The sequence below is a fragment of the Apus apus genome, chromosome 2 (assembly GCF_020740795.1).
Source record: "Apus apus isolate bApuApu2 chromosome 2, bApuApu2.pri.cur, whole genome shotgun sequence".
Taxonomy (NCBI): Eukaryota; Metazoa; Chordata; class Aves; order Apodiformes; family Apodidae; genus Apus; species Apus apus.
In genome coordinates, this window is record NC_067283.1 from 119,148,387 (window position 1) to 119,433,108 (window position 284,722).

At 38.9% G+C, this 284,722-nt stretch overlaps 2 protein-coding genes across 17 annotated transcripts; one reads left to right on the plus strand and one right to left on the minus strand.

Moving 5' to 3' along the window:
• The first annotated feature begins 22,121 nt into the window (after positions 1-22,121).
• On the plus strand, positions 22,122-126,795 carry CLVS1 (clavesin 1). The gene is made up of 6 exons (XM_051609768.1): positions 22,122-22,162; positions 33,469-34,093; positions 61,429-61,603; positions 108,856-108,966; positions 110,052-110,287; positions 125,726-126,795. The coding sequence occupies exons 2-6, from the start codon at positions 33,705-33,707 to the stop codon at positions 125,811-125,813; spliced, it is 999 nt and encodes a 332-aa protein (XP_051465728.1). The 5' UTR covers positions 22,122-22,162; positions 33,469-33,704; the 3' UTR covers positions 125,814-126,795.
• A 2,533-nt stretch (positions 126,796-129,328) lies between these two features.
• ASPH (aspartate beta-hydroxylase) lies at positions 129,329-236,313 on the minus strand. 16 transcript variants are annotated; one of them, XM_051609761.1, is made up of 30 exons: positions 236,101-236,313; positions 230,392-230,456; positions 220,056-220,205; positions 219,263-219,307; positions 217,983-218,051; positions 204,201-204,245; positions 197,422-197,511; positions 195,809-195,883; positions 195,197-195,358; positions 193,962-194,021; positions 193,040-193,096; positions 192,518-192,562; positions 191,723-191,758; positions 187,633-187,677; positions 186,253-186,297; positions 186,096-186,137; positions 184,622-184,672; positions 183,624-183,668; positions 171,430-171,471; positions 160,390-160,478; positions 158,092-158,178; positions 154,991-155,141; positions 153,809-153,945; positions 147,990-148,088; positions 147,253-147,342; positions 143,646-143,783; positions 140,994-141,129; positions 140,056-140,147; positions 134,859-134,992; positions 129,329-131,315 (listed from the first exon to the last, which is right to left on the minus strand). In XM_051609761.1, exons 3-30 carry the CDS (start codon positions 220,132-220,134, stop codon positions 131,165-131,167), a joined length of 2,337 nt encoding a protein of 778 aa, XP_051465721.1. In that variant the 5' UTR covers positions 220,135-220,205; positions 230,392-230,456; positions 236,101-236,313; the 3' UTR covers positions 129,329-131,164. The 16 variants fall into 16 exon arrangements, with proteins under 16 accessions (XP_051465721.1, XP_051465709.1, XP_051465714.1 ...); XM_051609749.1 differs by lacking the exon at positions 230,392-230,456; XM_051609754.1 differs by lacking the exons at positions 230,392-230,456; positions 236,101-236,313 and adding an exon at positions 222,989-223,252.
• Positions 236,314-284,722: the final 48,409 nt, after the last annotated feature.

Below are 284,722 nucleotides of genomic sequence, written 5' to 3' on the forward strand. Positions count from 1 at the left end.
CATTAAGTATGCTAAGCTGTATGTGGGATACCAGGTGACAACTCTCAGAGAATTTCACTCAGACAAATGTCCCTAGCTATGATGTCACTATATAATTACATTTATTTGATGTGGAGTGACAGCTAGAGAAATCTGACTCATTTGTAAGAGCTTCAGAGCAAAGCTCAGTAATAACACCTTGCATTTAAATAATATTTTTTTGTGTCTGGAACACAGAATGCTCTTAATTTTTCAGCATCTTCATTAGGCAGATATATTATGCAGATGAGGGGAAGTTTATATACATAAAGTTAAATAACTTGTCTGAATTCACACAGGAGTTCTGACTCAGAGCTGTTAACATAATTTAGAATAACCAAAGTCTCATCTTCTTTTTAACCAGTAGCCTACAATCTGTTTTAAAGCACTTTTTGCTTTTGCATTAAAAGGTACAAACTCAATTTAACTTATGATACATAGCTAACTTGATTTCAAAGCAACATCCTTAGCGCTGTTCAGTTGTTCAGCTGCCTGAGATAAATAAAAAGCTACAAATATTCCTATCTTTTTAGTGATTTATAGGAATATGAATCACAAGCACTAAGAAGCACTAAGAAGGCGTGACATCGACGCTGACATTTTAATGCAACATTTCCCAGTAAATACCAAATCCTGTCCTTAGATTTGAAAAACTGGAGACAACAGACACAGTGCCACCACAAGGCATTAGTTCTAATTGTCTTGAGCAACCTGATCTAGTGGAAGGTGTCTCTGCCCATGCAGGGGGGGTTGCAACTAGATGATCTTTAAACCCAAACCATTCTGTGGTTCTGTAATTCTGTTGTAACATCTGCTCTTCAACCATCGCTTTTCTGCTCCCTCTTCTATTGGTCCACAGAAGAAGGGCTTTTCCCCCAGACCCATCTGGCCCTGGATTGATACCTCAGAGTTGGAGGATTCATAGTTCTTATCATCTTCTCATCTCAGGCTGAACTGCAGATGCTGCTCTTTTCTAGAATTTACCAGGCTATTTCCTTCAGTAGTATCCTGTGGCAATGAACCACACTGGTTATGTTTACATGATAGAATATGGAGTACTTGTACTGTTTTATGTCTGTTGCTTTTCAGTATGGATATTTCTTGTCTTTGTGACCATCTAAAGGACAAATCAGGACCAAGCATCTGTTTTTCATAATGGCTTTGGTTATTTTATTTACTCAGTACATTGCCTCTTTTAGTTGTAGCTTTTCCTTTGAAAATGTGCTTAGTTCTCCTCATAACTTTAACCTTTGCATTATCCCCATAAACCTTTTTCAGCATTTGCTAGATCCTTTCTTAGACAAAGTGATCAACAGGGATTATGATATTAACCATAAAGCTCTATTCATGCAATACTATTCTAAAAACTACCAGTGACTTCAACAGACCTTTGACACAGGTAACCATGTATTCAATACAGCTGAATTTCTCTGCTTTCATCTTATCATTTTCCAGGGATTGCATAATCCTCTGTAACTGTCTTTGCTAATTTAAATAATGACTGATGTTTGTTAAATTTATCTTTCTGCATTTATTGATCCCTATTCTCCAAGTGTTCAGCAATGAACTGACTGATCTACACAGCATCACAAATGATCTCTGGATCAAATTCAGTTATTGATTCTTACTGAAATGCTTTGCACCTTTGAGCAAACATATATTTTGCCTTTCCAAAATGGTGGAAATCTTTGAACTTAACATGTAGGCGCTTTAAATGTGAGCTAGTATTCAGCCAGCTCAGTATATATATGTAAAACCAAGAAAAAGCACCAAAAAAAAAAAAAAGACAGCAAAAATCTATACTTCAATATATTAGACATACAAGATTCACTTACCCCAAAGTGAAAACCATTCTCACATCTTTTAAATTATGATAATTACATTAACAGTCTTGGCACAGGGTACTTCCTGAGGCTTAGTGGCTGACTGGGATAAGTGGCCTTTGCCTCAAGTATCAACTCTTCCCACTTCTCCATCAATTCACTGAACCTGTCCAGCACCTCCTCTTTTATTACTAAGTAGTAATGATTCTTTTGAATGTTAATATATATAACTACTCATTTACAATGGCATGAAGCATGCTGCAATTACTGTTTCTAATAACCTCACCATAAACCTCAGCTTCCATAATAATTAATGACTGAATAATTTCTGTAATGAGAGACAAATGTCAGTGTGATAACATAAAGTAATATGCCTCCTTTTCTCTTCTAACATATAGACTCTGCAAGTCACTGCAAGTCACTGGTATGAGAAAACAAAACAGACCTCCTCATCTTTGGGTTACAGTTCACTGCAGATTTTAGATTAAATAAATCAATCACAAGTGTAAAATTGGAACAATGCAGAAAGAGGTTAGCCTCTTTCTCAAATTATACGTTATATTCATCATTATACATCACATACATTATCTCAAATATCTTGTGTAATGAAATCAAATTCTTGGAAGAAATCAAGATCTAGTAAGCAGTCTTTTCATAGCTAAGAAGAAAATTGCTCTCTCTCGATATAGTCAGATAAATGAATGCAAAGAAAAGGTGTCTGTTAAATGTCACTTTTAAATCCCGTTCTTCTTGGATCTTTGGTACAAGATCCTGTGAACTAATGCTTTGTGCCCTGTCCTGCGAAACTCAATGTTCACAGCAGCCACTCTGAAACCTGGGGAGCAGGGGGTGTTCACTGTTGTGACAAGCAACTGGGCCATTCCCTGGAGCAGCCTGTGATAAGTAATTTCTTTTCCCACCTGTCCCTGGCAATGAGGCCATCAGTAATAACACACTATGTCAAAAACAATCCAACACAATGATATTTTAGCACAATGATATTTTAGTACAACATATCAGAACCTCTCTTACCGTAGCAGTTGAAAGAATGATAGTACCATGGCTTTGGTTATCACTCACTGTGACTGAGGACCAATAAGCAGCGTTAAGAGGATTGTAAGTTACCTCAACTAAAATGTGTATGTAGTTTTCAGTGTCTCAGCTGATGGATGGCTTCTCATGCACTGCCATTCACATCCTTGCTCAGTGCTCTTCTGGGGGTTGTGCATGTGTGCACCATAAAGAACAAGCAGCACCTCTGTATACTACATGCCAGACTGGGCTATTATGAAATGGTTATAACTATGTAGCTGTATATTTGTGACTATTTCTTATAGTAAATTGGGTGTTAACACAAAGTGGCAGTAAGCTGCTCATTCTGGAATTTCCTGATGACGTTTAACATGGAAGAAAGCTGAGATAAATTGGCCTGGAGCAGTTAGTAAGGTGCTACCATGCTTATATATTTAATATAAGGTAGAAATTTCTGATCCGTTCCTGTCAGACTTAACTTGTGAAAGGTGTCAGAACACATTAAGTTTGATTTTCCTGTATTTAAGACAGAGGTAGAGGGATTCAGAATTTTATAAATGTTTCATCTGACCATTCAAAGCTGTTTATTTCTATAGCTAGCGTGCAAGTCTGACTTTCATGGCTTCTGCTAACATTTATACGCTTGAATATTCTGAATTGCACATCAGTTATTACCCATTGCTGACAGCTAGGTTTGGTAGACCCAGTATTTGCCAACACAGTAATCTGAAATCCTTTTAACAAAGATGCACTGAAGATACAGGCAGACACAGCTGCTCTTTAGCTGCTGTGAATAAGGATGCTGGACAGGCATCAAGTGGGGAACAGCACGTTAATGTGCAGCTTTTGCTGTCTTTCACAAAGGAAAGCCTTTTGTAGCAGACAGGAAGGGAACAAAGTATCTCTTCTTTGTCCAATCCATTTATGGATTGTGCCATGACAACATCAGAAAATGTGGGATGAAGTGCATATTTTTGTAACAGAGGGGAGCAGTCCTGAGCAGCCTGGTTATCTGATCCAGTTATTTGCTATGTTCATGTCCTACTGTTCATTTGGGCAGATGACACTGCACTACCTGGTGCTGCAGCAGTTTTTAATGGTACCTCAGAGGTGATTTTTCATTTTCTGAGCTGAAAGCTTTTCACCTAGGTTAATTTCAGAACCTGCTGTTCCCTTGTGAATACATTGTCAGATTCTCCTCCCATGTTTTTTCATGTTCTTAAGAGAAAAGTCTGTGGCATTATGTTCTTCCAGGAATAGATCTAGAGGTCATGTCAGCCCATCCTCACTTGTGCCTCTCTACACTGAATCTTAAGAGGCCTTAAAGGGTATGTCCTAACCAAATTATTCCCCAGACATTTGAAAAATGCAGGATTTGGCCACTGTTTTTAAAGCAAGTTGTGGTTTTGAATGTGCATTGCTGAGCAGCCCCCATCTGCAGTCTTATGCTGCTTCTGCTCCAACTTCCATAAAAAGGCAGTGCCTCCAGAGTGACCACCCACCTTTCAAAAACATCACCAGCTCTTACAGGCCTGTAAAATCTATAGGTGATTTCTGGTCTCCACTTTGGAAATATTTTTCCTAAATAAGCCATATTGTTTATATTAATTTGTGATTTATAAGCATCTTGCACATCTGCCATTTCTAAGTAAGTTGTCAACCTGCCTGCCATGCATCTGGTTTGAAGATTTCTCAGTTCTACAAAAAATTGTCCTGGAGTTCAGCAGTCAGGCTGGTAAAAAAAATTCCAAGACCAGCAGAATCAGACCTAATTATAGGCTGTGTTTAGCTGCTGTGCCAGCTACTACAGCAATAAAGTAAAATAACCCTGAAGCAAGATTCCAGCTCTATTAATGCATAAACAAAAGGTTTGTTTGATAAACACAGGTAGGAGATTCAAATACACATAAATGCAAGCAGAGTGTTATCACTGCAAAGAGATGCTGCTGAGCTGAGTAGCAACTGCTGTGATAACCTGCATAGCTCTTCCTTAATTTTTTATCTCCTTTTATGTGTATAATAGAAAGGCAGATGTTATTGTTAAAGGTCTTTTTACTCTTTGCTCTGCTTTCCTCAAGGCCAGACAGAAAGTACAAATCCATTCAAAGGGTTGTCTCCTAGAGACATGGACAGGTAGCAAAGCATCACATCCTAAGAGGAAGCCTTGTTCTCCAGGCATAAGGTTTTAGTAAAGATGTAGCATGGCATTAAATCAGTGCCCAGAGATGCTCAACACAGGGCCCTTATCAACCAATAAACCAGAAAGGTTTTGGTGTTTTTGGTTTGTTTTTATTCTTCTTAGGGCTTTTGACTGCGGTGTTTTAAAAGCCATAGGTTTGTTATTTTTCCAAAAGTTTTTGTTAAATATTGGTGTGCATCGCTTCTAATGAATTCTATTGTTTTGCACAGTGGTAATGTTAAGATAAGTAGATTATAGATGCTGCAGTCTTTAAACCTCTTGTAAATAAATATGAGGATTTGACTAATAAGCCTTACAAATTCTGTAGTGCTACATTCTTCGAGTTGTTTAACCATTACCCTTCTCAGGAAGATCTTTGCCCCATTCCTCTTTAAATTACATTATCTGGGCTTCTTTAGGCAATTTCTCATCCTTCTTTGTCATAGACATGCCATTTATCTGGCATATAATGTGGGATGGAAGCATGCTCCTGTTTATTCCAAACAGAGAAGGGAAAAAACTATCAAGCATTTCGCACCTCTCTGAATCAGTATTTGTGACTCAAAGAGAAATAAGGTAGAAGCTGAATGTACTTGCCTAAAAGGAACACTGCCCACATTTGGGAAATCCAGTTACAATAATAGTTGTAAATATCTATTATATAAGTTTTTAGTAGTTTCTGGCTCCTAGCAACAGTCTGACTGTCATAGTCTGAAGTGCCCAGTATGACACTATGTTTATGCAGTAGCAGTTTTTCTCTCCCCCTTCCACAGCTGCATCACTTGCTGTTTGGTATTCAGTGTTGTTTTGGTATTCAGTATTGTTTTGGTACTCAGTGCTGCCAGAATCCTTTTTGAAGGATTTCCATTAACCCCTTGGAGCAGTTTGCATAGGTGTTCTCCAAAGCAATGCTGTCACTCTCTGTAGGAGCTTGATTAATCTTGATTACTGACTTGAGAGTCCTCAAAAGGTTCTTCAGCTATGTTGATGAGGTCCTACAGCTTCAGCAAAAGCCGTCTCTGCATTATTCAAATCTGTTACAAAGTTTTCAGAAATGGAGTTTCATGAGGGGATCTATGCCAAGTTTTTATATGAGAGACATGCTATGGAAACACTTCCACTTTTTTCGTATGTTTTTCCCGTGCTTCCCATATCAGGCTGCAGTGAGCCCTAATCACAAGTAAACTCTGCAGTTCTCTGGCTCCCTAAAAAATAAGCAGCATTTTGCTATTTCTCTTACTTAGCACTTAATGAAGCATTTGAGCAAAATACAGCAACAACAAATTGGTAAGGTATGCTTTAAGTGTCCTATAACAGAAATACATGTGACACTTGACCAGTGCAGTCTTTTCACTCACCAAGAGATGTCAATCAAGATGTCTTGCTCCTTGACAGACCTTCTATCTACTGGAAATACTTAAGAAGATTTGGATCACTTTTTTCCCAGTGTTAACAGCATCAACAATGAGCTCTTTATCTAAGGGTCAGCAGGTCACTAACCCGTCAGCTTGGATTACTCATTGTTTCACTCCAGGGTCCCGCTTCCCTGACCAGGGGCACAGCATGCAGCTAGATTTGTGCTGGGTTCTGTACTGGAGGGGAACAACTGGGTATCTCTCAGAAAAAACCCATGATTGCTTTGACAGACCTGTTGAAGCAAGACCAGAGAAGGACCACGAAGATGATCAAAGGCTGGAGCACCTCTCCTGTGAAGACAGGCTGAGAGAGCTGGCGTTGTTCAGCCTGGAGTAGAGAAAGCTCCAGGGAGATCTTATAGCGGCCTTCCAGTATCTGAAGGGGCTACAGGAAAGCTGGGGAGGGACTTTTGACAAGGGCACGTAGTGACAGAAAAAGGGGTAATGGTTTTAAACCGGAAAAGGGTAGATTTAGGTTAGATATTAGGAAGACATTCTTTAGTGTGAGGGTGGTGAGACACTGGAACAGGTTGCCCCATCCCTGGACATGTTGAAGGCCAGGTTGGATGGGGCTTTGAGCAAGCTGGACTGGGGGGGTGTCCCTGCCCATGGCAGAGGGGTTGGAACATGATGATCTTCAAGGTCCCTTTGAACCCAAACCATTCTATGATTCTATGATCAGTCAAAGGCAGTTCCATTAGGTGTTGGCCAGGGTTATGTGTGTCTCCCTACCCAACTCAGGCCTCCAGCAGGTATCAAGTATATTGGACCTTTTAATTTATTGTAATATCATGGCCTGCTACATGTGACCCACACTCTCATCAGTCTGATGAAAGGTATAAATGTATTACAGGTGTCTCATTTTCCAATAATGTTTTTTTTTTAAAAAAAGTATTTTTTAAAGTTTTCTTAAAAAAGCACACAAACCAAGAGTGAGGTGTCTAGGGCAAAAGAGAGGCTTGATATGGACTGAAGGAGAACTCAAGACTTTTGTAGCAGAAGGACCTAAACAATCCCAGACATAAGGGACTAGAAGAATTTCCCTGTTGACCAAAGGAGAGAAGCAGTGTGGCTTCATGGTAAGAGGTTTGAGGCTCAAACCAGGCTGTGTAGCTCAAAGTTAGAAAGACTGAAAATGACTCAATGTGAACACCAGCTCAAAGCAGACAAGTAGTGTCTGTGTGTTAAAGAGACTGTGGGTGACTAGACATAGATCTGTGGGGACATATGCCTATGGGACATTAATCCAGGCAGAACACTGTGGAGAAGGAAGTAACTATATTTTGCTGTGTAAGTGAGCAACTGTAGGGCAGTTCATCAGGAGAATAAAATCACTCCCTGTAGCTCATCACTTGGCATCCTCTTGCTAGGTAGATAAGTGGAGAACAATTTGTTAAGACTTTTGACACCATTTCCCACAGCATATTTCTTTGGAACATGAAGCAGTATGGGCTGGAAGGAAGGGATTTTTGGATGGACAGTGTGCTGCTGAAACAGGTTGTATTTTCAGTCTTGGAAGCTTTAAAAACTGAGATAGACCAAGCCACAGATAACAACCCGATCTTAGCAATGATGCCATTTTGAACAGGAGATTGGACTAGACATTTCCAGAAGTCCCTCCCAAGCAACGCTTTTGTGAGTCTACGATACTCTGCTGCATTGCTGTTCTCATGTTCTCATTAGCCACAGAGCTTTGGATAGTGACATCTGAGGTGCTCTGGGATTAAGTAGCCATCTCTTCCCTCTAAAAAGGAATGTGGGTTTATGCTTTCCAGATGTCAGGGAACAGCAAGGGCAAGCAGCTCTGGAAGGGAAGGGGAATGAGGACCAGAGGGTGATAGCAAGACAGGCAGGGTCTGTGACCTCTCCAACAAGAAGTCAGGAAGTTTAAGTAGTCAGGGTCAGGATCAGGTCCAGGGACAGTGATAAGGGTCAGCTTTAGTCCAGTGGCAGCCCTGTAAATCCATCATGATCAGGCTGGTCCAGGGTCAAGCCAGCAAGTAAGTCAGTCAGTCAGGATCAGGGTCAGGACTGAGAAGATATCTGGGTTGGACACAGCTCCCAAATAATGGTTTGGAGGGCAGAACATGGCTTCTGTCTTTCTTCACAATAGGTTTTTTTGGAAGGGAGCTGACTTTGGACTCAGTAAATTAGACTCCTTAAATTAGACTCCTTAACTCAGTCAAATAGTATCTTAAAAGTGTGGAACAGTGTGCTCAGGACCCTAACCCCAGGGGATTTCTACCCAGAGATCAGTAGCCCAAAGCCTAGAGTTGGAAAGGAGAGCTTCTCTGACCCATAGGTCTGTAACCACATCTTGGTTACAAGTCAAACACTGATTAAATTTAAAAGGTGTATGCCTTTCCAGCAGATGCTTTAGCAGATTTAATATCTAAACTCCCTTACACATATCCCACACTAGAAAAGTGCCAGATCCACTCCACCCAGCCAGACTCTGTTATCTGTAGCTGTTTCATCTTTCTGACAGATCAGTTGGCTTAACTACCTCCTCTTTTCACAATAAATGTAGCAGTAGTCAAGGCTTATCTAAAGGGTAGTTATCTCTGATATTGAAAGTGTTTCCTGAACATAAGCTTTCTTTTTTACTTCTCACCTTTGCAGGAAGCAGTTTTTTGGTGTTGTGCCTAGCTGAATTATTTTTGCACAGATGGGAAGCCTTTCTTCTGATTTTCAATGCATCATACATTTTTATTTAAAACATATATTATTATTTAATGCATAGTTGACTTTCTATATATGCCTAGCATAAATAACGAAGAATTGGGTAGCAGGCTGCTTTAAAGAAACAGTCTCCTCCTTCATTTTTAATGTGTTTTTTTTAGGATGTTGTCTCTTGGGAGTGTCACAGTATCCAGTGACTGGCATTCATGGGGTGCAATCCTGCTGGTCTCCAAGCAGAGTGGGTAAAGACAAGAGGGAGCTGAAGCACAGTGACACACGGCCATTGCACTGCCCTTTGCTGAAAAAGTCTGTTGAGACCTAGAGGAAAGTCTGTGTCTTGTAGCACATGGAATATGAGCAGTGCCTCAAAGCTGGAAGTAGAGAATAAAACCCTGCATCCTAGTTGCATCCACAACAAAAACAAGAAGACAATCCAAAAGCAGTGATTAGCTAAGGAAGTGCTGCCGTTTGTTGTTTTAGAGCAGTCAGACTTCCAGTTGACAAGTGTTCAGTTGGCCAGTGATTGCTGTCTTTGTGCACTTGTGGTCATGGATAATTACACCATGTGATGAACTAAAATTTTCCCACAGAGTACAACTGCATTGATCCACAACCTACTTCTAGACATCATGAAAACATCTTTCAAAGGGCATCAATGAGCAGCCTTGCTCTGGAGGAAATTGAGTTTGATTTGGCAGCATTAAAAGTGTTTAAATACCACTCACTGAGCAATTTCAGTGTCAGCTGTGCTGATCTTGTTGAGGTTGAAATTTGTTCACCTAAGGAATGATACACTGAGCCTGCATGCATAGGTGGAGATTAGGCAGTGGGACATAGGGGTATGGAAGTCAAAGCATGACTGTTTCATGCAGACTTATTATTATATTTTCAAGACCATACTCCTACTACTAGAGGTATGGTACTGTCTGCCAGGGACTGTAATTCAAGGAAACAAACTTCTTATGGATATATGGGCTTGGGGGGAAAAGCTGATTTAGGAAAGATCACTGTTTTGTCAAGAAAAAATCTGATCTTGACTATGTAAAGAACTCAACTATATGCAATGGAGACTTTCATTTCAGTTTGTACTTCCTGCTGTTTTGTGTATCTGGCTATTCTCCATTTCCCATCCAACATGGTATCTATAGACTTAAAATAGCATCATTGTCCTCTCAGCAGAGCTTTATTTTGACAGCATTAGCATGAGACACCTTTTCTGTGCTGCCAGGTGAGCAGGGATGATGTAAGGCAGCAGAAACTTGTCAGATCCTATAGCTAAGTACAACTCAGATTTCAAAGCCATAAAAATAAACTCCTGAATGGCTGTCATGCTTCAAGGCTGAGAAATTCTCATTCCAGTTAAGAGCATTCAAAAAGATCTTGGTTCTGTCTCAAACTCTTGTTTTATGGTGTCGCTTCTGACTATTATAAAACACAACAGTATTTGCTTTAGAAAAAATGTTATTGAATGCACAAAATACTTGTTTAAAAAAAGTTATATATAATTGAGTCCTCAAAAACGGTAGCCTATTTTCCATAATATTATTCTGGTCTTCTTTTACATCTTCTTTTCATGATTCAGAAATCACATTACCCGTAAAAGAATTAGGACCTACAACATCTCTAAGTTCTAGGTTGGTATTGCTATCCTCGGTCTATAGAGCAGGAAATTTAGGGCAATCAGAGTAATGATTTTTTCACTGCCATTTAGCAGGTATATGAGATAAATGGAAATAAGATATAGGATTCCTCATTCCCAGGACTGGGGTATCAGAATTGCAGGATTCTCCCTTTACTCTTAGAAGTAGTAACAACAAGCACGGAATTAATAGAAACTACACTGAGGACTCAAGCACTTCATCAGGCTATGGCAAGGCAGCAGGGTATTTGAATAACCAGTCACTAGTGCTTTCTCAGAGTCTTGCTCATCCATTGAGCTTTAAAGTCAGAGGAAACAAGCTAAATTAGTAATGAGTATATTCGTATCCCCTGCTTTAGGGTTTCTCTGCTGAGAGGTGTCAACTTTATATGTTCATGACATATGTCCGGCCATCCCTCTGAACCTTGAATATAAACCAGGGATTTAATTCTGTTGCTTTCAATGTGTCACACCAATGGATCCCCCTAACAGTTTCCAAATGCATATGTAGTAGTTGTACATTACATGTTCTCATGCCATGTGGTGATACACTCAGGCTAAGTATCTTAGTTCCAAGAACAGTAGATAGAAAACATTGATTTGGAGATAAACCTCAGGCACACCAGTGCACGTTTGAAAAGGTTTTGGCCGATTTTAATGAGACCACACTTCGTGTCATCCCATCCTTATGCAGAAATGCTTGCTTGCTCTGCCCCCCTCTGGAAACCACACGGTGACACAAGAAGAGAGAAACCTGCAGTTTCCTGCTCTCTGCTGTGCCAGGGCAGCTCCAACTCTTTCTGAGCAGAGGCAGATTTTCACATGCCTTCCTAGTCCTAGTTGCATGAAGCAGGCACTGCAGACCTCACTGTCCATTATTTTTAAAAGTGATAGACAAAGTGCACTTGATGTAGCAGTGAAGGGAAGCACTGTCCATCGTTTGGAGCTGAGAGTGGACTGTAATCCATGTTTGTTGTAAAAAATAAAGCACAGGGCATATGAATGGACAAAAACCTAAGGTTTGACTTTGCGAATAAAATTCAAACAAATAGGGAAAATCTCTTTTAATACAAATAAATAAGGAGATTAATCCACTGTGTAGTTAGGATGGGCTAAATACGAAATGTATTAATGATACGGCTGCAGATCCAAACTAATAATTTGCCCCATTTTTAACTAAGAAAGATTTCTGGTGATGAGATGGAAGCAAAGGCTGAATGGTTAATGGAAGTGAAAGCAGAGACCTAAATGACCACATCTGGGGTGCAAGAATACTCAATATGTTCTTTTGAGAAACAAGGTAATTTACACACTGCAATCTGAAAAACACTCTGAATTTTTAATGAAGCACAGAGGAGTACCATCTGACCAAAAAACAGCAAGCACGCTACCCATATGTATGAAAGGGGGAGGAAAATAATTCAGAATCGATAATTTAATCTGACCTGGATGTGAGATTAACACGCATTTTGGAGTGGTGAATATTTAAAAGCAGGAAATTAAATAGAAAGCAGGATAAAAAATAATATGCATTTAGCAATGTTAGATTGGTCAGATGATGATTGTACTCTTTGATATCAAAGTCCAAAAACTAATCCAAAACTAATTCTCTCTTATCTGTATTGTAGCTAACTACTGCTAATTGTAACAGGAGATTATTATTTACAGAGGTTAGATGATGAAAGTACCTAGAAATATGAGTTCAGAATCAGCAAAAAAGAGAAAAAATAATTGTTCTAGCAAGAACTGCCATTAACGGAAATCCTGAAACATTTGGGATCGATTTTTTAACATCTTCATTGATGACTCTGGGATAAGAAGTGAGAGTTTACTAATGAAGTTTGGTGATGGTAAAAAGCTCAACAGAGAGGCAGACTGTAATATTGTACAAGAAAAAAATAAATGACCTTGAGAGTAGAGTATTAGAAATGGGAGGAAATTTAATTGCATAATGTGCAAAGTCATGCACTTAACAAGCTTAGAACATGAACTTCTGCAAATTGGGAGTTTCAGATGAAAATGACAGAGAAGGAGGGAGACCCTGGGGCACTTGCTGATTACAGGAGGACTGTGAGCCACTGGGATAGTGTGGTCATGAAAAAAGCAAGTACCACAACTTGAAAATACTTTTCCTGATATAGCCAGTAAAGCCAGGGATGTGCTTTTATCATTGTGTGAGACACTAATCAGAAATAATGAGAAATATTTCCTCTTTCATTTGAAAAGGACAGTTTCAGATAGGAATATATGTCACACCAGCTACCGGGATTTCCATATAGCTGGAGACAGGAATTTTCTTCTGTGTGAATGCAAAGGCAATACAGCCACACAGACATCCTTATCCTGCCTATGGGCCTGGACTAGCTCCTTGCACAGTGCTGAGCCCTGCCTGGTGGGTTCATCAGCCTCAGACTGTGCAAGCCCATTGTGCAGCAGAGACAAGTCCTCCCAGGATTAGTTTTCTTGGCCTAAAAAAGGTAAAAATGGTTAGAAACTTGATCACTCCATATAAATAAACACTGGGTTTTGTAGTTGTTCTGACCTCCAGAAGACCAATGTTAAGGAAAAAAAAAAATAAACGGGGAGAAAAATAAAATAAACTTCACCTGAAAAATAAAGAGAGCTTTGTAATCAACAGAAAAGAGACACTAAGCTGTGAAATTGTGGAGGAAAATAGACTTACTTTAAGATGGGACTCACATTCTTTAGTATCCTCTATTCACATCCTTTCCCAAAACAGACCCAGGAAAAGCCCTCTCTCTGATTTGTTCTATAACAGCAAAGCAATAACTTCTTCATTTAAATGTACTACTTGTTAGGGAATGTGCTAACTTTTAGCAAGTTATCTCATCAGTTCTTTATGGAAAAAATGCATATTCAATTCAAGTTTTCGGTGTTCATGATTTTTTTAAAGAAAATTTGGCACAGAACTTTAATTGTAGGGGAAAAAAAATAATTAATGGAGTTTTTTTGTGTAGTTTCTGTATCCTTTACTATGATCTGCCTTTGTATTTGGTGAACATTGGTCTGCAGGAATAAAATTCAGCAAACTGAACTGGACATTCAGAAATGTGGTGTTTTAATTTCTGGTGTGCAGACATCTTTTCTCCCAAAACAGTCTTTTCAAAGTTAAGATGATGCAAAAGAGGCAAAATAATTTTTCCACTAACTACTGTCTATTATTGATGCTTTCATCACCAAGACAACAGTTGTACTGACAAATGCTCTTCATGAGGTCTCTTTTGGGCACATATCTTTCACCAGTAGTCTCCTTTTCTGTGGCTTAGAGTGGAGTAATTTCTTTGGAGATCTAAAGTACTTGTCCTCCTTGTGATCCTGCATAAGACAAGCTGCTGGCTGACAATTTATAACTCTTTGATAGTGAAGTCAGTCTCTCTCAAGTCTTTGAGCACTTCTTGAAGACGTAGAATTTATTTTCATTTTTTAATGTTTTCCAGCTTTCACAGTCATATGTGATTATGGAGATCAGTTTGGAATTCAAGGAGGGATTTAAAAAAATATATATATTTTTAGTCTTATATTCCCTGTTGTGTTTCCACAGGTTTTACATTTGTCTATAGCTGTTCAGAGATGCTGAGAAGCATGTGGTTTTCAGCAATGTCTGGGACCAGACATTGGACTTGCCATCTCTTCACTTTATGCTGAAATTCCATAGGAAAAAAAATACAGGACAAAGGAGAGAGACTGCCAGTCTGTTGTGCACAAGTGCTCATGTTGAGCCACCCCATCATCTAGTTATTCCCCCAGGCAGGGTAGCTGACCTGACCTGAAGAGTGCTGCAGGTCTGTGGTACTTGATGGCCAACAGCAGGACTCAACCAGCCTCTGTTCTGCAGCAAGATACCCAACGTATATAGAGAGAAAATTTAGTTTGATGACAGTTTCTAAACTTTTGTCCAGTGTAGACATTAGGTGCAGCACATCATAGGAAGAGTGACAGGCCAATAATCTAACCTTAGCATTAGTGTGGAGCAAACTGCTGCACACATTCATGGTATCGATAGTAAGTCCTGTGTGGGGAAGGGCCACACACAGTCCTCTCTAGGAAATCGCAGCCCAAGGTTAAATCATTATCTGAGGGGGAAGCAAGGCTAATTGTACCTAGCTAGTTAAGCAATAACTGAGCTTCAACACCTCTTCAAATTGTTTCTGGGACTTTGTGCCTCTCCCGACATGATCTGGCAGCCATTATAGACCCCAACAACACCTGACAGAGAGAGCTTGCTGCCAGAACCAGGTGTTTTCTCTAGCGTTTTTGCAGTTACTGGAGCATCTTTTCATGTGTACACATAGGAGAAAGTAGGTATTTGCAGTAGTATATGTGAGACATGGAAGACTGACAAGGGAATACATTTTCTCTCTCTCGTATATGCACACACGCAGACACAGACAAAGAGAGATGTCCCAGAGCCATTAAAATCCCAGCCGAAGGGGGGTGAAATTTCTCAAGATGTGTGAAGTGGCAGTCCTTGGCACTTCTCCAGCCAGCCTTCCTGCAGGTCTCTGCTGCATGAGAACAAGCTGATTAACAGTTTTCCATACCCTGAAGCTAGGAGCACTTAAGGGAAGGGGTTGCTCCTTTTATCCTCCAGCAACAGAGAGGGTATCAGTGCAGGCAAGGTAATGAGAATTTTCCAGTAGTCTCACCTTTCCCTTCCCAACAGTTTTCTCACTTTCCCTCTGCCCCTCCTCCCCTCATCTTCAACACACTTGCTCATTAGTGATTACAAAAAAAAATAGCTGGTACACACAGAAGTGCAAAGCTGCTGTTGAACAGACTCGGTTTGCCTTGGGATCGGTCGCTGCATCTGTTTGCGAGGCTGCCAGTCAGGACTGCAAATGATTTAAGAGACTTTCTTATTGGCAATTTAGTTAAACCTGCTGTGCACAGCTAGGTCTTGGGAGAAGAAAGATGAATGCACATTTTAATGACTGAATCAGCATAGATTGGGAATCAGGATGGCAGCAGCCTCACTTCCCTAGGGGCTCACTGGCTATGACAAGCGAAAACCCTACCGCCTGTTAAAAAGTACATGATTGCTCTATACCCCTCTGCTTGATATATATTCCAGATGGATTGTGCCTGAGCTCCCCAATGACATTAAAGCATGCCCAGTATTTGCAAGATTATGTTGATGCTGTTTAGACTCTGACTCCAATGCTGCATCCCAGGAGGGATAGAGCCAAATTGGCAGAGTAGCTTCAGCAGATTGTTGCATCCTTTAAGTTCCTGTGTGAAGTGGTAATGTGAAACGTCAGACTGCTCACAGGTGTAATAGTTGTTTTGTATACACACACTTACCCCCGTGCTGGCTAGTGTAAATTAACACACAGCCAGTGGAGTTGTGTGGATTTCTATCTGCTGAGCATTGCAGCCACAATGCTTACCCCTCTTTCTGAGTATGTACTCATATAGATTCTTATCCTTCGGTTTCCAGCAGATCGACATCAGCTATCCAGAATAAGATTGCATATCCTCCATCTGTTTTTATTTCCAACAAAAGCTCTACAGTCATTCAGTCACAAATGTGAAATTATTCTGTATCTCCAGTGACATTGAGATAATTGAATTTATATTGCACATATGCTTGTTTACACATGCAAGAGCTCTCTGTCATTATTACTGTTGCTGATTTATTTATTCCCATCCAAAGCTGCATGTGTATATGTACATCATACATTTAAAAATATTTCAGAAATAAATAATCACATAGCAAACTAAGCAAGCAGATGAGCATCTTATTATTCTTCTCATCTCTAACTATCTCAGTCAAACTACCTACCTTCAAATCCTTTTTTTTATCACTTCAGAAGTCATGTTGTTGCACTTTGAGCTCAAGAATTAGAACTATTTTTGACAAATGCATAGGATCAAGTTGCATTTGAGGAAAAAATATACAACAGACCTTGTGAAGTTCAGCAACCCCAGTTATAACACGTTGGACAACTACCATACATATTTCCAGCTTTTAACAATTGTATCTGAGATCAGTATTTTAAAATTCAGACTGAAATGTTTCTTATGTGCAAACTGATCGTAATATAGTAAGGCACCAGAAAGCAGCTAGGTTTTTCCCAAGTGGATTTTTCTGAATTGATTCTGTAACAGCCATCTAAATCTTCTTGTTGGTCTCATCTACTTTCTGGACCACTTGCCTCCCTGTGAGCATTTTTTTGTCATGCCTGCCTACTTCAGGTTGTCTTTCTCCTGGATCAGGAGAACAGTAGCTCTGATCTTCAATTCCTTAGGCAATTTTGGCTAAGCTTTGCTATGCTGCTCTTGAAAGGTTATATCATTGAGGTAGTAGCCATGCAAAACGTGACAACTCATAATTTATTTCCCTCTGCAAAAGGACATTTAATGGTTTAGAAAGGCAGTGCCATTATTGTTTAGACAGCGTGGCACTGACTTGGCGAGTAATTGAACTCAAATAGGAGCAAGTCCCCAGGTGATTTAAGTCACAGGCATCTCACTAAGTCAGTGCTGCCAAGTTAAACCAGCTAAAGATGAGGCCAAATCTGCACCTGACTTGCACAGAACATGTGGGCCTAAAATCAATGTTTTTGACACCCACATGATGAGGCCACTGGAGAGACACATTTAGCTTTTTCAGTGCTGATTCATCTTTTGTACCAAGCTGCTCAGTCTGGATCTACACCAGGGACCTCACAGTCCCAAAATGAGCCAGCTATGGGATTTACACCATTTCAGAGTTAGGCAAGATCTGAGGGGGGAAATTCTGGATCACAGTTCTAAGAGCTCAACTTTACATGACTTCTGCTGCTGGTCTCCAGCTCTGTGCTGGACCTCCCTGCTGTCTCTTGAACTTCCCATGAAGTCAGGAGTGTTTCAGCCTCACCTGTCTGGGTGCCTGTGTCCCAGCTATACACTGTTCTGAGAGTGGCAGAAGTGGCAATTGCAAGTAAGCTCAGCAACAGAGTGAATTTTCTCCATCAAGACTAAAAATGGCCAAAATCGGACCCTTCTCATTAAATAAATCATATGAACAACCATTTGCATATGTTCTGCATTCTTGGGTATAAATTTTTAAATATTTTAAAGGTTCAGGAAACCTGGGAGGATTTATGACATGAATCCTTCTGAACTGTGATCTAAGAGTTATTTCTCCCTTAAGAATAATGATTTATTGGATCTAAGCAGTTTTAGCATTATTATTTTTTAATCTACTGGGACTTTCTATGCAGTCACTTTCAAAGGAAATAAAACCAGATGGTAATGGTAGATTCAGGAAGAAGAATGAGCTCCCAGTTAATTATTAAAATTGACTGTTAAATTTTGAAACTTTAAGCAAATTGTTCGTAAAAGAGCATCTAAAGATACAGGGACATCCTATACTTTATTATATTATTTCTCAAATTCCCTATTCATGAGGTGTAAAGAACATTTTAAATATTGGAGAAATCATATTGAAAAAGTAAATGACACTAGATATAAACAGAATTAAATCAAATATATGTTTTCCTCCTTATATATACACACCATTCACAAGCACTGAGCCTATAAGATGCTGAACATAAATATGTTTTTGCATAATGCAGATCCATATCTGCATTTCACTGTGAAAGCAGTGTAAGAGTAGTTTTCCAGTTCTTTGCAATTTTTGAAGCTGATAAAAAAGTCAGTTTCTTACTGTAACAAATGAAAATATATCAGTGGTTTGGGGCCTTGCATTGATGAGAATGTAATATCAGAGCTGCAAAAATGTGCAGACTAGCTCCTAGCTTCATGACACTTCTTGGGAGTCAAAAATGCAGCAAGAGGCTGTGTCATTTGAGTGAAAACAAAACATTTTGCTGCAAAGAGAGTAGATCCAGCAGAAACTATTTATCACACCTAGACCATGGAGCAACCAGCCACTCTCCCCCTATGTGGCTTCCTTTTTAGTTCAGTTTAGTGCTGAAAATATGCATTCTCTTTCCAAGATTGTTATTTCACTGCTCTCCATTAAGAGAATCAGTATGTGTGATAATACATATTAGAATAAATTAAATATCAACGTTTTGTTTTGCTCTCAGAAAAGGCTGCATAAAACGTCCTCCCCCTTCCATACTGATCTGTTGCCTCCACATTTTCAGTCAGTTCTAATGCCTTTAGTGACACACTGTGATTACTGCCGCATTTTTCTCCCCTTAGCTCTGCATATTCAATAATGCAAATAAGAAAACGATACAGCTCCAGCCTGTGCACATCAATAAGGGAGCTTCTTTGAGAGTGACAGAGCCCTGGAACAGGCTGCCCAGAGAGGCTGTGGAGTCTCCTTTGCTGGAGACATTTAAAACCCGCCTGGAGAAGTTCCTGTGTGATGTGCTCTAGGAGACCCTGCTCTGGCAGGGGGGTTGGACTAGATGATCTTTCGAGGTCCCTTCCAACCCCTAGGATTCTGTGATTCTGTGATTCTGTGATTCTTATGTCCCAGGAATACCATTATGAAACTGAAGTTCTTATGCCTTCAACACTGCTATTTCTGAGGTCATAATTTCAGTTAAGTGTAATGACTGGGACAAGGCAAAGAATAAACCTTGAAATATGCTCTCAAAGTTCAGAGTAGACTTTGCAGAAATAAAGTGATGAGGAAGAGATGAAGTGGTGATGAGAAAGAAACTTTAGAATATTTGCAATGGGATCAAAATAAGACTCTGTTGAAATATATTTAGATACTTGCTTCTACCATAATATTGTGCTGTGCCAGTCAACCAGTGGATCAGTAGGCACTGGTCACTTAATAGCAACATTGAGGGGAAAAAAATCCAACATCAATCAACAAAGCAAATAAAAATATGAAGTCCTTAAATATTAAATATATATCAAATTTGTCAACTCATTTGACTGCCTTAGGCAGTTGGTTTATAGAGTTATGTTCACTTCACTTAATATTATTAACAATTCCCAAGGAACTACTGCATACTTACAGTACATTAATTTTTATCATATGTGGAAGAGTGGAACCTTGTAACTGGATTACAAAAACAGAGTGCTTAGGGTTTTATTTCTAAACTGATCTCTATGTAGAAAATACCGATCTAATGAGACTACTTACCAACTGACAGCTCACTTCCCTGGAGGCTAGAAATGCTCTCCCATCAAGTGCTGGGACCTCTTGTGAGGGTTTTAAGCTCTCTACCTTTGAGCTGTTGCTTCATCTCTTCCCGTCAATGTGATTGGGTCACAGGATGCAAAGACCTCGTCCTCCAGTATTAAACATGCTGTTAAATTAATGGTAGTGCACACAAAATTTCTAAAAGCACAAGGCATCTTCCCCACAGATTCCTTTTGCCTTTGCTCATGCATATTGTCAGGTATCCTCTAAGAAGGAAGTTACTCTGGATGCACTCTCTTTCAAACAAAAAAACACTGGCTCTCTCCTTTTCAAGGGAAACCAAAGCTGAAAGTGCTCCTGCTCTGTTCAGATTCTCAAGGCCTACTTTGTATATAAGAGCTGCCAGTGCCTGGTCAGATTAAAGGTCCATCTAGCTCAGTGCCTGTCTCCAGTAGTGATCAGCAGTGGATGGCTAAGGCAAAGATTAAGAGCAGGACAAGAATACAGTAATTCTTTACCAAATATTACTCCAGCCTTTAGCAATTTGTGGAAGAGGAACTTCCTGAGCCAGGGGTCATGACCTTATGTTTAACAGCCCTTAATGGGTTTTTCTTCCACAGATATGTCCAACAATCTTCTGAAACCTGAATTCCTGTGGAAATGAGTTCTACAGCTTCACAAAATATTTTGTTAAAAGCATGACCTAGCCCCTAGTGGGCTTCATTTCTCCTGCTCCTTGAACTGGAAATGATTTTGAGATATTGTTCAAGTTTATCTTTCTCATGCTGCTCATTGTTATTATTTAAAGATGAAAAAACCACGTAACTGTTATATCTACACTTACTAATTTTTATTTTCTTTTCCATGCTGAAGAATCCTACTCTGTTTAGCCATTTCTTCCATAGAAGTTGTTTCATATCTTTATAGTTTGTCTCCCAGTTTTTTGATTCACAAGATCCTTCAGTAGCTGACACAGGTGAAATGTCCAAAACACAGGAACCAAGACAGCTGACTTTAATCGACCACTTCCCAGAAACTATACTCCACAATGTACAGGTGTAGCAGAAGAAATACACTTGGCTGGTACATTTGGTTGGTCTTACTATGTTGGTAAGAGCAGCTGAGCATGAATTTGGCTGCCACGGCCTTTGGGTAACTCAAAGTGGGTAAGTCTTTGTGCAACCTGTTCTAGCGTGAGGTGTCCCTGCTCATAGCAGGGAGGTTGGAACCTGATGATCTTTAAGGTCCCTTGCGACCTTAACCATTCTATGATTCTATGATTCTGAAGTCTTTCAAGTACAGCTTAGCACAGGTAATATGAGGCTCATACAGAAAGTGATTTTCAGAACTTAATTTAATCAGAGAAGTTCCCCTTTCCTGTACTTTCTGTGATGGTAGCTTAAGCTTACAGATCCCTATAATGAACGAGAGGTGATAGTATATGAAGTAGGCAGATGGTCTGTGAGCTCTTTGTCAAAGGACATTACAGAATGATGCTTCAGAAATGTATAGGTGTTCTAGGAGACACTAAGAAAGTTCAAGGAGGACAAATTAATCCTAAAAACGCAGGCATCACGTTGCTGGGGAAATCCCTGAACTTACAATGCTTGGGAGAGCGCAGGGGTGAAGCATGTCCTGGTTTTGTATTTTCACTAGACGTTTGCTGGTGCGGACAGCACCCTGAGCAAGAAGTATATGTAGTATGACCCAGCCGAACTTCTCGTATAAACCCGGGCTGCCACGTTCATTAAGGCAACCCATCTATAATACACCGCCCATGAAGACGATCCTTTCTGTGGCTGCTGCAAATGCCCCAGGAGGTTGTGCTCTCCCCGAGTTTCCCTGGAAAAAAAACAGGGGCGATGCGAGAAACCGAGGGGGTGAGGACCACGCCAGCAGATGCAAGCCCGCACTGCTGAGCTGGCAGCGACCGGCTGTGCCGCCGCCTGCCCGCCCGCAGCTCCTTTGTCACCGCTCCTCGGTGCCGAGCCCGCAGAGCCGGCAGCTCGGGAGAGCCGGGAGGCGGCGGGAGGGCTTAGGAGCCGGAGGGAAGGCAGCTGCCGAGTGGAAGGACCCAGGCTTTGGTGCACACGCCTCCTACCAAAAAAAAAAAAAAAAAAAAAAAAAAAGCCCGGTGGAGCTGGCGCTCGCTCGCTCAGTTTTCTAGAGAGATCTGAGCCGGAACCTGGGAGCCGGGAGATCTTTCTCACCCAGCCAGCTCAACAGCAAGGACACCTACGGGGGGGGAAGCCCCCACCCCACGCAGCCCCCGCCGCCCCCCGGCAGGCTCTGCAGGTATTTGGGTTCCTCTTCTCTCCCTTTGCAGCAGCGCGGCTCGCGCGCTCCGGCCCCCCCGCCTCGCTGGGCCCGGGCTGCGGCGTTTCAGCACCGCGGGGCGGACAGCTCCTGCCGCGCGGGCATGGGCGGCTCCTGCCTGCTGTCCTGCCTGTCCTGCTGTCCTGCTGTCCTGCTGTCCTGCTGTCCTGCTGTCCTGCCTGTCCTCCTGTCCTGCTGTCCTGCTGTCCTGCCTGTCCTGCTGTCCTGCTGTCCTGCTGTCCTGCTGTCCTGCCTGTCCTGCTGTCCTGCTGTCCTGCTGTCCTGCTGTCCTGCTGTCCTGCCTGTCCTCCTGTCCTGCTGTCCTGCCTGTCCTCCTGTCCTGCTGTCCTGCCTGTCCTGCCTGTCCTCCTGTCCTGCTGTCCTGCCTGTCCTGCTGTCCTGCTGTCCTGCTGTCCTGCTGTCCTGCCTGTCCTGCTGTCCTGCTGTCCTCCTGTCCTGCTTGTCCTGCCTGTCCTCCTGTCCTCCTGTCCTGCTGTCCTGCCTGTCCTGCTGTCCTGCTGTCCTGCCTGTCCTGCCTGTCCTGCCTGTCCAGTTGTCCTGCTGTCCTGCTGTCCTGCTGTCCTGCTGTCCTGCCTGTCCTCCTGTCCTGCTGTCCTGCTGTCCTGCCTGTCCTGCTGCCCTGCCTGTCCTGCTGTCCTGCCTGTCCTGCTGTCCTGCCTGCCCTGCCTGTCCTGCTGTCCTGCTGTCCTGCCTGTTCTGCCTGCCCTGCTGTCCTGCCTGTCCAGTTGTCCTGCTGTCCTGCCTGCCCTGCTGTCCTGCTTGTCCTGCCTGACCTGCTGTCTTGCCTGTCCTCCTGTCCTGCCTGTCCAGTTGTCCTGCTGTCCTGCCCATCCTGCCTGTCCTGCTGTCCTGCCTGCCCTGCCTGTCCTGCTGTCCTGCTTGTCCTGCCTGTCCAGTTGTCCTGCTGTCCTGCCTGTCCTGCTGTCCTGCCTGTCATGCTGTCCTCCTGTCCTGCCTGACCTGCTGTCCTGCTGTCCTGCTTGTCCTGCCTGTCCAGTTGTCCTGCTGTCCTGCCTGTCCTGTTGTCCTGCCTGTCCTGCTGCCCTGCTGTCCTGCCTGTCCAGTTGTCCTGTTGTCCTGCCCGTCCTGCCTGTCCTGCTGTCCTGCCTGCCCTGCCTGCCCTGCCTGTCCTGCTGTCCTGCCTGCCCTGCTGTCCTGCCTGTCCTGACTGTCCTGCTGTCCTGCCTGCCCTGCATGCCCTGACCATCCTGCTGTCCTGCTGTCCTGCCCATCCTGATTGTCCTGCTGTCCTGCCTGTTGCCTGCCCTGCTGCCTCCTGTGAGCCAAGCTCCCTGCCTGCCCTTCCTCCTACTTGCCCTACATCCTGCCTGCCCTGCCTCCTGATCCCTGCCTCTCCTGCCTTTCCTGCCTGTTTCCCTGCCTGTTCTGCTTGCCTTGCCAGCCTTCTTCCCCTGCACACTGCCTCTGATATCCCCATGTTCCCTATCTTTCCACTGTTTTCTTGCCTCCCCTACTCGTCCTGCTCCAGGCCTTTCTGCTGCTCACTGGCCTGCTTCCTCCCTGCCTCCTTGTCCTGCTCCCTCCCTCCCTTGGCTGCTTTGCTTGCCTGTCCTACCTCACTGCTTTCTGCCTCCTTCTCCTGCTTCCTGTCTGCCCTTTCTCAGTTCTTTGCCATCCCTGCCTTCCCTGCCTGCCCTACTTCCTCTGCCTGCCCTGCTTTTCCTCATTGTCCTCCCTGCCCTACTTTCCTTACCTGCCCTTCCTCTTCTGCTTCCCCTGCTTCTTCTCTCTGTCCTGCTTCCTGCTTCCTGCCTCCTATCTACCCTGCCTTTTCTGCCTCTAGTCCTTCTTGCCCTACTTCTCTGCTTGCTGCCATCCTATTTCATGCCTTCCTTGTCTATTCTCCTCCTTGTCCTGTTTCCTTTCCTCCTTTCCTTCCTTCTCCTGCTTCTCCCTGTTCCTCACTTTCCTGCCTCTTCTTACCCTCCCATGTTCCTTCTTCATAACAAGCCTCAGTCCTTCCTGTAAGAGGGCATGGGGGATGGAAAAATCAGCTCAGCAGCCCAGGAGCTGGGCAAGCAGGAGAAAGAGCATAAGTTGGAAGCAAAAGTCCAGATACAATCTGAGAGCAGGGGAGAGAGGAGAAGGGTGGAGGGGAAAGGTTAAACCTGGGAATTAGGGGACCAAGTAAGGACTTCAGCCAAGTATCTGACAAATAGGAGCTTGCCAAACAGCAGCAGATACCTATTTGCTCCCAAGCAAATTGTTGCCTGTTTTTGACCTGGTATATCCAACACAAAGGGGGGTGAAGAATTCAAGGAAGGAGGGAATGTGCCTGGTCAGTCAAATATTCTGCTTTCTCAATGGCAAATAGTGATGAATAATGGGTGCAGGGAAGAAGTGCAGTGAATCACACCTACCTTGGGAATCCTTTGCTGTAGGAAGTCAAGAATTAAGTTGTGGTCTCTGCAAACAATGAGGGTGTTCAGAGAGGGCTTCATACAGAAAATAAACATGAGGCAAATAGCAGCTGGAGAAACCCCATGCATGCTATTGGCCTGCCTTTAATTGTATTTGCAATGGTTTAATCCTGGGAGGGTGGGGAAGGTCAAAAGAGAAAGAGAGCTTTCCCTTTTCAAAATGCTGATTCCTCAATCTAAACAAGCTCCCAGAGTAATGAAGTTAAGGAGCAGATGGCTACTTGTTGTCCATTACTAAATGGTGACTGGATCATATTTGGAAGGAAAAATTAAATTACAGGAAGACTTCTTTCACGTGCTTTCTGAGTAATCAGATGGTAACATAGATTTTCTCCAGTACTAAAAATGAATGCAATGCCAACATCCAAATGACATATTATGTAACAGTATAATACCACGCACTGCATAGCAAAGGTAAGGGTTCACTTTTTCATAAAATAATGTCAGATAACTTTACAGAGCTTTCCCTGGTTTGCAGTTTGTATCCCAGATTGAAGTTTATAGGGGCAGCTTGTGTTGTCAGTATGATCAGTTCTGATATGTACCTGTTATGGAATGTTGCCAATTATTTTAAGAATTCTGTTGACTCCTCCAGTTCTGAAAAATGAATATGTTCTAAAACTTAGGTTCTTGTAAGGCACATGCAAAACAATTAAAGATATTACAACCTTTTCCAAAAACCTTCCTACTTTGTTATTTCATAATTTATAACTTAGAACCTCATACAGAGACCAGATACTCTTATACTGAGTAGCACTGAGTGCTGCTGAGTCGTAGTGTAAGCAGTGTAATTGAGTTCAGCAGTGGAGGGACTGCAGAATCCACTCCGTAGCACTGGGTCATAATTTTTTTAACTCTGTGTGCTCTGAACACAGAGGTTGTTTCATTGAAACATGTAATGGCAACCTCCTCTTCTTCCAAAAGAGGACTATACCAGTTAAATTACAAATGAGCAGCCTCATGAAAGGGTGGAGAATGTTTCCTTCAAACTTAGACTGTAAACTAATGCATTTGTTAATGTAAGCAGCTACTGAAGCAAGTGTGCCATTGTTTGACAGGCAAGTTTTATTTTCCCTCAGAGCCCGTTGCTCTGGTGTCTGGTACATACACAAACAAGATGTGACAATCAGGTCCTACTGGTAAACAAAAAATATAAAAAGAAGCAACATCAGTTTTATATGAAGTGGGAAGTTAAGTGAGCAAAAGTTCATACAGTTTTTGGTGGATGAGCTATAAGCCCTTTCCCTCTTGATAATAACTTTGTGCTGAAGATTTAATTTTGAGAATATCCAGACAGTTTTGGCTTTTTGGGTTTGTTTTGTTTTTTTCTTCATAGGATTTATAGAAATAAACTCCTTAATTTCAATGTGTTCCTCCACTGAGAAAACAAACCCCAAAGGTAATATTGAATTATAATGAAAACAATTTCTACAATTTAAGGCAAATTGTACTACGCATAAATCTTTGTGCTTGTGCTCAGACTTCAATAGGAATGAGAGAATGCCTGTCCTGCATGCCCTGCCTGCCCTGCCTGCTGCTTGCCCTACCTGTCCTGTCTGCCCTGCCTGTCTTCCTGCCTGCCTGTTCTTACTTCCCTCCTCCCCTCTTGCCTCCCTTGCATCCTTTTTTCCTTCCTCTTTACCCCTGACTTTCTCTCCTTCTCTTCCTCCCCCCACTGCCACACCACAAGATGACAGATGCCTTCCTCTTGCACAGTGTATAAAGGAGAACTAAATCAGCCACCAATAAGGAATGATACATCACCATTGAATCTCAGATATTTTGAAGGAGCTTCATTTTTTGAAATGTGGAGCAAAAGAAGTGTACAATTAGATGTAGGTAACTCAATAGAGATGTAAATAACTCAAAAATATGTTTTGTTTCTTCTTCTGCATATGATGTAACACAATTCTTCTGCATATGATGTTTCATCTTCTGCAGATGATGTAACACAACTTCTACAATGCATTTAGGAGTTTTCATACACCCGTATTATGATCCTGTGCAATCAAGTTTCTACAAATAGCTTAATTATCAGGATTAGGGCTCCAAATTAATGTTTTGCATACTGGTGATAATTTCTGCCACAAGAAGTTTCTATATTGTCAGAGAAAGTGACCTCTGTCCCATAGTGGCCGGAAGTTTTTTCCATGGAGATGCTTGGAGTAGTTCATGACTGACGTGGAAGCCCCTCATAGCCTGATGCTTCTTTGAGACAGGTCAGGCCTCATGTGCCCATAGGAATTTACTACATGTCTGTGGCTGGTCAATACTTGAAACTTTTAAACGATGATTTGGAAAAAAATGGAAGCAATATTGTTAAGTTCACAGGTGCTTCATTTAACTTTATCTACAAGTTGTTTAAGTTCCCCTCCTTGGCATGTGATCCTATTCCTTAGTATTCAGGTAGGGCATAAATTTTGCATATTTCAGGTCAAACACTAATGAAGCTATTTTTTTATTTTGCATCTGTTAGACAGAAAATCTTGTCAGTCTCTCCCCATGCCCATCAGCTCGTAACAACAGCAGGACAACTGCAGGTCAGCGTTGCAGACATGCCTGCCCTACATACTGTGCAGAGAGCTGCAAAGATCAGTCAAGTTGCTGCAGTGTTTTGTGCTGTGCCACAGCTAAATTACCACTGCTGGACAGTTAGATGTGGCCCGAGGACAACCTGTAACTGACTCAAACTAACAAGAAGATTGTCATACGAGGGAGTAGGAATGTATGATGTATTGTTTTCACTGAATTGAAGGAAATATTAGTTTTTGTACCTGAGTGAGGAGATAGTATCCTGTGAAAGCATGAAAAAGCATAAAATTTCCCACATAGTTCTTACAGTCATAAATGTTCTCTATTCTCATATTGAACAACAATTCCCTAGTGGAGGTCTATGGGAGCACCAGGAATTGAAGGAGAAAATCTTGCAATATTTAGCTCATTTAGGTTCACTAGGAGAATCTAGTCCCTTAGGGAAAGGCTACAGGGAAGCAGGAGATGTTCATAATAGTCAGCACTGGTGAGGCTGCTTCTGGAGTGCTGAGCCCAGCTGTGGGCTCCTCAGTGCAAGAGAGACATGAACATACTGGAAAAAGTCCAATGAAGGACCACAAGGGTGATGAAAGGACTGGAGCATCTCTCTTCTGTGAGGAAAGACTAAGAAAGGCTGTTCAGCCTTTAGAAGAGCAGGCTCAGAGGGATCAATGTATATAAATCCCTGAAGGGAGGGTGCAAAGAGGACAGAGCCAGAATCTTAGTGGTGCCCAGTGCCAGAACCAGAGGCAATGGACACACACTGAAACACAGGGAAGATCCCTCTGAACATCAAGAAACACTTTTTTACTGTGAAAGCACAGGTTGCCCAGAGTTATGGAGTCTCCATCCTGGGAGTTATGCAAAAGATGTCTGGACATAGTCCTGGTTAACTGGCTCTAGGATGACCTCCAAAATTCCTTTCCAATCTCAACTACTCTGTAATTCTGTGTTATTCTGAGCTGTAGTCAGGCTATTAGACTTGAGATGTGAGATAGAGCTGTTGGGATCCCCAAAGTTGGGGTTGCTCTTAACAAAACCAGAAAGAAATTGTTCACTTTGGGGATCCTGATTGTGCCATTGAAGCACAGAGGGATTACACTGGGGACACTGCCAATATTGTAATCTACTCTCCGTTTCCTTGTGTGTGAGCAACATGGCTTCATATTTTTCTCATGATGCAGAGAATTATGCATAGGGGAGAAAGATAGTCCAGATGTTAAAGTGTAAGCCTGCAACTCAGGAGACATGTGGTCTGTTCCCAGCTTTTTGAAATATGTCCTCTGTGACCTCAGGCAAATCACTCAGGGCTGTACTTCTCACCACCATGGAGGATGCTAGGATCCAGCAGCCAAGGGCAAGAGGGTCAGTTTTTCTCATCTCTTCCCTGAAATTAATTCATGGATCTGGGCTACATCTACCTTTCTCTGCCTGAGTACTCCATTTCCAATGTAGGTTCCTGCTAAGGTACCACAAGGCCACAAAATGCCATAGGACCCATTCCGTACAGCTATGGATTCATCCTTTCCTGTCTTTTTTTGAGCAACCTTGATAAGCAGAACAGGCCCAAGATGTTTTCCACAGCTAACATCAAAATATTTTTTAAAAAGAAATGTAATGAGATGACACCCACACTCTGAGATGAAATCCTTCTGGATTACCATTTTCCCTTCCTCTCTGCCTACTCCCTTCTTTTCTGGCATGATTTTAGAAGCTAATGTCTGTATGAATGCTAGGAGTTAGAAATTATATAATGAGACAAATTATAATGGTGATGTTAATACCAGGTGAGGACCAAACCCCGGTGCTTTCCCTGTTTGAAAGCTGTGGTAATGAAATTTCATATAGTATGTAACTTCTAACCAAATGGAAAACACCCAGAAGACAGGCAACTAAAACCTTTCTGCAAATGAAGTGGATGGGGAAGGGCCAAATGGACATGGGGACAGTGCTTCAAGAGGCAAATGGTATGGCAGGGACAGCAAAGTGGGCAGGAACAAAATGATCCAGTCAAGCACCATCATCACTGAGAGCATGTTTTGGCCAGTTTTCCAGGAGATATAGAGCAAATAGGCATTGGGTGCTGATCCAGAAGCTGTCATTGGAGAGAGAGCAGTAAAGCATATTAAGAACATCAGAAGAAAAATGTTGTGTACACTTCCTTAAGATACTGTTTTATTTTTAGTTATTTATTAAATATTACTATAAATTTTATTATTAAATAAATCTTATTTTGAGAACCAGGCAAAGATATAAGCTGATTGTCTCAAGATGGTATCCCATTTCCATTATTTACTCATCTTAAAATCTCTCTCTGTCCCTTGTCATTCTCTTGTTGGGAATGAAAATGAACAAGCTGAAATGGTATGTGACACCACAATTTTAGTGGGAATTTCCCATTTTCTTCTGTATAAATACGCTGTGTTTCAAACCTCTGTTAATTATTTTTCCTTGTTTAAAGCTGGGGCTAGTTCTCTTGAAGGGGTGATTTATTGTAAGTGGCTGTGAAAAGACATTAGGAGATCAAATAGTCCTTTGGGAACAAAGATCCACAACACAGAAAAGCAGCTGTTGAGACTGTAACAATGAGTCTAGCGTGCCAACATGTAGCAACAATACTCAAGATAGGGAAAAAAAAGGCCAGCAACTTCATTTGGAAAAAAACAAACAAGCCCCAAACCAGAACAAAGTTGTAAATATCTGGAAAATGGGCAGATGCATCAGAGCTGCACACACCAAAAGAGAAGGAGAAAGTGCCATGCGTGGGAGGGGGTGGAAATAGAGAAGGTACTTTTGTTGTACCTTTGGGAAGCGGAATAAATCGGTACCATTTGAGAAAGTACGATGAAAATTAAACTGGGTAGCTATGGAGCATTGAATTTATTGTCAAGGTAAGCAGTGGGAGAACCAAATCATCTGCAGGTATAAATCAGATATCTCAAAGTCAATGGTGCTAGAGTGGATTGCTAACCCCATGATTTGTGTTATGATCCAGATAGCAGCAACATTTTTCATACATATTTTTGGGTTATTTTGCACTATATAACTTTACGCCAATAAAGTATTTCAGTGCAAAGTCTGTTCTGGCTGATAACCAGGATAATCTATAGAGGCTCTCTTGTAAGCTGTAACCTATGGCTATGGCTCTGCTCACTATGAGAAAGCTCTTAAATGTTGGGGTTTTTTTAATATGTTTTTTGTTATACTGATTATTTGTAAGTTGCTTTTTGGCAACAGCGTCTGACAGGAGAGGACTGTATCTCTCTCACTTTGGGATCATCCTGGGCATAAAGGGTGTTAAACCATTTAAACAGGATAAAAGCAATAGGAAACTTTAGTGATAGTAAGTAGCATAATTTTCAGCACTAAATACTTGGGAATCTCATGAGAAAATCTGAAGGGCCAGACTTTCTCTCCTGGGTGTAGCCCCATTTTCTTCTGGAGTTTTCTGCAGTCGACCGGTAATAAATTTGCCTTATTTCCAAGGAAGCATCTTGGTGGAGATGGGAGTCAGAAAAAGAGTAGAGGAAGGCACAGTACTACTCCCATAAACTCTCAGAAAATGGATTAATCTAGTGGGGTCACAGTTAACTGCCACAAGCCCTTGGACTGGTTAGAATAGGTAAAGAGGAGGGCCACAAAAAATATCAGAAAGATGAAACACCTCTCCTGTGAGGACAGGTTGAAACACTTGGGATTGTTCAGCCTAGAGAAGAGAAGGCTCCAGAGAGACTCTATTGCAGCCTTTTGTTACTTCAAGGGGCTTTATAAGAAAGATGGAGAGAGACTTTTTACTAGGGTCTGTAGAGACAGGACAAGGGCTAATAGTTTTAAACCGAAAGATGATAGATTTAGTTAGGATAGAAAGAAGAAATACTTTACTGTTCGGGCAGTGAAACGTTGGAATGGGTCGTCCAGAGAAGCTGGGGCTGCCCCATCCCTGGAAGTGCTCAAGGCCAGGTTGAAAGGGACTTTGTGCAACCAGATCCAGTAAAAGATGTCCTGACTCATGGCAGGGCAGTTGAACTAGATGATCTTTAAAGGTCCTTTCTAACCCAAACCACTCTGTGATTCTGATTCTGTAATTCTGTCACACAAGCTTCGAAGGTGTTTGAATCCATACTGAGCCCTGAACCAGAGATGATCTAGACCTCAGATAAACTGTCTGCTTCCATCTCTCTGCTGACTACCCTTGAGCACAACCAGCTTCTCTAGGGTATGATTTGCTGTTAAAACCAGGGAAAGAACCAATCCTTGCACTACACTCCCCCAGTGGCAGTGTCACACTTAAGTTCACAGAGCTCCCCTGACTAGCTCATGGAGGCAATTGTAACTAAAAACATGATTTATGCCAGAAAATGCTAATGCCACCGTTAATTTGAGATCTTAAGCACAAAATATTGGCCTGATTTTCCCATGATCGACAGCAATTTTACATCAGTGCAATTCAGCTGATATTATTGGAGTTACCATAATTTGATCTAATAAAGGTGAGAGGAAAGCAATTTTATGTTTTAAGTAAATTTATGTTTGAAATCCACCTTTAATTCAACTCTAATGTCTTTAAGAATTGAATAACCTGCACCTAATGATAACCCCCCTCAAAAGTTTAGGGCCTGTTTATCTGGAGTCATTTGCGCTCTGTAGTGACTTGTCTAAGGCAGCCAAACTTCTTCCCTCCAGGCTCTGCCTTTTCCCAAGTTTTCCCAGGCTGATGAACCACTGGTTAGCCACCCCACAGGTAGCTCTTCCTAACTCCAACTCCACAGTGAATACAGAAAGAGACTGCTTAACAAACTCTCATCACCCACAGACAAGTCTAACACACACTGCTGTTGAATTAATCACGTATCTCCCACCACAAATGTCATTTGAGCAACTATGCAGAAACTGTTTGTATTTCTCTATCTAAATTTAGGGATCTCATCCCGGGGCCGCAGCTGTGGCATCTAAAATGTAGATTTTTTTATCAGTGACAAGCAAGCTCACAAACCAGGGGACTCGAGCGTCCCTTGTGCTGATTGACTTCCAGGTCCTGCAATGTAACTTCGAGCAGCCCCCAATGAAAAAGTGCCCTGGCTGCTGCTGCCCCTTTGTTTGAGATGAGAATGTTGAACCCAGGGGAGCAGCTGAGCGAAATGGTTGTTTTGCTATAAATAATGTATAGCTTTCCAAACAGCTTTCTTCAAATACAATTAAGTACATCTTCTACTGAGGGATTTCCTTTTAATTTTTAAACATTGTTTTTCTTTTTTTTCAGAAATTAGAAAGGGGGGGAGATCAGTTAAGCTGCGGGGTTTTTTGTTTTCTTGTCTGTTTTTGTGACGACTGAAAAACTGGATGGATTTTGATCTTTCTTTACACATATTTCACACTGGAATAGACCTTGATCTTATTTCACACAAGTGTAACTACACAGACTTTGATGACAGCCTCTTGCTCATTATGTCACTGAAATGTAAGAGATTCACTGTACCGTTTTGCTCATACATAACAGCTTAACCATCTTATCTTTTAACATTTCTAAAAAACTTCTAGGTAAGGTACAAGAATGAAAATGAAATTCAGAAGTAGGTATTCAGGAAAGCTACAAGACACTGAAAAAAAAGAATTTGAAATAACATACATCTCTTTTCAGCTAAAAAAGCAATCCTGTCGGATTAGACTCTTCAAACACTTTATTCATGGGAAAATTCCCATGAAAATGTATTAAGTCTCCATGGGAAATATTTTCAGGAGGTTTTACCAAGTAGAAAATACCCCTGATATTGGTGGAGTTTTGGGGGTTTTTAATGAGTTTTACAATCAGCTCAGGAGCTACTTCAAGGAAAGCTACAAGTTGATAGTACGCATGGTAAAACCAAATCGAACACTTGTTATGCTTATTGTAGTAAGTGTAAGTTCCCATTCTTTGGAAGACGAACTGTAGCTCCTGAAAGGGGTGGCAAAAAAAGGATTAATTGTGGCTGTTGTTATCCTGGGTTTGAGGTTATGGGATACCGGACACACCTTACTTCTACAGGACAACTTTGCCAGGTGTATTCTAATAGTAAGTTGATACAGCTTAGTATTAATCAGCAATTAATCAGATTGCCTTTCTGAATATATATATATATATTCAAGATGCAACTGACTGCCTTATCTTAAATACACCCATTCTGAAATTATTATATCCTCCTACATATGAAGCACACAGAACAAATTTATTACTATATAAAGTTCAGAAATGCATTTGTATAAGCTATATATACTTATTTAATCCTTCTTTTATATGTTTGCTTTTTCTTTTAGTAAGTGGTGGAATAAACAGCATTTGCCTTTGGATGGATTATACTACATGTGAACTGCCTGTTACTCTTTCTGCAAGAATCAGAAAAACCCTTCACTTTCATTTGTTAAATATCAGCTTGACAGCAAAAACATTCTGAATGGCCCCTGCTCACAGCAGACCAACAATTTAATGGGATCAGCACTTCTCCTACTGAAACGTTTGAAGTTAAAGATTTGGAAAAGAGGTTTTTGCAGAGATGACCCATTTACAAGCTGGACTTAGTCCAGAGACTATAGAGAAAGCCCGCCTGGAACTGAATGAAAACCCAGACATTTTGCATCAGGATATCCAGCAAGTCAGGGACATGATCATCACGAGGCCTGACATTGGGTTTTTACGTACAGATGATGCCTTCATCTTGAGATTTCTCCGAGCCAGAAAGTTTCACCAAATGGAGGCCTTCAGACTGCTGGCTCAGTACTTCCAATATCGCCAGTTAAATCTGGATATGTTCAAGAACTTCAAGGCTGATGATCCAGGAATCAAACGGGCTCTCACAGATGGGTTCCCAGGAGTACTGGAAAATCGCGACCACTGTGGCAGGAAGATTCTTCTGCTTTTTGCAGCCAACTGGGATCAGAGTAGGTAAATGTAGATAGTGTCCTTATCTTTTTACATATATCACACTCAACTTGGAATGGAATATTTATGACCATATTTGAAGCAGCAAGGCCATTTTCAGTAAAATATTTTGTGTGAGTCCATCTCACTAAAGCTTTCATCTAATCTGATCACCTCGTGTTCTCAGACAGAACACCATTGAGAGATAAAGCTGTATCAGTGGGTCAAATATATAGCTCATGGTTTTTTCCATAAATACTCCCAAGTTTTAGCCAAATACTGTCTGTTTTCTATAAAAATGCTGATGCCTATTATATAATTGCTTCAGTAATACCATAAACTAGCCAAGCATGTTGACAGAAAGTAACTGTCTCAAAACATATGGGGGTAATCTTAGTTCTTCTGGTGCAGCAGGAACTGACCACATTTACTCTGTCTCCAGACTTCTTAACATATTTTTTGTTTGATTGTTTTAACCGTTTCAGGAGTTAGAGCCTGTGTTAGGAGATTTCCACAAACTGCATTGTAATTTCTACCCACTCTGGTTGTATGCTTGTTAGTCTGATAAATGGGAGAGTTATGTAAAGCATATTTTCTGTTCAGGCCATGAACAAAGATACCTCCTAGCCATTATTATAAGATGATGCCTTTAAACATTAATGTGCTTAGTCAGGTTCACTACCTGTTGGAAGTGATAGAGAGAAAAGGGGCTATTCCAGTAGTATCTCATACATATCGTCCCCTTCATGACAAGTTGTTCCATTCAGTTTTCCCTGCCTCCACAGTGAGATGGATAAATATAATCAGCTGCAGGTTTGCCGTATGTTCTGCTGATTTTTAATAAAAATCCGACCAAAGAACACAATTCAGATTCAGATTTTGAGTATCGCAAATTCTGATGAGTTCCAAGTAGGATTTTGTCTTGGCACAGTCTAAATTTGTCCATGAAAATGTCTCAGCCTTAGGAATCAATAGATTGGAGCTTTGAATTAATATTATAGAAATTATTAGAGAACAATACACATATGCCTGCAATTTTTCATGTTGGCTGTTTTCTGGGAAAACCTTTCATCTCCATGTGAAAACAGAATTCAGAAGTGTTTCTAAGTTTCACTTACATCTGAAAAATTTATGTACAGAAAAAGTTACAGAACTTTGTATAAACATAAATATTTGGTGAAATCCAGGACTGAAGCCAGTGATAAAGGTGCTATTGACTACAAAGTGGGCAGCAGTTTACCTCCTGTCTTTCTGAACTGTGAGCTTGGCTTTTCTTCCAGCCGTAAAACTCTTGCTTTAGCCATTGCTCTGGAAAGAAAGATGGATGAACACGTATCTTGAATGAATAGAACGTATCAGCTTTAGAGGACAGAAGCCCTGTGGCTCTGCTGGTTGCATTAAGGGATTTAGGTATTATATAAATCCAGCTTTGGGTTTCTGATCCCTCAACAAAATGAATCTTGCAATTAGCCCTGTACATCAAGTCGTGCTCTTGAAAAACTGCAAGTACTGCTGTCTAAGGCTTCTGCCCTGAAATTTTGACAGAACTTTGATCCCTGTCAGATTTTGGCTCAAATTTTCTGCAAGCCCCTTAATATGCGTTCATGTATATGTGCGTGTGTCCATGTGTGCCAAAACCAGTGAACCTCCATACAAGATCCCTTGTTTCTGAAAATGTAATTTTAACCTTCAAATAAGAAAGGCTGAGGCAAATAGGGTAGGATATACTTTCCTAAGGCTTCTCAGTGAGATTAAGTATCTCATGCAAATTTTACCTTCATCCACTGAAGCTCAGCTCCTCTATGGATGCAAATGACGAGTAATTTCTTTGAGTTTTTGTAGCACTGTAAGTGCTACAAGGATTTGGGACAGGATTTGGGGTATAAGTAAACAGAGGGTTATCTCCTCATTTTTTTCTGTCTAAAGGCATCAACAAGAGAAAAAGCTGTTAAGGAAGTGGAAATTATGACTATAATGTCCTATTAAGCAGCAGGGAAGCAGGTTAATAACCGGGAGTATATACTGACACATTTCACAAAAAAACTTAAACAAACAGGCATTATATATACCTTACTTACATGTAGGTTGGGCAACCTTTCTATAGATGTGTCTTCAGTGATGACAAGATGTTTACATGCTTACATTTCAGCTGAATGCTGATGCAATCAATTCATATGGTGCTGTGATGCTGACATGCAAGAGTAAGAGCTCAGCTTTCAGTTTACCCTTCCTAACTTTAATCTAATTTGCAGCTGGCTCTGTCTTCTGTCTCTTTATGATAAATCATAATCTATAAGGGATGATTTGTATATGAATAATAACTTAAAAAGGAACATTTAAAATCAGTATAGCTATATAAACTGATTTTCAGTACAGACATTCTTACCTTCTGTGCTCCCGGCAGTATGATGGCTGTAGGGGTCACATATCCAGGAGGCAGAAGCAGCCTCAAAACTTTGTAGTTATATATATTTATTTTTAAAAGGAAATAAAATTATTTGTGTAATATGATTAATCGGACAAATCAGATCCAAGATGTTTTTAAGTGATTCCCTGTATCAAGAATAAAACTTCTATGTGAGCTTTTAGAGACCTTTGGAATTTCAGCTTCAGTAATGTAATTGATAAATCTAACATTTCTAGAAAACTAGGTTTTAAATTCCAGTCTCAGTGCTTTCAGCTTCAGCTTCCAGCTGCCAAATTGTGTTAGTTTAAAAGGACTACAAAAATATGACAGCTTTCCATGTTTGCACTTTTTTGTCCTGACCATGTCATCTTTTGATCTACTTTTGAATTCACTGAGGACGTGGCTCTGCAGTTACCGTCAGGCAACAAGAAGATGATGCATTAGCAGTGGTTCTTCTGCTCCCTTTTAACCATGGTGAAGGTAAAACAGCAAACCCCCTTTTCCTTAAGGACAAAAAAAACATGTGTTGTCCACAAGGTAAAGAAGACATTTGTGGGCAGCCAGCACAGCAAGGATAAAGTTCTGCAAAATACTGAACTAGCTTAATGTCTTGCAGTATATTTCTGCTGCCAAAGCTTAAATAGATTGAACTTCTTTACTCTCAGAATTGAGGGTTGCTATTGCTCTTCATCACTCTTTTCTGTACCTTTCCTATCACTTTAGTGTTGTTGCTAATGGGCAGGTGAAGGAATGGAATACAAATTTTCACTGATAAACTGTCATGTGGTAACACCATCTCACAATCTTCTGTTTAGTATTATTTCCCTACTTTTAGAAGTCATTGTTTTCTTAGCTACTCTATCACATTTTGAGCTCATGTTCATCTCAAATATGCTTCAAAATGACTGCTTCCTAAAATACAAACACTGCTGGTAAATGTGTCATATATTCTCACCCATCATGTGGGCACAGTCTACCATGTGATTCATGCTGTTCTGCAGAGCTAAACCTGTTCTCTTCATCAATTGTCATTGCACAGGTTTTATGACATCTGCAAAGTTCACTGGGAATAATTTTATTTTTGCTTTCACCTTGGTGAAAAAGATAAGGATTATTGTTTTGACCAAAACGTCCTTGATGTCTAGGAAAAAAACACAAGGAATGATAATTCTTATCTCCAAGTCACTAGCTGAGTTCTGTCATGGTGCCAGGTTTTCATTCATTTACCATGTGCAGCATTGGTCTAATTCTGCTCTGGTTTTAGACAGGTTTCTTAAAAATTATGTCATCACTTTCTCTCTAGGTCCTGCATAGTATGTTTTGGATCTGTTAGTTAATGTTGGTCACATATGGTACAGAACAGAAAACTTCAGAAGTATTGAATATGTGAAAGTAAGTAGGATAGAAAAAAAAAAAAAAAAGAGGTCAGATTAGAAAGAGGGGGGAAAACCTTGAACTATATTGCTGTACACTAGACAATCTATGCAGGAAGGGCCATTGTTCACAGAGCTCAGTCCCCAGAGGTGCAGAATAATGCAACTACAAGGTGTGAGCTCACTCAAAACCCACAATGGCTTCATGGATGCCACTCATTATAGAGCACCTTATTTTTAAATGGAAATTGTGGAGTAACCAGGAAAGGTACGGATGCCGAGCTGATCTTGTCAGGAACTTTTTTGATGAAATAACTTGCATCATAAAAAAATCCCGATTTATAAAACAAATATTTCAGCACATACTAATGAACCATTTTTATGAGACCTGAACCAGATTTCACATAAATAAAAATGGCCCATGTGATGAATTACAAATAATCTTTCTTATACTTTCTCATGTTGCCAGTCTCACCAAATCTAAGCCCTCACTCTTCCGATGCACCTTTAGTGAAACTGAAGCATTTAAAGCAGTCAGATGGGAGTGCCTTCTCTGCTGTTGGATTGAGGAACGTTTTCAGTAACAACCACAGCTGTTCCTATGTCTGCCACTGCCTTCTAATATATCCTGCTTGTACACCTGGGAGATGGGGCATTTGGGTGAACAAGCAATTCAGCATAAGTTGTTCATTAATCTTCCAAGTAAAGATATTTCCTTCAAGGTTGTTCAGCCAGAGTAGAATTTATATCTGTGTAGAAAGCCAGCAACAGGGCTGCCTCAAATCACAACCCACAGCCTGCATGATTATTCTCTGCAAATATAATCTTGGGGTAGGGAGACAGAAGGTTGCCCATTGTCTTTTGCAGCAAAATAGTAATTAATTTCTGTCATCATTTTTGGACTGTTGTGTCTTGTAAGCTGTCATATAGCTTCAAAAATTCTGCAAGTCAGCTGGAAAAAAACCCTGCTAATTTGTTTACAACATGCATTCTCAAGTCAACTGTTAATTATAAATTCTTTTTTATTGACAAGGAATCTCAAATGCCAGATACTTACCATTCTGTAGGGAAGTGTATTCAGACAGGCTAAAGGGCAAAGAAATACTCTGACATAATGGTAAATCAACAGTTATAAATATTTTAAAGAATCACAATAGAAAAAATTATGCCCTTGCTGAGAATGCTCATAGTGGTGTAATTACAAGGTTGTTATCATCAGCAGATCCTGTTGGTATAAATGAATATGTCTCAAATGCTGATTATTCCAATATATTTTAAAGATAATCTCAGATGCTTAATAGAATATGAAGGAATAAACATCTGTTGAAACCTTTTTATAGCTACAGGCAAACTGTGGCAATAACTCAGCCTCAGAGCTGTTTATTATGAGAGAATATAGCTGAAATACTGCCAGCCCTACCACCAGAATTTTTACACAGCAAGTCTTTGTGTTTGGTAAGGAGATAGTGCTTCTGTTTTGAAAGATGTTTACACTAATGCAGATTGAGGTTGTGGTTCAAGGATTGCATTGACCAATAAATAGCCTGGAAGCATACTGTATTAAAAATAATTCCTATTAAGTTATTTCATTACTGAGCTAGTCTGAAATGGTAGAAGAATTCAGGTTAGCAAAGGAAGGAAGTGTAGCATAAGCAGAATACTCATTTGAGGGAGTAACAGATGTGCAAGTTAGATGTTGGACAAAGAAGACTAAAAAGAGCTCTGTCATGAAATGTTTTAATTTACTTGGAGGCAGCAACTTAATTCAGTTAGTACCATTTGTTATGGAAGCTGAGTTTGGGAAGGCTGTTGTAATCCATACAAATGACAGAAGGAAGACATACACAAATGGCAGTCCTGGATAGGGCTGAGAAGGGAATAAAAGAAGAGAGGGAAAATGTCTGAAAAAGAGAAAGAAAAACAACAGCTGGGAAAGTTATGAAGCATATGTTGAAGAAGAAGGCAAGCCTGACTGAAAGGGGAAAAAAAGTAATAATCAATGGAGGGAGGGTAAAGTAATCAAGCACATATTGAGAGGGAAGAGAAGGTGAGTGGATGGTGCTGGGCTGAGGGCTGACAGAAGAGCTGAGGACAGAGTCAGTGGGAGAGATGGAGAATTGCTGGAGCTGGCCTGCAGGGCAACTAAGAAAAGTGAAGAGCAAACTAGAAAGTGGCTCTGTGCCACATCCTTCCTGTGGAGAAAACAAATCCAATCCCCAAGCTTTATAAACCAGAGAGAAGGACAGTGGATTAAGAAAAATACATGAACACAAACAAACATGCAACAAACACACACAGCTGCCTACACGTGTGCACACAGATATCCCCTTTCCCTCCCAGACTGTCTCAAAAGACCCAGATTTTGTGTGAGGGTACATGTCTGGGTGGCAGAAAAGAGAAACTGCAAAAGAAATTTGTCACAGAGCTATATGAAGAGAATATCACAAAGCCAAATAATATAACATCCCACTTGGTGCTTTGTCCTTTTGACCCTTGGGAGCAGCTGGTAACCATGAATGAATGCTCTCATAAATAGGAGTTTCTTGAGGTGAGACTTCATAGGAAGAGATGAGGATATTTTTTTTGCCAGAGCTTTTCCTTAATATTTTTTTTCTAAATATGATATCTGATATTCTGGTAAGTTGCTAACTTACCAAACTAATTAAAAGGAGCTAAGGCAAATTCATGCACTGCAGCCTGAACAGACTGCAAAGTGTCAGGGGAGGAAAATAATTTTAATTGTCAGCCTACCTATTTAATAGGCTGGATGCAGAAGTGTCATAACAGAGTGATGATATTGAGCTGGAATCCTTAAATACCTTTGAAATTCTATATTTCTAATAATTTCTTGATATATTAGGCCATGGTTTGTTTTAGGCTCTTTCCATTGAACTCTAAGTCTCTCTATCAATTTAATTTTACATAAAAACAGCCGCTCTTTTCACCATACCCTGGTAGGTGCTGAGCATCCTACACTCCCAGCACCTTGAAAACAGCATGAGGAATGCTTGGGAACTGCTGCCGTTAGCAGGCTGGGTGATCCCAAAGGGGTTACAGTGGATAGCATGAATTGGGTCAAGGTGTGCATGGTGTGGAGGGTGCTGAATTCCATGAAATGGCTGAACAGCGTGGTGAAGTAAATTCTACCCTGCCACCACCATGGTCACCCTGCTTCAGGGTACTTCTCTGACTAGGCGAGGCTGGAGGATGAGGGAGACAACTGCTCCTGTGGTTGCACTGATGGGAGTCCCCCAGTGATGGTTGTATCTCTGGGACAGTCTTGACATCATGAGGAAGGTAGTGGTGGAAGCAACCATTTGCCAAAGGCACCTAAAAATTTAACAGACCAGACAAAGGTAGAAGCCAGGGGAAAGGGTGGAGGTTTAAAGCCATTCTAATAGACCAGCCCAAAAATAGAGTTGTTGAAACCCTTCCATAGAGTGTATTTCACCTCTTTTGACATGGGTAAGCCAATAAAATAGGTGGAGTATCATAATCAATATGCCATGACTGAAGACTTGTTTCCTAAAGAGAATAAAATTGAATCACTCCTTGAGAAAGAGGAATTTTTTGTCTTAAATTCTGATTGTGCTCTCACAGTTTTTACTTTTAATAAGTGCAGCAACCACAGGGTCAGTAAAAACAACAATTTCTTGCTCCCAGACCATTATTATCTCAGCTCTAGAGACTTCCTGGAGGGCTGATTTGTAGCAGGAGACAGAAAGCAAAGCCAGACTGTTAGCCTCCTGCTGGAACTATTTCCTATGGAACTGCCTGTTTTCTTCTCATGCTAAACAAGCTTACATCAGTAAAGAAAATTCATTAAGATAAAGGTAATATGCAAATATATTTATTGGTTCTTTTTCTTTATAGAATGATGGTGTCACTTTTCCATGTTTCCATTGCAGACACAATGGATGGCACGTGTCTGTGCACACATTAACATGTGGTGCCAGTCATCTTTCATATATGCAGTAAAAATCATAGTACCAAGTAATGTTATGAGGCTCTATGATCAATAACAACCTATTTGAAAAATATGTATGTATTATTTATATAATATTCCCTAATTTCTGTCCCTTTAGAGGACAGAAATTCCCTTTGTTAAGGACCTGCTGCTGGCCATTGTCACAACAAGGACTTGGAGCTAGAGGAACTTTTGGTCTGATCCAGTAGAACCACTCTCACATGTGCTCTCACATACCTTACAAGACATGTGGCTCATGGTCTGAATTAACAAAGCAGGAAGTTCTAGACATTTTAAAAATTTTTTAGACTTTCCTCATTGAGTTAGATTTCCAAGCCAACTTCATGCCTTCCTTGTTTTTTCCTATAAATAGTCCCATGCTTCCTTCTACAAAGCCATTATTTCAGCTTCTCTGGTTTTTCATGTCAGAATTCCATAGATTCAGACAAGAATGAAGTAAGAAAGGTGAGAAAAGTGGTAAAACAAGCACAAGGCCACTGTTACCGTAATTAGGAAAATGCAGTCCACTTGCCAGTGCTAAACCTTTCACTCTTTCCTTCCTTCTGGCTTCTTTTCAAGCAAATCCAAGATATGCCAGTCATGTGTATTAAAAATGCACAGATCAACCTACAGAATGGACATGGTGCCTGTACTCTTTTGGAGTGCTAGGGTATGTGTTAGCACACAGAATTTCTTTTGTAGAGGTATTTCTGGCCAGAAAAAATCCACACCAGAATGCAAAAACCTTATCTAAGGCATCTCCATCCTCTCCTGTTATCTTGGACCTGTGATCCTCTAAGCTGTTCCCACTTTAGAGAGGTTTCTGAATAAGAACGCATTGCCTTGTTTTCTCAGGGATAATCCTACCCATCTGTTGTGTAAGTACAAAATGAGAAATGTGATTTAAATCAAAAGAGACTGTTGAGAAATTCCGCTTCCAAATGCACTGCAATATTAATTTGAAAACTGAGATTAAAAACTAGGAGGTATAAACTCTGACCTAGGGAGAGACGGTAAGAAAGCTTTCCATTTCTTAGGTTCTCATTTATATGTAAGCCATTTCTAGCTGGCTACTGCAATTTAAATTCAGTTTCACTATAATAAAGCCTTCAATTCTGTTTGAATAAAAGAGCTTTGAAAGTCTGGAGAAAATGCATATTTGTGTATGTTGTAGCTGCCAATGAATACCTTTTCTTTTTTTCAGCATCTTATTATTCTCTGCTAAAATATACACACACTTGCTTTCTTTCAGAGAACATTATATATGATTAATTTAAAAGTAATTCAGGATCATTTGGGGGTTTACTTCAAGAAGAGATATAACTGATGTAGACCCCATGTTAAAAGCCAAGGAGCCTTGTGAGACACCAGACATATCTACCATTACTGGTCTTGTCCTGGCTGACACTTTTGGCTCTACTGGGATTTTCTCACCTCTTGGCTTGTTAAATAAGGTATTCAGGTTTAATTAATGGAGAAAATACTGATTGGGCACAAAATGATTCATGGGTCAATGATGGACAACAAATGGAATGATACAGTAAGGTGATACCACTGAGGAAGCAGTGTCTCTGAGCTTCATTGCAGGAATGCTGTCTGCATGACACCAGCAGTTATTCACCTTTATTCACCTCTACTGACCTGTAACCTTAGCAACAACATGAGAGGCAAATCTGAGCTAAGCCTAGAAAAAAGAATAGTACAATGAGAAGTCTGAAAAATATAACTATGTAATAAAAGTTGAGCACAAGAAGAGGTGGCCAGAATTATAGAATCACAGAATCACAGAATATGTTGAGTGGGAAGGTACTCATCAGGATCACCTACTCCAACTCCTGTGCCTGTGCAGGGCACCCCAAGAATCACACCATGTGCTTGAGAGCGTCATCCAAATGCTTCTTGACCTCAGGCAGGCTGGGTTCTGTGACCACTTCCCTGGAGAGCTTGTTCCAGTGCTTGACCACTCTGGGTGAAAAACCTTTTCCTGATATCAAACTTAAACCTCCCCTGATTCAGCTTCCTGCCATTTCCCCAAGTGCTGCCTTGGTCACAGGAGTGAAGAGATCAGTACCTGCCCCATCTCTTCCCCTCATGAGGAAGCCATTGACTGCAGTGAGGTCCTCTTCTCCAAGCTGAATAATCCAAGTGACCTCAGCCGCTCCTCATAAGTCATCCCTTCCAGATCCTTCACCATTCTCGTGACTCTCCTTTGGGCACTCTCCAATAGCTTAATGTCCTTTTTATATTGTGGTGCCCAAAACTGCACACAGTACTCAAGGTGAGGCTGCACCAATGCAAAGGAGAGCAGGACAATCAACTCCCTCGACTGGCTGGCAACACTGTGCTTGACGCACCCCAGGACACGGGTGGCCCTCCTGGCTGCCAGGGCACACTGTTGCCTCATACTCAATTTGCCATCCACCAGGACACCCAAGTCCCGCTCCACCACACTGCTCTCCAGCCACACGTTCTCCAGCCTGTGCTTACTACCAGGGTTGCCCCATCCCAGGTGCAGAATCCAGCACTTGCTCTTCATAATCTTTCTACATATAAAAGTTTATCTTTATAAAAAATGACAGTGAAAAGTTACCCGTTTCCTTGGGGACGGGAAGCAGATTGAGTAATCTTAAACAAAATTAGATTTCTGAAAATGAGAAAATATTTTGGAATTATTAAGCTGGTTCAGGACCTTAACAGGCAAAAGAGGCATTCTGTGGACTACTCACCACTGGATTTTTTTTACTGAAGAATTCAGAGAGAAACTAGGAGTATTTATGATGATGCATTGCAGGAGATGTATGAGATGCTGTCAGATCACTTTCCACTCCTTATTTATAGGATTAATTTAGGTGTGTCAAAAGCTTCTGAAGAGGATAAACTCAGAAGGTGCTTTAAGCTATCTTGCAATTTAAGAAAATAAGCATAAACTCCTACTTGACCAACTTAATTTCCTTTTATGACAAGGTCACCCATCCAGTTGAGCAAGGCAAGCCAGTAGATGTGGGGTTTTTTAGATTTAACATAGCTTTTGGTATTGTCTCTCACAGTAACCTTCTAGATAAAATCTCCAGCATGCAGCTAGACAAGTGCATACTACGTTGGGTGAGCAATTGGTTGATGGGTTGGGCTCAAAGGGTTATAGCAAATGGGGTTACATCAGGCTGGAAGCCAGTCACCAGCGGGACTTGCCAGAGCTCAATTTTAGGGCCAGTGCTCTTCAATGTTTTTATAAATTTTCTGGATGCAGGAATCAAATGTACATTAAGTAAGCTTGATGAGGATACTAAACTGTGAGGAGCTGTGGACTCCCTTGAAGGCAGAGAGAGCTTACAGGGAGATCTGAATAGACTAGAGAGCTGGGCAATCACCATCTGTATGGAATTTAACAGGAGCAAGTGCTGGATTCTCCATCTGGGACAGAGTAATCCTGGTCATGTGTACAAATTGGGGGACAAGAGGCTGGAGAGCAGCCTTGCAGGTTTGCGTTGATGGCAAGTTGAATATGAGTCAACAGTGTGCCTTGGCAGCCAAAAGGGCCAACAGTATCCTGGAGTGTATCAAGCACAAGCATAGTTGGCTGGTCAAGTGAGGTGTCCCACTCTACACTGTATTGGTGTGGCCTCCCCTTGAGTACTGTGTGCAGTTTTGAGTCCCTTGATACAAGAAGAACACGAATTTATTAGAGTGTGCCCAGGGCAGGGTAACCAAGAAGGTGGAAGGTCTCAAGGACAAGATGAGAAGTGGCTGAGATCACTTGATCTATTCAGCTTGGAGAAGAGAAGGCCAAGGGGGGAACCTCATTGCAGTCTATCACTTCTTCAAGGAGGGCAGTGGAGAGGGAGGTGCTGATCTCCTCTCTGGTGGCCGGTGGTAGGACATGAGGAAAAGGAATGAAGCTGTGTAAGGGTAAGTTCAGGTTGGGCATCAGAAAAACATTGCTGACCTTGCTAATCAGCAGCCACACCCGTACATAGAAGAAAATCTAATTAGTGTAAAGCCAGCTTCATCATAACTCTGCAATACACTATGGTGTTGTTCTGGCACAGCTGAGTGTCCAGTCTCCAGGACATTAAACATTGTTCTTCAATATTATTGGACCTGACAAGCCAGAAATACCGGCTGTCTTAGAGTGGGTTTGAACTTTAAGGAATTTAGTGTTGTCTCATTCAGCTGCACTAGAGACAGAGAAAGATAGTGAGTAGCAAAGGTTATATTATCATATAATGCAGAGAGGTAACCTACAGGCAATTGTCAAATGTAATAAAATGCAAGCAGTTACATCCATAGCCTTTAAACACAGTTGCATAAAACTCTTGCCCAGTCAATCCAGACCATGGCTGTTGAGCTGAGTGACTGCTTATCACATGAGGTACCTAAAAGGACATTGCATTAAGACTGGTTAATTTGTGCTCATCTACAGCCAAACCAGTTTTACACGTGAATTTGTTTGTTCTTTGCTATCAGCCCTAACCCGGGTCCTAGCACACTAGGATGAAAAAATAAAACAAGGCCTAATCCTAACCCTAGAAAGTTTGTAGTCTAAATGGACAACAAAAAAGAAGCCTTGACTATGTTCCCTAAATGCAGAAGAGTTGTCAGGGGGTAGGGAGGCTCTTGGCAGGGTCCAGATATTTTGCAGCTGGCTGCATCCCAGGGAAGGAGTGCACCCCACACATGATGGAGGGGCTCACAGGGATTGAACACAGTCAGACAGTAAATCAGTGACCCAGGGAAGAAATAACTCAATGTTTCCTACTTGTCACACCACTATCTTGAGGATAAGGTCTTCTTTCATCCTACTTCCTAGAAAAAGGAAAAGGAAACCTGGAATGTTCCCCACCCTGAGCCACAGACAGACTTCAGTGTTGCTCCAGCTGTTACACCATGATGGACAGGAAAAACCCTTTTGTATGCTTTTTTGTCCCCTGAAGAATCTGTACATCTCCCAAGTGTGTGGTGGAAAATAAACCTCTCGGCTGCCAACTAGGCCTGGCCTAGGTTATGACTCACTATAAATGTCTATAAATGCATCTTCAATGAAAAAAAATGTACCCAGAGAAATTATAATTGCTACTACACTAATTGTATATTGAGAAAACAACCACTTGCCAGGCTGGTGGTGCCAAGCAAATGAGGGCGGCACGCAAGTGAGGGGCAAGACCTGTTTCTGCATGTGGTGAATTGCTCTGGTGTGAGAATGGCAGAATAACAGAAAGGAAAGTGAAGGGAAAAAATGGAAATAGTTATGCTGAAAGAAGTGCCCAGCATCAGGAAGCAGGTGAGATTTGTAGCTCAGCATCTCAGCTAGCTGGATCCTCTGGGGAGAGGCTCTGGCTGGAACTGGCAGTAGAGCACAGGGGTGAAGTGCTGCATTCAGGCAGAGAGGTGGAAAGTGTTCATCAATGTCCTGTTCATACAAGGTCTTCCAGTGCTGTACTATGTCATGTAGTTTCCTATTTCTGGAATGAAAAATGGGTTAATTCATGCCTTCAGTCATGTTGTGGGGCCCTTAATGAAACTAGTGCAGATGACTAGGTGAGAATAGGTGAACTAAAAGTCTGTTTTCCAACTTTCATGAAACTGAGTTAGCAGAGTGCATGGCTGAAGTCTTATCTAATTCTTTCAGAAGCTTACACATTAAAGGATTCATCCATTTCCAAATACCAAGAAGATAAAGAACAGTTCAGGTTTTTTTAAATAGTGTATGATTCCGTAATGCATATACTGAAATGTGTGTGAGCAACCCCAACAAACTCAGCTATGGAGACAAAATCCAGCAATGAGACTATTAATGTACTTTAAATTAGGTATTTTCTTAAGTTCCTTATTGCTTAATGTTCTTTTTTGTGTAGAAATTAAACCAGCACATTTACATGACAGTTAAGCATGGTTGATTAATGCTAAAATTGCAAAATATTAACCAAAGCTAAGTCAACTGAATGCAATAGAATGGAGTGGTGAAGAGTTCTGCCAGATCAGGAAAAAACACAGAGCCTATAGTCAATCTGGTTTCTATGTTTTTGTGGAGTGAAACTAACTGCAGCATATTGAGATTCATTGCGCAAAGACTTGATCACTTGTAGTTTTACTCCGATATTGTCATAAGGCCTTTTTAGTAACATTTTTGTGAAATCAAAGCTTTGGCTGGAATAAAGAGAAGTATGTACTATAGTCGCTTTTAAGCAAATGAAATCTGCTGTTGAAGCAAATGTGTCATAAGACACTTCTTAGATCTATAGGAATGGACTCTCCATACATTATTTTCCCATTTCAAAACACTCCAAACTGTGAGACAGTAACAGAGAAAAAATGACATCCAATGTAGTATCAACAAACCTAGCAATCTTAACAAGCCATTCCAAGATACCAAATTGTATCTTTTATATATTAAATTTTCCAAAGACCATCATCTCTTCCCTGTTACTGTGCAAATGCCTTCAATGCTGTCTCCTGAAAAGTGAGCTTTAACACATTTAAAAAATACTTGAAGGGGCATCTATTCCAATAAACCATAATGCATTCATTATTACACCCAATCCTTTGCTTAACATCAAAGCAATTAGATTTCAGGGAAAATTAATTATGACTTTCTGTTTTTATAAAGTTTGGGGTTATTTTTTATGCAAAGGAGTAGATGAAAAAAGCAGGTTTTTCTTTCTTACCTCTAACACAGAAGTTTTCCCTCTGGCATTTTTCTCAAGGCCACATAACTAGACTTGCTGTGGCAATGTCTGCTGATCATTTTTTTATCTCTTGTGCTTAACAGATCAGGATCTCCCTGTTGCCTGTATCTTCATTGAAATGGTCACTATTGCTTGTGTTTTGAGTAAAGATCCTGGTTCTTCCAGTTGACCGGTTCCAGAGTTGCCTCCTACAAATACCACCAGAATGTCATTGTGCATTGAGTTCAAAAGCAGAAAAATTTTGACTGTTTATTATTTTCTGTACTTAATTGTTACATACGTTTCTCCATAAGGAATTATTTATAACTGAATGAGCAGTGTAGATTAGTGACTTCAATTAACCACATTTATTCAGCAATTCTCTGTATTGACTATGTGAGAATTCTTATTAGAGATGTGGAAAATATCCCACATTAATTGTATTAGCAACACAATAAAAAGCAATACAAACAGAAATAGAAGAGTATAAAACATTACATCATCAACGTACAGTTTCCAGTTGTTTAGGAAAGCTAAAATGCAGCCCTTCCCTCCAGAAACAGTAAACCCTGAAAGACTGGTTGCCAGAAGGCACACTCTATTGTACAGAGGTTAAAGTGATTTAAAGGAGGTTGCTAATAACTTGTACAATAATTAATGACATTTTTCTTTCAGAATTCCTAACATTTCAATTCACATGAAATTCTGTTTTCAGCTCAATTGAATTGTCATAATTGATAAACTACTTAAATTGTTTTTTGCTGGTAATTCCTGAGAAAAATTTATATTCTGCCAAAACAGTAACATAACCTTACTATTTTAAGGCAAAGACCACACTGCACCTGTTACCTGTACCCTATTAGGAACTGCCAGGTACCAGCAATTCATAGTGGCTTTAGGGGAACAGCAGATAGCAGGCTGGGATTCCTTTCATAATTAGCGTATATTTAATAGAAGGCTCCACAACCCTGTTTCTGTCTTCTTTGGAATCTCAGCCTAAACAGCTACTGGACATCACTGCTGAAAATATGTAACAAGAAGATCTATCCCTTCCTAATACCAGGAAAGAGCCTTCATGCTGATAGATCATGCAATTAGGCAGAGTTTATTGCAGACATGTAGGGTTTCAGATCCTGATAATCAAACACAAGTAAAGCATTGATTAAATGCTTCAGGTAGTTTGTATGTCCTTTCTTTTTTTTTTTTGTTTGTTTCTTTTTTTTTTTCTTTTTTAAATAGAAATGTTACATACCAAGCCACTGCATTCACAGAAAATTAAGTATTCAAAAATTAAGAAGAACTGGTCTTAGAGTTTTAAAATGTGTTTATTTTTCCCTTTGTGATTATGGTATATTAAATCATGCTTAAAATTTTATTATAACTTATTTTATCCACTGATCTTGCACAGGGGGCATTTTGAGAACTGTAACACTGGCTGTCTCTAATTTTCAATTTGCAACCTGCATTTTAATAGTTTTGCTTTATAATTACTTCATCTGTTTTGAGAAAACCAGTCTAAACAGTGTTGTATTTCTAAATGAGCTTGGCCAGTCCCATTAATTTGTTTGGGTTGATGATTTGGAAAAATTTCCTCTTGGCTTATGTATTGCAGGGAGTCCTGCTAGGCTCTCCTCTTTTCCCTTTGTCTTGCAGTCCTCTCAGAAAAACATTTTGCAACTTCAAGGCAAAATAAGAACCTACACACAAACAACAAATCCCAAAATGAACACTAAAAAAACAAGACCCCTCCCAAGGACTGTTTAGTCAAAGAAGCCTCATGTATCCCAGAAAAGTTTGCTTGCTCACTTGCAAAGCACCAGGTGGTTGTCTCTGGATCTGAACAGTTTTTGTTCCTTTTACCCTCCTTCTTCTGAGTAAGTGGTAGTAAAATCCACAGAACAGTACTTTATCTTCCTTTTGGCTGATGTCTTCCGCTCCTTTGCTTTCATCCATACAAAAATACACTTAGAAAAAGGCTAGAATTGTTGCACAGTATAGAACTGGTTATACTTAATTTCTGTATTCAGCAATTCCCCTTCAAAAGGAGCAATCACCTCAATCCCTGTAGTAATTTCAGAAGCATTATCATTCATACTGCCTATGAAAATAAATTAAACACGAGCTCCCAGGGTTTCTCCTTCAGCTAGATACGATTCAGACTGATGGTGTCTTCCATAACTGTTGTTTTCTACTAGTTGCTTATAAAGTTCACTTGTTTATCAGTCTTTTGTTCACTGACACATTGGGGAGTCATGTATCAGTGGAATCCAGCTCTCCCAAAGCAACATCTATCAGCTGTTTTCCTCATAGGATATCCAATATCCAACAAAGTTTGAGACAAACCTGGAAAATATGGGTAAGAAGACATATCTTTTTCTAATCCTACTGGTAACATTTGACCAGACTCCTCCTTGTCAGTTGAATTGCATCATGTTTTTTTCTCATTAGTATCCTGCAAAGTCTGGAGTCTTCTACAGATACCTCTTATTTACACCTTCAGTGGATTTCTGGGAAAAAAAAATCTGTCCTCTCAGAGGGAATGGGTTTTGCTATTAATTCCTTCACTTTCTTCAGCGCTGTTGCTTGAAATATGATGCACGCAAAAGTGGCTAGGGTGAAAACTGCTCATTTTTCTTGAGCTTCACAACGCTGCGTATCCTTTTCAGAGTAACTGTGCAAAAGCAGCGTAGTTGTGGCTGGCAGCATCATGATCCCATACACTTTTAACAGTCTTCTCTATTTTATAAATCTACCGAGTTACGTTTCTTTCTGGTCCTCCTCCCCTGCTTGGTTGAATCATTAAAACATATTTTCTTCATAATTTTTTCTGAAGAGATCCACAGTTAATTTTTAATAGACTGCTGTCTTATGAATCTTTATAGCATCTGAGTTCCTCAATGATAATTTCTACACCAATAATATCAACTTCCTCCATCTTGTCAGCTATATCAAAGTTGCCCATCATTCCATTAGGAAACCTTTTTGATTCATAATACTTGACAGATCTTTTCATTTGATACAAGAAATTATTAAAATATTTTCATGTCTGGCTTTTATTGGTCCTGAAGGGCTCCAACTAAAATAATTTCTAGCACTTTTTATGATTGACAACATTTTTCCGTATCTTTTTTGTGCCTTCAACTTTCACTGCCCAGATTTAAATACAGGCATAAGCTTAGGTATATGCTTATTTCCCTGATTTAATAACCATTTCAAGTGTTTACTTGCATTTTTATTTTTTGTCGCTTCTTCTTCTTGTGTCTTGATAACCTCTTACCCAATACCTCTGAAGGGATTCAGCTTTGATGATTTTCTTTTGGTGATGACATCCCACATGGTTTCATCAGTCTGTTCTTGCTGTTTTAGCAAAACCCTGATATGCACAACACCAGATCACTGAGCTTCTCCAAGCTTTTTAATAACATAATAATTTTTATATCATCCTCTATGTTATGATAGTGAAATTTTTACTGGAGAGGGGTTGTAAATCTAGAGACTGTGATGTTTCTGATTGCTTTCTTTCCAGATTATGTCTTTGTCAAATATACCTTCCATAATTCCATATACAAGAAAAAGGGACCTTTCAGAATAATATTTTTGAAAGTATGGGCTGCTTTCACAGGCAAGTTTTGACTCTCATGTATTGAGCACACCAAGTGTACACTGTCTGTGGCTCTAAGAATCTGAAATTCTGATGGACTAGATTTCTCCCCTGACTTTAAATCTTCATTGAGATTTCGGACTAGGTACTAGAAGGTAGTAGTTACTAAGTAACTTTTGAGTTCATTGTCAGCTTACCATTACCAGATGAAAATTTATTACTGTAATTTCAAGCACATAGAAGGAGCCTGCTTCTTAGCCAAACAGTTAAACTTTCTAACAGAGATAGAGAAAAGTGAGTTTCTGAATTAACTTCCAGGCATTCTGCTACATTTTTCAAAGCCTTCTAGATTGATGAGTGCTATGTGAGTATCCAGGTGCTGTTTGCTTATCTACAAGTGACAATATAACTTTTGTAGTTCTGAACTCAGCACTCTCAGAATATATGCACTAGTGAGCTGGTATTTGATTTTAACTTTACCTTTTATTCTGGTCATCATTGAGGTCTGCTGTAAGAACTACTGGTTGCAACCAAAGGGACAATTAGGTCATTGTGTTAGAATTGTTTAAGGTAAAATATGTAAATATACAATTTAGTTAGCTAATAAAAAATCCTACTGTGAAGTTTGCATTAGTCCTTCGAGAAAAGTTAATAAATATGGAGGTGAGTTCTTGCCTTGCACATAAAACTGGCCCTTGTACTTCAGGAAAAGATTAGGATATTTTAAGTGGCAAAATAGTTATTGTAAAGCAGTAATATTCTTCTGGCAGACATAAGTGAGGTAAGTGGTGATATGAAAAAAAGTAAAAGGAAAGTTGTGTAGGTTAGTGAAGACTAGAAAAAATATGGAAAATTCCAGAACAGCCTAGAAAAGAAATTATGCAAATAAGTCTAAGTGTAGTGCAAGAATTTGTTGGATTTTAATATGTGGCCACATCTTGTATGCAGATCCTTTATCCCTCTTAACTTTATTCAGTTTTTTCTGGGTTTCCAACTACTTTTAACCTTTTAAGAAAAGCGTCAGGTCATTATGGACAGCACAATTAAGAAGTCTACTTACTGCGCAGCACTGGTCAAAAAAGTTAATTAGATGTTAGGCTGCATTAAGAATGAAATGGAGAATAAATAGGAAATGATAGCATATTATTTTATATATGCTGATATTCTAAACTCACCTCAAATACCGAATTTGCTTTACATTGCATTTACTTAAAAAAAGGGGATGTAAAAACTGTAACTGTCAAAAAAAAAAAAAGGACTTAATTAGTATTATGAACAAGTGACGTAACTGCATCAGCCTGTTTCAGTGGAAAGATGTGTTGAAGGTGCAGTGGAGATATAGCTAGAAGAGGTAGAGTGGAATCACACAGAGAAAGCACGATAGCAGGGAGATTGAATTGGTGGTGTTATTTGTATCTTCCTCTAATAACAGAACAAAGGAGCTGTATAATTGCTTTCTGTGATTAAATAGTAGCTTCATAATGTTTGAAAGAAATCCTTTCCCTTTCTGTAATGAAAAATTTACTTGTGGAACTCAATGGTGCAAGAAATTGAGCAAAATAGCTTAGTATGATGCAAGGATGGATTGCAGTGCCAAAAGGGAATAAGAACAGGCTATGCAATCACACGGAATAAAATAAAACAACAGAGATCATCAATCCTAATGCTTCCAACCATAAGGCACTGATGTACCAGCATTCATTTTGTTCATTATTACTACATCTGTGCTTTGAGGCAGCAGTATCACACCACTGGTAAGATCATGATAGGAGATTAAAAACTGCCCCTTAAACAGTATCCTGAGTTGTGACCTTCAGTCTGTTCCCACATGTCATCTCTTAAATTTCTGACAGTAGAGACCACTCATCTGAAATCACCATGGACTCCCTCTCTCTGCTCATGCTGGACTGTACTCTTTGTCCATCTTCCCCATGCTCCTCCCAGAGGACACTGCATTTGGGACTATCCAGGCAAAGTACTGCAGTGATTCTGTAGTATTGATTTACTGAATGCATTTAGGGTTGTAGCATAGGACTTACATTAATTTTCACAGTAATATAGCACACTACCTGTGATTGTCACTTATTTCTTTGCAACAGAGAGATTTGCAGTATGCCATCATGACGTCGCTCTGGATACTAAAAAGGCAAGAAAATCAACAGTTTGTAGCTCAGAAATACTTTCTCCTGAAGGAATAAAACAAATTCACAGCAAGAGGAAAGGTCATAGAATAATTTAGGTTGGAAGAGAGCTTTAAAATCATCAAGTCCAATCGTAAAAATACCATTGTCCAGTCCACCACTAAACCATGTCCCTAAGCACCCCATCTGCATGTCTTTTAAATACCTTCAGGGATGGTGACTGGACCACTTCCCTGGATAGCCTGTTCCAATGCCTGACCGTACTTTCAGTGAAGAAATTTTTCCTAATACCCAATCTAAACCTCCCCTGGGACAATTTGAGGCCATTTCCTCCTGTTCTATCACTTGTTGTTTTTGGAGAAGAGACCAACACCCACCTTGCATCTGCTAGCCACACTAATTCTGTTACAAGTCAGGATGCCATTGGCCTTCTTGGCCACCTGGCTCATGTTCAGCTGGCTGTTGACAAACATCCCCAAGTCATTTTCTTCTAAGCAGCTTTCCAGCCACTCTGCTCCAAGCCTCCAGCATTGCATGAGGTTGTTGTGACCCAAATGCAGGACCTGGCACTTGGCCTTGTTGCACCTCATACTGTTGGCCTTGGGCCATTGATCCAGCCTGTCTAGGTCCCTCTACAGAACCTTTCTGCCCCCAAGGAGATCAGCGCTTCTGCCCAACTTGGTGTCACCTGCAAACTTACTGAGGGTGCAGTCACATTGCACCTGAGATTCAATTCTAGACTGTCATTTCAGCAGCAGTCTGCAAAGTAGATCAGCATACTGCTCCTGAGAGGCCTCACCCTGTATGGTGCTGAGTGCTCTGCCCACTCAAGATTGAGCTTGGGAGCCCAGCCAAGCCATTAGCCGGGGGCTGGGCTGCCCTCCTGCACCCAGGTGGACTCCTTACAAGCAGTCACCAAGCTTGTGCTGTGATAGGTTGCAGTCAGTTGCCTGCTCCATTTGGGATCAACTATCTGGAGGCCTCAGGGAGGGATTTTTTGACCTCTCAGGACTATAACAATTTTATGTTTTATCTTGAAGTGATTCCCTGCTAGACAGTGTAACCTGTCCCTGGGCTGAGGCAAAAGAAAGAGCAGATATCACATCCCCATTCCCCTTCGTAGGCTCTTCTGGAAGCTGGTCCTACCAGGGGTTGAAAGAACCTCACCACCTCCACTCTCCCTCCCCAAGCACAAGGACTCCAAAGATCCCAATTTTGCAGCCAAATTGCACATAAGAAAGGGTCCTTGCACAGTGACAATAACATCAGGGACAAAACATTCATTCGGTGCCCACAGTATGAATGAGTGTATGTAGGAGGAGATTCGTAATGCTGACTTGAATGTGGAGTGAGTAATTCAGTGGCTATTGGTTGCTATGGAGTTCAGCTGAAGTGGAAAGTGATGACAAAAAAAAAAAAAAACATAGTATAGAAGAACCTCCAGCAGAAACATAACATGGAGAATATGTTTATACCTTTAAGAAGACATTTAGAGGCATTTTTTGCATTATAAAAGAATAAGCCACTGTGGTTTGTTTCTGCAGGCTGCTACATTTCCCCTTCCCGTTCCCCCTGGCAACAGCAGAAGCTTCCAGCTCACTCCAACAGGAATTCAAAGCCAGCCAGGTATCTGTGGGTCACTGGCCTCCATTCAGTTATAAGTTCAGCAGTGGATTTCTAATATTGTCAAATACAGATCAGGTGTCAGCTTAGCCTATTCTTTGTATCCAGTGCACTGTTAGACTAATCATTTCCCAAGGAAAAAAATCAGTACACTTCTCTATCCACTCTGTTCTCCTGAATGTAAGGTTACTTGGGAATTTTAAACTCACACAGATGCTGTGGGGAAAAACTTGCTGTCTTTTCATCACAAAACAGGAGAGATGCCTGTCTGAAGCTGACGTACTGGAACAACCAAAGATAGCTGCACTGGAAGTGACAGAAGAATAATTTGGAGCTGTGACATTAACTTAAGGCAACCTGTGTTTTACTCAGTAGGAGTTTCATCTGCATTTATTTTTACTCTACAGAAATACACAAAACTCTGTAACTTCACTTTGGCATGACAAGGAAGGGGCTAGGACCCTACAAAATAAGAAAAAAAAATCTCATATTGTTGTGCAAGAATTTATGCAGTTTATATATTGATGAATTATTCATATTTTTGCAGCTAACACATTTAAATAGCTTTGAATTGTTCTATGAAGAATGTTACCTGTGTGGCTGGTCAAAACATTTGTTGTGAACATTTGCTGTGAATGCAACCCATTTTCTCTGTGAATCGCAGACAAGCCTTGCTAATTTCTGTGCACATATGCACTTTTCAGACCTAAAACAAATGAGACAAACAAGCCCTTTTCAGTGCTCCAGTCAGCTGTGAGTTCCTCTGATTGTTCATATTCTTTGGTGCAGGATTAGCCAAGTGAGTCACCATGTTTATTCATGATTATTCCTTATGCAGTATTTCTTTCTGGATATTCTTCAGCCAAGGGCAACCCAGCTTTGTGAAGGGTTCACATGAGGGGCCTTCATACAATGTGAAGCTCAGGTCATGCAGTGGTTGGGCTGACTGCCATTTCAAGGACTCATGATCATAAGTTTGAGTCAAGACATGAATCCTCAAGGGCTTTATGTCAGTAATTTCCAGTGCTTTTTTTCAGCAGAGTTAAGCTTTAAAACTCTAAAATACATATATGCATTAAAAAGAGTCAGAAGTTTCCTAAGTACACATTACCTGAAGTTGGGGATTTCTCATCAGTACTTCATGAGCAGAAAGGAGAAATCAATCTGCTGGAATAAATTACTTCATATGATTTATGATCAGCAGTTCAGAACCTAGTGCTGACTGGGTTTCAAGGGCTTTTCCATGAACAGCATACCTTGGATATATTTGGGAGCAATCCAAAATGCTCCTTCCTGGATTCTCCCTCCCCCACCAGCATTGATCTGCTGTATTGTTCATGTCTCCCTTTCTAAGCCTTTCCTTACAACTTCTTCAGCTTTGATTAGCTCAAATAATTTGGGACAAACTGAGTATGGTTTTCTGGTCTTCCTTTTTTCTACTTCCTCTTCTGAGCATTACTCCTAGTGGGAATCCTCCATGCAGGGCAGTGCCATCTCTCCCTCCACTGGAAGCTAAGCATGCATTTCTGATCTCCATTGGTGATTTACTACGTGGAGAAGGAACAAAGCAAGATGTAATCTCTTACCTGATTTATATCTATGCCAAGTTTGCAGCTTGCTAAATGTTATTCGGCTTTGGCTGTAGCTTTTCCTGAAGTGTACTCTAACATCTCAGGTTTTCACACAGACTCAAGGAGACCAGTTTTACATTGCTTAGTCTTTTCTTAGCTTATGTTGAATATGACAGTGTAGCTTCACTTCTTTGTTATGGTTAAAAGGTGATAAATTAATTTATTTGGTATCCCAAGACATTTTAACAAGTAAAGAAACCCCTTATATCTGCATTTGCATTTAAGTAGGCCAACATTTCAATATTACAGGAGAGAAACTCTTACCACAAACTAGGTGGATAACTTAGGCATGTTAAGCTAAGTTATCCGCAACTGCCAAGATAACAACACTGGTCCAAACTTTATTAACTTGATGTCTTGTGGGACAGTCAGGATTTTTAGTGACTATTTTTGTTTACTACCAGACAATGACTTCAGCTGCCAGTATTTCTGTATGATCATTCTTTTAGCCATCTGAATAACCCCATTAATTTCAGCAGCATGCCTAAAAGAGACCCTGTGCTGAACTATTCAGAGAGGATAATGTCAAAAGCCTTTACTGGTGCTATCATCTCCAAAATGCATCACTTTATTGTGGAGTGTCTTTTGACTTTATTTTCCAACAGTCCCTCAACTTTATTATCCATGTATCTCTTCTAACATGCAAATAGATAATTTAATTTCCCTGCAATGTCTTTATCCCCTTTAATTGTTCCCATTGCACCCTGGTACTCCACTGAGCCTTTTGGTTCTCTCACAGCCTGCTTACACCTCTTATAATTAAGTAATGTCTTATTTATTTACATGTTATGCCTTTGGCTACTCTCCCCACCAAATCCCTCAGCTAAACAATCTTAATTTTTGTTTTACATTATTGTTCCTTAACACTAGCTTCTGTTGGGCTAACTTCCCATTTTCCAAAGCATATTTGAAGAGACTTTTTTGTGGTACCTTTCCATTCAGCTGAGGCAGATAGACCCTCTCCCCTCCTTCCTCCTTTTTGTCTTTCTGGGGCTTGTGCAAATCTTTTGTAAGTCATTAGTGGCTCACTTCAGTAGGCTCCACGCTGAATCCTCACAGCACCTTACACATTTCCTTTTGTGTAATAGTAATTTATTTCCTTTTTTGGTGTGTGTGAAATGGGTAAACTGATGGGGGAGGGGGCTGTAGGAGGGAAGGGAACATTAAGCAAAGGAACAAAAGAAATGGACTCATAGAAAGTGGTCCTTTGTTCATGCACAGAAAATTATTTGGATGCAAATCAGTCACACTGCTGAATGATTTGTCTCCAAGCATCAAGATTAGGGAGCAGAGGACTCCAGCCTCAAGTGGCACTCTGTCTGATTTCTATCCAGGCTCGGCATTCAAAAACAACCAAACAGCCCACCTGGAGGACTTGTGCTCTGCTTTCATGTCCCCTTGTACTCATCTGAAAAAGGTCTTTGTGTTCACTTTGAGTTATTTCCTACATCATGTCTTAAAACTGCAAATACATAGAAGGGGAGAGGGATTTGGGCAGGGGACAGCCAGATTTGTTACACACCAAGAAAAAACTGAGTGACATATCTTCCAGGCAAATAATTTCTACTGCAAGTACAGGAAAGTACAGGTGAGTAATTGCTTGATAACCTGGTAATTTATGTAGACATCCAAAAAAAGATTGGAATTCCTGAGCATAGAGTCTGACAGGAAGATTTTGCACTCAGTCAAATGAAATATTTCATAGGTATTTAGAGTTTAAGTGGATTACAGAACATGCCTTGTATGCACCACTTCCATACAGCCTTACTGAAATCATTACACAGTCTTTCAAATCATCAGAGGTAGCAGGATCATGAATATGGGTTTGAATGTTCTATTAAGACCCACCCCCTTGCCCCCCCCCAAAAAAAAAAGTCTTCCCACAGATGAATGATGAAACATTTTCTTATCACCGTGTGGCCCTGTTCTCATACTTCCAGTAATAACAAGTATTTTGTTCATTTTATATTTTGCAAGTGTGGGTTAAATTGAGCTCAGAATTAGCCCATCTTCCTCAAAGTAGCCAGAAAACCCATTCATGAATGCTGTGTTGATGCCAACAAGTGAGTGGAGAAGGCTGGCATGTGTGTGAGGACATTTTTGGAGCCATCACACACCTCTGGAGCCTTCCACAGGGCAGTTTTGTGGAAGGCTTGCCCACCTGGATAGGGATGCTGGGATAGAGTAGTGTAGGATATATTAAGTAGATATAGTCTAGGGGCACAATTGCATTTTCATCACTCCAAGTCTAGTGATTTCATGCTGCTGTTTAAAAGTCATCACCTATATCACAAATTTTTTTAAACAAATTTAGACTAAAAATAAGTGTCAGTTGCCAAACCAGTCAGCATGCTTTCCCTTTGTGTTGCTAAGGAATGTACTCCTTCAGCTTGTCTGTTTAGCACAGCACGATTTGGAAAGGTCAAGGCTGTCCTGTTGCTGCAAATGAGGGAGGGGTGGACTGGCACCCAGCAGCAACAAAGTTGAATAACTTTAAGCTCTACATACTGCAAGTTGCCTCAGCAATTATACTTCAGAGAAGCTTCTAACTCAGGCAGAGAGACACAGTTAAGAAACTTTTTCAAGGACCACATCTTTAGAGAAGGAATGTACATTTCCACTTGAAACCTGCTAAGAATAAGAAAACACTTCACCATTTACTTCTAAAAGAAATTTATAATGTGTTGCTGCTGTTCAGGTGTAGAGGTCTTAACAGCAGAGAAGTTTGTTTTGACTGCATGTAGTTGGTGTTTTTTTTTTCTCAGGCAGAGTTTGAAATAACACACTTGTAGGCTTTGATGAGTTGTTTTAAGTTAAATAGAACAGCAGAAGAGGATTAAATTAAAATCTCTGTGGGAGAACATGGTGGGAGCCTTCCCTATAATAGACGTCAGGCCCCATCTAAATTCGAGAATTATGCAGAGGTAGGAAAGACCGTAATAGCAGTATGTTACAATTCCAGTTTACAGAAGGTTTAGCTTGCTTTCTGAAGATTTCCTTACTTGTTGCTCTCTAAAATAATCTTATTGTTTGCAAGTAATCTTAACAGGAAGGATGGATGGTGAGAGGGCCTCATTCAGCTTTCTCAGGTGTAAATATGGAATAAGTCATCAAAGTGTCCAATGCGCTTTTGAAAAATGCATGAGATCAAAGTAGAGAGTGGCCCAGGCTTCCCACTTCAGACTTTGCCATTAAAGAAAACATTTCAATATTTTCTTCTCTGTCACTTGTTATCTTCTTCAGGGCCTCCAAGGTTTCTAATTATTCTCCCAGAGCTGAGGGAAGCCTTGCAGTCAGCCTACAGGTAGCTGCTAATTAGTAAAGAGTTCCCATTTTGAGTGCATGCAGCTATTTTCCATGTTGTCTTTGATTTGAAGCAATAAGGCAACAGTCAAACTTTACTGTGCAAAGCCTTGGATCATTCCCTCCACTCAAGCAGGAAGCCAGGGAGCCTAGTTGTAACCATACCATTGATATTAATACTGTACTTATTTATTTCCTTTTCTGGTTTTCCTCTTTATAATAGAAAGAAAGTAGAGGGGGAGGGGAACAAACAACCAAACAAAAAAAAATGGTAAAGTGTATCCAAAGGAGCAGGGATTTAAGCTGATAGCCTGATTGCATTTCATTTCACCACAGAGAAATATTTTCCCAAAGTAGCTTAGCTAAAGTCTATTGTAAGGAAGGCCAGAAGAATGAAAAAGATTTAATTCAGGGTTTATTTTATCCACCAGTGAGCAGGACTTATCATATCAAGTAGAGGACTGTGAATTTTGGAGCAGGAGCGCTTTAGTGACACCTCTGAAACAACTCTCTTTTCAGAAGAATTCTACAAGAACAAATCCCCATCTGCTCATGCCCCATCCACAGCAAAGCTGACTATCTTGAGGTTTGAAGATAACTGCAGGCCCTGATTTTTTCATTTATTTTTTTCTTTTTCTGCCTTGGCTTTAGGAACTCCTTCATAGATATCCTTCGGGCTATTCTACTGTCATTGGAAGTGCTCATTGAAGACCAGGAGCTTCAGATAAATGGCTTCATTCTAATTATAGATTGGAGCAACTTCTCCTTCAAGCAAGCCTCCAAGCTTACACCATCTATCCTCAAATTGGCTATTGAAGGGTTACAGGTAGGTGAAGGGTAATATGTACCTGTGACTTTCATTGCTGTAGCTGGTGATTTTTGCCTTATCAGGTATGGGGAGTGAAGGATGGTGGGAGAAAATAATCAAGAATCCTTTAATGTCCCATCCCTTTGCAGCATAGATTGATTTTCAAACATTTAATTTTTACTGTGTTTTACTTTTATTTCAGCCGTAAATCAGTGTAACCGATGTGTGTGTTACTGTAGCATTAAGGACAGTTAGAGATTTGAGGTTTAATCCATCTGAGAGTTCAGAGGGATTACAATCCAGCAACATCTGCCTTCTAAAGTGTTCAGTCCACATGCAGGCACATCTGTATGCAGAGGGAGGGTGGCAGGAGAAGAGAGCAGCTCCCTCGGCAGATGGAAATGTGCTGTGGTGCTCACAAGGATGCATTTGAATTGGAGGGAAATGAGGAAGAGGGAAGACAGGCTTCCTGTAATGCCCTCATTCTGACTGCTTTAATTTGTCACACAGGATCCTGTTACATTATGGTTCAGGCTGTTCACGGTCTGTGCATCCACTTGGTGCTTTCAAATAAATAGGAGAAAGCTGAAATCATGTGGTGTTACAGGGTTAGGTGGAGAGTGAGGAGAAGGCAGCTGGGGCCTAATAAGGCAGCCTGAGGATGAGGATAAGCTCTGGTGCTCAGAAGGGACTTGAGACTCTAGCCCTTTCCACTAGAGTCTGAGCCTATCTATGTTGTTAGACCTAGGTTGGATTTTTAGGTTTGAAGTAGTTTGACACAACCTTATTCATTGTGGGTATTTGATAGATTCCAAGTACTATTTAGGATGGAAGAACCTTTGGAGATCACCCTGTCCAAACTCCTGCTCAAAGCAGGGCTGATTTTAATCTTAGGCGAAGTTGCTTAAGAACCACACATTTCATGTAGCTTCTTATCTGAAAACAGATTTTGTAGGTCATTGTTTTTCCAATTTCTTCTTAAGTACTTTTCTGGTATCTTGCAGTCATAAATACCTCCAGAATATTCTTCCCTGTTGTGTTTGTATTTTAACTTTAACTTACATATTAGAAAGGACAATTTGTTCAACATTTTTTTTTACTAAAACATTGTCCACAATTACAACACGATTACATCTACTTTATGTTGTTATTCAAATATGAGGTAGAAAAATCTGTGAGCAGTTTTAAGCCTGTGTTTCCTTTTTGTGGGGAATTTTAATCTCTTCTTACAAATTAGAAACTCTAGCTGCGTAATTAGTCCCTATGACAATACGTTATCTTCTCCCGCTACTGCTATCACTTCATCTGCCTTCCTTCACAGAATAACATTTTGTGGTTAAAAAAATAAAATCCTCAAGCTAGAAGGAAGGAGAAAGCCAAGTGACACTGATAATGAAATCAAATTCCCGGGAGGTGTCCTTGTACCTGTACAAATTTTGCACTTCTGCTGCTCCAGTAAGAGGCCAGTCCAGGCTTCATCCCATGTGATTTCTGGCCACAGCATTCCCAGGTTGTCTACCCATTGTGTGGAATGAGGGGGACACGTTCACCTTATGGCAGCTCCAGCTTTGAGCAGTGGAAAAGAAAGTTAATCCTTTCAAAGCCAGTTTCCCCTACTCTGCCTGTTCACAGACTCTTCTTCAGCATCCCCATTACCTGGAGGCAACCTTCAGTTTACTTGGAGTTGTTGACAACAATGATTCTGGAAGTACCAAAGCCTGGAAGTACCAAAACTAGTCTTATGTTGGTGCCATTAGCTCGTGCTGGGCAATTTAAGAAGGCTGCCTTTCCTCTTGGTGGGTGGGCATTTCGTTTCTCATTTAGATTTACATTACTGTTGTCTCCTCCATGATTATGTCCAAATTGGGATAAGGTGTTCTAGACTTTTCTAACCACTGGCAGGCTTGATGAGTTGTAGGAGTTGTGAATGCTTCACTCCAACTTAACAGGTATAGAAGCAAGTCATTCATGCTTACAAAGCATATATTTAGCAAGCAATGTAGGTGGGAGTTCTTTAGGAGTGGCTTTTTTTTTTTTTTCTAGCTCTAACAGTTGCTGTGGAAGCACCTTTGTTAAGACTTCGTTCCATTATTATTTTAAAAAGAACTGCTGCTCTCCTAATGTAAAATTTCTGTAACATAATTGAAATGCAGGTAAGACCTACATACAGAAGAAGAAGATTCAATATATGAGCTGTGCATTGTGCAAGGAGGTCACTGAAAGTGAAAAGGTCAGGTTCTGTTCTCATGAGGTGATGACGTCTGAAAAAGACTGAGACTGGTTTAGCTCCTTGTTGTTTGTCACAGCTAAGGTGCTGGGCATGTTCAGATCCTCAGAGAGGCAGAGTACATGGCTGTCCCAGTCCTCTAACAAGAGGTTTTGGGTGATACTAGGTCTTGTCTAAGTCTAATGAACTGAATGGAAGAAAAAATATTTCTCTTTTACAGTTTTTGGTGGGATCAAACCCATATGTTCATACATTGATATCTGAACTGTCTCTACTAGTAGTTTTAATGCCACAGTTGAACCGTTTTTCTATAGCTTTGCTATCTCAGACCATCTATTTCTGAAACATAGAGCTCCAAAAATAAATAGTGGTGCATTTAATTATTTAAATTTATGCATTTTCCTTTCAAATTACTTTCAGGCAATTCATAAATGGGCAGTTCATTTTTTGCATTTGTATTCAGTTAATTATTTTCCTCATAGTGTTGCTGCAGTGTGTTATCACTAAGAGAAGAGAACAAATATTACACAGGTGCATATGTTAATTCGTTCTGTATTGCAAGACCAGCACTGGCCAAATCAGATAGACTTGGCTACAGAGATTACTATGTTGCTATTATAGAAGATGCTCAGTCCCAAATACTGTACAGTGTGTAAATGCTCAAGGAGATGAAGTATGAGTTACATCACCAAATGGCCGAAAGTACATTTTGCTCAGTACTACACTGTTCTGTTTGGTTTTCTGCGTATATTGCATCACACAAGATAGTTCATTATAACTCTACAGGGCATCTACTCTGTTTCTCAGTTATGGTATTTAATGACTTAAAAGTAGCCTGATGTCTGCACTTTAAACAACAGTTGTTCAGATGCTAAACAAGTATTTGTATGGTATGACAATTCTCGTTATGCCACAGCAGTGCAGGGACAAATGTGTTCTTAGTGCCTAAACCATCCCTGATTAATGAACTCTGCTCTTCTATCACAAGGCAATTGCTACTATATGCTTTGACCTCATGTGGTGCTCCTTCTTACACCTTACTGATCTTTTGTGTTTTAACACATTGAAGAGAAGATTGTCATGTGGATGGAAAAGTGTGGAAAGAGATGTACATAAAACCAATCTATTTTGCCAACAACTTGATGGGTTTTGAGTTCTGATCTTTACTGGTTTAATGTAAACTATTTTTCCCCTTCACATTATATTCCTCCCTTTTCTCTTTGTCTGTGAAGTTATACTTCTTTGTGTGTCATGCTGATCCTATAATTATCCTGTGATGGTAGGCAGAATTGATTGTGGCTTAAGTTTACCAGAGACAGATATTTTTGCATTTTGTGCAACAGTTTAGAAGCATCAGAGAAACCTATGTTGCAATCACAAAGCAGATAAAGGAAGTAAACTGTGGTCACTAAAATCCTTCTTAGTATGCAGTATGTTTGCTACTGACCAGTGCATCTGAAGACCTCTAACAAACATGGGGATTACAGCTGAATCAGAGAATTATAGAATGGCTAAGGTTGGAAGAGACCTTAAAGATCATCAGGTTCCAACCTCCCCTCCAGTGAAGGCCAGACTTCTTTCTTGTTTTTCTGTTTTGTTTTGTTGTGGTTTTTTTGTTTGTTTGTTTGTTGTTGGGTTTTTTTTGATGGTGGTTGGGTTTTGCTCTGATAGGATTGAGTAAAAAGAAAAAAAAAAATCCAGACAGGATTGCCAATGAGTCTAGAGCAGCACAATTTGCTTCTGCCTTATCCAAGTCCAGAGCTATGTACTGCAGTTTGTGTACATCCATTCTTGTATCCATATAGAAATTCCCCCAGCTAGTCTTCTGAGCTTAAATGCAGCAATTTCTCCAACAGCATCTAAATATATTCTAAAACTTTCAGACCAGCACAAGGTCTGATCTCACCTGCCATTGCTTTGGTGAAAACAAAGCCAGAAGGCAACTGCCCACCAAGACCCAGCTGAGTGGATTATGGCACAAATCAGAAAGTTGGATTCAAAACTGACCTGAAGATCGGTTCTGCACTTCAGAATAACTAGTACTGCCTTACATAAAGCTTAACGTGCCCCAAAGCTGTCTCAAGGTACTGAAACAAGTTGGATGTATGATAATATAAAAGAATCATAGAAGGGTTTTGGTTTATGTCCTGACCATATTCTTTTTCCTCTGATAATTCTGCAACATGCAATTGCACACACATGAGGGGACCTTAAAAAAAAGCCCTTTATGTCTACTTTGTAATGATGGATCACTGCAGGAGTGATCTTTAGGGTTCAACAGGGCTTTGATTTTAACTTTCACAATTGTTGCAGCAATTAGCAGTAACAACGGGGAACAACCAAGATCAACAAACAGGGATTTGGTCCCAGATTTTCTTTGATAATAGCCTAACAGAAGTTATGACCAGCAATGTCCCTTAGGAGATCCATTAAAGTTATTTTATTTTTTTTAAGTTATCTTCAGTTAATCACCATCCAGTGAAAACTGGAAACTGGTATTTCTGGGAGGAGAGGTAAATAAAAGGAAATCAATGATGTTTAATTTAACACTTTAATCAGATACTGGCACTGATAAAATCCCTCTGAAAAAAAACAAACAAACTTTCAAATAATAGAAACTTGTACAGGCTTCTCTTCGAAAATTATTTAAGGTACATATTTTCTAGAATATCTCCAATGCTGAGATCAAGTCAGATGATCAAGCTAAAAGGTTTGTTTGGACATTGTTGGAGATAATCCCACTTCAAAATCTAGAATGAGATACCAGATTGGTAAAACTCAGTCTGCTTAGAATTATATGAAGCCTTTTGATCTTTAACATGAGCAATGGATTTAAATGAGGTTTTTTGGGGTTTTTTTTTGAGATTCCCTCCTACTGTAATTATGTGGGATTGAGAAACTTAATGTCAGTTAAATTATAGCAGCAGATTACTTGTCTCTTGACACTATTTTAGCAATAAAATATTTTTCATGTTGCAATTCAGAAGGAAGAGCTAAAATACAAAATGTGCTCAAAATTCAGACTACAGTGTAGAGCTTGAAGGAAAAAAGTGTCGTTCAACATCATGACAAATGTGTGGTTTTTTGTTTGTTTGTTTGTTTCTTAGTGAAATCTTAGTGAAAAATATGAACTTGCAGAGCTGATGAAACCTTTTCAGTGAAAAAACATTTTTTTTCTGGAATGATGCCATATTTTATGAATAGAAGTATGATGATGAAATACATTTCCAAAACTCTCAGAAAAAAATCTGGAAATAAATTGCATCCAAAATTTTCACCTGGAAAATCAAAATACTTAGTATTCCATTTCATTATGAGTGGTATGAAGCACTTGATTTCTTAATTGTTATAATTTCTTGCGTATCAAAGTTGAAATCAAGCTGAGATAATGGAACAGTAGTTCAGATCAGCATGACCTGGGTTAATGGGTACAATCAAATCCTTGTTATGGTCAAACAGTTGGGGATCTGAACAGAACCCAGGCAGTCCTCTGGCATCTGAAGACTTTGCCAAACCTTCTGCCCTACAATCTTTGTCTTTTCTTCACCAGCCTGGACCCTGGAGCATAAAACTGACTCCTCTCTTTGCTTAAACACATTTATACTCTGAAGGCCAAGGCAGATATGTTCTCTTTGACTTAGTACTTCCAGTTGAACTCTTTATGAGTCATGTGAAGGACACAGGCTACAAGATGCCTAACATAGTAAGAGCAAGATATGACTAGTCTTTCCATAGCATTTCTGAATATAACACCACTGTTACTTGAAAATTTAAAGTGAGTGGGAACGCACATAATAACAAACTGAGGGACACTCTAAAAAGACTTATTCTAGCCCTAGCTCAGCCTTTCTGTAGAAATCTGCAGTGTAGGAAGAAGTCTGTCTATGCTAGAAATATCCTATGATGCTGTTATGTCTCATCAGGTATTTATAACAGGTCGTATTAACAGAAAGACAGAGATCTCCCTGTCATTGCCTGCTGAAGGCAGAACAGACAAGTCCTCAGTAATAGAAGCTAGGCAAGTAAAACCATGTAGTCACACATGTAATCCCACCTTGCACAAGGACGAGTAAAAAAAAAACTTAACATCTAGTGTAGAAAGTCCCTCAACATAGGCTCTAAATCTGTTTATTTCTGGGAGACTAAATGCAGAATTCAGTCACTCATTTGATTGTTCAGCTGCTCCTCAGTCTTTCGACTTGAAAATCTGAAAGACAAAAACCAGCAGACTGCTGAGGGCACTTGCTGGGATAGTATAACTGGCTGGGGCTCTGTGTCTACCAGCAGAGTAATGCTGATTTATGGAGGCTGAGAATCGGTCCCTCTTGCCCTTCACCTGTTAGAAAGAAACCTGCTTGAAGGCAGACCTTTTTTTTATTATATTTTTTTATATCCAGAATTTAAAAACTTGTAAAAAAATTATTTTTTATTTTGTGCAAAACCTTTTTCATTATCTTTCCCAGGATGGAGGTACTGAAGAAAAGAGATAGTTCTGGGCAGAACCCTTGAGGATGGGTGTTTCCTTAGTAGCAGCCTACCAGGATAGGCAATTTTCCCAGACTATAAAAGCAGGATATTCCTGCATCATAATCATAATTTGTTGATATGTCCAAAAGCCACACTGTTGCTTCCCAAACTAGAATCCTACTGATAACTTTAGAAGACCTCCTAAACACAGAAGCACAGAATCACCAAGGCTGGAAAAGACCTTTAAGATCATCAAGTCCAGCCTATGACCTAACACCACCACATCAGCTAGACCATAGCACAAAATGCCACATCCAGCCTTTCCTTGAACACATCCAGGGACGGTGCCTCTACCACTTCCCTGGGAAGTCCATTCCAATGTCTCATCACCCTCTCCATGAAGAAGTACTTCCTAATATCCGACCTAAACCTCCCCTGGAGTAGCTTGAGGCCATGCCCTCTTGTATTGTTGCTAGTTGGCTGGAAAATGAGCCCAGCCCCCATCTGACTACAGCCTCCCTTCAGATAGCTGAAGAGAGTGTTAAGGTCACCCCTGAGTCTCTTCTTCTCCAGGCTAAACAACCCCAGTTCCCTCAGCCTATCCCTATAAGACTTTCCCTCTAGTCCCTTCACCAGCCTTGTTGCTCTCCTCTGGATCTGCTCCAGCACCTCAATATCCTTCTTGAAGTGAGGGGCTCAGAACTGTACACAGTACTCAAAGTGAGGCCTCACCAGTGCTGTGTACAGCAGGAGATAATAACTCAAGCCTGTGTTCACAGAGGTAAGGTTAGCCATAAAAACACGGTTACCTACAGAGGAGGACAAATCTGGTCTGTGAAGAAAACAGAGTACTCCTCCCAGTAAGAATTATTGAACTCTTTCTGAAAAGATGTACTGACATTCAGCATCTGAAAGACAGCAACAGATCAGAATGCTATGATTCAATGGGCTGTCCCAAACATCTGTAGGAAAACAACTTTCTTTATTGCAAGTCCATTATTTGTATTAAATGTGAGTTTGCACATTTACACAGACACTCGGATGAAACTGTTTCCAATATATGCACCTAAAAAGCACACATTTTTTTTCCATTAAATGCTGTCCCAAAAGTTTAAAAAACTGTTCTCTAATTATTTTTTTCCTCTATATTAGAATGTGCTTCATGTTAGAGACCTTTGCTGAAATGCTTGAACTGCTAGTCACTGCTAGTTACTTGAACTGCTAGTCACTGCTAGCGATGAGCACTCAGTATCCATCAAAAGAAGGTCTATTTGAATCATTCCAGAAATGCTCATGCTATCTGTCTCCAACAGCTGTTGTGATATGTAGAGTGAGTACTCTCTGAGCTGTCAGTGAGGGTGCCTTTGAAATTTTAGGAGATGAGAAAAAAGATTGACTCATTATATATAAAATAAAGGTAGATAAACAGACTCCGCTCTCTGCAAGAGGAAGCCTATGCTCATTGTGTGCCAATCACCTCTAGGGATTTGACTGGAACAAGGAAAAAGAAAAGCATAGTAGGCTGTAGATTCACATTTGTCTCTTGAAAACTGGAATTAACTGCTTAGCAGAATTGATCAGCCCAGCCATGTTTGCCAGTTGGAGGCTTTGGGATTTTTGGCTGTAAGTAAAGGATAAGCCACAATGTGGACAGCCCCAGAGGCTGGATACGCTAAGTGGAAACTCTTTTATTAATGCCAGTTATTACATTTTAGTAAAGGTCTCATTAAATTGCTGATAAGAATTAGACAGGAAGCAAGTACTCTTTCAGCCCTGGCAAGGAAATGGAAAAGTTTACTGCAACAAGTCTGTTTAGAATAGAAAGCAGCTGTTTCTTTCTGGTAGCTGGTTAAAAGGCAGATAGAGCTAACACCAGCCATGCTCAAACCTTCCCACCAACATATGCATAAGTAGCTCATGTGGTATCTTGAATCTTTTCTTCTCTCCTAAAATGTGAACGTGGCCAAATATACTTGCATTAAGGCGCATCATCTCTGTCCTCAGTAATTTCATAGAGTTTCAGGAGTGATGCATGTGTAATAACTGTTTAACTTCCTTTACAATCCCAAAAGCCTGTTATTTTTCAGCATGGAAACTGAGTGAAACCTTCTTGAAGAGAGTGTAAACTTCAGATAACTTCTTGCTATGAGAAATAATAAAGCTATTATGCAAAAATATAGAAGAGATTGTATATATAAGACTAGACCAGAAAGATACTGGAGTAGTGACATTTCAGTAAGAGCTACGTGCCAACAGAGGTGCAAAGGGTATTGTTTTGTTTGAGATGAGAAGTGGCAATGGAGGCACATGTGGGCAGGGAGATGCAGAAAGGCAGAGCAAGAGGAGGCGTAACAATATGTCTGTACACTGTGATACATGGTATGGATTATCTCCGGAGCACAGGTAGATAAGGACACTGCTGTTTCTAGGCAACAATCCCTGCTGGAGCCTCACTAACAATGACAGTGTTGAAATCCATGTCCCCTGGGAAAACAGCTATGGCAGCATAAGATCAGTTGTCCCCTTACACCTCCGTCTGACAGTCCCTTTTTAGCACATGCCTCCAATGATGTGCTGCATCAGTGGAACTGGACAAGGGTCCCTGACTGATGCGTGTTAGAGCCAGCAGCTTCACTCATGGATGAAGGAGAGGGCTCTCACCAGGACTTTATGTTCCCACTATCCATTCCACTGCTCCAGGCAAGGTAATAATTTTTGGTGCAGGCTTTTTATAAAGAGCTGCAGACAGAAACATTTTAATATTCTGCAGGAAGGCAATGATTTTGAGAAAATTTGCCTGCTTGCTGTGTGACTCCTATGATGTGTAGAAAACCAGGACTTTTCTATCACATATAAGGATTCCTTTTAAAGCCTCCTATCTTATCTTCTCTAAACTTGTAAATTCCCCAATGCCTTGTGTGGTCATACATACTTGTATATTCAATATGTGAATGGTGAATATGGTGAATATGGTCAGAAAGGACTACAGAGTTTTCTGTCAGTTTGAGGTGAAGTCCCAACTGACAAGAATGAGACTTCTGCAACTGCCTTGATGGAGGCTGTAATTCCACCCCTATTATACCATGACAGGAAGTGATTTTCCACTTCATAAGAATTTTCCAGGCTTGCAGAAAATGTCCCTGAATATCAGAGCTATTTTTTGTCTAGTGATCTTGAAGCACTCTGTTTTGTTCTCAAATGTTTTTAAGCCTCTTCTTTACTGTGTAGAGCTTAACACTTGAAGCAAGTGCTCCAGAGTAGCAGGAGGTCCTTGATGCAAAAATGTCAACTTGAAACATTGCAAACATCATAATCTTCCAATGAAAGATAAAATATTGAGTGAAAAATTCATCCTACTTCCTTCTGCCTGTCTCTCTACCCTTTGTCCCCTTCTAAGCTTCAATTTCAACACATGGGCATTTTCTGGGTGTGAAAAAAAACACACCACATTTCACTGGAAATTCCTCCACAGCTGTACTGCCCTGTAATCCAAACCTTCCTACGATTCTTTTAGGATTGCTTTGCATCCCTCTGTGGTAGACACGTCAGACCATTTGTGCATTCTGCATTTCACTCTGAGCACACTTCCACGGTTTCAAACAGTTTGCATTAGAATCAGTTTAAAACATGGCCAAAGTGTAATAAAAAATATTTTCATTTCAGAGTAAGCTTTCTGATCAACTCCAAACTACGTGCAATGAAAATGCAGCTAAGAAAAAGCATAGCTAACACAATTACAATTAAAATATTATTCAAATAGTAAATACATTTAGAATTTCATAAAATTGTTAGTTTTTCAGAAAATGGCAGAAGCATGTATATGTGATTAGCAGAATACTTAATCATTGTTTAAGAATTATGAAGGAGAACAGCAGAACTTTTAATAAACTGAAAATAGAATTGAAGCTTGCTTAAGCAGATAGGGTAATATAAATGTTATACTTCTATTTTACAAGAAAATTTAGAAGGAATGACTAGAAGTGGCCTCAGTAGCACGAGTACCAAATGCAGCTGATGTCTCAAGGTCTAAATGTCTAAAATCCTCCTGGTGTCCTAGTAACAGCATAAAATTTAAAGGAGCAATGTAAGGAATTAAATACTTAGACAATTTATTTTTAAAATGTGTTTATCATTTAAATCTGGTTCTCATAGTTGCAGAATCCCTACTGAGCCCTCGTGTAAATACCACATAAATAATTTAGAAAGCATCCCAGTAAGGGAGGTCTAGTAAGACATTTAAAGAGCTGTGAGCTTATGATGTACAAGAGGCTGAGAGAACAGAGTGTGTCCATCCTAGAAAACAGAAGGCTGAAGGGATCTGGAAGAGATGATTTCTGGTGGGTTTGTGGGAATGGTCATACAAATTGACATCTGCAGTAGCTGCAAAGTGATCTACTCTAATTTCCATGTGACTTGTCATGAAGAGTCCCACTGGCAATTTGGCTTCAGTAACAAATACATTGAACCTGTATTTAAAAGTTCTCAGGAAACATCATCTTCTCATTATAGCACAGAGAGCATTAACCTCCTTGTGGTGGTCCTTTCCTTTATGTTATCATGTATCAAACATATTGCAAAGTGTGAGGAAAGCTGCAAGAGGAGAGACTTAAAGAGATAAGGGTTCCTGAACCTGTACTGTAACTGAAATTAATGAATTAGTACAGATAAAGCTTCTGAGTGAATTAATGCAAGTGGGCTTTATGATAACATTGGAGACAGTATCTACTACTCACTTGCTCTGAATAAAAAGTTAAACATTTTACTAAGCAAAAAAATTAACTGTCCGTATTTTCCAATAAATCCTAAATTTTTATTTTTTTTTTTTCCAAAAAATGCACTCAAAACCAACGAGGCAAATCTCAGTTTCCATTGCTGGCCACTTTGTTTAAGATGAGTCAATGATTACTGTAGCATAGAGACTGTCTGTAGTCATTTGGTATCGTGTGCAGAAAAGCCACTTGGACAACCAGAGGGATGAAGGGCTAAAGAAACGGAAAACAGCCAAGCAGCAGTCCCGGGCAGACACTTCAAGAGAGTCTCTGCAATTAAGTTTTTCTATGAAAAGTCAACATTTTCAGGAAGAAGCCCATGGCTTTTCACACAGAAATAAACAAATAATTTGGCTGGAAGAGCTGCCTCTTCTTGAAACTGAGGGAAATTCTGTTTCTCTGCAGCATTGTAGCTTAACCTTATAGTGTAACACCTCACACATTCCCACCCAGGCCCTGCCATGGGTAAGGGGGTTCTAAGGATCTTCTGGTTATCTAATAACAATTTTTGTTCATAGCAGAACTACTGCAAGTACTAGTTCAAATCACCTGTAAATTATCTGGCTTTTTCCTATTCCTGCCTTCCTGCTCTTTCTCTACCTTTGTTATTGCTTTCTCCTCTAAATATTGAAAGATAAAGCTGTGGGGTAAGCCAGGTGTGCAAGGTGTGCATTTTGTGGGGCTGAGCCCACAGGTCTAACAGGGCTAGGTATTCAAACACACCAATTAACTACTCAAGAAATTTTCCCCCTCCAATTTGTTATACATGCCTGAGTGAATGTTAATGGGGTCATGTAGCTCTTTGAACTACTGCTGACAGAACAATAAAGAATTCCTGTGGTTTTCAAAAAACAGCACAGTATAATTTTGCTTGCTTTGCAAGGGCATTTCTTAATGATATCATTATACCCTCTAAACTCCTAGTCCATTCTCTAACTCACAACACTTCAAATGACAAGTTACCTTCTCTTCTCCCTGAGAGAATTGAATCTCAATTATAATTTATAATGTGTTACTTACTCAGTGAATATTCTTTTCCTGTGCCTCTGAGAGGTGCCAGCTATGGTATTTTAATGAAGCACCCCTGTTTTATAACCTCAACTAAAACTGGAACAACAGCATTTAAAAAGCTAGACCTCTTATCCAGTTTGCTAAGTAAAGAAAATAAATTCCATTTGAACTGTCTTAAAAGACAAAACCTTTTTTTCTACGTTCTGGAGATAAGTTATGCCTGAACAGTATTGCCTGAGAATGTATAAATAACCTTAGTAGCAAATTCCTGACTTTTGTGATAAACCCATTTAAATGTTTGAAGTATTTGACTGCTAAGGCCATTTTGAGGTTGTTTATTTTGCAAAGATATTCTAGGCAAATTAGTTCAGAAATGTTTGTTAAACTAACAAACATAAATGAATATTGCTATTAACTTGAGTAAATTTACATGGTAACTAAGGATCGCCCAATTTTGTGTGTGTAGTGAAAAAAAAAGAAAAAGCAACCCTTTGTAGTAGTGTGTTTCCTTCCTTTGAAGCCAATTCAGAAAGTGCATCTATCAAATTCCAGGTTTAAGACAAAATAAAAAAAAAAATCAATAAATTATCTTGGATGTTTTATAGGAGATTTTGCAAATTAGCTCTTTGATGATTTTTTTTTAAGATTGAAAATTTTACATAGTACAAATTCCATAAGAATACCAGAACATTATTTTCAGAAATTTGCTTTTAACAGTGCTTTGGTGGGCATGCACAGTGTTGAAAAGAAATCACTTAAGTATACTTCTATGTAGCTAGTTTTCAGGCTGCAGTTTTCCTTCAGCAGCAGTGTCTCAGGTGCTGGGTCTCCTCAAATCACCCTGGACAAGTATGTCAGCAGCACTGCTAACACAATTGTGTTAACCACAGGCAAAAATCGATGTCTCCCTTGTTTTGTTTTATTGGGAGATTGTGTCCAAGCCCAGAGAGCAACTTCATGGCTCTAGAGGAACACTGGGCTCATACTTTGCCACTGTCACTAGTGACACCTATTACTAGTCACTCTCCAAGTTTAGAACAAATGAAAGGAGGCAGCTCTCCCTGCAGTAGACCTGCAAGTCCTTGTCTTGAAGGATATGTGGACGCTACCTGACATCAAGAGACACTGGACAGGTTAATGCCAGAGAAATCCAGCAAGGGTGACCAAGAAGACAGGAATCATGTCTAACTCTAAAAGCTGAGAATAACTGAGAGTGCTGGGTGAAGACGCACTTGCCTGCTCCTCCTCTTCCCTCAGCAGCTGTGTAGGGAGGGCAGTGTCACAGTTTTAGCCAATAACCAGTGACAGATACTCTCTGTTAGTTCCCCACTACCCACCCAGGGGAAGATAAAAAGGGGAATAAAGAAGAGAGACTTTAATGTGGTAAAAAACAAACAAACTAACAACAAAACTAGGATAGGTTTAATGAAGTAGTAATAATGATGGCAAATTACAAATATATATACAAATATGGAGCAACACACCTCTGTTAGTAATTACTTCCCATCCAGAAAAGTCCCACACTGGACTCAACAGTAGATGGGGGTGCCCTAGTCCAGCATCCCAGTGACAACCCATGACAGCTTTGGAGCAGCTAAGCCAGTCCTACTTGGGAAGCCAGGAGAAGGCAACAAGTCTCAATGGATGACGTTCTTCTCCAGCAAGAAAACAAGAGCAGGAGAAGCAGAGCAAGATATGACAAGCAGCACACCAGCCACACAGGCCTGGTGAGGGCTCTCCAAGGAGCCATTTTGTACTGAGCCCCATGGCCAGGAGCCATGTGCTTGGTCCATGTGGGTCACCAGACCCAGCTGCTCCCCTCGCTGTCACTGACACAGCCTGGCAGCACCTGGGGGGTCCCAAGTTGTCTCAGGTCAGTATGGCTATAGGAAATTTTTATCTTGGTCCTTTCAAACCAGGGCAGGCAGCTGCTCTAGAGAGGGGATACGGGGCCAGATGAGTCTCTTCTGCTCCAGAAGCAGCAAAATTTGCATCTGTCCTCGGGGATTCCTTCAAGCACTGCCCAAACATGGTAGCAGTTATAAAACATTTCTTTCCAAGAGTCCAAAGACACCAAACAGAAGTGCTCCTAAATCTCCCCCTGAGTTGCAACCAATGTGAGGACAGTGGACTGTGGTGGTGGCTCAGAGGCAGCTTTTGGCACTGCAGGACTCAGCTCTCCTCTTGGTGCAAATCAGTGGCACCAGGATGTGCATTAGTGGTTTATATTGAAATACATAAAAACAGATTAGCATTGACCCTTATGAGTACTGATCAAGCTCATCACAAAGAAACTACAGTTTGCTCAGTCAGTCACTCAGTGATGTTACTGGCAAGGCAATGAATATCCTTTTCCTTCAAACACCAGTTTATTTCAAATTTCTAGCACCAGGGAGAGGTTTGAAAATACAATCTTCTAGGTTTCCTAAGTAAGTAAAGATCTGATTCTGTTCAATATGCTTAAGTGAGCACAGAAGCAACCACCATCTCTCTCTGATCTCCTCCAAAAGAGGGAAAAAACCCAGAATAAAATAAAAACGTCTGAGCCAATACTGTGTAAACTAACAGGAAATAATTTGCTATATACTGCCCACCACCTCTGAGCTACATTTCATTTTGCAACAGATCTGTAAGTGGAGGAATCAGTAATTATTTCCATTTCTTTTCTGCTTCAGTGATATGTAAAGCTGCAGTTTTGATATGGCTTGCCAAATGCCTCTGTTGATTTGCATAAAGGTTCACAGGAGGCAGAAATATTTGCCTGAAGGATAAAAATAAACATATTCAAACAAACAAAATGATAGTAAAACTGTAGTAAATTCTGAAATTTAGTGAAAAGCTGATTGTATTTCTCCCTGTACTTATCTAAGCATGACCACAGCAGAGCCTGGTGGATCAAGAGCAAGGAGCTCCTACTCCTTAGCAGCACTGTTGCCATCCTGGTGGCCTGTTTTGCAGAGGACAGCTCAAAGGTCTGGTGGGCAGCTGGTCCAACTGAGGTGGACGGGGGGCAGGAGCTGCTGAGCAGAAGGTCTCTTTCCTCTCACAGTGCTGGCGTGAGCGTTGCTGATGGGAAGAGAAGGGAGGGAGGAAACACAGAACCTTTTTCTGCACCCTCTCAATCAAAGCCCCCCTGACCCTGTCCTGGGGCCAGATGAAGTGATGACCATGATAATGAGATGAAAGCTGGACTGTGACACTATTAGGCCAGAGTCCCACAGAGTGCCCAAAGCACAGAAAGAACAAAATATGTCTGAATTCCCCAACTGTGCTCTGGCAGAAAACCACAGTCTTTCCCAGTGCTTTTCAGCTTCTTTGCAGGAGTTCTGCACAAACCACAGGACTCAAAAGGGAGAGAGTTTCATCCAAAACCCTGCTGATGCCGCTGCGCTCCACCTGGCTCTCTTTGAGAAGCTCATAGGAACCTCACAGCAGGTTCTCTCCTCCAAGTAGGCAAGACACTATCAGAAAGGGCAGCTCCATAGTGCTGTTCTAGCCTCCCTCTGAAAATAAGCAAAAAACCCACACTCCTCTTCTATCTCTTTTGTGTCATGATTATTTTTTTTTTCAAATACAGTTGTAAGCACAAGGAGAAAATTTAAGACTCTTCCTTTGTATCTGTAGTCTATATTTTGAACCTCTGAAGTGCATTCAGTTAATGTCTTCAAGATTTTTTCTGCTGCCATGAAGGGTAGAAACATTTTCTTTCCACTTTGATGAAAGCCAAACTTTATTCAATATCACAGGAATAGTAGCTCAGGTTTTAAGGGAATCATTGAAAACTCACAAGATTGATTGCAAGTGCTGCTTCTGTGTCTCCACAGAGTGGGAGCTTTGCATATGTCCCCACTTCCTTGCCAGGGACCTGGCTGCTGCTGCTGCTGGCCTTACAGAAGGATGCTGTGGATGCATCCTTGCATCCATTGCAATGGATGTTGCTGTGATGGCAATGGGACAGAGGAGGAGAGATGGATGGAGAGGTACAACCTCTCTCAGCCAAACAACACAGAACATTTGTAGCACTAAGCAAGGTTTCGTGAGCAGCTCCAACACTTCCCTCCTCAACAAAGTCACATCTAAGTGCTTCCCATGGAAATGCTCTTTATTTGCAGCTAAAATGTTTCATTACTGAAGACCACCGCCCTCCTCCTTTAGATGCAGTCAAAATAATTATTTTTGCTGTACGAAATGTACAGAGACCTTCCTTGCTTACTTTTGCACAGTGGCAACATGGGGTCTTTCGTGGCTCAGACTGAAGGGTTAGTATTCAGTAAATTATATTCTCCCTCTTTGAATAAGAGTAACAAGGCTTACCTTGAAGATGGAGTGCTATGCTGCCATTTCTCTCCACTAGCACTGTAGAATCAAGTGATTCCAGAATCACTAGCACTGCAGAATTCCAGTGATAATAGAGAGCCCTTACTCTAGCTGTTGAAAGATGTGTGCTGTCAACCACTACAGGATCTTATCTAGAAGTCCAGCAGATCCTCCACCATCTGAGATGTGCTGGTGAATGTTTGAAGGGTTTCTCAAAGATGTGTGCTGTCCCTAGCTGCATTTACTGGGCAGTTTCCAACTATCAGCTGGGGAAACTTCAGTGGCACTTGCTAAACAACATTCTAGATCAAAACCCACCTTGCTTCATTCTGCCCTTTAAAGCTCTGCATGACTGAAAAACAAGGACTTCTGCTTGTCCAGTTCCACCCTATAGCTTTTCAGACTCTTAATGTATTTTACTGCTGTAAGATCCTTCTATCCAGGTTTTTGTTCATCTTTTTTAACACTGGCAGCAGCGTGAGGCTCAGAGACAAGTTACCATGTACAGTTTGTGGGGAAACACACATATTCCTGTACTGGAACAAGGAATTTTTGAATAGGAAAATGTCTAAATGAGGCACCTAACAGAATTTTGTTGTCCTTGTGCCTCCTTACCCAGCTATTTTATCATAAAAAAACGGACTGATAAAGAGTATTGATCCATGGCTGTATCTTCCCAATATCTTGTAGGAATTAGTGCACCGTAAGTGGAGGAGAATGAAGTGTCTTTTTTGAAGGTGAAAACAGGGCTAATAAAGTGATTAATGAAATAACCCCCTGCATTTTGATTGCAATGAGAGAAATCTCAATGGGAAAAAAAAATGCCTTAGTGCAAATGAAGCAAGCAACACTCCACCCTCCTCTGAGAAAGGAAGAACTGATAAACACCATAGGAATAACACTCCAGGTGTGAGTGGAAAGGAAAAAAAAATGTTCGCATTTTGTGGAAAGCATCAGTATTTCATCAGGGTTTGGTAGTGGGGTTTTTTTGTACTCTGCCTTGTTTTCAAACTATGATGATTTTAAAGACTCCTGCAAAACAAGAGCCATTTTTGCTGACACAGTAGTCTGTCAGCAGGCAGCTGGGCTTCAGGGCACTCACTTGAATGGTACTACAATTATTTACAAAGAAGATAAAGTAACCTCTAATTCTTTGGATTGTAGCCCCCCATTTCACCTCCCCCGCCTTCCTTTCAAATACAGGGCTAAAGAAAGGGAGGTAAAGGTAGAAAGACTCTCTTTGGGGTTAATCTCTTAACCAAACTCTATAAAAAGGGAGATTCCAGTTCTAATTGCAGAGGAAAAATAAGGAAATGAAGGGGCTAAATACATCTGTTTTTCCTAAAACAGATTTTTTTTTTTTTTTGGTGCATTCTTTTAAAGTACATTTCTGGAAACTCAGTCTGTATCTAAGTTTTAGAAATTAAAGAGAGGCAGGAGCTGGGTCTTTCCTCTGGGGGGGAGCAGTGAGGGAGAAGGTGCTGTGGTGGGGGAAGGTGGGCTCATCCAGCCATGGCAGGTCATTGCAGTGGGTGCCAATGTTGGCAGATGGCTCAAGCAAAGCTGACAAATCTGGAGATGTAGAGCTGAGCAGCCGTGTTTGCCAGGAGGTCAGAGTTTGGGGTTCCTGACCAGAGAGCAGCAAGGTGTAACAGTGGAGAGCCTGGGGTGAAAGTTCAGGGAAGCTGGAGATTTTGGGCAGAGATTTGGAGTCTAGGGGTGCTCTGGAGGTCTTGCTGGGGAAAAAGAGGGGTGGGTAATCTGGTATGCACTGTGAAGTATTGGGAAGCTCTAGTCTGAGATGGATATGTGGAATGAGAAATAACCATTAATGGGATTTTTAGAGTGGTAAGAGCTATGGGCTAGGGTGCAGTTGAAGAAAGGACAAGGAGTCTCCAAGACTGTTAGACCAAAAAGGATGGAGAAAGCTTGAGAGCTTGTGTGGGGATAGCTACGGAGCATCACTCCGGCATTCTTGTGGTGATCCTGGTTTGGAATTGAAAGCACACACAGATGTCTACTGTACCACTCTATACCCTTCATCAAAGGATCCTGCCTTTTTCCATACCACTAGGGAGGGCCACCAGGTCCTGTCAGGCAGCCTACAAGAAGGCTGTAACTACAATTAATCATTTAGTCAGCTTTAATAATTCATAATGCTACATAAATCCTATATCTATACCTCATTGACAGGCCTACATATGAAAAATAGCATTTTTAAAAACAGAAGAGGTTAACCTGCCTTTTTCATTCTTTCTATTAACATTTGAAGCCAAAAGGATCTTATCACTACAACCAAAGGAAAACAGCAACGATATTTTAAGCAAGTAGTATCTGTATGAAAATTCAAGTCTTCTCACTCCCCAGAGCTTGTTCTGGTCAGAGAGCTTAGCACAGCCTAGCCTTGGTCACTCGTGGGAGTGTCTTTCTAAGACCAAAAGCTTACCAGACTGTATTATTACTGAATCACCATTTTTTATGGCAGTTTTTGCGAAGACATACATGAGAGTTCTTTTTAAAAAAATGTCAAGGCTTTGATTTTGAGTTAGCTAATTGGAGTTGAAAGCAGCGTCAGCTCCAGAGCAAGTTCCGAGGATAACTGTGCTAGTGCCTCTCTGCTGCAGGACTCTGCTCCCTGCCAGCCAGCCTTTCACAGTTAAAAAGATCACAACATTGTAAGCCACTTAACACAATGTAGATACTAAAGAACTGATACTTCTTTGTATTTTCCCTTTTGCTTACTGGGATTGAAAGGATTCGTTCTTTGAAATCTCAAACGCCACAATGATTGGCTATACATGCTTCTCTATTCATAAATCCATTTTCTTCACCTCCCGGTTTGGAGAATTCTCCAGGTGGTGTTAACAACTTAAAACTTTAAGCTGACATATGTTTATTGCAGCTACAGCTATAAAAAGTAGAAGGGATATACTGGTTCATAGTTTAATCGATACTCCTAGCTCTTTATCTATCTTTAGGTCTTATAAATTGAATTGTCAATACAATTTGCAGGTGCATTTCTTAAAGTTCATTGGAAGACTTGAAGCCATGAGTGGGAGTTTAATCCAGACCTTAATAATATTCCTTGTGTTACAAGTACTGTATTTATTTTGCTCCTCATCTCTGCCAACACGAACCTTTGAAGATCCTCTCCCTCCTTCCCTTCCTGCCAGCAGTATTCACTGCAGGGGTCTTTCACAAAGCTAGAAAATGACTTTTCAACTTGCACACATACTCAGACTGCAGAAAAGATGGTCACCTCATTGTGAAGTTTTTGACATGCCTTACAAGAGTTTTCGCCTTGTGGATTCATAGCGTGAGGGGCAAAAATCAAGATCCCTTTGCAGTCATGGTCCTGCTGCAGGAACCCTGCACTGCAAATCCAGTATTACTCTCCCATGCATTTCTAAACCTCCCCACATGACTCATGAAATAACACTATAGCAGTAGCTACCTTCTTGTCAGCAGTAATTGACATACAAACACTAGTCTGTTTAGATATATTTATAAATATAGGCATGTATACTTACATATGCATATATGTAAGGTGATGGTGGCTCAATGGAGGCCTCTTCCAGTATTGAGGTCCTGCTGCAGCTCCAGTGAACTCTTCACAGACCTCTGCGTTATTGGGACTGCTGCGTGACTGCCAGGAGGAGTGGGTCAGCCCCCTCAGTTCATGCTCACCAAGAACTGAAGGCCCTGTGGGGCCTTCTATTGTTTGGAAATGGCACATCCTCACAAACACACTGATCCATTTTTTTGGTAGTAATTTTTGCAGAGATTTTATGGGGAAAACTTGCACAATGATAACTTCCCTCTGTGGGCAGGGTTTTCCTCTTGACCCTGTGGAGCTTCTGTTTGTCATCAACCATATAAGGGTTTTTTTTTCTCAGCTGAATAAGGTTCTAATTTGGGACTGTTTGTATGTATGTATGTATGTATGTATGTTTTGCTTAGTAGAGGTCTTACTTTAATAAGAAGTACAGTGGGAATTTTACAATAAAGTTTACAAGAAACTTATCCAAACCTGTCTCTTGTACCTACTCAGCATAGCTACCATTATTTTCATTGAATCACAGCTTTACGATTTTACATTTACTGAAACTATGAATAATATGCACCCAACTCTCTTCAGGCCATTTCTCACCTATTTTCATTTCAAAAGTTACATATACTTCATAGCACTTGATATTTTAAGCAGTCCTTTCTTCCTTCTTTGAATATAGATAAGATGCCCTATAGGGATTGAGGTAAGATACTTTAATTCATGAGCTATATTTTGCACTAGATGTAGAAATATGAAACAGAAGCTTTCTCATACTTAGTTCAGAATATTAAGGACATTTTCTCTTGGGCCATTTTCTTTTCCATCCACTAGCTTCAAGATTTTATAACCATTTGAATTTTGCCAACAGCAAGATCTGACAAATAAATGTACCACTTGCATGAATTCCCACAACTGACAACAAGAGCAAATCTTTTGCTGACTTCAGGACCAAGAATCTCAGCCTAGTGAGTCGTTTTGAACTGTTTGCACTTCTCTGAGTTTGTAATCACAGGGGACTGGACACAAAAGTGGAAATGCAGAAGTAGCTACCATGTTTTTGAACTGCAAATACTTGTTCATATAATTCCACTGGTTAATGCATTTAATTTAATACAGGAAAGGGGAGTTTTTTGCATCATGGAAGTTCACTGTGTTCAGGCATTTTTCTTCTCTTGGCCAATACCTGTCTTTCTTTTTAGCTGTGGATGACTGTTGCTTGCAAATTTACAAATACTTCTGAAAAAATATTATCACAATTTTATCTGCATTCACAGCTACACAAAAAGGTGCAGAAAAACTTCCCAAACAAAAGCAATTCCATAATCAAACTTTGTAATTAATTAAGAATTTGTAGCTCTAATTAAAGAAGTGCCCTTACTGCTGCAATGATGTGTTGTTTCTCACTTCCTTATCTATTGATGTCTTGTCAGGGCAGGGTAGAACAGGAAGGGTGGAGAATTGCAGGAGAGACTGAAGTGCAGAGGGACTTGTATGGCTGTAAACAGTTGTTTCAGATGTCATGGGATTTTTCCCTTTTCCCGTTGCATCATCCTATGGTAACATGTACCTGTGTGAATTTATGGGATTGGGCCAGTGTCTTATTGGAGGGTTGTCTTCCGGGGAAGGTAGATAGTTTGTTGCTTATATTCAACAACACCAATTTTTGAGAGTGTTCCGACCTAGGACAGGGTATGAAGTCCAAGGAAGATTGGCAGCATGTTTCTGGGAGCAGAGGTGCTATCAGTTCTGAGATGGACAGCAGAAGGACCCCCTCAGGGAAGGGTCTAAGGGACTTCTTGAGAGACACCTGTCATATTCATTGCCTCTCTGAGCAACACAGCAGCCATTTCTCCCCTTTGCCAATGCACTTGGTGGAATATCTTCCTCCTCAGAGATCTGAAGGACATGATTAAAAAATGTAACTCCTGAGAACACAGATGTTCTGCTTTCAGCATCGCATCACTGGTATTTCTACCAAATGCTCTGTCATTTCCTGGGCAGATCTCGAGAGGACCAAGTTCTGCTCATATAGCCAAGTTTGTGTTCAGTGCTCCTCTTCTGTTGGACAAAATCCCTCATTTTTGCCTGAGGCTCATTAACCTGGGTTAATAAACTCTCATTATCCAAGGTTTCCTCAATTGACTGCTGAATTTCAATACACAGCTACATTAGAGTGAGAGGTTTAACATCATGTAATTAAAATCCTCATTATTCTAGCATGAAGGTGACTGAACTGACACAGAGCAAACCATGCCTACTATTTCAGAAAATAATGATGCAGAGTGAAAGCACTCAGCACTTCTCTCATCCAGAGGTCTTCCCATGCTTGTGCTGGACACAGCTAAAAGAACTTCAGGTGCTGAGATGGACAAACAAGTAATTTAAAATCGAAGAGTAAGACAGAGGAGGTACATCTCACATATACTGCAAGGAGCCTATCTATACTGCAAGAGAAGGGACTGAAGATGTATAAAATAATCAGCTTGAGAACTAGTAAGGCTCTAAATAGGAAGGAAGTAATAAATCTTCAGATGTGCACATCCACACTGCATCAAATGGACTTACAAGTTTAGGTCATGTATGGTCAAGGGATGCACTCCATGATGAGGTTTAAGCATGACTTCAATACCCCTCGACTTGATGACTTATTTCCTTCCCTTTTAAAATATTATTTTTCTAAATATCAAGTATATGATTCTGTTGTGGAGCACATGTCATCCTTTTCCTAGTGAAGTTTGAGGAAAAAATTCTTTGTTGAGCTGTGAGAATGCTGAGTTATAAAATATGCATTGTCATATACTTCACTTAACTAGTAGGTCTTTTAGGTTTTTCTTCGGATTTATAGATCTTTGTGTCTTAAGTAAAGTACAGACTGGAAAATTATTATGAATGTATTAAGTCTCCCAGGCAAAATAGTTTTGAAAGCAAAAAAAAAAACCATGACAATAAGGAAAATGAAGATGTTTAGGTACGTGTTCATTATACTGGAAATTGAACTCAACAGGGGATGGCACAATTTTCAAGTGATAATAACCAGATCAATTAATTTGAAGTCTTATGATAAAGTTGTTACAAAAGCAAAGTTTATCCCGTGTCTGCACACATCTGTGCAGGTGATTCTGGTATCAACAGAGAATGATGGATTCTTAAGAGTACGTTTGCATTCATATCGAGTCATCAAAGTTATTTGCCAATGGGATTATGAGATTGTTAAAGTCAAGTCAACCAAGAAACTGTAAAATAACCATTTAGAAAGTTGGAGCAATTCAAGAATGTCAGTTCGTTTCATAGTTTGTCCCGGTAAGACAGAAAAGATTTGCTGCTTCTACTCAAAGGACTACTACATATTAAACCAAAAGTGGGACCATCCAAACTGGAGCAGGTCCAACCTCAGAACAATCGATGCTATAGCCCCCTCAGAGAAAGGAGGGGAAAAGAGATTAAAATCTTATATATTCTTCTCTTGCATCCTAATTCCGTGGGTCATGATTTCTGCCTCTATCCCTGTGGGACTCAATCCCTGTCATGTGAGCAAAATGAAGATACCTTTATTACATTTCTGAATGAGAAGTGTATGAGATGTTTGGTCATGTAAAGTTTGTGCTTCCAGAGTTAGAATAAATACAAGAATAGGTCTTACTGTCTTCTGGTGTCTCTATAAAGGATCATGAGACTTCATGATCGAGTAGTTTCCAAAAGAAACTCTGCAGGTGGCAATTTTGAAGCTGTTGTAATTTCTGTGGAATTCCAGCAGTTTCACAAACTGTTTGCAGACTACCTGGAAAGATATGAGTGACAGTAGAACCGTAGACTTAGAAACTAATCAAAAGCTTTAGCATCTTTCTGTCTAAAAATGTGCAAATTCACTTGGTCCAAAATTTATTTAATATTAGACTACATTTTTAAAAATACTTATGTCTCTTGCAAAAGTTTTTGTGGCGAGTAGACATAGTTGACTCTTATTCAATAGCAAAGAAAAGTAATCAAATACAAATAATAAGTATATCTGTCTGTTCTTCAGCTGTACATCTTTTTGAGAATTATTTAGCTTGCCACTTTGAAAATGCAACAAACCAAACATTTTTCTTCCGGTAATTTGTTGCCCATGTGATGCTGGATTCTCCAGTAGGTCTTATGGTTAGGAGCTGATTTCTTTATATAAATGCAACATTTGAGTGTTGAATCTACTCCATTCTAACAGTCCTTCTATATTGCATTGCAGTGTCTCTCTGCCTGCATGTATGGCATAAAGGAAGCTTTATTTATTTATTTATTTGTTTGGGTAGAAGGATCCTGTTCCACTTCTTGGCCAAGCAAATACAGTTTCCAGTAATGATTTACAAATTGTCTTGAATGACTTTAGCCTTGTCATGTGAAGAGGTGGGAAATAATTTGGAAAGATGGTTTATTCCAACCCTCAGCCAAAATATTTGGGTCAACCAACTTCCACCTGACCTTGGCTGTGCCTTCTCAGTCATACCCAGGCTACATTTTCACCTGTTTCCAGACTGGTTTTCGAACTAGATAAGTGTTTTCTATTCAATTTCTATTCATGCTCACTTCATATGGGCTAACTCTTGTTTAATGCTTTATTTTACAACACTGAAAAGAAAAAGGGGAATAGGATTGCATTCCTGCTTCGGAGGTGCTCAGTTAGGCATGTCTGCTTAGCACCAGGAATTCACAGCCCACAGCACTTATGCTTTGACATGCTTTGAAATCATATGCCTGAACTGTGCTAAGGTTTCTGGATTTTTGGCCAGACTGTGAATATATATCAGCTATGCAGGTGTGAATAAAAATAGCCGTATTTTTTATATCGCTACTGAAATCAGTAATTGAGAGAGCTTATCACAGAATATCATACTAGATGGATCACAAGTCTAATCTAAGTCCTTCTGTCCTATTGTCAAGGAGATGATTTGGAAATCAAATAATTTTATGCAGTATATAGCACCTTTTTCATGTAAAATATATGCTAATTAGTTTAATTATTAACATATTATTCCATATTGTGTCTAATTAAAATTCATACTTGAGGTCATAATAAGATACGTGCAACATTTCACTATGAGAGACACCTACATAATGCAGCAAAATCACAAAAATGACAGGGTGATGCACACAGCTCTTGCTGGTATACCTGCTTTTTCCCCATTACTTGAATGGAGACCCCAAGAGCAAATGCTCCACTGGCCAAAAAGACATGTAGACCATCAGACCACCTTGTCCAGACTGTTTTGATAAGATTTTGTCATAAAGGAACATTAAAAATGCTCAATAAATTAGATTACATTGAATTCTAACAATTATTTATGAAACGCTGAAGATGTCTCTCCCACACTGCACAAAGAGGAGCATTATTGATGTTCATGAGTGCATAGGCTGAAAATGTTAATGACATTGAATAAGTTGTTTATTCACTGTGACCACGAACCACACTGAATGCCTCATTACCCACTTAATTACTAGAGGTGAACAAATTGATTTTCTAAGTCATTGTCCCAGTATTAAATTTGGAAAAGCAATTGTTGGGGGTTAAACCAAAACAGAAAACATCCAGTTCATTCTTTTATTTAAAAAAAAAATGCTTTGTGTCAATTTTGAACGTTTCTTTCTCACTTTTCAGATCACGTTTAGGCTACATATCAAAAAGAAATCAGAGTCCATAATAAAAGTTGAAAATACTTCTATTTGTAAATGTGCTTGATTTTTTTTTTTTCCTCATTCTTTTTGGCAAGATGCTTCACCAGATAAATATAAGTAATTTCAGTCAATCTTTCTTTTCTTCAGTGAATAAATTGCTTTCTTAATGAATTTCGGCCACTTGGGCCTTGTCCTTACAGTTGTGGCAGACAGATGCTGAGTCACTCCCACTTGCTAATGCTAGCTGCAAATTTTGGTGGCCACTCTGGTGACAAGCACCTGAGCTAAGAAGCTGCCTTGAGTTGTGAATGTATATATTACATTAGACGTGTCATCATGTCAGTGTAGCTGTGCAGCTTTCCTGAACAACTTCCAACTCAGACATCACGTGCATGATGTTGCCAGAAGTAGTTCTCCAACAGAAATAAGTTTTTTGTTGTGGTCCAGCTGTTACTACCTGAAAGAAATTGATAACTAAGTTGTATCACCTTTTCAGCGTTAAAAACTAGATAGCCTTAGATGGAAGAGCGGGCATCAGTCACAAAGAGATGTAAGGTCTCAATTTGGTTGTGTTGCCAGCAAGATCATTTGTTGTTTACCCATTTAAACAATTAAAAGATCATGCAAGAATAGTTCAGTGTTCATAAAGGGCTTCCTGTGGTTTCCCGGTCTGGAGCTTGTTTACTTTGCAGAACAGACGGTGTTTCCAGTGCCAGGGAAGTGGAGTATTTAAGTGCTCCTTGTGGGTCAGGCAGCAAAGACAGAGAAATCCTGGGCCAGGGATTTGGCCTGGGGTCAGGATATTCACATCTTGGTTCTAAGGAAGGCTGTGCAGAAGCCCATACACCCTGTGCAACCAGAGGAGACTCTTTACTGTTTTCAACAACACTTTTAAAATATTTTTTGCCAGGGACTTTTACAAGCACTGCAACCCTCCAGCATTCTGGATAGCTGCAGCAAATTGCTTCCACTAAGAGGCTGAATTAGACTTTTTGACTTTTGTGGGTTGTTGTTTTTTTTCCTAAAAACAGAGGGCTTGATGGATAAGACATTCTGTTTTACAAGAACAGATTTTTTTTTTAATGACTGCTTGTTTCTATCTTTACCAGTTTTGGTACCACACATAAAATATGTTAAATAGCTGTATACATGCAGAGTTTATTAGTCTGACACTGTGAAGTTTTTAGAAAATACACTTAATTGCATTCCCAGCAGTAAAGACAGCTACAAAAATAAAAAGTACTGGAATAAGGGATGTATTATACCTTCTAGAAGATACCGTAGTCCTTGTGACCTCTTCAGAATCAGCATTTTACTCCTAGCAACTAGACAGTTAAATATAACAACTTGTAAGGAATTCTTAAAAATGTCATATTTTGGTGAACTGAGATAAGATTAATACCCTTTTTATCCCTTTTACTCTACACTAAGTCCTACTAAACACTTGGCAACATCAGGAGATCCAGAAGTACTGCTGCAGAATGTCACAGAATGGCAAGTGCTGAGCTCTCAAATGGCAAGTGCTTCTGGATGAAGTGCTGTTGTTTTCACTTTCCTTGCATTTTTTTTTTTCTTACAGTCAACTTTCTTACAACCTTTATTCAATCCTTTTTCATGTCAAAAAGCCCACATGCCTCAGGCTTGGAGATGAAGCTAAAAAGGAAATGTCAACCTAATGAAAAACAAGTGTTTCTGAAAGTCACGCATTTGTATTTGTATGTGTTCAACACCAGAGTGCTGAGCCAGGTCAGGTTCTCAGGTAGTCCAAAGAGTTCTCCTACTGTATGAATCCTGGGGTCATTGTCACACTGCAAAATATGCTCAGCTGCTCTCATCTCCACCGATGACTACCAAAATTATCTATTGCATAAAGCAATGTAATCAACATGATCATAAAGATTCTGCTTTTTTTACAAGTTCTGAAGTCTTGTTGCTTGAGCACTGCATGGGAGAGCAGAGCTCTCACAGGATTGACTAGCATCTGCGGAGTGCATGTAAAACTTTCCTGGCTAGCAGTGAGTGTTCCTGGAGCATATGGGACTGCACCTGATCTGAGACATGGATAGCAGCTGGAAAGACATTGTACTGCAACATTTGGGATCCTAATTCATTATCTCAGGACAATAATAGGCCTAAGCCTTCCCATAGTGGAAAATTTGTATTGCTATTTCTTCCAGTGGAAAATTCTCCTACGAGACCCCGAGAGTCCTAACAGAGTCTTTCAGTGAAGGAAGTAATGAGCTACTCACTGTGGCAATGCTAAAATATGCTGAAGAGGCAAAGCTAGAGAAACAGAAATCATTATGATGTCCCCTTCCCCTTCTTGTACCAAATCCTGAATTCCAGGGGCAGTGTTGCAGCTGGCAGGCTCCCTCCTGCTTTTGTCAGGAATGTTTTGCTAGGAGAATGCTAACCCTTGCAATCTATATTCCCAGGTAGGCAAGCTGGACTCCTAAGTTATCAATAGTCTTCAAAATTTCTGTCACTTTAGTGCATAATTTTCTTTATCTATAGATTGCTACAAAGGACAGTCATGAATAAATTTGTTTTAGAGAAAAAGAGATGTCTTTGGAGACAGAAAAACCTTCAGGAAAAGAACAAATATGGGAAGCTATTAACTAGAGAATTATATCCTGTTTTTGTACTGCTTTCTGGCTGGCTGTCTTTGGCCAGTGCCAGACAGAATACTGGGCTAGCTGAATCTGGCTTAGTAGGAGCCAGAACCTTCTTATGCTTTTATGAAAGGATTTTTAAAAAATGGAGTTTGAGTAAGGAAGTGTTGAGTTCCTGAATGTTAATAATCCTGTTGTTAATAATCCTGAGGCAAAGAAAAGGCATTCAGAGATCACACTGGTGTCAGGAGCCAGCCATTAACATAAGCTCAAAGGATGGAAGCGAAGGAAGTGATGTTCAGATCCATTCCTAGGACTTGGGGAATTTCCTGCTCTTGTATTTCCTGCTGTCCCTGATAACAACAATACCAGGGAACATTCAGGGATCGAATGTAAAGGGCAACAGGTCATTGATTAGATTTAGAGGCCCACCTTAAACTGTTGCCAGAGCAGTATGCCCTTTGAAGAATATCTTTCTTCTCTGAAGAACAAAGGAGGGAGTATGAGGAAAGAAGAAGATGGAAGGCAACACCAGAGAAGAAGATACCCTGAGAGGTCTTCCAAAACATGGCCTCACATGAGACCACTAAGTGCAATGGAGAGCGGTTGAGATTAGAGAGATGGCAAGGTAGAGTTTTCAATCTATAGTATTATTTAATGAAAAGGAAAACAAAGGGTGAGCAGATTCTCATGCAAATGTCCAAGATGTCAAGCCACCATGAGACTCACCTGTCAGGCATGTTTGATGCCCTTTCATATTACCTGATTAATAATCCCCCTGGTGGTCTCACATCAAGGTGAACTGCCATCTCTCCTTTGTGGGCTTCTACCAATAAACTCAGTCTGTCAAGATAACACACAATCAGCATTTGGTATTACTTCCATTTAAATGTCAGATTATTTCATCATCCCAAGCTCATGACAGTCAAGGTAGCTTTTAAAATACACTGCCAAGATACTGCAGTTGTCTCCTCAGAGTTTGATACCACTAAGTATGGAAAGCAACATCAGATTCTTTAGAGGGGGATGTAAAGCTTTTACTGGCTGTATATTCAAAATACAAAATAATATCTGCCATCTCTCCACCCCACTGACTCACCATTGCAACCCCATTTACTTGCTTGCTGCATATATCAGCAAGTCTGAAGGCATCTGATGCTGCATAGCACAGCAAAAATGCATGGCTGAAATCTTTCCTCTTGTTACTCTGCCAGTTCCACCAAAAATGCACCCGGGTTGTGTTATGTATTATAAAATATACATACATGATACAAAGCTGATCCAAAGCTTAGTGTGGAAAATCAGATGGAAATTAGAATTAGATGGAAAAGTCTCTGATTCTTCTCAGGGGAGTCAGACCCTTGAGGACAGAGTCATTCAGAAGTTTGTAGTTTTGACAAACAATCTGTAACTTGAAGCCATTGGAGCTAGGACTGTACTTTGGAGATACAATATCTACTGACATTAAAATCTGCCATAACACTGAGACACTCACCGACAGGAAAAAAGAACACACAGCAAATTTCACTGCTTCAGCCACTGACAAGTGTTGAATTCAGGTTCCCTTCTAAGCAGAGAAAGCCTGGTCCGTGCCTTCTGTGTGTAAAATGCGCAAGTGTAACATTTTAATATTTTCTTCGGTTATCTGACTTCTAAAAAACTTAAATCCATGAAAAGATCTTTTCTAATCAACTTAGAAAATAAACATAAGATTGAATGGGTATAAATTAAGAAGACTTTACGAGTTGCCACATTTGATTTGGGGGAGGTGAAAAATGACAGTGTACTTGCTGCTAATCCACCACAGTTCTGCAGAGAGCAGTTTAAGGAACTCAAGCCTCGTGAGTGTACTCTTGGAGCATTACCAGAGATGGACACATAGTAGTATCCACCCCCCATCTTGTAGTTTTCCACAGGTGTGGACCAAAAATACTCTCTGATGTTTCAGGGCAAATATTTCAGGTTCACCTAAACCATCCTGGCAAGTTTTATTTGTAATACTACGGACACCCTCACAAGGCCAGGTACCACAATGGTAACCAGCAGTGTCAAGGGGGTTACTAGCAGTGATGGGGCAATAACCTCTCTTGCTTTTTCAGAATTGCACCTCTGTTTTCCTATGTTGACTTTCACTTCACAACAAATTTTCCTGTTTCTCAGCAGAGACATGGTCTTTTGTTTTGTTACTATGTCTGATACAGAATTGGTGCACACAGGCAGGTGTTGTTTTATTCAGCTTCCAACTGGTGCTGCTAGATTCATGTTCTGCTAGGACGATCATGTATTTTTATGGTACGTACTATTTATTTAGGAGTACTCTATAAAGCAGCAGGAAGCAATGAAGTTTTTTGACTTGTGGCTCTAAAAACACATGTGAAGTCAATCAAAATGAAAGACAAAATACACATCGAAATACATTGTCCAGGAATTTGCTTCAACAAACTCAGCCAAGCCAGGAGAGGACTATGAATGATGGGAAAGGTGAATGAATGACAACACTGGGGGGGAGGAGGCGGGGAGCAGCACAAACAAGGCACTTTGTGAACATTAGCACTAGGTCATGTTTTGCAGTCTGAATCTGAAACTTATGACAAGCCCTGCAGCATATCAGAAGCAAATATTCCCTACCTACCAGACATTTTCTTGAAGGAGTAGGAAAAAGAAGCAGAAAGCAGAGCAAAGAAACAGTAGCATCCCACTAGGCTGCACCTCTGCTTCCAGCTCATTCACATCACTGGCACCTCAAACAGAAGAGGCCAGAAGAGGCCAGAGGGAAGGTTAGAAAGAATCTGTAGGATTCATGCAGATGTATGCATCTGTGAGCGTAGGACAGGCCCAGCTACACAAGGCAGAGCTGGCACTATGAACCTAGCCCACATGAGTCCATAACTTGAGATGCTTCCTGGAGAGGGGTTGGACCTGCCATGGAAAGCTGAGTCCTGCACCCTTGCTGTAAACACCAGGTTGTGCATAACCCTGGCTGTTAGTATTAAACAGGCCTGATACTCTCGTAAATGAAGACTCAGAGTGCTCTAAACTCTCTTGTAGGGTATCCGATTCCAGAATATTTGAACTGTAGTTGCACTTTATTTTTACAGCAATTGCTGGTGCTACTAGCTTTATACTTTTGTGTGATGGGTGATTATTTGCCTTATTTTATTTTTATTTGCCCTTTATTTAGAAGAATGGACATCAGAATGTTTTTTAGAGAATGGAGAAATGGATTAAAAATGAAACCCTGCTTCCTAAAATAAGAGAAATCCTGTAGAGCTGTGACGTGATTGAATGACTAAGCCAGATATCCTTTCTTGAAGTGCTTTCTTTTCATGAGTAGGTGGTTTGCTATTATGACCAGGAGATCCAAAGCCAAAGAAATTATCCAGATGGGAGAATTCCACTGGGGAGAGCACATTTCCTCCCTTTTTCTTCCTCCTTCTTGTCTTCTGTTCCTTACTGCTGCTTCTTGCCAATCAGGTCTCTGGAAGCAGCATGTGACACCTTATCCTATATCCTGCAAGGGAGAAGAGGCTGTTCCTGCCATTTTTAAAAGAGATGCAAAGAAAGTGCTGCTTCATGTTTCCACTCCAAGTTATGAGCCCAGAAACAGTGGGGGTAATAAACTGACCATAATTAGATTGATGGAAGAGAGGAAGGGATCAGTAATCTTTTATTACCAAGTGGCTATTTCAAGGTCCTCCTACAAGTTCTTTAATTTCCCACAACTTCCCGAGGGACACAATCGCTAACTTTTAATGCTACTCAGAATCTCAAAGACCATCACTTACCAATGCTCCATTAACTTCTGAGGTGCCTGGTGCTGTCACATGGACCTTTGGATCTCAGCTGTAATATCCATGGCACCATTTCTGCCATGGCTGGGTCCTTCAGTTCCTGCTGTTGCATGTCCTGGAGTTCAGCTGCCTCATCTGAGTAAAACCTACTCCACCTACTTCTCTGCTTGTATCCATCTGGTGCAACAGTGCCACTTGCATCTGGGATGAGTCCACTGCACATTGGCATGACTGCTTCCCACCTTTATCACTGCTAAGATCATTTCACAAACCATACTGGACTTGCTACTTTGCTCTATCTGTCTCAAGACACCCGTGCGGACAAAGTGACTCTGACAGCTGGCTGACAAGCACAGGCATCTTGTTTGCAAAGTTCATGTGACCTCCCATGCATCACTGGTGCCACTGTGGTTTCACAATGTTAACTACAGACCTGTTTGTGACCTACCTCTCCTGCACTGATCTTCTCAGTAGCCCTCTCAAGCTGCTGATGCAGGCAGCTTCACTAGATGCAAATTTCCTTTTTACCTCATCTGAGGAGTCTGCTGGGTGAAACATTCCCAAGGGGTTCTCGGAAATAAAGCTGTACACTTTACTATTTGTTCAGTTTTTGTCAGAATTTGTTGTGCTTTCTGAGTCGCTTGAAGGTTGCAGACAGCATCTTTTACACTTTCCTCCCATATCAAACATATTTTTTGCACAACTTAGTATTGTTTGCATTGTGAAATATGTTGTATTTAAAGCAAAAGCTTTTGGCTCATAGTTCAACACAATGGCATTCTGAGAAAATGGTTTCCTAAAGAAATAATGATCAGTTTCTCACTAGAGACCTTGCAATAGGTGCCATTTTTTGGTCATTCATAGGCAAAGGAAAGGTTTTAACATTTTAACCTGCTTTTTACATGATCTGTAAGAGCACTATTGTCATTTGTTCTTAGTCATGTTTTTTCTCTCTAAAGTAATAGGCTTCTCTTTTTGCAGCTTGTCCTATGGCAAGAGACAGTTTCCAAAGGAGGGATACAAAGGTGATCAAAGGGCTGGAGCACCTCTGCTGTGAAGACAGGCTGAGAGAGTTGAGGTTCTTCAGCCTGGAGTAGAGAAGGCTCCAGAGAAACTTCCAGTGCCTGAAGGGGCTACAGGAAAGCTGGGGAGGGGCTTTTTACAAGGGCTTGTAGTTACAGGAGAAGGGATAATGGTTTAAAGCCGAAAGAGAGTAGATTCAGATTAAATGTTAGGAAGAAATTCTTTTGTGAGTGTGTGGTGAGACACTGACAGAGGTTGCCCAGGGAAGTTGTGGCTGCCTCCTCCTTGGGAGTGTTCAAGGCCAGGTTGGATGGGGCTCTGAGCAACCTGATCTAGTGGGAGGTGTCCCTGCCCATGCAACAGGATTGGAACTAGATGATCTTTAGGGTCCCTTTCAACCCAAACCATTTTACAACTCTATGATTATTCCCAGATTCTAACTGCAATTTTATCACAAACTGAATTTGATCAATCACAAGCATAATTTTATTTTTACGGCTTTCTTTTTAATGTCTGTTTAAAAACATACATCTGACATGTTTCAATTTACCTTGACAGTAGGGCTCAAATTTGTGTAATAATCTTTCATAATTAGCCCCTCTGCCTAAATTAATGGGAAAATATTTTTTCACAATCAAGGTGCTTGAGAACTTCTCTGACAGAAATTAAGCTATCATTCCAGAGGCACTTCTGGCTTATTGATACAGACTGAAGTACTAGGCCAACTATTCCAATTACCTTCTGTAGTCTGAAAGAATTTTGGTGCTAGCAAGGGATTTAACTTCTCTGTTTTTCTGTTTAGGATATTTCCTTCCTGTTTATTCTCGGGAAAATTGGTTGTTCAGTAACCCCTGAGTGAAGGGTTTGTCTTGCTCAGTGATGGACTTCACACTGAGCAGATTTCACAACCTGACCCCTTAATGACTCAACCAGTTCAAATAGCAGAGCCTTTTTGATAGTTATCCCTTCCATATAGTACAACAGAAGAGTGCACCCAAAATTTGTTTTAAAATCAAAATTGAAACAGCATTAATACCTGGAGCAGAGAATTAGGGGGACAAAACCCCAAAGTTTGCTAGTGGTTTGGTCTTAAAATTTTGGAGAAGTTACCAATGAGCAGTGAAGTGACTTTCCTACCGAGACCTTCCCCTAATAAAAAAGGAGAAACAAGATATGGTGTAATCTTGGCATTACAAGTGTGTTGTCACTCGCCCTTATCTTGAATTTTTGTGCAAGGATGTACTGAATAAACAGGCTACTGCTACACTCATCTGCTGGAGGGTGGGAAGACACTGGAGAGGGACCTGGACAGGCTGGATTGATGGGCCAAGGTCAATTGTATGAGGTTCAATAAAGCCAAGTGCTGGGTCCTGCATTTCTGTCACAACAACCCCAGGCAACGCTACAGGCCTGGGGAGGAGTGTCGGGAGAGCTGCCCAGCAGAGAAGGACCTGGGGGTGCTGGTGGTCAGCCGGGTGAGCATGAGCCAGCATGTGCCCAGATGACCAAAAGGCCAACAGCATCCTGGCCTGTATCAAAAATAGTGTGGCCAGCAGGACTAGGGAAGTGATCGTGCCCCTGGACTCGGCACTAGTGAGGCTGCAACTTGAGTACTGTGTCCCGTTCTGGGCCACTCACTGTAGGATGGACATTGAGGTGCTGGAGCGTGTCCAGAGAAGAGCTACCAAGTCGGTGAAGGGTCTGGAGAACAAGTCATACCAGGAGTGGCTGAGGGAACTAGGGATGTTCAGTTTGGAGAAGAGGAGGCTGAGGGGAGTCCTCATTGCCCTCTACAGCTGCCTGAAAGGAGGTTGTAGGGAGGTGGTGTTTGGCCTCTTCTCTGAAGTTAATAATGACAGGACCAGAAGAAATGGCCTGAAGCTGTGGCAGGGGAAGTTTAGATTGGATATTAGGAAGAATTTCTTTAATGTAAAAGTGGTCAGGCAATGGAACAGTCTGCCCAGGGAACTGGGGGAGTCACCATTCTTTGTATTCAAGAAACGTGTAGATGTGGCACTTCAGGGCATGCTCTAGTGGCCAAGATTGTAAGTTGGGTGTTTGTGGGGTTTTGGTTTTGTTTGTTGTTTTGTTGGTTGGTTTTTTTGTTTGGTTGGTTTTTGTTTTGTTTTGTTTTGTTTTGTTTTGTTTTATGGTTGGACTGGATGATCTCAGAGGTCCTTTCCAACAATGACTATTCTGTGATTCTGTGATTTATATCACAGAAGTGTGTCATTGTTAAAAGAAGAGGAAAAACAAGAATCCCAGGTCAAGCATCTGCAATGCACTCAAGCAGTACTATTAGCTTCTCACTACAGCTTGCAGGTAAATGTTGGCTTCGGTTGCAATCTCCAAATGCTTTCTAAACTACTGGATTTCCAGCAGAAATTGTTTATTTCCTACCAGAAGAAGCCTAACTTTACTGGAAAGCTGTCCAGAGAACAGAAAACCCTTTCCTAAGATGATACCTCTCTGTGCTAGACATAGATTTCAATAATGGAGAGATTTTAATTAAATTGATGGACATTAGTGTGATTAATATGCATTGGGGCATGTGTGAAATACTGTAGAAGTTACTAGGGAATGCAGCTTTTCTGTTGACTTCTCTTCATTCAGCACATTCCCAATAACAAGGAAATCCCTCATTCTTGGAACAACAGTTCAATGCAGGGAGTTAGGGATACAGATTTTCCTTTGGTCTGAACAGAGTATTTATTTATTGCTATCATTTATTCTCATAATATGCATTTTGTGGCAAAGCACACAATGGATAAGCGTTACTTTCCTGCCCATTAGTCTATAATAAATTCTGTGGCATATTTTAAAGATGATAAAAGCTTCTGCTTTGAACAGAAACTGCAACCTGAAGCCTGCAGTAACCAGAGATCAGTCAGTGAGAAGTGTGGAACACGACTAAGTAAATTACAGAGCAGAAACAGTCCAGCACGTTCAGATGCACCCCTATAAAATACCACAGAATCATGCAATAATTAAGGCTGGAAAGGACCTCCAAAAGCCATCTGAACCCATTGGTGGCCTAAAGGAGTGCAAACTTTGAGGTTAGATCCAGCTTTGAGTTTAGATCAGTTCACTCAAGGTCTTTTCCATCTGAGATATGAACACCTCTGCAGATGGGGTTTCCACAGCCTCTCCAGAAAATGTGTTCCTGTGTTTGCCCACAATGAAAGTTTTTCCTAATATGTGGTTTGGCTTTATGCCACAACTGCAAGTCATGTTGATTACCTTGTATTTTCTCCCTGAGAAAAGTCTAGCTGTCATCTCTGTGCATGTCCATGTATTAGTTACAGGGAGCAGTGATTCCCCCTTAACCTCTTTTTCTGCGGTCTGAACAGATCCTTTCTCCTGTCCATCTCCTCATATGCTATGTGCTCCAGTTCCCAGGCATTTCAGCAGCTTCTGATGGACTCAATCCAATATGTCAGCCTCTCCTGCAGTAGGAAGCCCAGAGATGGACACAGTACTTCAATATGGTCTCACAGGTGATGAGAGGAGGGATTGTCTCCCTCACTCACTGGTTACACACTTTGTGTTGCTGGCCAGGACACAGCTGACCACACGAATACACTGCTGACTCATATTCAACTTGCCCACCAAGTCGCCTAGGTCCTCTTCCAGCCCCCAAAACTGTCCTCATAAAAATATGTCTAGCTCCCTGTTTAAACTTTTGGGGCCAAAATGTAAAACTCTGGCACAGTTATAACAAATTGGACAAGGATCATCAGACAATCTTAGCTATTGGTGCTGCTATTAGCAATATCTACTTTTATGACCACAAGGGAAAATATCAGTGTGTTCTCTGTACTACACAGTGCAAGGCTCTTTACTGCAAATTGGTCTTCATAACTTGTTTCTTAGATGTAGGATGTTGAAAATGTCATGGAACTTAAAATGCTGTCACTGTAAAACAGCTTTCCTAAAAATATGCTTTCTGTCCTGCATCTTCACGTGTATCTTTACATCTTTCCACATGTAACTTTAGTGTTAATCATATTGTTTTATTCTCAAAACTCATTTCAAGGACATTCAATTATGGTTAAGTTGGTCTGCTCTTGTCAATTCAAACCTGTGACTGTGTGGGACTTTGTGATACACAAATATATGAAACAAGTTTCCCTTCAGCATGGAGGGATAAGAAAGCAAAGCAATTTCACTAACATACTACAACAAAGGTAGAGACTGAATCATGCAAATAATAAAATATATATTTGTGGTTTTTTCCTAGGCTTCTATTTCATTTTAAAAACAAGAGCTTTTACATGAAGCAAAGGTTCTGCTGTCTCTCAGGTGTTTATCTAATGCAGCATGAGTTGCCTCCTATTGAATCCTTCAGGAGCCAGGATTCAAACATTGCACAAGCATTTAGCATTTTTACTCCCTTTAAGACAAAGTAGGTCACAGGATTTTCTCACCCACCCACCCTCACACACACACACACACACACACACACTCCTGTTGAAACAGGAAAAAGAATTGAAAAAATATCTTTACCATGATGACACTCATCAGGGTACATTTGTCGAGGATGATAGAGACCATAGAAATCATTTGAAAAAGGGTTTGTGTGAGAGCTAGGTAAAGGGAAAACTTAGATTTTGAAATGAGGTTCCCATCTCAAGCAAATTAGGGTAAAACTGAAATTCTTAGTGAAATAAGAAGGGAAGCTTCCGTTTATCAGATAGGCATAAGAAAATGGGTGCTAGCAGCCTGTGATACATCCAAGGAGCTGTATGGAGAAGTCAATACAAAGGATTTTATTAACTTCTTGCTAGATGCAGAGAAATTTACTAGAAAAGGAATAACCTCTGTCAAACAGTTTGCTTCAGTCAGCCAACAAGCACAATATATTTTATTCCTGACCCATGCTAGGTTATAATCTCATCACAATAATAGTTTATAATCTCCTTTACATGTCTCTCTATATGTGAATGCACATCCAAAAGCTTTAAGATGATTCCAGGCTTTTTTCAAGCCAAGCTACAGCAGACTTCTGTTCAGTGCCAAATAGGTTGCCTAGCACTATAAATAGCAAAATCTCCTTTCCCCCATCATCAGCTTTCAATCACAACACAAGTGTAATATGACTGTGATTTCTGAGTAACACCTTGGCACTTTCACAGGCAAGATGGAAAGCCTTTCTGCAAAGTCAACAGGCCTCTTGAGAAGCAAGGCAAGTGCCTTTTTTAATTGTTTTTCTTTGGCTGACTTTAACTAATGCTGTGGACATTTGTCCTCACCCTGACAGTTTGGCCTTCATGGCCCCTTTGCTCAGACACAGGCCCACTTTGGCATAGAGCAGATAAACAATGCAGGCAGTAATGATGTGAAGAAAATATAGAATAAATGTTTTACACATATTATGTAGATTCTCAGTGTAACAATGAGTATCAAATGAGGCAGTCCTTGTAGAGGGTTTTTTGTTTAAAATCCCAGTATTGGACAAGAAATAAGGAGCAGTATTTAGACCTTTTCAGGACTGGCTTTTTGCATGCACTTGACTCTCGCCTTTTGACAGCCTTTTAAATCCTAGTGGCTTTGCTTCAGTGTCATCTCCTTCACTGCCCCAACTCCTTCATTCTCTGTCCTTTCAATCACAGTGTCCCACAGATCTACTGACCTTCAGGGTGGGTGCAAGGCTTGTCTATGGAAATAGAAATAGCTAGGAAGAGAGAGATTTAAACTAGGTCATCTAAGGAAAATTGTAGCTTCAACTACAGTGGTTAATAGCACTAATTGATTTTGTTTAGATCTAAACTTTTAAAAAATACTTTTAAAAAAGAAAGTTATTATTTTTAAAAAAAAAGGCATATTAAAAATAGAACATTTTTCAAGTTTTCAAAGTTTTCAAAATTTTCCATGCTAAATATTTTAAGCCCAGTGCTCCTGAGAGTATTCTTTTCCAGGTGCAAGGAAATTAGGGTGGTCTTTCTTTAAAGATGTCTTAATGTTGACTTTTACTTTCATTGCTGGATGTGCTTGGTCTGCATGTGTCCATTTTGCTTCAAAAGGTCCAGAAGGTCAAAATCTGCCTACAAAATTCCACTTATTTATCAGACACCCAAAACTGAAAAAAACTCACACCCACACAACCCATCAATGGCTCAGAGATGAGCAGAACTGCTTTAACTCCTGATGTCATGGAAAGGATTGGAAGGATGTCACTTCTTTCAGAAACCTCGCATTTGCATGGGGACTTTCTTCTGATAATGATTTCAAGCTCATAGGTCAGAGCTAGCCAAGGCATTTGGTATCCCAAGGACAATGTAATGTCACAGCCAACCTGTGGTCACACACCTAAGGCCAGCAGCACCTGCATTCCTCCAGCAAGACTCCATGCCAGAATTGCACTGTGCCCAGCATATTTTGCAGTTTCTAGTTAAGCCCCAAACTACTTTCAGCTTTGATAAACTTCCCACTGCTTTTCCCTTCCCCCATAACTGATTTCAGAGGTTCATGTTCAGTGAGATACAGGAATAGAAGTGACTCAGTTTGCAGTCACCCTCGCTTAAGAAGACAGGTTATGAAAGGGTTTCTGAGCTATAGTTTACAATAAAAATCAGGACATTGGAGACAATTTAGCCTCATTTGCTAGAGCTGGCTGAAAAGATCATAGCAAGTTCCTAAAATGAAAAATAGCCTCTGGAAAATTCATGTCCCTCCCCATGCCACCTCCTGTTCTTGTGGCCCAATCAACTGCTCCTTAGCTTAGTGTGTGACTTTCACTCTTTCTGCACCATCAGAAGATCCCTAATATGTCCTCACCTAATCTGACTCAATCTAGAGCAAACTGTGGCACCCAGTGGCACACATATGTGGACTACTTCCAATCAAGTGTGCCAGTGCTCTTTGTATTACTATTTTTTAATCACCTTTTGAATTCCTCTCTTCTCTATCTACCTCTTAAAAAAACCCTTGAATGAACCTGCTTTTTCTCTATCATCATTATTTCAAAGAATCATAGAATGGTTTGGGTTGGAAGAGACTCAAAGATCATCTAGCTCCAAAACCTCTGAATGGGCAGGGACACCTTCCATTGGATCAGGTGCACAAAGCCCCATCCAACCTGGCCTTGAGCACTTCCAGGGAGAGGGCATCCAGAACTTCTCTGGGTAACCTCTGCCAGTGTCTCACCATCCTCATAGTTCATTCCTTTTTTTTTTTTTTTTTTTCTGGAAGGAACCTCAGTCTGTACCTGAAGTATATGAAACCCTTTGACATCAACAGGGGGACATGCCAAGCAAAAAAGCAGCACCAGGGTATGGTGTCAGTCCAGCAGAGTCACTGCTTCTGGGAAATTTTCAGTTCCTAAATTATTCTGAGCTGGTTCAGCAATGGGTTTCTTGTAAAATGGTAGCGAAGAAATTCCCCTTTCACCCCAAGGTTATAAATTATTTAGTTAGATCAGATATGACAGCATGATTCTCTCAGGACAAATCAAAGTTTACTGAGCAAATCTTTGTTCTGTAACCTGATTTATTGGTGCCATCTGCCAGCACCCATGAACAGATACTCTGTAGGACTTCACTAATGTACAGTAGTGACTGGCAGAAACCCACTGTAAATGACTGAATTTGTAAAGTTATTGAATGTAGCAGAAGAGGTAACAAAAATAACAAAAAATGTCTAGGAGAATGCATCTCAGTGTTCACTTTTCAGTTTCATTTCCCTGACAGCAGTACTTCAGAGCATACTCATCTACATACGTGGGTATGCAATGCAAAAATAAGCCAAGAGCTCACATATTCCTGTGATTTTGCTCAAGTCATTTGCTACTGTCTGCGTCAAAGAGAGTGTTTTGGTGTGAGCAGTTCCAGTTGCAGCTTACCCAAACTCAGCTGAGGTTTTCCTGGTTGCTAGAATTCCTTATACAGTCATATTTCAGCAGATCAAGGCTGCCACATTGCTAGCACTAATGTCTTCTTTTTAATGGTTTTCCCCCGCTCATCCTCTATTTCCAAGCCCTGTATACTTTGAGGACATGCCAAGGTAGAAGCAAACGAGTTTGCAATTATTGCCACCAGCAACATTAAATTTGCATTCCTGTCTCTTCAAAAACACAAGGGAGCAAAAAGAAATAAGGGAAAGATGAGCAACTTGTCCAGATGGTGGTTTGAAATATGTCTGGACTCAGGGCAGGTACTGCAGCAGGAGAGCAGGAGGAACCCTGGCTCCCAAAGCTCCAGGGAATTCTTGGAGAGGCACAGGAGCAGCCCAGTCCTGGGTCCATGCAGCCCCTGGCCCTGATGCTGCTTCCCACAACCTCCTGCCTGTGGGATTTCCCAAACTAAGTATTCATCTCTTAGGAGCTGCACTAAAATTAGGAGCTGAAGCTGTAGCAAGGGGACACAAACACACACTTTAGCTTATCTCCTAGAACCTACTAGAATATAACCCACTCTGTCTGCATCAAGGATGTTACATGGAGTTCATTCAAATGTGCTCAGGAATGTTTTTTTTTATAGACACAACCCATCCGATATCTGATAAAGTCACAAAATCGAGGGACAACAACTTTCAACCACTGCCACTCTTTTGGAGGCTGGACAGTGGAAAGCCTCCTTCCCATATTGTGCCAATCCATTAAAATCACACGCTCACGAAAACTTTCTCTGGAGAAACTATCACCAAACTATTAATAAAATCTTCCTGAACTATGAATATGATCTGTGGGAGCTTTAATCCACTGCAGGGACTGATTATGTAAATGCACTGGATTTAAGATGCTGGTTTTATTATCAGCCTAAATGACCTTTTGGTATAAACAGTTTTGTTTATGACTGAAATCCTCTGAAATCTAAGCAAAATTGTTTTCTTTCAAAGGGGTTTATATTTTGATTTGCAGTAAACTGGCAAGTATGGTCGAGATCAAAGGGCATTCGGATGGCCAGATGTGCATTTGGATGGCCAGATGTGTGTTTGCTTTTCTGGTTGCAAAGGGTAGAAGTTATGAAGGCATTTAAAAAATGCTGGTATCATAAAATTCAGATGTCTCATAACCTAGAATTATGCTATAATTTGTTTTTTGAGCTCGGGTCATTGGTGTATGAAAGCAATTCCTGCTGTGTGAAAAGATTGGCCCTGAGCATCAGGTTGGATTATTCCTAATTTTGATATTCCAAAGATTGTTTTGCTTCCCTGCCATAGTTCGGCACGAGGAGATGCTGGAAAATTGTCTTGAATTTTAGCTTTCAGGCAGTTCAGAGCAACACCACAGTAAAAGGTTTCTGATGCACAGTCATGCCAAAAGCATTAGATGTCGTGAAGGCAAGAACAGGCAGAAATAGTGAAAAATTGCCTCTCATTCCCCTCATAGCTATCACTCCCAAGCTATTTAGTGGAACATTATGTACCAAGGGTTTTCAGCCCCAGACTCATTTCAGTTCAGAAATTTCACTGTACAGGAGGTCTGAGTGGAGAAGGGAAACAATGATCCCTGTAACATTTTTCTGTAATCTGCAAGCTTAGACACACTGCTCCAATTCGGAACAGAAAATGTTTTGGGGCCTGTATGGGGAAAAAAACAAACAAACAAACAAACAGGCAAAAGAAATTTCCCTCCGCACTGCACCAGTTTCATTCAATCAACAGGAACAACCAACATCCTGTGTTTGGACAATTTTTTCTTTCTAGTTTGGCCTACACTACTTCAGGAAGGTGCCACTGCAGCATGTTTAAATGCACTCCTTGTTTTAGTTCAACTCAAGTCCCAGTGAAGAAGACCTGGTCTGACTCTAGAGTGAAGTAGCGGCTCAAGCAGGTATCTGGAGTCCTTCCACTCTTTCTTTCCTATTGTTGCTGAGTAGCAAGCTAGCTAGATTAGCACTGAGTTGAATATATTTACTCACACTTCAGTTTCATCTCTGACAACATGCTAGTAAGTCTAGCTTGGTTTTCAGATAAAATGACAGTAGTCCTCACAAGTAATTAGAACAATTCCTGTGTCCTTTGTTTATGCCATTGGAAAAAAGATATAAATATATCATCAGAATTAGTTTTTGATTTGGGTTTTTTGTTGTTTGGTTTGTTGGGTTTTTTTAACAAGGAATCAGGTTAAGAAAAGGCTCTGTGATCCCAGGGTCCTTTTCACAGTAGGGTCCAAAATATTCTACCTCATTATAAAATACACCTTCCCAAGGAATCACAAGACATGAGAAATAAAAAGAGAATTCCTAAAAGCAAAAGCTCTCCAGCAGAAAATCAATTTCAGCTACTTTCACCTTGCCCCAGGGAAGGCAGCAGAGACACTAAGTGGGGTGTGGGAAAGGTCTCATGTATCTTCCTAGAACTGCACAAGGCAGACCTCCAGACGGGAGCTTTTTTTTCCAAGACAGCTCTGCTCTAATTAGGGACTTCTGCAAAATTGATATGTTGCGGTTCCAAACAGTGTCTAGATGATTCCCATATCAAATTTCTTTGCTTTAAAAAAATTATGTCTTTGTCCTTGTTCTAATTGACAGCCTTACAAATGCAGGTGGACTGAGGGATGAAGGTCAATTGAGCTTATTGTGCTTAATAGGGTAAGGAATAAAAATTAGCAGACAGTTGCACACTAAAAAATGTTCTTCTATTTTTATTTTTTTTTTTTCCTGGCCATCATGCTACCTCTTTAAGGGTCTTTGCACAATTTTGGGTGTAGCTTCAGAATGAAAAGAAAGCAATTGCCTTTAAATAAAACTATTATATGAGGGGCTTTCCTGTAACACTTAGTATATTGATGTACCACACAGAATCCAGTTTGTGGACTCAACAATCTGTGTTGGGTTGTTATAAAATTATTTTTCTATATAGGAAAGTACATCCTTCTCCTTAGTTGAATTTTTCCAGAGGCATTCAGTTTAAACTTGTGGCTGGTTCTTATATTTCTCAACATTAAGTCCTTTCTGGGTAATGTGGTATTATTAAGGCTGGTTAACATGTTCTAAAAAAACAACGATATTTCCCCCTTGGAAATGAAGTCTGACTGACATTTCTCATTGAAGATTGTGATTAGAAAGCCAACCATGTCCTGGACTGCATCAAAATTAGTGTGGCCAGCAGGATGAAGGGGGTGATTCTGTCCCTCTACATTGTACTTGTGAGACCCCACCTGGAGTATTGTGTCCAGTTCTGGAGCCCTCAACACAAGAAAGACATAGGGCTCCTGGAGCAAGTCCACAGGAGGGTCACAAATATGATCTGAGGGCTGGAGCACCTCTGCTGTGAAGACAGGCTGAGAGAGTTGAGGTTGTTCTGCCTGGAGAAGAGAAGGCCCCATGGAGACCTCATAGCGCCCTTCCAGTGCCTGAAAGGGCTACAGGAAAGCTGGGGAGGGGCTTTTTACAAGGGCTTGTAGTTACAGGACAAGAGGTAATGGTTTTAAGCTGAAAGAGAGTAGATTTAGATTAAATGGTAGGAAAAAAAATCTTTATTGTGAAAATGGTGAGACACTGGCAGAGGTTGCCCAGGGAAGCTGTGGATGCCCCAATGCCTGGAAGTATTCAAGGCCAGGTTGGATAGGGTTCTGAGCAACCTGACCTAGTGGAAGGTGTCCCTGCCTATGGCAGAGGGGTAGGAACTTAATGATCTTCGAGGTCCCTCCAACCCAAACTTTTCTAACATTCTATGATTAATATCATCTTTGCATTCCAGTGAAAAGGTAAAACAATTTATTTGGGGGGGGGTCAGTATAAATCTCTGTGCCTTAAAGTTATTCCCCTGCCTTCCACATCTCATTTCTTTACTGTCCTTTGCTTCAAACTCAGACTGTGTCTTCTATACTGACCAACGCTGCTATGGTACAACCTGGGATGGCTGTGGCAGCTCAGTCCCAAGAACAAAGGAATTCAGAACATCTCCCTTAGAGATACAGCTTGTGAGATAGTAGCCATCTTGACAAATATAGATTTTAATTTTTTTTAAGGCAAATATGGAACATTCCAGTATTTCTTCATTATTATTTTAAAGAATATTCTATGAAAAGTTTCAAATCTTCATATTTTCATTCACATGTGTAAGTAACTGAAAGCAACTGGATATGTGAATTTTGCATGAGATGGGCAATTGTGGCTTGGGTCTGATCTAAAACCGTGTTTTAGGTTACCACAGGGTAGAAAATCACTCCACACTTCTGTTGGTCAGTGTTTTCTAGGTGGCCCAGACTCTCTGCAGCTCTTTCTCAGCACAGCCCAGTTGAAGTCAATCCAACCTGCAGCACTGCAGTAGTTTATATCAGTCAGAGCTGCATCCCTAAGCTCCAATGAATATTCCAGCAGCAATGGAAATACAGTTGTCTTTATGGTAAATTAACACCTCAGCAAAGCATGTGTCATCCTTTAAAAGCTCAGCTCATCATTTATTGGGATTTAAAATGGGATCACCTTGTTATTACTGCTCATCCTCCTGTGTGCTGTCCTGACTACCCACTAGTCTTACGCAGAGCATCCAATATTGAGATTTGTACTGATTTCAGGCAAATTGATGTGTGTGAGGTGCAAGTGGATTATACTACTGTATAGCAAAAGAAAAAGCTAACACCTAATGTCTGCAGCCACTCAAAAGTGTTACCCAAGCATGGTTTAAGATGACTGCCAGAGCAATCCTTGGCCAGCACAAAAGAGCACAAGAGGGTCCTGTCAATCTGCCTTGGGTGCTAGGAGGTGCCAGATGCCTACATGGTGCTAAATGTGGGGAATAATTTGACCTTGAAGTGGTGCAGAAACTATACTGAGTAGGTGTGTAAGGGGATTTTCCATATCATCTCACAAATCCACCCTATGTCCTCACCAGCTGTGCTCAGTCTCTGCTCCAGAGGAAGGTGAGAAAAAGCCCCAGGATACCCTCTGCTAATTGTGGGGGGAATGAACCTGCCCGAGTCCTGAAGCCTAAGCCCTGAAGGAAGAGACCTGATTATGCTTTGCCTTTACATGCTGAGCTGTAGGGGCTAGGAGCACACTTATGATGAGGACAGCTTCATCAGGATCTCCCTTCACAGGGGAGAGAGAGTATTTGCACACAGGAGCAGCAGTCGTCCTGCTATTTATACAAGCAAAAAAAATCCTAGGCTCTTCCCTGACTGACCGACATTAGTTAGATGAGAGTGTAGGTACAAAATACCCATCACAATATATAATAACCTTTAAAGACATGCCAGCAACCTCCTCTTTTTATTAATCATTCCAGGCTGCCTGAGCAGAGCTGGATGCTGTTGCGAACCCCTCCCCGGCGGGACGCTACCTGCATGCTAATGCCAAGGGTGTTTGTGCACAGCCTGGAAGCCAGCACTGGGCTCTGGCAGTTTCCATGGTGCCGCTCTCCCTACACCTTCACTTATCAGCATTTCCCACCCATCCTCCTCCCCATAATACGCTGCTCGCTCACCCCGAAAGGTCAGGCATTGTAATGATGGTGGTAGCGGGGGGGAGGCAGGGAGGCCGCAGGGTGAAGAGGTGAGCTGTGCGCAGCCGTGTGCGTGGGAACCCAGGGGCTTGCCTTGCGCCGCACAATGAGGAGCGAGAAAGCTTCCCCTCCAGGGAGCAGGGCTCATCAGCCCCCTCGCACTTCCCATCCCAGCCAAGTCAGATGCCCTGATGGAGTTAAAAAATGTTCAGGCAAAGAGCCTGGAGAGCCTACTTTAAATCACTGGCAATTGATGCGTTAGTGCATGGAGGGGAGAGGGGACTGTGTCTGCTAACAGAGGAAGCTGATGAAACGTTTCCAGGCGTCTTTCCCTCTCCCTCCTACCCCCTCCCAGCAAACCCAGTTCTTGTTTGCAGATGGAAACAGGCAGACTTCCTCCTCTGACTTTCATCCTATTGACTGCTGGCCTGCATCTATTAACTGCCTTCCTTTTCTTTCTTTCTGTAGGACAGCTTTCCTGCCCGCTTTGGAGGAGTCCATTTTGTCAACCAGCCCTGGTACATCCATGCTCTGTACACGCTAATCAAACCATTCCTCAAAGACAAGACAAGGAAAAGGGTAATTAGAACGGGCTGAGGTGGGAGTGCGGGAAGCTGCAGAGCCAGAGCAGCTGAGTAGCTGCCTACTTTCATTTCTTCCACCTTTTTTTTCTCTCTGTGTTTTTCATATGGCCTCAGAGAATTGCTGCTGTTATTAAAACTCAGGGTTTGCAATGGTCTGGATTGAATCAATAACTTAGCCAGGGACCAGAAACCCGTCATCACTAACAAAGTGTAGATAAATTTTAATGGGACATGGTCAAGGATAGAGAACTGGCAATGTGGAGGGATTATCAGGCTTGGCTGAGGTCACCTGCAGTGAGGGAAACTGCAGCTCAACTCTTTCTTTGCGTTCCTTCAGCAGTTGACTGTTTTACATGGTGATAACTCACTTGTTTCCACAAAAAAATGCCGTTGTCTGAAGGCTGTTGGTTCACACTGTAGAAGAGGCAGGTCTTCCCCACGGAAACCCTTGTGAGCCATGCTCTTGCAGTCACCTTAGCCATTTTTTCTCTGCAAACAACCACTGGATCACACCTCAGAAGGCCTTAGAGCCCACCCTGGGGTGTATTTGACCAGGCAGGACAAGGGTAGCACTAGCCTGAAAGCAAAGAGAGATTAGAGAGACAAATGTCTCTGAATCAGCGCAAACTGGTGATGCAGAACTATATGCCTAGGGAACATCAGTCCTGGTGTGCAGGGCTGGGTTGCCTTTTCAGATGCTGTGAACCTACTCCACATCTTTCAATAAGGTCCCCTTCCCTTTTCTTCTCACCACTGTCATACAAGTCTCAATCCTCTTACAGTGGCAATAATCAGTCATTATTCCTGACTTGCACTTTCCCTGATCTGGTACTTTAAAAAGGGAAAGCTTCATACGCCAAAAGTAAGAAAATCAGGATTTTCAGAAGTGTTTATAGTGCCAGACTAATTCTTCAGCTGCACACCTCAAAGCTAATCCCACTCCCTGAGCACTTTTGAAATTCCCACCTGAAACTGCAGTGTCAATTAACGAGGCTAGACACCTCGTTTGTGTTGTTATTATTGTACTTAATGAAGTAAGAAACCGATAATGACTTTGAACTTTCTTTTTATTTGTTAAAGATCTTTCTTCATGGTAACAACCTGAACAGCCTTCACCAGCTAATTCACCCCGAATGCCTGCCCTCTGAATTTGGGGGGACTCTTCCTCCGTACGACATGGGAACGTGGGCTCGAACGTTACTCGGTCCCGACTACAGTGATGAAAACGAGTACACGCACACCTCCTACAACGCCATGCATGTGAAGCACGTGTCCTCCAACCTGGAGCAGGAGGCCTCTCCCAAACCCATGAAAAGGTTAGTACTGCCTTTGCAAACATCTCTTGTCTGGCTCTCATTGGCATAAGTGCAGCAGGAAGGGCTCATCTGGCTTGGGGAGGGACAGTGATTTGGCAATCGTTGACAAGTAAGGAGTGCCTCATGCTGGATGGTGGACACGATGTGGCAGGAGAAGGGAAGCCTCTCTGTGCAACTGTATTTACTCTTCTGATTACTGTGAAGGAAAACAAGGGGAAATGAATGAGCTCCTGCACAGAGCATTACAGAAACTGTATTAGAGTGGGGTGCTCTTTTGTATGGGTAGTACGACCAAGCAGCACCCCTTCAGTGCCGGTCCCTATTTCTGCTGCTGCGGTGGTGCTGACCCCAGCCGATAATGAGAGGGGTTTTACCTCCTGGGAAATGCAGTTTTGTAGGATGAACATTACTGCCCTCTAAAGGGAAAACGGGTTAATCTCCTCCGGCTGCTCCTGCTTCCACTTCCTCCATCCAGCCCTGTGAAGGCAGCAGAGCTGCTCTTTTAAAGATCTCTGCTTTTCGATCTGGTGGTTGTGCGTTCCGCTCCGAATGCTTAAATTTACACCTTTAGAGAGTATCACTCTCGGTAATTGGCAGTGGTCACGGGGATGGGGTGAGGAGGGTTGGAAATCTGGCAGAGATTTGTGGGTGGTACAATTTCTGTAGCTCTACAGAAAGAAGTCTGCCGTTTTTAAAGCTCAGAAGTGTTGAGTTGTTCACAGGTAAATCTTTGCTGAGTATCAGATTCTTGGCTGCAAAGAAGGGAGGGTCTTATTGTGCCCTCAGGGGAGAACCTCAGCTTGAAAATTAGTTCAGTGCCAGAAAACCCTGCCTCGAGGCAAAGCCTTCTTTTATAATCTGTTCACTAATACAAAAGTGCATTAATACAAATATGGCGAGTGGATGAATCTAATTTGTCACGTTGCCTCTGGGCAAACTAGATCTAACTTTTAGCCTAATTTTGTTACTCAGTGGTTAAGTGAACCATCTGATCTTGTAGCCCCTGGTCATTACTAGCTGCTGGAGGTGAAAAGTTCACTGCTTTGACAGATTTTCTCCTGTGAGTATTTGCTTTGATTCTTCTTCCCCTGAAATTATGTTTTGGCCTAATGTGAGATAAAAGCTTACACTTAGGAAGCATGATTGTGTGCTTTATTAGATGTATTAGACTGAATTTCTACCTAAGGCCTATTAAAATGCCCACAGATTTCTACCAGCATTACCTGTCTTTATATATCCCCCCTCTTTGCCTCCTAAAGTACATAAATCTCTAACACAATGGGAGTTTCAGGCCATGGCTGAGATCCCTGGATATTCCAGGGAGTTTTACACTAGGTATTGGTGTAAAGAACATTAGTTTTAATCTTGAATATCATTCCCTCACAACTGCCCCACCTTTTCTTCCTTTCTTAAAGCAATTTTGCATTTCCATTAAAAATTTCTCCCCTCTCCTCCACTTACAGTGTAAAATCTGTAAATTCTTCAGTAAAAATGACAATTTTGTAAGCATATCTTTGCTGAAATAGTGGGTTGAAAAAAAAAAAAAAGGCAACTGATCCTTTCTTTAGCACTTACATTCTTCTGAAAGAGGAGACTGAGTTTTCTTGGGTTTCTGTAATTTAAGGATGAGAAAACTTGCTGAGTAATTATGGGTCTTATCTCTAATTTCCCAGATATCACTATGTTTCACTGCCCAGTAATTAGCTTCAGGGAAAGGCAGTGTTTATGAAAGGTGGATTTACCCTGGATGCCATGGGTAGGTGGCTGTTCCTGTTGTTCCTGCACCGTCCCGCTGCCTGGCAAGGTACAGGGTTGCAGGTTGCCTCTCCCTGCTCCACAGCCACTTGCTGGAGCTGCCACTAGACCAGTGCTGTGTTAAAGCTTTCTTAATTTTTGGAGCTCAGTGCTGGTAGAATAGATTGGAGTCTTAAACTGAGACCACAGAGAAAGGTCCCTGTGAAGTGCAGTACAAATAAAAGCAATTCTGAGTCAGAAAATTGCTGACCTGGCAAAGCTGGGAAGAGACACCTCTCTCAGAGACTGCCATCTTGCACCCAGAGAGAAGCTGACCCTGGGCACAACTTACTCCAAGTACAGTGTCTAGCAATTTTAGAAGCAGAGATGCTGAAAACTCAAGACAGAAATTACAGACATGGAAGAAAAATACCAGGAAACTTAACCAGAGAATAACTGATGAAAATACTTTTGTAGACATTTAATCTATGTTAGAAAATGAATGCAGAGAGGAAGAATAAGAGCATTTTTAAGATGTGACTGGAACCAAACTGAAGTCATCATCTGAAAATTACAATAAGTCTCAAAATGCAGAGCAGGAGAAAATGCAGCACCAAGCAGCAGTGTGAGGGAGTGAAACTGGAGCAGGTATATTCCTGTGCTTTGGCTTCAGGACTGACAGCATTGCTTTGGCTCCAGTCACCAGGGTAGATGACTATAAATTGAAACAAGTTCACCTGAGAGTTGCAAGGAGGGTGAGGAGAGCAGAAAGCATATTTTTCCAGAAAGAAGCTGTAGAAGAGATTGGTTTGCTCTGTCTGACAGAGCAAAATTTGAAATAGATGTGATTGTTCTCTACATACACGAAAGCGAATAAAAATGGAAGAGAGAACAGATACTTGACAAAAAAGACAATTAGGCATGAGATCAAATGGGTATAAGATGACCAAAGTATACGTTGGCTGCAAATCAGAGAATCAGAAAATTGAGACATTGAACAAAGGGAAAGGATTGGAAATCCTTGAAAAACTTGAGGTTGTACAAGTTTCTATAATACAGAAAATCTGTAATCAAAACCAGTGTAATTGTCGTTTTTCCACCAGCAGCCACATGAAGCCCCACTGGGGCAAAACCAAAACAGTGGAAATTGCACTCCCATCTGCAGTATTATCTCACACCCTGGGAAAAATACCAGAACTCAAGTACTGTATGAGCAGATGGAAAACAAAACAGCTGATGACTCCACATAATGAGTCTTACTGGCCAGAGGGGAGAGAGAAAAAATAAAGCAGCAATAACAAAATCCATTCAGAATATATCTGTTTATTAAGGTTCAGCTCAGTGAAGTTTGAAATGGGCAAGGTACAAGACATGCAAACCAGCATTGATACAGCAATAGCAAAATGAGTGCAATCCAAAAGCTTGGCTACATCCATTTGATAATCCTGGGAGCAGTAATGGCAACACAGACTTCCTCTGCCTTGGACCATCTTTCTGAAGGTCTGTGTCCTCGAAGGGAGCCTGCCACTTACAAGCCATGGGATTCTAGAGCAATGTAAATGGTGTGAAAATTCAGAGCACAGTGAAGAAAATCACCCCTTTCAGCTGTGGCCAAACCTGAGAGCCCTAAAGCCTTGGGTTTCTTTAGTCGACAGGGAGATACCACAAAAGCAAAGCATTTGCCTGAGGCTCTCCTGCTGGCTTTTGTTGATGAGCTGTTGTTTTTGGGAACAGCTGGAGGTTTTCTCTGGGTGTGCAGTGTGATGAATAGTTAAGGTGGATGGTTAAGCCTAGTAGCTAAAGAGTCAGAGACTGCTCTCACCGTATCACTGTGCCAATAGGGCACAGTCTTTTGGCCAGTCACAGCGGAGGAAGTATGCCTGTAGCTATTTGGGTACCTGACTGCAGTGAGCAAGCATCCCCAATTGGAGAAATTGATTCAGTGACTGGGGAAGATGTGAAAGAGCTCAGTTCTTTGAAGAGTTTCCTTTCTCCCCAGCGTCACCTTACTCTTCTATTTGGGTCCAGCAGCAGCAAGTAGCCTGCAGTAGTACTTTGCTTCCATGTGACTTGCTTTTCTTTACGAGATCTGCCTTTCTGCAGCTGCATCTGGGTCACTTCTTGATGTCTGAACTTGATCTTCAGTCCAAGTGACAAAGACTGTTCTGTGCCTTTGCTTATCCCCCATGCAGTTACCAAGCACAGCCTGCGAGCTGCCTGATCCTTCTCTGCCCTGCCAGGCATTAAAAGAACACTTGCTTTTAACCTGCTGCCAGTGCAAACAGGTTTGAAAAACTAGAGCAATTTAAAATCGCCCTGCAGAGAAAGGAAATTTTACCTAACAGCTACGTATATATTCTGACCAAACAACTCGTGCTTCTTAGTCAAATTTATTTAATCAAAGGATAATGTTAATAAAATTTGGTACTAAAAATTATTCTTAGGATAACATGGATTGTATGAGCATTATTGTCACCAAGTAAAGCTCATTAGAGACTCAGGAAATTCAGAATTAGGGTAAGACCTTTTAAGTAAAACTTTTAAAGTGAAAATGTACAATTCATGCACCAAGACACTGTTAATTCTTCTTGCTGCAAAGTAGAATCTTAAGCACTTAGAAAAGTGGTGACCTGCCAAGTGGTTCATCAAAAGCAGTGTTGAAAATGCAGTGAAGAAAACTGTTGGAATGTGTTGCCCCACGTTTTTGAGTCAGAGCATGGGGATTTTTATGTCCTAGATTAGAGTGAAAGGATTTTAAAGTACAGATTGGGGTTTGACATTATTGCCTCCTGATGTGTGCATTTTCAAAAGGACTGATCTTCAAATGAACTTGTTGCTGAATCTAATTGCTGGTTCTCAGAAATGGGATCCTGCTCCCAGGAAGAAGGGTATCACAACTCATATACACTAACCCCAACTGGAACAGTTTTAGATCCAAAAGGGGCCATTCTTGGGGGTGACATATGTAAGGTTTTTATTTATTCATACTGGTTCCTCCATATGCCCAGCTGGGCTGTGCAAGGCAGACCTTTCTAGTTGTTATCCTTGGTGTGACCTTAATGTTCCTTTGCCATATGTTTCTGCTTTTATGGGTCATGTTTTATGCCAGTTCACAGTCAGCACCAATTTACTGCAGAAGTAGTAAAATACCAGCAAATAAAAATCAGTATGAAAATGTGTGAAAACTTCTCACTGACCATGGATAGCACCTGGGTTGCTCCACTTGTAGCTGGGGTGCACTTCCATGTGTGCTGGGAGCAATGAGAAAGATTCCATATAAGCTTTCAGTGTAAGTAGCTCTGTAATATGTGAGACCTATTTGTAGGGTGAGGCTCATACTCAGTATTTTATTATTAAATATTTCAAACAACTGAGAATTTCTGAATGCTTCTGTAGAAATGCTTCCCCCATATGCAGATTATGAATGAGACGTGTCCTGATAGTAAAGCAGATGACCCAGGAATATGGATGTCACATAATGTATGCATTATCTAATAGTGTAGGTTATTAGCTGGTGAACAGTTTTATAGCTTTTGGCTGGAATTCTGCTCATACATCAGAGAGAAATGGAAATGAGCTGGTAGATCTAGCAAGTTAGCAGGTCCTGGGGAGGCTGCAGGGGAGACGGTGCTGAACATCCTCAGGAACTGGGAGTGAGAGAAGCAGAGGAAGAGATCAGAATCACAAAGCCACAGCTGAAACAAGGACAGGAGGGACATGTAGCTTGCTGCTGGAGGTCCCCTGGGACACGGCAGGAAATCAGTTGCTTTCTGAGGGCATTGACAGCATGGTTTTCATTTGTTTACAGCACTCAATTACCAGTGACCAGTGCACGGGTGCACAAGCACAGGCTGGAGGTGGGAACAGCAGAACCAGTGCTGTTCAGGCTGCCTGAAATATTGCATTGTAAATTATGTCTTCAGCTGGCTATAAATTTGCCAAAAGTTTAGTAGTTTAGATTAGAGACATGACACTTAATAAAACAAATGGTTTTACACTGCTTATGTCTTTTGGTGCCCTGTGAAAAATCCACCTACATCTGGCTGAGTTACAAGCCTTTGAAAAGGCAATTCACACATGCTCTGTAGAAACATATTTAATGTTAGCATTTAATGACCCTAAGGATTGGCTCATGCTTTAGCTTGGCCTCCCAGAATAAATAAACTTGTTCAGCTTGGGTTGACAATGTGCATCTCCTGTCTACACCGTGGGGTACAGAGGGCTTTTGGAATCACAACTTTTACTTGTGATCACAACTTTCCCTGCACTAGGCCAGGCAGTAGCAAGACATGGAGCTGGGATCTGGCAAATAGACACTCCGTGCTCTGTGGGCTGCCTCCTCCTTGCTGTTGGAAGGAGAATCAGAGAGATGAGGATTCAGCAGTGAACCCAGCTGGGAACTGGGAACACTGAGATGGAACCCCCAAAGTGGACAGAAAGATAGGGCAGGCATAAAGGTTTGGAAGCAGATGGGACAGGAAGCACACTTGGTGGGCAAGAGAATGGGGATGCTTAGAGGGGGGCTGGTGGAGACCAGGAGTGATTCTTTGGTTAAGCCTTTTGGATGCAGCCCTAGAGAAGCAGATCCTGCTCTCCTTCTCTCCCCAAGCCCCTGCTCTGGTCTGGCAAGTCACTTAAACCAAATTTCACACAGATGGTGAGACTGCATGTTGCTTATTTTGAGCCTGCCAAGCGATAGACTCTGGGGTCTAATTTCCAGAAATACTCAGCACTCACCTGGAACAGAAATCAATGGGACATGTGCTTTGAGCACACAAGCTGCAAAATCAGACCCTTGGCACTGGGAAACAGGCACCTCACATTAGACAGATATTCGGACCCTAATCTTACTGTGCTTCAGCTCTCCACATGCAAAATAGAAATCAAAGAACTCCTCAGAGCTGTGCTATGTCAGTAAACGAATTAGCATTTAAGAAGCACACAAGTACTGTGTTGATGAACTCCACAGAAAAGCTCAGGAGAGAATTAACAAAGGCTATCTTCAGAGCAGGCTTGGAATAAAATGCAGCAAATGTGCCACAGAGCCACACGTTGAACTGCTAGATGAAAGAAAAATAAATTGCCACTTATTAACTTGGCACTATCTACCCTGAGCACCGAGGGAGGAAATTGCCCTCCCAAAAAGAACAGTGCATGCTTCCGGGACTGGGGCATAGTGTGGGGGTGACAATGCCCCCACACACCCTGTGGGGTGACTGCTGCTCCCACAATCGACATTTTGGCTTTTCCTGCTGTGGCAGTGTTTGACTTTTCAGCCTAAATAAAATCTGCAGGGTTGCTTTCATACTGAAGTGCTGTTCTTGCTAAGGACAGGAAACTGCTGATGTAGGATGAGGAAGTAGGAAGACTGACACCTTTTGTTCTCTGGGCTCCATGTTACCTGTTGTTGCCACACAGAACTGAAGAGACTAAGATTTGATGGTAAAGTTGGCTGGGATACTGGGAATTGGTGTCAGTGGAATAGAATAAAAAAAGGCAGACTGAAGGCTGAAGCAAATGTAAAGGACTGGAATGTCTGAGCAAAGGCACTGGAAGATGTTGGGTTAAGGGGAGAACTTGGTGGGCAAAGAACTGGAGATGAGCAGGAAAAACATGAATAGTGATGCTAAAAGTGTGTGTGTGTGTTTATTATCCATGAAGTGGGAGAAGCAAATTTTCTTTATTACTTGGCCTACCTTTTGTTTGGCTATCACACTTCTTAGCAGCTCTTGCCAAATCTGCTGTAGATTGGTGCTGACTGCTGCTGCAGTGTTGTTTTTTTGGCCTCACAGCCAGGCTTCCCTTCTGATGGGTGACATAGTAAACCACAGGGGATTAAGGGTCTTCTAGGAACTCCTGTCTGAAGCAGGTGCTCCTATTCCTTCTTTTGGAAAAAAAAGCTGTGCAGAGGGGTCAGTGTGTAGCAGAGAAAGAAGATGGAGAGGACAAGCTCCCACCCCTGCTTTTTTCCTGCCATGGACTTGGGATGTGACTGAGGCAAGATCCTAACACAGAAAGTCAGAAGCACTTGGGAGGAGAAGGTATCAGGCGCATCCACACTGATGAATGAAAAAAAGACCCAGGTGTGCACCCTAATTCCAAGATTAGTGGTGCAGACTGACTCCTGCCTGTATTGCTCAGGGACAGCCTCTGCTAAAGAAGTCTGACTGCATTTGCCCTGCATAGTGCCTGGCTCTTGCCCTCCTCTGGGTCTCAGTAGCCTTAAGGCATAAGAATATATGTGCAATGCCTAATATTTAAGGATTTTTGTACATTTTCAGAGTGTCTGCAGTAAACTGAGAGCTGTGCTATATCCCACCAAAGAGTTGTTCTTACAGGAAGTGACAGAGGGGAATGTGCTGCATCCTCTGGGATGGGGGCTAAGGGACAGGCTGGGACAGGGTGCACAGCCAGCTGGTTAGAGCCAAAAGCGGTGCAGTATCATCCCCACTGCTTTTTGGGGCAGACCCTGCAGTGAGCGGGTTTTGCAGTGGATGGAAGTTGCTGGGGCCAGGTGCTGAGACATGAGTGGCATGGAGATTGCTGGTGGGCACAGGAAGGATGAGGGGTTTCGTGCTGGGGTTCACTCTGTGGCAGTCACCTCTTCAGTGGTGTAGATGTGCTCACAGAGCCTTCTTCACACATGCAGTTAAGCACAGATCTGGGCCAAGGCCTGCCGTGGCTTTGATGTGCCAAGGTGCTACTCAAAGCCCTCTGTCTAGGATGTGCTAACCATCAAGAAGTATAGTCACTGCTGCCACAGTGGCCACAAAGCCACCTCCTGTTTGGGAAGGGCAGCTTGTCACTGGTGTCCCGTGGGGTAAGTACTGCACTAGCAGTAAGGTTAAGCCAGAGTTTTCGTGCTGCTTTGCCCCCTAACTCACAGCACTGGTGGATCAGTGCAACCAGCTCAGCTGTGCCTCTGGACACAGATGCTGCTTCATCCCTTTGGAACTCCCCGGCTGGTGTATCAAAGCTGCCCCTCCGGGCAGGTCTCTGCGGCACTCGCGGCGCTGCCCTGCGGCGGAGCTGGGAGCCAGGACACGTGCAGAAGCTGCGGAGCTGCCAGAGGCTTGAGCTGGGCATATTATTAGCATGGGCGGAAAGCCACGCTTCATGGCTTCTGCGCTGGAGCTGTGCACCCCTAAGCAGAGCTTGCCTGCATCTGCCTGCACCCCCTGCGGGAGCACACGGGTCTTTCAAGATGCCTTGTCCATGCAGTTCATTTTCAAGTGCTCTAAATACTAAAAGAGTGCCTTTAACCACAATTACTTCACACCTGCACATCTGCATTGTTTCTGTAATACCGGGGGGGAAAAAAAAAAAAACCCTTGTTTTTCCCACCTGGTGTGTTGCAGAGCACACTCCAGGGTGCTGCACCCTCCTCTGCAGTCTGAGAGGGAGGAGGGCAGAGAAGGCAGTGCCCTTCGGACCTTGTCAATACAAAAATTCACAGGTGTGGTTTAAAAACAAAACCAAAACTTGTGTTCTGTAAAGGCAATGAATCACTGGGAGGTGAACAACCCTGAGGTGAAACGGGGAAGAAATGAGAGGGAAATGAGTAGATGGGAGGTGAAAGGTAGACGAACAGAGCCACACGATGCGATCAGTTTGATTGGCTGCAGCGTGTCACTCTGAGAGCTTGAAGCCTCCTGCACATAGGGAAAAAAAACATGCCACCCTCCTTGCTCCACAAAACCCTCCAAAGGAAGCCCAGCACAAAAGCAGTATGTCCTCACTCCTTCTGGCTGCATCACATCAGCATTGCTGTGATGAAAAGCATAAAATGAGGGATCAGAGCACTGGAAGATGTCTTTTAAGGCAAACATGCTGTGATATGTTGGCAGTTACTGTCAGCTCAGTGCAGGATTTTGGTATTTTATTTTTCTATGGGAAACAAAAGTGATACCCAGCAGATGTCAGTTCCTGTGGGCTGATCCACTCCAGCTGTACTCTGACAGGAACCTTCTGAAATCAGCACAGCAAGAAGACCGTCATCCAGTCTTCCTGCGTGGTTTTTGACTGAATTTGGGATAGTTGCATTACAATGACCACACACATGTAAAGCCATCTGCTCTCTCAGATATTGATTTACATAGCTATGCAGTGCTGTCATTTTAAATATATGGCTGACCTGCTGGAGAAACAGCTGGATAGTGTTGATTTTGCAGACTTCCAAATATTCTTGCTGAACAGTATCTTGCCATGGGGGTTTTGATTGACACTTTAAATGGTGAACACTAAATGGCACTTTCACTTCAGAAAGAAGGCTGAGAATTAATTTACCTCTCCATTTTCATTTTGTTCTCCTAAGCAAGGTTACCTAGCCTGGGAAACTAGCCTAGGAGTATCTATGGGCATTGGCTTGTCTGTTAGTTACTTCAGACTTAGCTCCTAGCCCATGGTGATCGTGTTGTAGTTTTACAGGAGGTAGGTCTCCCACATGTGTCATGCTAAAGAAAGACAGGCCTGACATCTGCCAGCTCAAGGCCACATAGTGACCTTATCTGTGTTATACAGATTGTCTACCTGTGTCAAAATTGAACTCAACCAGAACCTCTATAGCCAAGCATCATCCAAACTGGTCACTCTGCATTTTCAGCTGAGAAAGGAGGAAAGTCAGAAGACTTTGAATTCAAATGTACTTGCAGCACACACAAGAACCTGTGACACATTTCAGGTGAATATTTAAGGTTATATAGTGTGAGGCAGCCATGGCTATGATATGTAGGAAACATAACCAAGTAAATAATGGAACCTCTTCCAACTGGTGTTAACAGATGAGAACACATGAAAACAGAGATCTGAATGTGGGTAATCCATGAATCGGATTATATGACCATGTGTTTAGAACAGGTCAGTGGAATTGAACCTTGAGAATGTCTATTTCTCTCTGCTGTTTATAGCATGGAGTAACCATAGATAGGAGACTAATCACAATACAAGTGACTAAAAGGCAGTGATATAAGGAGAGGACCAATGCAGTTACTAGTTCCTGCTTAGATGATAAATTCATATCTGATCCAGGACAAAATGACTTTGACATGGTTTGAGCACTACAAACTAGTTGCATTTGTCCTGTAATTGTGGCCTACTGCAAACCATCTTTCCTGGGCCATTAAGTATAGCTATGGAATACATATTGCAGGATGTTCTAGGCCAATAAAACATAGGTCTCATGCTGAGTTATTATATTAGATTGTGAGCTGCATTGATATATATTGCCAAAATGCTTTTCTCATCATCTACATTTGTCATATTTACCATAGATGAAGAATATGTAATAAGTCTTTTTTTAATCTTTTTGAGACTTGAGTAATTTACTTCTTTTTTTCCTACATAAAAATTGATTTACAAACAAAACTGGAAATGTTTTTCTGCAAATTAAAAACTGAAGAATTTGGAAAATGGAAATCTGAACATGGCAGCAAATCTTCTGTTGTGAGTCTTAGAAAAGTGTGATGATTGTTCAAATCATAACTGCCCTTCAGAGAGGTCTGAACTGCTTATTTTAGGATAGGGGGCTAAACAGCTTCTTGTTGCAAAGGAAAAGGGAGACACATTACTGTTGCTGCAGAGCTTGGCAGATACTAACATTTCAGTTGGATCCCTCTGGATGGTATTTAGAAGGGCTGGGCATTGCATTTGAATCACTTGGCATCTTGAATTTGGAGATTGGATGGGCTGCAATGTTCCAACTACTTTGGCTCAGTGTGAACAGCATTGCTCCCAACCTGGTGTGCATCTGAGTACCAGTATAGAGAAGAAACTGGTATCTTGTTGTTACAGATGCAATATTTTATTTTTTTTTCCTGTAGTGAGATGACAGCAGAGAGAATCAGTAGCAATGACAAAAAGCACAAAAAGAAAATTGTGAGATTTTTCACATTTGACTTGGAGCAGAAGCTTTCCACTGTACACTGCCAAATGCTGCAATGATCTATAACTTTTTATGGTCATTGTAGGGCATTGGGTCAGATAGAAAACAAAACATTGATGGTAAATATTAGTTAGGTAATGTTTAGTAATAACTTAAGATAGCAGTCCAGAAAATAAAATAAACTGGTGATGATGTGATCTGAATCCATTTTGTATCAGTTTCAAAGCCACATGATGTTTTTACTGCCACATACTAGAAATATGCAAATTACCATTTTGCATAATTTCCTGAATCAGCTGCTTTTCTATATTAAAATGCAGTCATAAACATTATGCATGTCACATTATTGTAAAAAATACACTGTAAAAACATTTGGGCAAACATTTTCTTTGAAAATTTTGGCCTAAAATCTTCCCATTGAGCATCCAGTTTTTGTTACCTCTCTTTGGAGATTTTTTTTTTAATGAAATTTTTTTATTACGCTTTAATGAAAGCTCCAGGCAGAAGAATAAGAAAAATAATCACACAAGTTATTCACAGTCATGGTATTCAGTGCTGATCAAGTGCTGCAGTACCAAAGGATGCAATTTATTACGGATTCTTATCCAAAGATAAGTGGCATCTAATCTCACAAAATAGCTGAGGCTTAAACTGAGATTACCCTGGTGAACAATGGGGAACTACAAACACATCCTGTAGAGAATAAGAGCTACCCCTAATTATAAAAGTAGTCCATGAGAAAACTGGCTCTTTAAAACGATACTATGCAGTATGCAAATGCCTGGGCTGAATTATTACACCCCTATCTTTGAACAAGTTCCCTTTGTAAAAGGTCCTGATTCAAAGAGTGAGTTTACTCTAAAGCTCATTGCTCCCTCAAAACTAGCCCAAACCAGAGAATACGGAAGATAACAAATCTCTAACAATAAACTCATCAGTTCCTCCTTTCATAGATCAGTGGGCAAACAGTGGAGCACATAGACCTCAGAAAATTAAAGTGTTGAAATTTCCCACTAGTTTAAGCCCATTCCGTTTTTTTGAACATGATGCTCCACTTTCTCTAGTGTTTACCCTGTTTTTAATGTGGGTTTTATTTTGCCCATTAGCAGCAAAGGATAAACTATGCTTCTCACCTTGAAGACATAAACTAATTTAAAATGGACTAGCTCTGAAAAAAGTTCTCCTTCAAAGGTGTAGAAAGGCAGATAAATTGCAGGACTGGGCACATCAGAAGTTCCTTTGTTCTGGCTTCTTAATTCATCTTGGGTAATTCATGGAACTTCTGCCTCTCAAGCTCCTACATCAGTGAAATGTGTTTTATCTACTTGTTTTTCTAGAGATTTGTAATAAGGGTGAGCTGAGACTTATTCACAGAATCACAGAATCTTAGGGGTTGGAAGGGACCTTGAAAGATCATCCAGTCCAACCCCCCTGCCAGAGCAGGATCACCTAGACCACATCACACAGGAACGTGTCCAGGTGGGTTTTGAATGTCTCCATCGAAGGAGACTCCACAACCTCTCTGGGCAGCCTGTTCCAGGGCTCTGTCACTCTCACAGTAAAGAAGTTTTTTCTGATGTTTACATGGAACCTCCTATGCTCCATTCTGCACCCATTGCCCCTTGTCCTATCACTAGACATCACTGAAAAAAAACCTGGCTCAGTCCTCCTGACACTGACCCTTAACATATTTGTAAACATTGATGAGGTCACCCCTCAATCTCCTCTCTCCAGGCTAAAGAGACCCAGCTCCCTCAGCCTTTCCTCATAAGGGAGATGATCCACTCCCTTAATCATCTTTGTGGCTCTGCACTGGACTCTTTCAAGCAGTTCCCTGTCCTTCTTGAACTGAGGGGCCCAGAACTGGACACAATATTCCAGATGCGGCCTCACCAAGGCAGAATAGAGGGGGAGGAGAACCTCTCTTGACCTACTAACCACACCCTTTCTAATGCACCCCAGGATGCCATTGGCCTTCTTAGCCACAAGGGCACATTGCTGGCTTATGGTCATCCTCCTGTCCACCAGGACCCCCAGGTCCCTTTCACCTACACTGCTCTCCAGCAGGTCAGCCCCCAACCTGTACTGGTTGTTCTTCCCCAAATGCAAGAGTCTACACTTGCCCTTGTTGAATTTCATCAAGTTTCTCCCTGCCCAACTCTCCAGCCTGTCCAGGTCTCACTGAATGGCAGCACAGCCTTCTGGTGTGTGAGCCACTCCTCCCAGTTTAGTGTCATCAGTAAACTTGCTGAGGGCACACTCTGTTCCCTCATCCAGGTCATTGATGAAAATATTGAACAGTACCAGTCCCAGTGCTGACCCCTGAGGGACTCCACTAGTCCAACTAGTGGAGTCCCTAGATTCCCTAGTCCAACTAGATTCTGTCCCATTGACCACAACTCTCAGACTTCTTCCTTTCAACCAGTTCATGATCCACCTCACTGATCACCTGATCATCAAGACCACACTTCCTTAGTTTATCTACGAGGATGCTGCGGGAGACAGTGTAAAAGGCTTTACTGAAATCAAGATAAACCACATCTACCACCCTACCATCATCTATCCACCTAGTTACTTTCTCATAGAAGGATATAAAGTTGGTCAAACATGACTTCCCCTTGGTAAAACCATGTTGATTGCTCTTAATGACCCTCTCATCCTTGATATGCCTAGAGATAGTGCCAAGAACAAGTTGTTCCATCACCTTTCCAGGGATGCAGGTAAGGTTGACCAGTGTATAGTTACCTGGATCCTCCTTCTTGCCCTTCTTGTAGACTGGAGTGACATTTGCTATCCCCCAGTCCTTAGGCACCTCCCCTGTTGCCCATGACTTACCAAAGATGATGGAGAGTGGCCTAGCAATGACCTCCACCAGTTCCCTCAGCACCCACGGGTGCATTCCATCTAGACCCATGGATTTATGGATGTCCAGATTGCTTAAATGATCCCTAACCCAATCCTCAGCTACCAAAGCAAACTCCTTTATCCTGTCTCCTTCTGGGGTTATAGGGATCTGGGGGTCCTGGGGAGAGTCTGCAGGAGTTAAGACAGAGGAAAAGAAGGCATTCAGCACCTCTGCCTTCTTTATATCCTCTGTCACCAGGGCCCCCACCTCATTCAGCAGTGGGCCTATATTGCCTCTAGTGTTAGTTCTATCTGCAATGTTATTTGAAGAAGCCCTTTCTATTGTCCTTGACCTCACTAGCAAGGTTTAGTTCCAAGGAGGCCTTAGCTTTCCTAATTGCCTCCCTACATCCTCTGACAACAGTCCTATATTCCTCCCAAGTAGCCAGCCCTTCCTTCCGTGATTCATAGATTCTCGTTTTCCACTTGAGTTTGTCCACCAGTTCCTTGTTTAACCACGTGGGTCTCCTGGCTCCCTTACTTGATTTCCTACCCATTGGGATGCTCTGATCCTGAGCTTGCAAGATGCGGTCCTTGAATGTTGACTATCTTGAGCCTGCAAGCAGTTTTACAAATGACTTTGCTTTTCAGTAAGAAGCTGAACACGCAGTTTTGTCCTAGGAAGATGTTAAACACCAACAGATCTCATGGTGTCTCAGGATCAGGCCTGATCAGTTGCTGAGTGCGTTCAGTGTTATGAATAGTAGCTTAGGACTAAATATTTCGTAAGCATTGAGATCTGCACTGAGTCACGTCCCTGTTCGTATTCCAAGGAATGCTTCTCAAATTCCTTCTGCATTCCATAGAAAAGACAAAAAAAGCCAAAAAGGTGAAAAATAGACAAAAGCAAATATAATTCCATGAAGCAACGCGTGCTTCTGCAGCAGCCTTGGCTAGCATGTGTGTCTTTTTGCTTTCAGGTCGCAGTCCGTGGTGGAAGCTGGCACGCTGAAACACGAAGATCAGGGGGAAAGCGAGAACACCCAGCCGCTGCTGGCTCTGGACTGAGCTCCCATGCACCCAACACAGATACATTAACAGGCTTCCACCCTACCCACAACCCCCAGAGTACACCACACACACACACAAACACACGCACGCACGCGTTTTGCTTGAGAACAAGTCCTTCATGTGTCCTGAGCAGGTAACAACTGCCACCAGCCATCTGTCCGTGCAGCCCGCGCTGAGGAAGAACTGAGACATTTCTATTGACATGGGAGTCTGTCCATAGACAAATAAGTTCTTTTTCTTTTTGACTTCTGACATTAAAATATTGGAAATAATGGGACTGTATTCTCTGTTTAAAGGAACCACGTGTGTCTGTAGTTTTCCTGAAGCCTCCAGCAGAGATGCTTGGTTTTATAGAAGTGGTGGTTAAATGTGTTTTAAAGAAAAGCATCTCAAATTTAAACTTGGCACTGTAATCAGCAGTTTAGTCTGTCCCAGAGGGCAGAAACAGCAGCATCTACAGAGTGCTTAAGTTTTACATAAGGATTTTTGCATTAAAAAAAAGTGATAATGCCATTCAACATGACACTTTGTGACTGCCTCATCCATGCTGCTTATGGGGGGACGACATCACTTCTTTCAGTATCTAGTGAAAATTAGTTTTAAATTTTGAAGCCCTTATAAAACTGTTAGCTAAGTGGAATGTGCTGTGTGGGCATTAAACACATAATTTGAAATGCAATTATTTAATTTTTAACAATGTGTTTTTCCACAGGCAGCTGGGGAGCCTATATCAGATAAGTGTGTGTCTGTGTATGTGTATGTGTGCGTGGGGGGTGTGAGGGAGACCCATTGGACACATTCAGTAGTGATTAATGGTTCAATACAGATTGTTTCATTTAGGTCTCAACAGCAAATAAGAGCTCTGCAGAGCTATTTAACCCCCTTCCCTCATGCAGTCAGTGAAAGGCATAGCCAGAAGGGTATTCCGATTGCAGATGAGGGCCACGGTTAAAATGAAAAAGGAAAACTTAGAATTAATTAAAATACAAGCTACTGCCAGAAGGAAATTTGGAAGAATAGAAGAACTAAAATGCCAAAGATCAGTTTGTTATTTCTCTATTTGCTCTAGCTGCAAAGACAGTCCCATCCCTTCACTGAAATGGAAATTGGATTAAAGAAATAAAAATCATTATCAAATTGAATGTGCAGTGACTTTATTTCCTAAAACGGTTACAACCACTGTACACACCTTTTGTCTTTAATTAAATGGCCAGACATTGACAATTTGCTAAAACAAGCAGCTGGCAACACCATATCAAAAGTAGCAGTATCAACCATATATATAAATGAGATGATGATGGGCATAGGAGTTTTTAGTGTGCCTCTGGAACATCCACCATATTCATAAGTGATACACTGAAGTGATCATATAGTTCAACTGGACATGGTCTGCCTTAGCAGATGGATGGATTAACAAAACACTGTCATTATCTACTACAACATTTTATTCCTGCACAGGGCAGAAAAGACATCCTGCCAGATCCTATCAACACACTAGGGATGTACCCACTAGCATTTGTACAGAGTAGCCTCATTCAGACTAACTTTCTTCTGCTGCAGCATGTCACTGATACTGAGCTTGGCCTCCATGATAGAGAGTGAGGCTTTAAGGCAGTGGATGGTCCCAGCAAGGCAACACAGGAGTTAGAAAAAGAAGCAGAAGCTTGCAACATTAAACAGATAAGAGGACTGAGCCCATTTATCTTTGGAATACCTTCCATTCCCCCTCCCCTGGCATTACTGCCTATTACAGAAAACTAGGATATCAACTCCTGGTAACAGGGCCCAGTTCCCCTCCCTGGGCTCAGGAAGACTCACAGGCATTTGTATTTGTCACAGAGAACTTGTTTAGAGCAGAAAGTAAAAAAATAAACAGACAAAAAAAGACAGACATTGGCTGTTGTACTGCAGCATTAATGAAGAAATACTTTGGTTTACAATTTTTCTCTGTTAACTCACTTAATCTCCACTGCTATTGAATCTTTGTGATGACCTGCTACAACCACTGTTCATTCAAGTGAGACTTGTTCTGCCCAAGTGCAAATATCACTGAAATACTAGCCCTAGAGGATTAAACCTCATGGAATATTAAATTTATTTATTTTCTTTACCTGTGACATGAATAAATACATGTGATGCCTTGTATACAACTTTTGATGCCTTTATGTAACTGCAGGATCATATCAGACTCTGTGCTTGCAAGCAAGGTAACTACAAGACAGGAAGGAATCAACCTCCTAACAATGTGACAAGTATGTACTGCCCTGCAAACAGGAGACAATACTGCCCTTCTCTGTCATTTCTCTCTGCAAATAAATCTAAAAAAGGTATTTAAATTGCAGTCGTTCTCCATTTAAAAACCTAAACATTTCCATTCACTTCCACTGGCATTTCCAGTGGTGAAAAACTTTTTCAAAATGAAATGCTGGTTGGCAAACAGGAATAGCTAAAGTAATATGCCATCTATTCACTACATTATTTGTGTAGTTTGTTATATATATCCTCCCTTGTATATAGCTAATCCAATAATGGTACCTAACAAAAAGATAGGCTCTCAGCTCCTTGACAGGTACGCACAGAGTAGATTCACTTCAGTGTTGCAGGAGCTATTCATAATGCACCTTGTCATATTCAAGGCACTTAAGAATTTAAATGGTCAATATGTCACTACACAATTTAATAAACAGTGCTACTCCAGTACACACACATCTCGGGTAGATTACTTTTATCTATTTGCCAATTGAAACTACAAAAAGAGATAAGCCTTCAAAGGAACAATGAAACAATCTAAAGGATGGCATGGATTCTTACAAATAAAGCTCCAAAAGTTTTTACCATTCATTTAGTATTTACTCTGAGCTACAGAAACTAAAATGTAACATTAATAAAAATATTCCTAAACCTCAAATTTTGGTTTAATCTGTTCCTCTTCTTTACAAGCTATGTTTTTATTTTACAGAACTACAAAATTATTGATAATTTGTACTGTTTGATCACTTTACAGAGATACAAAACAGCCTCTGAATAAACAACTACCAGGAGATTAAACAATTTTTTCTATGACCCCCCACAATAACAAGTACCTTATTTCCAGTTTTGCACATGATTTTCCTAAAGGTCTCCAAAAGTATCTTTATATTTTCTTAAGCATGAAACTTACAAATCTTTTCCATTTTCATGATGATTAACTGAGAACTGTTACTTTCTTGCATATTGTGTATAGTCTCGGTGATATTTTTGATGCGGACAAGACATTAAAGCCTAATTATCACAGCTGTCTAAAACTGACTCATGATCAGAGAGGGCTTATCAGTTTAATAGTCAAAAAGGAAATTAAAGTGCACACCTCCAGAAACTGGTTACACTAATTTATGGTGCAATCACCAAGTGTTACATGGCATTACAAGATTTAATTACCTACTAAAATAGAAAATCTGAAAAGCATTCAGTTTATGGGAACACCAGGCTCTTATCTGCATTTTGCTTGAGCAGACATGGCATTCTGGTACTTAGGTACAGAGACATAGTCTCTGCAGTACCAAACCACTGAACATTAAACAAATAAGATGATTGTTCAGGTTCTTTTGGACAACAAAGCCAAAGCTGTGGAGATGAAGTAACGTCAGTGTCTCCTCACTTAGTGTTTGTCTCTCAAAACCCTCAGAAATGATGCCCCTGCTCCTGACAAGCCCTGAGCATCCTAGCACACCTATCCACACCCAGCTGGTTTTGCAGGTGAATAGATAACAGCCAGCCATAAACATCACCAGTAAAACCTCAGGTCTCTCTTTCCTTTTAGTGTTCTTAGACGTAAACAGTGTAAGGTCCTACCATTAAACAGTTCAGACCCAAAAGACCAGCCAACTGTCTAAATATCCAACAAGTTTTCTTTCTTGAAAATAAGGCCTTTTTATCATACAGTGAATCCTGTACCGCCAATACAGAGCATAGTGTCAACAGTACTGGGATAAGATGATTTCAGCATTATGTCATAGAAATCAAGACAAGGAAAACACCATTAGGTCAATTAAAGAAACATTCTATCACCCTGTAGGATACTGGCAGCAGAAGTTAATACAACTTAATAACATGAAGCCCTTTGTCTGTTCTGCATTCTGGCAGGAAACCAAGTCAGACCTTGTCCTCTGCCCAAAGCATGAAAAATTCTTCATGTGTTTTTTCTGCTGAATGACCACCCAAGGACAGCCTAGAAGGAGCCCCTGGAAGGAGGTGCCTTAGACTCTTGCTGGGTAGAAAATGGATATCACAACACAAGCCTTTGTAAAGACAGGAGAAACAGCAGTTCACCACATGGTCCTAAGAACTGTCAAGCACTTTCAGATCTGAGCCTACAGACGTCACATTCGCTCAGCATCTTCCAAAATCACATTGTAAAACTGAAGGCTGCCTGCTAACTAAGAGAACTATTTTTGTTTTAGCAGAACAAAGGTTCACTAAGCAGCTGATTATGCAAGTTTTGGTTTGCATTTCCAGGAAGGTGAGAGAAGGCCACGCTTGGTAAAAATGAAATACATAGTGTTTTCCTTCTGCTGATAGCTAAACATGCACTTACATATATATAATATTTTTTAAAATAGTGGTTGATTAAAGATTTGTTCATAATTATGCTAGAAAAATACAGTTACTCAGGTAGAAAAAAATACAAACCATACATAATCCATTCACATTATCTACAGTTGGCAACACAGGGACATGTTCTATGCCTTAAGCAGCTAACATTACAACTGCATACTGATTTTCAAAGTTGGTTTTGTGCATATGTTTGTAAATATCTTACATGTTGCTTCCCAAATAAAAGCCTGGGAAGTATCTCCCAGATGTAGAATTACAAATCTCATGCCTGAACATGGCTGAGCAGGTAACCAGTTTTGTACACATAATACAGACATGACAAAAGCATCTGCACATTCCTCAGCTTGAAAATCCAGACCTATTGCTCTTTGGCTGACAAGATTTTTATTTTCAAACTTGCAGCCAGAAAAAAAAAAAATCGTATCAGTGCTGTATCAGTATGAAAAAATAATGGTTTTCTTTTCTTTTCTTTTCTTTTCTTTTCTTTTCTTTTCTTTTCTTTTCTTTTCTTTTCTTTTCTTTTCTTTTCTTTTCTTTTCTTTTCTTTTCTTTTCTTTTCTTTTCTTTTCTTTTCTTTTCTTTTCTTTTCTTTTCTTTTCTTTTCTAAATCAAGTCCTCCGTGCTTGTAGAATATCATCCTTATGTCTCCTAACTCTTAGAATACTTGTAAGTCTTCATATGCTGGATAAGCAAATCCTGTTGGCATATTCCAAAGGGATTAAAACTACCCTGCCTTTCACATCAGAAGTAACCTCTTAAATAGCAGGAAGGGTGCGTCTCTCTTGTGCTGTCAACTCAGGGTGCCACACATCCACAATGAATATCAGGCGGTAAGTTTTAGCATCTTGCCATACTTCATGTTCAAAAGAGTCATCAAAAATAAGAACTTTCCCTTCTTCCCAGGTTCTGCAACACAAGAAGGAACATACTTCAGTAGAGTATTGGAAGTACCATTGAGCAGGCAAACTATATATCTGCTCTGAAGTTGCTCTTCGACATACAAGAAGGATTTAAACAGTATATATTGCATGGGCAGGATTTCACTATCTAATATAAAGAGCCTGGAGTATCAGAGTTTTAATTGAAATAAACTACAGAAAGATCAGTCTAATGGACCTTCATATTACTGAGATATTGTTTCCCCTCAATCTGCAGTTATGCCCAATACACATTCAGACATTTATAATATTTGTTATTTATATACTTTTAATGAGTTGAGTCCAATAAGCATCATCATAATTTCTTTCATCATAATTTCTCCTTTTCTAATCAAATACATACATCATGAGTGATGGAAACTGAGGGAATGACCAGTATATGGTCATACAGTTTGAAAACAAATTACATCAAATCAATCTGCCTTTTCTAAAAATTGGAACAACAGAATTAGGCCCTGATCATACATAAAATGTCAGGGATGTTAACAGTCTTGTCCCATAAATCAGTTATCATCAGTTATCATCAGTTACCTGGTAACAAAAGTGTTGTAGGCAATACAGACTCTGAGTCTCTGCTGCTGCGCTAAGTTATGTTTGTATTATTCAAGTCAGTGGGAGTCAACCACTTGTGATGCTGTAATGTGGTACAAAATTACAAAATCAAGTCGACTTTGGGGTTCTTTTTGGGGGTGTGGGGCTTTTTATTGTTGTTGTTTTGGGAAAGCTGGGGGGATTAGCTTTTGCTTTTATTTGGGGGGGGATTCTGTTTTGGCTTTTTTGTTGTTGTTGTTGTTGGGGGAATTGTGGGATTGTCGGGTTTTGAGGGGTTGCTTTTGGGGTTTTTTTTTGTGGGGTTTGTTGATTTTTTTTCCAGTCAAACCAAGCCTGAAAAATCCTGCCCTAAATAGCCTGAAAGTGCAGCTCAGTTGAAGACAATAAAAACTGTAAGAGCCCAAACTAAGTAGCTTCAAAGGTTAAAACCCAGGATCTATAATTTGCATCATAACGGGACGGGCTGTTTTGCACAACAAAGGAAAAGTCATAAAGTTGACAGAACTATTAGCCCCTTTTGAATAGATTACAACTCCCACCATTAACATGCAAATAAATATTTTTCTAGGAGTCTTCATGGTGTGAGAAACACCTCAGAGTGGGGCCATAAGAAGGATATTATTCTAATCTGGTGTTGAGCCACTTCAGGGTAGTTTCTGTATCATCTGCACGGCTCTAGTGACACAGGTAACAGGTGAAGCCTTGGACTGGTTTCTGCAAAAAGCTGCAATTCTGCACCTTCATTTCAAAACATGATTACTTTGTCTGACAGAGATGTTTGATTTTGATAACTGGGTATTATTTACCTCCCATTGTTGTGCATCACACCCTACAATTTACAGAGCTGGAACTTCAAAATGGCCCAATGATACAAATTTACCGTAGCTGTACTGAATGCCAGTGAGGTGTACCAGCTCTTAGCAGCTGCAGAGAGACTATTCTGCAAGTGAAGGAGTATCACACCATGCTAGACAGAGCTGAGTTGTCTCTCAATGTTAGGATGCTAAGTTGCATCCTAACATTGCCCCTCTAAAAGCCCACACTGGGTGGCACAGAATTAACTAAGCACAAAATTGTCATTGTTTCCGTTCTCTCTTCACACACTGCAGTGGGACAGGTGGCTAGAAAAGGCCTGACCCTGGTAGGCTTACATTTATATTTGAGCCAGCTCTCCTATTTGAAAGCACTACTTTACCACTGCTCTGAACCACCAGGAGGGGAGAAACTGAAAATGGCCAAGGTAGGATTTCCTCCTGGAGCTCTTCTCTTCCACAGTAGTTCACTCACCTCCGCTTTCAGGAATGGACATTAAAAAAAATCCCTTTAATTACCATCAGTAGACACTCTTTCAATGCCTCTGGGGAAATTCTTGCCTTTGCTGTGAAGGTAGGGCTCTTGCCAAAAGCAGCTGAAGTTAACACACTCCAGCACAGGCTGTAGTCAGCCCTTGAATGTTTTACATTTCAAATGAACGAGCCTGATGCCTAAGACTGAAGCAGGTTCAGGAGCCTGGACACTGAAGCGCTTGGTCTCCACCGTACCAGCAGCAGGAGTTTCTCTACTTTTGATTTTGAGGGAGTGTTACTACCCAGGAGGAGCTTGCTACTTCATTTTCTACACCACTATCCCTTCTGCTGGGGTTAAGACAAAGAAAGTTGCCAGCCCTAGTAAAGGGTGGTGAGCTGTGTACAACTGCTACCTTGGCAGCTGATCAAAACCACCACTTTGTTCAGGCCACTAAAGAGCCACCTAATGGTAATGCCAGTCAGCCACCACCACTCTGAATTTACAATACCATGCTAAAGAGAAAAGACTCCACTCATATTAGTCCTCTAGGCCCATTAACTGTCTTCCCCTCCATCCAAATGTCTATTTACACTTATTTTGGATATTGGATTGGAATGCTGGCAGCCGTAGTCTATCTCTACCTAAATGTAGGTAGAGTAGATTGTATCACTGTCTGTGACAGATTATTAAATAAGTCATATGTTGGCAGGAGCCTATAGTGACAAGTTTTTGTTAATAACTGTTGGATACTTCCACCTTGAAAAATTCTAAACATTTTTTGTTGTAGCTTTTTTTTGAACATTCTGAAAAATAGTTTTGCTACATATTGAAGACATGCAGACAGAAGGGCATTTCATTTCTCAGTATCAAATATATCTGTACATTACCACCACGAAAATATTTCAGAATTAACAATTGTTGCAGTCAGATGCTGCAGGTAAGACACAGAATCTTCCGAAGACATACATATAGGTATTAAGCATCACTAGAATTTCACATATGTCTCAGAAAATGAAGTCTGTGAGCAAAAAGCAATATAGTTAAATGTGACAAAACTTGTCTTCAAGTCAGCATAATTTTCCCTAAGTGGTAAGAATTATTGTTTTAAATGTGCTTTAAAGAAATTTTCTACCTGTGTAACTCTTTGGTTACACTTCATAGATGCGTGCATCTTCAAATTAACTTCAATTGGAATATTTTAAACTGAATTAAAACAAATAATACTAGCTAGGAAGGAAGCTTCTGCAGATATACAGGAGTATTCTGTTATGGTGGTGAGAAGGAAGGAATAGCTTACTCTCAGCTTTTGCTGAATTATTGAAGAATTCTAAGCAAAAAAAAAAAAATAATAAAAACAAATAGAGTTACTCCACTGGCAAGTATATTAGACTGGCATCATAAAAGTAAACACAGAGAGACTTCATTGACTAAACTCACTGCTATTTCCGTGTTACAGCAGAGATAAATGGCTTTGTCTCCCACGATTCTTCTGGTATTGTTTGAAAAATTATATTTAGATGTTTGTAACAAGAGCGAGGGTGTAAATTGCCTGCTTAATGAAATACATTACACCTCCTGACCAACAAAACACTTTTTTTTCCTAATTATTATTACATGCAGTCCCACCACCTTTTCAGCCTTGAAGAAGATGGGAAAAAACTCCAAACCATACCTGTTCTCTTGGGCACACCGAATTCTGCAGCCTTCCTTAGGTATCACCAAGCCCAAATGCATCCTTAGGCGACAATTGGTGGGCCCGGTGTGAGGCCAAACATGAGTCCCCGGGTGCATGATAGAATATTTGATCTGCAAGAAGAGAAAGGCAGGCCTTCAACATGCTCAGCTTCACAACCATACTGCCAAGAGATCAAGACTTCAATATGTCTCACCCTTGATGATGGGCCAAAAGTGCAGTGTCACCTTTTATTAGTCTCAGCAACAATTAAGCTTTCTTACATCCTAAAGGCATCAAATACCACAAAAAAACCCACACAAACATGTCTTGTGGGGTGTGCATCTAGGTGTGTGCATGTCTAAACCGGTATATTTTTAATTTTGTTTAAAATAATCAGTATTCATATTTCAATCTGAAAATTATCTCCTATCTACAAACAGAAAAAAAAAACTTCTTTCCTATGGAAAGACTTACAGACACTCTTATCATTTAAAAAGATGGACCAGAGGAGACACAAAGCCTGTGTTAGACAGACTAACTGGCCTGTCTCACATGACAAGTGGGTTGTGAGGTCATTGCCAACTTTGTCTGGAGCAACCCTGGGATGGTGGAGTCCAGGATCATGAGAGGAGGGAAAAAGGCAAAAAGCAGAGCAGAATTACCACCCAAAGCTTCAGAAGAGAAGACTGGCTTATTCGTGGTTCTGCTGGGAAAAAAAAACAACCCACAACATGACATACAGTGCTGGAGAGAAGAGGGGTCTAGGACAGCTGGTTGGTTGATCTTCAAGAATCATCTTGTCCAAGCTGAAGAATTATTCATCCCCATGTGCAGGAAGCATGGAGACCCAGACAAAATTGAAACACAGAAAGGAAGCACACAAGAGGTGAAAGCCTGGTCAGGTCACCCAGGAAGGCTGTAGAGAGGCTCTCTGAGCACACAGGGATGAGGTTAGGAGAGTCAAAGCTTTCCTGGTGTTTAATCTGGAGATGGAAGTGCAGCAAGAAAGGTTTCTACAAATACATCATCAGTAAAGGAAGTCTAGGGAAAATGTGGACCTGCTGCTAAATGTGACAGGAGGTCTGAGATGCAAAAGGCTGAGGCACTATATGCTTTCTTTTCCTCAGTCTTTACTGGTATGGCAGACAATCAGGAACCCCAGGCACCTGAGACCAGTGGAAAAGACTGGAGCAAAGATGACTCACCCTTAGTGGAGAAGGATCAGGTTAGGCAACATTTAACTAAATTCAACAAATCAGTCCATGGGTCTGATGGGATCCACTCATGAGTGCTGATGCAGCTGGACAATGTGAATCCACACTCAGTGATCTTTGAAAGGTCATGGCAACCAGCAGAAGTCTCTGAGGACTGATAGAAAGCAAATATTGTTCCTATCTTCAAGAATGGCAAGGAGGAGTATCTGAGGATGAAATATACATATATAGACTATAGGCTAGTCTGCCTCATCTCAGTCCCTGGAGAGGAGATGGAGAAAAGATGACTGGGAGCAGTCAGCATGGGTTTATGAAGGGGAAATTGTACTTAACCAGCTTTCTGTGATGAGATGTCTAAATTGGTGCTAGAGGGATAGTGGATATTGTTTATCTCAGCTTTATTAAGACTTTCCACACTGACATAAACATCCTCATTGACAAATGGATGAAACAGAAACTACCTAAGTTGACTCTGAGGTGGACTGAAAACTGGCAGCTCAGCCAGGCTCAGAGTTGTGATCAGAGGCACAAGGTCCAGCTGGAGGCCACTCATCAGAGGTGTACCACGGGGCTCAACACTGGGTCCAACACTGTTTATAGGTTCACAAATGACTCAGATGAAGGGACAGAGTGCATCCCCTCAGCAAGTTTGCAGATGATAAAAAATTGGAGAGGAATGGCTGATTCACTACTTTTTTTTTCTTTTTTTTTTCTGCCATAGGGACCTCAGCAGGCTGGAGAAAGGAGCAAACAGGAATCTTATGCTGTTAAACAAAGAGAAGTGTAATGTTCTGCACTGGGGAGCAATAACCCCATGTACCAATATATGCTAGTGGGCAACTGTCTGGAAAGCTACTTCCCAGAAAAAGACCATAGGGTCCCATAGGCAACAATTCGAACATGAGCCAGAAATGTGACCTTACAGCATAGATCACCAACAGCCTCCAGGGCTGCATTAGAGACACCTTTGGCAGTAGGTTGAGGGAGGTGACCCCTCCTCTCTACTAGGAGTTTTTGAGATGTTTCGAGTGCTGGGTCCAGTTCTGTGGTGCCTACTACGAGAGAGACACAGACATACTGGAGCAAGGCTAGCAAAGGGTTGTAAAGTGATTAAGGAATTGAAGCATCTGACACACAAGGGGAAGCAGTGAGAGTTGGGACACTTTGATCTAGAGAAGAGAAGGCTCAAGGGGATCTTGTCAACATATATAAATACATGATGTGAAGAGTGAAGAAGATGGATGCAGGCTCTTCACAACATTATCTAGTGAAAGGCAATAAGGCAATGGACACAGATTGAAATACAGGAAATTCCATTTAAACATAAGGAAAAACTTTTCTGCTATACACTAGGCAGGTTGCCCAGAAAGGCTGTATCATCAGAGGCATTCAAAAACCTGACTGGACACAGTCCTAAGCAACCTGCTCTGTTTCATCAAGCTTGGAGCAAGGGTTTGGCTCCAGAGGCCCTTTTCCACCTCAACCCTTCTGTAACTCTTCAGCAATGCAACAAACAGGAACTGCCAATAACACACGACACTGGTGAGAAGTGTCTTTTCCACTGAGAAATCTGAACATAAGGCTGGGATGGGGTAACTTTGATAAATGTTAGAGTTTAAGATATTGCTTGCTCTCCAACTAACAAAATCAGCAGAAGGCATTTTGCGACTAATGCCTTAGCTGTTCCCACCACCTGAGGTTTCAGCCTACCAGCAGTTTCTTGTGACAGAAAGTGATAAGCTCTAGTGGCTGTGGTGAACTGGTGCTGCAACCCACCACCTCTGCTACATTGATATCTGCTACCTTGGTTTCCCTGTCAGACCCTAACGCAATGCGATGTAAATAACTGGCTGTGCAGAACAGTTAGTAATATCCCAGATAAATACTTTTTAATGCTAATATACCAGCACTGTGGAATGATTACTGTCGTGTATGTTATCTGTCCACTCAGATCACTCTAGATATGTCTGTGAATTATATATGCATCTGCTGTACTCAAGTACGACACATAAATAGTCCTGAACTAACAATGAGTTACACCTATGGCTGTAATGTAAAACTCGAAACAGTTAAGAAATGCACAGAATTAAAACTACCTGTGCTACTTATAATTTATTGCTATTTGTAAGAAAACACATAGAATCATAGAATGGTTTGGGTTGGAAGGAACCTTAAAGATCATCTAGTTCCAATACCCCTGACATGGGCAGGGACACCTCCCACTAGACCAGGTTACTCAAAGCCCCATCCAACCTGGCCTTGAACACTTCCAGGGAGGGGGTATCCACAACTTCCCTGAGCAGCCTGTTCCAGAGTCTCACCACCCTCACAGTAAGTAATATCTTCCTAATATCTAATCTAAATCTACCCTCTTCCAGTTTGAAACCATTTTCCCCCATGCTATCACTACATGACCTTGTAAAAAGTCCCTCCTCAGCTTTCCTCTAGGCCCCTTAATAATACGATCACTTGCTATTGTTTACACAGTCTCTCAGCAGAACTGAGAAAGTCGATTATTTTACATTTCTTTCATCTTTGTTAATACACAAGGTGCCCAAAGCATCCAAACAGCCTATCTAACACAGAATTCCTCATTTCCTGGTTTTGTTTGTTCCCAGTGCTTCCAGGTGCTTCAGTATGTGAACAGAGAATAGGTGATATTTTAAATTCAATTTAACAGTAAGAATCGAAGGCACAGCTAGCATAAGACCAAAATTCTCCTAGGCATCCCCTAATATGTGATGTAAAACTTAAAACTTCTAAAGCACCATTTTTCAGATTATTTTACATGTTCAAAACATATGACTACAGCTGTAGCTATGATATACAATATTGCTGCAAACCATATCCTGATGATAACAAGTGAGGTGCCAAAAAATGGTGAACAAAATAGCAGCTTTCAAAGCAAATTTTCTCTCTGGGATAGACCCATTTTGGCTATGGATGCCACTAAAAACCATTTTCTTGCTGTTAGCCACACTGAGAGTGATGATCTCTCTCATCCCTTACTTTCACTACAGCCAGCCTTTGCAAAAAGTCAATGAAATAATACTGTGTTCATTCCCACAACAGTAGCCATCTAGTGTGCTTGTGTATCAAAAGCAAGAGTCTGGTAAGAAAACTGAACATGTACTCTCAAGGCTCTGAATTAGGATTGTGGCAGCACCCTGCTTTTCAACTTTTGCATCCTTAATTTTGCTATGTGAAGATTAGTCTCATGTAGTCATTACAGATATAACTTGAAAAAAAAAAATTGTCCTGCAGAATAATATGTTATCTGTGTTGGGCCAGTCACTCAGCTGCCTATGTATGGATCCATACCATATAAGTTTACTGACTGACTTGATGAGGTTAATTTGAGGCCAAGTGGTCAGTGTAGACCAGGCACTTGAATCAAACTTTGTTGGCATCCAAGACCACAGCTTATTGTAAATGTAGATTTTTCTTCCTTTACCCTTTAGGAAAGAAGCACGTTTTTTGGCTTCTATGAGGCAATTCTTCTATCGAATGCAGCCAGGCTGGGGCAGATGGGTGAAGTTTATCACAGTGAGAATCTGGCTCATTGAATTAGTCTTGTAAAGTTAGGCTTAGATCAGAAAAAAAAAAAAAAATCAAGTATGAAAGGACCTAAACCCACCTGCTGCTCAAAGCAGGATGAACTTTGAGTCAGAAAAGGGCTGAGGTTTAGTAAGTCATTACTTACTGGTTGACCCATGGCAAATAACTACTTACCTACCACGAGCTCCCAGGAAACACAAGGTAAAAACACTCCACTAAAGAGCATGTAGAAAGGATCCAGCTAACATATTTTACCTTGTATTTGCTGAGGGCTAAAACTGCTGTATTTTCACTGTTAACTTTATTGTTTGCTTGAAGCATCACTAAATATACCAAGGTCATGAATCCCTCTATACACATTCCTTAAAATCACCTGCTTTCAGCACTAGGATTTTACAAAAATGAAGAAATTTGACAGGTACCTGCCCTCTTCTACAGCCAGTAGCTTCCGGGAATCTTTCCAATAAAGTGCAAGTTTTTGGAACACTTTTACACGAATTCTCATTTTTTCTTCCTAGTGAAAAGAATGGATAGACCATTGGCAAGAGTAATGAACAAACATTTCCTTGTTTTCTACTTTGCAGAAGAGCAACAAAGCTGTTAAAGAGCTCACATTGAAAGACAGGTGAAATTAATTTTTCTCATTTTACAGACTGTGAAACAGAAGTACGTGTACGTTGTAATATCAGTGCAGTCTGCACTTCTTTGCTTTTAAATTATTTGTGAAGACCAGGCTTTCTACCATTTTAAAAAACATTATTCTAAAGGTATAATCATTAATAAAGCTGCATAGAAAAAAAAAGACAAAAAATGCCACCAACATCATATCATTTTAATGTCAAGCTTATATTTTGATATAAGTTGTTTTTAATATTTTATTTTACAGTACTGTTTCATATGCAGAGTTGTATAAGAATATAAGGTCATTCCAATAGTTGGGTCCCCCACTGCAGAGCTCAGCAACAGGGCAGAAGGCTTATTAAAGTCATATTATTTTGCTCATACCATTTCTGAATGACAGATCTCACCTAGCTGACAACACAATATTGAGGATACACCTTTTCCCTTGTTCTTGTCTTCTGACCTGTACTCTGCACAACCATGCAAAATGTTGGCAGCCTTATCAGAAGAATATTACCCCTCAAGGGATTCTTAGAAGTGCTTGGGGACAAGGTAGTACTCCCCAAGTAGTTTCAAACAAAAAAAACTCTAGTTCACTGTCACAGGGGTCCCAGACACTACTTTATTAGTTCCCTGCTTCTTCAGTTCTGGAAAAAAAAAGTGTTACTACTCCTTATTACACTATAGTTAATCTGAGAAAGTGAAATTGGGGAAAGAGAAGAAATATAAAAAGTTGTACCTTGTTGCCATAAGGTAAACTGGCTCCAGTCTCCTTTTTCTCGTAGATTCTCATCTTCAGGCAAGAAGAGGCCTCTTTTTTTATCCATCACAGCAAGCCCCTCATCCCGAATGAGCTTCCAGTTTTTTTCTAAGGACTGTTGTGAGAGCCATGTTACTGCACTGAGAACTTTACTGCATTTGGCTTTAGTACTGTTTTTATATTTCCCTGCCATTATTAACTTTTTTTTTTAAAGCACTAAAAAAGCGTTAATCATCATTATCAAGTCTCTTTATATTCAATTCCCTTCTGATAGGTTAAGGCAGGAAAACCAACTTTCACAGCATTCCTCAGATTCAATTACATTGGGATAATGTAATTGGGATAATAACATTTCAGTAATCCCCAGTCTCTTTGCAGAGTAGGCCTCACTTTGACTTGCTTTTTTATTAGCCTAACGACTCTTTAACAATTGAATTTGTATTGCAAGCTAGGAAGAATACTGATCTTCTCAAAGACAGCACATGTTACATGGAAGCATTCCTGCAACTACAAAACCACTCACAAAACCTGGAACTCCAGGCACTGGCAGAACATCACAGTACAAATGCAAACAGGCCACTTAAGTGGATAGTTAGGATTTAAACCTTAAACCAAAAAGGCTTGCAAAGATTCATTTGTACATGTTATCACTGGGATTCAGCAGCATTTCCCACACATCCCGCACAGATGTAAGAACAGATCAAGATAAATCAGTAAAAAGTAACTGCTGATTGGTTTTTGTTCTGTGGAAAGGGGACATTATGTATTTTTCAACTAAAACCTGTACAGAAGTTGGAATAGTTTAGAAATTAATAAAACCAATGTCTTGAATGATTTTTGCCACTTTCTGGAAAATCCTACTTCAAATTTTGCTTGCAGCACCACATGTTATTAGAATCATGTCTGCTTTCTTTCAAAACTTCAAGTGCTTTCTTGAGCTATGAGGGAAAAACAATATAAATACTTTTCTTGATGCATTTAACTTATATTTTGGGTTTATAGTTTCAATTGTGAATGCTATCTTGAAGAATGCAATACTTACCAAATAATGATACATGTATAAGTAAACTTGCAACCACAATTTAGTTCAGATTCAATTACATATTGCTAATAAAACAGTTAAAATAATACTACAAAATTATTGGATTGAAGAGCAATGAATGGATTTCAGAAAGGCAATTGTGCTGTCCATCCTTGTTCGTCTTCTGTACAGCTCTTCTAGGAGCCATGTGGGATGCTGATCCAAACCAAGACCTCCATATATGGTCTGATACATCTGAAAAAAATCCCTTCAAAGTGGAGCCCTGGCAATTTTGGAAAAGGAAGGTGAATTCTTTCATCATTCAAAGCTGACTTGTTTCCTTATGCCAATGGTGGAGAGACCATTACCTTCTGTGACCCAGGAAGTTGAATGTTTTACATCTAGAAGACTGTAAAACATCACTCTAGATAGCTCTCAAATGTATATCTTTTTCTCTTTCTTTTTTTTTTTGTTTGTTTGTTTGGAAAACTATCATAAGAAGTTCCCAGTTTCTCTGTCTTCTTTATGGCAGGGAGTATCTATTCCTACACTTTGCTCGAAAATGAGTTCAATACATCCACATTTCAAATCTTCCCAAGCACTAGTACATAAAGCTAATTGCTTTTTTGTGTGTGAACTGAGATTACACTAGAGAATCACACTTTAATCTAAATTTCCTAAGCTTATTTATGCTGCCATCAAAACCATAACAAGGAATAATCTCCCTTTTTTATATATTTTTATATATATATATAAAAAATATATATATAAAAATATATATATAATATTATATATATATATATATATATATATAAAATATATATATATTTTTTTTATATATATATAGTAAAAACATCCCTTCACAGTAGGTTTTTAACACGTTATGTAACTAGGCACAATGAAACACCCACTCTGAAGGAACCTGTGCCTTACAAATAAACATTAATATTTTACAATTATTTATGCAGGATACTATTGCTAAATCACATACCATTAATTAAAACAGAAGAAAAAAAGATTCTTACTCCCTTTTTTATTTTAGGAATTCTGATTAAAATTATTAAAATTAAAATAATAAAAATTATAATAATTTGGAAACACAAACTATTATTACAAATAGTAAGCAGAATACTTGTATTGCATTAAATAAAAAAGAACTTTAAAGAACTTAAAAATTCTGTGTTGCTATCTTTTGTTAAATCCATCACTGGGAGTCTACACTTGTTTCCCCTGTCATTAAAAGCTTCCAAAGAAGTCACCAAATATCAGACAAGGACACAGCCTTTTCCTGACTAATTAACAATTCATAATGGGTGTCCCAGACATTGCCAAATTTTGCTGTCATTTTGCACTTGAGACATTACAGTTGTCTAGCATGCAAATACTGTATTTATTAATAATTTCAGCCATCCTGTCCCCATTCTCAATTTTGAAAACACCTGAGCTAGTTTCATAGTATAATAATTAAACATTGTGCTCAGCCTAAGAATGGTGTCTGCTACTCACAGGCAGGGATTCAGACTCCAGAAATTATAATTTTCTCAGCTCAATACCTTAGAGCTGTTATTCAGAAAAAGCAAATCAAAGTACACAGAAACAAACTGCTTTACCTTCACCAGTTCAGTATAACCAGTTTCCCTTGCAGTCCACCATGGTTGAGCTTTCAGTCCCTTAACGTTGTAGAGGGAGCGCTGCCAAACTGATGCAAAGTGACCTCTTTGGTATCCAAGTTCATACCACTTGTATGCCTAGAAGATTGCATTTATTAACAACCAAATTCATAACAGCCAAGCTCACACAGGAAAAAAAAGTAAATTAAGTTTTTTTGGTAAGGTAACAGACTTTCTCTTTGGATGTCAGGGTTGCTACTCTAACATAACATAATAATGAACACTTCAAGGAAAAAAAACCAAACAAACCTCAGAACCCCCATCAGCAAAACAGGATAATCTTCTCACAGCCACTCACACCAAATATGGGTCCGTAAGTCCAAGGTGTTGTCCTTGGACTTGGAAGATCCAATTGTTTGCCACTTTGGTCAACCCTGTTTTTTCTATGTTTCAATTCTTTGTCTATGAATTAAAGTTGAGTGCCTTCTGCTGCCAATGGAGGTGCTATGATGATGATAACAGTGCTGACTTTGCAGATAGGAATTATCACATAAATACCTAATAAATATATGCATTTGAGTTTCTTCAAATATTTGTTGTCACACCAGAATTGAGCTAACGCTACTAATTTTTGTTGTCCCTTCTCTTCATTTTGTATTCTACTGAGGCTAATACCAGCCTCTGTTTGTCTTACTGTCCCTTTCCACATCTTGCTTTGCTCCTGAACACCAGCAAAACAAGTCTGTGCAAAGAAAGAAAATCAGAAAAGATGTAGCATGAGGAGCATTGTGATGGACCATATACAGAGAAGGCTATGCAGAGCTGCTGCCTCCTCCTTCCTGTCTAGCATTGCTGCTTCAGCTACAATATTTTAAACACCAAAACAAAGGATATGACAGGATTTCCAGGTGTCATCTTAGAGATCTTTAATTTCAGATAGAAGGTAAGAAATTACTTTGACTGGTTTTGTCTTCAAAATTTACATAAGTCTTTGTATTGTAACCATAATTTATTTTATTTTATTTTATTTTGAGTGGTACGTTTTCTTCAAGTATTTAAAAAATGTGGTACTCTGAGCTTTATAACTCTCTTGAAGTGTGGAGGAAAGGCCAGAAGAGAATGTTGCCTTACAGTATTTATCTGAAATGCATAAAACCTGTGGGGATGAAGAGAATAACAGCCGACGACATATAACATCTTTTTTCCCCTAGACAAACTTTGCAAAACTGTGTATTGGTCAAAAAAACCCATAATAAATTAGGTATTACTTTGGGTAATACACAGTGTATCTTTAAATTTTGATGTTATCTTGGTTAAATCTCTGAAAGTGAAGCATTATGAGTTATAACATATGTTCACTGAGATGTAAGTTGTAATAGCCGTGGGATATCAATAGATGGTGCATGCTGACTGCCTGCATTCATTTGCAATGTCTGGAGTTAGCCCAAATGATAAGAGGGATTAATTACTTGTTTCAGCCACTGACTGATGAGCATGAATGCTGTCACTCTTTAAGATCCATCAGCTATAATCACAATGTATAATATTGTTAATCCTCATCTACTCGCACACTTGTGCTACGAGGTTGCCTTTGACAGCATGGAGCAGCATTAGGTTGCCTCGCTCACCTGTTTCAGTTCTGAGTCTCCATGAGAAAACTTTATTTTCATATGCAGATCTTGGCAGCAGAAAAACTAAACAATGATCACTGTACTATTGAGGACGCTACAACAGTACAGGAAAGTAATTGAGATGCACTCGGTTTATACATTCTGTCTGAACAGCACTTTTTTCCATAATACTTTCCACAGTTCTAATTTATCTTGTGTGGTTTTTTTTTTAAGACAATTTGTCATTTTATCAAATTACAGCTGGAAAGGGAACACTCAACACTGTTTCCTTAACTTTTACCAAGACCATACTCGTAATATCTAATTTAGCTCTAATAGATGGTACCCTCAAAAAACCTCCAGTGATAGTGATTTCACATGTTCCTTAAATATCGATTTGCTTCCTTGATTAAATCTTGAAGCTCAGCAAGTCTAGCAAGGTCAGTGAGAAAAATTTAGCTTAACAGTGGACTTTCCACTGATAAATTTAAAAGTCTCCTCTAAGCCAAGAAGTTAATTTGCCATCCATTGAAACTTTTTCTTCAGCAGATTTGACCATTAACTCCATAAATATTAACACACAATTATCCTGGGGATTGGGATGATACATTTAATTACATCTGTATGGCATCTTTAGTCAAGCTTTGCAATGGGATGCTCTAGCCTCAATCATAAAACCCAGAATATTCCACAGAAGCATACAGAGATTTCCTTTTTGGTTTTCTGTCCAGAGGACAAAGTCCAACAGAGAGACAGTGAAGGCAGAAGCAGTATCTGTGTACGCACATGTGTGTATTTATGTATAGAACAAGACTAAGTAATTCTGACTTGTAAGTTAACTTTATATTAAAATATTGTCATTGGAAGACTATTTTATTGTATTTTCAGAGAAGGCAATCTAATTTTAAAAACACAGAAATTATTACATTTCGGTGTATGTATAAAATATTGTAATAAAAGTTCCATGATTTATAAAAAAACCCCCTAACCTAATGACCTAGGCTTCAGCAAGGTCATTAACATAAACTTCATCTTAGTCCAGTAATGAACTATTCTTGCTGCTTACTGACTAGGCCAAGATATGCAAGAGGTCAGCATTCTTTACAGCATTTTAGGTATCAATATTTCAGGCCTATTACTAGGTAACTGATTAAAAAGCAGTTCCACTGTACTGTTTTTTTCTTTTCACATTTCCCATGTATGAACTTGAGTAGGTTTTTTATTTGTTTTGTTTGGGTTTTTTTTGTTTTTAAATTAATGTCCATAGTAAATTTCTTCTGTTTGAGTAACGGTCTTCAACAAAAGCACTTTTCTCCCCCACCACAGCAATAGTGCCGATTCACACATTTAAATTGGGCTTTTACATTACATTTGGTTTTAAATTAATAAATTGGAAATGCATATGGTTTTCAGTCATGTTGGACATGTAACAGATTTGCTACACAAATCTCTGCCTTTCTGATCTGTTCACTACTTTAATTATTGAACAAATACTATAATTCAGCACACACATTAAGTCCTCTCATGGTCTTCTTTTATCACATATTCACTGGTGCTCAAGGCCTCTTTGGAAAAGAAGGGACATTTACAAAACACATCAGAGCTAGGAGAGAATTTCCATACTGGGATACACATGTAAGTGCTTTTTTTTTTAAACTCTGGTTGAAACCTTCTTCGTAAGAGGTAGGAGCAGAAAACAAACTCTAAAAATGCCTTTATTAAATTTTTGAAAAAGGTTGGTCCCTTGGTTCAAGCTTCCCCACGCAAGCTTCAAGAGTATAAGTTAATTCTAAAGCAAAGAACATTGAGAGATTCTATTGTTACACCAATGGCAGATTTTTTGCTGTTGCTCATCCTGACCACTACACACACACTCAATTGTTATTGCAATAGGACTACTTGTATTTTCAACACTGAGCCTGTGCTTGAAAGTGTTTCTGGATCCTGCAGTCCATCGGAAGTTTAGTCTTTAAAGCAACAACATGTTAAACGCATACCTCTTTGTCTCCCATTCTCTGCATGGCATCACCCAGATGAAAATAAAAGCGTCCATCATCTGTGCCAGGGTCACCAGACTCTAGTCCTTCCTAAAAACCACAAAAAAAGTAGAAAAGAAACTTCAATAGGACTTCTAAAAGAGTTCATTTGATTGCTGTAAATAGGCTGCCAATTCTACGCAAGAGACAGGCTATGAAATTAGCTATAAAATGTAACCACCATGGTATCCTGGAACTTAGGTTGAATGAATACAACACTGAGAATTGTTATCACTTTTCCAAATGCCATGGCCTCTCCCCTCAGTCCCTTCAAAACAGAGATGTATACAGAGATGAACACTTGCCCCTGACCCTATATATGCATACACAAGCATTTTAGAAAGTTGGATTAAGGTTCTATTTTGTGATATTTCTTCCCAAACACTCAGAAGTATATCCAGGCCCTCTCTGGATTTTTCAAGAGCCTTAAGTTTTCATCATACTAACAAGCTCAAAATAGTTTGAAGCTCACAGCAGTGTACTTAGGGTTAAACAATAATAAAACTAATATTTTATGTTTAAGAATTGATGAGTCTCAATGTACAAGCTTGTTCAGGTTCACAGGCAGTGATATAGCAATACAACTCCAACATGTAGCTTAAACTGTGATTACTATGCCCTTACCTTGGCATGTTTAATCACTCCAATTTTATTTTTTACAGGTAAAATATTTACTGTAGGTGAGAAAAGAAAAATACCTTTAGATAGGGTATGCTCTCTGCAATCTTGTTTTCTGCCTTCAGGATGAAGCCATAATGTACTTTAGCAAAGCCATCATTTGGCATGAGGCTTAGAACCTGTTTGAGAGTAAATTAATTAAATACTCATGTATGGGTCTATGAAAATTAACAAACCTGTGTACATATTATTATTTTAGTGATTCAATGACATTTTCTTCCATCGCTGACTCTCAGATCAACTCTTGGCTTGGCTGTACTTTCTCTTCCCCATTCCATTTTTGCTTCTCCAGAAAAATCTGTTACAAGCCAGACTTTAGAGTCTCAGAAGTAAAAGTATTCCAACTGGTATCTCTGAACTGCACAATTTTCTGTTGTTGTCTTTCTCCCATCTCTCTCTTCAGTTGCAGCATGCTACATTACAGAATTAACATCACTCATTAACACTGAAGTTACATATCCCAGATTTGACTAATCAGAAGGAAAGCAGCTACTTTTCAGCAAGTCTACAGCACCATCACAGGAAGTGTAGTATAGAAATACACCTGAAATAGTTTAAAGTTAGATAGGTTTATACTAGTGGCAAGCTAGTCTTGGTAAGAGAAAACAGTATGCTGCAAAGTACAGTGAGTGTAATTGAGAAAGATGTGAAATAATTCCAGGGACTGCACAGACCCTGGGAGTGCAAAAGGTATTCTCAGCACTACAGTGAACTGTAGCACTCTGTAGAAGAGCTTACGCTTTCGTGGCCAAGAGAAAGGTATCACACAGTAATTAAAGGTCTGATGCAGTAGTAATTCAATGTACTTTCACACTAGAAGGTGATGGATATTCTTGTATAGTCATGTGCTGCACTCTGACCAAGACCAAGAGCTAGCGTACTGAATCAACCTAAAAGATTCAGGTAATGTCTGAGTTTTAACTCGACTTAAGTTTGCAGGAAAGGAAAAACCACAGGCAAATATCCAGAGATGGATATTTCATGAGGACTGTGCAGAAGAAATATTTGTGAGTACAGGGACAGCTGTAGGAAAGGATCAGTGTGTGGGGAAAGTTTTTCAAGGAAAGGAGGTGTGGAGCTGGCTGGCCTGAGTTCTGAAACATACCCCCAACATTACTGAGATAATTTCAGTGCATTTGGTCTGCCTCAGACAAGTAGAAAATTAGAGGGTGTCCTGGTCTGCTTTCCAGCTCCACATTTCTATGATGTTTAAATTCACAAGGAAAAGACGAGGGGTAATGGATGCAAATTATTCCTGGGGAGATCCTGATTGGACATCAGAAGAAAATTTTTCACTGTGAGAACAGTCAGACTTTGGAATAATCTCCCCAGGGAAGTGGTGGACTACCCAACATGGGACACTTTTAACTTTCAGCTTGACAAGGTGCTGGGCCATGACATCTAAACTGTGTTCCTACCGAGAAAGGTTGGGCTAGATGAACCTTGAGGTCCCTTCCAATCCTGCATTCTATGATTTGTAGCTCTGTGCAATACCAATTCCATGGTCAAGTTAATTTGTTGTTACAACTCTTCTCTCCTTAAAATAAGGGAGGATGGTCTTACCAGAACAGATCCTCAGTTTGGGAGGATCATCACAGGAACCTAGCAATGGAATTACAGAGGCTTGTGACTGCTGAATGTCTAGTACATCTGCTAAATACAAAACAATGGACAGATGAGCAATTTCTCTTGCCATTTTTGAAGCTACTAAACTTATGCCATGGGTAAAATGTCTACATAAATCATAGCCATTTCCCTCTGCCTTTTCCAGTCACGTCTAACCTAATTCTTCAATCAAAACAATTACAAGCAAAACCATAACAAGTCCTCTGGGCCAATTTCTCAGCTTTCTCAAACCTTATTACATACAAACTACATCCAAGCTAAACTAAAATCAGCTCAATGTGGCTATAAACACCAGCTTCATTTCACCTATATTTACAGAAAAGAGCTACTATGAAGGAATGACCAATTTGAGAATCTGTCTGAAGTCTATAATATGACACATTACTAGCAAAGAGTGAACCCGGCAATTCATAGTAAGGATAAGCTTGATCCATAGTATTAAAATATGCTACCACCTTATGCACCTTATGTCTTTTGACTACAGCATTCTGTGTATAATCATTTTTATCTCAGAATCTGTACCCACGGGGTAAAATAAAATGACTGACAGAAATATTTATTAGCCATAAAATTTCATTACGGTTCCTTTAACTATAGGATAAAGCTAACTGATTAATTAAGACAGAACAGAGTTTTCTGTATTACAGTTAATTTAAACTATGCCGAGTTGCATTAAGCCATGATCTACATTCACAGCCCCTAAAGAGAAGCAAAGAGATACAATCAGCAGAAATTACACTGGAAGTATTTAATGTAAATTGTATTACTCTGTTGCTGTTGCTGCATGCAATATTAATTATGTTTAGAAATAAGTTTTACTAAACTGCTCATAGCCCATTAAATATTATTCATGAGTATAGAAATTAACCTCTGGGGCTATCAATGGCTAATTAGCCAGGGCAGAGTACTGTGCTAATGTGGATATTCTGCTTTTGGTACCTGAGATAGTTCAATCAGAGCTGGCTTGTGCGTGTCTGTATAATGCTGCACTGAGCTGTGCAGACATGCCTCAGCGTGGCAGGCAGAAAAAGTCCTATCAGCAGGCCTTACAAAGTTCTCTTCCACTGGATTTTATGATAATCTGTAGACCTTTGAAAACAAAAGTAGCTCTGAATTCTACTAGGACTACTTTTAATATTATGTTTCTGTGCCCCTAAGTGTAATGTTAAAATAAAAATACTTCTATGTTAGGCAAAATTGAAATCGTCACCAGTCAGATTCCATTTCCCCTCTGTGGTTCAGCCCAAAGTCTGGTAAATGCATAAAAGACAAGTGCGTTTTGTATCAGTTAAACTATACCATACTACAGCTGAACATACAAAACTCTTGATCAGAAGTTCAGTGTTTATATGCATTGCTTCTGTAGCTAAAAAAGGGAACATCAAATATTTAAGGCTTTTTCAATAAAAATGCGACTTTTAATGCTTCAACAGCTGTTAAGATACAGCAAATTTGGGGAAAATAATTTTTAAACATTTCCAATTGGTTCCCAGTTTTTAAGTCTGGTTATCAAAAAAAGACAAGAAACACATAGAAAGTAAGTAAAATGGCTATTAAATATAAATCAGAAAATTTTCATTCACTAGGATTCCTGGGGCATCTACTCAGTTCCTTGGAGATTATGCCAGTAACATTTAGTCTAGTCTGAAATGGAATATACCATAATTCCAATGTAGGGATTTGACAGTGCCTGTGAAGGATCCAGCTGGTTGTGTGTGCTCAGCTGACACTTAACACAAACTGATAACACTGAGCTAAGATCAAAATGTTATAGCAGGAAGCAAGGGAGGACATCAGTACCTTTTTGCCCAAGAATATAGCAGATTACCAGGAAATAGGAAATTTGGAGCCTAGATTTTCCTGCACAGAAGAGTGTTCCACTACTTGGGAACTTGCTTGAAGAGCAGAAAAAAGTACCACAGAAAAAGTTAGACTATGATGAAGAAAAGAATGGGACCAGAGGGGAATAAGCACAAAGCTGAGCCTGTAGTTGAACAAGGGGTGTGTTCTCTTGAGGATGTGTTCTGAGCTCCGCTCTCTGTTTCTAGATGTTTGTGCCTTCTGCAGTAAAGAACACCTGAATAAAGTGTATGAACATCCTTACAGTGGAAAACAGGACCCAGGATTCCTAAATATTGGAGGCATCTACTGTGAAGCACTAAGTTCATGTTATTGCCTGTGCTCTGTCATGGTTTTCTATCAAATGATTAATTTTCCCTTCACTACTGAGAAGAAGGATTTAATCACATTACAGAAATTTCCCAGATTTTTAAAAAATCATTTGAAGAGGAAGATGTCTCCTTTAAGCCCCAAAAACCACTCTTCACAGTTTGCCCCTTTCTTTATTGACTATATACAAAGCCTGAGCACCTATGGTAGAAGCTCCAAACCATATGTCAATGACTTTCTAAATATGCATTGCAACAGCTGAGTGAAGCACTCCAGAGCAGAACGTATAGCCCATAAGCAATCTGCCCAAAGTCATATAAAAAGCCTTCCGTATAACCAAGAATAAAAGCAGGTACACATGAGCTTCTCCCCCCTTCTTTGCCTACATTTCCTTTCTTAAAATTCTTCATGTAAATTTATCCTGAATTACAACAAAGAAAAAAAAAATCACATTACTGTGTTAGAATTCAGCCTGAGGAATAGCCAGAATATGGACAAAACCCACATGATTTTTTGAAAAAAAAAAAATCCAATTCCTTTTAAAAGGTATTTATTTGTTGCTCTTTTACAAGGACAGATCATCACTATGATCTGTTCTATTTCAGTGGCTAGTGAACTACAAAACAGAGTAATTACACTGGATGAAATCTATGGAAGCATGGGAAACTATGTTAAAAGTAAACCAGTTCATATTTTGCATATCTGTTCTTAATCAGAGCAGTATACACTTATTCTGAAGTGTATCAAACTCAGTATCAGAGTAATTACTTCTTCCATTTATAAAAAGTCCTGTGATTATTGATATTAAGACATTCTAATATCAGTAGTGTTTGCAGCAAAACACTGAAAAATTGCAAAGGAAAATCTTTCCCCAAAAGAGTGTATATATATATATATTTTTTTTTTTTTTTCCAAATTCCTTGCAGTTTGAGAAGCAGGTTCAGTTAATAAATTCTATCTTTAAAAACTGATGTTTCCAGTCCTCTGAGAAATTTTGACAGCAGGCCAAAGATTACTGAACAGAACTGTTTTATGGAGGTACCTCCAAAGTAGCTGAAGTAGCAAACATTATTCTGGCAATATCTGAAATCATTAGAGGAGCTTGAGAAAGAAATGGTATTATCAGGGTTTGGCTCCTGCTTCCAAACACGTGGTTGAATGCCCTTCTCTTTGAGAAACTACCTGAGATGATAATTCCCCTTCAGACTCCCATATGAGGGGGACAAAACAGGGCCTTTGTTTTCAGGAGGTGGTACTAATCATGCTGACTCATTCTCAGTCTACATAACCAGCCATTTACTGTGCTACTCCTGCACAAAAAAAGCACTGCAACAAGCGTGCCAGCATCAACAAGACCATGTACGACCAGGTGCTGACAGCTTTTGCTTTACCAGTGTCATTAAGCTCCACATCTGTCAGTTTCCAGATGTTAATGGGGTTTGTAGATGACAGGTGCAGAGCAGCCCTTGCTGGCAGTGAACCTTCCCGAGCTTGATAACCATATATAGAACAGCAATATTGTTTCAATGAACAGTCCACTCCACAAGCATCATGAAAAACAAACACAATTCAAGCTGCCTACAAAAACTGTGAAAAACCAAAAGGTTAAATAGCTAGGTTGAGTACTGAACTACTTTATCACATGCTTAGAGATGGTGTATCCATAAAGAAACAGGCTTGCTACTGCTTTCCGTGTCTTGCGGATAAGTTATTTTTTACACTATTCTTTACAACTATATGAGTTGTCAATGTATGCCAAACCTGGCTACTAGAAAGTACAAGAAACCAAATATTATTGAGCATTTGAAAAGCAACTGCACTTCTCCTTCTATGGGGAAAAACAATAAGCATAACAGTATCAGGAAATATTACTTAAAATTAGAAGATAATTAAGAACTGCACCAGAAAAAAATCATACCTGTATTGACCTTTCAAAACCAGACAGGCAAAATGTTTAACAATGAAGAAAGCTAAAAGCAGGCAATCTTTAGAATGAGCATGTGAATGCAAATCAGTTTTTTCCTTGGCTGAAACGGAAGCTCACCTCTTCATATACTTTCTTGGCACTGTTGTTATCTCCTATCAAGAGGTAACCAACACCAAGGTCATTCTTGAATGAAGTATCACTGGGAAACAGCTGAACTAATTTCTGTAGAGTAATCAGGGAACCTCTCATGCGACCTAATTTGATGGAAGCAAACTTAATTACAACTACAGATATGAGTAACAGTAGTAAGATGCTTACACAACATCTAAGAAAACACAAATCAGAGCCAGGTGTTCCACTTTCATGCAAAGATCAAGAAGCAGAACTTAAAAAAAAAAATAACACTTGTGTGGATAGACGTATATTCAGCGGCTTGGTTGTCACTGGGGACACGGAGTATTTCAGGAAATCACTGGGAACGTGTATCATGCAGTGTTATGGCAGCCTCTAGTGGAGAGCTGTTCACAGTGTAGCAGCAATATTAAGCCTGGGTTGCTCGTTCATACTTAGATGGCAAGAGTGTTTGATAAAACTAGGTAAACACATAAAAATAAACTTGGTCTTAATTGATTAAGTAATCAAACACGTTTCCAGTGCTAAGCAATGGTTCCACTATATTTCCATTACAAAATTAATCACGCTTTATGTGCTTAAAATTAAATATGTTTATTTGACTTCCTAGATGAGGTCTTGCTGAAGAAAAGTAAGATCAAAACAAGTTGATATTAAAACCCAACCCATGGGAACAAAACTCCTTTCTCCACCAAAGGTGACAGTGCCTCATATTCTAATCAGCACTTCTCATACATCACAGAACTGAGATGTAAGCTTTTGGTTGTTACCCCCAAGTTCAACTCCATTCTTGTCTATGTTTACAGAAAGTTTATTCTGTATATGTTTACTCTGTGAATGTCATTATTTTCCTCATGATTTCTCAAACTTCAGCAGAAAAACATTTTCTTCATCCTCTTGTCAATAAAGTTTTTTTCACCACCTCTTATCGTAGCACCTATGGTGCACTGTTGCCTACAGGCACTATGAGCATACAAGCAATTATATAGACTAGTTCCCTAGAAATGTTTTTAAAAACTAAAAGATATTTTTAAGAAGCATTTAAGTGATTAGGAACACAAGTTCTACTGAAAACTCAATGGAATTGGTGCTTTTAAGTCCTTAGTGATCTTTTGAAAATCTTGCTCATGCAACTTCCGTAATTTTTACACCATCTTCAAATCTTACCAAGAAACTGCTGTCTGTCTGCTTCTCGTTTCAAGCTCAGTTTTATCAGATCTGAAGGGACATTTGGCAGACTAACCACCTCATCATAGGTGTTGATGGCTTTTTGCAGCATCTCATTACTTCTCATTTTCTCAGCTAAGTCATCTTCAGACTAGAAAGAATCACAAACCCATTATTAGAACAGGTAATAATTAATTTTTAAAAAACACCTTTGTTTTCTTAGAAGACAAACTATGCAATTGTTAGGCTATGAGAATAATTTTAGAATTACCTTTGATCTATATCATTTTGGCATAACAATGAAAAGCTTATCTAGCTGTGCATTATGGTAAGGCAGATGATTTTTACTGCTAATTTTTGTTTCCTGCATACTGTTTCAAATTGTAAGTAGGAGAAAATTTGCACCTTAAACATAAACTAAGACAGATTTTTGATTAACATTTATAACATTACTGCTTTCAAAAATAAATAAAGCAATCTGTTTTAATAACATGGAAGAAATGTAAATTATTGCTGACAGAATATTTGCATACTAAGTCTCACACTGGCAGCAATACAGAAATAAAAACATTCTGACAAACATTTATTTCTTTCAGAAATTTATTTACAGTCTTTCTTAGGAAATTAATTAGGAATTGGCATTACTCTTGCTTATGTTGATAAAATATCTTCTCTACAACTCTATCAGAAGTTAAATTTGTTCCTTAAAAATCAAGTGAAGACCAAAGGATATCCAAGATCTCCACTGTGAAATTACAGCTTCAGTGCAGCCAATGGAAGCTCCTACTGATTTAACCTGTGATATGGCATTTTCACCATTTGTTTCAACAGCTGAAAAAAATAAGCCTGTATCTCAAATGTTGAATTTTTAAAGCATTACTTTGAATTACTTATACAACTGCACGCATTTTCATGTCTTTAATGCATTCTTCTCAAATACACCTATTTTTTTTAGCTTATGTTCTTTCTTAAGTTAATTAGCAGAGAAAGGTGCATCACAAGTACTGCAGGTGCTGAAGCTCTTACTGGTTTACTTAACTTCACTGCTGTATCAGACACACACTAAACAAAACAGCTTCAACTGTATGTGTTGTAGTAAGCAGTTAGTATCTGGAATATTTTTGCACTTCTGTGCTTTACTTTTTTTCCTAAGGCTACTTTGAAACTGAGCATGGGAAATATCAAACAGTATGGTCACTCAGGCAAACTCAGTTTCAGAGATAACTTCAGAAATCACTTTGAAGTGATTATTTATTTTTCTGATGTACAGTCCCTAAAAAAAAATGCTTTTCCTTTTTTTTGAGGGAATTGCAGGGTAAAGAATTGTAAAAGATACATAAGCAAGAGGCAAAATTTGTCAGCATAACATCTACATGAGGTCTTCACCAGTACAGATGTTATATCTCATATAAGGAGGTTTAAGTTCTCTCTATTCTTCTTTTCAGCCTTAAAGGTGTTAATGATTTCTACAGAAGATTTTTTTCATCTGGCCTGATCATAGCTCTAGAAATAAAATTGGGAATCGCTGAAATTTCTGAAAACAACAATTATGAAGCCTTTTGCAGATTATTTTTTTTTAAGTTGCCTTTTAAAGCTATTAAAAGATCCAGAACAAATCCTCTTGTCTTACTAGAAACTGAATCTACAAAAATAGTATGTAATGTTGGTTGACGGTTCATAGAAATGGAGAAATACGTTCATGTGGTGAAGGCCTTTACCCTTACGCTTCTCTGCAGTTTAACCTTTAGTTAGTGTTGAGAGACAGCAAATTTGAATGTGTTGTGTTGGTATGAACACCCACTTAAAAGTAATACAGTGTTACAATATAAATCCTAAGAATAATCCATCTATCAGCAAAACCCATGATTTTCCCATTCCTTCAAACAGCTTCAACTTACATACACAGGTTTCAATAAATTCTCAATGGTCACGATTAGTAAAGAAACTTATATAAGTCTACAAAGGCTACTGCAAATGGAAATGAGTTTATAGCTGTTTTTATACATTCCCAGAAAGTGTGTGTTAATTATTACTTCCAATCTTGGTGCCTAGGACCTTTTAAGCATTACTAGAGTACTAGACCATAGCTACAAATTTTTGTAAAGGGACAAAGTTGTGACACTGGGGGAAATTCCAAAAGAGAATAAGCTTCACAGTTGGCTTCAGTGATCTGCCCCCTTCTTCCCTAAAAGCAGTGAGCTATTGAGGAGGTAGGAAGAGACTGTCCCTCACAAAGAGCACTGAAGTATTTGGTCTGCTGTGTATTAACTGCTTCAATGACAGTTTTCTTGGATAATCATAAGTTTGGTTTTAGCATGACTATTACTATCCAAGTAACTGGTTGTGACTCCAGGTGCCTCAGTAATTGTGTAACAGCACAATTCTCTTCTACAGTGACAGTTACACTTTTCTCATCTTGATTAACAGGAGTTCAAACAGTCTACACCAATGCAGTGAGATTATCCTACTATTTATGAAAATGTAAGGATTATCCTCTTCTGAGATATCCCAACATGTCTCAGAAGAATTAAATGCTGAGCTTATTTTCCAATGCTTGCTTTTTTTTTGCCTTTTTTTTTTTCTTTTTTTAAGGGAACACCTGAAATAGAACTCATTCCACAAGAAAATGCTAATAAAGCCTCCCTCTCTAAGAATTTCTGTTCTTTATCCTTTAATACTCTTATATAAAACATCCAAATCCCCTTCCCTATTCCCAGTAAGCAAAAAACAGCATTTAGCCCAGAGCTGAGCGATGTGTTGATTTATCAGCTGCAGCAAACAGTATGTAACAGCTAAATTCTGCCTGTTATTTCTGAACTGGGGAGTTAGTTGGGATTTATCTCTTACCATTCATCTGACAGTTTTCATGACAACTAAAGGATGTATCTTATTTTTGTGTTATTTACAATACTCCCCACTAGGCTAAAGTTAGACAAAAGCTCACAAAATAATTGGGGAAGGATAGAGGACTGAAACAAATTTAATGATAGATCATATACTTATTTTTTTCCGTAAGAAACTGGGGTTTTGAACTCTAATGTTAAAAAGGTTTTAATATTAAACATTTTAACTTTTTTAATGTTTATGGCTTTTTCTAGTACCTGTGCTTTCCCGTATCTTGCTCGAGGACTCTGTGGATATTGATTCACTAATGCTTCAAAGGCCTTTAGAGCTTCTTCAACTTTTCCCTGGAAAGCAGAGATATTTATCAGCAATTCTATCTAATAAAAATTCTGAAGGATGCATGACCTAATAACACATTTGTTTCTCCAATTAAAAAACAAAGATAAAAAAAAAATGCAGATGGAATCCGCAGTTTTCACTCATATTTTTGTTGAGACTGCCTGCTTATTTAAGAGAAATTAATTGTCATTATTTATGAAACAATATTATCTCCTTTCCACTGTTAAAATGAATAGCTTTGTTCTTATTCTACTCACTTTCCCTTTGTTGATGGGAAAAACTACTGAGATGACAATAACTTGTCTATATAAAAATGTAAGTATTCTATTGTTAACAACACCTAAACTGAATGCAACAGAGAACAGAAAGGAAGTAAGCTCTAGACACATGTGGAAATTTCCTCTCTGTACACTTCATATGATGAACAGAACCATAACTATGGTTCTTCCAGGGGAAATACCATAGACTCATCCATAGTATATGGCTGCTTCCTCCCAATCTTTTGCCCAATGATATCCCTCAGGTCACCTCACTTGTACTCTGTCTCTCTTCCCTGTGGCATACAAAGTCCAAATGTAACCACGGCATTCTCATGATTGATGCTGACTAGCAGGTAAGGATGGAAGTTGAGAACTGGCTGCATTGTTAAATAGAAGCTAAGCACTGCTGGGCAAAATTGGGCATCAGATCTTGCTGTCAATTCCAGCTCTTACACCTCTACAGAGTGGACTGTTATACACAACTGTCTTGCTATCTTCAAATATTACATATGTCTGATTTGTTACTAAAATTATCCTGCTTCCTACAAGACAGTAGGATTGCTTGCAACTCACCAAGAGACACAGGCAGGAAAAGAGGTTCAGCCAACTGATTCGTTTAGGCTCATCAAAAGTTTCTGTTACATCTTTCTCTGAGCAACCAGTTCTTTAGGTAATAAGAAGCATAACAACACTCTTACTTTTGCATTCTCACATGTAAACAAGGCTCCCAGTGAAGTGCAGAAGCAGGGGCAACCTCAGGTTAGTAGTGTCTCTGTAGTAGCCGTACAACCCCATAACAGACCTACAGGAACTCTGGGGCTGTATGGATGGCAATGTAAAGCTAAAACTGTACAGTCAGTCTTCTGAAAAATCAAGAATAATTCTACACCTGCAGTGACTAAAATGGTTTTTGTTGCATCGTATTGGAAATAGTGCATTTCATTGCTCACCTGTCTCAAATCCAGGACACAACAAAGTATGTTGTTCTCCATGGCCTAGAACTGTCTGTGAGGCATAAAATTTTTTACAAGATTTACATCCAAGAGACTTCAGGTCTCTCATTTCTAACATAGTCAGACTAAGACTAAATCACATACTCTTGCTTCAGTACTTAAACTTACATGTGGAAAATGGACACTGCTGCAAAGTTCTTGTTTTCTGAGACACTCAAATATAACATTGGAAGTTATCAGAGAAGATGACTGAAGAGTTTTTGTTTATTGTTGGTTTTTTTGTTTCTTTGGATTTTTATAGTTATTAAATTCAGAACTGGAAAAACTGTCTGACTGATGCTAAAGTTTTGCTGGCACTGGTAAGAAGCAGCAACATCTGCTTCGGGCTCTAAGCAGCTGTATGGAAGCAGAGACACTCACAGGACACACAGAGAATCCCAGCGGGAACAACGCCTACTACAAAGATTTGCGCCTAATGCTCAAAAGCATATGAATACTTACTGAGAGATTCATATAAACATGCTTATATTATTTAACTTTTCTGATAATACTTGACTTCAGTACTCAGACAATAGCAACAGAACTAAACATGTTGCTTGTGTTGCCAGCCCTTTTCCCCCACTTACAGAAATCCTGTAATCTGCAATGGCAGGACTTTGCAGAAGCATTTCCTTAGTTGCTCAGTGTTTGAAAAGAAACAAAACCACACAACACTTTGATTTAAATATTTTTTGATTACAGGAATTCAACAGTTAAGCTAAATATTTTCTAAATTAAAGGTGAGCAAACTTGCATGAACAAACATATCCTTATGACTTAAAAAAAAATAGATAACTATCCAGCAGAAATTAAACTTGAAGATCAAGCATGCACTGACTATTTTATTTTTAAGTTAGTTTCCCAGAAAGTAATCTAAAAGTAATTAATCTCTTTCTAAGTTAATTTTTATTTCATTAATTTTTGCTCACTGTCTACAGACCTGAGTGTAACATTCAAAACTTACTTTTTTACGTAGTTTTTCTGCAGCATCTAGTTCAACTTTAATGGTCTTATCAAACTTGTTTAAGAGCTTTGGCTTCTTCTTCCTTTGAGCTAGAAGAGATTTGAAACCCACAAATTCATTACCTCTTTTGTGTTTCAGAGCAATTGTTTGGAGTAACCTTCAACTAGCAACTCGTACTGTGCTGGCAAAGCACAAGATTTTCAAATAAGGCAGTTTCAAAATACACAAAAAAGAAATTGATGTATTGCTTATTACAAAGTCCTGCATGTAAAAGCAATCTTCAGTCACTCAAACTGAGTAACTTTGCAGTATAAAGCTTTTGATAAAGTGTTTTTCATCTCGTATAGTCAAGGATTTTTTCCAAATGGTTCAAAGGACATGGAAGAACAAATAGAACTGCCATTCTTCCACATTTCTATGGTATTATGAAAAATATTATGTTCGTAACTTCTGAAGTTCTGCCTGTATATGTCTATTTCTTTGCCTAAAGCAATTAAAAGAGTTGATAAAAATCACAGTTACTCAGGGCAGGAGGGACTCAAAAAGTCATATAGTTCAACTTCCTGCTGAAAACAGGTTCAACACTGAAATGTCTCATCAAGACCTCTTTAAGTGACCAAGTTTCCACAGCTTAGCAAGCTATCACACAGTAGCAGAGCAGGAGCAGTATGTAGCAAACCAGTCTTGAAGTAAATTGTGTAAAGTAAATTGCATTCAAAGCAAATTGAAGTAAATTCTGTCAATTTAAATAGCTATTTACTTCATAGCAGTTCACTCTTAAACAATGTCTATTTGGTTGCACTAAGCATACTAGATGTTAAAAAAAAATGCAGATACACTACCAAAGGATATGACTGCAGATAACTCCACATTTTCTATAGCTAAACTTTGCTTTGGAACTTCATTAAAAAAACCCTCAACTTTTCTGACACAAGTAAGGGAAATATATACTGACTTACACCAGTATCTACCAGCTATGTGTATCTGTAATTAGTAACACATATTTCTAGCTTAAATTATGCATTACTGTTTTTCCCTTCTATGGATAGCAACTCATTAATAGCATAAAAACAAGTAAAATCATTATTTTCTCTGCAGAAGTTGTAGGACTCTGCAGGACTGCTGTAACTGGTACATGTCAAACTAAATCCAGACACCATACACCTTAACACCACGAGACTTTTGTAAATATTTTGGATAACAAGGTATTGTAACTAGCCATGTTTTGTTCTGCTTCCCAAGTCCTCAGGTGCACTGTTCAAGAATGACAAGAGTCATCACACGCTAGAAGCAGATGTGCTCATCATGCATTAAATTATACTTTCTAAGACTCTGATCCTAGACAGAGCTTTAGGCAAATCACTTTGTATTTGTTAAACCTTAGAGAAAGACCAATGCCTTAGCTAATGCTAAAGCAATACTAATCCCATCCAAGCATAAGAGGATCTCATGAGTCTGAGCTACTTCTGTAGGAGATAAAAACAACCCCCTGACTACCTTTGGTTCTTTCTGTGTAAAACTTTTACTGTAATTTTCAATACTGAACACAGACAACTCTGCACAGAGAGTGTTCTTATTTTACCTTTATAATCTATTCTGCAGCATTGGTATGCACAATTAAATAGATGCTACTGCTTTTCTGGGTCAGGGGAGAAATAGAATATAAGCAGGATTGAAGCTATCCAACTAAATTCCATTTACTTATTCAGAAAGGTTGTATGAAGCTTTAATATATACATGTATTAAGAACTATAAAAGAATGGTAGTAAAGAAGCAGTTCATTAGGATTATAATATCCCTGTTGATCCTTCTTGTAATACAAGTGACTGTAATTTTCCAAGGCATTAGCTACAAAGAAGTTAAGAAGGAAAAAACTGTCTGACATAGTCTGTCAATACAAACCACCAAATAGCATACTTCAATGTAATACATTTGTTCCCCTAAAAACTTCATGTTTTCGCTGTACCCTATGACTTGATTTAAAGTATTTATACTGAAGCACACAATAATCCACTTAAGGTATGTAGTTATCATGGAACTGATCAAAGACATGCTTTTCTTTTAAAAATTATAATAACATAGATGGTTTACATGCCTTTTATTCATTCCCCACAGGTAGCATAGTAGAGGTGCATTCCAATTTGTGGCCAATTCCAGTCTTGCTATGTCTTACTTTAATATTACACATTTCATAAGAAAGTGATGTCTTTACTGCATTTTCATGCATTTAATGATGATAATGGTTAAGGAGCACAGCACTGACTCTGTTCCAAGGGTTTATACCCTTTGAATCCAGCAAAACTCACAGAGCTCTCATAATGAGAGCAAGAATCCCTTCACTCCAGACCCTGAGTCCACAGTGACTAATAGGTACGGTCAGAACTTTCTGACTTTACATCACTGGGCCTGAAAAGAACAATTCATAAAATGCAAAAGATTTGTTGGGTTTTGCGGTGTTTTGTTTTCTTTTCTTTTCTAAATCTATACCAGCTCAGTTATTTAGGAAATCATTGCTATTTCTAAGGCCTGGCTTGCTTAACAGTATGAACCCAGAAGCGTAAGCCCAAGAAGCCAGTAAAAGCACATGTCCCTGAGGACTTCTTAGGTTGGTTCAGCTCACAGTTGCTATGTAAAACTGTAATTTCTTGTTAGCAGGAAAACTGAGGCATGTCAGATCCTCTGGCTACGTGATCTGGGGATTTATCAGCTGGACATCTCCACCAAACACTCGATTTCTTCCTCTTCCATATGTAGGAGGCTGTGCATACAAGAAACGATATAAACCACAACTAAAATGTCAATTCTCAGTTCTTACTGCATGCATGAAAATCTTCATCTAAGACTGGCCAGTTACACAGAAACTGTGCATTCATGGAAAGGCATGCAGTCATTTGGCCCTTCTCCAACTCCACAAGCAGAGAGACAGCAAGGTTCCTTCAAGGCAAAGGAAAGCAACTTTGTCACTCACCAAGAAACTCTTGCTGCCTGTGGGACACTGTTCTCACAATTCCTTTGAGTTTACAAGGAGATGAGGCAAAGAAAAAGGGAATGGAAATCTTCCAAGTCTGTGGCATGAAGATCTGCCATCTTTCCCCTCCTGTCTGACTTAGCTGATGTGTTGGAAGAACCTTTTTGCCACACTCCATTGCAAAAGAAGTATTATCTTCCCATTTTTAGTACAATTATATATCAGCTCTAGACCAGCAGGAGATCAATACGAAAAGCTGGAAAGGAGCTGTTAGCATAAATATTATTCAGCTGCTAGGCACCAATATAACACAGTAAACATATTATATAATGAGCAATCATTTTCATATCCCATTCTACTCCAACGTTAAAGGATTCACCAGGGAGCTTTCAGCCTAACCATCAAGCATTCCTCTATATTAACCACATAGCCTGCTGTCTCCCTGCAGGGGTATTTTAATAAATTATCCATTGACTCCTTCTAGTGTAATAATCTTTTAACAGATGTGACCAAACATATTAAATTCAATGTTACAAAGAAGTTAACGTATCTGTTTCAAGAGAGAAAAAAACATGTATTTTTCCTTCAATGACTTACACGTTTCAACATGTAGCTGAGATTATGCACAATCACACAACCACTAGGGTGATTTGTAGTCCAAATCTGTTTGAGCATTGAAATGGTAATAATTCTTCTATATATCACACTACAGTCTTACAAGAGTAATACTGAGGATTTTCTATAATAGTCTTGGAAGTAAGGATGGGCTTTCTATGTAAGATTGCTGTAGACTCCCTCAGAGAAAACAGTTTCCACTGTGAAAGCAGCAAGCTAGGAAGAAGTCTTACACGAAACTCCATGCTAGTTCTTTCTGTTGGAGAACAAACAATGATTAGTGACAATAAGCAGACTCATACCTCCCTTCTGTATTAAGATACAGACAAGTAGGAAAAAGAAAACAAAAAAATGAAAAGAAAAATATTTCTGAAGTTGTAATGTACTAAATGTGTGCTACACTTAATAGCTTGCAATGTCATCCAATGGAAGATGATGAAATAGCTGATTTATATACCTATTTTGGCATATGAAAACTAAAATACCAAACTTAAAAGCATAAAACATTTTCAAAGGCATCATGTCATCACCAAAAGCAGTGACAGTCTTTTTCTACAAAGGACAGAGAAATACCTCTTGAAAAATAATGAATGCAGTGCTAGATACTCTTTAAATCACAAAAGCATCATATGAAAAATAAGGTAAAGTAACTAATTTATTAAAGGTGATTGAATCACTCACTTTTGAAGAATGGTTTAAAAATATTTTACCTTTAATTGTAAGGGGAGGGGGCAGCATTTACATTTGAATAAGCAAGAACTAAGGGAAAAAGGTAGCACTAAAGAGTTTGTCACTGGAAGAGAGGCACATACCACTCTGTAAAAAGTAGCTACACAGATGAAAAGAATAAATTATTTTCTCTATCACCACAGTAAGGACAAGGAATAAAAGGCTTAAAATTGCTACAGCATAAAATCTGGCTTGAACATCCAGAACTAGTATTTATGAGCACACATAGCAGAACAGATTGCTGAGGGTAGTTGGGGAATTCTAATTACTAGAAATCTGTAAGAACAAGTTCTATAAGCATTTGCCAGGAATGATGCACACAGTTGATAAAGCCTGTGGTCAACAGAATATAAAAAGTAAGCTTCAGGGTCCCACCTAGTCTTATTTTCTACAGTTTCTCTAACATACTGCTATATATCAATGTGCTTTAGTGCCAAAACTATCATTACACAGGGAACTTCCATTCTCTCATTTGTTAATTAAAGAAATTCCCCCAGAAGCTCACTGTGCCAGTCATCACTGTGACTGAGATTTGTCCTAGCCCTATGCCAGCAACAGAATATTGAAGTTCAACACCAAATGGATGAGTTGCAGATTATATGATTTGTCTAGCAATCTTTCATGTTCCGCAGCTTCTACTCTCCCATTAAGCTTCTTCTCATCTCCTTTTTCTTTCCTTCTCCTGTCATCCTCTTATCAACCTTGATACCCTACATTTCTTCCCTTTCATGTCTACATTTGTTCCCAATTTTATTCCCTGGTCCAGCTCTTCCTGGTTATTGGCAACTTGCTCTCAGATGCCTGTCTTCTGCCACATGCTTGTTGCTCATTACCTTCTCCAGAGGTCTTTTCCCTTAAACTCCATTGCCCCAAATCCCTGCTGCTGACCATCTCCTCTACTGTTGCTCTCCATCTATGCTGCATACTTCAGAAAATGATCAGGGCTATAAGCAGTCATGAGAGTGACACAAGGAAAGATGAGTGCAAGCATCAAAGCCTCTCTGCTGCCCCATCATTACATGTACCCCACCCCAAACGGTGTTAACAGAGACTAAGGATACCCTTGCAATAAACACTTCACCTGTTTCTACACATGATGCAGCACTGTGTTAATTACCTGCAAATTATCACAGCCTGAGTAAGGAGCAATACAACTGCTTGGCTCAGCAGCAGAACCTGATGGCAGAGCTGTCTGCTCTCTAGCTAGAAGTCCATTAATTTCATTATCACTTGTGACTGTCACCAGTGCAGTGACAGCTTAAAATGAAGCCAACTAAATTTAGGTTTCTCTATGTAGACACCTAAACTTTGATGTAATCCTTAGAAATCCAATTATTACAGTCAAAGGTGCCAAAAAAGCAAGTTCAACACAAAGTAAACACCTACTAGGTGCTTAGCTGAAGGCTCCACTAACTGTATAGATGACTACTCCAGGTAATGCAGTTTGGACACATCAGCCCATGAAGCCACACTTCCTTGCCTTGATCTGGAACAGAATCACCAAGAGTGGAAAAGACCTTTAAGATCATTAAGTCCAGCCTATGACCTAACACCACCACATCGGCTAGACCTAAGTGCCACATCCAGTCTTTCAGAGTCCCATCCAGGTTGTTTTCCCCACTCACTGACATTGCTGTTAGATAACAACTCTTTTGGCCCAAAGGCTGTTTGGAATCCAGTAGTGTGAACATCGCAGGACTCAGGGAAGTGGTTCATTCTTTCCTTTCAAGACCTGATCTCAGATAGTTCAGAGCTGTGAACGAATAGCATCGCAGGAAATCCTGCTCATGTCCAAAGATCTAGACCAGAATATGCCATTTGCTTTGAGATACAGAAGCAAACAGGCATGGATAACAAAATTCAGTGGCCAAAGTAAAATGTTTCTTTACTGATTACTATTAGCCAGCATGTGCATGTGTGAACTAATATTTTGTAGCTGTTAATGCTACATATGCTCTTGCAGATAAAACAATATACATTAAGTTTGCAATAAAAGCTTTTTCTCTTTTTCATTTAAGCACTGGGAAAAATTTAAGAAATCAGTGAAAAATATCTCACATCTGCTAATACTGGCATGAAAAACAGAAAGCATGTAGGACTCTGGATTTTAGTTAATTACATTCACAAGGCCTGAGAATTCAAGATAAACCATGGTCTTTACAGTCACCTTGAGGACACATGGTCCCCAGTTTCTGAATGGAAAACTGCAGTGGAACACTCCTGCTGCACTCACTGCATGTTGTCCTTACAACTAGTGGAAGAGCTTTATTTTAAAGCTAAAAAGTTTTAAATACAATTTAGAACCTCTACAGTTACACCTATATAATGATACCTCCTTATTTCTCTCCCACGTCGACAAAAATAAGACACATAGCTGGTGCCAACTCTAAATCAAATTTGAAATAGAAACCTCCCCACGTGACGAAGTCTCATACTCATTGTCAATGAAGGCTTCTTCTGCCAGTTCTCCATCTTAAACTGCCAAAATATAAGGAAGCAATATCCAGAGGGGCTGCAGGCTTTCTTTTCTAAACACCCTCCTATCCTTGCTGAGATACAATTTCAGTAATACTGTTCTTGCCAGCTTGTGGATGGACACCTTAAAGACCATAATAATTAGATACCAATGATTATGGTCTGTAGAAGTTTTCCAGTGACTTTTGTGACCTTCTGTTTTACTAATTCCTCCCACCCTCTCCCCCAAATACTCCAACTTTGCCAGTTCAAGTTTCAAAGTTTCAGGTATGGGATGAAAAACATAAATCTATATTAGCAGACCAACTACTTTTACCTGGAATTCAAAATTTGATCAAGTAATTGTCTTCCCTCCTCATACTAGATGCATGTCATTATCCAAATTAGTTTTTTAAATTTTTGTCTCTCAGCAGGTGCTTGAATGAGAATCTGATGATGCTGTCATTGTTCTGTTGTGTGGGAAGCTCATTAGGTGAGATACAGACAGCATAAGTGATCCACTGGCTTTATGGGCTTCTATAAATGATAACTTAGAAGGTATAAAAACAAGTAACAGCATCTAGACATTTTTAAAGCCAGTAGCACTACAATGATTATAACATCTCTCTAAACTCTACTAGTAGAACAGGCAAAACCTCTATAATCAACTTATCTGGAGAAGCAATAAGACAATAAAAAACAAGGCATTTCAGGGAATAATAAAGCTGTGGAATCTAATGACTGTAATGAATCCTTAGCTGCAGTTATTCCAGAACAATTACCCTTGAAGTAAATAGTATTCTACAGAGTTTTCTGTCTGAAATTACTGTTGGTTGGTTAGATGTCGGTCAAAAGAAACAATCCAGAATTGATTTATTTTTTATTTGTATTTCCATTATTCTTCTCTCCCTTTCTTCATTAAGTCTTTTGGCTTCCCTCAAAGGCTAGAATCAAGCAACCCTTTGACAAGACCTGAAAGAAATTTCTTCATTGACCTTCTATACAAAAATACACACTAATATTCTAATGTCCTATATATTTAGTTCAGCATGGTGTTAAGCAGCAGTTTTGGACTTTGAGAACCACACTTCTATAAAGAACGTTGGTCATTCTGCCCACAGCTCATATTTGATGCAGGCTACAATTCAGTAAATCAACAGGTAGTATGTATACAGTTAAAAGTAGAGCTTGCAAAGGTGGAACTCAGCCCACCTGAGGTGACAATGCTGGAGGTGAGCTAAGCGTTTAAGATCCTTCTACAGCCAGTGAAGCTCTGATTAAGGTTCTCAGTGGAGATATGAGACAAGTCATCTCGCCCTACAGCAAAAACCTACATTCAGCCAGAAGAAGAGTACTTTAGCCTCCACAGGTTGTACAGAATCTTAGGGGTTGGAAGGGACCTTGAAAGATCATCTAGTCCAAGCCCCCTGCCAGAGTAGGATCACCTAGAGTACATCACACAGGAACGCATCCAGGCAGGTTTTGAATGTCTCCAGCGAAGGAGACTCCACAACCTCTCTGGGCAGCCTGTTCCAGGGCTCTGTCACTCTCACAGGAAAAAAGTTTTGTCTGATGTTTACGTGGAACCTCCTATGTTCCAGTTTGCACCCATTGCCCTTTGTCCTATTACTGGACGTCACTGAAAAAAAGCCTGGCTCCATCCACAGGTACCACAGTGCAATCCTACATACCATGTTCAAAGGTAAATACTTGAAGTAAACTGAGCCGAATGTTGATCCTGGTATCAGAATGACAATTGCAGGGCCAGTCGTGGAACGTGTCCTAAGCCTAGCACATGTACATCTCTATCCCTGATGCAACAAAACAGAGTCCTCCAACCAAAGTACAGTCATTAAATGTTCAATCAGTTTTGAAAATTATTATTGTAATTACCTATGCTAATGTCCAGGATATGAAACACATTCATCACAGAAAGCTGTTGTTCCAGTTTTTATTTCCATTCTTCACAAATATAAATGTTCAATACATGCCAATATTAGCCAAAGTAGAAAAATTAAGCTCATTACTTAAATTTTGTTAGTCTGTGTGATCACAACTAAAATCACCTCATATGGAAAGATGTCTTATGGATGTAGTATATATGCCCTGGATCATACTATTTGTGAAACTTTTCAAATAATTATTTATCAGATTCACCTGAAAAATCCATCCCACTTAAATTACTTGTGTAAGTATAAAGTCTGATCACATTCTTGTGGAGAAGACCAAAAAATCCCTATCAATTAAATGTAACAGAGAAAACTTGAAGAAATAGTACACTGCAAACAAGTTTAGTTTACTTTCTGTTTCTTTAGAGGAGTTTCCAGAGGAGTTAATGTTAATACAGAAAAAGCTTCAATGAAACTTTCAATAAATTTAATGAATTATGACTAAGAAATGAAATGTACAAAATTTTGGATACATTTTGGTAACAAAATTCTATGAAGACTGTAGCAGTCAAAAATTGTCATGTTGTAAGATCTGCTCAAAGCCGTAAATAATTTCTACAGAGAACGCTTTTTGGAGCTTGCATGTCCAAATATCAGAAAAACAAATGCAGACTTTCACATAGGTCTTTATGCACTGCATTTAGGCAATCTCTAAATACAAACCAAACATGAATTTTCAAATTCCCAAATTCTTAGATTCTCAGTTTTGTACATATGCCAGACAGCCACAGTACGGTATTTTTAAAAATACATCTTGTGGAGAGTCCTTAAGTGGTTAAGCTAGTAGAACTCGCTACAACATCTGTCACCCACTTATTGCTGCATCTTACTGAAAATAAACCAATTCAATGGTATTTTAAACCACTTTCTATGACTAGGCAATCTATAGGTTGGACAGTTCTATTGAAAATTACAACTTCAAGAGTTAAAACTATGAAAACTTAAATGTTTTAATAAAATTTTACTTGTATGAAAACCACACAAGCAGTTTAGCTATAAACAAATTTCATAAAAAACGCAGGGATGTTTTTCCCTGTACAATGCAAAAGTTTATCAATTTAGCCTGGAAAACAAAGCCAGGCCTTTTTCCCCACTTACAGAAATCCTGTAATCTGCAATGGCAGGACTTTGCAGAAGCATTTCCTTAGTTGCTCAGTGTTTGAAAAGAAACAAAACCACACAACACTTTGGGTGCAGAGGGAAAGTGGCTCCACCTTGTCATGCTTTCAAGTCATGAAGTTGCCTTACAAGTTCTGATAAGTAACATTGCATAACGGTAAAACTGTGCAATTTCAATTTCTTACACAACCTAGTATTTTTACCTACAAATGCTTTAAACCCATACTGGATGGCTATTGTATGTTCTTTTAGTCTAGTGTTCAAAAAGGTCAATAACACCAGCACATAATGGTGGTCCAAGTCACCTGCCATGGGCAGGGACACCTCCCACTAGGCCAGGTATTCAAAAACCCATCCAACCTGGCCTTGAACATTTCCAGGGAGAAGGCACCAACTTCTCTGGGCAACCTCTTCCAGCCTCTCATCATCCTCACAGGAAAGAATTCCTTCCTAATATCTAATCTTAATCTACCCTCTTTCGGCTTAAAACCATTAGCTCTCGTCCTATCACTACACACCCTTGTAAAAAGTCCCTCCGCAACTTCCCTGTAGGCCCAGCTTCAGGTACTGGAAGGCCACTGTAAGGTGCCCCTGGAGCCTTCCCTTCTTCAGGCTGTACAACCCCAAATCACTCAGCCTGTCTTCATAGGAGAGCTACTCCATCACTCAGCTCATCTTCGTGGCCCTTCTCTGGACTCAGATGACGTTGTTCCTTTTCCATCAAACCTAACTCTGCATGTTCCTACCTAGCCTAAGCCAGACAGAAACGCTTTTCTGGCTGATGAAGACTGATTTTAGGGCCAACTGTCTCCCCAAATTCAGCACAGCAGTCAGCACTGAACCCAGCTTGTGGGGTCAGGCTGTCCGGGTTGGCTCTCACTCACAGATGACGCAGAAACCTGGTGAAGCTGTGACCTCTATGACCTCCAGAGACCTAAACTAGGAGTACAACAGTGAACATTTTACTCCCTGAAACAGCAGAAGTTTTAATAGCAGCCTGTGACCACTTGGGAGAGGATGTCAGCTTTGGAAGTGACTGTGCATTTGCTTACAAAACCAGATGCATTCTAGGTGTTTATTAAACTCCACTTTTTCTGTATAAGATGTATAGGAGCTAGAAGCTTCACTGCTGTTTAATCTGATTTAAATTAGTCCTCCCAGACAGCATGCTTTTGAATCTCAGAACAGAGTCACTTTCAGACTTACCTTTTTCTGTTTTGTCTTGTTCAGTTTCTTTTTCACTTTTCCCTAGAATATTAAAAATATAATTTAATTGAAATAAACCCATCTTAACAGTTCATGATAAGAAAGAGATACAAGAAAATTCTAACTTATACTCAGAATCTAATTCGGCCAACAGGACTTCTTTTTTTTTCATTTTCATTTATTAAAGTAACCATAGAGCAGCAACTGACCTATATAGTTGCATAATAGTTCTTTCTCTGAAGATGCTTCAAATAATACATTACTGCTTCTGTCATAAAACATTTCATAAACTTTCCCTTCAGATATTTGCTAGATTTTTGGTGATACACACAGCGCAAGCTATTTTGCAAGAAAGAAACCTGTTCACGGATTAAAAACCCCATGGGATCACTAGCTTAATATATATATTTAATTAACGTTTCAAAACCATGAGAATCAGTTGGAAAACTAAGTCTCATCTTCCGAAGTGACTTGGGCACTTGGAATCTTTTGTCTTCAACTTTCAAAGTAATTTAAAAAACAAAACAAAATAGGTGTTTTATAGACATCTGAATGCACAGGTTAATGCACAAGACAGTCTGTAGCTAAAGACAAGACTACATACTGTGCCAAACTCATCTGTGTGTATCATGAAGGTGGTTCTTACAGAGATAGGCTTGTCCTCTCTTTCTCCTCTCTAAACATGTTTCTGTCCTAATCTGTAACATTTAAAACATCCTGCCTCACAATTCTAACATTATTATTCTGTTTCCAGTTTCAACCCAATAAGCTTCTAACATTTCCTCCCAGAATAGAGAATACTAAAGAGGTCAGATGGCTTTTTAGTTAGGTTTTTTTTTCCTTTCTAACACATGTTCTTTAATTCTGAGGTATTCTTATATTTAGAAAAAGAATTTTGTTTTATTAATAAAGCAATTAGAGACACCTTGTCAGAATGCCCCATCTTCACGGTTTTTTAAACTGACAGCTCAGAAGCATTATATTGGTAATAAAATACACCACATAAAAATGCTGAAAAACGTCTTTTTTTCATTGAGAAACTGGGTTATGTGCACACATGAAATCAAACTATTTCACATTCTAATTTCACCCTTTACTACAGGCTGATAACTGCTACTACTGAATGTATAGACAGTACAGCTTTGATTTTTATATTCAGCACAAGGTAGAATGAGTCTTAATTTATTATGATATGGTAAACTAATATGCTCACACTGAAAGTCACATCTTCAGTTACATCATAAAACACAGACTGTCAATTACATTGAAAGAAACTACAAAAAGATCTATAAAGTCATACAGTGTGATAACTTGGAAAAGGAATACTACTGCTTTAACAGTACATTAATGAAATTGTTTTTCAGTAATTGCTAATATACTTGGGTTTTATTTTTATGCATACCATACAATAAAATGGTCACATCCAACTGTATGTCATCAGAAATACTGCATTTTTAAAAGAGCAGTAACACAGCTCCAAATGAGACACAGAATAGTTTATATACACATACTTCTACTGTTTTTCCCAATTCAAAGCACATAAAAAACTCATTAAAGATAGTAAACCATGATATAGCATGCTACCCAGACATTCAATTTTCCCTGTATCTTTTCCCTTATCAGAAACACTGATATTCTCACCTGACCTCTTCTACTGCCCTCTAGTTCACTCAGCAACCCCTTTCCACCCATCTTGGGCATTCATGTTATTTCTGCAACTTCTTTTCTATCAGAGGAAGAACAAGGTATGAGCTCATCACTCTAAAGCTTGTTCATAGCTTCCATGTCTTGTGCAGCTTCACATTTCTCTATTCCTGCAGCTCATGCAGGGTATAATCTACATTCCTCTATACCAATTTATGTACTAGGATCAATTCTTCAAACTCTCTCAGACTTGTTTCAACCTGTTGTCTGCTAAATTAGCTGCCACTGATTTCACCAAAGGCTCTTCAATGATCTTTAAATACTCCAGCGTTTCCTTCTAGGTAGCTGCTTTTGAAATTCATCACAATTTGACCTTGTTAGCTCTGAAGATCTTGTTTCTCTCAGCTCTCACTATACATGAATAAGAATTCACTTCAGTATCATATTCAGCACATATTGCTTTGTTCCCTCCGTGCTAATCCCCAGTTTACTTTGATGGTGCAAATGGTTTTAATTATGCTATTTCTGGTAATGGTTTAAAAATGTGCTGTCTCAAAGACAGGGATATGATAGTAAATCTTGAGACTATTTTGTCATCAACTTAAACTAACTGTAGCTCAGCAAAAAAAAACAAAACACAAATTTCTTAGCTCTTGAAACCAGTCTCATCCTTTACTCCATTTTACTGTTTCCAACAAAAAAAATCCAGATCAAAATAATAGAAAAAACCTAGTTTAACCAATCTCTGCAGGCCAAGACTGCTATCACCATGTAATGTACGCACCAAGTATTCCTAATAAGGTTTCTAGTATCCAGAATAAATTTACTTTTCATACTACAACATGACTAAATGTTTGTGAGTGCGTCACAATGATCCAAGTCACAACTAAAATTGTATTTCAGACCTTGTAAATTTTACTTCGATCAAAATTAACACTATAAATGTACACTACAATTTTTTATTAACAGACATAATTTTTGAAACACAAAATTTACAGTGATATTCAGCAAAACCATGACATTTTTCAGTATCTTTCCTATATCCAATCTTATCAATTTTCTTTAATTCTTTGGAAGTGTCATGATGTTTTCAATTACTGAGAATGTGAAAAAGTCACTTAAAATTGCAGTACATTTCCAATATTAAAATAAACTTTGTTATCTTGCTCGTCTTTAAATTTTGCCTTCCTTACTGGTATTTCTTCCTGTGATTTCCAAAAAGTAACTCAATCCAATATTTCATAGATTCATTGAGATCTAGCAAGAAGCAATGTAGCAATGTGAAAATATAAGGAAAGGTGTAATCTTTTTACTTTGTCTTAAACCTTTATTTGGTGAAATTTCATCATGAAAATATAGAGAAGTTTGAAAGCCAAAAAGGTCAAGGAAGATTTTTAACAGGGAATACACAGACACAACATACTTGCCAGGTTTCTGATGTGAACTATGGAGAATAACCTAGAATACTTCTCTATGAAAGGTAGATGTCACACTCCCCTCACACATTTGCATTTGTTGGAGTGATCTCTCATACATTAAGTAGGAATTAGAAAATGGATACAATGGGCAAAATTCAGGCCAAACTGGTTGCAGAATAGCTTAAACCCCAGAAGAAGCAACACAATTATAGAAGACACAGACCTTGCAGCAGTTCCCATTTCCTTCACAATAACACCACCCAGAAACAAATTACTTCTACTTGCTATATTTCTTCTTCCTTGTAAACAGTACTTTCAAATACATTTTGAATGTTTGCAAGTAGTGGCTGAAGCAAATATTTATCCTCATAGTTAATATCTACCACATTTTGGAAAAAAATAATGACATTAGAAAGACAAAGATATTCTTTTGTGTTTTATTGCAGCCAAACATTAAAACAGATTAAATATACATATTTTAATAGTCTGCTTGACCTTGCTCAGCTTGGCATATTTTTGTAAACATGAAGCACGTAAAATCACATACCCAGTTACAAAATACTTAAAATTTGATCACAGCATAATATACTCTCACAGTCCCGTAATTCTACAAATAGGCTGCCACTGATATATAAAAATTCCTCCATTCACCATTCTAAAATTATTCCCAAGCTTCCTCACAAAATATGGCTTTGTAAAAATTATTGCTTTGCAATTCACAATCACAGGTAATTTTGCTAGAATATCCCATCCCAAACCACATCACAGTCTAAAAGTATTATTGCTTTCCTGAAAAGTCTAAAGAAATCACTTTGGGACATGGGTGTTTGCTGATCAGATGTAACACTCACTTGGATGGAGTCTTACTGAAATCCCAGACACAAAAAGGCAAGAATACACTATGCCTTTTTCACTGTAAATGTAAGCAACTGAAAACCTGACTTCAAAACAGTGTTGCAGAAATTTAAAACCTCCCTTCCAAACAAAAGGCAACCACTTTTAGGGTTACCAAACTTATCTTTCCTCTTAAAAATTCATCTTACTTTATTTCTTCTAAGCACTCAGATCAGGTTTGGCAATTTCCTAAAATCACAGCAATTATTCCTGAGCCAAAAAGGAATACATGCAAAATGTCAAAGAATTAACTATGTCTTCATAATTGTGGAACAGCAGCACAGAACAGGTAAAAAGTACACCTGTTATAAATCACTTCAAGTCTAAATTTCAGACGTACCATTTACAAGAGCATTTGTGATTGTAGGTCTTCAATATTGTTATCCTATTTTTCTTAAGCTTGACTTTCCAAAGCTTTTTTTTTTTTTTAAGTAAAATTTAAAAGTCAAGTTTTTATGCAAATTTGACTTTAAAATAATTCACTGAATATATAGCTGACTAATTATCCAGCTTTGAAATCATTATATTGGTAGGCAAACCAGAAGAATTATACTGCATTCAACCTGATTTCAGCAACTCAGTTTTGTTGCAATCTGCACTGACTCCCTGTCAGGCTATTACGTAATTTCTAGACATTTTAGCTTTAAAATTCAAATGTGCATAAATAGTAAGTTCTAATTCACACACAAGGGTTTCTGGAAAAAGTAAATTAGTAATCTGCCCTTCTACTAGTATGAATTAAACATACACATTTTGTATCTTGTTAAACCATTTAAAAATCATCTGAAATTCATGTAGCGTAACTGTTGACATAACATCAGTGCAAAGAGATTTAAGTCAAACTTCACAGAATAGTGTGTGCCTGATTAGTGTTTTCAGTAAAATGCAGTTAGGCTGTATGCTATATCAGCAGTTATAAAACATAAAAAAATGTTCATAATATTATACCTTTCATTTGACCAAACTGCTCTGTACATACTGTATGAATCCACAAAAAAGATATATATTAAAATCTGAAAAAATGTACTTGCTGCTACATTATAAATAGAATACTAACAATTGCTTGAACAGCACATATGAAATGCAGCTTGAAGTTGCAGCTCTGTCACAGAAGAAAAATAATGAATTCACTAAACTTGACCAAGAAAAAAAAACAACCAAACAAAACAGACAGGAATGTAAACTAAATATCCAAGTGTTAAAAAAGCATACTAAAATGACAGTTGGCTATGAACCCATTTACAATATCTTAGTGTTCATTCCCCAAACCCTGAACTGCTTGGTAATTACATTGTAAGATCTATTACAACCATCTGCTCCCCTTTTGTAGCGTATGGTTAGGGCTGGTCCTCCTGATGTAGGGACTTTTCTTTTGAAGCTTTAAGTATCTGAAAAAATAAGGGGAAATCTATATTAAAGGACCAACCAAAACACAACTCTGAAACAACAACAAAAAAAATCTTAAATGCTAAAAATGCAACTTTGTATTTGAGAGAGCTATCATTTCTAGGAGCTATCATAATGAATATACACAAAGTTGCTGTATAAGATGGGAAATCTAAACTTCTAAATACGTAGGTATTATTTTTTTTCTCAGCTTATGGCACTTCATTTACCTTGTAAAGGAAATCTAGGCCATGTCACAAATATATGAAAACTTTTTTTTTTTTTTTTTTACTAAAGGCAAGGAAACATAATTAGAAAAAAGGAGCCAGGGAATTAGGATCAATGTTGTAAAGTTGAAACTTCTCTATACATAAGGGATTCTAGCAGTTGGGAGAATAAATGTAGGGTTATAAAAATGTCAAGGATGAAAAGATGAACTGGGGAAGGGAAACAAAACTCCGATACTTTAAATCTGAACATAAGAGGGATCAAAATCTAAATACAGAGAGTAAAGGTATCTCAAAAAATGTACTGTCTTCCTTAAAATTTCTCCAAGAAGTACCACGCTATCACAACCTCTACAATTTGTGCCAGTATAACACAGGATTAGTCAAAAACCCTAAATTGGTAATATTCAGGCTGGCCTATCATACCATGCAAGGCATTAGTTTACAAAAATATAGACTATAGCTGCATTTAAAATACTCTGCTACTGCAAAATATTGGTAATAGTTTTAGGAGTAAACGTAGAGAATTGGAAAACAGTACTTACAGATACCTAAAGATGCAGTTACCTAATATTATGCTTTTTTGTGATACACTCTGAAGTCAGCAAATAACTTTTGACTCATACTCCAACATATTCAAATCTCACACCCATCTCTTCCCTGGCATTGTGAGAATGTTCCGCACAGCTGTGTTCATCCTCTGAAGTACCTCCTGTTTATTTTATGTTTTCTCCCAAAACAAGTAAATTCACAGAATCTTCCTGGTTGGAAAAGACCTTTAAGATCATCGAGTCTAACCATAACCTAACTCTACCAACCACTAACCTAACTCTACCAATTCCAGTGCTTAAACCATGTCCCCTAAGCATCATGTCTACTCAGCTTTTAAATACCTGAAGGGGTGGTGATTCAACCACCTCCCAAGGCAGCCTATTTCAGTGGTTAATTACCATTTCAGTGAAGAAGTTTCTTCTAATACCTAATTTAAACCTCCCCCTGGTACAACTTCAGGCCATTTCCTCTTGTTCTACTGCTTGTTACTTGGGAGACAAGATGAAACCCCATCTCACTAAAACCTCCTTTCAAGTAGTTGTAGAGAGCAGTAAGGTCACCCTTCAGCCTCCTTTTCTCCAGGCTAAACAATTCCAGTTCCCTCAGCCAGTCCTCATAAGACTTGTCCAGAGCCTTCACTGGCTTCGTTGGTCTTCTCTGGACACATTCCAGCCCCTCAATATCTTTCTTGTAGTGAGGGGCCCAGAACTGAACACAGTACTCTAGGTGAGGCCTCACCAGTGCCAAGTACAGGGGCAAAATCACATCCCTCCTCCTGCTGGCCACACTATTCCTGATACAAGCCAGTATGCCATTGTCCTTCTTGGTCACCTGGGCACACTACTGGCTCATATCCAACCAGCTGTCGACCAACGCTCCCAGGTCCTTTTCCACTGGGCATCTTTCCAGCCACTCTTCCCAAGCCTGTAGTATTACAAATTCCTACTACTCCTAACGTGGTACAAACTGGTGCCACCACACTTCAAATGAAGTTGCATGAATTTATACTACTTAATACTCTATAGTGACGTTTCTGAGTATCTTACACACTGCCTGAAGTTATGCTTATTACATAAATAGATACATTTTTCATACAGGTAGAGTGCATATATATATATATAAAGGTGTTCTTCATTCAGAAGAGAGTTCTTGACTGTCCCTAGTAAATGAACTTTAATATTAATTATTGCTGAAATAACAGGAAATACTAGCTTCAAATATTTGATTAAATGCAATCACATGAACAAAGAATAGGCTTTTGGCAACAAAAATCTTCCATACTGAGTGCTCCATCCCAAATAACCATAGAATCATAGAATCATTAAGGTTGGAATGGATCTTAAAGATCATCAAGTTCCAACATCCCTGTCATGAGCAGGGAACCCTACCACTAGACCAGGTTGCACAAAACCTCATCCAACCTGGCCTTAAAAACCTCCAGAGATGGGGCATCAACAACCTCTCTGGGCAACCCATTCCAGTTCCTCACCACCATTATAGTGAAAAATTTCTTCCTAGTATCTAACCTAAATCTCCCCTCTCCCAGTTTAAAACCATTACCCCTTGTCCTATCACTATCTTCTCTGATGAAAAGCTCCTCCCCAGCCCCTTCAAGTACTGGAAGGCCACTATAAGGTCTCCCTGGAGCCTTCTCTTCTCTAGGCTGAACAGCCCCAACTCTCTCAGCCTGTCTTCATAGCAGAGGTGCTCCAGGCCTTTGATCATCTTGGTGGCCCTTCTCTGGACCCTCTCCAACAGGTCAATATCTTTCCTGTGCTGAGGGCACCAGAACTGTACACAGTATTCTAGGTGGGGTCTCACCAGAGCAGAGGGGCAGAATCACCTCCGTGGCCCAGCTGGCCACACTTCTTTTGATGCAGCCCAGGATGCAGTTGCTCTCTGGGCTCCAGCACATACTGGTGGCTCATGTGGAGCTTCTCATCTACTACCACCCCCAAGTCCTTCTCCTCAGGACTGCTCTCCAGCCATTCATCCCCCAGCCTTTATTTGTGCCTGGGGTTGTGCTGACCAGGTGCACAACCCTGCACTTGGCCTTGCTGAACTTCTCCTTGGTTGTTCTTTTCTCCCCAGCATACCTATAGAAGCTTTTCTTATTCTTAACATCCCTGTCAAGATTTAATTCTAGCAGGGATTTGACTTTCCTAACCTGATCCCTAGCTGCTCGGACAACCTCCCTGTAATCCTCCCAGGATACCTGCCCCAGCTTCCACCCCCTATGCGCTTCCTTCTTAAGTCTGAGCTTTTCTAGGAGCTGCTTGCTCATCCATGCCAGCCTCCTGGAGTTTCTACCTGACTTCCTCTTGGGATGCACTGCTCTTGGGCCTGGAGAAGGTGATCCTTAAATATCAGCCAGCTTTCATGGGCCCCTCTACCCTTCAGGATATTATCCCAAGACACTCTCTTGAGCAGATCCCTGAAGAGGCTGAAACCTGCCCTTCTGAAGTCAAGAGTAGTAAGCTTACTGTGAGCCCTCCTTGCTGCCCTAAGGATCTTGAACTCTACAATTTCATGGTCACTACAACCAAGGCTGCCCTTAAGCTTAATGTCCCTCACCAGCCCTTCCTTGTTGGTGAGGACAAGATCCAGCACAGCACCTCTCCTTGTTGGTTCCTTGATTACTTGGAAAAGGAAGTTATCATCCTTGTACTCTAGAAAACTCCTAGATTGTTTGTGTTCACAGAGTATATATCAAGTATAAAGGAAATCTCTGGTAAATATGAATTTAACACACTTAAGAGGAAAAGAATAATGTTGCCCTCAAACTGAAATATTCATGTCCCAAGAAAGGCAGACAAACATACTTAATAGTAGGAATAAATAACTTTTAATAGTAATGAAACTCTTATTCCTAGACAGTAGTTTACATCTGTACTCTTTTTTCAGTTTTCAAAGATGCTATCTGAATTCTACTTTATGTGGTGAAAAAATAAGCTTTTTAGAAAAACCGATAAGCAATGATTCTTCTGCTGTCAAAGGGCTTTCCACATAACCACACAAACTACCAAATACACTTGAGTATGTTGGTACACTATGGCAAATTCTGCCCTGATCAATTTATTTTCTTTTCCTACTTCCTAAATGAACAATCAAGTACATCAGCTAATAGTTACTTGTGTTTTTAATAACTGAATGAATAGGCTTTGATTGATCCTCTCACTTTTTCCCACAAAGGGAAAAAAAAAGTATTCAATCCTTCCAGTGCTGCTAGTAAAATCTATTTCCACAACATATACCAGAACAGAGCTAAGGCCAATCTCATGCTTTAAAAAGTGTATAGCACTAGCTTTGAAAACAACTGAAGGTAAATATATACATATATATAAAAATATATCTAAAAAACCTTTTGAAACTATCAGAAATACATACTATTTCAGAGTAAAACAAGTTATTTTTTATTCTCATGGTGTCTGAAAACAGTAATGACACTCTGTATAAAAATACAATAAAAGGAGAGTAGACAATTAGGTTCAATTCAATCATCTAATCTGAAAGTCCATCTTCAGTTAAAGGAGAGACTGTCCTTTTTCACTCGGCACAGGTGACACAAACACTCACTTCAAAATACACCTCAAATACTGTGTTCAGTTTTGGGCACCTCACTTCAGGAAAGACATTGAGGTGCTGGAGCATGTTCAAAGGGCAATGAAGCTGGTGAGAGCCTAGAGAACAGGTCATAGTCTGGAGAAAAGGAGGCCAAGAGGAGACCTTACTGCTCTCTACAACTACCTGAAAGGAGGTTGTAGGGAGGTAGGGGTTGGACTCTTCTCTCAAGTAACAAGTGACAGGACAAGAGGAAATTGCCTTAAGTTGTGATAGGGTAAGTTATTGGATATTAAGAAAAAATGTCTTCACCGAAAGGGTTGTCAGGCACTGGAACAGACTGCCCAGGGAAATGGTTGAGTCACCATTCCTGAAGGTATTTAAAAGCTGTGTAAGATGTGGTGCTTACGGACATGGTTTAGTGGTGGACTTGGCAGTGCTAGTTTAATGGTTGGACTTAATGATCTTAAGGACTTTTTCCAACCTAAACTATTCTATCACTGTTCCTCTGGCTGTGGATTTGTTTTATTCCTTCAGGAAGCACTGTTTCTGAGCTGGTGATTTTCTTGCCTTTTTAGCACCCACTGTGCCAGTTTCTCTGTTGAGAAGGAGTAAGTGACAATCACAGGTAGTGAAATTACTGGAAGTCCTATGCTACAATTCATAAGCAAAATCAATAACTCAATACTACAGAATCACAGCAGTACCATGCCAGGATAGTTCCAAGTGAAATACCCCCTGCAAGGTGCATGGGCATGATGAGCAGAGTACTGGAACACTGGACCAGGCTACCCAGGGAAGTGGCTGAGTCACCATCCCTGGAGATATTTAGAAGATGTGTAGATGCCACACTTACGGACATGGTTTTGTGGCTGACTAGGCAGTGTTAGGTTAATGGTTGGACTTGATTTTAAGGGTCTTCTCCAACCTAAATAATTCTATGACTCTACATGGAATATTTAGAAAACCATCCACTACTGTACAATACACAGAAGATACTTCTTTTGTGAAGGTAGGAAATTAATTTCTTTACTGCTGCAAAACTGAACCATAAATTACAGCACAAAAAAGTGACAAAAATACGTTCCACAAAAACAAAAATTAAAGATTTCAATTTGATACTAAGATTCTGACTTTAGGTTTAAAATAGTATATACTAAGTCAAGAACTCATCTCAATATCCTCATATCAATACAACTGACACTGTGGAATTATCTACTGTTGAAATTTTGTAATAGTCCTATAAGGGCCTTTTTGTTATTTTAACTTTAAGCAGCAACATTTTCTGGGAGAACACATCTTTTCCTGGTCTACGTTTCCAATCTAAAGCATAACAAACCAACGAAACACTTCCTTTGGTGAAATTCTTGCCTATGCAATCAAAGGTAACTACTGCTCGTTCCTACACTGATTACAAGCTTTGGTCAAAAATATTTCATATTCACTATGAAACAAAACATTTTTAGATAAAGCATCTATTAATGAACACCTTCTGCTTCCAACATTTGAACACACCATATGGCTGTTATAATAAACAAGTCTGAAAGACCTCACAGACAACACAGTTACATATCGATAGGATACATTTCTAATCACATCAGTTAAGGCTGTGCATGTAAACTAAAACAAACTAAATCAGGCCTCCAGTCTGTACTGGGCAACCACAAAATCCTCCTGTGTTTTTTCACTTCTCTGGCTACTTTTAGCATGCCCAAGAACCAAATACAAGTTTCCCTTCCTGCAAGGAAAAACTAAATCCCACAGAACTTCCTGGGCACCACATCACATAACAGCTTCTGCATATTGCAAAGATTAAGTAACCCAGAAAGGTGCTCAGGCTAATCAGAACAAAACAGAAATACAGCTGCCAGGGCTCTTGAATTGTGGCTTCTGTGATTTACTGCCCAGAGATACTTGACATTTCACCCAACACAACTACAAATGTTACAAAGAACAAAATAGCAAACATTTAGAAGCCACATAGCTACTCCAAAAACGGTTTTGGTAAACTCTACTTTTAGTACTGTCAGGCAACAAATTTTCTTAAAATCAATTATGACAAGAGAAATGTGATGGCATCACAAAACAGTCCTGTTTCCATATCAGACCCAAAGATCATGCCACATCTGGGCTCCTGTAGAGCTGACTGACACACAGAGAAGTGACAGCATCACCACCCATGATCAGTTGCTCTGGAAAGGAATTATGTCCATATTTCAAGACCCGAAATTTTTATATTTCCCTTTACAGGAAAAGTATCCAGTTCTATCTGAAATAATTACACTTAAGTTGTAAATTAGAATGACTCAGTTTTATCAACACTTCCATATAGCCCAGTAACTATTAATAACATTTATTCAGTACAAGACAAAAATTACTTTTCAAAGAGAGGGAGTAACTTTAAATTATTATATCCTTTCAATCCTCTCCAGAAAGTAATGTCTGCAAACTTTCCATGCAGCTACAGCTTAATTTTTTGAGGAAAAAAATCAAGCACTTAATATCAACTTACCCACTAGATCAGCATTTGAATAATCCTCAGCTTCAACAGGCATTTCTGTAAGTCAAAAGTGTGCAAACATTTCAAACTGGATGGTTCTCTGAATATTTACAAACAGCTGTATTTTTTCCCTTATGCCCAAAACAGTGAACTATCAAGACTGCTCAGTAATACTACTTTTGCAGAAGTAAGATGCAAAATTTCCTCAGCTGAATTTCTCCATGGGAAAGGTTAATACTTAAGCAGGCCAAAGAGTAAATTGTAGGATTACAAAGTTCCAAAAATAATACTTCAAAATCCTGAAACTATACTATCCAAAGTCCAAGTCTCCCAGTTCCATGTGGTACTACAGTGCCGTGGACTTACAATGTATTCCCAGCTGTAACTGTGAAATATTTGACCTCAAAATTAAGTTATTTTGAATTTCATATGTATGTTTAAATGAAACATGTCACATGTCAGTGAATGCTTTTACTACTAATAGAATGAAGGTTGCACATAGCTCCCTATTCATGCACAGAGGGAGTCAGGCTTAACAGAAAAGAATTTATAATAGCTAGGATGCTAATAAGAAGGATCAAAGAGAGGGAAATACATTCTCTGACTTGAGAAGCCCATAAATAAAGTGCTCTAGCATGGGGAGACATGACACTTTTTTTTTCTTACACACTCTCGTTCCCGAGTATGCAGCACTGACTGGCTGGTGGGAAACAGAACAAAGACTCTTCAGGTTTGTATGATCTAATACAGCCATTTTCATAGATCTTAGTTTTTGTGAACTGGGAGCACTCTCAACTTCTAAAACTGTAGAGTGCTCTGTAAAAATACTAAAATATACTGTCATTAAAAATTCCAAGATGCTATATTCTGGCAACAGAGTTTTGTTTGTCCTTAAAAGAAAAAAGCTGCAGAAAAAGTTACAGAATTATATTCTGTGATATCTGTCATTCTCTTTTTTTTTTTTTTTTTTTTTTTAAGTAGCAAATTTATGCAAAAGATAATACACTAACCTGATTGCTCCGGTTCAGTAGAGACAGCCTCTTCTGTATGCTTACTTTCTACTGTTAGAAAGAAAACAAATGTTGCAAGTTACACACAGTTCATTAACAATTTTATTTTTATTCCCCACCAGCCATAGAATAAAAAAAAACAACAAAACAACTTAACTTACAGAACAATGACCTAGTTTAACTTCAGAGTAGAAAAAAGGTACTGAATATCCAAAAGTTTGGTTCCTCTCTGTTATTAACTTCCATTCTATATCACCCCCCAAAAATTATTTAGCTTACAATTGTTGTTTGTATGAAACAATGTTTGTTCCTCAATTTAGTTACACTAGAACACAGTTTGCAAATAGAAACCTAAATAAATATAGCATCAAATCCTACAGACTGTGCCAAAACTACAGTTTAGATCACTTTAGCTGACTGAATTAATAATGTTTGAAAAAAATCTTGCTTCATGATCATTTGCTCTGAGAAGTTAAAAATTTCAAATTAGTTGTGACCCAGTACTCATTTTAAATTCCCTGAAAACAGCACAACAACAACAAAAATTATTATTTTTGAGTAGTATTCTGGGAAATTAATATACTCAATTCCTCAAATTCAAGGTCTAAGTTCTTCATAAGAATGACATGAAGTTCAGCAAGGCCAAGTGCAAGATCCTGACCATGGACCAGGGCAATCCCCAGTATCAGTACAGACTGGGGGGATGAATGGGCTAAGAGTAGCCTTGTGGAGAAGGACCTGAGGATCCTCTGGTGGATTAAAAACCGGACATGAACCAGCAATATGTGCTCACAGCCCAGAAAACCAACTATATTTTGGGCTGTATCACAAGAAGCATGACCGGCAGGTTGCAGGATTCTCCCCCTCTATTCCACTCTCTCAAGACCCGACCTGGAGTATTGTGACCAGTTCTGGAGCCCCCAACACAAGGCCATAGACTTATCAGAGCAGGACCAGAGGAGGGCCACAAAAATGATCACAGGGCTGGAGCACCTCTCCTATGGGGAACGGCTGAGAGGGTTGGGGTTGTTCAGTCTGGAGAAGGCTCAGGGGACACCTTATTGCAGCCTTTCAGTATGTAAAAAGGGCTTATAAGAAAAACGAGAGAGACTTTTTACCAAGGCCTGTAGCAATAGGACAAGCAGCAATGGTTTTAAAGTGAAAGCTGGTAACTTCAGATTGGACATAAGAAATGTTTTATGATGAAGGTGGTGAGACACTGGCACAGCTTTCCCAGGGAAGTTGTGGATGCCCCTTCTCAGGAACTCTTCAAGGGCAGGTTGGAAGGCACTCTGAGCAAAGTGATCTAGTGAAGGATGTCCCATGACAGGGGAGTTGGACCAGATAATCTTTAAATGTCCCTTCCAACCCAAACCATTCTATAATTCATTTTTCAATTATATTAACAAATATAAATGGAAGAAAAAATGTTTTCTTTCACAAAGTATAAAAACTCATCTATAAAAAGTCATACCTGGCAGCTCTTTATCAGTATCAAAATCTTCAATATTTTCATCTATAAGAGGAAGTATAAAAATAATATCTAATGAGCTTGGTTTTGTTTGTTTGTTTGGGGTTTTTTGTTTGTTTGTTTCACATCAGACTTCAAAATGCATATACAAAGTATGTACCTGGCTCTGTAGCTTCATTCTCCTCCTCTGGAAGGTCCTCAACAGCTGAGAAAACATTCAATTCAGAGAAATATTAAAGTCAAGCCCTCAACTGAAAAAATGTACATGTAACACAAAAGAACACAGCTAACACGCAGACATGTTTAACTGTGAACAGTAAACTGCTACAAACAAACAGGAACTTTAATGAATTTGAAGGAAAAACAGAAATTCTTAAGTTTTCTTCCCTGTTTCACTGAAGAACTGCTGTATTCATTAGGTAAATATTTTGAAATTGTACCTCTTGAGGAAATGTTGTTTAGATTAAGTGACAGTAACTTTAAAAACTAAAATTTTAAAACCCCTCTTAATCTTTACAAGCATAATCAGTACTCCCACTTGCATCTTTTACAGCACCAACTCCAGTGCTAGACATATTAAAAAACAAACTTCCCTCACCCCCATATTCTAAACTTTGAAGTAAAAGTCAATTTATCTGGATAAACATGCAATTCCTTGGTGATTCCTACTTTCCTTCCAGAACTACAACCAGCAAGTTCTTGAACTCAAATTATGGATTCCACAGTATATTTATTTTTGCTTTCTTTGACTATCGTACTTGTTAACTGATTTCACTGCCCTCCTAAGCTTATGATCACAAAAGTGACAAAATAGATATTTACAATTTATTTATACTGCAGTATTTATTGATTTAATTTTAAACTAAATAATTATCTTTTTCAATAAGCTGAGATGAATCTCAAAACAGCTGATATTTCAAGACAGCCAAGAGTTCAGGACCCAGAGGGAGCTTTTATTTGCTTCTGCTAACTAGACAAAGGCACTAGTAAACACTATGCACCAAAGCAGAGCTTGTATTGACAGCTTTAAACTTTGAACAGTCTTAAGCACTGGTTAAAAGGTGATAAGCAAGCTTCACAACAGGTAGCAGGCTGAGTGTCTGTGCTGAACTACTGTGTTCCAAATGTCCACTGAAACCTTAAAAGAGGAATCCTTAAAGATGGTATATTAAAAGATGGTTCCTCAGCTCACAGTCAAAAACTAAACTTTATAACTACACAGACTGTAATGCACCTTTGCCATAATTGGCACAGACAACATATTTCAGTACATATAAATTGCAACATTAACTTAATGATTCTTATGATAACCTGAGTGAAACATTTCTCTGATTTTGAGAAGAGTTTATATTCCAATAACATTTATTTTAGAGGTATGTCTACTCTAATCACATATGAAACTAAGATTTTTCTAATATGCTCCATATATATATAAATATATATATATACCTGGTGAGATGTGTGTGGGAGTGTACACACACCTCACACACACATACATACATGCACACAGACATATATATATCTATATATATGTATATACCTGTATCTTGAGTGTCAGTCTTATCATGTGTATCATGTTTTGGTTCTGAAAGGAAAGAAAAATTAAGTTCCGGGGTGGTTGGTATGAATGAAGTATCCTAAAAATTTGGTTGTTAAACACCCAGTTGACTGATTGCTTTACTGATAAATGTAAAGCTCTCATAAACTTGGTCTAGTTTTCATAGAATCATAGAATCATAGGGGTTGGAAGGGACCTCGAAAGATCATCTAGTCCAACCCCCCCGCCAGAGCAGGGTCACCTAGAGTACATCACACAGGAAGGTGTCCAGGCGGGTTTTGAATGTCTCCAGAGAAGGAGACTCCACAACCTCTCTGGGCAGCCTGTTCCAGTGCTCTGTCACTCTCACAGTAAAAAAATTTTTTCTGATATTCACCTTAAATCTCCTATGCTCCAATTTGTATCCATTACTCCTTGTCCTATCACTGGTCATCACTGAAAAAAGCTTAACTCCATCTTCTTGACACTCACCCTTTACATATTTGTAAACATTGATGAGGTCACCCCTCAGTCTCCTTTTCTCCAAACTAAAGAGACCCAGCTCCCTCAGCCTCTCCTCATAAGGGAGATGTTCCACTCCCTTAATCATCTTTGTGGCTCTGCGCTGGGCTGTTTCAAGCAGTTCCCTGTCCTTCTTGAACTGAGGGGCCCAGAACTGGACACAATACTCCAGATGCGGCCTCACCAATGCAGAATAGAGGGGGAGGAGAACCTCTCTTGACCTACTAACCACACCCTTTCTAATACACCCCAGGATGCCATTGTTAGTTTTGGGGTCTTAATAGATATATGAATCCTTACTGTAACTTGTAATAGAAATTCTACACCAAAAAAAACAAATACCAAATGTGAACATAATCCTGCAATTTCAAGCATTTCTATATATGCAGATTATATACCAAAACCAATTACAACAATAAAGCTATTATGTTGTACAATTGTTATAATTCACTTGCACTCCTAATCTTTGAGTAAAGATCCAGTCTAATATTTTTAACTCTGAAGAAGGAATAAATAGGTTAAGAATATTCGTTATTTTACTTCAGATACTGTCTGAAAATAGACAAAATGCTATCCGTTAATTGTCTGAATTTTCAATATACATATATTATGCATTTTAGGACTGAAAAAGTTCAATGTTCATCCAGTGTTTTGGATAATTCCATTATCTTAAAAGGCACTAATCTTCATCTGAAAAAGGTTATTTACACAAGTGTTGGTTTTTTTTAAATAAAATCTTTCTACTACTGTTTTATCCCAAAAGGCACTAGTAGTCACTTGGCTCCCCCACCCTCTCTTAAAAAAAAATAAAAATCCATGATCTGGAAGTCTTAATTTCTAATTAAAATCTCAAACTTGCCTTCATGAAACTCTTCACGGTATTACTGAAAGTCGTGTACAATAACTGAGTCCCTGTATTCCAAGCTACATGTTCTTTCCATTTACACTCTTCATTGTGGGCACACACACTCATGTCAACTATAGAATTTTTAGAATTAACAATAATTGCAGAATTAAGAAGCAAGTCACCTAAATTAAGAAGCAAGTCACACAATGCAAGAGTCAGAAAAGAAATTTAACTCCTCTGGCCAACAATCATACTGGCACTGCCCTAACAGCTTTCTGAGAATTCTAGAAAGCATCAGGATTGGAGAAAATAATACATCAGAGGGTCTGCCAGAAGAGGGGAAAAATATCTGATTGACAGAGATAGAGAAAATACATTGACTCTAGAACAGAGAAGCTTATACTTCTGCTGATTTCTGATCTGCATCTGAAGCTTTAAAGAGAATCTTCTTGTGGATGTGAGCTGCAGTTTTGGAGCTAATGTCAAAAACACAGCCCTAGATTTGAGAAAAAAGAATTTCAGATCTCCATGATGGCTGCCATCTCTGATTTTAGAAAACTCCGTCTCCAGGAGAAGAGAAAATCTGTTTCCTTTTCGATCCAACCAAAAGCAAATTTAAAGCTATAAGAATGATGGGCCAGGAAACAACAGGGATGAAAACTAGGTACTATAACTGCTAAAATGGTGTCCAGTAAACATTAATGAACAACTACAACTCCCATGTCCTGAAACTGGATAGATTGAACACAGAAGGAAAACATGGTGTGTCACAGAAAGACAGCCTCACATACTTCAGTACATCTTCTGAGACATCCATGGTGGGCTGGTTAGCTCAAACCCTAAAGGACTGACAACATAAGATGAGCCTATAGCACTGAGCATGATTAGACTATCTTGCTCATCTTTTCTAGGGATTCTGATAGCAATTTCTCATTATTTTCTCTGGTTATTTCTGAGACACCAGTGAGTGCCTGGAAATAACAGGTCTGCCCTTGGAACAAATAGTGAAATTCCAAATAAATTCTTAACTTCACGTAACATTCAAGATGGGAAGAGGTTCAGCAGGGATAAAAAAAAATAAAAAATAAGTATTTGCAAGTGCCAAGAGCACTCAATGCTTCACCTGACTGGTATTTTTCTTCTACACTGCTCCAGGCTGGAGCTCTCAATTAAACTCCTCTATAAAGTACAAGGAAGCATTGTGCTTTCTTTCAGAACCAGATGGTCTCAAAGAGAGGACTTGGAAGCAAGGCACAATTCTGTTAAAAAAGAGGTGAATTTTTGTCAAGACAAAAGCAGTTTGTCAGAAGTGTAGGCATACTTCACTGCATAAAAAGCCTGGCAATTTAGTAGCCAATAATAATTTTTTGCCAATCACCTCCCACACCTTGGAATTTCCTTTTGACAAAAAGAATGGAATTTCCTATTCTCTTCATCAGCCTAATTAGAGGATTTGGAATAGTAAAGAAAGAGCAGAAAAAAAATCCTAAATCTGATTTAAAACTCTCATTGTGGCACACGAAACCACAGCTTGTGAAACACATGAATTACGCACAAAACAGAGCTATTCACTGTTCCTGTGCTGAGGCGCCAGAAGAGACTGCAGAATGTAAAATGGTTTTGGAACTGATTCTATGGAAAACTGATATAAATTACTTTGGGAACCTCTGTAATCATCTTACTCCAAAAACAGCTAGAGACCATGGAAGAGTTCTCTAATCATGTTACCACTACTTCTGAAGGAGTTTGAAAAGTGAAGACTAAAAGTTGCACTTCTTCATAGCCAGGTGTGAGAAGCAAGAGAAGTGATTCTTGATTAGGAATGTATGTGCCTGCTTGAAAGAAGAGTAAATAAGCATAGGGAAAAAGGTAGGTCTCTCTTGCTTTTCTGTCCTATTGATGCTGCTACATTTCATCAAGCGCATCACAGATGAGGCAAATAATCCTTTTCTGCAGACTGAGCAAGATATGGACTAAGGGCTAAATAGACCTTTGGGACAGTGAAAGTCCTTCAATGGGATTTTTACTTCTATGCCAAAGGTGGATGTGAGAATTTCCTGAGGACAAAGAACGAACTTCAAGGTTTTCTGTCACAAATATTTTGAAGTTAAGAATTGTTCCTTACTCAGGTTACATAAACATGGAAAATAAACAAGGGTGACTTGCTTAACTTTTCTGAAGTACAGTAGTCTGTACAGGATCTCTCAGAAGAAATCACAACCACATACCTTTGTTTCAAGACTGTGACCACTAGAATTCTTCTCAGTTACTTTTTGATACAGTCTCAGAAATCATTAGCAAATCATTAACCAAATCAAACAAGAAGAAAATAATGTCCAAATAACTGGCAGTTACAGACAAGTTGAAAATGAAGCATTGAGCTATAAAGCAATAAACCACAGCTGACTTGGCTGGGGTTTCATAAGAAAAAGAGCATGTAAAGTCTTCAACATCCTCATTCCACGTATGTCCAAAGTATGACAAAGAGAATCAATATGGGAATATAACCTGTATGCATACTCTTATATTTATCCCAGTGTTAGAAACTGATTGATTGCTTACAAATCCAGGGGGTCTGAACATAAAAAGACATCCAAAACCTTAATTGAAAACTTGCAAAGTAATGTGACAACTTAGAAAAATTTTAAGACAAATTATTTCATTTTCATATTAATGAAATACTTTTTGATACTGTCACTTCATTAAATGTAGGAGTTGTCATACCATTGTCTTCATTATAATCGTCTTGCACTTTATCCTCTGTTTAAAGGAAAAAAAAAGTCAACATGAAAATGTGGAATTTTAAAACATACATAAATACATACAAATAATACAGAGTCAATTTTATTAAGAAAAAATAGAATATTAAAAACTACAGTATTTTATACTGTATCAAAGTTAAAAAGAGTTCAACAAAGCTGAAGATTTCTATGGAATCCCGTGGGAATTGAATGATTTTCTGGCTTCACAAGATAGACTTAAGAAAGATAAGGCACCATCATAAGATTTTTCTTTTATAGTTCATGAACTCTTCTACAAATTACCTCCAATTCAGAATGGAAATACTCATCCTTTCTATATACAGCAAAATTCTACAGTGGAATTTAGGAATCCACTTATTACTGCTTAAAAAAAATAAATTTTTTAAAGATCCTACTGTTTTCCTGACACCACACTAATTCCAGTATCTTTGGCAAACTGAAATTATTTTTTATCCACAGAAAAACTTCTGTGCAATTTAAAATATACACTTCAATTCTCCTGGAAATGTAACCCCCAAAATACTATTCTGCCCATTTGGCTGACATTAGAAAAAGGAGTATTCATAAAGGTCTCTGCATTTTTTGAGAAGTTAAATAAAAATACAGATGTAATAACCTACTGAGGAATTGATGAAACCTACAAAGTCCAACGGTTTTGGGGTTTTTTTGTTGCTTGTTTGCTTGTTGTTGTTTTTCTTGATTTGAGGCCAAAATTTAATGAAACTTCAAAAAAGAGAAATAAGATTTTGGACTGTACCTAAATAATATTCCATAGCATCTTCTAGCATTATCTCAGGGTCACCTTAAATAAAAACATTTAAAATTTTATATTCTTAACAAATTTCCTTGCAACAGCTAAATAACAAAAGAAAAGTTAAAAAGATTCCATATTTAGCTCAAGAATAACAGAACTAAACATTCTGATGTTTTACTTGAAAGTGACAGCTGGACTGTAAAACACATACAGCAGCTAACTCTTTAAGTCACACAACATAGTAAATTCATGCATATTTGTATTAGGCTTAAAATTAGGAATACAACTAGGCCTTTGATAATTCATTGATTAGAATGGAATTAGGTATTTGTGGATTAGATTAATGGACTGTTGTGTTGACAAATATAACAGTAACACAGCTGCAGAAATCAGCCTTATCTGAAACTACTTGAAAAACTGTTTGAAAATAAAACTGTGATGTAAACCGTCAATGTGACATGTTACTTTGAAGCATGCTTAAAAAAGTGATTACAGTATAATCTGAAGTAATTAAAATTAACAAACCTGGAGCTTCTGGATCGCTTACTGTATTTTCTACTTCCACATCAAATTCATATGAAACTGTAAATTCAATATGAAAAAATAAGAAATTAAATCTTTTTAATACTCTGTTATTTTAACATGAATCCATAATGTGTCTGACAATAGCTAAATGTAGCTCCTTAGCTGAAAAGTAACAAATCAAAACCTTACAGACACTTGCAACTTGGCACATGGCAAACTAATGGAAGGTGCTGGATCACTTTCACTTCCATTTTCCATTATCCTGTCTTTATGAAAACTAGATCCGTTAGTGTCTCCATCAGTATTTTTAATAGTTTTTCTAATAGAAATAAAAAACTTGATCTTCCTCAATCCTAAAATTTCTAAAGTACCATGTCCTTGGTGCTGACTCACTGTTAGATAGAACAATCAGATGTAAAGAAACTAACAGTCCTGCAGGACTGGATGCTTCTGAAAAGTGATAGGTTCCACATGAGAACATAAGTTTCTGACTAATGCCAAGAATAATAAACTAGAAGACCCTTAGCATCGTATGCTGTAATAAAACAGTATTCTAAGCAATACACCTCATTCTCACATTCTTGGAATGTAAAACCATGTACCTCTTGCCTGTCCAGATCCCAATCATACACAACTGCCAGAAACACACAGAAAAGTAAAAATGAAGTTTTTGCACCAATGCAAGTAAAGTTTCCACATCTATAATTTGTTCTTTTTAAGAATCACTTGCAATAGCAAGTATGATACATCTCAAAGTAAAAATATACAAGGCAATCAAGAATATTTGTTTTGAAAAAAAAAATAATTCTCAAAATTACATATTCTTATACCATCCTAACCTTTTTTATTTTGCTTTCTCACATAATTTGCTACATTTAGACAGAAAAATAATATTATCAAGTTTGGAAAAATAAAATTATACCTGGAGCTTCATATGGTTCAGGCTCCACTGCTCCAAGATCTTCTGCCAAAAGATCAGCATCTGAGAAACAAACATGAATTTATAAATTTTAAAATTTTAAAATCAATTAATGATGCTGCAAATGCTGTGACAGAATATTGTGTAAGAATAGAGCCAAATTTCAATGAAGAAATTCTAAGTACATTTCTTCTAGTGCCAGCGAGATTAGTATATAGATTGACAAAATAAAAATAATCATTTTAGTCTTACATATAATATTGAGAATGTGTATACACATATAAACCCTATACATATTTGCTCAAAAAAAGATGAGTCTCCACAGAAATTTCTGTGTCAATGTAAAGTAAGTAGAACATATTCTCTTTGCCTCCTAAAAAGTAATTTTGAAGACTTAAAGTAACTGGCATTTGAATTTGTCCTCTGTTGCCCTACTTTTACTTGCACTGTGGATAAGTAGAAGAAACACAAAAACAAGGAGATATAATAGACCCAGACTGAAAAGAATCCCTTCTGTTGTGAAGAAAAATTCTCAGTGTACTTGCAGCAATGAAAACTTTCGGATTACATCTGTTATATGAGTTTTTCAAAAAGAGGTATTAAGATACGTATAAAACTTCAGCAGTGCACTTAAAAAGCATCCAGAATATTTTTTAAGTTGGATTTAAATTATATGATCAGCTTTAAAATTTTGATTACAATTTATATAATCCTGTCAATTTCACAAGGTAGAAGGATACAAGCATCTTTAGATAATATTATGTTCTCACCAGAACTTGCAATATAATTTATGTATAACATTCTCCAAAAGAGCCACATTAGAAAGAGAGTGAGAATAAGGCTGTCTACAAACGTCTGCACTAATAAACTCTTAAAATTTAGTTGAATGAATTAAAATGTCCAGAAGCAGAATCCATAGATATTATAGATGTCTCTCTATTCACAGAGATGAATACCGGGAGTATAGATTAATTTCTCTGGTTGAAAGCCAATAACGCAGTAGCAATAATTAAAGAATAACATACAATTATCTGGATGCCATAAAAAATAACATAAAAGTAACATATTTTGATTAAAAAAATACTTATTTGGTAAATAATACTTGCTGTACTTGACATTTGCTAAGTCTCTATTGCAAGGAGAAGTGATGAGTCAAGTTTTTAATGAGATGTAGTTCTGTTTGTCTGTTCTTACTTTTGGCAAAATTCAATTTGAAATATATTTAGTCATTCAGATACCTTTCTGAATTGAATCGGGTGTCTCATAAGCTTCTTGCATTTCATTTTCTAATTCTTTGAGCAAGTCATCTGTTGTAGGAGCTTCAAGAGTTTCTCCATGTATTTCTTCCTTCACTTGCCACTGATCATTTATACTTTGATCTACATCTTCATGCCTCTCTCCTAATCAATAATGCAGATTATTAGTGATACATATTCTTTGCTAAAGTCTATTACCAGCAAATATTCAGTTTTCAGCACTTCATGACCGGGAGCGGGGACAGATAACTTGTCTGTACCTTTCAGCAGTATAAACACAAAGCCTCTGTACTGACTTGCCAGTGGCTTCTTTGCTCACAGCAAAGGCCATCTCTGTTTAACCATTCTTGGACTCTACACAGTCTTCTGAGAAAATCTTTGTCAGCTAAGCTACTGCTGCCAAACACTGCTGGGTTAAGAGGTTTAGAATTTGGTGACTGAATTTTCAGAATTTTCTTGAACATATGAGCTGATTAGAATGTTTTTTACAGGCAAAAGTACTTCAAGTGCATACCAAAAACAGACTCTAAGGGTTGTCTTGCCTATGGCAATATTTATAAATTCTACAGTGATTTCTGAGTGTTAGTGCATTACCAGGGTGGGAATGGAGAGCCTCGTGAAGAACAGACTGAATTTCCTCTTCCATGTCTATGTCAGCATTCTTGACTTCTAAAAGGATTATAAATTGCAGCAAAGGTAGGTAAGTGCAAAAGGCAAAGTCTAAACATTAGCTCAAAGGCTGCAGTTTTTACTAGCATCATTAAGTTCTCAATCCAATTTCATAAAGTTCCATAGAGATTTGCTTGATGAACCTCTGCAACTCATGCAATTACAGAAACAATTTGGTTTTGCTAACTCTGCAATATGTAAATTGTCTGCATCAATCACACCAGATTCATTCTGAAGATGAATTGCAAGAATTTATCTACCCTGCATTTTCTATGTGTATATTTTTCTCAGTGGCAGTACCTATTCAAATGAAGAATTCTCTTCTAAGTAATTATTTAACTAAAACTTTCATCCATTACTTTTCTAAAATGTAGGCAACCACACTAGCACATCATATTTGACAACAGAATGTCATTTTCAGGTGTTGGGTTTTGTTTGCTTTATGAACAGGGAAAAAAGATACTAACATTACAATATCAAGGTCTCATCCTGGCAGTTCCCAGAAGAATAAATCACTAATTTATTTCAGGGACAAGTGATTCTCATATAAAACACCAGCCCAGGACCTAAAAGGGATTTGTATGAAGTGTAGCCTTCATAAAAATGTCCTGAAATTAACATTGAAAAACTCAACAAAAGAAAACCAAATCACAGCTCTTTTTCAAATAAAGACCCAAAATGGTATCAGTTATGAAGCCAAACAAAAAAAGGAAACAACAGTTATCATTTTATATTAAGTTTTTATAAATGATAACTTAGTAAAAGTAATGCAAGTATTTTAAAACAAATTCTATATTCCATTTTCTTGACCATATGCTCCATATTTGTGGGTTATTGTGTCAATTGCATCAGGTTCACAAACGTCAAGAAGGATAAGTAAGCCACTTCAAGGAACAGGCAAAAATTTGTACTCTCTAAATAATACTAAAATATAAATCACATATCTGAAATCTGACATGTAAAATTATTTTTCTTGAATTCCTTTTGAACCTAATAAATGTTAATAATACTTACAGGACTTTTAAAATGTTAAATTTTTTTTTCAACACTAGAAGTTGTATTTATTGTATTTATGATACTGGTTTTAATAGAAAACTGGGTATTTTATTAATCTTTTAAATTGGTTGTTGGGCTTTTCTGGGGTGTTTTTGTTTGGTTGGTTTTGTTGGGTTTTTTTAAGTGGAGAATCTGTTGTTATTCTGACTGGGTACACTGTTGCATACATATCAAAATCACAACTGTACATCAGCAGAAGTTATTCTGATGGGATATCGTTCTGATAGCAATCATGAAAGCTGACAAGAGTACCTTCTATATTTTTAAATTGTAAATTTTCCATGGTCACTGATTTATATAAAATTATCAACAGATTCCCATTAAATAAACTATAGTTGATGAGCCACTCTTAAAAGTCACCAAAGATTTCTTTTTCTACCCAAAGAAATAACACAATGAGCTTGAGTGCTGATGAAGCAGAATTATAATCCAAGTGAAGTACTGTATCTTTTGTTTCACCTGTGGTTTACAAAAGGCCTTACCTGATTCGACATACGACTTCTCTGCAGACTGGATCGTCTCATCAGATTCTGGTGAAGCTGGCTGTGCTGGGACAGATCTTTCTTTAAGGCCTGCATTTTTCAGTTACAAAGTTAACTTTATGCTCTTTTTTTATCTGATTCAATTATAAACTAAGAAAGTTGTTTCACTTAAATTAACTGACACAAAATTCTCCAAAATGCATTAAAAAAATTAACCACAATTACAGGGCTGTTCTTATATACAGTGATATACACAAAGTCTGAAGTGCATGTTTCAGATAATAAACAAATGTTTTTAAGACAAACATACAATGGGTGTGTGTGTGTGGGGAAGGTACAGAAATTTAACCACTTGCTTTTATTCCAAAGTAACTGAACTAAAATTACTCTGCTATTCTCAATATCTACTCAGAAGAAAAAGAGGTAGCAGGTTTTTCACAGTTTTTCTCTTTGGGCAAAAAGTGCTTCATACGCTCCATTTTACAGGTTTTATGAAGAACTAATTTGAACTTAATAACATGCTGCTCAGAATGTGAAGAGGTATTTTAAATTCCTAAAGTTAAACCTTAGAAGTTCTGATAAAGAGAATTGCAGTTTCTTCAAAATCAGGTAATTACAGTCTCCAGCTTATTTTGACAACTAAATTACTACAGGAAAAGTGTGACTAATGGAATTTCACCACAAAGATGCTTACTATCTAAATATGCCACACAATGCCTCTAGATTAAAACATAACGAAAAGAAAGCAAACAGTAACAGCAGTGATTGACACCATGGTAAGAGATTAAGGTAATTAATAGACTTAAAAGATTATGACACATCTTAAGACACCACATCCTTAAAAAAGAATGTATTGGTATTAGCCTAATCATCATCTCAGCTATCCTTTACAAAGGATTCAAGGAAGACTTAAAAAAAAGAGGTTCAGACTGGATATAAGAAAAACTTTCACCCCCATGCACTGCCCCTACCTCCCCCATGAGAACAGTCAAATCAGTGGGAAAAGGCTGCACAGACAGGTTGTGCATTCCCATCCTTGGAGACTTTAAAGACCACACTGGATAACAGCCAGCTTATCCTGGTCATACCTCTGAGGTCAACCTGTTTTGAGCAGGATGGTGGAATACAGGTCTTCTGAAGTTCATTCCAAACAGAATTCTCCTCTAATCCTATATAATTTTTCCTAGGCTCATATTTAAGTATCAGTTCAAAGGTCAATTAGGATAAAACTATGTTCTAAAATAGACACACATTACTCAAAACAAACTAGCTGCTCAAGGGCTGCATGCACAGAAATAAATAGAAAATAAATATTTAAGAAAGCAGAAGCTACACTACAATGTACACTCCTGTATTGGTGACAATCTTGTAAAAGCAACACTAATGGGAACAATATAAGTATTACATTTCAAGTTAGTAAAGTTTTCTAAAAAAGAATTACCAGGTTTCTACCGAGTCAAACATATCTCAATACACACAGAACTAGTATGTTTCAAAACTTCGTGTGAACTACAGAAACAGCAATTCTGCTTTCACAAATACAGGACACTCTCCTTACACATAAACCTCTAAGTAAGTCTTCATATCTTCAATAACCCACATGTCAAATTCCCAGCAACCACTTGCTGTTTTATGAACAATAAATGGATTAAAAATATTTCAAAAGATAGTATTTCACAGCCAACAAGCACCTAGGGTGTGTATAAGGAGAGAAGGGACTAGCAAGAGTATTTCTTTGTTTTGCTTTAGCATTTCTGAACTTCACTTTCAAGCTTTTTATACACATCTATCATGTGTTAATGACTGATTCCTATTCAATCCTGGCGAGTATATAGTATGTTAAGTAATTTACTTTTTGCAAGATACTAGTTTCTCTCATCTTTTTATTAAAATAAAGTTGCGCTTAGTTTTTACTTGCATAGCACACTGCTTGAGCTTATGTGGTAACTTGCCATGTTAAATTGAATGACAATAATATTTCATAGATATATACAACAGCACAACAAATCTCTGGGGCAAAAATCTCATTTTATTGTGTGACTATCTGTACAGCTTTGAGTGCTGCTCAAATAAAACATTCTTTGGAAAAATAAAATTAAAAAATATTTTTAGCACCAGATAAACTTTGGGTCAAACATTGTGTTAATCAGAAAGACAGCTCATTCCAAATTTCACTCCCAGACAGTTACAACTTCTGTCACATTAGGGGAGAAAATAAGTGATGTGTACTATATCACCATGCTACCATTCTTAAGAAGTGTGATTTGAGTGCTCCCCTGTCAAATATGTATCTTCACACTTATTAAAGATGAAGATGTCTATCGTGACAGAAACTTAAAAGAGAATGCTCATTATGCAAGTGCATTTATTGAAACTTCATTCTGTCAAGTTTTTGCTAAGCACTATAAAATTCATAACACACACATCTTTTGCATTCTTCTTCACACATATATTTAGAAAATAGCTCAGTATATCGTCTCTGTTAATTATCATAGCAAGAATCTCAAGCTACTGTACTATTTTCTACAGCTTTCATTTGAACTATTTTTCATAACTTTGCTTTAAAAAAAAATACATCAGATTATATCTTACCCTATTACCACATCTTATACCTCTAGGGATATCAAAGCACCTTTACAGAGAAACTTCTGTGCTGTATTGAAAGTCTGAGGTACTGTTATACAGAAAATTTAAGCAAAACCATGAACAGAATCAACATTCAGGACTTCAATCTTACATCATCACCCACATGCATATACTCACACTCAATTTCACACCTTAGTTTTGTCTTCTTTAAAGCAATATGCAGTATAACAACAATAAATCTTCAGCTTGCATTACAAATTTTGTTCTGAATCTTGTGTAATTTTATTGTGTAATTAATATTTCAATATACTAAGCAATATTATTTGTCTGGTAGAATTACAAAATACTGCTTTCCCATATAAACTTGAAAGCAAGTAGATTTAATAGCATATGAGATACCTCTGCAGAAATATTTTATAACTTTGCTTATTCTAATGAGACTTCTTGATAAATCATTCCTTGGTGATAAAATACAGAAGCTTTAAGAGCAAACTAATATGGGAGCTTGCTTGCAGAAGTATCAAGTACTTTATAAAACATTGTTTGAAGAAAATAATAGCTGCAAAAATACATAAGCTGTTCTCTAATCAAGTTGAACCAGAATACAGTAGTAGTGGCATATCACATCCTAAAATCTGATTGGAATCCAACAATATCCATCAATGGTGAAATTGGTGGCCTAATTTTCAGAAGTATTAATTACAGAAGCTTGGAAAATTTGGAATAATTAGGACACAGTTAATTGAAAAGTGGCAATCAATCAAGTTTTCAGACCTAAAGATAACCAATAAATAAATAAAGGACCTAAGAAAGAAAAGCAAAATATATTGTCCCAGGATCAATAAACAAAAGTGTTGCAACATCCTGGTTGAGCCTCAAATATATGTAATGCTAAAGTTGGTTTGAGTGTGTAAGAAACAGTTCTCTCAGTCTACTTGGGGGAAAAAAGTTTAGCAGGGAATATTTGACACCTATTTGCTAATCTCCTATGATAATACTTTCATTAATGCTCACCTCAGTTGTTTTTGTGGAACAGAAATATTTTCTTGTGAGTTTCCACTATATATGTCCAGATTTTCCTCTTAATATTGCTTTTAAATTTGCATTTGATATACAATATTACATATTCATCCCCACATCAAGAAAATAGCATTTTAATACAGAAAACAATGAAAGGGAAACAACCAAACCACCAGATTTAGAGAATGCTTGAAGTAAATGGCATCATTTTAACATTTCTGTTTTCAATACAGACTATCAGCCAGGCATATTAACATATGTATGTTTCACAGCAGATATTTTTGGTTTGTGTTTACAAAGCCACTACACACTTAACAGTTTTCAAACAAGTATTGTATATTGCCTTTATTCATACTTATTTCCAGAAAACATCTTCTCATTGTCATATTTATCACATTTAAAAAATGTGCTGGACTTCTCATTCTCGAGGTCTGTTCATCATTAGAAGAACCAGAACTCTGTTTATTTCTTTTCTTTCTTGTCTTCCTTGGATGCGTTTTTAACTATCTTTTTTGTTTCTTTGTCTTTTCCCACCTGCATAGTACCATCCTTTTCACTGGCTGTTTTTTTTGTAGTGTCCTTGGACTTTACATTTTTATCTAGGCTCTTTTCCTTTTCCTTTCCTCTGTCCCTTTTAGCCTTGTCAGAATCTTTCTTTAATTTATTCGTATCAACAGCTTTCTTGTCCTTTCGATCAGCAGCATCTTTTCCCTTCCTGGCTTTCTTTTTTTCTTCCTCATTTTTGACGTTCTCCTTCTTGGATTCCTGCTTCTCCCTTAATTTCTTGAGTGGTTCTTTAATAGCTTCTTTTATTTTTTAGTTTTTCAGTTAAAAAAGAGGAAATGTTCAATAAGAGAACCATTCTTAGAACAGAAAACGTCTTATGAACAACTATCTAAAAGCTTTGACTGAATTCTTACTTAATGTTTGTTAGATGCCAATGTAAACTTTTATAATTAACTAATTATGCTTTAAGCAATTTAAACAAATTAGTTTTGACTTTTAGCAGTATCTCACACCATGCAGCCAGCCGATAACCTTACCTTACTGAAACTGCATTCAAGTAAAGCACTACACTAGTGAAAACCATGCCTCTATTATCTTACTGATAGCTAACTTGCACACAATGCTAAAACCAATTCTGTCTGTGAGCATGAAAATCACATTAAATTTTTGAATCTTTGACAACAGCATGACAGTTATAGGATCTAAAAATGTCAAGAGAACCACCAAAGGATTTTTTTTCCCCCCACAGGTTTCTCAGCTTTCTAAAACTACAACTGAAAGTCTTATGACTACAACACTTTCCTGACATTGTTACCTCAGATTAAGCCACGACTTAAAAATGTTTCTGAAGTATGTACTTTACAAATAAGAACACACAATAATTAAGAGGAAACAGCAATGTTGGGGTGAATTAAATAAACTCCAAAAGAAGTTACCTCAGTTTGACCTTATTCAGTGATCTAAAAGTAACAACCACCAAGTAATTTTTATATCTTTGCTTTTCCATATGTAGCATTATTAGTAATACCTTTTTCTTTGTTTTACTTTGGAGTTATATCTCTTGTGCTTATTTTCTCTATTTCAATTCTGATTTGGCTGTGACATGGTATCTGGATAATATATCAGAAGAAGAGTCAGAACAGCATCCCTAAAATTGCATGTTCAATATTTACCTTCACGTTGACAACAGTTTCAAAGACATGTGTCAGTACCAGCAGCATTCTCCAGAATAAGGAATTTTTAACTCAATAAAACAGAATTTTTCCCATTAGATCTCTGAATTCAATATTTGTACCTAATTTTAAAACTAATACTCCAACCACATTGTTAAAAAGCAATACAAATTTAATATGTAAAATACAACACCCTATTTTTATACAGACTTTTGAGAGAAATCATAGTCTGTTGAGGGAAAAAAAAGGCAAGTGACAATATTTCTCCTGTAACATCTACCTCTAACTGCTCTGTAATGCCTTTGTGGAGTGAACAATTCAATCGCACAGCTCAAACTAAAAGGAAAAATCACATTTCCTTCTAACAAGTTGGTTTTAGTGTTTTTGCATAAAGCATTTGAACATTTCCTCATTCTCACATCAAACATTGAAAAATAACCCAAAACTCAGGAATTACTTGTTAAATTACATTTATTACATTCTTGGAAACACTCAATTTGCAGCCAAGTCATACCAAGCATGATGTGGAACAAATGCTAAACATTTCCACTTGCATGCAAGATGCTGTGAGAAGTCATGTTCATATGAGCATCAGAGCTTCTCTCAGTAAATGCATTTTTCCTTAATGAGACTTTGTTTTACAAATAGTCTGCATTTTTCACATACTGCTAGAAAAAAACACATTCAGGTCTAAGTGTCTTTAATGCAACAAAGGGACCAGCTTCTTCACACAGCACTATGCTGCCTTAAGATAAGTGAGCACATCTAAAGCACCAGAAACACATCCAGGACTTTTTGCTGAGGTTAATTAACTTTTTTAGTCTCTCTGTTGCATTGAACGCATTTAGACCATTATGTCCTGTTCACACAGCAATGTAATTATAAGTAAATAGATGGCATAAATCAGCTGCAAGCTGACTACTTCAGGCTTTTGGAGAAGGTGCAAGTATAATCACCACAATCAATCCTGCAAATACTACTAAAGGGTAATTACTGAACTTTACCTAAATTCCTCCTCCCATAAGAAAATGACAAAACTATTTAAGCACGTAAGCAATTAAGGTGCTCAAGTCCTGTTACAATATAGTAATAGAATCAAGAAATCATAAAAGATAACTAAAGGAGGATTTCACACAGAGCAAAATCTTCATATAAATCACAACTTTTTATGAAACATGCAGAATATGAAGTTATAAGTAACTACTTAAAATTCAAACAAGACAACTGTTGTAAAAAAAAAAAGTCAGAAGCAAAATACAATCTCATGTTAGGAAAGCACTCATATTGCCATTAAATTACAATTGGCAGTGAAAAAAAAAGCTGACTGAGAAACAGGGAGAAAAACAGCCTTGCTGTACCATTAGTCAACACTTAGCCAACATAGCTAGTATTAGTAAACATTATTATAACCTGCAATCTGTATTTGCAATGCACATGCAGCTCAGACTTCATTATCTGCATAAAGTTCCACAAGAAAAAGAACATTAAAAATACCTTTGACTTTAGTTTTTTTCTTGGCTACCCCTCCTGGCTCCTCACCTGATTTGTTGCAAAACGGAAACAGGTTATGAACATATCTGTGATGTTCAACAAACATGACATAAAATTTTCCCATCTGCCAGGCTATGTAAAAAGTTACTTTTCACAGCAAACTGCAATGCCACAGAGAGATACCAAATGTTAAATCATTAAGAATAAGGCAGAGTAGAAGACCACAAGTACAGAGATAGAAGACTAATTAATCCAACAGAAGTACCACATTACTAGAAACATGCTACTTGAGATGCTTCTTAACTTCTTAGAGCTAGCTGAGTTCTCTCCAGATAGCATGATACCATGTAATTATGACCAACATCCCAGCTGATTTCTCTACTAGGTATTGTACCAGTTCTCTCTCAAATCCACTAATTTATATTTCTATACAATCTTATAAATCTTTAATAAACGTTTCAACTCAAAAGACTTTCAAGCATATATGCATGTAAACTATACGAACTGTATTTTCATAGAATCATAGAATCCTAGGGGTTGGAAGGGACCTCGAAAGATCATCTAGTCCAACCCCCCCTGCCAGAGCAGGGTCACCTAGAGTACATCACATAGGAATGCATCCAGGTGGGTTTTGAATGTCTCCAGTGAAGGAGACTCCACAACCTCCCTGGGCAGCCTGTTCCAGTGCTCTGTCACTCTTACAGTAAAAAAATTTTTTCGGATATTCACCTTGAACCTCCTATGCTCCAATTTACACCCATTACCCCTTGTCCTATCACTGGTCATCACTGAGAAGAGCCTAACTCCATCTCCCTGACACTCACCCCTTACATATTTGTAAACATTGATGAGGTCACCCCTCAGCCTCCTTTTCCCCAAGCTAAAGAGACCCAGCTCCCTCAACCTTTCCTCATAAGGGAGATGTTCCACTCCCTTAATCATCTTAGTAGCTCTTACAAGCTCTTACAAGCTCTTTTTCTTACAATGGATTACATTCTACCTTTTTTTATCCAATGAACAATGTTTTGGAAAAGGTATTGTTCACATTCCAAAAAGCAGTTACCATTCCATTTCAGTTAAAATACTTACTGCTTTACTTAAGATCATTTAAAACTGTTAAGACTTTAATTTAAAGAATAAGCCTTACTCCCCAAATTGCCGCCCTCTTTCCTCATTGGAGCTAACAGAAACTGAACTCATTCTGCATCTTGATTGTGCTTTATAACTAGTTCCACAACAGGTATGAAGGCAAAAGCCTTCCCCAAAATACGTATAATACTTAGCCTCATCTTTCATCTCATAAAAAGAGATTGGATTATCACAATCATGTTGCTGTGGATTAACACTTAAATCCCATAAACACAACTACCTTAACCACAAAAATCATGTGCATTGCTACCTAGAAACCAACTAGAAAGTTAAGAAAAGTTATGATAAATATATTGTTTAAACTCATACATAATCTTATTGAACTAGAAGAGATATTCCTATGTCTCAACATGAGCGTTCTCATTCGGACATATAAAACATCTACATTAAACACCTGAACCTTGAGCTTGGGTTTCCAGAAAACTATTAATAACTACCCAAACTACAACACAACACCTCAGCACTTGTCCCTAAAAACCAAACCAAACTAACCTTCCATATTCTACACTAAAAACATTTCATAAATTTAATGAATGCAGCCATTGGAGTAATTCTAATAAATCTCATTTCTATCTCACATATTTTCAAAGTATCAAGAATTAATATTATGGGCAAAATATCTTTAAAAATGGTTTAGGCAGGTAAAAATACAAATTTCTTACAAATTCATACCTGGAATATGAAAGCTTTTTTAAGCTCTTCCCTGACAGTTTACCATCGTTACTGAAGTCTGGAGTTCAAACTTGACTAAACTCATATTCAATCTTATAATTTCGAAGCTGTGTGTAGAAAAGTAAGTAAACAAGTTCCTCATATAAAAGCAAGAACAGGCTCCAACTTTGTTACACTACAGCATCAATGAAAACATAAATAATAAGAGGTACTCAGAAAAGCTGTAGAAAGCCATACGTAAATTTTTAGCTCCTCCCCTCTTTTTATAGTAAAATCAAGTATTACTGGGTACTTTAAGAAACACTCATAAAGCATCTCTTGACAAGGAAAACAAGAAATTCTATAAAGAGCTCTACACATGAAAATTATCATGCAGATATTTGAAATTATTTTAAAATAAAATCATTTGCACTATGTTGAACACTGCAAATTACCTTGTTTCCAGATTATTGGTATTTTCAATTGTTAACTATTCAGGCAAGCAGTAATTTGTTTCTGTTCTTATACAATGAATAGTTATGATTCTCAGCAAATTATCAATGGATTACATATTCCATAAATCATGCACCATTTAACATATTACAAATAGACCCATTTATGGGGAAAGTATGTAGAATAATATATTTCAAGATCTCTACTATTAATGTCATAATCACAAGACAGAATACCTGCTGCATCTTGATTTCCACCTTGACTGGGTCCCTACAATGGCAACAGCACAGTGAAGTCTCATTTGTGAGCCCAAACAGGTTGAAACAAGACACTGGTGCAAAAAATTTCACTTTGCCAATATAGTAACGTCCTGGGACATGTGATAAAATCTGGCATCTAAGTAAATTAATTGGCAAAGAGGCTTCAGCTCTCACAGCATTAGTGCACATAAACCAGTGTCCAGAATTTCATGAATTATGTAACTGAATTTCTGGACCCCTAGTCTAAGTTCCAGTTCTAGTGTCATCACACTTTTTTTGAGCTAGGGTTTAAGGCCCTTCTTTTTCCCACTCAGTCCTACATTATAAATGTCCAGTGCTGTCAATCCAAAAAGAAATACAGAATTTGTAATCACATATATGGTTATGATGGAATGTCAGAAATGGCTACTACTGGAGTCAGTGAATTAAAAAGTAGACTTCAAAGTTAACATAGCTGGATAGGTTCCCGATATTTTCAAACTAACTGCTTTAAACAGTCTTACTAAAATTTTAATATGCATGTCAAACTGGTTATTTCTACATTAGGCTTAATGATAGATAACTTAGTATCTTGACTGATTCTTTGAAACTTAGATCATTACAAAGCATTCTAATTATGCAACAAAATCCAGTTGTTTCTTCTGGTTTTCCTCATTAAAATTTTCAAGAACAAGTTCCATAAATAGAACTCCCAAGTGGGAGCACAGCTTTAGAGATTCATCATCAAAAGAAACATATTAATGCTATTTTTATTTGGAAATACAAGCACTTCAAAACAAAAATAAGAGATAACACAAAGTACTTGGTCTTTTTGAGTAATTTCACAGATGTTGACGGACAACATTCTCATACTTAATATATTGAGAAACATTGTTTATTCTTGCATATGCAAATTCCATACTGTTCATTTAACATTACTGAGACCTTTAATCGCCTTGCTATACAAAAGGCTTTGCCACATGAAAAAAAATCCAATAAATCAATTTTACCACAAAGTCTCCCTGAGTAAACTCTTTTTAACCTGTAGCATCATCCAACAGATGTGAGCTAATTACGGTGGCTTATCCACTTACATGTGAAAAAGGAAGAGACTACACATAAGCACAGAAAGCATACGGTGAAGGTTAGCAATAAGCAACTGACAGACAGAACTCACTAGCCTTCTGCAACTTGTGCAAAACCTGTATAACCAAACAAAAAGCGTCAAGCTTTAAATATTAGAGCTTGTGTTCAGACTCTTGCCTTAATTCATGAGGTCCCCTCAAAAACCTCCTTCACCACAGAAAATTAGCAAAAAGATATTAAAATTGCAGAACAAAAAAGGCAATACAGATCAGTAAGCCCCAAACATTAACCTTTTTTTCTCTTTTTTTGTTTTCCTTCTCCAGAAGAACTGCCATGTCAGAAAAAGCTTTTATTGTTTGTGTATGCACTTGCATATAATTATTACTATTTTTTGCATTTATAATATGCTGCGTTGGCTATACAAGGTCTTCTGCTGAAGAAAATAGCCCACTGACAAAAAGCTAGCACCCACTTACCTGAAACTGAACTCATTACCTGTATGAAGAGCATGGGCACACCAAAGCCTGTAACCCTCACAAATGCAAGACAATTTTTTTAATTCATACAACTAACATTAAAAAATAAAATACTCTCAATACATTATCAGTAAATTGCTTTAATATCTGCTTCTTATTTAACTGCCTAAATTTAGAAGAAAAATCCAAATTAGAGACATGGAGCAGAAAGCATCTTCTTCCCTGAAGTCAGAGATGCATGTATCACATCTCGTATAAGAAGCTAAAAGAAACGGATAAGCAAGTTTTGTTTTTATTAGTCTCACCTTGAGGAATCCATCCTAACTGACCATAAGAAATACAATATTTAACGTATTTCTTGCTGTTGTGCCATCATTATGATAGCTGCTTAATTGATGGCAACCAAATAGGGAAAATAGTATGCATCTATCCAAAATGAGTAACCTGTCCACAACAGCTTTCCCCAGCTCTCAAACACTAATCAACTCATGTACAATACAGCTGGATTTTCAGCTTTTTTTTAGCTGCATTTTCAGAATTTCAACATACGCAAACAATTTTCCGTTTGTTCTCTTAAATTCTAATTTATTCTATATATATTTCTCCCACATAAAACACTATCTTACTTTCAAATTAGATATTGTTGAAGGTGGTCACAGAAATCTGGGGTTCAAACCTTCCATACATTCTCAGCCATTCCAGATATATGTGTATTAAGGTGGTTTTTCCATAAAGTTTCTTTGCATTAATATCACAACAAAGCAAGGCAGAGCTTATGCTAAAAAGGTTAATGCAGTATTTTGTTTGGAAGTTGTAAACTTCTGTTGAAAATTAGCAGTTAAAATAACAAACATTTACATGAGAAAATCACAAAGCAAGACATCCCACACATTTCTAAAAATGCTGGCCAAACTGGAAGACTACAGCTTTAGTCATAGATATTTAGGTCTGGAGCTCTTTAAAATTTAGTAAAATGACCTGTAAGGAATATGAAGGTAGCTAATGAAAGCTCTGTTCCTAATTTAACATGAAATCACTCAATTTTCTAGAAAATCCAGCAAGTTCCTATCACATAAACAATATATTTTCCTTATTAAAAATATCATTTGCTACTTTTTTGTTCCTGTTTTAAATTCTCAAACCAAAAACTGCAGGTAAAAAGCAGGAGATTTGCCTTCTGACATAATTATTCTAAAATAATGTCAAAAGGGAAATCTGCTACAGCTTTCTACCTACAGTTTAAAACCACTTCAAGAGTTTTCTGGACTTCTTTTAAAGCATTATCAGTTATAAAATACAGTCAGTGTATTAGTCACCACAAATCAAACTAAAAATTTAGGTTTCAATTTCTTCAACTAATTTAAAATGCTTTGTGTGGACTTGGAAGCAAGAGTTAAGACATCCTTCCTTATTTCCGTATTTTGCTCAGCTTAACCTTTTTGTTGTTAAAATGCTTTTAAAAAAAAACAAAACACAAAAAACCACAAAAAAACACACCAAAAAAAATCCCACAACAAACAAACAACCTGCCATGCTGATAAAACTCATCTAAATCTTACTACCACCCTTATTAGCCAAGTCCTACTTGCAATCACAACAATTAATGCAACATTTTAAAATCAAACTTTATTCCAAACTTCTGAAGAACTTTAAAAGCTAGTGAGGGTTTAATTATTAACTCAAAATGAACTACACCAGGCAAGAGTGAACACTTCAGGGGAAAAAAAAAAAACAAACACAACAAAACCAAAAAACAACTATATTCAGGAAAACTAAGCATTCTAGAAAGTTATACAGTAATTACAGAATAACAGAATGTAAGGAGCTGGAAGGGACCTCTGGAGATCATCTAGTCCAACCCCCCTCTGACAGAGCAGGTTGCACAGGATGGCATCCAGATGGATTTTTTATGTCTCCAGAGATGGAGACATCACAACCTCTCTGGGCTGTCTGTTGCAGTGCTCTGCCACCCTCAAAGTATGTAAGTTCCTCTTCATGTTTAGTTGGAACTTCGTATGTTCAAGTTTGTGCCTGTTACCTCTTGTCCTGTCAGTGAGAACGACAGAAAAAAGACTGGCCTCATCCTCCTGACACTAAGTATTTATAAGCACTGATAAGTTCTCCCCCTCAGTCTTCCCCAAACCAGAAAGACACAAATCCCTCAACCTTTCCTTATAAGAGATGTTCTAGTCCCCTAATAATCTTCATGACCCTTTTCTGTACCCTCTCCAGCAGTTCCTTGTCCTTCTTGAACTGGGAAGCTCAGAACTGCACACAATATTCCAGATGTGGCCTCACCAGGATAGAGGGGGAGGATAACCTCCATTGACCTGCTTGCCACACTTTTCTTAATGCACCCAGGATGTCATTGGCCACACTTGAATTTGTTGAATCCCCTCCCTCCTTTAACTCCTCCTAGAAATTATTTATTCCTACTAAAATAGTTTTTGAGCAGACTTCTACTCACTTAAAAATCAACAAGAAACTTCCACAATATCAAATCAGAACCTTCGTCTGCATTTCATCTCCCTAGCTCAAGTTTAACTAAGTGTTTACTGATATAACCATTACCTATTCAGTGCCCGCATGGCTCAAGCAATGTATTTCTCTATTTCTCTATCTCCACTTCAAACTTCACCAGACTATCAATGTGTATTTTACCGATTGGTACAAATTTCATGATACAGAATTCTTGCAATAGCTGTTTTCCTCCTCCTGTCTAGTTCCACTGATGAGCACCTACAACAGAATTCAATGTTTCCATGGCAATTTTTCTAACTCATACTGAAAGATACTATCCCACTATCGTGATAAAACTCTTATTTCTAATTAAAATCTGCTTCTAGGATTAAAAGATAAAAAAGCCAAACAAAACAAACAAAGCTCCTATTTCCTTTGTAAGTTTCTCTGCTTACTGGGAAACTTGTCAGTAACATTCCACAGATCTACTAGCATTTATTTTCATTATGTATGTGCTTTCTTTTAATTTTCTTTGCCTTCCGCTTCATATATCTTATCCTAAAACTCACTACATTTACATGTTATTAACATCCTTATATCCTAAATCTTCAAATATTTAAAAGAAAATGTGATTAATGTTCTTGTGGCTCTATTTAATTTGTAAATCTTAATCAGCATCATGTACTCATCACAACTTTTTATTTTTAAACACTTCATTTGCTTATCAATAATGCTTTTTTATTACTTTTTATTAAAGATTGAGCAGAACCATGCTTTGGATAATTTAATGAAAGTTGTTTAAAACTGGCATGTGAAACTGCTTTAAAATTGCCGTATCAAAGCAAGTGAAAATTAATTTAATTTTGAAACAGCCTGCATCCTCTAGCCTTAAGGCTTCAGTATAAGCTTTATATGTGAAAAAGAGACAAACTTAAGCATAGCAGGCATAACAATAAACTATTTCATTTACTTTTAATAATAACTTGATTGAGCACACTACTCTTTTATTAAAATGACAGCTCAGGTTCAGCTTTTAGCACCTGACAAACTGCAGAACACAACTATAAATTCCTCTTCCTATAGCAATAAACTTTCTGATAGCAGACAAAATTCATGTACATGAAAAATATTTGTGGAACAACTGTCATAAAACAGTTTCACAAAATTAAGTTAGTGAATTTAGCAATGAATAGAAGACATTATATTCTAATTTCCAATTAATCTTTAATATATTCAGTATTACATTAGAAATACATAATCACAGCTTCCCGATTCCATAGAAGTCCCATCTTAAAAAGCTCACACAAATTTAGAACAGCCCTTGTGGTATGACTGTTATAATAAAAAAAAAAATTACTGAAAAATCAGTTTGAAAACAGACAAATCAATGGGAATCAACCATGCAATGTCATAAGATCTGAATACAACAGTTGTTACCTAACTTAGAAATAAATGCTCTGGTAAAATTTTCAAGCACTTTTAAATGATGTGCTTTCAGTTGAACAGGTAAAAATCTGAGAAATCGCCAAATGTCCAAATAAATTATTTATTAAAATTATATTTCACAAGAGAATTATCATTGTCATGTCTATATTAAGAATTAACATGTAAGTATGTATTTACATAATGCAGTCATGCTAGAATACTTTACAATCAAAGCTTTTACAAAACACTTCAGTTAATGTTTGCCAAAAGACAAATGTTAAAGTGTTAACAGTAGAGGTTATTACACTTAGCTTTGTAAGTTTTGTGCACAAAATGCACAAATTGAAGCACATACAGAAACCAACTACACAGCCACAGATACATGTTTTATACTACATATTTACACAACTTTGAAGTATTTGTCGTCCTGTCACAAGAATGGAAAAGTCATTGAAAGGCTTTCAACTAGTGAAACTACATGGCATGGCTGACTTTATTTCAATCTTTATAGCGTCCATTTGGGAGTTTCCCCTCAATGTCACAAATTCCTGTTTTATTTAGACTGATGATTTCATGGACATTTCTGAAAGCCAATCAAATTAGTCTCTCAGTCACTGGTTCTGTAAATCCAAAATAACACAAGTCTTTTTTCCCTGAACCCCTTCATTCTGTGACGTACCATCAACATCATCTGCAGCTTCGCTCTCTTCTTCTTCTAGTATTTCAAAAGGAGTCAATACATCATAGAGAAATGAGAGAAAGCCATAAAACCAATCAGAGCTTTCCTCTGCTAAAATATTAAGGACTTCCTCAAGGGAATCAATATTTTCATTACTGCCATCTTTGGTCAGGCCTACACAAGAATAGAGGAAAGAGAGAGAGAGGGAAGGAAAAAAAAGAGATAGCAGTTAGGTGGAAAGAGGAAACTGTAAAAGGAGGATCTGTGAAAGACATCTCATGTCACAGACAGCAGTCTTTACAGGAATGCTAACTAGGAAATAGAAAAAAGTTAAGAAAGTTGAATCTTTCAAAACATAGACTACAATTTGGAAAATAAACATGCACAGTATTATACCTAAATTTTCAATGAAGTGGCAGATTTGCTTTCCCTTCTTCCTAGTCCTAAAACCAAATCAATTTTTATTCAGTTTTCTTGCTACAGTATTTACCTTTAGGCAGCTGTTTGACAGTAATGCTTCACTAATTAAAATAATCCAATTTGCCTTTTAAAAAAACAAAACACATTATGTTCAAATTTGAGAGCTTGCAGTTGATAGCTGATAATGATATTTAAAAGCAAGTAGTATTTAAAAAAACTTATCACAGACATACTGTTAAAGATAACATTTATTCTACCATGCAGAATTTTGATTTTGCTTAGAAGTGAAGACTCTAATTGCTGGGGGGGAAGGGTGTGTGTTTTGCAGAGTGTTTGCTTGCTTGCTTGTTTTTAACATGATTCTCAATTATTTTTTTATATTATATGTATTGTTCATTATATATTTGATCCTCAGGAATTAATTCTAAACCTGAGGATATACAAAACACTAGATAAAAATGAATAAGTAGCCAACGTAAAAGGTGTCTGTGTTGTTACAAAGAAAATCTAAAGCAGGCTAAAGACAGCTAAAGTAGAGATGGCCAGAGAAGAAAAGAAAGAGCTCGAGACTTCTAAACTCTGATACGTGGAGTTGCTGTCCTGGGTGATGAGACCCTGGGCTACAAGACCACTGATCTAACTAGTGTTTGTAAAATACAAATAAGCTATGATTAATGTGTTTTTTGGTTGTGTTTTTTTTTGTTTTGTTTTGTTTTATCTAAAAATCTGTTTTACAGTTATTGTTAAATAAAATTTCAACTCTTCCACTCTGAGAAAAGTATGACCAAGCAATGACAAACGTGAAGTTTTGATATACTTTAAAGCAGAAGAGGCAGGCATTACCCCCACTTCTAACCAGAACAAACCTTCATTTGTGTTGGAAGAAGAAAAGTGGTCTAAGGGTGAAGACAGATTGATGAGACATAAAATTAAGTAAGTTGCACATGCAGACTAAAAAGCAGTATTAGATGCAGGTTAATGAAACGTTCAAGATACAGAAGTTCAAGACAGACAATTAACACATTTTAGCATGTTTTTCTTACAGCATATAATGAAAGTATCAATGATAATTCTGAGGAAACTTCCAAGTCCATGATGTTCCACATCCTTGTACCTGGATGTCCAGAACCTCTACTTGTGTGACCAGCCATTCTCTTTAATTTTTCACTGGATAACCCAAAGGTTTAAAAATGACAGACTGAATCCAGGAGGCAATCAAGGCATTCTAAAAATATCCCTCTCCAACTTCTTCCATGGCTTAGTTCTATAAAAATTAAAATTTTATAGACTTAACTTTAGGCATGGTAGTCAGTCATCATTCTAATTTATTTTCAAAATTTGGAACAAGCAAGATATAAAGACAAACTGAAGTAAGTACACATTGAAAAATGAAAACTCAATCTTAAGAATCAAAATCTGAATCTTAGAGAAAAAAATAAAATTAAATCTAAGCTACAAACAGAACTGTAAATATTTCTATTCCTCTATTTGGTCAGAATCTGGCATTAAAAAAAAAACACCCACAACAAAAAAAGCATCACTGACAAAGAGCCCAGGCTTTCCATAGCATTTCTGTATGCACATGAAGTATCATACAGATCCCCCTGTTCTTGCACTAACTGAAGAATAAGACTCTTGGGCAATTACCTTATAAAATCTAATACGGAGTACTGCAGTGTATTTTCTTTGAAAACATGGGGACACCAAAAGGAACCACAGCTACTGGAATAATACATCTTGTATTCTGTACCATAAAAACCACCAAACAACAAAATCTCAAACCCTTTCTTTATGATTCTTTACAAAAACTACAGAAGATTAATATAATGGCCTTTGAATATAAGGGTTACAAAAAAAAACCAGAACTGCCCAATCAGGCAGCTACCCCATGATAAACCAGTGACCCACAGGAAATAACTTACTTATTTCAAGAGAAGTCTAAATATTGCGAGGCTAACAGTCATTGAGGGAGACAAAGTCTTTATCTATGCAACAGTGTTTCAACAAGTAGGGCAGAGGGCTTGCTCCATTCATTTAACAAAACAGAGCCTTGCCTCTCCTGCAAACACCTTTTATGAGAAAGAGCACATGCAAGCCTTTAATATTTTTAGGTGCTACAGAATAACGTGAAAAAATAGAGAATAGTATGAAACTTATCCTAAACAGCTGAACCATATTAAAGCATTCTCTTAACTCCTATTATCTCACCACAGATTTTCTGAATGTTGAACCAGGGGGAAAATAATTGTTTTACAGAAGTTTGTATTCTACTGTTTACTACCCTTTTTTTGGTGATACACTAGATTTTTGTTTTCTATTTTCTGAATAAGTGGCTTACTCTGAACTAAATGCACAAGTACAATATATTGATGACTTTCTGTAGCTGCAGTTCCAAACCTGTACTAACTACTGCAGCCATCGAAGAAGAATTGCTCAGGACATTGTTGCTTTTTAAAAAGCACAAAAAAATGGCTCATCTCCAAAAATTCTATTACAACAGACATTGGTATTACCTATATTTCCTTCTGTCTAATACTACTGAAGCTACCGTTTCTCTGTGCTGAGCTAAATCAAGTACAGAGGTATAACATTGCTCCTGATCAGGATAATTTCCTTCAAAGATCAAGCAGAATGAAGTGGATAAAAGTGAGAAGAGAATTACTGAAAACAGCAGCTCTCAAAAGAACAGATTAAAAAGCTTCTCTTCTTAGTAACAGCCAAAGAACAGGAAAGAAAAAACATTTGACTTCCTAGCATTAAACATCAAACAGGGATATCTTCTTTTTAAGTCAATACTAAGTTAGCAGAGCTGTTAGGGTAGTCTGACCCAGAGAAAAATCCCAGAAAGTAATGTCTTCAAACACAGCATGTATGTACAAGCAAAATCCTCACAAATAAAAGGAACTACGTATTCAATATTTAGAAAGTTACCCTAATGAAGTTGGATATAGGCTTACTATGTGGTTTTCTTTACTAGAAAGGCTTAATTCTGGAACATAAACTTCAAGACAAAATCTAGTCTTCAGGTTTCTGCATCAATTAAATAATTTTAATCTGCATAGTGGTATTCATTCTTTAGTTCATAATGAATGTTAAATACAAAGAAGTACAATCATTTACTTGTAACTTCAGCTAATAATATGATATGGTAGTCAATAGAATATACTTGTATATCAATGTCATGTAACTATTCAAAATTTAACACTTCCATGGTACCACAGAAAATATTCTTAAAATTTAAATGTGATTAAATCATATTTCTAAGCATGTAGTCAAAAATAAATTAAAAAATTTTTGATCTGTGACCTTTTAATGTCACATTTGAAGTATAAGGTTTAAATGTATGATAAAACAGGCTTATAATAGAAACACTGTCAAACACCATCAGGTACTGGCAGAATTCCCAGCTATATCAAGTTGCATAAACCAGAGATGTAACAAAGCAGCAGCATGTTTCTGGCTACCACGTTGACAATGTGAATCCAACTAATATGACCCACAGGAGATTGATATCCAGTTTCTACACACAATACACTAAACAATAGAAAGATTAGGGTTGTAACTATTCAAAGTCTTACAGTAATCACGATTTATAATTAAGGCCCAATTTGTAGCTCTCAAGTCAGTCAGAGCACCGGAAATTTTTTTTAGCATCTCTCTCATTCACACCACTGCAAACTGGTTCAGTAATTTTGATTGCACAGGTTTTCTTTAACGATTAGGGGATTAAACAAATTAATCCCCCCAAAAGACTTGCTTACTTCTGCCATAAGTGGGTAAAAATAAACTGATGATAAACTGATTCTTATGGAGTATGAGCTTCAAACAGCGAACCATAACACCCTAATATACTATTGATACACTATAGATAACTTTGACTAGTTTGAGGCATTCCACTTTGCCCTTTGCTCAAGCTATTATGCTAGCTTTTTGTTCTTTTGTTAAGGTGTTTAACTTGTTAGATTTCTGTGCTCAGAATAGGTTTACATTTGAACAAATCAACTGAAGAAAAGCAAACTTTCTAACATTAGCAAGAAGTACCTATTCAGTGCTTGACTGTGAAGCTGAAGATGGTATTGCTTTAACTGCTACAGGATGTGGGTGGGTAGGAGGGAAATATCAAGAAACACATCTAGTGTCTGAAATTTCTCTTTGAAGATACAGAGTGAGCACAAAGACACTTCTATACCACAAGGAACAGAAGCCTAAACCCAGTGTTTCTATGTCAAAGAAGAAAAATCCATGTCATGTAGGGCTGAAGGGCAAAGAAAATGAACAGATTTGAGGAGAATTAAGAACAGAGGAAAGACAGTATAAAAATATGCTAAACAGTCAAGAGAAGTACAAAGGCCTCCTAGAACTCATTTTAAAATGGACCTGGCTTAACATGTTAAGATAACGTTTCAACTCTTGAAGCCTCTTAAGCCCTGCATCTGATACAATTATTTATAATCACAACCACCTTGCAACAGCCAATACAGCAACATCAACTACCTAACTTCAAAATCATACTGTAAGTAACTAAATGCTTTCCACTTGTGCTGCTGTATTACGAGAAAAAGAACACAACTTGCTACAAGTTGCACATACAATGCTACAACTGGCATTAGGAAAAAAAACCACCACAATTCAATCAGTTTAAGTTCACCAATTACGAAAAACAAATATTGTTTTGACATGAAAGAAAAAAGAATATTAATAATGACAAGTGAATTACATAGATTATTCCACCTTTGTTTGTACTTGCCTAGCAACACTTTAGCATCTTCCACATCAAAATCTCCATCTCCATCAGCATCATACATCCCAAGCTTGCCTAGAAATACAAAGGGAGGAAGAAAAGAGAATTAGGGATTCAGCAGGTTTTTTTTACAGCACAGTGTTTTCAATGTGCAATGGTTGACTACAATGCTAGGTTATCATAATATTTTTTAATTATTTATCTCTCCTCTTCTTAACCACATTTTAAATTTCCTGAAAAAACAGTACAAATATTTTAGATTCCTTTCTGCATGTCGCAGACGAGTTAGTCTTTTTCCCCGTACATTTATTTTGGTGCTCACAGATAACAGATCTCTAAATAAATGATGCCCTTTATATGAACATACTTTGCTCAGTATAAAATTTAAGTTCATAAGGAACTTTCAACATGGTTGAGGGAAAAGAAATAATAAAACAAAGATTAACCAAATAATCACGTTTTTTTATTATATGCTTTCTGACATTCCAAATTCTCAGAAAAAAGATAGTTATGTAATTTTTATGCCAAGTTAACAGAAGGTAAGCAACCTACTTCCTGGACAAAGGAAAAAACATTCATAACTTTATCAACAACATTCACCGCAGACAAAAAAGTTGTTAATTCTTTTATAGGTGACTAATACTTCTATTTTTAAAGCTGCAGCTCTACTATCCTTAAATATATGCAAAAGGAGAACCCAGTTTCTACTAAAAAAATATTTTTAGTATAGAATCATGGTATCCAGAATTATAAGTGTCCTGGGATCACCAAGTAACTAGAGAGCTACCTAATTAGGTTCAAAAAAATTCATACATAACAGGATTGAAACTGCACACTGTTCTCAGAAGAACTCTAAATCCTTACAGTTTGCCTGTTTATTATTACACTTCTCACTCTCTAAATGGAGGCAGAACTTAATTGCCATTAAAATAAATGAAATATAGTTCTTAATATGGCATTTAGAAAATTTGAAAACAGTCTCATGGATGAAAAAGTTCAGACTTGAATCTAGAATAGACAAAAATAAAGCCATGGCCATGGTATGGAAGAAATCAGTTAGAAAAGATCATTATTGATTTAAGGTTAAACAAAACAGACTGGTGGAATAAATGTAATTCTCTAGCAATAAGAATTGTATCATCTTCAAAACCAAGCAGAATGAGACAGATGAGAAATGACTTTCATGTCATTGTAGAAATAGTAATTCTCTAAAAAAATTAATAAAAAGTAAAAGAAAGTTTTCAGTGAAGAGATTGAAAAGCAAGCTTATTTCTCCAATATCCTACCTTGTAGGACCTCTGACAAGTTATAACGGAAATCCTTTGCTTTGGCTGCGTGCATGGTAAAAATATAGAAACCATTATTTGCATCACTAGACTCAATTAGGTTTCAAACTAGAAGCTTCTCTTAAAACCAGTGCAGTTCAAAAAAGCATGTACCAACAGACTTGGGAAGGTGTAAAGTTTGTAAAACGAGCAGTTTCAAAAGTGCAGTTTGAATTCTACAACATCACTGACCTACGGACATGAATCTTGAAAATCGAGACATTAATTTTCACCATTAGATATTATATTAAAAATACTATCTTAACATTGTCACATTGAGATACATTTGTCTCCCTTATAGGCTTAAAACTGAGGTCATTCAACAGCTCATTCAAGAGAGGATGACTGATCAGTTGTCCTGACTCTACAGGGAACACAGACCACCAGCCCACTTTCCACCACTGCTGCAAGTTTCTGAAAGCTTAAATTGAAACAATGCATACTTAGCTGATATTTCAAATGAACTACAGTATACATGTTACAAAGAGATCCAGATCTATCCTCAGAGAGTTCTTTAATTCTTTAATAAATGCAGTATGTTAATAACCTTTTCCAGTCTTATGAGGATCCCATTTTAACATCATAAGAGAGTTCAGAACTAAAATGGACTTTCTGAACTAAATTGCCTATTCTTATCATGTAGGTCATTTGCAAACACCAGTTGTCAATTCAGCTATCTAGAAACTTAAAATGGCCTCTATTTAATGCATATCATAATAACAATTAGAAGTATCTTAGGATTTAAAATTCTTACCTAGAACTTCTTCATAATCTACAAGTTCAAACCAAACAACTGCTACTGATGTCCATACTCCCAGCAACGCAATTACCATAAACCAGGTGAAAAAAGAGCTTCCAGAGAGGCCTTCTTTCTTTCCATTCTTGCTTCCTCCATGCTTAGTCTCTGTTAAAATAAAGCAAACAAGTAGAGAAAATGGATTTGTATAAACGCTAAAAAACTATGATTGAGGACATAATTATAAACTTTGTTTCTTATGTCCACACAGAATAAAAGACATTTGAGTAAACTTTTGTTTTTTAAGCTTCACCACTGTTACTGGCTTTTCATATCGCTGTGAATTACAGTAGGAAGCTTGATGATTATCTAAGTAAAAGCCCTATAAACAAGAAAACACCAAAAACCCACATGTAATTTGTCCTAACAACTTACTTGGAAATTCCCCCTTTTTCTCCTCTAGTATACATTTATACGGAGCTTAACATTTTCGAGATGCTTTTACATTTGTGCTAACAGTTCTCAAGCCACCAGAGGGCAATATGACCAGCAGAAACAGTTTGGAAGAAAAACATTTCTTCTGAAGTAAATTTCAAAGCTAATTGAATTAGCTCACAAAATCACCATGAAAATTCAAAAAGCCTAAGAAGGCTCAAAAATCTAAACCATATTAAGGGTAAGACTCCAAGTTCAGCCACTCTACCAATTAAAATTATCTTCCCTGTTCCTTAGAATCAAGCAGATTCACTGCATGCTAAATACCTTTAGACTTCCAGTTCCATGAAACATACCAGTAAAAAAAAAAAAGTGACAGACACTTAACAAAAATCTCACCTTAATTTATTATAACCACACATATGGAAAGTGATATATAACAAATACTGAAATTATCAACAAACAACTGGGAAAAGAAAAACCTCAACTTAGTATATAGGTAGGAGGTTTCAAATGGGCATCATCACTAGAAAAGACAAATTGCTTGGTCTATTGCTCTTGCACCATTTAGGGGTACAAGAAGTAAATAAATGTGTGTCCAAAAAGATGCCTGTGGCCTTTCTCTGGGTCTCAAAGTCTGCTCTTCTGCCTCCTGATACTACTGCTGTAAGGCTGGCACTTGGTTGTGATTTCATGTCTACCAGCTTATTCCACTTCATTCCCTTTTAAGTACCAGACTTTGCCTGTTCAGCCACAATCAGTCCTAGTTATTGAACTATTTCTTACATATTTTGAAACACTCAAGGAACAGTTTCATTAATATTGTGGTAATATAACAAGGTAGAGAGTTAATATTATAATACTAAATGCAAGCAATGTTTGAAGTATTTATCAACACTGATCACAGAAAAAGTAAAAAAATCCCTCAAAGCTAAATATCAATATGACTGTTTTTTAGAAAAAAATGGAGTATCTCTGAAAGACAAGTAATGAGAGATTAGTAACTGACTAACTTATTTCTGTAATAGTTATTATATCGAAGTACTTTCAGACCCTGCTTGCCATCAGGTTCATAGCAGTAATAAACTACACCTTTTATTACGTTTCTTGTGTCATACACCAATAAAAAAAAACAACAAACCAAACAAACAACTTATGTCAGCTTTTACTCAGCTCAACGCTTTATGTATTTTATTTTATTCTCTTGTGGGCAAGATGTACAGATACCCTAAAAATAGAGGCAAACACAAGAACACAAGCAAGATGTGCCAGTACGTTCAGAAATATGATCAACTGTATATGAAAACTCTTTAACATACTCTTGAGTTCAAAATTTTAATATTTAGAAATAAAATAACTATATTATGTAACAGCACAATTTCAGTCCTCCTGTCTTTCAATATACTGAACAGAAGCTTTTATGTATTTAAAATGAATCCTTAAGGCTAAAAACATTGTAAATTATTCTAGGTTACAAATATGACCTAGAGAAAACCAAGTATTAGAAGAGGTAAACATGAAAGAGAATCTTACTGTATCTCACAATTATACATTTTCCTTACTGTTTTTTACCCTTTACTGCCTTTGAAGAGGGCTTTGTTTATTAGAACAAACAATGTAATCGAGCATACTGTTCATGTTGCTTTTTTCCAGTCTAAAAGACATTTGCACACAAATCCCTCAAAAACAGACTCTGCTTTAAAAATATTAATCATATCACTCATTACAGTCAGAAATATATATTTTATGCTGTGGCTTCCTATCTTATAGGAAAATTGTTTCCAAAACCCTTGAAAAATTCTGCTAAGAATTTAACCACGGCAGCCTGATCAGGCAACACTTCAATATAAACAGAAGTTATGTAACAAAATTTACCCATGGTCTGCACAAGGGTCAGAACAAAACACTGCAACAACTGATGCATGCTCAAAGCTCATTCCAGAGAGTTAATTCTCAATTCAAGCCCATTCCCTGCACACGCTGCCAGCCATGTCAGAAGTAGGTCACTTGCCATATCTGGTAAGCCTGTGCTTACACCACCAGATGTCTTTATGGAGAGATCAGAAAAAGTCTGCTCTCTTCCTCAATGACAAATCTTTTTAAGTCCTATACTTCCCGCCCCAGGCATTAAGAATCACATCTAGATAAAAACATGCAAAAATATTTTTCCTCTTACTTTTGCTTACATTAGACACCTAGTAATTTCACATAGACCAAAACTAATTTTCAAACCAGCTATTTGAAGTGAAAACATCTCTTATGTTAATGTGTGCTCTCCTCAAGCAAAAATTAAGCTAAAATTAACCACTGCAATAAATTTACAAAATACTCTACTCCAGAGAGCATTTAGTCATACAGAGAACAGAGGCAGCCTGTAACACAGTAGAACAGCAAACTCGATAGAAAACAACAACATATCAAAGTAAGCCAGTTATTCTTCTGAGTACAAAATCAGACAGAGCTGGTACTTGCAACTACAAATTTTCTATTTGTTCATAAAGAGGTTAGGACTGTACCTGTGTCGTCAGCCATAACATTAGTGCTCAATTTCCACAGAGAGCAAGAGTGTTGATATCTCCAAAAATTTAATGCTGAAGGCAGAGTAAGAAATTATTTCTCTTCACTGTAGTCTTGCAACAGGAGCAAAAAGGTTTCCTAAAGCCAGCTCAGCTGGAACCCGAAACTGGACCCAAGTGAAACCTCTCCTCCAAATCTATTTTTAGAGCAGTTATCCTTGGGAGCCAAACGCTTTTCAGAACTCATATGGCAATCTAGCTCTGACGACAATCAAATTCACTTACTCCTCCTAACAGAGCATCCTGGGTAGTTGATCTTTTCCCCTCCCCTTAATCCTCCGACATCAAACACAGCAGCAAATTGACCAGTGCACATTGTACAGCAGTATTTTTCCTGCAATGTATGCCTCAGTGCCTGAGCTCTAAGGACATTATATCCATTCAGCATAAACTGAAACACAAATCTGGACACAAGCTTGCCTGCTTGCATTTGTTAAGTTGGCTCTTGCCCAATAAACTTTCTCCATGTTGGCACTCCTCGACCAGGCTTCCCGAGTATCTTGTAGAGACTGCTCACTTGAAACTTGCTAGCTAGTTTAAGAATAAAAGAGAGCTAATTTCTAAAATCCAGTCTTGAGTCTTCTGAAAGAGTTACTTAAAATCAACCACACACGTTCCTGACATAGAATTTTCAGATCATAACTGTTCCCCTGGTACACCTCATATTTGCTTCTAGCAGACCCAAAGAAGGGTTGCTAGTAGTTTTGCCAAAGCCAAACCTGTTTCCCTAAAATGTAATATACCAAATGCCATAAAGGCAAACCAGGCAAAATTTCTATTGTGTATTTTTTAAAAGTAGCAGAGGTGTTGATTTTGTTTTGTTGCCCTCCCTTTCCAGAAAGGACTAACACTAACTCATCTCATTCACCCTCCCTCTCAGTAAATTCTGACAATAAGCGCACTACCTGTACAATTTAAAGCTAACACAAATTATTTATGATCAAAATACTCTCTTCTTAAGGACCAGAAAAGAAGGAGATAAGACCAGTAATATACGGTTTACCTTATTTGCATCTTCAATATCACCAAACTATTCTTTTTCAACTGCATTTCAAACAAAAGCTAACTTCTTTCGGGTGGCAGGAAGACAGAAACAAACTAATGCCTCATTAACAGCAAATCTGAATTAAAACTTTAGGATGCAGCACTTTGCCCTTCCTCCCCCATGCTTCTTTAAATAAAAAAGACATCAGGTGGATGAAGCAAAGAATAGAATTCTACAGCTACTCTGAAAAACAACATACCCCTCCTGTGGTTTTAACATCCTGCAACTAATTCCCAAATGCACCTCCCAATAGCTAAAGTGAGAAAAAGTGAGAAATAACACCCAATTGAGTTTAAGACTTTTCAAATGGATGTAAAGAAATTACAGGCAGTTGATTCTATAACTAGTGTATCTTTTAAATGTTTTTACAGCCACTTGAATACCTCAAACAGAACAGAAGTTTTAAGAAAAAACCTCCTGGCTAGAACATTTCAGCAACTTATGTGATGTAAAAGTGATTTAAAGAAAAACAGAAGGAAAATGTAAACAAAGTGCAAGGAAGTCACCAAAATAAACAGAGAAATCAACAGCTTATTAAGGGAAATTATTCTATGTTGAATTACATGTAGTCTACTGCATATAAACCCTATGTTTTGACAGGCACTAGGATCAGGCCATTTGTTGCATCTTCACTTCGGCTGCACCTGCATTTGCAGATACTGCATCTTACTGCAAGTGAATTCATAGAGCATACAACTCATGCTGAGAACTGAGGTCTGTATTGCATGAATTTTGGGAGGATTGGTCCAAAACAGCTCTTACCTAGCTGAATGTCCATAAGTGGCTGCAGCATACCTTTCTGTTTCGTTTCACTCAAACCTAGGTAAGTATATTCAGGGACAACAGCACAACAAATAAAAGCAAAGTGAGTGAAGACACTCAAGAAATTAATTTTAGATGTACACTCCCAATATGAAATAAAAGATATATCTTGACCTTTAACCAAGTACCCACGGCCTTACCTTGTGTCCTTTAAAAATCAATTGATTGCAAGAGCATGGATTCCCAATAAATGACAAACATTGTCCTTCCTGAAAGGGGAGGCTACGGCTAACATGAAGAAACCCTTCAGACTAATCCAAAGCAAGATGGAGTAAAAGATGAACCAAAGGGCCACAAAATTGATCATACACGCCACAAACAATATACAGGAAGGCACACCTTGAAAAATGCAGGTTACACTGAATGCTAGAGTTCAAAATACAAAAAACCCCCATACTTTTCATTAGTTTTGTTAAAGAAAAAGGCTGAATTCAATAGATAAATATTTAAAATACAATTTAAGATTGGGATAGCTAAGTCAACTGAGCAAACTTCTTGTGAGGTCTCATTCTACCGTGTTCAAATGCTGTGACTATGGGTCTGTCCATTGGTTCTTTGAAGCAACTCAAATTGCTTCACTAACACTCAAAATTATTCCTCTTCACCTCACTTGTATAACTGTTTCAAATTCAAAACATTTCAAATTCAAGTTAACTTTAATGCAACTGTGCATTCCATGCTTTTTTACTTAATTTCAGAAGAGTGCAATCAAAAAATCAGACATAATTCTACCTGTAGGTCACTCCCAAAGTGCAAAAAAATAAGCTTAGAGCAAAAAAAAAAATTATCAACCATGAACACAAAGATAGAGGCAGGCTTCAAAGCATCAACCTAAGCTATTGTAACATGCATAATTATTTCCCACAAAGGTGTATTTGGAAGCAATATGGAAGTCATTACAGATTATTACATGAAGAGAAGGGTGCACACCAGCAGTTACTACAGTTACTAGAAATTATAAAAACACAGTAAAAGGAAAAACAACAAAACTCTAACCCCACAGAATTATCCAAAAGAAGTAAAAAAATATCAATCAGCTAGAACATAGGGGATCTTTAGAACCAGTTCATTTTAAAACCAAAAAGCAGAATGACAGAAACCGATACAGGAAAGAAGTAAAAATCTAAAAATCATTACATATAACCATCCTACCACCAGTTGAGCCCAGCAGCAGGGAAAGACTGATACTGCTTGATATTTTTGCCAAATTATCTTTTCCAATATGATTATGGATAAAACAATTGTTGAAAGCCACTCTCAGTCATTAAATGGCCGTTAATTTTTATAAACAATTTTTACACAACAGTTTTTACGAGTGAGACCAGTAACAGCTATTTTGAGTGAAATATCTATTAAACGAAAGTTTCCAGGATTCTCTGTTGATACTATTTTCCCCATGCCTATTAAAATAAAAGCTACTTCTCTTCCCCTCTCACTACTGTAAGACAGGTCATATATGCAGTGTGTGTGTATATATATACACATATTTTTTGATACCTATTTAGAATCTAGACTCAATAATCATCTGTGTTGAACAGTTCCATTTTGAGAAGTCCATGTGCCATCATGATTGCAAGTGTCATCCAGAGGTAAAACTGATTTCCATCTTTATTTTTCATTCAGTGTACCAAGGGTGGAATAACACCCTTTTAATGGACAAACCTGAGCTTTTGATGTGCTTTTACAAACTCCATTTAATTTTGTAAGGGAAACAGGGCTACTGCTTTCTGTTTACAGATAGAATGGAGTTTTTTTACTAAAATACTTATGGTATCACTTATAAAATACTCCAATTTTTAATCTTCACAAATATCTATGCTCAGATTTTTCTGGAGTTTTTTTTTTTTTTTTTACAAACAATGAAGACAACAGGATCTTTATAGATAAGGTCTAAAGTTTAAGGTAAAGGTTTACTTTAAATATATTCAAGATATATTCTTTGTGATATACAATTGATTCTGCCTTTTGGTATCCAAGAACTCTTCTTCAGTGCTGCAAACTTAATGGAAAATAGGGGGAAAAGCTGCTTTTTTGTTATTATTCTCATTGAAAACTGGATCTCTGTTCTGCACTTTATATATGGTATAGTCTAAATGGTTAGAAAGATACCTGTGCACATTAACAAAGGATATTAATAAAAGTAAATCAGAAACTTACTAGTTAGGAACAGGGAAATGGATGGAAATGAGAGAGATGTTAAGTTCAAAGAAAACAAATACCAGAATTTAAAGTTGCAATAATAAATTACCCAAATGAAAGACAATTTTAGCTCTCCAGCTGCTACTTCAGATTTTTATTCTTGTGTTTGAGGAACTTCTTATTGTTTCACATAGACTCAATCATTAAATAAACCTGAAGGTCATTAATTGTTGATCCCTACAAGATTTCTGACAGTAAAGTATCCTACTACAGTAACAATCAAAACCAACACAAATACTGAAAACGAGCAAAGCCATAAATTCAGGAATTGACAACTAAGCAGGCTGATCATGGATATGCTGAGGGTGGCCAACTGGAGAGGAAAAAAATAAAAAAGCATCATCACAAAATACATAAAAAAACTCTAGGCTCTTAAGTGTCATGGTGAACCTGCCTAGTGAAATGGAGGTCCTTCCTTAAGCAGCAGAAGAGATTCCACTGAACCACCTCCTGTATTCAGCACTTAACCAGGATGAGAAAGATCAGAGATTGATTTCCCTCCTTTGAATTTTTTTGAAGGTCTAAAACACATTTAAGTATACCCAAGGGTATGAGAACAAAACCATTTTAGTCCATCATGATGAAGTCATTTATTTGTGCAGAATCAAATATTTACAGGCCACAACAGCAATTTCTAAGAGCAGAAATCTGCAGAAGACACTAAAGCCAAATTTTTCCCCTCTTTTCTAAGTAAATCGGGACATAAATGGCCTATTGTCATACTCAATCTCAGCAAGCTGAATCTCTGTTTCACAATGGATTGCAACAGTTTCAACAAGAACTTAAAATACTTTCTTCAAGTACATGCCGTGCATAGCAGCACTGAAAAATCAACAAAATTATTCTTCAAGAAGAAAATGGGATTAAATCGTTTTCTCCTCTATGCTGGGGGAGAGCTGCAATTACCAAAGTATTACCCAGAAGAAACCACCCTTTCCAGCCCTGTTCTACACAGAACAGATCTGAAAATATGCAGCAATCAAAACAGATATATGTAGGTTTTTCCTTTTTTATAAACAGTATAAGGAGAGATGGTCAACACTTTTAAAAAGTCAATCCATTTCTGTAGAGAAGCTGTAACAGTTCAAAGTACTTTCAAGCCTAGACATAATTTTCTTGTTCATAAGAAGAACCACAGTATTTAGAAGTTTTTTAGTTGCAAACTAAGGTGATTTGTTACTAAGTGAGAACTAAGTATTCTTTAGGGGAAAAAAAAAAAATCAAACACAAAACAAGAATAAGATAATAATCTGGCTGATGTCAAGCTTCATTCCCAGTTTTTTTTTATTATTATTATTATTATTATTCTGATGCAGTTACATTTATTCTGACTGTAGACAGTGAACAAATCCTGATTGCTTTCCATTTAAATGATTCTTCTATTTTTTTTTTTTTAAAAATGTTTTCCCCAAAAACCTAAAGATAGTGCAATAATAGGCTTAGTCAGCTTTTCAGAAAATACAAAAGTCCTGTAAAGACAGAACAAAAAACATTTTGTGCAATCTATTTTCCTAATCTAAATACATTTGTACAGAAGAGTAAACCTTCCTACATTTTTATATTTTTCACAAACACTTCAGTCATTTCCACAAGTCTTTGTTTTATGTTTATAAATATGAAAAAAAATGAATGTCAAAATTGAATGTTGACGTTGCCTCTTGGAGACCTACTGAACTCAAGCATAGTTTTTGTACACTTTCTACTCTCTCCCCTTCTTTAAGCCACTCTCCAAAATTCCAACTTCAACATCTTTAACATCAAGCCAAGAAATTCAAGGTTAAGACTACAAGCTTAAAAAGAAATTTGAGTTTGTCTCCTTCTACAGGATCAACATATCTGTATCAGCTGTAACACTGCTGAGGATACAACATTAACTTTTAACTGTGCAGATGACAAGGAGTTTTAATAGTTGATATTTTGTTTAACCAGTTCTCTCCCACACTTGGCAATAGGAAGATTTAGAATTATACTGTGTATCTCTCTTGTAGTTGAATGATATAATGTAGCAAATAGTCCTACATAATTACTAGGTTAATTAAATACTTTGTTGTATTTAGGCCAGGGCAAAGTTCAGGGAAGGTAAACGTGGAGAGGAAATACAAGAAATATTCAAGCCCGCAACAGGCAAATTGTGCTGGTGGTGACCTTTTTAAAAGTTTCTATTACATAACATTGAAAATCCTCACCTCTGCATATAGCAAGCTGTCATTAATTTTAGGGTATTTTTTCTTTGTTCCATTTTCCTATCCTGCAATGTGGGTCACATCCATTTGTTTTAGTAACAAGTCAAAATTAAGCCACAATGAAAACAGATGATGTAGTTTCAGTTCTTCCAATTTTTCTCATGTTTTGAAGGAGTTTCAAATAGAAGCAGACAAAACTTCAGTTGCCATGAAAGTACCTGCAACTCTGCTAATTACATATTTCTGCTCTTGGGGAAAACAAAACAAAACAAAACACCACAACCAAAAAAACTTTTTAAAATCCTGTATTTAATGCCTAAAACTTAAATAAATTTTAAATCTGATACTGAGTCCATTTAATTAGTGGCTAGTTCACGGAGATACTATGCACCTGCAACTCGTACAGAGTTCAAAAGGGTTTGCATGTGTCTCATATCTGCAGTCATTACATATTCTTGGATGTTTAATTTTTTTTATTTTTTAAATATGCTGTTAGGAGATGACAGTTGCAAAAGTATTGCTGTTTTCACAACTTTCTTCCTACTAAAGCTATGGCTGTGTCCTCCAGTTAGTATGGAATTAAATAGTTCCACAGTTACAAATTGCTATCTAAGCTTTCTTTAATAATACTAAAATATCATCTTAAAAATGTTACAGTAAAAATCAAGAAAGTGATATATGTTACATTAGTCATTAATTACCTATTAACATTTAGCATAACCTCAGGAAATAAAATTGTAAAACAAGAAAACCACTACTCAGCTATTAAATATTCTATAAAGTAAGTCTTCAAACAAACAGTTTGGTAGCATTTGTTATACTGGGTAAGTACATGCATGGTAATTGTGCAACTGAATATGAAGGAGAGACTAAAATTTGTTTCATTGTAAAAGTTCTAACAAAGATGAACCACACATGCTACATACTGTTCAAACCCAGATGCTTATCTCCATACTTCATTTACAGTGTGTTTACAGATACTTAATAGAGTTATGATTTCCACTTCAAAGAACAGCTCAAAACCCTTCCATGCAGAGCTAGTCTGTAGGATGCAGTTAGGAAAAAACATTGCTGCAGGCTGTCACACAGATTACCAGCTTGTGATCTTCATCAGGAAATAATCACTTGGAGTAAATCAGAACTTCACAGCTCAAGTTCTCTACAATGAAGAATTCAACATAAGAATTAGCACAGAAACACTTTTTACATGTTGGAAGTGATTCAGAAAGGCCCAGCTGAAAATGAGCTACTTTTTTTTTTTTTGTACAGGTGATCAGTAAAAGGGTTTCCAGTTTAAAGAAACAGCAATTTTGAAATCTTACCTCTTTATGCACTCTGTAATTAGAAATAACTTTAACACATGCCTTTTACTGCTAGTAAATTTTGCTGCCTTTACTCAAGTCCTGAAATATCCAGCCATTACATCAGCACATCCAACCATTCACATTCTATGCTCATACCAATGCCCCAGAACAACATGATCAAACCTAAAACTCTAAATTCAACTTCACCCTCCCCTGATGCCCAGCCACTCACTATCACCTCTTCCCTCCTACCCAAACGACTTTCTGTTAAGCTGGACACTGAGCTACTCTGGGGCAAAAAGAACAGAGTCCATTTTTGGTTTATCAGTTCCCTGGTGTGGTTCACCCAACACCTGCACAGCTACTAATTTGGGTACAGGGAAGGGGAATTGAAAGCAGGAAGACTGCAGTGCAACCTGAGACTAAACTGACTGCAGACCTTCAGATTGGACTGTAAAAAGATTTAACTCCTTAATCACCCAATATACAACTCTGGAGTCTGAATCTAGTTTAGCTACCACCTCTGGATGGGGAATTTTCAGGTGCATTCTCAGAGTAATTTCCAAAATCTGAGAAAATAAACTCCAACTTTCTGTCTCCCTGAGCTTATTAGCGACAATTTAGGTTCTCCACCTAGTATTTTAAATAAGCTCTACTCCCAAAAGTCTACTGAAAAGGTTACCTATTTTACATACTAGTTCAACTCTTAGTGAAATGCTTAGAAAGTATATGAACACAGACATCCTTACTGATGTCAAGTGCAAGGCTCTTCCATATTTGAAGCACCATCAGTAATATCTTTTGGCCCACAATGGCTTCCTGCATACAGGTATGTTAGACAACACAGAACAGGCCTGAGGTTTCATCCCACACTGGATGAAAAGGGGCAGAACTTTCCTTGACATCTTTATCATGTGGCAGCAGCTCTGTAAGCAGGGAGAGGAATCTCCCAGTGCTCCAGAATTCTAAAGGAGAAAAATGTACTGATAGAGGGATAGTACCAGGCTCTCTTTGTTTTTATATTACTCTGCTACACTTAGGTATCAATCTTAAAAGTTGAAATTATACTTTCTTGAGAAAAAGGGAAGAAATCCAAACACCAGGCAATATGGAAAGTCATAAAAGCATAAACTGTGTTCAAAGTGATAGTTTTTCATTGCAGAGTGACCTGGGCAGCATGCCACTGTACCTCTCAACAGCTAACAGCACACAAAGTTTCAAAAAGATAGAACTAAGATATTACAGGGCTGCCTTTTTAGATTTAAGGATTTTAAGCTAGTTCTGGACAAATGGATTAAGAGTTATACCAAGGACTCACTATGCCAACAAAAATCTGCTCCTGTATGCAGAGAAATACCTGAGTTAACAATTTTAAGAATGCTATTTACATCACTTTCATTTAATCAGAGATAAGAAAACTGACTTGTTTGAAGGGTCCCTGCCTCAAGTTTTGTACAAGACATTTAAAAAAGAGAAAAGGGGGGAAAAAAGCCCTGCAACACCAGTAATTTCAGTGACGGCACTGCTGCAGCATATCATGTAAATTACAGATGCCTGGGTCATTACTGTTGCTTCCACTATTTTTAGCAGATTATTTTCCAATATGTTAAAATGTTTTCCAGAGAGACCACCCTGAACAACACATAAGGCAGAGATGAATCACAAAGAGGTGGCTGTCCACATCTTCATGGTTCTGCTATTTGTATTAGCACATTTTAGGGTTTCCTGAAGATCTGGGGAAGAAACATACACACACAGACACACACACACATATATACAACTGTTATTTAGATACTTCATCACTGACACTAGCAATTTGTACTTTTAATGCTAGCTGTTAGATACCAGGTACACATGTGGCATTAAAATTCAGATATCTAGGATTAGCCTTACAGGTCATAATCAACTTTCCTTATTAAATCCATCTTGTTCTGAATACAGAGACTTGTTTGTTACTGGTCTGTGCCAAACAGTTTCAAAAAAAAAAAAAAAAAGCAACAACAAACTATTAACTGGCACTAGTGGTAAAAATTCAAGATCTTCAACTAGTTGTAAGCAACTAAATTAGGCAATAGGACAATCTTGGTGAAGAAATCACTTCAACATTTTTGTAACAGTATATAAAGATTTCAGGAGTAAGACGTAGATGAAGAGTTTGCCATTTGTCAGCAATAGTCATATAGCAACTCTAACAAAGTATTAACTCTTCAGTTGTATACTCCTGAATACCAAAGACGCCAAGAGAAAACATTGTAACATTGAGTTTAAATAGCGAAAGCAAAGTACTGTGCACGACTTAACTCATGGAAATTTTTATTAGTTCAGCAAACACTAGGAGTTAGACTTGGACAAACCAGTCAAAACATTTGTTAGCCCCACAGAGCATCCCAAATTTATATCCCACTTTTGACCTCCAACTCCTTAATACCCTTCTTCCTAACAATTGCAGTTAAAAAGAAGGAAATAACGGACAGATAGTAACAGTTGAAAACAAATTATACACTACATAATTGTAAAGTCAAGAGCATAAATCAAGTACACTGGCCAGTGGTTCAGATCAGAAATTAGAGAGACAGGACTTTTAGGCAGATGGAAGGCATCGTATTTACACAGAATCTGTAGTGCAAGTAAAGGAGATGTTATAACACAGCACAGCTGGGTAGCTGAGAGAGACCAGAGAAGGCTCAGGCAATCCCACTTAAAGCATCAGAATGATGTGAAATTCAATGCTCCTCAGAGCCAAGAAAAGACCTCCAGTAGGAAAAATGTAACCTGTTTAGCTGATGAACTCTCTCTGCTCTTTGGATAAATTAAAAAGCTGAGAGGCCACAGTTCTGACAATGGATTCTGCAGGCTAGTGACAAGAAGCCAGACACTCCAATGAAGACAATAACAAGCACTTTTCCCTCTCTTAAGTATCCCCAAACTGTCACATTGAAACCAGTTTTTTACTTTTGGACTCCAAATAAAATAAATACAAACAATCCTGTAAATGTCACTTTCAAAGAAGTGTCCATCAGTAGCAATACAAAGCTTAATTACAATTTTTTTTTTTTAAATGTATTAGGACTGATCTGACAGCTTCTAGTATATGACTTCTGAAAGTAAAAGGTAGAGTTCTTTTTCTAAAAAATATTTAGTTTAACTTCTGACATTTCAATTAATCTGAAAATACCTATATAAACACTGCAGCTAGAACTATTTCAGACTTAATCTACTTCCAAGATTACTGTCAATATTTTCTGATGCAGAAACCTCAAAGCCTACTGCATTCAGATGCAGGCATTGTCTTCAGCACACAGATTTTTAGATGTGCCATCAGCTTCAGTGGTTTCAGAGCTATGAGCAATGCCTTGGCAAGATGCCACGTCCTCTCCTATGCACCGCTGTGAAAGTGAAAAAAACACCATCAAGAACTGCCTCAAACTTGAGGTCTCCATACACCACAGTGTCAGTTATTAGCTACCTCAAAATCATTTGCTCATCTTAACAGGCTGCCCAGAGAGGTTATGGAATCTCCTTCTCTGCAGACTCTCAAGACCCACCTGGATTCATTTCTGTGTGACCTGCCCTAGGTGATCCTGCTCTGGCAAGGGAGTTGAACTCTGATCTCCAGGGATCCCTTCCAACCTTTACCATTCTATGACTTCACATTCCTCAACTGTAGAAATTTTACTGGTTGCTGTGAAGACTCTGCTCCTCTAGCTGTTCTTTAATTCACACAGGAGTAATCATCCATTGCCTCTTTCTGCAGCTGCAACTATGAAAACAGCATCAACTTTATGCAGTAATTTCTACAGTTGTCCAAGGGATTCTAACTAGGAGTTGCTTAAGATAACAAAACATTTGCCTACATTACATCTTAGAGACTACATCTTAGGAGAGTGCCCAACACATTACTCATACAGCTTCACTCCTTCCTAGATAACAGTAAATAAAGAGTCCCCAGTGCAATTACTCAAATCAGGTTTCTTTTAATACAAAGAGACAAAAAGTTTTATTCAAACTGAAAATAAAAATCCAGGGAATACTATCTTACTTAGAGATTTAGTTTCCAGATAAATCTATTTTTTAAATGTTGATGTACCTTCAAAATGATATTTAAAACATGAACACACACCATGTTTAGTATTCTAAATTATACTGGGGATGCATGCTCTTAATGCTTTAACATGAAAAAATTTGTATTTAGCATGTTTCATATTGGATGGTGATCCAATATTACACCTCCAGTTCAAACAAAAAGTGCAATACAGATGCTATAGCATAGGCCAGCAATTAAAAAAGGATTTTTTAAAAAAGAAAATTAAAAAACCCACAACAACCCACTTCTATGAACACTGTAATATATCTAAAACCATCTATGCGTAAGTATATTTGAAATCTTTTTCTCTTGATTCATCATGTGCCAGGCCAACTAACCCTAGATGGTTCATCCTCTACTTAACACTGTTTCCCCGTGCTCCTGCTACACTCAAAGATGAACAACAGATACTATTTCAGTGCGGTCACCATGTTTCATCGCTGGAGCTGTGTGCACGTCAAGCTCAAAACCAAAGAGGTTACAAGCAAACACTCAATCTCTGATAAGAGCATCTGCTCTCCCTAGTGCAGCCTGCGTGGTTGCATAGTGACTCCAGAAGCACGTACGTTTTTCCTCCTCCAAGCATGTTCTGCTATGATTAAAAATGCTACTGCACAGAAAGCTTTTCCCCACCTAAACTGTCCACACTCAGTAGTTTATCAAGTCAGATTTGCTAAGGTGCTCTTGACTGGGGAGAGCAGGTGCAGTTATCTCAAAAAACCTTCTGCTTTCATTTTTCCACGAGTATTCCTCCTTGCTTCTATACTTAGAGGAACCGCCAGCTTAGACGCCACAACCGATTTAGTCACTTCAGCCCAGCGTTGTTAAACAGGTCAGCCTGAGGAGATAGGTCAACACCCGAGTTCGAACACAAGAATAACGCCGACTTCACCAGCATCAGAGAGTGAGCATCCCGGTTCCACCCGCGGCTTCTGGAGGGACAGATCTGAGCACACTTCCCCTCGATACCGACACGCCTGGAGACGCGCCCACCGCTCCCCCCAGCCCTTACGGGGAGCTGTCGAGGGGCGTCCCCACAGCCTAGGCCCGGCCACGCAAGTTTCTCCTCCACGCGAGCTCCCGAGAAGCGGAACGACGGAAAAACCGAGGGACAGACCTCGGCCGCCTCTCCCCGCCCCCAGCTCCGGCGGCGCCGGCAGAGCGCGGCCCCGCGGCCCAGGAGGGGAGGGGGCGGGCGGCGGTGGCTGCCCCCCAGCCCGCCGGGAGGGGCAGGCGGAGGGGAAGGGGCTGCCCCTCTCGCTTCGCCCGAGGGGTCCCCCCCGCCGCGCCGAGGGGCAACATCGGCCGCGGCCCCTCCCCCAGCTCCGGGGCCCCGGCCGCCGCCCCGCAGCCTTGCGCCCCGGCGGGGCTGCCCCCCCGCCCCTTCCCCCCAGGATGGCAGCCCGGCCGCTCACCTCTCCTGGAGCCGGGGCTGGGGCTGCCGCCCGCGCCGCGGGAGCTCTTGCGCGAGGCCATGGCAGCTCCTGCCGGGCGGCGGGAAGGGGCGGGCGGCGGCGGCGGCTGCGCGCGCGGCGGGAGCGGGGCCGGAGCGGCGGGGGCGGGGCCGGAGCGAGGCCGGTGCTGCCGCCGCCACCTGGGACCCGCGTGCGGGAGCGCCCCGCGGCCCCGCCAGCGCCGCGCCCGGCCCGGCCCCGCCCCCGCCGCTCCCTCCAGCCAATCGCGGGGCGCTCCGGGGAGCCAGGCGGGAGCGCCGCTCGGCTCCGATTGGCTGCGGCGCTAGGGGGCGGAGGGGTGGGGGGGAGGGGGGGGGGGGGCAGGTGCGCGTGCCCGAGACGCTCCCCCGCCGCCGCCGGCACTTTTGAACGTGGCAGCGCGGGGGCGAGCGGCGGCCTCTCGCGAGGGTTGGGCCGCGCGGACGGGCCGGGCGGGTGCGCGCCCCGGGGGGGGGGGGCGGGGCCGGGGCCGCGCCTGTGGCTGAGGGGGCAGGGAGGGAGGGGGCGGTGCGGGGCTGCCCGGCAGCGCCCGGGCCCGCAGCCGGAGCGGAGGCGGCGGGGCCGGGCGGGCTCCCGGCGGGTGAAGGGCCCGCCCGCCGTGCCGAGCCGAGCCGAGCCGAGCCGGGGAGGGGGGATGGCGAAGGGAAAGCTGAGTGAGCGGGGCGGGTTGTTTCTGCGGAGACGCTGCTCGGGGCGCCCTGTCCTGTTGCTTAAACCGCCTGCGCTGTGTCCAGGCGTCAAGAAGGAGGCATCCGGGGAAACGTCCAGATGACGGGAGGGGGCTCCTTAGAGCCCTTCAGAGGGGGCCCTTTCAGCCGGCGTGGCAAAAGAGTCTGAAGTACGTTTCATCAATAGATTAATCCTCAAACGAGCTTCTGGAGGCTTTAAAAATGCTCGGAATAGGTTGTGACAAAATAAGCCTCTTCCCAGGAATTATGCCTTTTTCTTGTCACTCAGTGATTTGGATTGAGACTTAAACAGCAGTTTGGCATAAAAGTAAAGCTGTGAAACAAAAAACAAAACCACGAAAGCCGCCTTTGAGCCCTCACCGTAAGTACAGTGTTTCAGGTAAAAACACACGACTTTGGAAACTGGAGCCTTTGCAAGTGGATGTGTGGAGAGTGAAGGCTTTTCCCAAAGCAAAGGTTGGCCTTCTGTTTGAACTGAGTAGTGCAATGAAGCCAACAACAAGTAATCATTTACTGAAGAGCATTCATCGGCAGTTTTGAATGAGATTTGAATTTAAGTGTTTGGTCAAGTACTAGTATGGCAGTGTGGGTACTTTCACCAGAAGAGGTAAAAACAGCTAGTTTTGTGGATATGAAAACTAATGAAACCTACTTCTAGGTATTTCTCATGAATTAGTTGGTATCTAGTACAGCTGAGTATCCAAACTTTTCGTTCAGTTATGGCACTCTACCGAAGACTTATTTTCACATGGTGTGCAAATATTTTTTTTGAGATGTTCTCCTTTTATCGAGTGAGACTGAAACTGCTGAACAAGTTCAGAAGCTGCTAGGGAGGAGCAGATGTACTCATGACCATGTACCATTTATCACAGAAAAGCCAACAAAATGAATTACTAGCATTTCAGCAAATCATGAAGCGCAATGTAAGTAACTAATAGTCCAGAGGAAGCAGGAAAAGTTGATAATCTGTAATTGGGATTACTGAAAATATAATAATTAGTATGAAAGAAATGCCTGTGTGACTACAGTCTTGCGAGTAGTAATTACTGTGAAGTAAGACAAGAACTTTCTGTGGTTAACGTGGTGTACCGTTTCCTGAAGCTATGCTCTGAGAAGTGGCAGTTTGATTACTAAGAACATTGAAGCAACTGGGTGAGCAGTGACACTTAGAAGGATATCGCTAATGATTTACTGTACACAACATTTTTTACTATAAATGGACTGTAAAATTCCTTATGTTTTCTTTGGCACACAGCTGCCAGCGTTTTGTACTTGGTGTGTTAGGAACTTACCTACCCTTCTGTCCAAGAACACTGTCTTGCAGAATTAAAATGTACACACAGAGGTACAAATGGTCATAGCAGTGTTGCATCTTTGTGCTGATCACTAGCCTTCTGCATGAGCTTCTTGTTCAGACATTTCTGTTCATCTCCTATAGCAGCAGGAAGACTTTTTCCTCCAAGTCCACAGATAACTCTAAAATGAAGAAGAATGTTATATAGAGGTGCTACTGTCTTCTAGCGATCAGAGAATATTTTTCTTATATTTCTGCCTGTTAGGTCTGATCATGTACTTAAAATCTGATCCATCGTGTGGTTTTGGACTAAGCAGAATCTCAGGTAAACTTAGCAGAAAGCAGCAAACCTGGTTTTCCTACTGGGATCGCTTGAAAACAGTTCAGGCACAGCCTGTGTGATCCACGTTGTGCCACTGAAGAGGCTTGGGACAGCTTGGGGTGACTTATTCTAGAAAAAATCATGCTTAATTTGGTTTAAATTTGCTAGAGTGACTATTGCAATAAATGATAGCATGATCCCTTCAGATCTGAAATGTAGTGAATGTGGAAGGAAATTTTTAAAATGCCATTTTGGGAAAGATAAAGGAGAAAAAAGCAAACAATGTGAGTAGGAGAATGTGCTTGGGCTTGGAAATTTTTAACCTGCTCAATTGTTTAAAAGCTACATGTTTGGTATGTTGTAAGGGTATTCAGTAATCCACAAAAAGAGAAATATAGCTGGTTTCGTTTGTAGGAGGAAAGGAAACAGAGTAGAAAAAGAATGTAGCAATGAGAAAAGAGCAAGTTTGCCAAGGCAAAGAAGAAAATCCAGAAAAAAACAGGAGGAATAAAACCAGAAGTTCCCTAATAAAGGCAAGAGGTATGAGACAGAGCCCGCAGCAGTCAGTTGGAATCTTTCTACTTGGATCAGGCTTTTATAGACAGTAAAAAATCTTGCCTTTTGGCAAGAATTGCATTTACCCCCACTCCAAACTGTCCTGATTGACTGCTTGTTGAGACTATAGCTAAACTGAACTTAAATTATATACATACTATAAATCATTTTATTAGAGGAATGCCACCAATTAGTGAGCCCTGCTCAGAAAATAAATGCACGTTTTTACTGTGCATTTTGTTTCCATAAATACCTTTGCATTAATGCAGTCACAGCTGTTTTTCTGGCCTGATTCATTCAGTAGCACAGGGACTCTGCAGTTTGACAGAAAGAAGCATGTCCAAGGTTATATGCAGAAACAGCAATGAAACGATTACACAGGAAGAGGATTCGGTCTGCAGTCTCCTGATTTCTAAAAGAACTGCAAATATATGGCCTATCTGTAGCAGGGAAAACAGATGCTGAGTAAAAGAGGCATTATTAATGTGAAAGAATGAGTGACATCTACTCAAAGCAACCATTAATTTAGCCCTATATTTTTCGCTTCCAATGCTATAGCTGAATAAGCCATTTTAAATCCCCTTTCACCTGTGCCTAATTTAGTTGTATGGTTTTCTGAGTTTAAGCTCTGTGTTCTATTGACAAATATATTTCCATTCACTGTTTTTATCCAAATTTGTCATAAAGTCATCCATTTTCTGCTAATAGGCCATGCAATTTCTTGTATGAAAAAAATATAAAGAAGGATTGAAGGCTTACAGGGCTCAACCTTATACTATTGGTGTTCCTGAGCTGTGATGTTTTTATGTTGATCATTCTAACTGAATCACAGCTGTCCATTAGATTACATACATTTCTCATAAATAAATGAGTTTCAGTTGATTGTTAAGGTAAAACCCATTCTCCAACTCGAGGAGAAAATTAATTTTACTTATGACTACAGTGCTTTGTAATGAAAAGTAATAGGGAATTCTCAGGATATGATAAAAATATTATGTTAAAATCTCTAAGATAGTCCAAGATTTTCAATAAAAACTTTGGCATTTTGAATTTTAAGGGTTGGTGTTTTTTGTCCAGGTGATACTTTTTCATGCATGGTGAGTGAACTAAGCACCTTGCTAGCCAGTTGGGAAAGATATTTCCAGCAGCAGACCTTGTGTTAAAAAATGTGCCTTGAGTAAGTTTAGGGCAAAAATGGTAATGAACAGGTTTTAGTGTTTGTTTTCTGGATTCTTGAACTGCTGCTCAGCTTTCTGGTTTCTAATGGGATTACAAGGTGGTATAGAGAATCAACATCCAGCTACTTGCATTTGTCAGCCAAAATTTACTAGCCATTTATGGAAAAGCAGATAAGATATTTTGAGAAGAGGGGAAGAAAAGAGAAGATGGAGAGTCTCTCAGTTATCCAAACTTAAACAACTGCATCATCTGTGGTAGTGTTCCACTTGGACCTAGTTGAATCAGCAGTAAAGAAAGGTGTATTTGAGTGGTTATTCTTGAGGGGGAATTCTAATTTATTTATTTGTTTCTGTGTTTTATCAGTTCTTTTATGTCAGTAGATACCTGTTAGTAGATTTGTGCGTTCTTATATAAACTGAATAATTGGTGATAGTGACAAATGGAAAGCAGCCATTTTTTGGAGAGCACTTCAGAAGGATGTAGAAGAATCTAAGCGATACAAAGAACTTGAACCTGGTGAAACATGTCTAGTTCAGGCAAAGCTAAAGTTGAAGTGAAGTTTGGTTTAAAATTACTGAGGTAAAATGAAGTCTAGGTCAAAAGCTTGTTCTCTTGCTCTCAGCTGGTTTGTATCAACCTCCCCAATGAGTGACTCAAATAGCATGTAGCCTTGCTCTCACTAGTATGGCCTGGTAGTCTGGGATTTGTTACAGCATTGCTTGGGTTCTGCTGCAGGTGTTACTGCAGGTTTTGCCAGGTCTGATTCCACTAAATTGATCTCTGTGAGTGTAATTACAACTGAAAATGAAGTGAAAGTCTCAGAGCAAGATTTTACATCCAATTATTATATTTTGCATAAACTGTGAAGATTATTTATAATTGAGACCTTTTGTCATGTCACTATGCATCAGCACGGGAATGTGTGAATTTGTCTCCTACAGCATGAGGTCAGAAGAAAAGAGCAAACATGTATTTGTGCACCTGCAACTGTTACTTGTAGTGTGTTTTCTTAGAAGGACAATCAGAAACTAACCTTGAGAAAGTTTTAAACTGGAAGTCATACCTTCCAGATGAATTGAATGGATGGAGCTCAAATATGCAAAACACAGACTACCACAAACCGGGATCAGTATTATTTCAATTCTCTGGGAGTAAAAGAATATCGTCGTTATAATGGCAGCAAGAGGAGGAGCCATTCCCATCATTTGCCGTCATACCTGCTACTGAGAGAAAAGAAGAAGGTACTTCATGCCAGTGTATTGCCTGCTCTTTTCCAGAGACTTAATTTTTTTACCAAAAATGGGAGAAAACATCAAAATGGTCTCTAGGCTATAAAAAATGTATTTGGTAAAACTGCTGTACAGGCTGCAGCAAAAGTAGCAATACTAAATGTGCTCTCTGGATCACAAGAATTGCTGATCACAAGTTCAAGAGTTTTGTTTGTTTAAAAAAAGAAAGACCTGTATTGTTCACAATTAGGGTGCTCTTAAGCTTGGAGAATGTGCAGATATGAAGAGAAATAGCAGTGCTCTTGTCCCCACTAGGGAGAATGCACTTACTAGATTGTCCTGATAGATCATACTTGTAAGGGACTTAGCAGCTTTCCAGAATCAACCTGGAATATTCTTACCGAATCAGCCACCACCCACAGCTGCTTATCCTAAATGCAGTATCTGAGCTAGACTTGCTTTACCTTTCTAATATAATAATGCTGTGAATTTTGCACATTAGAAAATAATTTTTCCAAGGAGCAGCAGAATATACAATGCCTAAATTCCTGCAGACTTGCTTCCTTTGTCTCCCCAAACTGTCTTCCACCTAGCCTTCAGTAGCCTCCCATCTTACGCTGAGTGTTGTGATCATCCCAGTGGGATGTTTAGATAACATGTGGTTAGTGTCTGGTTAGTGCAGAGCTGTAAGGTTGGCATGTTCTGGCATGGTTGGCCAGCACATACTTGCTTATTAGTCATCCTGTTGGCAAAGTAAAGAACTGAGTCCTCTCTAATGAACTTTGTATCTTCCATTATAAGTAAATACCACTCAAGTTTATTTAACATATGAAATGTACTGCAGCCTTCAGAGGCTTTTACATGCTCAATCATTCCAGAAATAAAATGGAGAAGCTTCACTTAGCTGTATTTAAAATAATTTAAAAGCTGAAGGTATGTATCCACAGGAAATAGGTAAATAATAGCTAGCATTGTTTAAAAAAACCCCACAAAGCAAAAAAAACCCCACAACCCTGTAAGTGCTACACCTTTCCCTGCAGGAGGCCTTTTCAGAACAGAGCACTTGCTTAGGAATTCCGTGGTGCTGGTTTCTGTCTGGCTGTAATGTAGAAGCAAGACAGCAAGTAAAATGAGTAGTCTCTTCAAAATTACAGATTTCAGTAAACCAGAATTGATCAGATGGCAGAACTAGCTCGTGCTCGTGTCTTTGCAAGTCATTTTAGGGACATATCATGCAGCATGAGCATGCACATCTCCTGAAACTTTTTTTCCAGGCTTTGGAGACTACTTCTGCCAAAGGTAAAGACACACACAGAAGCAAAAATGAGACTTCTTAGTATAGAAAGAAATTCTTATATGTATCAGCAAGTGCTAGTATTTCCAGGACCCCCACCTGCTACTTTTTTTTTTTTTTTTTTTTTTTCAAGGTGAAAGAATGTAACTTAACATTGCTGTTTTCATGAAGTAAACTTTGTTTCTGTTTCTCTTTAAGCTTACTTCATCTTTCAGTGATACACCTTGCAGTTGAAGAAATGTAACATAATTACAGGATCTTGGCACACTCTCTACCCTATATTAATTAGGCAAATAAATTTCAGAGTTAAAATATTCTGTGTTTTATTCATTAATCTTTGGAGCTTGATGAAATGAGTAGGACATGGACAGATCTGAGTGGAGTATTATTGTATTTCATTAGTCCTTTGAGATAGAATCATAGAATAATAGAATTGTTTGTGTTGAAAGGGACACTAAAGATCATGTAGTTCCAACCCCCTGCATGGTCATCTTCCACTAGACCAGGTTGCTCAAAGCCCCATCCAACCTGGCCTTGAACACTTCCAGGGACGGGTCATCCACAGCCTCCCTGGTCAATCTGTTCCAGTGTCTCACCACCCTTACACTAAAGAATTTCTTCCTAATATCTAACCTAAATCTCCCCTCTTTCAGCTAAAAACCATCACCCCTTATCCTATCACCACACACCCTGTTAAAAAGCCCCTCCCCAGCTTTTCTGCAGGCCCCTTGAGGTACTGGAAGGCTGCTATAAGGCCTCCCCAGAGCTTTCTCCTCTCCAAGCTGAATAACCCCAGCTCTCTCAGCCTGTCTTCTTAGAGGAGGTGCTCCAGCCCTCTGATCATCTTCCTGGCCCTTCTCTGGACTTGCTCCAAGAGCTCTGTGTCCTCTAGTGTTGAGGGTTCCAGGATGGGACACAGTAATCCAGAGATAGATAATGAGTATTCTCCTGCATGTTTTCTGTCTGGTTAGTTTTTTGTCCACAACTGTAAATAGTGTATCTGCATAATTCTATTTTAGGCTGTGGATTGTTAAAGTGTTCTGCAGTGTTTTTTGCCAGCTGTATGCTTCCATTAGCTCTGCTTTGACTTCCCACAGGTGTGTCTTTCCCGCCTTCTGAAGCAGAACACTTCAAAAAACTGTTTTGTTTGGACTTTTGGAGGTTTTTCCTGTGGCTTGTTCTTGTTTTGTTTGTTATGTTTGGGGTTGGGTTGTGGGGTTTTTTTATTATTATTTCTTTGTTGTTTTTTTTAAATTCTGTGTATTTCACTGTAATAGTTTCACAAGTTTATATTAAAATTGTTAAAAATTATATTAGACTGATAAGATTTGTACCTCATTGCATGAGCAAATCCCAATTTCTTGCCAAACTTCAAATTGAAAGAACAATAGTTTCATTTATTGTAAATGGCTAGGCATGCAAACTCTTGTTCAGGTGCAGCCTAACAAAAAAATCACTTGGCTGTACTGAACATTCAGTGCAGCAATATATACATTTACTGTATTATTATTAATATGCCCCCCCATCAGTGAGGGAATGGGGATACGTATTTGGTAATCAAAATAATAATAATGGGACACAGAAATATGTTATTTCTTTCGATTGATGTGACACAGCCGAAGCAGGCAGAGCAGGGACCTCTTCCATGGAGAGGAAGAGAAAAAATAAAATAAAATTTAAAAATAAGTGCTTTATTTGTGTGTTATTCTCTGTAATAGTATTTCCAGAGAGGACATTTATTGTCATCTCTGAAATTTGCAGACAAACTGGAAGCACCATCTTTGACTAAATACATATAATTAATATTTGCTCTGATTAAATATGTAAATATTGAAAATATTATGGGTGGGGATCAGCAAGCCGGAATGCGTGTGTTTGTTAAGAGCCTATTTGCAGAAGGTTGAGTTGCCACCTGTCAGTTCCATCTGGCAGGTATAAGGAAGTGCCTTCCTCTGGGGAGCAAATATTAATAATTCATCTTACAATTTGAGTATCCTGTGGGTGTGGTGGTCCTGATAGTGTATTCTGTAGATAATGAGGAGAGAGTTTGCGTTGCAGTGGAACTGCGCCATCATCCTGATGAAAGGTTTTCTGTTTTGTGAATGTGGAAAATGAGTTGTCTTGACTGCTCCTTTTTTAATCTGATTAGTCAAGCAGATCAAGTTTAAGACTAAATCCAGGAGGACCGACATTTAAAACAACAAGTTAAAAAAAAAAAAAAAAAAAAAAGCACTTCAGGCAGGATCTACGAACATTATGCATACTGAAGTTACATCATTTTCAAAGGCTTTCAGCATCACTTCCCTTGCTTTGCATGGAAAGGAGGCAGGGTGCCAAGTTCTACATATTATATAGTCAAGAATTGAAAACTGGCATTCAGAGCATGTGTGGGTCCCAGATTCACAAGCTGACAGATCCTCTCACTTGTCTGACATTTGACTTCTGATATCAGGATTAAAGTTGTTGTTTCTCATCAGTTAAAATGTTGGCTTCATTTGCCCAGATGTTAAATTTTGTGATAGCACTGATATACTTTCTTCCATGCTCTTTCTTCTCCATATTCTGCCTTAAAACTCTTTTGCCCACAAAAACCACCCTAGCCCATGGTGATGACTGGTGCACTGTAATTAATAGGACGGTCCTGTTTCCTAGTACTCTGTGACTATCTGTCTGTGGTCCTCTTTGCTGGCTACAGTATGAGTTCCTTGAAGGGAAGGAACTCTCATCTTTTATTGTGATTGTATAATTCCTGTTGTTCTTAGATGCTACTGCAATATCACAGAATCACAAAATTATATTGGTTGGAAAAGACCTCTAAGATCACAGAGTCCAGCCTAACACTGACAAGTCCTTAAGTAAGCTGTATCCCTAGGAACTGTGTCTATGTGACTCTTAAACGCCTCAGGGATGGTGACTCCAGCAGTGCTTGGACAGTCTGTTCCAATGCCTGGTGGTAAACCTTTTGGTGAATCAATTCTTCCTAACATCCAATATAAACCTCTGGCCTGTGTTGTTGCTTTTCTGCTTCCTACATGAAGTTCATGAACATGGTTTCTGTAATTTCCAAGATAGTATCCAGTGGCACAGAGACCTGGATCATACCAACTTTAACTTTCAGTAAAACCTTACTGATTTACTTCTGTAAAGTCTCTGGCTGTAGGTTTCTAGCCTTCAAATTCTGTTAGCTGTTTTGGAATGTACTCTTCTGTGGAGTCTAAGATAAAATTACAGTTAAATCTTCCTTTAGCGTAAGGACTTACAATCTGATGCTTTTTCCTCCAAGTTCTTACTATGTGTTTTTCTAATGCAAACTCGAACTTTTTGTTAGTGGTAAAATTTCCACCGACCTCCACTTGTGAGGTAATTCTTTGTATTTCTGATTCTATCAGGCCATTACTTTCTTTATAATAAGCTGGTTTACAAATTGTGCCATTATCTGTTGTCAGCAGGTGGAAGGTGATGTTGTGAAGGTCCAGTTACACTGCAGTGTGAGACTTAAACGCAGATATACAAGAAGATGGTAATATGAACCTACAATACCTATCACAAGAAATTAACTGAGCTAGTCAAGTGTTAAACTTAATGTTGAAAAGAAGATATCTTATTTCAAGAACATGTTTGCTTTACTCTTGACTGGCTACTAAAATAGCATGAATGTTAATTTAGAAAAACAGTGTGTAAACCATTTGGAACAAAATGTTTTATTAATGGAAAGGTATTTGGACTTTGGGATGGAGTGAAGAAGGATGGGGATGCAGGGAATAAATAGGCAAAGAAAGGCAGTAAGAGTAGACTTAGGGAATTTTATACCTTTAGGCAGGTGAACAGGATCCAAGCAACATTTTATGTGCTCCAACCCATATAAATCCCAAATATGCATTACTAAAGGGGTTTAATTTTTCTTAATTACATTTTTACAAGTCTAAGGGTAAGTTGGAGTGTGGGCATCATGTGAAAGTTACCAGAGAAATGCAAGAGAGCAGAAAGTTCCTAACTCCAAGAACTTGCTCTGCATGGGGAGGACAGGTGGTAAGAACTAAGAAACAAAGTAGAATATACCCACCCCAAGATTCTTGTGATGCCAGCAAACATGGTACGTCTGTGAGCCGAAGAAGTGGCATCTGACAAGCTCACATGCAGTGAAGCTGGGGAGAAACTTAAATTGATGGCACTGTGTTTAGTTACTCCACACAAAACTATTAATGATCATTTAATGTTCCATTAGACAAATAGATCCATCAGGCCTATCAGTGACCTTGCTGGAAAGTATTGCTATGACAAAAAGGTAAGATGGGCATTTGTCTGCCTGTTCCAGAATTTGATGGTGTTTCTCATAATTTCATATGACAAATTAGAACAGCCTAGCGGTGGTGGGTTAGCCCCACAGCAGAGCTGAGTCCCTGTTTTGACTCCCTCTTTATGTAGGTCCTCCACTTGTAGTATCAAAGTATAGAACAGCTAAGGCTATTTCTCTTCATAGAAGGCTGTCATTTGCACTTGGCTTAATGGAGAATACATGAGGACAGCAGCATGACTGTAATGCAGTGACAGAAATGGGCTGAGGGATCTCATGAGGAAAGGTTTAGGATCTTGGTCTCTGTCAGGTAATGCTCGTAAGTTTTATTTCTGAGAGAGGAAATTATGTTTGCATCTTCACCTGGAAGACCATTCTGTTCTTGTCCCATGGGGAAAAACAACACAGAATTGGATGTTTGGAGTGTCTTTCTTCAGAATCATCTGCTTAGGTCTTTGCTTCATCCCAGCATCCTGTGGTGATGGAGAGGTATCTTAAAACATAGCAAACTTTGCTTTCAGTGATGAAATGCTTAATGATTCCCAGCATTTTGGATGTGAGCTACTCCGCTGCCACCTTCACATCTTCTTTCAATGCAGCCCAGTCTGTGGTCTTGCTTTAGTCCTCCTCTGCCCTCTTGCCTCAGTTTTATCAGTATTTCTCTTACTAGAGAATACAGCTACTCTTCTGCTAAATAAGAAGAAAAAAGCTGGCTGATACAGTTAATCTACCTGGTTGACACAGAGCTGACACAGGTTAATTGTCAAAAAAGCAGATATGCTTAAACTATATGAATCACCTTTTTCTCTTAAGTGGATGTGAGCTTGCCTTTGTAGAACTATTGTTACTAATAAGGAACACTGCATTTCCAGTGTTTTTTAGTGCTGTTATATGAGCTGCACTGTACCTGTTTGGAGGAATCTGGGAGTGTGCCTCTTCAATTCTGCTCCTTCTTATTTTAATGTTTCCTTGGCTGTAAGAATCATCTTCTTCACTACCAAAATTGATTCACCTGTTAGTTGTCGTTACTTTCGCTTGCAAAAACAGAGCATGTGTTTGTTTATTTCAAGTCCTCTGTGCAACTTGATTTAAATGCTCTATTGAGAAAAAGAAGGAAGACCTTTCACTGACACATCCACTTTGTTGTCAGTAGTGCACAACATTGTTTATAGCACAGTCTTAAAAAGTATTTCTTTCTCTAGCTATGCGTAGCTATTTTGTTCACATCGTTAAAAGAGTAGTGTATAAATACCATCTTTGACTTTGTACAGTATATAATAGATTAGGCTGAAATCCGTCACCATCTTTGGATATATTCAAGAAACATGTGGATGAGAAACTTCAAGGCATGCTCTAGTGGCTGAGATTGTAGGTTTTGTCTTGTGAGAGTTTTTGTTTGTTGTGGTTTTGTGGAGTTTTATGGTGTGTGGTTTTTTTTTGTTCTATTGTTTGTTTTTTATTTGTTTGTTACTTTTGGTTGGACTCGGTGATCTCAGAGGTCCTTTCCAACCATGACTATTCTGTGATTCTGTGTATGTAATCCTAATGTATGAGTTTGTATGTGGTAGTTTTGTGTGTGAGTATGTATGTGTATATATATTTTTATGTATTAAAGGTTGTCTATGAATAGACTATTGAAAAACATTTTTTTCATAGATCTTCACAATTTTTAAATTGATGATAATTCATTTTGGCCTACAGAAAAATACATATCCCAAGGTATGTCTGGGAATGTTTCCTATCCCATGCTAGCATGCACTCTTAAAGGAGGAACTTGACTTAAGGCATTATTAGGATAAGAAGGGAAAGTGGCAGGTGAGGTACATTCCTTTTGTCTTTTCCCTACCAAGATCTGAAAAATATATGAGCACCCTGGGCTGATTACAAAGCTGGCCCTTCTGCTTACCCGCATGATTGTGAGTAGCAGGCTTTTTAGGGAGGGTTGCCAATGAAAATATGGAAGCTATGGAGAGTAGGAGAGTCTGCTTATGTTATGTTGTTACTGAATTTTCTGATTTGGTCTGAGGTGTATTATCTTGTTCATCTCTTACAGGTAGCTTTTAAAAGAACATCAATAATGCCTGTAGCATTAAAGGATGCTTTTTAAATCATGTTACCTAGTAAGTAAAATCCAATTAAATTATGTAAGAAGTATATACACACAAGTTATAATAAATAAAGTCTTTATATTTTTATATATATTTTAGTAACTTCATGAAACTGAGCTTCTTTGCTTGAGTGTAAAGTTATTTACATGCTTATTTACAGTATCTGGTGCAAACAGCAAAACATTTAATGTAAATGAAATTACCTTGGAAGGCATCTGCATTTTGAGATGTATAATAGGACTGTTTTCTTGTTCGAGAAAGAAGCCTATAAAGGTAAAAAAAAATAAGGAAAAAGAATTTGGTATAAATAGTCAGTTCTGTTGTATACCTAATTTAGAAATGCTGATTAACTACTCAAGGAAAAGGTTAAAAAGCAAGCATCAAGATCCTTGATACACAAAGCCAGCTGCTCAGGACTACACGTGTGAGGAACGTTTCTCTCTAATCTTTGTAGGTGATCAGGTTATGCCCTGACATGTGACCCTGGAGTAGCTCATATTACCTTAAGCTGGCTCAGCAATTGACTGTTCTGGAGTTGCAACTAATACAGTCCCTTGAAAAAAAATATTGCAATTCTATTTTGCAAGTCTGTTTTCATCAGGAACTTTTTTTTTTTTTTTTTTCTGAAAGTATAACTTTTTTTTTTTTTCCTCAAATAGAATTATTCTACTGTTGATTATTTTTTACTGTAGAAAAATCTTGATATTCCACTGGCTTTATTTTTGGTCTTTGCTCTCGTTGAGCATTGACTTTTTTAAAAACTGAAGTAACCAAAACAATTCTAAATGTTTTCAGTAGGCTTGTATATTAACATGTTTAACCCTGTTAGACAGTGACATCAGAGCTGGGAGGGAATATTAGCTGTTTGGCACCAAAGGCAAAGGGGAACAACCTACTGTATCTAACATAATTTCATAAATGGTTGTGTTATTCGTTCCTATTTCCACACCTTCTGCTTTAGATGTTCTGGATAGGTTAATATTTTGTACAAATGGCAGGACAAATAACCAATTGTGTGCTTTGTTTTAGGGCTAGAAAGTCATCCTGACTTAACCGGCAGGGAATTATGAATTGAGAATGGTAACTAAGTTCGACAGGATGACCTCAAAATTTCCCTTCCAAGCAAAATTTTTATGTCCTTTTGAGGGAAGTATATGGAGTTCTATCCAAGACACCATGAAAGCCTGTCTGAATAAACAAGAGCAACCCAATGATAGGAGTTCAGTCTAGCATTCTTGTTCTGAATACTTCATCTGGAGGACAGAAATTGTGGTCCATGGGTCTAGAGGATGTTTTGGTCCATGGAATCTTTTAGGCTTGGACTGACATGGGGCCAGAGTGAACCAGTGGTGGCTATTGCAGCACAAAAGGGACTTAAGTTGTTAGGCTCAGCAATGAGTTGTAGTTGCCCAATGGTAACACTGATTTGGCTGATTTGCAGAAAGCGTAGGCTGAAGTATAGATATGCTGAAGTGCAGTCAGTGCTTTCCCTTACCTGAACAGGTAGTACAAACCTGAACACCACAAACCAGGCAGTAATGGCAGAGTTCACTTCACAGAAATTAATCACATCAGAGCACACTGGAGCAGAACTGTGTGATACCTATGTTGCTGGACTGAAACAGATGTGAAAAAAAGAGCCAACTTGGGATAAGTCAGTGGACCCATGGGCACAATCCTTTTGTGGCTAAATTGTAGCTCAGTAAACTGGGTAGCATTAGGAATGCTGTTATGACCATATTGCTGTTACAGAGTAGATTTTGCTCCTTTTATTGACTGCATGGCTCATAAATGTGCACATTTAATAAAAATATGATTGTATGCCTTCTTTCCTCACTCCTCTTTTTCAGCTTTCCATTTTCCAGGAGCTGGATAAGGCAGAAACATAGTAAATGTGATTCATAGACAAGCTAACCTAGCAAACTGTAATGCAAGGTATGACTGGGAAAGGAGAAAATATCAATGGCCAGGGAATACAGAGATCGTCTAGCTGAGCCAAACTGGTAGGTGTGGATAGTGAAGGTGTGGCTGTACTGCTTTTAGATGAAAGCCAGGCTGCTCAAGGCACTTCAGATGACTCTGCCTACAACAACATGGTTCACCTACAACCTAGATAAAGTCACTGGAGTGACTGAGTGACTGAAGTCACAGGTGCATGTCAGGCAAATGTGTTGGTCCATGCTCACAAAGGTTCTCAGGATTTATGAGTACAGATAAGGTGAACAGGGAGGTGGTTTAGCATCTCAAATCCAGAAGCACAATTCCGAGAGGGGAAGTGGGGACTCCAGTCTTTTTACTTCTAAAAGAGAACGTCTAACAGATTGCATCTCATCTTCATTGTTCTAGAACTTGTATGAATGATATTTATATGTTATATCTTTTGTTCATCCATGTATCTTGCTTACATTTTTTAATAGCTGTTGTGTGACTGAGATAGCTGAAGAAATGTCTGGGAAAAAGTTTTTTGATCTCTCCTGTATAGGGATTGGAGTACCTTGATCACGAAGGACACAGACTTTCACTGAGCTTCTCGTATATCTTGTGTTTCTTCCCCTTGAAGGTACAAAGCAGATTGTTGTGTAAGATGTGACACAGCAGCATTACAAAGAGCATGCAATCCCAATAGGATTGGGATAGGATAGACTTGTGTTGCATGACCACACCACCTGTATAAACAAAGAGCAACTCTGGGAAGACAGTTATTGTAGCAACATGGAGATTTGGGTCTGCTCAGACCTATGAGAACAGCTTATAAGCAACACTCAGAAAACTGTTGAACAATGAGAACAATTCCTAGCTGACTGTCCATGTAACTAAGCACTGAAGAGGGATCTCTGGTTTTGTGTCAAAATATAGCAGACACGGATTCAGATCTCACAAGGGAATGTGAAAAATCTATAATAGATACAGAAGTAATACCTGAGCATATCCCTGCACATATAGCACTGTATTGAAAATGTCTTTTCTTGAGAGACTGTTCTTTAATAGTCTTTTTTGAGAGACTATTTTGAGTACCTATACCGTCCAAAGAAAGCTGCATATGAAGTACAGAGACGCAGTCTGACCTAGTAGCTTCACAAATGCTGTTCAGTGTGCACAGACTTAGCAACTCAGTTTTGAAGACAGCATGTGTATAAATGAGCTTAGCACAGTTCCTGAGCTAATGAGCTCTGACTCCTGCTACTGCACAATAACTGGGGCACAGAGCTGCACTAATGCAGCTTTTTTGCTTCATGGCCTGGATCTGACTCATCATTCTTGGATTTCTATGTGGTGTGCTGGCCCCACACCATGTTCAGCACAGTCAGGGCCCACTGAGGTCTGTCTGCAGTCATCAGCATAGCATGATTTGGGAAGCTGTTTTCAGTATCCTTTGAATGCATCCCAGATGAGTCTGGTTGTTCTGCTCTTTAGACTTCCTCTAGTAACCTTTTGGACAATTAGTGGGATGTTCTTGAGGCCTGTAATTTACCAGCATTCAGTAAAGAATAAAATTACTTTGTTCTAGGGAAAGTTGAGTTGAAGGCACTTTACTAGATTTGGAAACAGTGGCAAAAGCTGGTTTAAACTACTGAGGTTAGTTTGGGGGTTGGTTTGGCTTTTGGGTGGGTTTTTTTTTTTGGGTCTTTCAACTCTAGTATCAGATAGGTCATTGTGCCATTTTGGCAAGGTGTCATTTTCCAGTTCATTGCTTTGGAATGCCATGTGAGAAATGTGCATTCACGTTACAAACTGCTTTAGTGGGTAGTTGGATAAACACAATTTAATGAGAGAAATGAAATTTTTAAAATCAATGTTTGTGTAACTCATCTGTCAAGAATATAACAACACTAAGGAAGACAAAATAAAATAATTAGATGAATAAATTATAACGTACTGAATATTCGTGTTAGATATGCTCTTTCTTCTTTCCAGTTGTAGCTGTTAGTGATGCTTTTGCAAGAAAAGAAGTTGTTATGGGGCAAGTGAAGTTGTACTAGACTTCCGTTCAGATTTTGACAATGGCTTCTTTACTAGGAGTGGCCAAATTATCTGCTCTCTGGGACGCAGAAGGCCAATGCTCAGATGCCCAAGTCCTGGTGTGCACAACTTAGTCCAGAGCAGATTCCTGAGGACTTCTGTTGCTGCTAAAGATGTTATGCTGATATGTTCAGTTTTCTACTTAAATATGATCTCTATGGTTCTTTCAAGAAACATGGAAAATATTCTTGGACTTCCTGGGGCTTAGAAAAAAAGGAAGAGGCTTGGATTCATTTTGCCTGACTTTGGTGATCTGGGCTGCTTACATTCAAAGGTCAGAAAACAACTCTTGTCAGAAGGCAGAAGGTTATATCTGAGATGATGATGAGTGGAGCTGCCTGCCTCCATGGACTGGCAACAGGGAGAAAGGTACTTGTCAGTTTACCTGATAGCTTTTGACTCTCCAAGTTAAGACAATTTCTTATGTTTTCATTTGATCTTAAGAATGTTCTGTCATTGCTCTTTATTAAACATTAACTTACCTCCTTTCCTGAAGTAACCTTTCCAGATTTATTTCTGGTTTATATAATGGCAGCCCTTTTTGCCAGTGTTTTGGGATTTGTACTAGGGACTACTAAATGGAAAAGCGTGAACCAAAAATCCGGATTTCATACCTTAGAAATGGAAACTGACTGGTTTCTATTACAGGCTGGCAGAAGAAGAGGTTCTCAACAGCCTCTCTAGGGACTGATATACTAGCCCACTGTATAGGAGACTTTTGACAGTGCCCAGGTTGTACCCTGTAACTCTGTCCTGGGGTGAATTTCTCCTTTATGTGATTACTGGTTGCAGTTCCCAGAACTAATAACATGAGGTAGTTTGAACTGAGGTCTGAGGTATGTAACTAAGAGCTTCAGCAGACCTTTTGTATTCTTCACCAGGCAGACACTACAATCCAGAAGTTGTGTTTGCATTGACAGGTGCATTATCTGTCATTCTGCAATAAAAATTTGTATGTAATACAAGACAGTGTTTAATCTATCACCTTTATTTCTTCCCTCCAAGGAATTTTAACATCTCATCTACACACAATCACCTCACTGAGTCACTACCCAGTAAATTAGCCTGTCTTTTGACTCTGTGGCAACAATTAAGTCCTATTTATTCTAGCTGAGCATGTATTTACATTTTAGGACACCTACATAGCACTGCTTACATTTTTAATAAGACTACAGTTGGAATGTTATTTATTTTGGAAAAACAAAAGTATCTTGCTCAAGACTGTTGATCAAGAGCTTTTTGATCTATTATTATGAAAGCCTTTATGATTGGTTAACATAAATATTCACGTTTGCTGCTGGCAAAATGCGGAGCTGTGGAGAAATGCATAAAAATGCATGGCTATTAAACAGCCTCTAAAAAGGGGGGGAATTAACGGTTTTGTTTTTCACAATCTGTTTAGAAAAATGTCAAAACACTGTAATGCAAGTTATATTCTTCTCCAGACAGAGCTGTTATTTGTAGTAAGGAAGAAATTTTTTTTTGTTATTTTCATATATGTGTTAGAAATTATTATCCTCTTTGTATCCTAATTATTAGGTGCTTTGCACATATCAAACACTTGTGTTAATTTTTCAGTTTATACCAGTTACTTGATTTTAAAGGTTTTGAAAGTAATTATAATCATGCTGGTTTCCTGCAATGAACGTGTTTGGGTTTTTTTTTGTCTGAGGAAAAGAAACAAACAGTTTCCATTTGTTTTCTATCAAAATTATTCCAGAGTAGGGGTTAGAAAACTTCCTGAAGTTTCTCTGATGAGAATTTTACCTAACAGTAATATTCAACTGGAGGCTGAGCAAATGTATGATTTCCTCTTTGCCAGTTTAAACACCTGCTGAATGCACTGAGGTTGCAGACTTGATAGCTCCTGAATCTGGCTCCAGAAGCATAACCCTGACTCAGCTGCTGCCCTGGTTCAGTGGATGCATAAGAGTCTTCCACGCACATCCTGGGAGGAAGCAAACACCAAGTGAAGTGTTGGTGATGCCTTGCTGTTAAAGTACAGACTGTAGCACCATGACTGTAATAGTAGTGTAATGCAACACTGCAGCATTACTTGGAAGGCATTAATTTCAGTGATGGTTCTGATGAAAATCTCCACCCAGGTTTTCCTGCCTCTTCTAAACAGGTAGCAGCAAGGGAATAGAGAGCTCCAGCTTTTTTCAGTGTCTGTCCTCAGTGCTGTGTGGGTAGAGACCTTATTCATACATGCCTTTTTGTAGTGTTGTCTGTCCTTTTCCCAGTGGTATAAGTAACATGCTGATGCTTCTATGACTTTTACCCATCCTCAGTCCTATGCATGAGTTTCAAGCTGCCTATGGCCTCCTCCACAGAATGAAATTACTATGCAGTGACATAGTGAAATGAAGACTTAATAGCAACTCCGGAATAATACTCCAGAATACTTATACATTCTCCAGTTCAGAGTTTGGTTACTTCAGAAAAGGGCATGCAGAGCTGCTCTGTGCTAGCTATTGCAAAAAGGCTTTTTAACACAGCATCTGGTTTTGGTCAAGCTTGTTGTGGGTTGCTGAACCAAAGGGATTGTGGCTTCAGCCCTCTGGGAGGGGATACCGCTTTACCCTCATTTCACAGTATTTTTTTTGGAAGTTTAAATCACCTAACTGAACCCTGTCATTCACTTGTGCTGGTGTTTCCCTGTCCTATCTGAAAAACAGCTTCTTTTTCTACTAATTATTACCAGTCTTTTTTTGGAAATACTGTGTCCTCCTTTAGTTTTTTTTATGGCAGCTGAAACTGTTCAAACTTTCTCTATTATTTTTGTTTGTTTGTTTGGGTTTTTGTTTTGGTTTGGTTTTAGGTTTTTTGTTGTTGGGTTTTTTAATTATTATTATTTTTTGGTTGGTTGGTTGGGGGTGTTTTGTGTTGTTGTTTTTTGTTTTGTTTAATTAATCCTGTGAATGTTTAGGAAATACCTTATAGCAGTTTTCAGTTATACTTTATTTTTCCTGGGGACTAAATTCCTTGGTCACTAGAAATAGAAATTTTGTATTAAACTGACTCTACAAAGGACTAGAGCTAGCGGAATTCTCCTGGCACCCTAGATGAAAGGATGTGAGAGTCCTTGAGAAATTCCCACAATTAAACAACATTGTCAGTCACTGCGTATTTGAAGTTGTTTGTGACATGGGAACATTTCTGCTTTATTCTTACCCTTGAATGAAGGTTCTTTCACTATCACGTGAAGATAGTTGCATAGTGAAAAAATAGGATAACCTTAATAGACTGTTTGAAGATGGAAGGACTGTAACTGTCAGAGCTGTTAACCTACAAGACTGTCAAATTGTACAATAACAACTCTTATTAGGAACTAGGATGAAGGATAAACAGCTAAAACATTAATAAAATTTACATTAACTTAAAATAAACTGGAAATATGTGAATCATCTGAAATCTATGTAATACTTTGAAAATATAATTTGATTTTCAATGTCATGTGCTTGATACAGTATACAGTTTTTCTTAGGAGCAAAATTCCTGGCTAGTCAAGCACATACCGAGTGAGAGATATGTGAGACTATTTCAGTGGTGTGCTATTTTTGCAATATTCCACAAAGCTGCTTCTCACAAACATTCAGGTTTGATTCTAGGAGCACTCCAAATGTCAAGTGTCATGTCCTTTGTTTGCAGATTTGGCTTCAGTCTGCTAGTGCCTTTGAAATCTTACTAGCTCGTAGTGGTTAAAAAAATACCATTTGTATTATGTGTTCCCCTGGAAAACTGCTTCTTAGGAAGAAAATCACAGGAACCTAACCCAACAACTCTTGCAGGTGTTCTTACTTATTCTGAAAGGATAAAGCCATGTGAGAAAGATTTTGTTTTAATATCACGTTTCTTTTATGTAAAGGGGTAAGGAATTCAGGCAATATGCTTTCTGCTCATTAGAGGTCAGTAGTGAAGCATGACAAAAAGGAAGAATTGAGCAGTCATTGAAATAACTCGGTTCTCTTCTGTTCAAAAAGTTATTTTACTGTATTTGTGACAGAAAAAAACAACAGCTGTTTTTCAGATGTAGAATTTAAATATATTCTCTTAAAAGACATTTCAGGTTAAAATGCATGAGGATATAGTTTCTGAACATTGAATTCAATAGAAGGCATTAACTCCTTGGTAATATTTATGTTATTCTAGAGTACTAATCACTTGAATGTAAGCTAGATTATTTTGCAGGAAAAGCCAACAGATTTAAATTGCAAATTAAATAGTATGCCTCCAAACAGAGACACAGCAGAGGAGAAAAAGTAACATTGCTGCCTTGAGGACAGTGTGTGACTGTCATCTTCAGTTCTGACAAATATGTGCTGCAGAGATAGGCTGAATGCAATCTAGAAGTTTTAGATTTTTTTGTATTTAATATGGCTGCCAAATGTGCAAATGCATGTTATGCAATACACACTTAGTCATCAGTTTCCGAAATGCACATCGATCTTCCAGTTTCAGTATGCATCGTTAAGACCTATCTCCTCTATGGCCCACTACAGCCCTGATCCAAACCTCACCATCATTAAGATTCCTCTGCCTCCTACCCACTTTTTGTTAGGACCCTAATACAGTAGTCCCTAAGAGACTAACAGTTCATATCAGTGGAATGGTGACACAATTTAACAGTTTAAAAACTGTGCTTTTTAACATTCTTGAAGAATTTACATAGTCTGAAAAAATTAATTCCTCTGCAGACATCTAATTGCAGATTGAAGAATCACTGTGGTTTTCACTTGGGTCATAGGGACAGAATTATTAAAGTACTAAATCTAGGAAATTAGATATCATGCAAAGCTGGGTTATTTTTCAGGATTTAATAATGCAAAATCAATAGAAGCATTTATTACATTCTGGTGCTTTCTGAACATGGTCTGAGACAGTTTTTCAAAAAACAGCTTTTCAGCACCCAGCTGCTGTGAACTGCTGCGGAGGCAGTTCCTCGTAAGCATGAAATGCTCCTGGAGGCCTCTGCAGTTGAACATTCTCCCTCTCCCCCCTACAGCTTTTGCTCAAGACCCCAGCTGAATATTTCAGCCTTTACATGTAAGAATAAATATCATAGTCAATGAACAAAAACATGTGCCTCTCTCTTATGAAAGTTCAGGGCCTTCTTTTTATTTTTTGAAAATTTTCTATGAGCTTTGAGGTAAAAGTAGAAAGGGTGCCTTTACAAATCCAAATATCCAGTCCTTGTCTTCTCCATCATGTTTTCTCAGCTTGGCGAGGAGCTGGATTGTTTCCTGTTGAAATCAAACAAATCCTTCTTGATGGCTTTTTTCTGGACGTAAAAATTACCCTTAAAAAGGGAATATCACTTCAGTCAATATCAACTGTATTTTTTAAAGGATCTCAGTGAGTGTCTATGTACGTTAGTGTGCTGGAGTTGGTCCTGTTAACTGGAAGACTGCTCAAAAGGAAGGTTTAATTGTGGAAGTGTCCTAGCAGGGAACTGGTTAAATAAAGCAGAGAAAAGTGTTTGGGATTTAACCCAATATATGAGCCTCAAAGGTGGAAAGTAATTATATATGTTTCTAGAGAATTAGAGCCCTCCCCAGAAAAAATAACTAGAATAAAATAATTTAATTTTCTACTGTATCTAATGCAATCATAACGTTTTCTGAGGTAGTGAGAAAGGAAATCCTTTCAGTTATCATGACATTCTGTCTTTCCTGGCATAGTTGTAAGACTTCAGTAGACTTTGTCTAGCTGGTCATTCCTGAACTGTACAACAACTATAAAGTGCACTAAAATACTGAAAGGGCTTAATCTGTGCTCTTCTAATCAGCCTCTCAGTACATCTGGGCACAATGTTGTAAATGTATCTAAATACCATCTAAATAAATGTCTCCAATTTTATATTCTAGAGGAACATAGGAATGATGGGGAGGACATAGGGAGGAATGATGGGGCATCTTGGTCTGATTCCAGGCTGCTGTGGCTATGCAGTTTAACAGTTTCTAGGTTAAGTCACAAACACAAGGACAGGTTTTCTGCTCTACAAGATGTGACTTGCATAGCCAGCTAGATTCAGATTGGTTTGGAATAGTATTTGGATTCCTCTTGCCCAGGGTTGCTGTGGGGAAGAGAAAGAACAGCAAGTCTAGCAGGGTAGATGTTTCATTCTGGTCATCACTCTTCTTGAATGTCTCCTTCTTTTTCTTCTCATTAATGGTTAGAAAAAGGAGCAGAAAGGCACAAAGATAGTTTAACGTCATTCTTCAGTCTTTATCATGTCATGCTTCTACTGCATATGCAAGAGAAGTGATTACAGTGTAGTATAGATATTACCAGTATTGCCTTAATCTACCTGACAGGGGCAGTCCTAGCACTTGGCAGTGGCAGAATGAAGCTGCATTCATTTAAATTGTGGAGGAGATGCATTCTGTACCCATCCTTATTTCCTAGTTTGAAGTGTGAAAAAAAATTTAAAAATTCTTCTACTCTAGATTTCAGCTTTCAGCATTTACAATATAATTTGATTTTTATCCTTATTTCTCTTTCAGTGAAAGAGCAGGGAAAACATGGTGGTCTGCCAGAGAATTTTAACTTTCAGATACTGCTGCAGGTCACACTAGAAACCCCTCTGGCTTCCCAGGAATTCTGTTTGGCTCAGTGCAATTGTGCTGCTGTTCTCTCCAGGAAATGTTCCAGAGCAATGGTCTTAAAATAGCAAGTGTGTTGTCTAACTCATCCTTGCCTTGCATTTTTCTGGCACTTACATCTATGTAAAATGATGTAAAATGTGTCAATGTATTGAAAATCCTGATCTGAAAACCCTCTGCACCAATAACAGGTTAATTTTTTTCCAAGTGATTGCATGGTGTGTGACCTGACCCAGAGGAAAAATGAAACCTCATGCAGAACAGGAACAGAAGGAAACCAAAAAGTCCATGTAGGTATGTTTCTATTGGCATTATGCTGTAACTGTAGGGTAAGATAAGATGTCTGAATAAAAGACCACTGAACATTTATTTTTTCATTCTACATTCTTGAATTTCTGGCTAACTTATGGGAAAAACTCAACACTTTAAGTTTTTAAAACACTAGGTTTATCAAATATTGTTTCTATTCCTAGTTATATTTCTAAAACTGTCCAGATTTATCCTAATTCCATTGCCACTTTTTCATCTCTTTTCAGGAAGGGTGTCAAGATATATTACAAATAAATACTTCTGGATAGATGATAAAATGAACTCTTTCCTGTGAAAGCCACTCTACTAACATGAAGGTACCATTTCCCTTGTACATATATTCAGACTACACTCAGGCATAAGCTCAGAAAGAGCATATTGGGAAATACGATGCTTTTGCCAAGCTAAAGTGGAATTTGTTCCACTAATTATTTTAGTGGGTTTTTTTTAATCAGTATTTTTATTTGAAAAGATATTGACTTCACACCATTACTTGTCAATCATCTATCCTATAGTGCTGTAAAGTTTTATTTAGACATCTGTTGTTATCCGGGAAGCAGAGTATTTTGTCTTGCTCATCCATGCCATCAGCATCTTGCAGCATCATGCATCATACTGAATGATCATACCTTAGACTTAGACCAAATTTAATTCTTCCCTAAGTCTCTCAAAATAAGTTCTACTTCTGGAGTCTTTACTCGGGGATTTGGAGACAAAGGATTTTGAAAATGAAACTTTGGGGTGTTGAAAACTCACACGCTGGCCAGAAATATGGGGCAGTGTAAAGTAATTGGCAGTTTTCATTCAAAATCCTTTATTAGAAAATGATCTGGAACATATTAGAAGTAGAACATTATTCAATATTAATGTGGCATTGTCATTTAATAACATTGCAGGTTTTAATTGTAACATTTACACCACTAGTAATTGTGAAGGGGTTTGGAACAGTTATTTTTAGTTGACATGTTCGTAATACAACTTGGCCTTTTCCTGAATGGGGATTTCTGTATCAGGTCATTGTTGCAGGTAGATGAAATGTTAAGTGTAAGTCTTGAGAAGCTGATAAGTGATTATTTTGAACAGACAAGGTGATTGTAAGTGTACTTTAATGCCTAACACAGACATTGTAATAACCCTTCCCTTGTTTCAGTACTGCTCATACTTTTCGTTTGTTATTTCATTCAACAAAGAATAATTGCAGAAAGACCAGAAAAGTGATTCTCGGCCATCTGACTGGTTTCTGCAAAGCAAAAGCAGCTGGAGTGCTATTACCACATATCTCATCCAGAGAGCCCATTATCATTAGTCACACTAATGTCCAATTGCACCATTAGCTTAAGTGAACTCTCAATCAACATCCATTTAATTTTTCTTTCATGAATGATTGTTTCTATGAAGGACAGGTGGCTGGCTCTCGCCTTGACACAAGTTGGAGGGGTATGTTCCTTCCCTATTCAAGCTTCCTCTATAGGATTAAAGATATTTTGCTTTTGCTAGTCTGTGGTAGAGATAGGTTGTACAAAAGTGGGGCAAAATTGCTATGTTAAGTAATAGCTTGAAAATCCCAAGTAATCAGTATTAAGTTGTTGTGGGCTAAACTGTGGATAGTCTTTTCACAGATCTATAATATGCAAAGAGGGTCTCTTCTTTGGCTGTTGTTTGGCCTCTGAAATCTTGAAAATTACTTTTTCATCTTTGACTCTGTGGAAAGGAGAAAGTGCTGTGAAACATTCATTGACAGGCTGCACAGCAAAGGCTGGATGGCGTTTTTCTAAGCAGAGCAAAAACTGCTGCCTATAGAGTAATGCACATGCATCAGGCACAGTATCCTGGGACTTACACTGGAGCAGGATGGTTGTGATTGAATCCTTGCCCAGATTAAAAATTGGCATCTACATCTAAGTGGGTTTTTTTGAAGTAGCTTTTTTTCAGGATGAACAACTGAAGTGTCAACCAGCAAGCCAGATGGGCAGTTTCTGATCCATCCTGGGAGAATGCAATTATGTGATTTCATATTTTCAACAGTGCAAAAAGAAACAGCATTTGTCTTATCAAGCAAGGATACAGTAAAATCTTATTACTACTAAACTGTTACAATGTCAACCCAGATGCACTGGTACATCCAACAGTTAGCATCCGTATTTTAAATGTAACGGTTGGAAGTCCCTTGAGGATTTCCTCGAGATATTGCTCAGTTACATGAAGGATAGTGATTGGTCATGTGATTCCATGTTTGAGAAAGAAAGAAATTAAAGAATGCTGATATTCTTCCACATTTCCATTTAAGATGATCCTTCTGGTCTCGGGCCTTTATAGAGTTTCTAGAAAAGGATTTTTCTGGGATTGAGGAAGACTGAAGTGGTGCTTAACAGAGGAACATTTCACAAATGCAACATTCCACCCTTCAGATGGAAAGCATGTTAGATCATGGATGATTGTCACAATTGTTCCAGAATCATAAGTAGGAATTATAGAAACGTCATAGCTGTACTAAAGCAACTTAATTCTAACACGCCAAGACGATCTGTTTATTAAGAAATATATACATGAGCTTGTGAGATTTAGTCACCCTTATGCCACGTTTCCTGCTGTGATCCAGACAAAAGTTTTAATTCTTGGCTCCACTTGATAGATTCTGATCCTGACAGTTGTGCTTTTTTGAAATCAAGTTCTGTATTTTGAAAAGTCAAACTGGTGCCAGTTTAGAACACCAGTAGAACTGGACAACTGCTTTCATTTTTAAGTAAATTAACTGAAAAATGCAGTTTGGGAAGGGACAAAACTGTTCATGATGAGTGTCAGGTTTGAAGAACAGGAACATCAGGAAAGAATGATTAATATATTTTAAAAAGTTGAAAAGTTTAATTTGGAAAGTAAAGAAGTTTTAGACCATTTATCAAAATGGTGTTTTTGCATAAACACTTTTCTTAAATTCCTATATGAAAAAAAAAAAAAAAAAGTATTCCATTCTTCGTGACAATATTCGTATCTGGAAGAATGTCAGGAATATTTATTTATATTTCAGTCACTGAGCTGAACTCTCTACCCACATTGTAGGTTCTAAAAAACACTTAATGACATCTGAACATAATCTTACAGTTAAGTATGTCTTCTAGGGATCTGATGCAGCATCTTTACACAGTTAGACCTTTGACATTGATTTTAATGAGTGAATCTAAAAATCTAAGAGAAGATTTCAGCCTGTGTTAGACTGTATTAATGAGTAAAGGCTTTGAGGTGTGTAACTGTATATACTAATGGTCTAAGTGGTTACTCAATATTAGTGCATGTATGCTTTCTAAATAACTTAGTCCTTCACATTGCTGCCATGTGTTATTCCAGTGACTGAACTGTTTCTTTTGGGAATCTTATTTTTTCCAAGAAGAAGCCCTCTTAAAATAAATATTCTATGTTAAAATACTGTCTTTCTATTTTGAAATAGATTTTGAAGTGAAATTTGAGCCTTTTTTTGTTTTGTTTTGTTTGGGCTCTAGGTTTGTATCCAAGCAACTGTATCAGCTATTAGAAGACACCTGTGGAAAGAGAAAACTTTCAAGTAAGAATTAACTTATCTTTCAAATCTTCACAATGAACTTACTGAGAAAATACAAGCCCTTTTGAGATCTTATTTTTCTGCTCTGTGATTTCATTACTTGCCATAGAAATCTTCAAATTAATGAAGGTAACAGATGACTGATTACTCAATGGTGCAGCTGAATAAATCTGTTCTAAGGATAGTTACAGAGCATATGTGTTCCACACTGCCCAGGGAGTGGGCATTAAATGTCTTACACATAGGAAGTAGACACCTTATTGATTATCAGCAGTTCCCTAATAAATTGAGATAAATAATTTCTGCTGAGCATCTCACATACAGATGTAAGTTTAAAACTAGTAAAAAAATTTTTGGAGTTGATCAGAAATTCCTAGGTTCAGTTGTTAATGTTTTAAAAGTATTTGTTGTCTGTGGTTTATTCTGTCTCTTTCAAAGTCAACAAGGGCAAGTGTAGAGTTTTGCATTTGGGGAAGAACAACCCCATGTACCAGTACAGGTTGGGGACTGACCTGCTGGAGAGCAGTGTAGGTGAAAGGGATCTGGGGGTCCTGGTAGACAGGAGGATGACCATGAGCCAGCAATGTGCCCTTGTGGCTAAGAAGGCCAATGGCATCCTGGGGTGCATTAGAAAGGGTGTGGTTAGTCCGTCAAGAGAGGTTCTCCTCCCCCTCTATTGTGCATTGGTGAGGCCACATCTGGAGTATTGTGTCCAGTTCTGGGCCCCTCAGTTCAAGAAGGACAGGGAACTGCTTGAAAGAGTCCAGCGCAGAGCCACAAAGATGATTAAGGGAGTGGATCTTCTCCCTTATGAGGAAAGGCTGAGGGAGCTGGGTCTCTTTAGTTTGGAGAAAAGGAGACTGAGGGGTGACCTCATCAATGTTTACAAATATGTAAGGGGTGAGTGTCAGGGAGTGGAGTTAGGCTTTTCTCAGTGTTGAACCAGTGAATAGGACAAGGGGTAATGGGATCAAATTGGAGCATAGGAGGTTCAAGGTGAATATTCGAAAAAATTTTTTTACTGTGAGAGTGACAGAGCACTGGAACAGGCTGCCCAGAGAGGTTGTGGAGTCTCTTTCTCTGGAGACATTCAAAACCCACCTGGATGCGTTCCTGTGTGATGTGCTCTAGATGACCCTACTCTGGCAGGGGGGTTGGACTAGTTGATCTTTTGACGTCCCTTCCAACCCCTAGGATTCTATGATTCTATGATTCTATGAAAGTCACTTCCAGTTAAAACAACCTTGAAAAAGTCAATTTCCACAACTGAATATGTGTGTGTGTATTTCTCTTACAACTAAATACAGATTCTTGGCTGGAATCATAGCCTCCTGAAGTAAGACCCGTTGGGAGCAACCAGTAAAAAAGACATTTTTTATGCTGTATGCTCCTGCTTTACATGTTTTCTGACCTGTTTAACACTGAAGTGATGAGGACATTGAAGGAGACAAAAGTTCTTGTAGCCACACCTTGACATAGGGATGAAAAGCTCTGTTCATACTGGGGGATCAGTGTTATTTGTGAGGACATTCAGCACCCCTTCCAGCACTTGGTGTTCTCTTCAGTGCTTGGAAATAATATTCCTGGGACATGCTACCCATATGGCTTTCCTAACCCATGTGAGAGGGAAAGCACAATTTCCTGCCAAGGTATGCTGAAAAGCCATAGATTCTTGGGATGTTATATGATTTTGGTGGACTCCTCACAGGCTGGCAGGTATAGATGCTGTGGATGTGTTTTTCATCCTGATTTTGTTCTTCTCTCTAGCTGTAGGAAACCAGACCAGTGAGGAGGATTTGTGTGTTAAAGGACCCTAACAAGAAGTGCACCATGACCAGATGTCATGTTTACCTTAGTTCAAGAGAGATGAGCTCCAAGCAGTTCCAGGATGTGAGATTTTATTTTGCTTTCATAATTTTTAATATTGTCACCATCAAATATTGAGCAAATGGATTGGATATTCACAGGTTCCATTGTGCTGGAGCATAGTATCTTTATCAGTGATCTGGATGAGGGAATTGAGTGCACCCTCGCTAAGTTTGCAGATGGAACTAAGGTGGGTGGGGATGTTGATTTGCTTGAGGGTAGAGAGGCTTTTCAGAGGGATCTGGACAGGCTTTATTGAGGAGCCAAGACCAATTGTGTGATGTTGAACAAGGCCAAGTGCCAGGTCCTGCACTTGCATCACAACAGCCCTGTGTAACACTACAGACTTGGGGAAGAGTGGCTGGAAAGCTGCCCAGTAGAAAAGGACCTGAAGGTGTTGATCAACAACTGACTTAATATGAGCCAGCAGCGTGCCCAGGTGGCCAAGGCCAACAGCATCCTGGCTTGTATCAGGAATAGCATGGCCAGCAAGACTAGGGAGGTGATCATGCCCCTGTACTCAGCACTGGTGAGGCCATACCTCATAAGCTTTGTTCAGTCCTGGGCCCCTCACTACAAGAAAGACATTAAAGTGCTGGAGCATGTCCAAAGAAGGGCAACAAAGCTGGTGAAGGGTCTGAAGAACAAATCTTATGGAGTGGCTGAGGGAACTGGGGTTATTTAGTCTGGAGAAAAAGGGCAGAGGAGGAGAAAGAGGCTGAGGGAAGACCTTGCTGCTCTCTACAACTACCTGAAAGGAGGTTGTAACGAGGAGAGTGTTGGTCTCTTATCTGAAGTTACAAGTGATAAAACAAGAGGAAATGGCCTCAAGTTGTTCCAGGGGAGGTTTTGACGGGGTATTAGGAAAAATTTCTTTACTGAAAGGGTTGTGAGGCACTAGAACAGGTTACCTAGGGAAGTGGTTGAATCACCATCCCTGAAAGTGTTTAAAAGATGTGTAGATGTGGTGCTTAGGGATATGGTTTAGTGGTGGACTAGTGGCAGTGTGCTAGGTTAATGGTTGGACTTGATGATCTTAAGCATCTTTTCTGACCAAAATGATTCTATGATTTTAATAACAGCCTTGACTTTCATGTCTAGAACAGCTTCATTGAACTTATTCCTTCAGGCCTTTATAAATCATGATCTCTACAAGAACTTTGCCAGCTAATAACGGCCTGACAATGAGGCAGCTAAAAATAAAATATCTACTTTATGCATATATATATATTTAATATATGTAACTTACAAATTTAACAGTGTATTTTGCTTCTTTTCCTTTATATAATGCTTGTAACAGCATCATAGGCAGTTGCTGACTTTTGCTGCATTCTAGCTACATTTGTTCATAAAATGAAATGGTCACATCAATATAATCATAGCAATGAACTTTTGTACAGGTATTAATGGAACTTTTATTAATGGGATTAAGTTTCCTGCAGTAAGAGCTTTCTATAGAGTTGTTCAGTAATTGAACTGATATGTGTAATTACATGGGGACATGTCATAGCAGTCATCTTTTGTGGGAAAGTTTATTCTATTAAAATTAAAACTTGGTTTGGGAAAATTCCTATTTTGGATTAAAGTATTAGCTCTGTAAGATAACTGAGATCAGATCAGTGATTCTCCCATGTTATTAACACTTTGCTAAATCATTGACAGTGCTTTGAATGGTTCCAGCACAAGTACCTCAGAGGCTTTTCCAGGAGATGGCAGTCAGTGTCACTGTGCCTGTTGCTGACACTAGGTGTCATACTAAGAATGTTTCTGTTTCTAGAAAGAAACAAAAACCTTTGACATTAAAGGAGAATATGCGCTTCTCAGAACGTCCTTTTCTCAGTTTGAACACTCAAAGTCAGAACAAGTTTTTTGCATTAACTTTGGTGCAGTTGAGTTTGTGCCTTTGATGCTCACTTTGGTTCACTCCTCGTAGAATTGCAAGACAAAGGAGACAAACTGCCAATTTGGCAGCCACTCAGATTTGCTGTCCCCATTCAGTGTCCCCATTCATGAGAAGCTAACTAAGGGAAATGATATTTCCTTTCAAATGTTGCCCAGACTTTTCCAAGACTTGGATATGGAGTTCATTAGGTTTTCCAGTACAGTATTATAGCTCCACAAATAGAAATACAAATGAGGGGTTCTCAAAACAAGGTTCATAGAATCCTAGGGTTCAGTAGGACAGATTCTGTCCAGATTTTCATGCTCTAAAACCCAAAGTCAATGCTTTCTGGAATTTGGCTGGAGAATATGCATTATTCCATGCTTTATCTGAAGTCCTCCAATCCCCTGTGAACCTACAGTCACTGCCTCTTTCCTTTGCAATGAATTTCATGGGGACACTTCTATGGCATATACATGCACAGGAAGGCACTGAGAGAGGTGGAAGGAGTAGCCCAGTGGAAGCAGAAAGGATTGTTGTGCAATAATTGTGCAAAGTCAAGAGAGCAGCATAGCTCAAAGCTTCCAAGTATTTTGCTGGGACCTTCTCTGTGTATAGGTATTTATACAAGATCTGGTCTAAAGTTTGCCAGTACAGAAGCCTTGAGGACAGTGTACTTTGGATTAGGCATTTAGTGTGGATGTGAAAAGACAAGTCTATTCCTGCCTGAAGTGTTTGCAATTATGAACAGAGGATGTAGATAGATGCAAGGAAGAACTTTAAAACTTTATGTTTATTTTTCATTTGAGATTTTCTCATTGGAGTGAGCAGTTTTTTCACCAGGTGTCTTACACCAGCTTGTACTGATAAATGCAAGAACTTGTTTTTGGGAGGTTCTGAAAGCTATTAGAGATAAAGCCTTTACTCATTCTTCCAGCCTTATGTTCTGAAAAAAGGGTTTAAATTCTAAACCCTTGCAATTCTGCAGCAACATGTGATAGACTCAAGATGAAAGCACTATAAAACTTGTTTACAAGGACTCAGAGAGTGAAAAATTGTTTCATTTAAAAAGCTGCAGAGGAAGTAGGATCTGGCAGCTCTGAAGCCTGATTTTTTTTTCCTGCCTCACACCAGAGATAGTGCACCAGCATGGACATTCCTGTCACCTCAGAAAGCCTTTATACCAGCCGTACACGTGAGCCAAATAACACAAGAGGGATACAAGGCAATAGACAGTGATATTTTAGTTTAATTCATGTGCTTCTTCCCAAGTTTTGTGGTTTTAAACATCACCAAGGAAGGTCTGCTCTAGTTTTACTCCCATGGCTGTCTATCTTGACAGTAAGTACAGTGGTGGGACAGACAGGGCTATGTCTCATATTCCTTCTCCAAAGGTAAGACAGATAGCAAAGAGAGGGAGGTGGATCTCATAGGTCTATTAATATTGTGGGGTTCTGATACCTTTTTGCTTTGTCTTGTACCACTCAGATACACAGAAAAACTGAAATAGCTGTTGATGGTGAAAAATGTTCGCTTTCATGTTAAAGCGAAGTCTTGATGCTTGTCTTGCTTTACTGTCAGTTGGCATGAATTCAATCTGTGGCTTGTGTTTGCACTAGTACAGATTACATAAATGGAGAGGTGGAGCAAAAGCCTTCCTGGTAACAAGCACAACATGGTGGTAGGTCTCATGTTCTGGGATCAAGGCTCACTTATGCCCATTAGACCAAATTTCAGTTGTATGTGTAATAAGGAGGTAATGTTGTACAGACATTGTCAGGCTAGTGTTCTGGATCCTGGCTTTGTCCATATATACATGCTATTTTGGCACTTGCTTACACCAAATCAGACCTAGACAAAATGTTGGTTTGCAGTGCTCTGCATCCCAGACGTTGAAAGATAATGCCTAAGAGTCTGGGTATTAAAAATATTAAAGCAAAGAGAACATTTTCACTGTCCAGTTTTGTTCTTCTCCATGCAAGACACCTAAGGAATGTATGCAACAGGCTAATTTGCATGATGTGTATATCACAAACTGTAGCACGTTCAACATATTTCACTTCAGGTCATGTAGGAGAAATGCAGGAAGCTGCATAAAACCTAACTAGAACCTGAAGTGACGCAAGAAAAGATGGCCCTGGGAGAGCCTGAGGACAGCATTAGTACTGATGCCTAGTACTTTGGTGATGGGGTTAGTTTTTTTCCGCATCAGTGCAGACCCATCAGTCATGAGATAGGAAAAATCGTGGGCCTTTTTTTCCCCTCATCTGATCACACTGCTCTTGGTAGGTGAGGACAGCAATTCTGCAGGCCACCTGTATGTTTGAGACTGCATTTCAGCTGGAAGAAATTGTTATATAGTTGCCAGGGCAGGATATGAGGTGGGATGTCTGATGTCTGCTAGCTCTCATGCCTTATGCTATTTTCTGGTCTGAATGAAGAATAAAAAAATAAATGCACATAATAGTATTGTGTATTTAAGGCTGTGTCAGTTTTAGCTCTGCAGTTTCAGTAATAGTATAGACTGTAACGTGCTTCAGGATGTGTCAGATATGTTCTCATATCTGTTAAACCTGTTTTGCCCTACTGGGACTTTGCTGACCATCGCAATGATTTGTACTATCTCAAGTTTCAAATTGTCTGAAGTCTGCTGAAGCCCTACTGTGACAGAGGGGAGAATCATTATTATACACCTGCTCGTATGCCTTTGGAAAAGGAAAAGCCTCATTAAAGGTAGCAATGTTTTGTGTATATGTCCAAGATCTTGCTTCCATGTGTCTGTTTCTTCCATATGTATGAGCACTGTCTCCCCCTGGAAAGCTGCACAAAATCAATCACAGACCAGTTTCTCCTAAAGGATTTGGCTTCCTTCTAGTTGCCATCTAGGGGCAAACGCTTCTCAAAACACTGAGTCTGAACAAAAACCCTACAACATTTGGAGCAATTTAGATTCAAAATGTTTGGCTTGGCTCCACCTCTGTATTTCACTCTAGAGCCCTTCTTCTTCATTAGTAGTGCATTAGCTGTAATATTTTCCTTGTGCTGCTTCTGCTACCTGCTCTTGCCTGTACCAAAGCTTTGAGAAATTGTGTGATGCTCTGAGTGTCAATAGTGCAGCCAGTACAGGGTGGAAACCCAAGCAAGGCTGGTCAGCTCCTTTCTGCAGATCCATTCTGACTGCTTTTATACTCTTTTCTGAGGTGTTACATTCTCCTTAATTTAGAAAGGCAGCAAAACTAAATGCTATCTAAGAAGCAGCTCTGAGTTCCAAAACAATATTTACCAAGTATTTAAATCAGCAATGCAGCAGGTTCTGAAAGCTAAACATGGTATGTTGTCATGTGGCTCTCAGCAGAGCTGGCTCTCAACTGAGTTTCTCTGTTAGTTTCTTAATCTACTGGCATAATTCCAGTGTCGGTTATATTTTTGGTGGCTGACATTGCAGGTCCTTACTACTTGTTTCACTTTGCTCATTTTGAAATTCAACATTTCACTGTGAAATCATTCTGGAGAAGGGAAGGCTCTGGGGAGACCTTATAGTGGCCTTCCAGTGTCTGAAGGGGCCTACAGGAAAGCTGGAGAGGGACTTTTTACAAGGGCTTGTAGTGAGAGGACAAGAGAGGTAATGGATCAAAACTCAAAGAGGGGAGATTTAGTTTAGATATTAGAAAGAAATTCTTTAGTGTGAGGATGGTGAGACACTGGCACAAGTTGCCCAGGGAAGTTGTGGATGCTCCCTCCCTCAAAGTGTTCAAGACCAGGTTGGACAGGGCCCTGAGCAACCTGGTCAAGCGGGAGGTGTCCTTGCCCATGCAGGGGGGTTGGAACTAGATGATCTTCAAAGTCCCTTCCAATTCAAACCATTCTACGATTCTATGAGATCTGTTACGTGGCTCTTGTACAGGAGATTGATTCCATAAGGCTTCTGCTTTCCAGCATACTGCCAGGCTAAATAAATCTGTAAATATTACCTCACATAATGCTGCATTATTTCACTATAGGCTGGTTTGCACTGCCAAGTGCAGGACAGTTAGGCAAAGTTGGCGCATCTGCTTTGTTCCACTTGTTCATATTCTCTAACTTGTCTGTAAAGTCCTGAAGATCGTGTGGTGGCTTTGCATGCTGACACCCAGATTCCAGGAAGGGAAGGACTCCAAAAGGACACTGGACACTGCTGTGGGATCATAACTTACAGGTTTATAATTGAAATCTAGAGTAAGGAGAGGTAAGAGAACCTTCCCAGAAAATATTAAACTTTAATTTAGTGCTAACTATGAAACAGACTATTGTCTCCCTAAGAAAACATTTGGGTGAGATTCCTCTCAATACAGAGCATAGCAGGCAGTATGTGAAAGATAGACCAAGCACAATATTCCAAATACAGGAAAATTTGATAGTTAGCAGGTTTACAACCCTGGATTAAAAAAAAACACCTCAAATTAATTTGGGGCTCAGTTTTCTAGTTAGAACCAAAAGGCAAAAAGCAGGGCAAATCATCCTTATGTAAACAACTTTTCCCAAAGATCACTTCACTGATCTACAGATACCTTACAATGCCTTGAGCTTAAAACAACAACAACAATTATCTCTCCCAGATTGCTATTTAATCCTCCTTTTTTTTTTTTTCAGTTGTATAGCTCTGTCTCTTAATATAACTCTTCTCATTCAGCAGAATTCCCTTTCTGCTGTTTATAATATCAGTAATTTCCTGACCTAATATTTCCTTCTCTGCCCTTCAGAAAACCTTTTTTGCTTCTTATTTAGCTGTAAAATCAATGTTTCAGTTTGATCAGCCAGTTTTGTGGTCCCTGACTTACTGCCTGTTATATTGTAAGCAGTACCTTAGAAATGCATTTCTGTTTTGATCATCTGAGAAATGTTCAGAACTAGATATACTCACTCTTTAGAAACACTTTGATGTGAAGGTAAATTAATATTTTCCCTTCTGGCTTGAAACGTTTCCAGGCTGCCAATTTTTAAAGTACTCAACAAACCAGTTGGAAGAAACAGATGATCTTTTTTGCCATTAACTTTCTCCTGTGATTTGGCAGAGTTGTCATCAATGAAAAGGAAGTGTAGAAACAAGAGATAGATTGCATCCATTTTAGAGCCCCAGGATTGTGGCTAAAGAAGACATCAACTGCAGACTCCTTTTTTTTTTTTATTTTATTTATTTTATTATTTCCCCTCTCCTACTTAAGTGTGCCTGGAAGAGTGTTCCCATTTTGGAGTCTTTCACACTCTTTTTTAATTAGGCACATAAGTGGCCATAAAAACCTTGCAGAAAACCCAAAGCACAGAGCAGTACTTTTATGTAACTCTACTGCTGGATGGCAAGCTGCCACCTCCTGTCCCCACTCATCTCTTCTGACTGATCATTTTGGCACTGCCTTACTTTGACATGAGACTTACTTAAAATACAACATTTTGCTATTTGGAGTTAAATTTTCTCTTATTATAATTTTTCCAAAGATGCTTCTGTTAACTTTGCTTAGGATGTTTAGTATGTATGCTGAGTATGTCTGTAGCTGTTACGTATTGCTTGGCATGATGTTGTTTCTTTGCTGGCACTCTATGTTATGTGGGGCTGTAGTGTTGTTTTGACCTTGAAGTCTGGCATTTCAGAGGCTTCCAAATGCTGCTTCTTCACACACTGAATAGGAATCTCTGGATGCCTCAGTACATTTTTCTGTCCAGTTCTGCCATGGCAAGACTTAGTGAAACCAATCCTGTTGCATAAGTAATAGAAACACAGGCATTACAAGGAATGATGTAACTTGGTATTATGTGTTGTACTCTTACAGTAATTATTTTTCTAAATGAAAAGAGGAGAAAGGTTTTGAAGGTGGCAACACTCTAGAATATTTCTTTTGAACATAAGATCATGAATAGCTGCAGCTGCACTGCCCTGAAAGCACACCTACTTTACTGTCTTGAGGCCACCTTTCCTGACCTTTCTACATATTGATGTATCTGGAAGGCCAGAGGAAAAACAGAGGACAACCTGGTCTTTGCATGACCCTCTGCTGTGCCCATTCAGACCCTCTGGACCCTCCTCTGGGATGCCCAGAACATCCTTGGAAGGAAGCATGGCAAAGCCAGCACCAGTGCACCTCTTCTTCCATATTATGAGTTAGAGCAAATAGCTTCCTTCAGTGGTAGGCTGACTGTACAGCCACACAGAAACAGTGTCCCAGGCAGAAGAATTTTTCTCTGTCCAACAGAACAATTCTACTTGAAACTCTGGGTAAAGAGCAGAGCCTGTTTCATCTCCTTTGTTGGCCAGCACCAAACCAACTCTTTTCTAGACCCTTGGCTCTCCAAAGCAATATAAGCCCCTTTCTCTACCCATTTTCCTGTCTACATATTTTTTTTCCTTTATACTTTAAAAGTCATTCAGAGATACTCCACTTCTGAGCTAGAGCATACACATATATTATTTTAGTTATTGGCAGACAAGAACATTGGAATTCTGTGTTTTTTCGACTAATGTGTGCAACATGACCATGTATTCTTTTAGTGGTTGAAATGGTCTACAGCTGGAGGGACTATCTCTAGACTTGATAGGGTAGTTCACACAGTGTCTTTGCAATTGCCTGCTAATGGATTGGCACAATGCAGTTTTCTTTTTCTTTTTTTCAGCTGCTTGATTAGGTATAGTCCTGTGTCTAGGACAGGAGCAATGGATGTTTTCACAGGTGAAGCAAAACTGAACACACATCCAGCTCTTAAGCAGTTGGTTTACATGCAATACACCTGTGTCAGCCTTATTTGTTTTTATTTTGAATGATCCTCGATGCCTAAGTTTCTAACAAAGGCAGTTGTTCCCATTTATATTGAAATTGTGAACCTGTTTTTTTCTAATGCAATTAGAGAATGACTGTGACTCTAATTTCACTTTTCATACTTTTGAATACCTACATATTCTCCAGTGTCTTTGGCTTCAATTAGTTGTATTGATTCAAGTTTATAATTTTGCACTAACACAGAACTCTATTAGAAGCAACTTAGAAACTAAGATTGCCTTGTTGAAATTACATCAGTTTGAATGTGGATTTCAACAAGTAGATTCCTATGTCAGCATTTTATATGCATGAGTGAATGCAGTAGACTTAAATATGGCTTGAGTTAATGGTAAATAAAGTTTATACTTTCTTCTGAATCTTCCAGCTTACTAATCTGGTGAACACTGAATTTATTTGTTTTACTTTGGTAACTGGTAATATGTTAATTGTGGATGTGATTTCCCAGCCTACAAAATGGATCATGGGGACTCACTCAGAAGTGTATCTCTGTGGTTCATGTGTTTCCACAAACTAGCGTAATCTTTTGAAACTGTGAAAACTTTGTTAGCCATAGTGTCCTATGACAAGAATTTAAACTATACATAATGTCCAAAAGTCTCTTGCCTGGGGTTGAGGCTTTGCACACTTAAGATTTTATAGGTCCCTGTCATAAACCACTCGGTTATCTTTTTTCCAGTTTGAGGAATCCAGGTTGACTTAGTTGTTCCTTGCCTGACAGCCATTGTCTAATTTTCATCACCACTGTTGCCAATGATGCCGCTCTCCCAGCTCTGTTATGCTTTTTGGTTCTGGAATTACTACCTACCAAATCAGTGCATTGCTGCATCTTTTTGTTTTCTTTCCTATTTCTTTCCAAATTATCGGTCATTTTTGCTTTATTTGTTTTTACCACTGTGAGGCACTGAGTTAACATTTTTATAGACCTATGTACTGTAAACTCTTAGACTCTGTTCCTGAGTGGTAATAGCCTACTGAGAGCTTCTCTTTTACTTTTAAAGTTGGAAGTCAGGTATTTTTCTGGCATTGCTTCACATTTGTCTTTATGAATGTAACTTAGCAATTTATTGCACAGTACTTTGAAGTCCTTCTGCACCTCCTCTCAGTTGGCCTTTGTTTTTACCTCTGTGAATAGTTTAAACTTTGTCACTTTGAAATTCATTATCATTTATGATTATGCCAAATCATACAAGCTTGAGTATATGGCTTTTGTGAGGACTCCATTGGTGACTCCTCTCTTCTATGAAAATTAAAATTTTGCTGTTCTCTTTAGTCATTCATTTAGCTCAATGAAGACCTTTCCTCATATACCAGAGCAGCTTATTTCCCTAGGAGCTCTTCAATGGGATCTTTTGGAGATCTAAGTAGTTATATCCATCAGATTCACATGCTTCTCCTCTGCTCCTTCACAGAATGAGCATTCAGGAAGCCTTACTTTCCTTCATGAAAATCATATCAGCTCTTCATAAATAGGTCATAGTATTGACTCCCAACCATATGCAGTGAACCAGATCTGGAGTACCAAAGCACTACAAAGAAAATGTGCTGAAAATAATGTAACAGTAACATCATTATATTATATAAACAATGTCATATTTTTAAACTTAATTAAGAAATCTTAATATTAATTTTTTAACATGTTTTAAAATTCAAAGAAACTCTAACATGTGGTGAGTATATGTGGATTATTTGAGAATCAGATGTAAGTTCCAAGGAAATGAGATCTCAGTATGAAGCAGGGCCAGAGGAATGCTGTCCAGGACATCTCATGACCAGCATAAAGCTATATTAATACTAATAAGGCAAGCAGGTGCAATGTCCTGTAATTAGCTCATTTTCTTGTCAATGCCAGTCTCCTTTGATTCTTCCTTTATTGGTCTTTTTTCTGTCTATGTTAAACACTTAACTTAGAAAGCATAATATGAACATTCAGAAATCCAACTGAAAGGTCTACAAAGACCTTTGTACAAAGACCTTCTTCTACGAAGACAGGCTGAGACAGTTGGGACTGTTTAGCCTGGAGAAGAGAAGGTCTCCAAGGCGACCTCATAGCAGCCTTCCAATACCTGAAGAGGCCTACAGGAAAGATGGGAAAGGACTGTTTACAAGGGCTTGTAGTGATAGGATAAGGGAGGGTGGTTTTAAGCTGGAGATTTAGGTCAGACACTAGGAATAAATTCTTTATTGTGGGGGTGGTGAGACACTGGAACAGGTTGCCCAGGGAGGCTGTGGAAGCCCCATCCCTGGGAGTATTCAAGGCCAGGCTGGATGGGGCTTTGAGCCACCCGGTCTAGTGAGAGGTGCCCCTGCCCATGCAGGGAGGTTGGAACTAGATGATCTTAAAAGTTCCTTCCAACGCAAATCATTCTGTGATTCCATGGTTCTATGGAAAGTCTATTTGTATTACTGGATCCTCTTTAGCAGTCTTTGTGTGCTTTTCCTGCCTGTCATTTGGGCTAGAATCAATCTGCTCTGTGCTTTTGCAGTACTAGGCACAATGTGATCATGGTTTTTGGTCAGAATTCCTCAGTACTACTGCAAGTTTTTCAGACTTTATCCAGATGTCCCCCCATTCTATTCACTGTTAGTGTTTTGTTCAGTAGAGTATTATTCATCTGATGTACCCTGGATACCTTCTGGAAGCACATCACATTTGCTGCCACTGAGGCAATTTTAAGTGAGAGGTTACACCCTGCAAAGCTTATTTCAGCTTTTTATAAATTGAGTTCCTTTAGCACTGGTCCAGGAGTTTTATTACTATCTGTCATTCTGACCAAAACCAACTTCTACTCACACTTCAGTGTGAGAAAATACTGTGGTGCATCTGCTACTGTGTTTTAGTGTAGGACTCTACTTGAGCTGCTTCATGTTGAGCAATCCTGCATGCCAAAGATGGATTTGAAATCCTCATTTAACTTTTCAGAATGGCCTTATCTTGTGCCTTCATCACCTATTAGCCTTACAGAATATCTGGTAAGCTTCCTCTTCCTTGTGTATTTGAAAAAGATTTATTGCTAGTTTAAAAGCTTTTTGAGAGCTGTTTCTCAGACTTTTATTGGCCTGCCTTACAGGATTTTTACATTTAACCTGTCAGAGTTTGTTTTTTTCTGTTTTCATTGTTTAGAAGTAATGTCAGCTCTTTTAAAGAAAACCATCTTAATCTGACAGGCTTCCTTGGTGAAATATTTAATCCTACTAGTCTTTCCTGGGTATTCAAGGGGTCAGGAGAGGAGGAAGGAAGGTTTTAGTAGATGCTGAAGGGGCTTTTGGTATCTCTTAATATTTACTGCTTTAAGAATGCACTATTGGCTTTGTAGCATCATTAAGCAATATTTTGAATACAGATTCTTATCAAGGGGAAAATAATCCTGGACTTTCTGAACATGTACATCATTTTAGCTCTCATCCCCATGAGTCAATATTAGATAGATAGTACCATTTAAAGTTTTTCAACTAGGATCCAATGGAGTAGAAGAAAACAACTTAGAAAATCCCCAGGATTTCTTCTGGATATGAAAGGAAAAGACAAAATGTCCCTTTCAGACAGCCAGTGCAATATCTTGTTTTCACTATGGTAGGTATGTCCTGCAGTGTTGTGACAATCTGCCAAGCAGTACCAGGTGTCCAAGCTGCTTCTTCAGTTGCCCAGTGAAGACAGAATCTACGATGCAAATATGCAGTTATTTATGTGCCTACTTCACACCTGAGAGCTGGCCAAATGAGATGAAAGCCAATTCCTCTTTCTAGACATTGCTCAAAATGTTTCTCTGGTTTGCAGGAAGAAACTTGGCAAACAAGCATTTCCTATTTCACTTCAGATGCAAACACACTGGGAGAGGGGTTTACTTTTACTCTCTGTGTGTACAGCAGCTAGCATAGTAGGGTCCTGATTGTGGCTGATATTGTTAGGTACTCTTGTAGGTTAGATAAGGTGGAGAATGGATCAAAAACAGTCCACAGGAGAAGGAATTAGGGGTGATGGTGGACAAGAAGCTCAACGTGGACTGGCAATGTATGTTTACAGCCCGGAAAGTCAACCGTGTCCTGGGCTGCATCAAAAGAAGCATGGTCAGCAGGTCAAGGGAGGTGTTGCTCCTCTTCTACTCTGCTCTTTTGAGACCCCACCTGGAGTGCTGTGTCCACTTCTGAAGCCCCCAATAAAAGAAGGACATAGAGCTCCTGGGGAGAGTCCACAAAGATGTTAGAGGGCTGGAGCACCTCTCCTATGAAGACAGGCTGAGAGAGTTGGGGCTGTTCAGCCTGGAGAAGAGAAGGCTCCAGGGGGACCTCATAGCAACCTTCCAGTGTCTGAAAGGCCCGCAGGAAAGCTGGGAGGGACTTTTCACCAGAGAGGGTAGTGATAGGAGAAGGGGTAATGGATCAAAACTGGAAGAGGAGAGATTTAGGTTAGACATTAGGAAGAAATTCTTCACTATGAGGGTGGTGGGACACTGGAACAGGTTGCCCAAAGAAATTGTGGAAGCCCCATCCCTGGAAGTGTTCAAGACCAGGTTGGACAGGGCCCTGAGCAACCTAATCAAGTGGGAGGTGCAGGGGGGTTAGAACTAGATGATATTTAAGATCCCTTCCAACCCTAGCCATTCTATGATTCTAGAAATAATTTATTGTAGCTGGAGCTATGGCAGAGGTGTTCACAACAGCAGTATCATTTCCCTCACGTGTAACCACAAAGAATAGTAAGAATGAAGGCTTGCTTACAAGTTAAGGATAAGGGAAAGTATTCTATACTGTCTCATCACAGCTTCTTCGCCACTGGCTGTGGACATTTTTCTTGCTCTCCCATTTCTCTTCACTCAACTTTCAATTCATCTTGAAAGGCACCAAGGATTATGTATGGCAAATTCTTCCAGCTCTCTAAATTGGCAGTGGTGATACTAGTAAACTAACACTGTTACAGCTCAATGCTGCTACCAGCAGCAAAAATCCATGCTTTTGTCTCTTGAAGTCTTCTACATTCAAACAACACTACTGCACATCAAAGTATAGCCTGATTTGATTTTTCTTCTCTGCACTACTGTATTTCCCTGGTAGACAACACGGAACAGTAGTAAGAAACGATCCTCCTTACTATTTGAGAACAGACTCCTTCATTAACAGAATTTTTTGCTAGTTAAATGCTGGTACTTTTACCTAAAAGGGAAGAATTTTCCTGCCAGTTTCCAGTTTCAGAGCCCATAAATACTGAAATTCTACCACCAAACCTGGAACAATAACTATCACACAGTTACTGCAGCTTGTTATGATTTTCATTGCTCCCATAATCTATAGAACGATTTTGTTATCTGCCCAAGAGGAAAAGGTTAGTCGTTATTCAAGATGCTGCATGTACAGAAAGGAAAGGACATGGAGTAAAAATAAATAACTGGCTTTTAAGGAAGCTGCTGAAAACAGGAAAATAAAGAATTGAGAATGTTGTATGGAAAATAATTTTCCTGAAACTAAAAACCTTCCGCTAGACCAGGTTGTCCAAAGCCACATCTAACCTGGCATTGAACACTTCCAGGGAGGAGAGAACACTACATTAATTTAATAAACACAGACTTGTTTTACTGTTTCACATTGAGGAACCACTTATTTTTATCAGAAAATATTTCTTGTTTCTCAGTTGCTCGCTCACACTGACTCAGTTTCTATTGGAATGTGGCTTGGCAAATTTCAGCAGCTGTGAGTGTAAGAATTCCCACTTGTTTGTCCATACAAGTCTTGACAACTTTTAATTAAATATGTTTGTGTATCAGCTCTCATAATGGACCTCTAATACAGGATTGAGGCCTCTTGGTACACCCATAATAAACTCAGGAATATTTGACAGGGTTTAATGATTTCAAGAGATACAATTGCTACAGCACAACCCTGGCCTGTCCCCTGCCATGCTTAGCATTTCTAGGCTTGAAAATCTAGGCTGGATTTCTCTTTCCTGACAAGGAAATGTCTGGGGCACAGCAGGGGGATCTTTTACTGGCTCCCAGTAAAATGCAATGTGAACCAATTAAAATGAACCTTTAGGAACTGATGCACTCCTTCAGGCATTAAGCCTTTCTCCTGGCAGAACTGGGGTTGGGAAGATGGAGAGGTGATGGTGCTCCAAAGCCAGTTTCACAGAAAGCACCTCTCAGCTGTCCTTGAACACTGAATCATGATAGGTTTGGGGCACTCTCATGGTGTCTGTGGCTCTGCAGGAGAAGACTGCAGGAGAAGTCCTTATGCTACTGTTATAAACCCAAACTAGCTAGTTTACCCTCTTCTGCATGTGAGGCAACTGAGTACTGATTGCAGACATTGCAGTGTGGTGTAAGTTCTGTGGGGTTTTTTATTAAAAATGACATGCCAGGTACAGCTTGAACCAGGTGGAGATTTGAGTCTGGCTGTGATCCAACGATGTGACTCTTTCCTGCAGAGGAAACGAAAATAACAATTTCACATAATTTTTACACTTGCAATTTCACCTTGCACAACTTACATGGGAAGCAACCCCTTTCCAAATAGTTCAGTCACGGATATACATCCTCAGGATTGCAGTCCTATGGCTCTAGGCTTGCAAGCAGCTTTGTTTCCAGGTGAAGTGGTCAGAGACAAACAACTATGAATGGGGATAGCCCTGGTAACGGTACCAGGGAAAGCACTGTAAAGAACAGGAACTATAGAACTAAACATAATCATATTTAAGAGGAGGCAGTCAGACCAAGCTTGTTGAAAAATGTCAAGCAGAGTACTCGCAGGTAAATCCAAAGCTATGTGGGATTTTAAAATTCCATTTCTAGTTCTAAATAGTCCATTTTCATTCCTATAAAACCTGATACTATGATTTTTATTCATTATTCCAGAGTGTCTCTAAAACAAGACAAGAATCATAGCAAGTTATAAGGGACCAAAATGATAGACGCTTTACAAGCTTGAGAGTATGTATGTTAGGAAGTAAAGATGGAGATACATAAAAACAAAGACTGTGAATTTGTTTAATCACTAAAAGCAGAAACATTATTAGAAATTACAGTATAGGTCCCATTTATAGCCCTTCCTTACTGCTGCTTTTCTGTTTTGTGTTACTATTCACTATATTATTATGCTACTACATAGTATTTCTGGTTATGGCTTTTTTGTTGTAAGCAGAGAAGTGGAGTAGCTATAGAACTCATGTATTGCCCTTTGAAATCAGATTATGTATATAGAGTTTTCTGGAAAAAAAACCCCACAGCTTTCTCATATGATACTCTACTGTATTGAGAAATGGTTTTAAGAAACATTTACTTCCTATTAGGTGGGTTTTGTTATTTGGGTTTGGTTGTGTTGTTTTTTTTCATTTCAAAATACACTCTAAGAAGATGCTTGTACCTATGTTACAATGTCAATGTAGCCATTGTCTGGTTTAAGCTAGGCAATGTCCAGGTCTACAGCTTGGTGTAATTTATCATCCTTGTACTGAAACAAATTAATAACCCAGTTGAACCACTACAATTCCTTCCCCAAACTTTTCATTCCTCTCTGTGTGCCTTCTGTTGTATATTGCTTTGTTTTAAAATCAGTCTTCTATTCCTTGTTGCAGCATTATCTTTTGCTTCTTTCACATATACTTCTTCCTTCTGTCAGACCTATTTCTTCTGTGAGTTATTCCTGCCTTTCTCTTCTCAACTGTCATCTTTCTTCATCCACCTGCACCATATCCAGTCTGTGTCTTGCACAGGGACTTACACATCTTAGAGTTTGAGCTATTTAGGGATAGAAAGATCTCTGTTTAATGTCAGTTAAACTTCCTCAGTTAAGGTCCCTCTCACAAAAGCAATTCTATATAAAAAAGTAATAATGCATCATTATTGACCCTATAATAAACCTACAAACACAGTGAAGTGATAAACTTGATGACCAACAGATCTTTTCTATCTCTAACTTTTACTAATGAGCCCTAAAAAAATACACTACTCACTAAGTCTTATTGCTTTAATCATGCTAGTGTCACTAAGAAGAAAATGTATGTGCTCCATCTGGATTATTACAGAATACAAGAGAAAGGCTAAATAAATTCTACATTTAATTCAGTCTTTTCTTTAGCACCATAAAGTAAATTAAAATCAATGATTGATTGTCTTTGGGAACATTATCATCAGGTCTGAATACATAAACAATGCAGCAAATGAAAAGCTTTTTAATCACATTCTTTCCTGTGTGTATCTCAGTCACAATACCATGAGCCAATAAATGCCATTTATTTTATTCAAAAGAGGAAAAGAAATGCACTTGTTCAGTTTTACTCTTTCTCCCACTTCAGAAACCCTTGCTTTGCTTTGAAGTTTCTGTATTTAAGAAAATATGTAAGATTTTTTAAGTTACCACAAACATCTGGCATTGTATACAACTTCTAGCAGTATCTTAACTAGGCTTAGTGCAGTGCAGGGCATCTGTTTTCATACAGTGACACAGAGTCCCAGGGAGTTTGAAACGCTCTTCCTCAATGTCCAAGACGGTTTAGGACAACCCTCCACCACCAGTTCTCTGCCAGGTCATCTCTGTGCTGGGACAACTCTCTGTGGATCAGCAGATGACACAGGGTTGTGCCGCTGTCCTGATGCAGAGACATCCTGGCAGAGGGTGATGGCACAGAGTTGTCCCTTCCTGTGCCCAAGAGTGTGCAAATAGTCCTTCCACCAGATCGTAGAATCATAGAAGAGTTTGAGTTTATCTTAAAGATAATCTTATTCCAACCCTTCTGCATGGACAGATGCTTGAGTGTGTTTTGGGTTCTTTTCAGTTGGACAAGGAATTTATTTTGACTGTTGTTTTTTTTTAATTTGTTTTAGTCTTTTTTAGTGATATATGTTAGTGCCTTTACATTAGCAATGTCAAGGCCTCCCTGCCATGTGTCTTATGTTAGTTTTCAATAAACTGTCCACAGCTTGCATAGTTTTACATGTACAAGGCTGCTGGCAATGGAGAACTGAGTTGGAGAGGAATTTGATATATTGATTTTTGCATGTGCATTTCAAAAAATTATTTCATACAATAACTCAAATAAAAATGATATCTGCATTACAAAAATGCACAGAAGAGACATGATTTATTGTACTGAAATAAACTGAGTTAGAAATGGAGAAATAAATTTCACAGAGGTAAACTTGGTTGTGTGAATTTTAACTTGTTGATTTAGAAGAAGCACTTTAAATAAAGGAGGCATTTAGTGGTATGCAGGTCAGCAGTCTGAGCTTTTCTCCTCAACCAACTAGTACTGAATCTGTTGCAAAGTTTGATAGTAGGATGCATCCATCAAGGTTTGATCTATTTCTTTTTATATCTAGGAATAGAAAGGTAATTGAATGTCAACCATGAATAGGATGGGAAAGAGTCCCCAGGAGCTTTAATGGGGTTCACAAAGCTGGTAACATTTGATCATTCATCTTTATTGTCCCTCCTAATACAGACAAAGAAGATGTAGAATCTCTGACATTTATACTTTGTGTCTTTTGTGCATTTGGAGTTTCAGTGGTTATTAACTGGCCAAATACCTCTTTTCCCCTTTAATCACATTGCTTATCATCTGTGTGAGGAAATGGTGGGGGTCTTCTCTGGTTAAAAAGCATTAGGCAATTTTGTTATTTTCCATTTGAGACACCTTAAGAGTAATTTCTTTTATGATGCCTCCAGAAGACTGCTATCCGGTAACAGGTAAGATATGGCTGTCAGTGTGTTCGTAAAACAGAAACAAATTTGAAACAAGAAACTTTTTTAGAAATATACGTGATCACTACTTAGCACTCTGGGTCTTGAAAATGTCTGAGAGCTTTGTAATAGACAACTATAATGAAAATAGAATATAAGATTTTTCCCTGACATCTCCTAAATGGGACACTGACTGCATGATCAGGACAGGCTGCACACCCAGCTGCGGGTTGGCTTCACTGTGGCTGCAGGAACAGACATTTCTGTTTTTCCCCTCCAGATTTTAACATCCACCACTTTATGTGGAATCCAAATTACTTCCTGAGGTTCTTTTTCTCCCAAGCTTCTTAGCTGACGGTAATCTCCTACAGATACCACAAATCCAACACACTGCTTGTTACTAAGTCCTCTAAGAGTTAGTTATTAGTTTAAATAGTAGTCCATTGTGCTGTCAGATTGGTAAGGTGAAAAGCTTTGGCAGTTAGAAGGCACAAAGACCAGACTCTGGACATCTCCTGAAGTGCCTGTTGCTGATCATTTCCCTTTTCCTGCCTCATATAAATATGTGCTATGTCAGAAGAAGGGGAACGAACTGATGGATGCCCTTGCACATGGTGACTTGAAAGAACTAGAAGCTAAATGTCTTTCAGTACAAGATGATCCTGGGAAAAAAAATAATCAGCAAGATAATGGGGAAGTGGGAATACAATCAAAACTAAAGAGCATTTACATTTGATGGTGTTTGGGCCTCCATGTAGTGAACCCTTTTTACTTTGGAGTTGCTTGATATCTTTTTTGGAAGTAAAAAGGACATGCTCTGATGTGTTTTCCAAAGCTGATCTGGACCTGCAGCTGTCGGGGGCCTGGCTGATTCTTTTCAGTTGGAATAAATATATTGTGGCAAATGAATAC

Coding starts and splice junctions, on each gene's coding strand:
- CLVS1 (XM_051609768.1), top strand. CDS start 33,705: ATGACCCATTTACAAGCTGGACTTAGTCCAGAGACTATAGAGAAAGCC. Junction 34,094..61,428: donor GCCAACTGGGATCAGAGTAG/GTAAATGTAGAT, acceptor CCTTGGCTTTAG/GAACTCCTTCATAGATATCC. Junction 108,967..110,051: donor AAGACAAGACAAGGAAAAGG/GTAATTAGAACG, acceptor TATTTGTTAAAG/ATCTTTCTTCATGGTAACAA.
- ASPH (XM_051609749.1), bottom strand. CDS start 236,161: ATGGCCTCGCGCAAGAGCTCCCGCGGCGCGGGCGGCAGCCCCAGCCCC. Junction 204,246..217,982: donor AGATGCTAAAGTGTTGCTAG/GCAAGTACAAAC, acceptor GCAACAAATCAG/GTGAGGAGCCAGGAGGGGTA. Junction 147,343..147,989: donor AGAGCATACCCTATCTAAAG/GTATTTTTCTTT, acceptor TGTGGTTTTTAG/GAAGGACTAGAGTCTGGTGA.